General features: G+C 41.3%; 1 protein-coding gene across 1 annotated transcript; it reads left to right on the forward strand.

Moving 5' to 3' along the window:
- Nucleotides 1–35,357: 35,357 nt before the first annotated feature.
- Nucleotides 35,358–148,696, forward strand: LOC134607709 (serine/threonine-protein phosphatase 6 regulatory ankyrin repeat subunit A-like). The gene is made up of 28 exons (XM_063450248.1): nucleotides 35,358–35,667; nucleotides 47,200–47,301; nucleotides 52,639–52,737; nucleotides 54,815–54,928; nucleotides 62,270–62,374; nucleotides 63,077–63,175; nucleotides 74,362–74,463; nucleotides 74,900–75,001; nucleotides 81,433–81,531; nucleotides 85,005–85,205; nucleotides 87,690–87,791; nucleotides 89,131–89,229; nucleotides 105,654–105,782; nucleotides 109,264–109,392; nucleotides 115,869–115,985; nucleotides 116,216–116,314; nucleotides 120,680–120,880; nucleotides 122,148–122,246; nucleotides 128,150–128,356; nucleotides 133,482–133,583; nucleotides 133,761–133,859; nucleotides 135,186–135,332; nucleotides 137,994–138,101; nucleotides 140,537–140,734; nucleotides 143,239–143,445; nucleotides 143,911–145,273; nucleotides 146,662–146,811; nucleotides 148,379–148,696. The coding sequence occupies exons 1-28, from the start codon at nucleotides 35,521–35,523 to the stop codon at nucleotides 148,585–148,587; spliced, it is 4,935 nt and encodes a 1,644-aa protein (XP_063306318.1). The 5' UTR covers nucleotides 35,358–35,520; the 3' UTR covers nucleotides 148,588–148,696.
- Nucleotides 148,697–223,041: the final 74,345 nt, after the last annotated feature.

The raw sequence follows: 223,041 nt of genomic DNA on the forward strand, positions 1-223,041 counted from the left end.
ATGGAACACTATAAGGTCAGGAACACAAACTATTCCTGACCCTATAGTGTTAAAACCACCATCTAGCCCCCCTTGTCATCCCTCCCCCTAAATATCGTAAAATCTTAGATTTCCTCCAGTCTGCATTGAGTCAATGCATCTCTATAAGGCGAGTTCAGTGTCTGCATGCAGTGGGTGGAGACACTAAATGTCAGTCACTGTGTTCAGCACTGGCCCAGGAAGCACCTCTAGTAGCTATCCGAGTGGCGACCAGTAGAGGTATCTCTAGGCTGTAATGTAAAAACTGCATTTTCTCTGACAAGACCGTGTTTATTGTAAAATGCCTGATGGGAATGACTATACTCACCAGAACAAAAACAATTTCTAAAAACAGACTCTGTATTTCTAAAAACAGACCCTGCATCTTTCAGATCATCACCACCTAGTAAAAATATAATTCTGCATGTCTTGTATGTTTACGTTATTATATTATTGTATTTGTATACGGAACTCATATAAGTAGCATTTTTACATGTCACTAAATGGTAACTTCCACTGCAAGGGTTTGAATTTTTGATTTACAATATAGAGATGGTTCTGCTTGGTAAAGCGACCGTTACATATTGACCGCATGGTCAAAGAGAACGAATAGCCTGTTGCAAAAAATCAATATCCTGTGTATAAAAGGTCTGTTCACACAATTCCTTACGCAGAATACTTAATACGTGTAACTCCAACAAATATCAACTTGGCTATTCTAGAAGACTTGTTATCACCCATTCTGAATAACTTTAGACACCATCTACCAACATCTGGTAAGGTTAACTGAAAATGACTTCCTCTTCAATTCCATCCCCTCCTCTGAAATGAGATGAAAGTAAGTTTGTTAGATATGTTTTGAGTCACATTTTGGAGTTTGCCAAGTTGCCCCTTTTGCTATAAGCCCATTCACTGAAACTTGAGGTTGATGCAATGCAGCCATCAGGGCCGGACTGGGAATTAAAAGCAGCCCTGGAAAAAAATTATTTACCAGCCCCATAATGCGTCGCGCCAGCATATTATTACTCCAACGTGAAAAAAAGCACATATAGGCTTCAAATAAAAAACAAGAGTGCAGATTTATTTTAAGCAGACGTGCCTTTGCATATAACCAATGTTTCAGTCCAACTACCTTGACATATTAAGAAAAGCTTGGTAATGGGACTGAAATGGTGAATGTATGTAGGGCACAACTGTAAAAAATGACGGTATCTTGTTTATTTTGAAGTCCTGTGGGTGCGCTCTTCACTTTAAATATGTTATTGTGCTGGAGTATGCACCTAGCAACAAGACTGGGCCAATATTTGCTCATTACATATGGTACATATCAATTACATTTCTCTGTGTATTACGTATGTGTGTGTGTGTATATATATATATATATATATATATATATATATACACACAAACACACACACCAGTGGCGGATCCAGAGCCTGATCTCGGGAGGGGCACTTATAGATTATTTAAAGAAATAATACATGCACAATAACCACTACTGCTCTGTGTAGTGGTTATGGTGCCAGGAGTGCCGGGACCCGCTCCCAGAGTAAGTAGTCAAACCGTTTAAGAACAGTTTGACAACTTACCTGGGGTCTGCTGGGATATGGGGCTGTAGTAGGGTATAGGAACAGTGGTGCAATGTGTGAGGGGTTCAGTTTGTGTGAAAGGTTCAGTGTGTAGGGCAATGTGTGTTTGGGTGGCTGTGTGTGTGTGTGTGTGTGGCGCAATGTGTGTATGGGGGGGTCTGTGTGTGGGTATGGGGCTAGAGGTCGCAGTGGTGAGAGTGAACTCTAGCCCGTAGCTCCAGCGCTAGAGTTCACTTTCGCGAGAGCTGGAGCGTTGCCATTGTAACCGCAGCAACGCTCCCGGGTCCTCTCTTCCTCCCTCCCCTGACGGCTGCCTGCATGGTGCCTCCAGAACAGGGAGGGAGATCTCTGATCTCCCCTCCGGTCCGTGAAGGCACATGGTGCTTGGACAGTGCCAGCCTTGCATTGGCCAGCAGGTGAGAGCATCTGGGGGGAAAGGGCAATTGCCCGTTGCCCCCCCTGGATCCACCAGTCATATATATATATTTCTCCCCCTCACTGCTCCTCTGTGTCCATGTCTCCCCTCTCCTTCCCAGTCACTCTTCCCCCTCTGCCTCTTTCTCCCCCTCGTGTATCTCTCTCTTCTCCTCTGTCTCTTTTTCCCTGTCTCTCTCTACCATCTCTCTATCCCCCTCTTTCTCCCCTTGTGTCTCACTCTCCCCCCTCTGTCTCTTTCTCCCTCCTTTTCCTGTGGCACTCCCCCTCCCCCTCTGTCTCTCTCTATTCTCCCACATCTCTGTTTTATCCCCCCCCCCCACCCCACACACACAGATATAAGCTGGCAAGGCATGACAGTGATGGGTTGACCAAACCCATAGTTTTGTGTTTATTTTATATATCTCTTCACTTGCTCACAATAAAACCCTGCTGATTGGATGAGCATGATGGGAATTCTAATCCACAGTTGTTTGAAGTTGCCTATTGTTCATCTCCTGCCCTTCACACTAGATTATTTCAATTTCCCTGCGATTTCTTGGACATGATTAAATGTTGCATACTCTGCTGATAGGATGTAGCATTGAAAAAAACAAACCGATTTGCTGACTTTTCAGGCTTGTCTGGCACGCTCCCCTCTGCCTTGATGAGTAAAGGTCCCCCCCTCCCCCCATATCCATCCCCTCCATTTACCTGAGAGGAGCCAGAGGGGGCCGGCCGCGTTCCACGCTGGTGCTGCCGGTGTTCTTCTGACAGAACACCGGGTGGCAGCCTCGCCGGTCCGACGGCACTTCTAATGCTGAGGAGGGAGGAGCATGAAGGAGGAGGGAGGAGCATGTCTCTCTACCATGCTCCCTCGCGGTTCCCACAATTCACAGCACAGGAACCGCGAGGGAGCATGGTAGAGAGACATGCTCCTCCCTCCTCCTTCATGCTCCTCCCTCCTCCTTCCGTCCTCAGCATTAGAAGTGCCGCCGGACCGGCGAGGCTGCCACCCGGCCCGGCGGCACCAGCGTGGAACGCGGCCGGCCCCCTCTGAGTGTGCCACCGGACCGGCCACCCGGTGGCACATACCTGTGCAGCCCCCAGATGCCGCGGCCCACCGGGAAATTTCCCGGTATCCCGGTGGGCCAGTCCGGCCCTGGCAGCCATGAGTCTGCAAACGAGAGCTTGTTTTGTTTCTTTTTCTATTAAAGGTTTAGATCACATTATCTGATGCATACAGGAACAGGCAGGGTTAGTGACTGAACACCGAATTTAAGAAAATGACGTCTGAGTGGCCAGATGGAGGCGAAAGTAGCGGATTTGGAAATATTAACCAACCTTTTGTCAAGGTTGGTGTTTTATAAATAATCCTAGAGTGTGAGCAAAACACAAGGTGAAAGAGAGTACTGAGAACGGACAGCAGCTCAAGCAGCCTGCCCTTCGCTGGGTCCCAGGTCAGATCTTACAGCTGGTTTTATCTCATCTTGTGACATTACAAGAAGACCACGAAAACAACAATATAAACACCACAATATCAGTGAAATGTAGTGGGAAAACGACTTGGCTTAGTGATCAAAATGTAGCCTCCCAAGATCGCTACCCACAAAGAACGCCCTTCACAATATACAGAATACCAGAAAACAGAATATTCGGGATACGGCTAAGTGAATCTAAAAAAGAAACATAGACAAAAAATAGTGTGATACAGTATGCACAATAAAGCATGCGCTATATAAGAATGCACTCATGAGATGACGTAGAGTTAAGCGTTCTTAGGATGCCTGCCACGATGATATGGGGGGCTAGTAATCCCCTTCTCACTGCAGGGTAACCAATGGTACACAGGACTTCAGATGGATTAGAGTAAAAAAAAATCAGCTCTTTTATTATTTTAAAAGGTGAATGATCACCAATCAGCATAGGATAAAAAGAGAAAGCTGTAGGTCCTACGCGTTTCGTTCCGCAAGGAACCTTCTCAGGGATCGCAGTGACAATAAAATTAAAAAACAGTATTTACATAGTGTAAAAAATAACATATCTTATTTCCCCCATTATACAATCCCTTTAAATAGGGCTAGTCCCTGTGTCCATTGGTGGATCCTGTAAATTAGCGAAAAAACACATAAAAGGGTATCACATCTACTGGGAAGAAAAAGCTATTCGTATCTAAAAGGTGTAGACAAAGTGAACGCCATTAATAGGCAAAGTTAATCAACAGTGAGAGCAACACAGTAAATGCTCTTATTATTGTTTAATTACTTAAATAATATAGGTCCACACAATAAAGTGCAGCGACTCAATAAATGAAATAACAATAAATATAACTTTTGTGAAGTGTAATAATGATGATAGTATTACTATTCCACATAAGTGACCATAAAAAATAAAAATATATATACCACCATGTCTGAAATGATGTATTAGTACACATACCTATGTCTAAGGCAAAATGATTAATCTTTATATACAAAGCAATAAATTGATCTGTATTAGTGATGTCCCGAACGGTTCGCTGGCGAACATAGCGTGTTCGCGTTCGCCATGGATGGCGAACATATGCGATGTTCGGTCCGCCCCCTATTCGTCATCATTGAGTAAACTTTGACCCTGTACCTCACAGTCAGCAGACACATTCCAGCCAATCAGCAGCAGACCATCCCTCCCAGACCCTCCCACCTCCTAGACAGCATACAATTTAGATTAATTCGGAAGCTGCATTCATTTTTTTTAATTTAAAAAAAAAAAAAATTGTGTTTGTGTTTGTGTTTATTATACATTATCCTCCATAGCCAGTAACCTGTGCTTATTATACATTATCCCCCATAGCCAGTAACCTGTGTGTGACAAAGGGCCCTTCGCCACTTGGCCCTGGAGAGGCCTGCTTGCCAGCCTCCTCCCCTGTGACTATGACTCTTTGATGAATTTGGCTTTAAAGCCCCTATTCTACCTTCAGACAGACTATTTATGTAGGTTGTTTTATTTCTCTTATGTTTTAGTCACCCTGTACCCATTATTGGTGCAGGGTGTGTTTAATGTAATTGTTTATAGTGTGTGTGTACTGTGAAATGTATTGCCTGCTCTCCTGTACTGCTGAGGATTGCTACTAACTAGGTGGATTTGGCTATGGAGCTTGTGTAGTTCCCTCTGTTGGTAGCAACAGTAATATGCACTACCTAAATAGCAAGACTGGTAATTTGCATATTCGGGTAGATTTGCATATTGTAGCGGAGTGCAATATTAGAATCCACGATCTCCGCTGGTATAACAGGTAAATCCACAGTCAGCGCTGAAAAGTAAGGCAATATCCCCAATCCTCCCAATAACCGTACGAAACACAGTCTGGAAGTCAACTAGCAGCTTTATTCAGAACTTCCAGTATTTATGCAAGTCCCCATGCATTGGGTTTCCTTACTGACAAAGCAGGGGTGATACAGTAAGGGACTACATGGGGGACTTAACCGTTGATACATTTCTCCCATCAGGCACCGCTGCACGAGAGGGATACTCCCACTGAAATAGACTGTTAAGTGGATTATCCCCTCGCGCAGCAGAACCGTCAATTCACATTAAAATATATAACTTTAACAATATTCGCACGAACCGGTGTTCGGTAGATAGCTGGGGTCTGCGGGTACATTTCGTGTGAATACTGCTCAGATCCCAGCTAAACTAACCGAACGCCGCATGAAATACATTCGTTTATTTAATTTGTTTCAAACGTACCGAATACTAAGGGGAAAACATAATAGGAGAATACCGGAGTTCCCGAATGGCCTGGAAGTGCAGCGGTGTTCGTGTCGTCGAGCAGCCGTTTTTAGTTCCACGTACTCGACGACAAAACACCGCTGGGGAACAAAGAATCCAAGATGGCGACCGCCGCGTGGTCGGTAGCCGAACGACGGCCACCTAGGATTACACTTAATTACCGATTGCAACATTGTTGTAATCGGTTAACGAGCGCCACACGTCTCTTAATGTGTGGTCTACCAGGGGGGGCCATCTTCGTTTCACGAACAGCCCGGATAGTTGCTGTTCGTGAAACGAAATGACTGAATGCTAGCGGCTTACGGCTGCTAGCATACGAATTACCAGGGACACAGCATACACAGCAGAAAACACAGTTACACAGCATATAATACAGACAACCTTTATGGCAAGTAAAGTCCAATATTACAGAAGTGGCTAGGTTTGCCACAATGCTCCCCCAGAACCAAGCCGGCATACACAGTCCGATCCCAACGGATCGGCTTGGGGATGTCCGGAGGAGTACTCACAGATCACTTTTCAAGTTCAGTCTGTCTGGATAACACGTCGGCGTTACCGTTTTGCTTCCCTGGCCGGTAATGAATAGTAAAGTCAAAGGGCTGCAGCGCCAAACTCCAGCGCAGCCGCCTGGCATTGTCCCCGGCCACACGGTTCAGCCACACCAACGGGTTGTGATCTGTGAGTAAGGAAAAAGGTTGTCCATACAAATACGGCTGTAACTTTTTGAGGGCCCACACCACGGCCAGGCATTCTTTCTCAATGGCGGCGTAGCTTACTTCACGGGGCAACAACTTTCGGCTCAAGTAAGCTACGGGATGTTTTCCGCCATCTGCTCCCACTTGGCTCAGCACTGCTCCCAATCCAAACATTGAAACGTCTGTGTGGACAAGAAATCTTTTAGTTGGATCAGGAGCGGCAAGTACAGGAGCATTAGTTAAAGCAGTCTTTAGTTGTTGGAATGCCTGTTCACACTCTGGGGCCCAGACAACCTGTCGAGGAAGGTTCTTGCGGGTCAAGTCAGTCAGGGGTTTGGCCAGGGCACTGTAATTGGGCACGAATTTTCTATAATACCCCGCAGTACTTAGAAAGGCTAGCACTTGGGTTTTTGTCCTTGGGGTGGGCCATTTTGCTACGGCTTCAATTTTGGCTGGTTCGGGTTTCTGTTGCCCACACCCCACCCGGTGGCCCAAGTACTGCACTTCTGCCATCCCTATATGACACTTGCTGGGTTTTAGTGTTAACCCTGCCTCTCCAATACAATCTAGAATGGCCCCTATATGTTGTAGGTGCTCTTCCCAGGTCTGGCTAAATATGGCAATGTCGTCTAAATACGCACATGCATAACCTTGGAAACCGTCCAGTAGCCGATCTACCATCTGCTGAAAGGTTGCCGGGGTGTTTTTCATCCCGAATGGCATGACCCGAAATTGGTACAGGCCAAACGGGGTGACGAAGGCCAACTTGGAGATGGCATTTTCGGTTAGTGGAATTTGCCAGTATCCCTTACACAAATCTATGGTAGTGAGATACTGGCCACGTGCCATCTTATCTAACAGCTCGTCTATCCGGGGCATCGGGTAGGCATCCGACACCGTTTTGTCGTTTAACCTCGGAAACGTGTTGTGCCGTCCTTCTTAGGTACCAGCACTACCGGCGATGCCCAGGAGCTATCGGAAGGCTCGATAACCCCTAGCTGCAACATTTCGTCCAGCTCAGTTTTCATATGTGTCCTGACTGATTCAGGGACACGATATGGAGTCTGCCGCATAGGTAGCTGTCCCGGGGTTTCGACTCGGTGGGTGGCTAGCGGAGTGTACCCAGGCAAATTGGAGAAGGTAGCCCCTTTAGCTATGATCAGCTCTTGTACCTGAGCACGCTCCTGAGGGCTTAGCCGCTCCCCCAGCTGAACTCCCTTGGAGGGCTCTAATAGGTCAGGTAGGGGATTCTCCTGATCCTCCGAGGCTGAGGCGCATATCGCCGCCACGTCCTCTATCCTCTCGTGGTAGGGTTTGAGCATATTCACATGGAGCATGCGTCTCTTCCCTACCCCTGAGCAGGGGCCAATCACATAGGTGGTGTCACATCTCTGTTCCACCACCTGGTATGGGCCTTGCCAGATGGCCTGCAGCTTGTCTGTGCGGACGGGTTTTAAAATCAAAACCTTCTGTCCCACTTGAAAGCTGCGGTCTCTGGCTCCCCTATCGTACCAGCGGCACTGGCGTTGTTGGGCCGCCTGGAGGTTGGTGCGCACAGTCTGAGTCAGCGCCTCCAGAAGAAACATTACATGAGAATCAATATGTTCCATTTCTAACAACCTGTCAGTTTACAAAATCCCATAAAGACAAAGTACACAGTTTAAGAAATACAGCTTTTCCTTCTTTAAAAAAATTGTAATATTTGCATATGCCCATAACAATTCATCAAACCAGACAACTTTCTTCCAATGCTGCATTACCCAGTTCTGATGCTCACGTCCCCACTGAAGGTTCCTTAGATAGTGGACATTATGGGCACTCTGACCGGTCAGCGGCTACACAGCCCCATACGCTGCAAACTGTGATGTACTGTGTGTTCGGACACCTTTCTATCATGCCAGCATTAAGTTTTTCAGCAATTAGAACTTCAGTAGCTCTTCTGTGGGATCGGACCAGGCAGGCAGTGTAGCTGTCCCAGGCGCAAAAAACAGGGGGGTACCGCATGGCGCAGGCAATGTGGCAGCACGACCTCACGCAAGTTAAAAGGGCCCATTGGGTGACTTAAGTGAGTAAATTGCACTTCCTGCCAGTGTACCAATGAGCCGCAAGATAGAAGGGGGGACTGTGTAGCTTCCCCCTCCAGCAGTGTGATCGTACCGATCGGGTGCTGTCACATGGTGGTGTTAGTTGGGCACCATGACAGAAATAAGCTTCAGGTTATTATCCTGACTTGTAAGGAATTGAAGAATAGAAAGGGCTTATATCCTAGAGATATCCAAAGACAATTGGATTCTCTTTTAAAAACTTATAATTTCTGCCGAACATATTTAGTGTCCTGCGAGAAACTGTGTACAAAGGGGTGGAAAGTAGAAAATAAATTTACTCTGAGATTCCCTCACCTAGGATCCTCTACCGCCCACAATCGGGAGGCCAGGATGATCTGCAATAGACTTAGGAATCTTTGGGAGATGATAAAAATATTAAACTGGGTTTTAACTACATAGGATCTTTCTGTGCCATTTACTGCACCTATACATGCCCCACAGTTAGCTAATTCTTTAAGAGACTCCAAAAATGTATTTGCCAGATCATATAATAATTTAACATAGGTAAAGTGATCACAGCTGACAGTTGTCTCTGGACGTCAATAATATATTTATCCTTGTCCATAATGACAATCTTCCTACTTTGTCAGAACGTCTTGCTACTATATTGTCATTAGAGATATTAAAATAGGGCCAGTACCCTACGGGACTACAGAGTTTACAATACAGCGCTGTCAAAGGTCGCCTATCGCTTAACTAGAGCATCTTATAGTTATTTATTCAATGAGCATATTAAAGCTACAGACGGGCTACTCTAAGTATAGACTGCAATGCCGTATTAATCGGTTGGATTGGATATTCCTGTCAGGGCCCGATTTACATGCCAGAATTCTAAGGTGCCCCCGGCTCCCCATTCAAAAAAGATAAAGGAGAAATAATTTTGTTTATAAACTGGACATTGTCGGCATGAAAGCATCTAAATCACATATTTTCAAATTTGACAACTGCATATATATATATATATGTGTGTGTGTATGCATGTTTCTACTTGTGTTGTGTCTGAATCGGCTAGTGTTGCAGATCATGTTAGACGTGTTTAGAGTAAAATGGGGTTTAGGGTCAGAGCGGGGTTAACATCAAAGTTAGTTTACATAGGGTGTTTAGTGTTAATAGGATTAGAAGCTTGAGAGGGGCTATAGTTGAGGTATAATGGTTGGTTTAAAGTCATAGTGGGGTTACACTTAGGGTTACATGGGGTCTTTAGCTTTTAACAGGAGTTAAATCTAGAAGCAAGGCTGCCTTCGGGGTTTCAAAGCTGTGCGTCACACAGGGCATCATGGCAGCAGGTGCTGGAAAGCCGATATAGCTCACACACAGGAGCCAGCAGATAGCAGTGTAGTCAGTGGCAGAATTTCAAAGGCCAGCAAAAATTATAGAGGTGGGGAGGAGCTAAATGGGCAGCATGGGCGGGGCTAAATGCGGTCTGTACCCGCTGCCTGGTTATTGCTGCACACTGATGGGTAAACAGGAAGGAGTCCCTGCTACTCAAACTACTAGACAATAGTATCTGCAGTGCCCCTGCTCCTCCCTTCAGCCAGTACCTATAATGGAAAGAAGTAACTGTGTGTGACTGTCTGTAACTGTGTGTGCGACTGCCTGTAGCTGTATGTGCGACTGCCTGTGACTGTCTGTAGCTGTATGTGTGACTGCTTGTGACTGTGTGTGTGAATGCCTGTATCTGTATGTGTGACTGTCTGTAGCTGTATGTGTGACTGCCTGTGACTGTGTGTGTGACTGTCTGTAGCTGTATGTGTGACTGCCTGTGACTGTGTGTGTGACTGCCTGTGACTGTCTGTAGCTGTATGTGTGACTGCTTGTGACTGTGTGTGTGTGAATGCCTGTATCTGTATGTGTGACTGCCTGTGACTGTGTGTGTGACTGTCTGTAGCTGTATGTGTGACTGCCTGCGACTGTGTGTGTGACTGCCTGTGACTGTGTGTGTGACTGCCTGTGACTGTGTGTGTGATTGCCTGTAGCTGTATGTGTGACTGCCTGTAGCTGTATGTGTGACTGCCGGTGACTCTGTGTGTGTTTGTGACTGTCTGCCTGTGACTGTGTGTGTCTGTGACTTTCTGCCTGTGACTGAGTGAGTGTATGGCTGTCTGCCTGTAACTGAATGTGTTTCTTTGACTGTCAGCCTGTAATTGAGTGTGTGTGACTGTCTGCCTGTAACTGTGTGGGTGTGTGTGTGTGACTGTCTGTCTGTAACTGTGTGTGACTGTCTCCCTGTAATGGAGTGTGTCTCTTTGACTTTCAGTCTATAACTGAGTGTCTGTGACTGCCTGCCTGTGATTATCTGCCTGTGACTGTGTGTGTGACTGCCTGTGACTGTCTGTGTGTGACTGTCTGCCTGTAAATGAATGTGTTTGTAACCGTGTGTCTGTAACTGTGTGCTGTGCCCCAATAAACCAACTCTCTGAACATTGAGTTCCTGGACAATTTTCTGTCTTTCAACTATACATTTGAGGATTAGCCTGCCTTGGGTCCTGGTTCTTAAGGGCGTTCGGTGTTCCTATTTCTCATCTGTGACTGTGTGTGTATGTGACATTGCAAAAATTATCACCTGCAATCACACATGGGCATTTTTTTAAAATCTGAATTAAATACCCATCACAAATATCACACACAGTCAATATACCCATAACAAATATCACACACGGTGGTGGAGGTTCAGGCCAGTTTCACAGCACACTGGACCACCATAAACCAAACTCTTTGATAATTATTAATTTATTAAAGCCCCTCTACAAACATTATACATTGATGAGCAGATGTGACCAGGGAGGGGCGCTGTGAACATGTTTTGCACATGTTGACTCAAGGACTAAAGCCGGCCCTGCCTTGGATTCAGAACTGAGGAAAAAGTTTGTTTAGGTTTTGGGAGGGATTAAAATTAAGGTTAGGGAAAAGGGGTGTTTAAGACATGTGTAATTTAAAGATTTTTTTGCAGAGTACTCACGGTCCTACGTCTTCTGGTTGGAAACCACCAGTCCGGCAGATAAAGTATGTATGTTATTGTTTAGAACGTGGGTTGAGCTAACAAGCAAAATTTTAAAAAGATCTGTTGAAAAGTTTCTGTTACTGTAAAAATCTCCTTTCTCTTCTCTGGTAATGCTCTTCCTACTTCAAGAAGGGGATTGAAGAATATTAACATATGTCATGAGAACTGCGGCAAACAAACTAACAGAACTTCCTCCCAGGGGATCAGGAATTCTCGTCAGTTCTCTCTTCAATTTCCTTTTATTTATATTTTCGGCCATATTTATTTAAATTCATAGTGCTTCATTTTAACTTAATAACATGCGTGTTAACACTTAACTCGAGTAAGTGTTGTTTGCTTTAAAAGGACACTCCAACCACCAACTATGATGGATAACTATGATGGACATTTTTTTTTCACAATTGGTTGTTCCATTTGTAAGAGCAGAGACAACTTGTAAAAAGTTTCCACTTCCTGCCGAGCCTCAAACAAAGACACTGGAAGAGCTGGGACAGCACTGAGTTTTACACCATTTACAACGTTTCCTGCAGCTCTGTTATCAAACCTTCTTGGAGACTGACTGGACGACAGGGCAAACTGGCCAAGGCTCTTGGTATTTATCCCTTCTCACCAGCCTTCCTAAACTCCAAAAAGCACATATTCCTACTGTTCCTATAGGGAGTCCAGCCCTGGTGGAATACCCACTATTCAAACAGACACACCAGCTGCATTTAGTATAACCTTCTCTCAATCTTCAGTTTTGGTGACTTACTTTCACGTCATACTACATCTCTTGGGATTCAAATAACGTACTTTACATTCCTGTAAAAACTGGTAGCACTCAGATATACCTCTGTTCCCTCGATGAGATAAATCTTATCTCTCTAAGATGCTGTAGATGGAGTGCTATTTTATTAAATATATATTAATATAAGTCAAATTCAGCCATTAACACTTGTCCATACACACTCTTCCATAACCATGAATGGAAACCACCTTTCATTAATCCGTGGTATATTTACCATATTATTCTAGATATATACTCAATTTATGTTGCCAAGGTATCTTCATTATCCAGAGATATTACTAATAACACCTCTTACATATCTTAATTATGGTGATTCTATCCTGAATTCCCAACCATTTAAAATCCTGGTTCTCACCTATAATCTCAACATAACCGTAAACAATCTTAATGATATCGCCTTGAGTTAATAAAAACGTACAATGTATTATATCCTTCCACTCAGCCAACAACCTTATCCTCTTATCTTCCCCTAGCTTATCCTCTTATCTCACCCCATTCTGACAGATTTCTCTAATCTACCCTATCCAGACTCACGTGAGTTTCCAAACTTTAAAAAAAATATCATAAAACACCACATAGAAAATTGTATAATTTTTCCGATCAACTTCTATGCCAATCGTAGTCTATTCAAGGTTGCTCCAAACGTATTACACTAACTTGGACTACAGCTCTGGTATATATCACACAATGCATTCTTAATATCTATAGTTAGAGGCAGACTCTACCTACCCTTGGCAATTGTCCCTACCTCCTGGATACATTGTACTCTACCCTTTTCAATTAATATGATTTTATGACCACTATATAGCTGAGGTAAGAGTTACTGCAGTATAACCAGAGAAAATCTAAATACAAAATGTTCCTATTGTGCTGCTGACACCTCCCTCTGCAGCTCCGAGCATGGTAAAGTAATCCACAAAAATAGAAAAAATGAGGGCAGCGCAAACAATTGCAAATGTGCACAACAAGTGCTACAAAAAGATTTATTAACGAGGACATAAGGTACAAACATTTCGGGTTATCCCCTTTATCAATGCAGGTCCTTACAAAAACAAAGTGCACTCGCCATTAAATACATGACCCAAACAGACAGGACAGACCATAATTCCCAACACCTCCCTTGCATAATTAAGTAAAGCAGCCCCTCCCGACAACCCGCCGCCATCTTGGATACATGACGTTCTGTACAGTTGCTAAGAGATAAACGAAAACAAACCTAGTAGCAAACAGACTGAGTAAGCTAGGTACAGAGGCCTCTAAGGGCCAATAAACATATACCACAAAGCTGAAATAGCTTAATGGCAGAAATAACTCTGTATTCAAGAACACAGCTGTAAGCAGAGAGCTAATAAATCTAAATAAAGCACACAAAAAACAACAAAGAATACAATGGAAAAATGATTTACAAAATAAATATAAAGTAACAAAAATGGTCTAAACTGCAGTGCAGGTAATTATAGAGGCTTTATGCAACCAGACACATCATAGAAGAACACCCATGTGAGAGCTTCTATTCCACAAGTCGAACACCTACATCAAACCAAGTGTTAGAGTGTAAATATAAATACAAAATATATACATGTTACGGTTACCCTTAGGCTAGCTGAGAGCTGGACCGTTTAGTTGTCTGGATTCCTAGTTGCTGAAGAGGGGAGAGCCGAGTTCCATAGTATTCCATGCGAGTCCTGTAAGTGTGGAAACATCCCACTAGCTATAGCATAGCTAGGATACCTTTTCTACCCACAAAACGAGTCAAAGCAGCGATTTGAGGGTCAAGTAAGAACTGAGGACTGGGCTGACCAGCCTGCTTTTTATTGTGGTTACATGTAAACAGGATACTCCCAGGGGGAGGCATAAAATCACCAATCACATATTGGGTACCTCCCACACATCTCCTCCCCTCAGATAAACAGTTAACCCAATTATACAGTACATATTTTCAACCAAGTTCTGGATGTACCCCGAAACCAGGGGGTACTCCTTTAAATCCTACACCGCTGTACAGGTCTTGTTCAGGGGAGCAACATATCCGAAAACCAACCCGTTCGGATGGACGGTTCAGGAGTTAGGGGTTTTCAAAGTTTTGACCGACCGCACAGACTTTCTGGCCGAAAATAGTTCCACACGTTTAGGCCTTGCGGTCGGTCTCCGTTCGTACGGGAAAACTCCACGAACCCATGGTCATCCATAGTTATCCTGGAGGTCGCTGTACTCCCCCTGCGGAGAGTAATCGTCCTACCGAACGGTGGGCTGTTCGGTAGGTCCAGCACGAAGTTATGCTATCCTGGAGGTCTCAGCGGTGTTCGCCTGGGTGCGTCTCCGTTTTTAGTTCCAGACGATTGCTGGCAAACACCGCTGTTCGTACGTAAGATGGCCGCGAACACGTGCAAAGTCCCGAAATGGCGGCCACCTATACGCTTACACAAAGGATTCGTGCTGAACCATACCAACGACTGCACATAAGACAGAAAGGCGAAAATAGCATTGAAAAGTACACAGTGCAATAAGGTTTTTGTAACAGTTTTGTAACAGTGCTCCCTTTTTGTGGAACACTCTGGCAGACACCGTCTGACCCCTTTTCGGGGCAGACTAAGGCTGTCCAGACCGCTGGTTATGCTGGGCTGAGGTCCGTTTGTCTGGACAACCCGTCCGCATTGCCATTCTGTTTCCCGGGTCGGTAGGAAATGGTGAAATTGAAGGGTTGTAATGATAAGCTCCAACGTAATAACCTGCCGTTATCTCCAGAGACCCGGTTTAGCCACACCAACGGGTTATGGTCGGTGACCAGAGTGAACTCTTGTCCATATAAATAGGGAGTCAATTTCTTTAATGCCCATACCAAGGCCAAACACTCCTTTTCAATCGCCGCATAGCTGACTTCGCGGGGCAGGAGCTTCCGGCTGATGTAGGCCACTGGGTGCTCCCCTCCATCTTCACCTACTTGGCTAAGGACGGCTCCCAGCCCGAACATGGAAGCGTCTGTATGGACGATAAAACGTTTGTTAAGGGCTGGGGCCGCCAAGACAGGAGCATTAACCAAAGCATTTTTGAGGGCCTGAAAAGCCGTTTCACAGTGGGGAGACCACAGGACCTGTCGAGGTAAGTTTTTCTTGGTCAAGTCAGTCAAAGGTTTGGCAAGTGTGCTGTAGTCGGGTACAAATCGTCTATAGTACCCTGCTGTGCCCAGAAAGGCTAAAACCTGGGTTTTTGTGATGGGGGTGGGCCAGTTGGCAACAGCTTCTATCTTGGCCGGCTCTGGTCGCTGTTTTCCGCACCCCACCCGATGACCCAGGTACTGTACCTCGGCCATCCCAAAGTGACATTTTTCTGGTTTCAGAGTCAGGCCAGCCGCCCGGATCTGATCCAGAACCATTCCTACGTGAGCTAAGTGGTCCTCCCAGGACTCACTGTGAATCGCTATGTCGTCCAGGTATGCACAGGCAAAACCCTGGAAGCCATCCAGGAGTCTATCCACCAAGCGCTGGAATGTAGCGGGGGCGTTCTTCATCCCAAACGGCATTACCTTAAACTGGTATAGGCCGAAGGGGGTGACGAAGGCCGACTTGGGGATAGCCTCCGGGGCCAGGGGAATCTGCCAGTAACCCTTACAGAGGTCGATAGTGGTCAGGTAATTTCCCCATGGCTATGCGATCAAGTAGCTCGTCTACCCTGGGCATAGGGTAGGCGTCTGTTACTGTTTTTTCATTGAGTCTCCTATAGTCTACACAGAACCGGGTTGTCCCATCTTTCTTGGGTACCAGGACAACCGGGGAGGCCCAGGGACTATCGGAGGGCTCAATCACCCTGAGTTGGAGCATCTCATCTATCTCCTTCTTCATTCCGGCTCTAACGGCCTCGGGGATGCGATACGGGGGTTGGCGTAAGGGTGTTTGTCCGGGGGTATCGACCTGGTGGGTAGTTAAGGTGGTGTACCCTGGTTTCTGGGAGAACGTGAGGTGCTTGGACTGGAGGAGTGTATTGAGCTGCTCCCTTTCAGTGGGGCTAAGTCGGTCTCCTATCTGAACCTGGGTCACTACCCCTGTGGGTGGACTCTTTTCCAGCAAGTCGGGAATGGGTAGACTGTCGGGGTCTTCCTGGGGAGGACAACATACGGCGGTCACGTTCTCGGGGCGCTCCAAGTATTCCTTGAGCATGTTTACATGGAATGTCTTCCTGAGGTTGTTGTCGTGACAACTGGCTATAACATAAGTGGTGTCGCCCCTTTTTTCTACGATCTGGTATGGGCCCTGCCATGATGCTTGTAACTTGTCGGTCTTTACCGGCTTAAGTACTAACACCTTTTGTCCTACGGTAAAGATTCTCCTTCGGGCCCCCCTATCGTACCATACTTTCTGTCTTTTCTGGGCCGACTGGAGGTTAGCCTGCACTGATTTGGCTAGCTGCTCCATGCGGTCCCTGAGTTCCAATACGTATGGCACAATAGGGACACCGTCCGTTTCCGTCTCTCCTTCCCAGTGTTCTCGGATCAGGTTTAGGGGGCCCCGTACCTTTCGTCCGTAGAGCAACTCAAAGGGAGAGAACCCTGTCGTTTCCTGGGGCACCTCCCGATACGCAAATAGGAGATGCGGCAGAAAGCGTTCCCAATCTCGGTACTCCTGTGTGAACGTTTTGAGCATTTGCTTGAGGGTTCCGTTAAACCTCTCACAAAGTCCGTTCGTTTGGGGGTGATAGGGTGAACTCAGGAGGGATTTAATTTTGCACACCTGCCAGAGTTGTTGGGTCAATTCTGCTGTGAATTGGGTGCCCCGGTCGGATAGAATTTCTTTTGGAAATCCTACCCGGGAGAACACTTGTACCAGGGCATTCGCTACCGTATCCGCTTGGATGTTGGACAGGGCGACTGCCTCGGGGTACCGGGTAGCGTAGTCTACTACGGTAAGGATGTAGCGCTTACCGGAGGGACTAGGGGTGGCCAGTGGTCCTACTAGGTCAATAGCAACCCTGCTAAAGGGTTCCTCTACAATGGGCATATTGACTAGATGCGCTTTAGGGTGATCGCCTCGCCTTCCCACTCGTTGACATACATCGCAAGTATTACAGTAATTCTTAACGTCAGCGTGTACTCCTGGCCAAAAGAATGTGTGGGTAATGCGGTGTAGCGTACGTGTTATAGCTAAGTGACCTGCCAAGGGGATGTCGTGTCCTATTTTGAGGATTTCCCGACGGTATTTGTGGGGTACTACCAGCTGTCGCCTACGTTGTCCCTTTTTCTCTGTCAAGCGGTATAGTTTCCCTTTTTCCCATAGAAAAGTTTCGTTATCTGCCCCGCTCCCCCCTGTCTCTGCTCGTTCCCGGTATTTTTGTAAGGTCGGGTCAGTCCTAGACTCAGTCTCAAAGGTAACTGGGGTGTCCCAGGGTATGGGGTCTAACAGGTCAAGAGAAGTCGGGGTTGGTCTTACCTGGGTCTCCCGCACTGGTGAGGGTTCTCGGTCCGTCCGGGCTTGTGCCCGTGTAGTCACTGGGTTCGCTTCGTTGTTATATACTGGTGCATAGGCCGAAGTCATGGGGCCCAAATCGTTGCCCAGTAGTACTTCAGCAGGTAAATGGTCCATTATACCCACGTTTACAGCTCCTTTCCCCGCTCCCCAATCAAGATGTACTTTAGCGGTCGGGACTTTGTACACATCCCCTCCCGCCACTCTAACGGCTACGGTCTGCCCTGACCTCTTGTGTTCTGGCACCAAATGACTTTGTACCAGTGTTATGGTAGCCCCTGTGTCTCTCAACCCCTCGGTAGATCGCCCTTCGAGCCATACCTTCTGCCGATGGTGCTGTCGGTTATCCGAAGCCGCATATACCGGGTCTGCCTCGTGAAGCGGCCCCAAATATTCCTCCATAGGGGTCTCCTGGTTAACACAGAGGGCTCGGGCAGGACGGTAGGGCCCAGAGGGGTAATTGTAATTCCTGGGCGTCTGGTGTGTGCCAAGCGGGCAGTTGGCCATGAAATGTCCTGGTTGCTTGCATCGGTGGCAAGTGGGCCTAGGACGATCAAAATTGTTATTGGATGACCCTGAGTGTCTGGGGGGCCCGGCGGGTACTGGGGCCCGGAACTCCGTACGAGGAGGTGCACGGTAAACCTCTCTGGGCTCAACCCGTGCTGGAGCCCGGTAGTTTGTGGACTCGTGAAGACGTGAATCGTAATGTTCATCAGCTAATTTGGCCGCTTCTTCTAGAGTGGAAGGTCGCCTGTCTCGCAGCCACTCCTTCCCTTTTTGTTCCATGCCATCGTAAAAATGTTCTAAGAGGAATAATTGTAAAATTTCCTCACCAGTCACAGCTTTACTTCCGCTCATCCAGTGATTTACCGCTCTCCGCATTCGGTGCGCCCATTCCATATGTGTATCGTTAGGCTTCTTTTTCGTGCCCCGAAACTGCCGGCGATACGTGTCTGGAGTCACCGCGTATCTTTTTAGCAGAGTCTCTTTGACTCGTTCATACTGTGTCACTTCCTCAGTACCCAAAGTACGAAAAGCTTCCAGGGCTCGCCCGGATAGCTTCCCAGACAAGATCGTGGGCCACTCTCTGGTGGGAATCTGGTGCAGGGCGCATTGCCTTTCGAAGTCTGCTAAGTACTCATCAATTCCTGTCTCGCTCTCCAGGAAGGATCGGAATGCCGCAAAGGGTATTTTAGGCTTCCCAGCAGTTTCAACAGGAACGATTACTTGTGGGGCTTCAGCAGTGCGTTGTGCGTTGGCCATTTCAACGTTGTAGGCTCGGGTCTTTTGTAAATCCGCGTCTGCCTCCACCATCAATTGCTGTATCAGTTCTATAGATGGGTTTGGCCCGTATAAGGGAAGCCTCCCCCGAACAATTCTTGCCTTTGCATCATCATCCGTGATTGGTGTTTCCGCCATTGTGGAGCTTTGATCCAGTTCTGTCAATTCTGCGATCAGTTCCCTCTTTGGCCGGTTGCTGGCGTGCCTTCCTCTGCTTTCCAATAAATCTTTCAGGGTTGTACGTTTCAATTTTGCGTAGGTGCTCTCCATCCGTTCCGTGCCTCTCCTAGGATATCCAGAATCATCCCACCGCTGCCACCAAATGTTACGGTTACCCTTAGGCTAGCTGAGAGCTGGACCGTTTAGTTGTCTGGATTCCTAGTTGCTGAAGAGGGGAGAGCCGAGTTCCATAGTATTCCATGCGAGTCCTGTAAGTGTGGAAACATCCCACTAGCTATAGCATAGCTAGGATACCTTTTCTACCCACAAAACGAGTCAAAGCAGCGATTTGAGGGTCAAGTAAGAACTGAGGACTGGGCTGACCAGCCTGCTTTTTATTGTGGTTACATGTAAACAGGATACTCCCAGGGGGAGGCATAAAATCACCAATCACATATTGGGTACCTCCCACACATCTCCTCCCCTCAGATAAACAGTTAACCCAATTATACAGTACATATTTTCAACCAAGTTCTGGATGTACCCCGAAACCAGGGGGTACCCCTTTAAATCCTACACCGCTGTACAGGTCTTGTTCAGGGGAGCAACATATCCGAAAACCAACCCGTTCGGATGGACGGTTCAGGAGTTAGGGGTTTTCAAAGTTTTGACCGACCGCACAGACTTTCTGGCCGAAAATAGTTCCACACGTTTAGGCCTTGCGGTCGGTCTCCGTTCGTACGGGAAAACTCCACGAACCCATGGTCATCCATAGTTATCCTGGAGGTCGCTGTACTCCCCCTGCGGAGAGTAATCGTCCTACCGAACGGTGGGCTGTTCGGTAGGTCCAGCACGAAGTTATGCTATCCTGGAGGTCTCAGCGGTGTTCGCCTGGGTGCGTCTCCGTTTTTAGTTCCAGACGATTGCTGGCAAACACCGCTGTTCGTACGTAAGATGGCCGCGAACACGTGCAAAGTCCCGAAATGGCGGCCACCTATACGCTTACACAAAGGATTCGTGCTGAACCATACCAACGACTGCACATAAGACAGAAAGGCGAAAATAGCATTGAAAAGTACACAGTGCAATAAGGTTTTTGTAACAGTTTTGTAACAATACAAAAATCTACAAGGTCCCTCAAACCCCTGCAAAGAGGAGGGAATAAGAAGGAGGACCTAGAGGTCCCATCCATAAGGAGAGGAATATCTGGAAGGAATAAAGAGTAGGTTTAATCCAAAACCAATATCTATAAGCACATAGAAAGCAGTCATACCAAGACACCAGTATGCAAAAATATATAATTCAAAAAGATATGATAAAAAAAGACTCACCTTCCAGTGGGTATCATATGGATAATCTAGAGGAACCAGTGAAACTCAAGCTTCTCATTAAGACCATGAGATGACACTGTGTCCAGTAGATGCATCCAGCAAACTTCCCTCTGCAACAACTTCCTTTCTCTATCATCACCCCAAGGGGGTAATTCAACCCTCTCAAGAATCTGGTGCCGGAGCTGTGATACATTGTGTCTCATCTCCCGAAAGTGACGTGCGACCGGAGTGTCTGCATTTGCATTACGAATGGAGGTTTTGTGTTGAGAGACACGATCTTTAAAAGCACGAATGGCTTTTCCCACGTTACCCAAGCAGCACGGACCCTTCAGGAGATAGACCCCAAAGTCAGATTGCCAAGTAAAGAAACCTTTCAGTTTAATCTGCTGTCCTGTCCAGAGATGTGTACAGAATTCACCCTTTATGATTCCGCTGCAGTGATTACAGCAGAGACAGGGGTAAGTACCAAAGACCGGTTTAGATAAGAGCCGTTGTTTGTTTGGGGTTAAGCTATCAGTCTTTACCACTAAGTCTCTTATGGTACGACCTCTCTTATAGGCAAATAGTGGTGGTTCTTTAAATAGATGCCCTGCCTGTCTGACCAATTGTAGAATGTGCCCGTTTTTTGTGTATAATGTCATGTATTTGAGGAGAAAAAGTAGAATGGGTACTTATGAAAGCTATTCTGTGAGTTTTGCACCTGTTTGTAATGGAAAGTAAATCCTTTCATTTCATAGAGCGTGTTTTGTGTCTGGCAGCTCTTAGTGTATGACAATCATAACCCATCTCCACGAATTTCTGGGACATTTGAGATAGACGAGTCGCGTATCAACCAATGTCTCACGATACGCCTTACCCTGAGGAATTGGCTTTATGGAATGGAACGGATTTGGTTAGCAGGATGAAAACTGCGGGCATTCCACAGACTATTTGCATCCATCGGTTTGGAAAACCAATCAGTGTTAAGACAGTGGTCTGTCCTGTCTATTTGGGTCATGTACTTAATGGTTAGTGCATTCTGTTTTTGTAAGGACATGCATTGATAAAGAGGATAACCCAAAACATTTGTACCTTATGTCCTTATAAAGAAATCTTTTTGTAGCACATTTGCAATTGTTTGCGCTGCCCTCATTTATTCTATTTTTGTGGATTAATATCATTTTATGCAATTTATACCGAGAAACGTATCAATTTATTTTTCTCTTTTTTTTCTGTAAGCTTTATTTGCTTTCCTTCAGTTATCTGTATGTTTTTAGTTAGTTATTTCACACACTTTGTAATATGTCAGAATTGTAATACAATTATAATGAATATAACCATCTTATTATCTGAAAAACATGTCTGATAGAATGATAACAGATATCTAATTCTGACAAGTAAATTCCTCTATTAAACATAATATTTTTTTTTCGTAGCTATTTAATAAAGCATACTTACTGTGTTGTAATCTCTCTGACATCTGGGAAAGTTAGCATTTGTGGTTATATTTCGTGCAGTCTGGTATGCTATTCTACAAATATTACAGATACATATCAATTCTAATAATCTCGTCTGCTCAGGTTGTGGTTATTTGAACTTTGGAAAGAATTTGGAGAAAGTTGAAACATTTTAAGTTTTGTTGTCGTATTCATTAAATAATTCCCAATGACCTTTATCTACCAATTTATGAAATCTCTAGGTTTCAGACAAACAACACCATCACAACTCTTGTTCTACATTCTTTCTGTTTATGAGTCCAGTGCTGTGCCAAAATTGATTAGATGGTAAGGGTCACTGGATGCCTTTAGAAGAATTGGACGGATGATGGAAAATTGAAAAGAGAGTTTTTACTCCTTTTATATCACATAAATATCTGATGCCTGTGCATCCTCCTCCCTCAGTGCTGTAGCATTCAGTTGATCTATTTTTCCTCTAGACATAGTTTGTTCAGTGTATAAGTGGCTGACATTTTGAATGAAGTTGGATACTGCTCTGGTTCCTGTCATCAGCCACCTACATCTGGTTTCATGTTACATACTGAGATTTAATTTTACCCCTTGGAAAGCATCCTTCCCCATTCTTATTTTGTTAAACTCTGGAATTCTAAGAACTGGTAATACACCTTACAATCCTCTTTCTTTCTAATCCTTTCTGGTGGGGTTTTTGAGAGGGGAATCTATTCAAGGATTCTCCCTTCTCCCTACTCTGTGTGTGGATGAGTGGTTAATAGATAACTCCAGATTCAATGGATTCCTTATCAGCTAGTGAGGACATTTCTGTTTCCTCTTTATAACACAAAAGGGGATGCACAGTTCTAGTAATATAGTGCCAGCTTCTTTGTCTCAGAAGATATTATTATTATTTATAAACAAATTCCGTAGCGCAGTACCATGGGTGGACTAACAGAAACGTATTTGTAAGCAAACAAGTTGGACACACAGTAACAGAGGGATTGAGGGCCTGCTCAATGAGCTTACATTCTAGAGGGAGTGGGGTATAGTGACACAGTAACAGAGGGATTGAGGGCCCTGCTCAATGAGCTTACATTCTAGAGGTAGTGGGGTATAGTGACATAAAAGTTAAGGGTAGGATAGGAAAGTAGGTTGCTAGAATAGTATTCACTGAGGGCTTAGTACATTGTTTTGATGACAGTTTCAGGGGAGGAATCAGGGTGCGGGGAGGGAAAGCTGTTCACAGATTAATTGATATGCTTTCCTAAAGAGTTTTCAAAGATTTTTTTGAAGTAGTGGAGATTGGGTGAAAGTCTAACAGAGAGGGGAAGGGCATTCCATAGGAACGGTGCAGCCCTAGAGAAGTCTTTAAGGTGAACATCAGAGGTAGGAGTATGAACAAAGGTTAGACGTAGGTCTCTGGCAGAGCGTAGGGGCCTGGACAGGACATATTTGTGTATTAGTGAGGATAAGTAGGTCGGAGCAGCATTGTGTTGAGATTTGTAAGCAAGTATCACTATCTTAAATTGAGTCCTAAATCTGACGGGAAGTCAATGACAAAGGGGGAAGGCATGGGAGGTGCGGGCAGACAGGAAGATGAGCCTCGCTGCCACATTCATTATAGACTGTAAGGGGGCAAGTTGAAGAAGCGGATTACAGTAGTCAGGGTGAGAGTAGACAGCGGCATGGACAAGCACCTTTGCCATATCAGGCATTAAATAGGGTTGGATGCACGCAATGTTTTTGTGATGGAAGCGACAGGATTTGGTGATTGATTGGACATGAGGGGTGAAGGAGAGATCGGAGTCAAAGAGAACACCTAGGCAGCAAGCCTGAGACTACCTCTACCAGCAGATGGTAGCACCATTGACTTGGAGGGAAACAGACAAGGGAGTAGCCACACATGAGGGAGGGAAGACCAGAAGTTCTGTTTTAGACAGGTTCAGTTTAAGGAAATGAGCAGCCATCCAGTTGGAAATAGCAGAGAGGCAGTTAGAGACACAAGTCAAGAGGGGTGGTGAGAAATCAGGGAAGGACAGATAAATTTGCGTGTAATCCGCATAGAAATGATACTGGAAGCTGAAGGAGCTGATGAGTTTATCAAGGGAGGCAGTGTAGATTGTCAACAATAGGGGACCAAGGACAGACCCTTGGGGACTCCAACAGAGAAGGATTGGGGACAAGAAGCTAAGTCAGAGAAAGAAACACTGAAAGATCGCTGGGAGAGGTATCTCGTAGACAGAGATATGGAGGATGAGAAGAAACTGTTGACCAACAATGTCAAAAGCAGCAGAAAGGTCGAGGAGAATTAGCAAAGAGTAGTGGCCACAGGATTTTGCAGTGATAAGATCATTGTATACTTTGGTCACAGCTGTTTCAACAGAGTGACGAGAGCAGAATCCAGATTAAAGCAGGTCAAGCAGAGAGTGGGATTTGAGGAAGTCTGTCAATCTCGCATACACAATTCCTTCAAGGATCTTGGAGGCAAACGGCAGTAGCGCGATAGGACGGTAGTTGAATTAGGGTCAAGGTTGGGCTTTTTCAGAATCGGCGTTACGGTTGCGTATACAGAGCAAGAGAAGGAGACAAAGTGCGGATGAGAAACGAGGGAATAGGATTAAGGGGACAGGTGGTGGGCAGAAGGAACGGAGCAGAGCAGAAACCTCTTCTAGTGTAGCGGGTGCAAATGAACATAGGACAGTTGAGGGAGTATAGTTAGGGGAAAAGTTGGTAGTGGAGGAGAGAGATGAGAGATCTCTTCCCTGATTGTAGAAATCTTCTCAGTGAAGTGAGTTGCAAAGTTTGTGTTGGTCAAGTTGGTAGGAAGAGGAGGCACAACAGGAAGAAGAAGAGAGTTAAAAGCATGAAACAGTCATTTGGGCTCACGGGAGCGTGTGGTTATAAGTGTATTGAAGTAGTTTTCTTATAAAGAGGAAAGATACCATGCCAAAAGATGCCAAGTGCCTTGATATAACATTGCCAAAAACATTGCATACAGATTAAGGAACAGCACACACACACAAACAGTTTTACATTTTACAAGGCTACTTAAAAATTACCTATCTTAGCAAACAAATATGGGGATTCAGTATGACCCACCGATATTGGAGTACTGTGACGTCGTGGTGGGCTTAACACATGGCTACATGGTGAACCTGAATCCCCATATTTGTTTGGTAAAATAGGTGATTTTAAGTGGCCTTTTAAACTGTATTTTGTGTGTGTGTGTGTGTGTGTGTGTGTATGTGCTGTTCCTAATTTGTATTTTGTATGTTTTTGTCTTTACAGCAGCACCACTACTGAGAATAGCATGTTCTGGGTATGCCCACAATATATATGGAACCAGGGGAAGGTCAGACCCCAAAGCATTATTAAAATGTCCTGTCTCTCAATGTCCATACAGGCAGCATAGGCCAGTGCTGAAAATTATTCTCAAAAGGAAGCAATTAATTACAAAAAGTCATAGTAAGCAGTAATAATAAATAATGCATGTTACAGAACTTTCACTAGACCTAGGTTGGTTCTTACCTCCTGAAATGCACTAGGTGGCGCTATGAACATTGATTATTTAGGTAGCTATTTTTCTGTTAGGTAGCGTCAGTTTCAGGAATGTAATAAGCTCACATACGTGTACAGAGATTAGTATTACGCACTAGTATTTATAAAGCACCAATATATTTTTCCATGCTGTACAACTGGAATACACTACAGACAAAAAAGGTAATATAACTAAACATAAATCACATAATATACTCAATGTGAGCTTATAATCTATTCTAGGGAATATACTGCACTTTAATGCCAAGTGCTTAGCAAGATGGATCTTGAGCATACAATGTAAATGTGATGTTAGAAACCGGAGACGAGGGGTTGCAGAGAAATTTGAAGTTGCTGGCAAAAGAGTTTGAAGGCAAATACTGCTTTATGCAGTGCTTAAAGGACATTCCACTGCCCAAATGCAAACAAATAAAAGTCACTGTTTGGTAGATAAACCCTCAATAAAAACATGAATGGGTTTAATTATGCATTTTTCCATTTTGGGGTATATCTAAAAACAGCTTTTATATATTTCTGATTTCTTGTCTTACGCCTTTCCAATCCCTCCCCTTCTAACCACACCCAGACTTTCTGTGTCTGTCCAATCACAGACTTTCCAAGACAGCCCAATGAGAAGTCTTTGCAAGGCAGGTGCTCTAGGCAATTGCTGCTTCTTGGGTTTAGCTTCACTGAGCCAAAAAAACAGGAAGTAACAGGACTGATTGTCTGATTGACAGCTGGTGGGGTGTAGCAAGGATAATTTATAAATGTAACAATTTCTATTGAAATCTTAACTTTTTATCAAATGAAAACCTAGGACACACTCTGCACAAATAAAGCATTTCAACAAACTAAAGTGCTTAAATTGTTTGGAGTGTCCATTCAATGAAGTGGTTAGGAAGGATTGCTGGCTATCAGAGAGTTATACTATAATAAGCAGCAGAGGCGGCTCTAGACTTTATGAGGCCTTAGGCGAAACGCAAACATGAGGCCCCACTAACAAAAAAGTGTCACATATACACATTGACGCACTGTCTACCTGTGTATGTGCCTGAGAGTGTGTCTGACAGAGAGTATCCTTGTGTGTGCGAATGTATGTCTCTGTGAGCATGTTTGTGTTTTTGTCTGAGACCCTATGTGTATGGGGTAGCTGATGGTGAGAGGGAGCGGGGGGTGTGATGGTGAGAGGGAGTGGACGGTGATGGTGAAAGGGAGCGGGGGGTTGATGGTAATGTGAGAGGGAGCAGGGGGTGATAGTAATGTGAGAGTGAGAGGGGTTAATGTGAGAGTGAGAGGGGTTAATGTGAGAGTGAGAGGGGTTAATGTGAGAGTGAGGGGGTTAATGTGAGAGTGAGGGGGTTAATGTGAGAGTGAGGGGGTTAATGTGAGAGTGAGGGGGTTAATGTGAGAGTGAGGGGGTTAATGTGAGAGTGAGGGGGTTAATGTGAGAGTGAGGGGGTTAATGTGAGAGTGAGGGGGTTAATGTGAGAGTGAGGGGGGGTAATGTGAGAGTGAGGGGGGGTAATGTGAGAGTGAGAGGGGGTAATGTGAGTGAGAGGGGGGTAATGTGAGTGAGAGGGGGGTAATGTGAGAGTGAGAGGGGGGTAATGTGAGAGTGAGAGGGGGGTAATGTGAGAGTGAGAGGGGGGTAATGTGAGAGTGAGAGGGGGTAATGTGAGAGTGAGAGGGGGTAATGTGAGAGTGAGAGGGGGTAATGTGAGAGTGAGAGGGGGTAATGTGAGAGTGAGAGGGGGTAATGTGAGAGGGGGTAATGTGAGAGTGAGAGGGGGTAATGTAAGAGTGAGAGGGGGTAATGTGAGAGTGAGAGGGGGTAATGTGAGAGTGAGAGGGGGTAATGTGAGAGTGAGAGGGGGTAATGTGAGAGTGAGAGGGGGTAATGTGAGAGTGAGAGGGGGTAATGTGAGAGTGAGAGGGGGTAATGTGAGAGTGGGGGGGTAATGTGAGAGTGGGGGGGTAATGTGAGAGTGGGGGGTAATGTGAGAGTGGGGGGTAATGTGAGAGTGGGGGGTAATGTGAGAGTGGGAGGGCTAATGTGAGAGTGGGAGGGCTAATGTGAGAGTGGGAGGGCTAATGTGAGAGTGAGAGGGGGTAATGTGAGAGTGAGAAGGGGGTGATGTGAGAAGGAGGGGGTGATGGTGAGTGGGGGGAAGCTGAGGGTGGTGACGGAGGGTTATGCTGAGGGTGGTGATGCTGAGGGTGGTGGGGGGTGATGCTGAGGGTGGTGGGGGGTGATGCTGAGGGTGGTGGGGGGTGATGCTGAGGGGGGTGACGGGGTGATGCTGAAGGTGGTGGGGGGAGTGATGCTGAGGGGTGGTGAAGCTGAGGGTGGGGTGAGGCTGAGGGTGGTGGGGGGTTATGGGGGATGGTGAGGCTGAGGGTGGTGGGGGTGAGGCTGAGGGTGGTGGGGTGAGGCTGAGGGTGGTGGGGTGAGGCTGAGGGTGGGCGGGGGTGAGGCTGAGGGTGGGCGGGGGTGAGGCTGAGGGTGGGCGGGGGTGAGGCTGAGGGTGGGCGGGGGAGAGGCTGAGGGTGGGCGGGGGTGAGGCTGGGGGTGGGCGGGGGTGAGGCTGAGGGTGGGCGGGGGTGAGGCTGAGGGTGGGCAGGGGTGAAGCTGAGGGTGGGCAGGGGTGAAGCTGAGGGTGGGCAGGGGTGTAGCTGAGGGTGGTGGGGGTGAGGCTGAGGGTGGTGGGGGTGAGGCTGAGGGTGGTGGGGGTGATGGTGGGGAGGGGTGATGGTGGTGGGGGTTAAGCTGAGGGTGGTGGGGGGTGAGGCTGAGGGTGGTGGGGAATGAGGCTGAGGTTGGTGGGGGGTGATGGTGACGGTGGTGGGGGGGTGAAGCTGAGGGTGGTGGGGGTGAGGCTGAGGGTGGTGGGGGTGATGGTGGGGAGGGGTGATGGTGAGGGGGGAGGGGTGATGGTGAGGGTGGTGGGGGTGATGGTGGTGGGTGGTGAGGCTGAGGGTGGAGAGATGGTGGTGGGGTGAGGCTGAGGGTGATGGTGGTGGGGGGTGATGGTGGTGGGGGTTAAGCTGAGGGTGGTGATGGTGGGTGATGGTGGTGGGGAATGAGGCTGAGGTTGGTGGGGGGTGATGGTGACGGTGGTGGGGGGGTGAAGCTGATGGTGGTGGTGGGTGTAGCTGAGGGTGGTGGGGGTGAGGCTGAGGGTGGGGAGGGGTGATGGTGAGGGTGGGGAGGGGTGAGGGTGGTGAGGGTGATGGTGGTGGGTGGTGAGGTTGAGGGTGGTGGGGGGTGAGGCTGAGGGTGGGGAGATGGTGGTGGGGTGAGGCTGAGGTTATGGTGGTGGGGTGAGGCTGAGGGTGGTGGGGGTGATGGTGGTGGGGGTTAAGCTGAGGGTTAAGCTGAGGGTGGTGCGGGGTGAGGCTGAGGGTGGTGATGGTGGGTGATGGTGGTGGGGAATGAGGCTGAGGTTGGTGGGGGGTGATGGTGACGGTGGTGGGGGGGTGAAGCTGATGGTGGTGGTGGGTGTAGCTGAGGGTGGTGGGTGTATCTGAGGGTGGTGGGTGTAGCTGAGGGTGGTGGGGGTGAGGCTGAGGGTGGGGAGATGGTGGTGGGGTGAGGCTGAGGGTGGGGTGATGGTGGTGGGGTGAGGCTGAGGGTGGTGGGGGTGATGGTGGTGGGGGGTGAAGCGGAGGGTGGTGCGGGGTGATGGTGGTGGTGGGGGTTGAGGCTGAGGGTGGTGGGGGTGATGGTGGTGGGGGTGAGGCTGAGGGTGGTGGGGGGTGATGGTGGTGGGGGGTGAGGCTGAGGGTGGTGGGGGGTGATGGTGAGGGTGGGGGGTGAGGCTGAGGGTGGTGGGGGGTGATGGTGAGGGTGGGGGGTGAGGCTGAGGGTGGTGGGGGGTGATGGTGAGGGTGGGGGGTGAGGCTGAGGGTGGTGGGGTTGATGGTGGTGGGGGGTGATGGTGAGGGTGGGGGGTGAGGCTGAGGGTGGTGGGGGTGATGGTGGTGGGGGTGAGGCTGAGGGTGGTGGGGGTGAGGCTGAGGGTGGTGGGGGGTGATGGTGGTGGGGGTGAGGCTGAGGGTGGTGGGGGTGAGGCTGAGGGTGGTGGGGGTGATGGGGGGTGAAGCTGAGGGTGGTGGGGGGTGATGGGGGGTGAAGCTGAGGGTGGTGGGGGGTGATGGTGGTGGGGGGTGAGGCTGAGGGTGGTGGGGGGTGATGGTGAGGGTGAGGGTGGGGGGTGAGGCTGAGGGTGGTGAGGGTGAGGGTGGGGGGTGAGGCTGAGGGTGGTGGGGTTGATGGTGGTGGGGGGTGACGCTGAGGGTGGTGGGGGTGATGGTGGTGGGGGGGAGGCTGAGGGTGGTGGGGGTGAGGCTGAGGGTGGTGGGGGTGATGGTGGTGGGGGTGAGGCTGAGGGTGGTGGGGGTGAGGCTGAGGGTGGTGGGGGGTGAAGCTAAGGGTGGTGGGGGTGAGGCTAAGGGTGGTGGGGGTGAGGCTGAGGGTGGTGGGGGTGAGGCTGAGGGTGGTGGGGGTGAGGCAAAGGGTGGTGGTGGGTGGTGATGGTGGTCGGGGGTGAGCCTGAGTTTGGTGGGGGGTGATGGGGAGGGAGAGCCTACCTTTCCCTGGTGGTCCAGTGGGTTCCCTGGTGGTCCGGTGGCCCCTGCTCCCGGTCTGCAGCTCCACAGAGCTGCAGACTGTGGAATCTCGCGAGATTTCAGAGCGTTGCCGTGGTAACCCGCGGCAACGCTCTGATTGGCCAATTCTCGCGAGTCACATGGTCTGCAGCTCTGCACACTGCGGAGCTGCAGACCAGTGTCTGCGGTGGCCGGCCTGGCAGCAAGGAGGGGCCTCGCACCCGGCGGCATACCGGGCAAGCCGCCGGGCCCCCTCCTGGTGTCAGGTCCTCGGTCACTGACCGAGGACCTGACACACTCTGCCAACAGGCGGTTTAGGCGGCCGCGAGGCCCCAGCCAGCGCGAGGCCTTAGGCGGCCGCCTAAACCGCCTAATTAGAGAGCCGCCTCTGATAAGCAGTAAATTCATAACAAACCAATAATGCAGAGTTTAGACATTTCAATAGTGATGTCGCGAACATGAAATGTTCCGTTCGCAAATGGCGAACGCGAACTTCCGCAAATGTTTGTGAACGGGCGAACCGGGCGAACCGCCATAGACTTCAATAGGCAGGCGAATTTTAAAACCCACAGGGACTCTTTCTGGCCACAATAGTGATGGAAAAGTTGTTTCAAGGGGACTAACACCTGGACTGTGGCATGCCGGAGGGGGATCCATGGCAAAACTCCCATGGAAAATTACATAGTTGATGCAGAGTCTGGTTTTAATCCATAAAGGGCATAAATCACCTAACATTCCTAAATTGTTTGGAATAACGTGCTTTAAAACATCAGGTATGATGTTGTATCGATCAGGTAGTGTAAGGGTTGCGCCCGCTTCACAGTGACAGACCAAACTCCCCGTTTAACGCACCGCAAACAACCGCAAACAGTACATTTGCACAACCGCAATCTCCCCATTTGCACAAGGTTGGATACCAAGCTAGACATGTCCCGTTCCTTGTCCTCACTGATGTCATTGAAGGTATCTTCCTCCACCCAGCCACGTACAACACCAAGGGTCCCCGAAAGGTGACAACAAGCCCCCTGGGACGCCTGCTGTGTTTGGTCTTCCACCTCCTCAAAGCCACCTTCCTCCTCTGACTCCTCTTCTTCAGACTCCTCTCTCTGCGTTGCCTCTCACAAATTTTTGGAACGCCTCAGACTCCACCAGCTTGTATGGTAAAAGCTGGCGGGCTAAGAGTTCAGACAAGCCAGCTGTCAGATGTCAAAAGGCCTCTGAGGCACACACGGAGAGACGAGATGCACCGGACCTGACCCGCGAGACGGACCGACCAGGCCCAGCAGCCGAAAACACCGGGGCCGACCCAGAGCCCTGTCAGACTACAAACCCCTCACAGGATGCTACAGCCCCTTCTGCAGGTACGAGACCGGACCGGCATCCTTACCAAGCACTGCAGTGCTGCTCCATGCGCCAGCCTCAGACCCAGGCCCCGAACGGGCATAGGATTACTGGGCAGTACCATGACTTTGGAGGGCCAGCACCGGGCTTTATGGACTCTAGCCCACCAGGAGGCTACAGGACTCACCCACCGAATAGCATTGGCAACAATACCCAGCAATCTATGGCTACTGAATAGCAGTCGCAGAGATACAGCACCCACGGACTGGTGATCCTTAAGGTGCAGCTAAAGCCACTTCGTCTATAGACAGTCATAACAGTTAACCTTTCCACATCATATACATGTCGCAATGCATAGTCTCTGAGAGCGGTTGATCACGATTCATACTAGGATGTCTTCCATGTTTTAGTGCAAACTAGTCTAACTACTAATATAGTTGAAACACTTTTATTCATGCCAGACAACCATGCAGGCCAGACTAACAAACATGCCAGGGCCAATCATAGTTAACCACCTCAGATAGTAACATGGCTCCCTCTATATACAGAGTAAACATGGCTCCCTCTATATACAGAGTAACATGGCTCCCTCTATATACAGTGTAACATGGATCCCCTCTATATACAGAGTAGCATGGCTCCCCTCTATATACAGTGTAAACATGGCTCCTCTCTATATACAGAGTAACATGGCTTTCCTCTATATACCGTGTAAACATGGCTCCCTCTATATACAGAGTAGCATGGCTCCCTCTATATACAGAGTAACATGGCTCCCTTCTATATACAGTGTAAACATGGCTCCCTCTATATACAGAGTAACATGGCTCCCCTCTATATACAGAGCAACATGGCTGCCTCTATATACAGTGTAACATGGCTCCCTCTATATTCAGTGTAAACATGGCTCCTCTCTATATACAGAGTAACATGGTTCCCTCTATATACAGAGTAACATAGCTCCCCTCTATATACAGAGTAACATGGCTCCCCTCTATATACAGATTAACATGGCTCCCCTCTATATACCGTGTAAACATGGCTCCCTCTATATACAGAGTAACATGGCTCCCCTCTATATACAGAGTAACATGGCTCCCTCTATATACAGTATAACATGGCTCCCCTCTATATACAGAGTAACATGGCTCCCCTCTATATACAGTGTAAACATGTCTCCTCTCTATATACAGAGTAATATGGCTCCCTCTATATACAGTGTAAACATGGCTCCTCTCTATATACAGAGTAACATGTCTCCCCTCTATATACCGTGTAAACATGGCTCCCTCTATATACAGAGTAACATGGCTCCTGAGCTGCGAATGGGGGCCCTATAAAAGAATAATGGGGGGGGACCTACTGTCCTCCCGCCGCCCCCCACCCCTGCGCGGCGGGTGGGGGCCCTAAGTTACAATAAGAGGGGGGGACCTACTGTCCTCCCCCCGGCCCCCACCCTTGAGCTGCGGGTGGGGGCCCTAAATGAAAATCCCCCCCCCATCAAAGATGACTAGGGGTCCCCAAGCCCCTAGTCACCCACCCCCCCACCCATATAAAAAAGCCCCTACCTACCCCCCTCACCCTAAAAAATTGTGAGGGGGGAATAAAATTACTACCCTCTAAAGTAAAATTCAACTTACCATTCAACGTCTTCTTTTTTCTAAAATCTTCATTTTTCAGCCCCAAAAAAGGCCCAATAAAAAGCCATCATACCTGTCGAACTTAAAAATAAAATAAAAAATCAGAGCGCAAAAAAAAATTCCCGACGAAAAAGAAAAAAACCCGACGCTCAAAAAAATTAATCCATCTTCACCCGTGGAGGGCTCTGCGCAGACTGAGCTCTGCAGGGCGGGGGAAGGCCACAGGGACTTCACCTACCCACACAAAGATGTCGGCGTCCTGAATATAGATCGGGGCAGAAAATACAGATTAATAAATAGGTAATCTGGGGGGCTTAGGGGCATTTGGGGGTGGCTAAGGGGTCAATTGGATGTAGTGGAGGTGGGAGGGGTTTTAAAAAAAAAAAACGGGATTCGGCATGATAGTGCCGCTTTAAATTCAAAGATGTTCTTAAATTATCTAAATGTAGATATATATACTCACGCACTGCTTAATATAACGTATTCACTATGACGTAAGCTTAAGCCTGTTTAAATTCAAAGATGTTCTTAAATTGTCTAAGCCTGTCTAAACACTACCAAGTTGTTGAATCTGACTGACAAACCTCATAATAATTTAACATATAAAATGTGCACGTATTAACATATACCCTATTGTTACAATTGTTACTTGAAAAGCATGAGGAATGCTGTTGGGGTACCACATGCTCATTTGTTATACCTCCATGCACTACAAAAATAAAGAATTTAAAAAAAAATTATGCAGCTTCCGAATGAATCTAAAATGGATTCTGTCCAGGAGGGGCAGCACTTTACAATAAGAGGGGAATTTTCCAAATTTGACAATAACAATTTTAACAGAAACAATAGTTAGTTGAGGACCCTGCTCAAACGAGCTTACAGTCTAGAGGAGGTGGGGTATGAAAACACAATAGGAAGGGTATTGAGAGAGACAGCAAATAGACGCGGTGGGAAAGTAGCAGAGCTGGAGGTGAGAGTGGAGTGTGGGCCTATAGGAGAGAGCGAGAGGAAGGTTTGAGAGATAGAAGTTACTCTTGGAGAAAGGGCAATTAGGAGCAGAAAGCAGAGGAGAGGGCATCTGAGATTTAGAGAAAACAGGGATAAAAAATAGATAGTGCAGGTAATCTTGAGAACATCTTCCAGAGATGCTACCTCAGTATAAGGCTTTGAGCTGCAAGGCTTGCTAGCTGCGAGTTCTGGGAGCAATCTTTAAATTTGTTTGCTGGAGCTGAGACTCAGCATAAGGCTTTTATAAATAAAAATAGCAACCTCTGCATTCAACCCAAATTCTGTGTATGAGATCTCATATATATATAAACTTCAAAACGTAATAATCTAGGGGGACTCACAAAATGTTTAACGTGGCTATGCCATTTATATAATGTAACTTTTAATTTTATTTTCAAATTGAGCTTTTATGGTTCACTTTAATAGCCTTTTCCAGTGTTCCAGTATTATTAACTTTTAACGTTTTTTTTAATATTTTTTTTAATGCTTAAGGCAAGGGTTTCTTCGTCTCAGAGCTGCGTTGGGCCATACATGTCTCTGCCTAAGATTAGTGGGTGTTACAATCCCAGAAAGCAACTCCTATTTGTGGCATCTGGAATCCTGGAAAGACCTGTGAAGGGGGGGGGGGAGTATGTCCACCTGAAAGATAATCATCCACTTACATGTATGTTGGAAATAGAATTGCCTTAATATCAGCTTAATTAGCAATATCTGTAAAATCTTCGATATAGATTAATCAGATTTAAAAAATTTAAAATTGATTTCACCAACCCAAATAATCACATGTAGTAATGTCTATGTAACTTTAAAAGCAAACAAACAAAAAAAAAGGTTTTTCTTCGTTAAAAAATAGCAACATAACATCAGTTTAATTAAGGAGGGTTAGAACTCGTTTTACAAATATTTTTCTTCTGATTGTGCTGTTAGGAACCTTTAATTGAATATAGTTTGACCTTTGAAATCGACAGGGAAATTCTTTCAGTTGGAATAAAATGACAATTTGCAGCCACCCCTCACTTTTCAAGAAGCTGGTACCAAGGAAACAGAGTTACACAGGAGGAGTCTGGTCCGTTTAATGGGTCCCCTCTGATTGGAAGTCTGTGTACAAAGAGTGAGAAGAAAAAAAGGTTTCTACCTCCTACTAAGAAAGGACTCAGAATTGGCATTAATCATACTGGCAGTAGGAGAAGACACAAGAGAAGGAAACAACATGCACAAACAACACAGACAACAACACTTAACAAAGTCCAACAGATTTGTAAGATGATCTTGCTTTTATCAGAGGTTTGGGGTCAACCGCCCTTGAATTAGATACAATACCCAACACAAGAAAGTCAGAGATTCAGAAAATGTCAGATTCAGACAAAGTTTTCAGCAATAATTTGGACTGTGGCTCTAAAGTTGTGCAACTGGCCAGCAGAGGTGAATGGATTGCGGTGGAACAGATGTTAAAAGGCATCGACAAAGGGGATCTTGGTCCTTCGGAATACGAACAAGTGGGTGACGTGAAAAATGTTATAAATGTTACCGTGTCTGTGTTCTGATATTATGTTTACTGTATACTATTGCTGATCGTCAGTGTTTTCTAGATTGGATTTTTGAGTTATGGCTTGTTTAAATGTTTAATTTAGGATAGGTTGCGGGAGTCAAAATGCTTGCAAAAAGCTAATTAATCCATCTTCTGAGTGTGAATTAAAGGAATAAACAATGTGTGTGTTTTGTAATAAAATAAATGTGCTTTTTTCACTGAAGTTTTTTATGAGTTTTTTGCTGCACAGATTTCCTTTTTTCTCAACTATATTGGGTTGATTCTTTAAATAGAAAATTGTGGTACGTTAAAGGGACATTCTAAATGCCAGAACAACTTCATCTTAAAGGGACAATAAAGTACCCAAAAACAGTTCATCTTAATGAAGTGGTCTGGGTGTCCCTTCAATTCTGTATTGTAAAATACTGTGGTGTTTTTTTTTTGTTTTTCTTTAGAAAATGATAAGTTTACATTGCAGGGTTAAATCTACCTCTAGTGGCTGTCTTCCTGACAACCAGTAGAGGGGCTTCTGTAGCACTAATCGAGCATAACGGGGTCACATGACGTGGAAGCCCATGGAAAAGTATTGAATACAATGCATTTTCAATGGGGAAGAATTAATGCACATGTGCACTGATAGGTCCACTATGAAGTAAATTGGATTGGACCATTACGGAGGAGGCCATGCCTCCTCAATGATGTCGCAGGAGGCGGAGAGGTAAGCAGCACAGAGGGAGCCTTGGTGCTGGGCAAAGGTAAGTAAAACTTTAATTTTATTAATTCATATTATACACTATTTTAGCCTAAAAATAGTGCAAAGTCTTACATAAGACTCTTTTGGTTAAACTGCCCAAGAGCAACTTGCAACAACCTACTCTTTAACAAAGAAAGCCATGTGAGTGATGGAAGTAGTACTTTGAGTGGTATTGAAAGTTCCAGTACTCTTCAGATGTAATATTCAGTTGCCTTTAACAGTATATTTTAAGATTGTGGAGGCAAATATATAGCAGTTAAAGGGACACTATAGTCACCTGAACAACTTTAGCTTAATGAAGCAGTTTTGGTGTATAGAACATGCCCCTACAGCCTCACTGCTCAATACTCTGCCATTTAGGAGTTAAATCCCTTTGTTTATGAATCCTAGTCACACCTCCCTGCATGTGACTTGCACAGCCTTCCATAAACACTTCCTGTAAAGAGAGCCCTATTTAGGCTTTCTTTATTGCAAGTTCTGTTTAATTAAGATTTTCTTATCCCCTGCTATGTTGATAGCTTGCTAGACCCTGCAAGAGCCTCCTGTATGTGATTAAAGTTCAATTTAGAGATTGAGATACAATTATTTAAGGTAAATTACATCTGTTTGAAAGTGAAACCAGTTTTTTTTTTTTTTTTTTCATGCAGGCTCTGTCAATCATAGCCAGGGGAGGTGTGGCTAGGGCTGCAGAAACAGAAACAAAGTGATTTAACTCCTAAATGACAGTGAATTGAGCAGTGAAGTTGCAGGGGAATGATCTATACACTAAAACTGCTTGATTTAGCTGAAGTAATTTAGGTACAAAACAGAAAGAGATAGGCGCTCTCTATGACACAACAAATGACGCCACACTTTTGATAAAGCCTCTGGAGAGGCGAAACGCGTCAAGTGGGACTCATTTGAGGACTTTTGTACCCTATTATTATTTTACTAGTGTATCTTTTATGTTTCATACAATAAATAGTTACTTTTTATAGAATACTTTTTTTTTGTATCCAGTTCTATATCCTGATTGCTACCTGGTTATACTACATCCCTAGGTGGGGATAATACCACCCATGCTGAGATAACTAGAGCAGGGATTTCCTCTAAAGATTGTAAGTAAATTACCTTTTTATATTTAAACTTACAGTACATACCACACTATCAGATTTTCTCTCTGCTCTTTATTTTTACATATACCATCTACACCTGTATTTGCATTTGGAAGACCAGCATCATCTACACCAGCTCATATCCTTAGACGGGGATTATACCGTCCGTGCGCTACAAAGCAGAGCTCTTGTATAGCTCTTCTAAATGTGAGTGGCTCTCCTACAGCGATTAATTTAATACCTTGCAAAAATTGTATTGCACTATTATTGTCTGTTTTTTATTCTGAGGTTTTCAATCAGCCCTCTTCACTACAGCTGTATGTACATATAATTCTGGGCGCAGTATACTCTTTACTCTTTCTGCTTTAAAGTAATTTAGGTGACTATTGTGTTCCTTTTTTTCTGCCCATCATCAAATTAAAATTAATATTCATTTGTTTCTTTGTATCGCTTGTGTTTTGAAAAAAATATATTTTTTTTGCCCCTATCATTGCCACCTAAAGGCCATTTAAGGTATTTACCAACCTTTATGTAATATTCTACTTCTGGAAACTTTCCCTTAAAACTAAAACCACAAAAGTTCAATTTTATTTTAAAAGTGAAAACCATAAAGCTGCAATATCACTTTTGTTGAATTTAAATTAATTTGTTCAAGCACTTTAGTTGTGGGCAGAAATGTTACAGTGTTCTCCAAAAGGTCCACCTACCCTCTTACTCTTGTGAGTTTGTGTAGTGAATATTGAGGAATTATTCAAGAGAAATTGATTCAGATCATATTGCTGTCTGTGTTTTCTTCTGGTAAATAAGCGACGTTAGACCAGCACAAATGTGTTACAGTTTCTACATAACTATATCTTACTTCTAGACTGTAATCTACAAAAGTCCATACTTGTATTTTTTATGGTTTCATTATGTATTATGATGGGATACATCAAATAAAAATAGTAATGTTATAATCAAATAATGATCAGAATTGAATTGACTCTGATGTCCAATTTTTTTCTATTTTTCATGGTTATTCATCAAACTGCATTAAAAAAAAACCAACCCTCAGTATATTGAAATGCATCCTTATGAATTCTTTAAGGGAAAGCATTACAAAATAATTTATTGAAAAAATAAATTAATTTGAGAGTAGTTGAGGTTCTCAATAGGGAATAAACTAATTTGGAAAATATAATTGCAATAAGCACAGTGTTTTTTCTCCTCAGTAAAGTATCCCAGAATGCCTTTCAAATCATTTGTGATGTTTATTGAACTTTAAACTATTATTAGTATTTTTAACTCCTCTCTTCAGCTCGTCTGGTTTACCTTAAGGGACTCTATAGGCACCCAGACAACTTCATTTAAATGTCTATTAAACCTACAACTGAAAACATTCTGTTTTTTAGCTGGAACGGTAATGTTTACATTGCAGGGTGAACATACCTCTAGTCACTGACAGGAGGCAGCCACTAGAGGCGCTTCCACAGCTATAATGGAGTTAGACTCTCCTAGAGAGGATTTGATTGGCACAGTGTGGCACATGAGTCAGTGGCGGATCCAGAAGCTAATCTCGGGAGGGGCACTGGCAGATTATTTTAAGAAACAATCCAGGCACAATAACCACTACAGCTCTCTGTAGTGGTTTTGGTGCCAGGAGTTGCTGTGGCGCCCTCCCAGAGTAAGTAGTCAAACTGTTTAAAAAAATTTTGATAACTTACCCATGTCTGCCGGGATAGGGGTTGTAGTGTGTATGTGTGTGAGGGGTGCAGTGTGTGTGAGGGTCGCAGTATGTGTATGAAGGGGTAGTGCGTGTGTGAGAGGGGTGCAGTGTATGTATGGGGTAGCAATATGTATATTGGGAGCAGTGTGTTTGTGTGTAAATGGTGCAGTGTGTGTATTGGGAGCAGTGTGTTTGTGCGTGAGTGGCGCAGTGTGTTTTTGTGTGAGGGGTGCTGTGTGTGTGTATGGGGGGCAGTGAGTGTATTGGGGGCTATGTGTAAGGGGGGCTGTGTGTGTGTGTGTAAGGGGGGCTGTGTGTGTGTGTAAGGGGGGCTATGTGTGTAAGGGGGGCTATGTATGTAAGGGGGGGCTGTGTGTGTAAGAGGGGGGGCTGTGTGTGTAAGAGGGGGGGGCTGTGTGTGTAAGAGGGGGCTGTGTGTGTATGGGGGGGCTGTGTGTGTAAGGGGGGGCTGTGTGTGTAAGGGGGGGCTGTGTGTGTAAGGGGGGCTGTGTGTGTAAGGGGGGCTGTGTGTGTAAGGGGGGGCTGTGTGTGTAAGAGGGGGCTGTGTGTGTAAGAGGGGGCTGTGTGTGTAAGAGGGGGCTGTGTATGTAAGGGGGGTGTGGGTAAGGGGGGGGACTGTTTATGTAAGGGGGGACTGTTTATGTAAGGGGGGGCTGTGTATGTAAGAGGGGGGCTGTGTATGTAAGAGGGGGGCTGTGTAGGTAAGGGGGGGGGCTGTGTAGGTAAGGGGGGGCTGTGTAGGTAAGGGGGGGCTGTGTAGGTAAGGGGGGGCTGTGTAGGTAAGGGGGGGCTGTGTAGGTAAGGGGGGGGCTGTGTAGGTAAGGGGGGGCTGTGTAGGTAAGGGGGGGCTGTGTAGGTAAGGGGGGGCTGTGTAGGTAAGGGGGGGCTGTGTAGGTAAGGGGGGGCTGTGTAGGTAAGGGGGGGCTGTGTAGGTAAGGGGGGCTGTGTAGGTAAGGGGGGGCTGTGTAGGTAAGAGGGGGGGCTGTGTAGGTAAGGGGGGGCTGTGTATGTAAGGTGGGGCTGTGTAGGTAAGGGGGGGCTGTGTATGTAAGGGGGGGCTGTGCAGGTAAGGGGGGCTGTGTGGTGCAGTGTGTGAGGGGATAGGGGGGCAGATAAAATATATATTTTTTTGTTTTCATTATTAAATAATAATTAAATAAATAAAGCTAATGTCCCCCCTCCCTTCTTACCTTTGCTGAGGGAGGGGGAGACATTGCTTTCTCTTCCATTCCCTGGTGGTTCTAGTGGGGGAGTGAACTCTAACCTGCAGCTCAGGCTAGAGTTCACTCTCGCGAGAACGGAGCGTTGCCATGGTAACGCTCCATGCTCGCGAGAGGAGAACCCGGCGGAGCTGCAGGTAAGAGCTCCCCCGGGTTCTCTCTCTCACTCCCTCCCCTGCCGGCCGCCCAGCAATCTGCCTGTGTGGGCCAGGGAGGGAGATCACTGATCTCCGGTCCGTGCAGGCAATCAGCAGGGCTGGTGCTTGGATAGCACCAGCCCTACGTGGGCCGGCAGGGGAGAGCCTCAGGCAGCTATATTTTCTCGGGGGGGGCAATTGCCCCGTTGCCCCCCCCTGGATCCGCCAATGACATGAGTACCAGCCTCCCAATGCCTCCCTATGTGGAAGTATCAGATTAACTGAGATCATCAATCTTGATAAACTCAGTCGGGGTAACAAAGAGCAGTACACCTCGTAATGTAAGGTAAGTAAAGCAAATCTTTTAAACTCCTGCAAGGGAGGCTGAGGAACATTTACATAAGTAAGGGAATGCTATAGCATTAAACAGTTGGGGACAACAGAGGTCTGCAAGGCTGCAATTGAGTGTTCTGCCTGTCACAACAGGTCCCAAGAGCTCACCAGCTGGCCGCATTAGCTCTCCCCAAGGTCGGTTATGTTTTAAGGCAGAGTAAGCACTTGCTTACCCGGACGGTAGGTGCCTACTCTGCCAAAATACACATTATGAGAAGGAACGGAGGTGAGTGGCGAGGGAGCTCTGATCTTCGGTCTCTTCCTGCACAGCTTCATTGCGCGTCCCGCAGTGATTCCAGGAGTCGGGATATGACTTCACTCCGGCCCTGGCATCACTAAAGGGTTTGTAAACATGAAGATCAGAGCAGCCCCACTAGACCCCAGGGAGAGGGTCCACACAAGATCTCCCAAAGGTAGTGAAGCTGGGTGGGTCTTAAAATAAATTTAAAAGAAAGAATATGTAAATAAAATTGCCGTATGAGTGTGTGAGAGAATGTGTAAGTGTGAGAGTGTATAAGTGTCAGTATGTCTGTGTGTGTGTTAGTGTATGTCAGTACCAGTGAGCTTGGGTGTCTGTCAGTGAGTGTGTATGTCAATGAGTGTATGTCAGTGTATCAGTGAAAGCATGTGTCTGTCAGTGGGACTGTGTGTGTTGGTTAGACAGTGTGTGTCTGTCAGTGGGACTGTGTGTGTTGGTTAGACAGTATGTGTCTGTCAGTGGGACTGTGTGTGTTGATTAAACAGTGTGTGTGCCAATGACTGTGTGGATGGGTCAATGTGTGCTTAAAAGGATGAAAATGTTTAATTAAAAAACTAGTTAAGTTCAATTCATGTGATGTTTAGTAATATGTGTATGTGCATTGTGCTAGCAAAAAAAATGCTACCAAAATGTATAGATTTTAATTTAAAGTTCTTTAAAAATATGGCCCCCCCCCATTTGTCAATGAAATCCTCAACATTAGACTGTGTGCTAGTGGCCATAGATTGATTGACAGGCTGTTCTCTTGGTCCCTGTCACTGTGTTACTCACCCAGCAGGCCAGCTGAGCAATGTGCTGGCAGTAAAGTAACATGTTAGAACCAGCACATGGGGGGAAGCACTGCTTGGGTTTGTGTACCCAAGCAGTGCCAATCACTCCACATTCCCACACAGCCAAATCCCATATATTATCACACTCGGCCAACTTCTCACAATCACACTCTGCCAATCCACACAAAATCACACTCGACAACCACCACACAATCACACCCAGCCAAATCACATATATTATCACACTCAAACAACTCCTCACAATCTCAATCAGCCAAGCCACACAAAATCACACTCCACAACCACCACAAAATCACACTCTGCCAATCCACACAAAATCACACTTGACAACCACCACAAAATCACACTCAGCTAGCCACACATCCCACTCAGATATACGAGGTCTATCCATGTAATATGGAGTATGTATTAAAGCAGATACAAGAAACATTGTACATAGGACAATGACGCCTCAGTCCCCTTCAAAGTATTCACCTTGGGACCTCTCCCAGTTCCCCCAGTGTCTCTTCCACTGTTCAAAACATTCTGCTAAATCCTTTGTTGGAATAACCATCAGCTTCTAGTTCTCGCACTGTCAGTCGCCGATCTTTATTGACTGCAGCCCGTACATGTTCAACCCATTCTCAGGTGTTCTGCTTGTTGCAGGCCTTACAGAACATGGATCACTTTCAACAGATTCCCGACCATCTTTGAAGTGTTTGGGCCACACTTTTATTTGTGCTACACTCATTGCAATGTCCCAGAAATGTTCCGAATAGTTTCCGTGGAGGAATGTACAAGCCTAAAGCAAAATTTGATGCAGATCCGTTGCTCTACTTGCTCAGTCCTTTTGAATGCAACGACTACAGACACACACTACACATGCTCACTCAATGGTGTCTAGCGGGGCCCACTGATAAGTATAGTGCAGTCGTTCATTGTTCACGCCAGGTTACATTGATGTCGCGCAAATCGTTCTCATTATATTAACAATGGCTGGACTTTTTCCCGGACAGACCTCATATTACTAATGGTGGAGAAAGGTGGAGCAATAAGGGTGGCTCTTCTTTGATTCTTGTACCAGGGTCCTGTGATTCCCCTGGAGTTAGGAATACACATTTGTATTCCAAAAGCTATAGTGTTCAATTAAAGTGGAAGTATCACTTCTCTGGTAGCAACCATTCTGTCAGGAACGTTCGGGGATCCTCCACACAGAATGCAAATACTAGTAATGTATACCGGACCTTAGGATGGCCAGTCTAACACTACACACACAAAGAATAGTCAAATAGTGAGCCGAGGTCAGGTGTACCAGAAATCAGGATCAACAATAATGCAATAGCCGAGGTCAAAGGAACACAGAAGGAGGAATAGTCAAACAAAGCCAAAGTCAGAATACAAGAATACCAATACGGAATACGGGCTCTTGGGTCAAACAAGAACCACAACAGGGCAATGAGTCTCTCCCTGGTTTCTCTTTAAATACCGTGTTCACTTAGGCAGGTAACCACGACCCAAAAATGTTCTCATTCGAACATCTTGGTGGGCCATGGCGTTCTTAGTGTCATGACGTCAGCGCTCATTAGCCGCGATTTAAAAAAGGAGGCGGGTTTATCGTGACTGGCGTGAGAATCGCTAGGGTAAAGCTGAAAGTTAGTAGGAGTGCCCCCAGTACCCTGCAATGAAATACCAGCCCATAACATGCTCTTGACTGATACATAAGGTAACCTGACACATTCCTCTTTCCCTCAGCCACGTAAAAGTTATTGACCTGGTGAGTGGCAAAATGGAGGTGAGTAACCCTTTTTTCCTTGTCCAGTGTGACATCACTAAACCCATAATGCCCTGGGTGCACTCCTGCACATTGCAGAGAAATGTTGTACAAATACCTACATGCTAATACATTCCTTCCATGTGTCCAAGTATGGCATTGTGGGGGTTACATTAATTTACATATAATGCCTTGTGTGTGCCAGAAAAGCCTGTCATGTAATGAGACTTTAATTAAGTAAGCAATTTTAGAAAAAAAATGTTTAATTAAAAATAGCACAACTCATAACTAACTTTTTTTAGTTGACATGTTGTGGAAATATCTCAACTGTGACAGTACTGATTGAAATATTTAAAGAGTAGATTAAACATTATTAAACCAAATACTATTTTCCTACCTTTGCTGGGATGCTACCTTTCTACCTTTGTTTTTGCTTAATATGATTAAAGGGATGCTTTTAGCCACATAACTGTACTAATGCGATTAGTTTGAAATGCTACACTGTAATTACTAATTTTATTCGGAGATAACAATGTTTTTCATCACAACTTTCCAACCTTTTGGAACTTACTTTTCAACAACACTCAACATACAGAATATCAAAGCTAGAGCAATGATAAAGAATTGTCTGGCTGAGAAAGAAATTTAAAACAAATTAGTGGCTAGCAATACACAACTGCTTTGGCAGCCTTATAGACCTCCGTTCTGTAGTAGATGGTGTTATATCAAATTACCCCCTCCCTTCACTTTAGTCTAAAGGCCCGACTTGGCCAGTCTCCAGACCTCAGTCCAACAGAATTTGCAAGGATCAGTGGCAGATCCAGGGGGGAGCACCATGGCAAATGCTTCCCCGAACAGCAAGGGAGCTGCTAACTGAGGGCACCCGTCCATTCTGTCCCAAATTGTCTCCATCCAAGTTATTAAAAAAAGTCAGATCATGCTATACATGCAGGAGAATAGGGGCATTAATGTGACGACAGACATCCACATCAGCCTTCATGTCTTAGCAGAAGCAACATGCCTTTATATCTGTAGGTATTTGTCTCTGGGTGCCTATTTGTGCATGTATGTACGTAGTGGGGAATCGCAATGCAGCCTAGAACAAAATCTAACCCCATTCAACCCCCCAGTAACGACAGACCACTTAGTATGGATGAAACAGGCCACAGCATTTATTATCACAACTAAATTACTGCATAACACATCCATAACTTTATTTATTAAATCTCTTCTTTTCTGTAACCAAAACGTTAGACATAAATAAGCATAAATTAACATATATACATATATAACTCCACACATAGTGTTATACAGTGACCCAACCGTCCTTGCCAATAAACATAGAGTGGTTCCTAATCACCACTTCCTCTCACCTCCCCCTCGTCATAAAAATCATATCTTTCCAATGCCTGCCATCAGCCGACCTTATCCACGCTCAATGGGCACGAGACCTCAGGCAACCTAAAGTTTAACCTTTGGAGCAGGGGAGGTTTGAGACCTTAAAAAATTGTTCATCTCATTCCATATACTTAAACGTAACCTCAAACTCAATTGCCAAGGACATACCCCCGGCTAGCTGTGACTAAATATACTAATAGGGTGGGCGGGAGGGAAGCTGTTTGCTGGCCCGAATCCCAAGTGGCACTGAGGTAAGACCTCCCCCACACTAACTTACACAGAACATAATCCCACCCACAGACTCTTTACCAACCAATCCCATGCTTCTATCCCCACACTCCTACATGTGCCTTTGTCCGCTTAGCTGCGCTATCTCCCCAGGGCCTGTTCTGCCACCCTTTTATAATTTACAACAAAAAAAGGTGAATTTGAGGGATATCCCATAGGAAAGCATTGGATTGGCTGAGATTGTCCATTGTTATGTTTTCCGCCAAGGAGGCGGGTAGAGGGCCAGAGCCAAATGCTGCCCTGGCCAATCAGCATCTCCTCATAGAGATACATGAAATCAATGCATCTCTATGAGTAACGTTCAGTGTCTCCATGCAGAGGGTGGAGACACTGTATGTCAGTCACACTGTGCAGCACTACCCCAGTAAAATCCCAAATAGGAAAGCATTGTGGCATTGATTTCCTAAGTGAGGGACTCACTGTGCATGAGCATTATTCGGGCGTATGGTGATTAGGAGTTACAGAATTCGGATGACCTGACAATTCCCCAAATTTTGACGAATCACAATCAATTTGAAACTGAATGCACAAGCCTAACAAATAGATAGAAAATATCTATGTATAATAATGTTACCTGTATGTAAAATATTTTATTATCATTGTTTATATTTATTATTACTTGATTTAACAGGTTTAGAATGTGTTGTATAGATGGGTCATCACTCGTATATACTTTTACTATTCTTCACGTAACCTCACTGGGAGCGAATCTGATTATTGACCAAAGATTTGCTGTCATGTAAACACTACACAGCAACACTCCAACAAACTGAGCCTGCAGGCCTACTGGCTGGGAATGTGTCACACACAGAACGAGCGTTCCTGGGGTATACAATGGTCGAGCCAAGCATTCTTGGGACAGAGAATCATTGTTTGGGGAGGTGATGGTTGAAACCAGATAGCCAGAGAGCAAAACTCACCCTTTCACTCATCGTAATCAGACCTACAGGAAACAATGTTACTATCTGGAAGCCGTCCAAGCATTTACTGTAATGAAGTGTTCAGCACTTCTAGTAATTCACAGGAGTATTACAATGTATTCATTCCTTTGCCTGTGCCATTATAATTCATTATAACAGAGTTACTCACTAATGGTTCGATTGTCCGGGAATCAAAGAGAATTTCCCATTCCAGATTAAGAAAGCAGAATTAGAAAAATGATCCTGGTATCGGGCTATTTCAGCCCAAAACGTGTAATTCACTTTGAATTCTCAAAAAAGCACAGTTTACGGAAAAACTCTGTATGAGAAGTTTCATCTTAAAGAAATGCTCCGTGCACCATAACCACTACTGCACGCTGTTACCCCCACAATGTAAGCAAACTGTTTACCTTCTTACCTGGGGTCCATCTCATTTTGCTCCCCGTTTCTACTTTAGAGATGTACCCCTTAAACATTGTGGACAGAGGATGTTCTGTGAACTAAAAATAGCATGACTTTCACCCTGTTCACCGAACTAGCATTTTGTGAAGAGGCAGCCATTAGTGGTGGGACCAGTCTAATAGAGGTTCTGAGAGACCTCCCTCTCCCTGGGGTGTGAGAGTAAAAGGACATAAGGCTCCCTGGAGTGAGCATTATCCCTGACTGTTTAAATCGTTTTTCTCATTCTTTGTTCTCCCAATGTAACTATTGTCTAAAATAGGAGCTATAAATTCTTTATTATTAAAGAAATGTTTCTGATTTATCCATAGGAGTCGGGTTTGACACCCTTAATGATCGCCGTGAAGGAAAACCGACTGTCCGTTGTCGAGAGGTTCCTTGAGCTGGGAGTTAATCTCTCCGACAGATCGAGTGTAAGTAGGAATCCGTTAGTCGTGTATTTCTGGTGTTGCTTGTCCTAAAAGACAAATAAACCCAGAACCCCACCTACATTTGTTATTTATAATACAGGTTTCCAATAGGCTGTGTTCTAATCATGAAATTGTTCCTACAGATGTATTTTTTATCATTTTTAGCTGTATATAAAAATAGACCCTATGGTCTTTAGAATTCATTTTTTTACAGCCATTTAGATATTTTTGTCACAATATTGTCTTGACGACTTGAATGCGCTCACTCACTTTATATTTGCACTTAATTTCTGATTTAAGGATGTCAGAACCTGTACTTTAACAAAAACAATTTAAAGTGATAGGAAGGACATTAAAGGAACACTCAACACACAGAAAGAACTTCGGCCTCTTGTGATAGTTTATAAAAGTGCTGATTTCAGTAGAAATCTAAATTTTTATAACTACGGCAGAAACACCTTGCTGGCTTTCAATCTTCCATTAGTTTCACAGAGTTAACAGCTCATTGAGATTCATTTTAAAGACATGATTACATGCACACACTTACCTTTAGCTAACCTTAGCTACACACACCTTTTTCACAAGATGTTTTCAAGGTACAAAGTTTATCAGCCAATGAGAGATCACTGTGAGTTGTCACATACCCAAACATCAGTCGAGACTTGATGAAGCATACAACAGGAATGTTTTATTATGGCCAGATGGCCCACTGTTATATACAGCAAGGATACGGTAACATACGCCCAGAACACTCCCACAACACCCCCCTGAATTTCTGTGTCAGAATGACTAAGCATAAAACATAAAATATTAAAAATACATATAAGACCTAGAGGAACCCCCACAAATATTATATCCCTGGATAGCCTTGATCTGAGTGCCCAAGTTGTCTAAATAGCGCTCAGATCCCATGAACACAGCCGAATTGCCACCGGGGTAAAGTTTTGACCAACCGCACATGAGGCGTCTGCCCAAATCAGTTCCAAGATTCAGTGGTAGCGGTCGGTCAATTTACAGAGTTCCAAAATGAACGAAAAGGCAAACAGTTCCCCTGGCTCATAGGTAGCGTTTGTTCACCTTCTTTGTGCAAGCAAACCTACCGAACATCGCTTTCCTGGCTAGTCGTGGAACGAAGCAGGCGCTCATGAAGTTTGGCAGGTGTTCGTGAGGTCAAGTGTCCTACTTAGAGTTCCAGACACTCAACGTCCAAGTTCCGCTGCCTGCTTTTGTGTGACAAGATGGCCACCGTTTTCTCCAGCACGTGTTGTTCGGTTATACGAACGGCGGCCACACTTAAGTCTGTGGTTTCTTTGAGCTAAATGAGCCAGAGGGTGGTCGGTGTTCAGTAGATTTATCTACCGAACGCAGGGAAAGTAACTTAGAAAATACAGTATATAGTTTTGTTACAGTGAGGTTAAAAAGAGAATCTTACTTGAGATTGAGATTAAATTGATCCACAATCCATGCTTCCATGTTTCTTTTCTCTAATAGACTTGTGCATTCAGTTTCTTCCCAATTGCAAATCGGGGAAATCGGCAGCTCATACAAAATTCTAACACCAAAACACTATATGGACAAATCACAAATCAAAAAAAGATGATTGATGGATAGGACACAATCAGTAAATGTTGATTTTATTCTCAGATCGAATGAGAAGTGACCAATAGAGGTAGAAAAAGAGGAGCAGGAAAAAAAATCTATATATATACTGTATATATTATATACTTAATAAATACATAAAATGCATATATATAGATACAGATATTTTATTGCTCCTACTTGTTTCAGTTTTAGTTGTCCTCCTGGGAACCAAACAGCACAAGAACTGGCCAGTCCATGTCCTGCAAAATATATACATAATATTTACATTTTGTTTTATACTAGCTGGCCAATTTTGGCACAATTTTGATGCTTTTGAATTTTTCCCCATGGACGAAATTGACATTGACAAATACCAAATTGCCTGAAAAAAAACCTATTTCAGAGTAACTGAATTTGTATACCATGCACAAGTGTATTCTTTGAGATAATGGGAAACTTCTATAAATCAATGGACTGGGTGACATTTCTTCTGCTATATATTGACAGCAGGAATCCTCCCTCTGGTTGTCTTAATATGATCAGAACACAATGTGAATTGTGCTCAGTTACAGGATGTTTGACCTAATGTGGATTATACAAGAGGTAACTGATCAAGCCATCATAGCAACTTGATAGGAATTTATATAAACCAAAGCAAATTAGCCAGCCACATCCTTGGAGATGGTATTTCAGTTGAGTTTTTGGCCCTTGGAAACTGTTATTCCCAAATGACCTCCCACTGTTCATAGATGGGACAATAAGAAAGCCATCATTGATGAAAACCTTAACTGTGTCCATTAACTCTCAATAGCTTGAGCTAACACCTTCACACAAAGCTTTACAAGTGTCCCTTAATAGCTGTACATATCAGAGACCAATTCTTTCTTCACAGTGCAAACATTCCGACTCTTGATACAATACCTGCTGTCTATGAATACGGACGTATTGTTTCATGTTCTTTGAAACAAAGCTTAGTGCAACCGACTAACTTGTCTGCGTTTTTTCATGAAGGTTGTAAACGGGAAGCAATTTGATTCCATAAAACGTATACAGTGCCAGAGGAGTGGGCAACCCATTTCTCCAATGTTACTCAATCTTTGGTTATTGAAGAGTGACAGCTTAAAAGACAGCTCAAACTTCACCCCACCCCTTTCTTAAACCGAGTTCTTTTATTAAAAAAAAAATAATAATAATAATAAATAAATAAATAAAATATGAGCGTAAACATTTATTTGATACCAGGGGATGCACGGTTAGCAAATATAATAAAAAGAGAGGATTATGGGGAATCAAGAAACAACAGCGTATTATAGCATGGAAAAGACAAATTAAAAAAAAAAACCAGTTTATATACTTTATTTTATTTTACATTTTACAGCTTGACTATTTTACACGAAATTTGCCAATTACGTTTCCATTCTCAATCTTTCGTTTAGTTTACTTCTCTGATCACTTAAGAATCAAACAAGTTATTTTGAATGTTGATTGCTGTTCAGGGATACTTAATTACATACGTTTTGTATTTTTCTTTATTATTTTTTGTTCACCACCTGAAGTATTTAGGGAAATATGTTCTTCATCAGGATTTGAAATCTTTGTTTGCTTTTTTTTTTTTTTTAATTCAGTAACTACCATCAAGAGTTAATCTCAGATCTGTCTAAACACCTATAAAGAGTTCACCTGCCTTAGAGTCACAAGACTTCTCCCCTCTCCCCCCACAATTATTCTTCCATATAAGCTGAATAAACATAATTTGAATAAAATACTGGTTGACAACAGCTATTACTGAACCCATGCACCTTGGAATGGTGTTACATTGGAAGTATTAAATGCTAGCAGTGATAGAGCAAGGGTAAGGGTAGTAGATACATGGAAAAGCCTTTAAGTTGAGGTAGTGAAAACAATGAAGCATTTCAAGAATGATGTACATGATGTGCCAGGGTCTCAGCGAAATACCTGGCAACGTTTGAATTTTCTATGCAAGCTTGACCAACCTTATTCATGGTAATTTGAGACTATTCAGAGCTAAAAAAAAAAACAGCATTTTTTTTAAACAATAAAACATTACTCTATAATTAGAAAATGTTGTTACCTTTAACGCACTCAATAAACAGAAATAATGTATAACACAATACAATCTGCATCAGTTTGGAGATGTATAGTTTCTACCCGTGTAAGTTTCAAATAGCAGCACATTCCATAATATATATTGATTTCCTGGTGTGATCGTCCTTGTGTTGGGCTATGTTACTATGTTAAGTTTATTAATCCGTGTTCTGGGTCTGAAATGACTTGTTTGTTGGATGTGGGTTTATTGAATGTCTTTCGTTAATATCTCTGATGTAAAATTCCGGTGGGACCAAAAAATGAGAGGTCAGTGAGAGGCAAGAATGCAGGAATTAGACATCATGAAGTGAGGTTAAACAAACAGACTCCATTGATCACTTCTTTCAGAGCATGTGGAGTGAAGTGGCCAGTGGTTAATGATTGTGGCTGAGTTCAGTGCTATGACAGCATTAGTACCAACCTTCAGATCACCGAAGCCTGCTATCTCATTCTAGCATTTCAGTCTTATTGTTGGCATAATTACTGGAATATCAGCGATCTAAGAATTCTTTTTTTCAGGCAGTAGAAGAGGCAGAGGAGGCAGTATGAAATCAATAAGTAGATAAAGCAGTTCCATTAGAATGCCATACATGTGCTTTCTCAACTTTTATCATGTTTAGATAGTTCCACTGTGAGTTCTTCAGTTCATCATATGCACCGTTGATTCTCTCTAGAGGAATATATTTCGATTCAGATTCAGTTTTGTAGTCAAGGCTGATGCAAGGATTTTTAACTACACAGACAAAGCTGCCTTTCCTCCCGCACCCCCCCCCCCCCCCCCCCCAACAAAAAATGTGTTTTCACCTGCATGTCTAGTAACCCTGCTTTAGAATTTCTTAACCATTCTAGCGTATCTTCTCCACCTTTAGCTACCCCCCCAAACAACATTAGCTTCTTGTGAATCAATCCCATTACAGTGTTTGTATTTTGTCTATTCTCAGCCCAACAGGAATCTGGTCTGGATTTCAAATAAACACAGAAAAAAAAGGAACTGGGGGCACACCCGGAAGTCGGAACATGCAATTCTTAGTAGTGTTGCAGTTGTAAAGTCCGAAATCTGTTCAAAATAAGGGAACCACAAGCACACACAAACAAATACAGTTTTAATTATTACAAGGCTTCTTACAATTACCTATTTTAGCAAACACATATGCAGTTCAGTTCCACCACGCGGCCATATTGTGTTAAACCCACCCCTTCATCAAAGTACCCTATACCTGAGGGTTCTACATTCATTTTACGATGTTAAATAAACATGTTAATTACTTTGGTCCAATATTTGCTATTAGAAATCCCATCGTCTATGGCTAAGTAGACATATGACATTTATTATATTGTGGATGTTCCACAGCTGTTGTCCATACCATTGTATCTTCCGATGCTGATGGTTAAGATATTGATGAACTGAATAAAATTCTTTGACTTACTTGTGCTTCACCAGAATGAGTTGCAAGCACATTTTTTGTTTTTGTGTATTTTTTTTAACATATTTTACAACTAGGGTATGATGTTTTACCAAAATGGCCATAGTCTAGTACATTTTACAGTGTGTAGGTTCAGATCTCTTATTACAAATACCTTACCTTCTAAACCAGTTTAATACACAGATACCAGACACGTATATGACCTTTTTCTTTTTCTTTATTATTGCAGGATAATCGTACGGTTTTACATGTGGCAGCTGCTAATTCTAAAGACGAAATTGTTAGACTTCTCTTAAATAAGAAGGCAGATCCAAATATTCCCGGAGGGGTACGTGATCTGTTACTTTCTATCCTCTGATAATTTCATTACATAGCTCATTCATTATTGGCTCGCAAAATCAGTAGATCAATATTGCTATATTTGGGTGAGGCTCCATCTTTTTATGAAGACACCAGATGGAGGACAATTTACATATGAATCCTCACCCCATCTCCCCTCCATCTTCTTTGTATGGCCAATCAAAATAAAACTGAAAAGTTTGAGAAAATGTGTTAGCGAGGCTGTTCAAAACGTGATACCCTAAAATAATGGGCTTCCATCTGGAAACTTGAATTCATCAATAATTCTTGAATAATTCTTAAAGGTCTATGGTCTTCCCTGCTTCACTCCCTGCACATAAACAAGAAATACCATAGAGACTGACTGCCAATTGTAAAACACTGTCTGACAAAAGGTGCATATAAATGGTTGAAAGATCCTCTCATATAATCAAAGTAGAGATGTTTTTTTCTATTATATTTTTACATATAATTAATTTTAAAATAATTAGTTTCCTTTCAAAATTTGATGAAATTATTATTATATTAAAAATTAGTTTTGAAGTGACAGTTGTCCTGTACTCAGAGGGTAAAAAAAAGGCATGGAGTAGGATAAATCAGTTTCTCATGTTAACCTTCCATATCCATTGATCAGCCACAACGTTAAATCCACTGACAGGTGACGTGAATCACAGTGACTATATTGTTACACTGGCACCTGTCAAGTGGTGGAATATATTTGACAGCAAGTAAACAGTCAGTTCTTGAATTTAATGGGCAAAGCGAGAAGATCGGCAAGAAAAAATGGGCAAAGCGAGAAGATCTGCAAGGAAAAATGGGCAAAGCGAGAAGATCGGCAAGAAAAAATGGGCAAAGCGAGAAGATCGGCAAGGAAAAATGGGCAAAGTGAGAAGATCGGCAAGGAAAAATGGGCAAAGCGAGAAAATCGGCAAGAAAAAATGGGCAAAGCGAGAAGATCTGAGTGACTTTGACAAGGGCCAAATAGTGATGACCAGACAACTGGGTCAGAGTATCTCCAAAATGGCAAGTGGAGTAGGATGTTACCGGTATGCAGTGGTTAGTACCTATGAAAAGTGGTGCAAGGAAGGACAGCCAGTGATTGTGCCGGCGCCAGGGTTGTGGGATTCCAAGGCTTATCGGATAGCCAGCCTGATCCATTTACACAGAAGAGCTACTGTTGGGAGTTATAATTGCTGGCCATGATAGAAAGGTGTCAGAACACACAGTGCATCACAGTTTGCCTGCGTAATAGGGCTGTGTAGCTGTAGACTGGTCAGAGTGCCATGATTACCCGTCCATCACCAAAAGTGCTTTCAATGGGGATGTGAGCATCATATCTGGAGCAAGGGAAGAAGGTTGCCTGGTCTGATGAATTATATTTTCCTTTAGATCAGGTAAAGGCCCGCGTGCGTGTGTATCAATTACTTGATGAAGAGATGGCAGCAGAATACACTATGGCAAGAAGACAGGCCGGTGGAGGCAGTGTTATGCTCTGGCCAATGTTCTGCCAGGTCTCAGCATTCATGTGGACCTTTACTTTGACACATACCACCTACTTAGACATTGTTGCAGACCCCAACACCCCTTCATGGCAATGATGTTCCCTGATGGCAGTGGCCTTTTTCACCAGGATAATGCACCCTGCCACACTGCAAAATAATTTCAGGAATGGTTTGAGGAACATTCAAAGAGTTCAAAGTGTTACTTAGGACTCCAAATTCCTCAGATCTCAATTCGATTAAGCAACCTGCGGGACTTAAAGGATTGCTGCTAATGTCTTGGTGCCAGATACCACAGGACACATTCAGAAGTCTTATGGAGTCCATGCCTTGTTGCATCAGAGTGGTTTTGGCAGCACGAGGGAGATACACGATATTAGGCAAGTCGTTTTAATGTTGTGGCTGATCAGTGTAGATACCTATAGTAAAAATATGAACTTTTGTGTAGGGTTATAAACAATATATTAAACAAAATGTAATATTTTATTGAATAATTCTGGCAAATCAGTTTAGAAAAGGATGTTGTTAAGGGCATTTTGTAATAATCTCTTGTTTGCCTGTTTTTAGCCAAAGAATCAGCTTCCTGTTCATTATGCAGCTCTTCGTCCCAATGGGACTGTCAGTGTCATACAAACTCTGCTAAAAGCATCCCACAAGGACGCAAGACTTGTTCAGGACGAGGTAAAATGAGAAAATCTTACACACAATATATACGGTACCTGGAAATACGCATGTCCAAGTCAAATAGGCATCAGGTCATTTTATCCTATCGATTAACTATGTATGTGTCATTTATTTATTTATAAATTTATTTATAAAATATTTTACCAGGAAAGATACATTGAGATTTCTCTCGTTTTCAAGTATGTCCTGGGTCCACAAATCATTGCATTGTTACAGTTAGTGTACAATAAAATACAAAACCAATATACAATATATACAAAATGTAACATAGAACAGGTAGGAAATAAATAATCAACCATGACAGGTGCATTCTGTTTTGAGGTATGTAGAGAGGGATCTCTTAAAGGACTTTAGGCTTAGGGAAGATTTTAAGTTGTGCGGGAGGTCGTTCCATAATTGTGGCGCTCTGTAGGAGAAGGAGGATCGGGCTGCTTTCTTTTTGTATTGAGGTAGACTAAGTAAAGTAAAGATCGGAGGTTATAGGAAGTGGGAACAGCCGGGGAAAGCATTGTGTTCAGGTAGGGTGGGAGTTTCCCAGAAAAGCTCTTAAACACAAGGTTGGAAAGATGAAGGGTGTGTCTGGATTCCAGCGACAGCCAGTTTAGTTCTTTTAGCATGTCACAATGGTGGGTCCTGTAATTACATTGTAGCACAAATCGGCAGAGCGAGTTATACAATGTGTTGAGTTTATTAATATGGGATTGCGATGCAGATGCATATACTACATCCCCATAATCAATGCATCAGCATTTGCTGTACAATCTTTTCCTTTACTGTAGGGCTTAGGCAGGATTTGTTTCTGTACAGGGCACCTAGTTTTGGATAAAGTTTAGATGCAAGCTTTTCTATTTTGAGGCCAAAAGATAGATTGGGGTCTAACATCATACCCAAGTATTTGAAAGAGTGGACTGCGGTCAGTGTGCCATTTGAAATTGTTTTGATGGATAGGTGTGAATTGTGTAATTTAGGTACTGTTCCAAAGATCATTGTGACAGTTTTGTCAGTGTTCAGGAAGAGTTTGTTTTTTGCGATCCACTTTTCTACCTCTGTAAACTGGTCTTGGAGCACAGCTTCAAGCTGCGGTAGATCGGAATTGCTCGCATAGATTACCGTGTCATCTGCATACATGTGTACATTTGAGGATTTGCAGACCATTTATAAACAATGTAAATAGTAGGGGGCCGAGAATGGAACCTTGGGGAACACCACACGTGACTGGGAGAGGGAGGGAGTCGCTGTCAGAAATGGACACATATTGCGAGCGATCTGATACATACGATTAAAACCAGTTTAGCGATTGATCATCAATATCTGAGTTTTTGAGTTTGTGCAGTAGAATGTCGTGGCCCACTGTGTCAAAGGCCTTAGCAAAATCAAGGAAAATAGCTCCAGTTAGGTCTCCTTGTTCCATGCCAGTTTGGATGTCATTGCAAACTTTTAAGAGGGCAGTTGTAGTGGAGTGATTCTGGCGAAAGCCCGATTGATCAGGGGTAAGATAGTTTGATTGTTGGTAATACTCACATAGTTGCGTATAGACACATTTTTCTATGATTTTTGACAATACCGGGAGCAATGATATAGGGCGATAGTTAGAAACCAAAGTAGTGTCACCACTTTTATGGATAGGCACTACTCTCGCAGTCTTCCAAAGTTTGGGTATGTATCCAGACACCAAGGATTCGTTAATTAGAGTTGCGACGGGTTTAGCAATTGCCGGCGCACTGAGCTTCAACAGCATTGCTGGGATTTGATCAGGTCCGGACTGGTTTTTCATTTTTAGATTATTAAGATGTTTTTCAATGACACTAACAGGTACAGGTCTAAAAATGAACTTGTCTATATTGGGACTTTGCAAATTTAGTGGGGCCTGCTCCACATTTGTAGTTTCAGGATGTGTGTCATTTATTAGCTTGGCAATCAGGGCAGTAGAGCATCCGACAAAATAATTGTTAAAGGCATTTGCTACATCTAAGGGAAGTTGCAGGGTTTGGTTATCCACTTTGACAGTGGAGGGTTGGGAGTGGATTGGGGGAGTTTGTAGTTTATTTATGACTTTCCAAAAGTTTCTAGGGTTTAATATGTTATTGTGTAGATTTTCACAGAAATATTGGGCCTTGGACAATTTTGTTTGTTTTGTGCATATATTTCGCCATTGTCTATACGCACAGTGATCATTCATAGAGCCAGTACGTTTAAACTTTGACCACAAAGAATCCCGAAACTGGTACATTTGGATGATATTTAATCATGTTTAATCATCATATTATATATCTTCTAGATTAACATGTTTGTGCCACGTTTAATCCAAATGTTAGCTAAGCAATTCATTAATAATGTATGTTCCACTTTTAATCTACATGTTAGATAAGCAATCAGTTAATAATTTATGTTCCACATTTAATCTACATATTAGATAAGCAATGGATTAATACTGTATGTGTCACATTGAATTATATATCTAACAGATTACTAAGGCATGTGCCACTTTTAATTTGCATGTTCGATATTCAGTGGACTACTAAGGCATGTGCCACATGTTATTTGCATGTTCGATATTCAGTGGATTTCTAAGGCATGTGCCACATGTTATTTGCATGTTCGATATTCAGTGGACTACTAAGGCATGTGCCACATGTTATTTGCATGTTCGATATTCAGTGGATTTCTAAGGCATGTGCCACATGTTATTTGCATGTTCGATATTCAGTGGACTACTAAGGCATGTGCCACTTTTCATTTCCTTGTTCGATATTCAGTGGATTACTAAGGCATGTGCCACATTTAATTTGCATGTTCGATATTCAGTGGACTACTAAGCATGTGCCAATTTAATTTCCTTGTTCGATATTCAGTGGATTTCTAAGGCATGTGCCACTTTTAATTTGCTTGTTTGATATTCAGTGGATTACTAAGGCATGTGCCACTTTTAATTTGCTTGTTTGATATTCAGTGGATTACTAAGGCATGTGCCACTTTTAATTTGCATGTTCGATATTCAGTGGACTACTAAGGCATGTGCCACTTTTAATTTGCATGTTTGATTTTCAGTGGATTACTAAGGCATGTGCCACATTTAATTTGCTTGTTCGATATTCAGTGCATTACTAAGGCATGTGCCACATGTATGTTCGATATTCAGTGGATTACTAAGGCATGTGCCACTTTTAATTTGCATGTTCGATATTCAGTGGACTACTAAGGCATGTGCCACTTTTAATTTGCATGTTTGATTTTCAGTGGATTACTAAGGCATGTGCCACATTTAATTTGCTTGTTTGATATTCAGTGCATTACTAAGGCATGTGCCACATGTATGTTCGATATTCAGTGGATTACTAAGGCATGTGCCACATTTAATTTGCTTGTTTGATATTCAGTGCATTACTAAGGCATGTGCCACATTTAATTTGCTTGTTCGATATTCAGTGCATTACTAAGGCATGTGCCACATGTAATTTGCATGTTAGATAACCAATGGGATGTACATTAGATACAGATGATACAGATTCTAAGCACCATCTGATAGTCCTGTCTCTGTTTAGTTAATTGTATATAAAAAGGTCCAGCACTCATTGTTCTAAGGATTGACAGCTTTTTAGTGGAACATTTATCATAGTATGCTTGAGAAATGTCACAAATAGTGCCCGAAACAATGCCTATGAGATATGTTCTATTAAGCAGCTGCCAAAGACTTAGAATGCTGAGTGCCAGGACTGTTTTCCTTTATATAATACCTAAATGAAAAGCTGTGGCCATCTACTTGGTCTGGAGCACCGTGCTCTTCAAATGTCTTTTAGGTATTATGGAGTGCGGAGGTGAATCCAGCAGAGTGCAGTCCCCTATCATTTAGTTCATCGTTTCAATGCTGAGACACTGGCTTTAGTAGAAAACTGTATTAACAATGTAATCAGTTTATTGGCGATTAAATTACATTATGAACTATTTTAAAACTGGTACTTGATCCACGGACAGTTAATGACTCTTTTATTGTAATGTATTTAGAAAGTGAGAATGAAATTAGGTGAAGCATATAAGCAGAGTCTGGAGAGGCATTCAATACTCATACTGTAGTATTAGAATATTATTTTCCACATGGTTCTAAATAAGGAAATTATGCCATTAAGGGAGGGAATCGTTAATCTAACCCGTGACGTGAAGCCATTCTGGATAATTTCCATAAAGTTCCCATGACTCCAGCGAGTCTTATCGTCTCAAATCATGCTGCCGATATCATAACGTAACAATGTGTGGTGGTCCAGAGAGAAATGAGAACTGGTTCATCTTGGGCAGAGACTGCTAACCTTAGCAATGGAATTATTTGTGAACTATATATCCCATGATGCTCAGCAGACAATTGGCATTGGTGAAAAAATATATATAATTTAGTTAAATCTTTAGTGAAATTAGGAGTATGCACCTTGGAGACACAAGCTTGTTCAACAAATTGAGCTTAAAGCAGCTCTGTCCCCCTCCCTCGCCCACCAAAATCATAAAATCTTTCATGAAATACTCACATTGAGCGTGTTGGAATGTCACTAATATTCCAACACAGTCAAATATATCATAGGGCAAAGTAGGAACTGTTGGAAAAAAGACATTGTCTCACTGATCGCGAGACAATATCTATGAAGGCTCCTACGGCCTTGCATAACCCTTCATAGACATCAGTGTTGCACTCTTGCACATGTGTGAGAGCACAGCACTGACGCGGGCTCCTGGCAGGTGAAGCACCAGAAGCTGAAGAAAGTAGATGTCAGTGCCTACCGGGGCAGCATCAGATAAGTACATCTCACCCCGGCTTAAACCCTGGGCCACCGCACACCAAGAGGCGATGTCACCATCTGTAACAAACCACTGGGGCTGTGTTCAGTCCTGCAACTCAGGTGCAGTAAAAGGACAAGCATGATCCACAAAGATCCTGAGGTTGAGGACAGGATTCTGTCAGGTCAGTGATGGCACGGGGGCTTTTATACAAATAACAGAAAAATCCAAGGCAAGGGTATCCGATGAAGGGTCATGCAGAAATCAGAGTCAGATGGTCCAGAGGTCCGGCAGTCAGCAATCGGCAAGATCCAGAGAGCTGGCAAAGTCAGGAAACCACCAAGGACAGGAAACACAGGGAAACAAATGCTAGGAGTTCTGAGGCAACAAATCAACCACGCACTGACTGGAAGGTGTGTTCTGCTTTAATAGGAGTGACTCAATCACATAACCAGGTCTCACATGTAGGAGGGGTTACCTGAGGTCAATGTGACTGACTGTGGGACTCAGCCCCACCTCGGTGCACCTCCACCAACCTCTGACCGGCAGACCAGTCTCCTCATGCAGCGGCATCTTGGAATGCTGGAACAATCATTGCGGGTGTCAGGATTACTGTTTGATCCAGCACGTAGAACTGTATAGCACGGATGACAAATAAGTAACGTATTACCGGTCCTTAGAATGGCCGGATTTAACATACATAGAATAGTCAAAATACTAGCCGAGGTCCGGATAACACAGAAAGGGACGCAGCGATGAGGAAAGCCAGGAGTCAGGATACCAGAATATAGAGAAGTCAATAAACAAAGCCAAAGTAAAAAACCAGGTCGAAAACTAATAACAGGAACCAGTGGCGTACACACACTCCATGGGGCCCCGGTGCGAAACTGATCCGTGGGCCCCCCCATACCGTGAACCTCTTCCCCCTGACTGTGGGCCCCCCCCCCCGACACATACATACAGACACAAACACATACACACACCCCTGACAGACACATACATACATACACACATGCAGGCACATACATACAGAGACACACACGCAGACACATACATACACACATACAGAGACACAGACACACATACATACACAGACATACAGATACACACATACAGAAACAGACACACACACACAGACACACAATCATACACACATACAGAGACACAGACACAAACATACATACACAGACATACATACAGATACACACACACACACATACATACAAAGATACAGACATACATACACACAGAGACAAAGACACACACATACATACAGAGAGACACAGACATACATATGGATACACACACACACACACACAGAGACACAGACATACATACAGATACACACACAGACATACACACATACAGAGACACAGACACAGACATGCATACACACATACAGAGACACAGACATACATACACACATACATACATACATACATACAGAGACACAAATACACAAAATGTTTCCTACCATGTGTGGGTCCCGTGGTGGCTCAGCCTGATGGGAGTCAGAGTTCCCACTCTGACTCCCTCCTCCTTTCTGTTTCCTCCCGCGAGGGCTCTCAGTATGCTGGGAGGAGTGACGTGCGGTCACTTCCTCCCAGCGTGTGATGATATCCTCACAGGGGGCCCGGTTGAGCACTTAAAGCGCTCAGCGTAGACCGGGCCCCCTTAAAATCCATGTCCATTAGATGGCCATGACAGCATGGGCCACCCGATGGACCCCTTGACATGCGGCCCCGGCGGTTTGCCGCACGGGCCGGGGCCGCAAAGCGTGGCAGCTGGTACCCGGTCGCGGGGGGGCCGCAGGGCGGCCAGACCCCCTGGAGTGCCGGGCCCGGTCGCAGCTGCAACCCCTGCGACCGCGGTACGTACGCCACTGACAGGACAACCACAAGGGAAACCACGACAGGCCACTGAGCAGGATGAGAACTGGGCCTAAATACCCCTCCTTTAGTTCTGATAGGCTGTAACCGGCCTTTGACCCCAAAGTCAGTTACCATGTTTCATTTGCATAATTGCTGCTCAGCATTAACCCTTCTGTCGATTAGGTTGCTGCTCGGCACAACTTTTCCTGTGTTGACAGTAAATGTCATTAACCACATTTCTATAAGCGGATGAATACGTGACAGCGGGTTCCCCAGCTGTGAATTGAATCGAGGATTAGAAGATGCCCACTGGGGTGCATCAACCACAGACACTATGACCACTGTGGACTGACCTCCAGTGCGTCGATAGGGGGCCCCTGGACAGGTGAGAACCGTTGGTGAATGGGACATCATCAGGGGTCTTTGCATAGTTTGACAAAGTTTGTTGGTTATTTATTATACAGCTGTAACCGTTCCATAGACTGTGTTTCATGTTCCATTTATTTTTTTTAAATGTAGGTTACAGTTAAACTTTAACATTGCTTTTATTATACTTGTTATTGAAATGACTTATTAATACTTCTTATTGGACGCTGAGTTATGAGAATCATTTTATGTTTCATATGAGAACTGTTATATATATATAATAATTATTATTATTTTATATTATTATTATGTAATACATATATCTAACTATAATGTACAGGATGGCTGCATCCCATTATTTCTGGCTGTGGACTCTGGTAACCTCAGTATCTGTAAAGAACTCTTGTCAGTACAGCCAGATGTCCAGCTCAAAGCGACTAGCAAGGTAAGTTGTAAAACCTACAGTAATTCCAAATGTTTCCATGACTTACAAACTGACAGAGGTTTGTTCCCCTTTCAGTTATAACAATATTACTCCCACATCGTATCTGATGCTACAGAAAGGCCTGTTTTGCCAATCAATATATATAGTACTCTATCATTACCTTTTATCAGTCACCATCTTCCTTGTTCACTGATAGCTAAACTTTTCATGTACTCTCAGTCGGACAATTCTCTGGCCATAACCAGACAATTCTAGCCTCTATGGAGTAATTCTGACTTGTGTTACACTGAGCATGACTCAAGCTATGAATGGCTACCAGATCCCCATGAGATACATTTTTAAAGCTGAGCCCCATTCATGTCAATAGGGAATCAGGCTAATGATACAATAACTGCCCTCAGTTCAGATCAGAGGATATATAACTCGGTGGGTGAATTATATTTTGGGCATCGTGTGGGAGTTATTAGGTACATAGTAACCTATGCATTTGCTATATGGAAAATGGAGACGTTTTAAATGCTAAACTGCTTGTTTTGTTAGTTCTTCCAAATCCAGTCATAAAACAAAAACAAGAAATAGAAATAGAATTATTAGTACTTCCAGCCCAGTTACGATGAATTCGAATTTTGTGTGTGCTACATAGTAAAGACCAGGACAATGTATCGCATTGTAACATATACCAATACTGCCTGTCAATAACAGAAACACGGTGACACAGCACTCCACGCATGTTGTAGAAAAAGAGACGTGGACGTTGTGAGGCTGCTGGTTGAATATGGAGCTCCCATTGATGGGCAGAATGTGAGTATGTCTTTTTTATTATTTATATAGCGCCAACAAGTTCTGCAGCGCTGTACAATGGGAGGACTAACAAACGCGTAATTGTAACAGACAAGTTGAACGCACAGGGACAGAGGGGGTCGAGGCTATGCTCAATGAGTTTATATACTAGATGGTATACATTTTAAATTTGCAACCTTGGGAACAGAGGAATGACTTGGTACTTGGCACTGAGGAAAACTTGGCACGTTGCACTTGTATGTTGGCACCCCCTACCAAATTGCTCCACGCCACAAACCCCCTTTTGCTAGGGAAGTTACACACACTCACATTCATATACCCATGCACACGTTCATATACACATACACCCATATTCAAATACATACATTCATACACAAACATAAAACCATACACACATTAAAATCTGCACACATTCATATACACGCACACTTATTAAAATGTGCACATATGTATATACACACACTTATTAAAATATGCACACATTTATATACACACACACTTATTACAATCTGCACACATTCATATACACGCACACTTATTAAAATATGCACACACTTATATACACACACACTTATTAAAATACGCACACATTCATATACACACACACTTATTAAAATATGCACATATTTATATACACACACACTTATTAAAATATGCACACATTCATATACATGCACATTATTAAAATACGCACACATTCAAATACACGCACACTTATTAAAATACGCACACATTCGTATACACGCACACTTATTAAAATATGGACACATTCATATATAGACACACTTATTAAAATATGCACACATTCATATACATGCACATTATTAAAATACGCACACATTCAAATACACGCACACTTATTAAAATATGCACACATTCATAAACACACTCACTTATTAAAATATGCACACATTCATATATAGACACACTTATTAAAATATGCACACATTCATATACATGCACATTATTAAAATACGCACACATTCATATACACACACTTATTAAAATACGCAAACATTCAAATATTTATTTATTTATTTATTATTGCCATTTATATAGCGCCAACAGATTCCGTAGCGCTTTACAATATTATGAGAGGGGGATTTAACTATAAATAGGACAATTACAAATAAACTTACAGGAACAATAGGTTGAAGAGGACCCTGCTCAAACGAGCTTACATTCTATAGGAGGTGGGGTGTAAAACACATTAGGACAGGAATTTACAATCAAATAAATACACACAACCTTATTAAAATATGGACACATTCATATACACACACACTTATTAAAATACGCACACATTCATAAACACACACACTTATTAAAATACGCACACATTCATATACACACACACTTATTAAAATACGCACACATTCATAAACACACACACTTATTAAAATCTGCACACATTCATATATAGACACACTTATTAAAATATGGACACATTCATATACACACACTTATTAAAATACGCACACATTCATAAACACACACACTTATTAAAATCTGCACACATTCATATATAGACACACTTATTAAAATATGCACACATGAATATACACACACACTTACTAAAATATGCACACATTCATATACACACACTTATTAAAATACGCACACATTCATAAACACACACACTTATTAAAATACGCACACATTCATATACACACACACTTATTAAAATCTGCACACATTCATATATAGACACACTTATTAAAATATGCACACATGAATATACACACACACTTACTAAAATATGCACACATTCATATACACACACTTATTAAAATACGCAGACATTCATATACACACTCACATAGACACACACACATTCAGATACATGCACAAATACATACATAATTTATTTACCGGTAATTCATTTTTTATTACACTATGAAGTCCACCCAGCCTTCCTTTTTCTACCTTTGCCTGGGAAAGAACTGAAGTGGAGTCTCATCCTTGGAGTCCAGTGAGGAATTACTTGGCTAACTGCAGAGCCGGCTGTGCTCTGTCGCCCCCTGTTAATGCACGTCTACTTGTAAAACAGATATCTATAGAATGACTAGACACAAAGGGGGGGATTATCATTGTCCCAGTTTTGTGCCTTTTTGACATTTTACAATTTTTAGGCAAAATTTAATAAATCTGTCACTTTTGCTTCTCCCTAACCATCATTTTTAAATTTAATATCCATTTTTGGGAAAATTGCAACATATTTATCAATCTCTTTTTAGTTTTTTCCTCCTTAAAAGCGTTCTCTTTCACTTTGCTCTTTTTTTTTACCTTTTCAAGGGCGGATATTTCAGCAAACATAATTGTGGAATTTAGGAAGAGAATATCCCTTTTTACAGCAATTTATTAAATCTGAACAGATTAGAGACCAGAAATAAAATAAACTTTTCTAACCCTTTTTTATATCTGTAAAGAGAAAATGGGCAACAGAAATCCTGGATTAATTTATTTTAAGTCAGGTTTCTTTAAAGGATCACTATAGGGTCAGGAATACAAACATGTATTACTGATCCTATAGTGTTAAAACCACCATCTAGCCCCATACAAAGAAACTTGTCCTGCGCCCAAACTCCCATCACTCCTGGGCAGCAGCAATGACTATAGTACACATCAGCCAAAATACATATAGTAAAAACCATAGGGAAAACAAAGTAAAAAAAAAAGTTACCTGCGCTCTTTCCACATCCCTATGTATTTTTAAACAAATGGAGGTTTTTAGTTACCTCCAATGACCATGAGAGAGTTTAGCCCACGTCAAGGCAGACCTCTTAGGTGGGTCCTAACTCTAACCATTCGCCTTGCTTCCTTGAGCTTCTCGCAAAAATATCTCTAATGAGACAGAAAGGGGTGTTTTTTATATACATCCCTACATGCTTATTAACCCTTAATAGGGAACACATGGGATGGGCAGTGTAGGAAATTGGCATTCCGTGAAATCTTTGTTTGTCACATATCAGTTTTCATAACAATCGAATCAAATATCTTGCAGTTAACTTATGTTTATTCAAACATAACAATCCATCTGGTAATAACAAATGTCTTTAACATTCTTTGTCCAATACAGAGAGCAATTTTCTAGATGTTATCCATTTTTGATGTTAAAGGTATTGGCCACGAATTCTAAACTACAATCAGTTTTATGGGTTTAAAATTCAGTTACAGAGGGGAGTATACATAAGATTGCCTTACTTTAAAATAAGTGGCTATCTTAGAAAAAGGGGAGTTACTTAGCATCATTTGAAATCTATGATTAAAGTCATACGTTATATTTGGCGGCAAGATATGTGAGACAAAGAACTTCTATATACATGATGTAATGAATAATTGCCTGTAGAAATGTGAGTCTTCAAAGGAATTCAGGCTTTCAAGGCTAGGTCAAAGGTTACTATAAACAAGCCCTTCAACATCACTCTTAAAGTGAACCAGATGTGGTCTCCATTCCTTATACAATGAAAGTCTGTAATACTCTATAGGCCAAGGTATGGCTTCTCAATTTCAGTGTTCTTGAAGCAATCCGAATAAAACTTATAATATTTATATCAACACATTAAATACATTTAAAGTACATAATAATATTTTTCAAGCCCCTCTTTGATGCTTTTATGTAAATATAATGCATCATAATTTACTTATACCAATTATTTATGGGATTTTAATTTTGTTTTCTGATATTGATCTAAGTATCAGTTTACAAGGAAAGGCCTTTTAACACAGCCATTTCCAGTTGTCTGTATTGCTTTTTACACTCCAAGAGGGAGAAGCAAGACATTTTAACCCTTTCATTTCTGAACTCCTAAGAACAAAATTCTTGTTACGATTACCTTTACATTTTTCACTAATTCATTAATTTACCTTGGGCATTGATTTTACCGAACATTAATAATAACGGTATCATAGTTATTATGCTGTGCAATTGTATACAGTTTACATTAACCAGAAAACACAATCGGTTTGATTTAGTCCATGAAATACTGTCCTCTCCAATCGAATCCACAAGCACAGTCTCTTTGAAAGTCCATAATGTCCTTTGAAAGTCCAAACAATTTGTCCTTTTATTTAAAATCATACAGGTTTTTGTCCATGTAAAACAGTATTGGCTCTGTAATGAAAAACAGATGGCAGTTTACTATTCTTATACATTAATAAATGTCTTATACATTAGTAAATGTCTTATACATTAGTAAATGTCTTATACATTAGTACATTTCTTATACCTTAGTACATTTCTTTTACATTGATCACTAGACACAAGAATTGATTTATTACACTTTGTACCAATGTTTGCTTTTTAAACCTGTAACACAGTTTGTTCTAATTTTTATTCTTAGACCAACATAAGGACCATAATGACCTTCCCAACTTGCTTTTCATAGACCTGGTGTTTTAAATGATTTACCATTGCCTTGTAACCTGGCTTAAACATATCTGCATAATTTCCCTGTGTTACTTCTTTATATGTATTTAATTTATTTTTACATATATAGCGCCATCAGATGCCGTAGCGCTGTACAACTTTAACACATAGTTTACCATAAGGGACGACATTCGAAGTAGCAAACTTCAATTCTAACAATAGATGTTCCTGTAATACTTTCAACTATTCAGCATGTTCTGCTGTAACTTTGAATGTACTTGGAACAAAAGGTTTATTAGGGAAAGTGATTACATAGTTCTACATGTCACTAACTCATGAGGTGACACTTGAGTTTGGATTTGCAGGAATAGACATTAATACTCCTGGTAAATATGTTAACCAATTACTCTTATCTTAAAGCATTTTTATTTCTATTTTATTTTATTCATTTTAATTTAGAATTTAATTTATATAGAGTCCCATGGTCTTTTTGCCAACGGAACTCTCTGCAATTTTGGTTTCTAGTATTTAGGTCTTGGATTAAATTGAGCACATATGAGACACTTCTGCAATATATTTATACACTTTTTGTTTTAAATTAGGATGATACAATTTATTTTGCAGGACCTTAAATAGTTGTCCTGTACCCAAATGCCCTGTGTACGATGATTGAATACAATCAGCCCTTGTAATAAGCCACTAGGTACAAATGTTTGTGTTTCATTGTGTTTAACCCTGTACATGCCAGTTTCAGTATCTAGATCCATTCTTTTTATACTGAAAGCTACATCCTTCCATTCTCTATCTGATCTTATAGGGTATTTGTTATTTGTCTTTTTACTAACAGTTGCACTCATTAGATTTTCCAAGTATTACAACTCCTCAGACAAAGTTTCCTTTGATTCCTGATCTACAAGTCTGTTTCACAACAACAAGTTAAACCTTTATTTTCTGCTTAATTAAACAGTTCTGCCAGAATACCTGCATGTTTTAAAGCTTTATCCTGATAATCTACCATTCCTCTTTTCTCCATATTGGGAGGTGAAGTGTTAAAGCTTTAACTACATAACTGCTGTCACTGATTATATTCACTGGGTCGTATACTGTTATTTCTAGAACTTTCTTTACAGACTCTAACTCCGCTTTCTGAGCTGACATATGGCCTGGCAGTCTATCTTTGCAATTCTTTTGTTTAATCGTCATATATGACATAACCTGTGTGATGTGATCCATCAACATAAAATCTCATTCCTCCACATACAAACTAGAAATCCCTTGTATTGTTTGCTTCTCAAAGGAGATCTGGATTATATTTCCATTTCCTTCTGACATCAAATCAGGAATAGCATATCTTTTACTGGTTTCTACCCTGGGTGGTTTATTTTGTAACTGGCTATATACTCCTAACTCAGAACAATTTTGTAACAGTTTTAGATATTTGGGGGGTTTGTAAATGTATCTGTCCAAATCCTGCCATTTGTTGTGTTGCTTCTAAAGCACATCATACAGCCATGAGCTGTTTTACATAGGAAAACATTCCTCTTTCCACTGGATACATAATTTTAGAAAAATATCCCAGCATTCGTAAAGATTCATGCTACCTTTGCATTAAACTGCTATTAATGAAGAGACACCTGCGTAACATTGAACAATATATGGTACTGTTTCAATGGGAGCAGCTAGCACAGGCGATTGTGTGAGAGCATCTTTTAACAGATTTAACTCTTTTCAAATTCCCCTGTCCAGATGATCTTATCTTTTATATTTTAGCATATTGCATAAGGGTTTTGCTATCCCTGCCATATCATATATAAATTCTCTGCTAACATTTATCAAGCCTAAACATTTCTGTAGATAATACACTGTCATTGGCCTTGGCAATTGCTGCAATGCTTTAACCCTTGCTGTACATGGCGTTTTACATTCTGGATCTATATTAACTCCTAGGAAAGTAAATCTTTCCTTCAAGATCTGCACTTTGAATGTGTTCAGTTTTAACCCATTATCTGCCAGTGTTTGACAATTATCACACAGTATCTGCTCATGCTCTTCCCTTGTTACTGTTTGAACTTAACAGATCATCAATATATTGCAAAATCTTATTCCCATACCCCAGGGGTTCCAATACTTGAGCCATTGCTTTATGAAAGTAAGCTGGTGAGGATTGGAAGCCCTGTAGCAACACCTGGAACAGATATTGATGATTTTTAAAGGTAAAAGCATAGCAATACTAGCTATCTGGATTGAATGGTATAGAAAAGAACACATTGACTATATCCAATACAGAAAGTACTTAACATTAGCATTTATTTGCGCCATGATATCTGATGAGATTTACTTATTCACCACATACGTGTCTACAATTAAACCATAAGTGCCATTGGCTTGATTATTAGCCAAATGGTGACTTACATTTGGAATTACCCACTCTCAACACTCCTTGAGATACTAATGCTTTTATCACCTGATTCACACCTTCTTCTTATTCTTTGGGATCTTATATTGTTTAACTGCAGGGGGTCTAGAACTACAATTACAACTTGCAAATTCACTATCCCACACTCTTGTTTAGACTTAGAGCACACTGTGGGGTATTTAGTTTTAAGATATGGTACAACCTCATCATCTTGTTGTATAGAAGGTGACACTTCACTCTGTTTTACAGTTATATCATGACTAAACTATCTTAAATTATTAGGTTTAACCACTCAACCTGTTTTGCTCTCACCTAAAGCTTGCCATAAAACCAAATTTAATAAATCCACATACAACTTTTTTTTCATTGATAACATCCATTCCCATAATAATAGTACAGTGGGAGGAGAGGTGCAACTATAAATCACCAAAAGATTTTTCCTCCTTCAATCTCCACTTCATTATCATTGGATAGAATTCCATGTGTCTATTAAACTTAGAAGGGATTTGTTGATATGCTTAAATTTTTAAAGGCAAGCGTGTTTTATTAGAGTCATTCCTGCTCCTGTTTCTAATAAAACTCTGTTATTTTTCCCTCTAGTCTTCCATAAATATATGGTCGCCCATCTTCACTTTGTTATCAGCAAGATAGATCTGATAATAGCTAGGGGTTTCACATCCCTATTTATTGGTGAGTTTAGGCAGATTTTACTTGTCGATTTGTGACACCTTTCTTTCAATGGCACTTAACATCAGTATACACTCTTCACATGAATTTGATATGTGAGGGGGGGTTGGTTGAAGATGTATGCTCTGTTTTTACAGCTGCCACTCTCTGTAGATTCTTATGGTCTGGGAAATTCAATTTTCTTTCCCTTTCACTGGGTAAGTTTTTTTCTTCATATTTAGGACAATATCTCCTAACATGACCTTATTGGTTGCAATTATAGCATACCATAGAATTACTCTAATAAAACCCTATAATATCTATCTTGGGGTGTGGCCGAATAGTTTTTAGTACCCTGGTAATTTTGTTAATTTTGTGGTCTTTCCTTAAACCTCACTCTAAAATTACCATATTCAATTAATAACCTCATTTCTCATTCTACCTTCTTCACTAGACACATTTTTAATAGGGGCCAGTCCTGCTGAAGTATCCCTAGACAAAAGTGTGTCTGTGCAACATTTTAGTTATTCCTGTGTTTTTCCTTTTTAACAATTGCAAGGATTTCATAATTTTCATAGCAGCAAAATCTCTTAATCTAGCTCATTTGGTTACCCTGATATTATAGAGACATATTCACTAACACTCTGCCTATGTTACTCTTTAGACATAGTAAACTGTTTTGTGTCAGTAATCAAATTCCATGCCTTATTCCTTAAATTAGCACAAACATGTATATCATAATTTTCTCCATTTAAATTAATCAAAAATAGAAAATTCTAAACTATTCAAACCAGTTGCACACTGTACAACCATTAGCAATATATTTGGAAACAATTCCTGCAACTAAACTCTGGGCTTTTCACATTCCTTATCCTCCAACACATCAATGAGTTAATTTTTAACCCATTCACTTAATGAGGCTGGCAGCCAGATCAAACGACATCTGGTGGCTACCACATCACTAAATTTTTGTTTATTCATTTCACCTTCAAAAACACTCATATTGTAAAAAGGTCCTCTCTGCTCATCATATTTAGACACATTTTTAATCAATCTGGCTAATCTGAGAGTATCCATCTGGCCCTTTTTCTTGCACAATTTCCCAATTTTTCTATATCTTTTCTTCTCTTCTGCCCTTTTCACACAACTTCTACTTCCAAACTAGAATCCAAATCTTTCAGATTTTTCCACAAAATATCTGTAACATTCCCCAGACTAACAATTTTTGCAAATTGTCAAAATTAGTAACAAAGTCTAATCTTGGACATGTAAGAAATTGTTTAAGGGTTCTGTCTAACAGATCAGTCTGATTCTTAAGCATTTCTTTCATTATATTAAAATCTTAATTTCCTTGACATTACTTAATCCTTTCAACAACTGCCGAGAGTCTGAGTTTTTGTTTCAACTAATGTTGCATCCAATGCACTCTCAAAAGAGAGCCATGGGGGGCGATTTCCTTCGTTTAACACTTTTAAAGAGATTTACAGTTTAACTAGGGGCTAGGTAAATTACTAGACCTTGCAACAACACATATATTTTTCAATTGTTTTTAACAACACATTTCTTTTTTTGTTTCGATGTATTACAAACATAACAATTACTGGTCTTTTTAAGTTGACACCATTCCTTTATAGAATCATTAGTTTCCAGAAAGCCTTTTGCCAGTAATGCAACTTTTTCTTTCCCTTTTAACCACATTGCTTTGCTCAATACCAGTTAATCTGTCTAACCATTTCAATACACAATAGCGTTTTCAGGATTAACTCTTTTACAGACAGATCCTGTTACATTTGACAGCAGTCATTTGCTGCCAATCCATAATTAACTAAACAGTTAATACAATTTGTTTCAATATACATATGAGCAACTTCTACAGACATGTTAAAGACACATACCCTTGAAGTATTTGATTTCCACAGGTGTGCGCATCATCTGATGGAAGAATACTTTTTGGAATATGTAGTTATTTCTTGAGAATCCTCCGAAATGCCATCTTCGATCTGCAATTCGTCATAACATTTATTTCTTCATAAATAAAGTATGGATAAAAGGATCCAGATTGTCATCTCAATTATTATCGTCAAAATTATAATATATTATCAATATATTATCGTCATATTCTTCCGTCAGTACTGAGCATTTCCACGTTCGAACGATTTTTCCCCTGCGCAACTCTATTTTCGCATAGTAAAACTGAATGTTTAAATAAAGGATTTTTGGGATGCCATCCTGCTGTATCAGTCACTTGTGTTTCTCCTGTTTCAAGCCGGGTACTAAAGCTTTTTCTTCAGGGAACAATTTCAACTTTTCTTCAGTGATTTTCTTATCTTCTTCTAGTAATCTTCTTGTAGCTTGTAGCAGTCATAATTCAGGCTTAATTCAAAAGTTTGCTGTTGTTGGTGCCCGCATTCTCCACCATTAAATGTAGGAAATTGGCATTCCGTGAAATCTTTGTTTGTCACATATCAGTTTTCATAACAATCGAATCAAATATCTTGCAGTTAACTTATGTTTATTCAAACATAACAATCCATCTGGTAATAACAAATGTCTTTAACATTCTTTGTCCAATACAGAGAGCAATTTTCTAGATGTTATCCATTTTTGATGTTAAAGGTATTGGCCACGAATTCTAAACTACAATCAGTTTTATGGGTTTAAAATTCAGTTACAGAGGGGAGTATACATAAGATTGCCTTACTTTAAAATAAGTGGCTATCTTAGAAAAAGGGGAGTTACTTAGCATCATTTGAAATCTATGATTAAAGTCATACGTTATATTTGGCGGCAAGATATGTGAGACAAAGAACTTCTATATACATGATGTAATGAATAATTGCCTGTAGAAATGTGAGTCTTCAAAGGAATTCAGGCTTTCAAGGCTAGGTCAAAGGTTACTATAAACAAGCCCTTCAACATCACTCTTAAAGTGAACCAGATGTGGTCTCCATTCCTTATACAATGAAAGTCTGTAATACTCTATAGGCCAAGGTATGGCTTCTCAATTTCAGTGTTCTTGAAGCAATCCGAATAAAACTTATAATATTTATATCAACACATTAAATACATTTAAAGTACATAATAATATTTTTCAGGCAGCAGCATTTCAACCTAGCTGTGTGATACAAAAGTGAATACAAATACAAAGAAACTAGTCCTGCGCTCAAACTCCCATTACTCCTGGGCGGGAGTAATGACCATAGCACACATCAACCAAAAAAAAAAAAAAAGCCCCCCTGGCCTCCCCTTGCCTCCCTAAATATAGTAAAATCTTCCTTGTATTCAAGTCTGAAGCTGCTGCCTCTAGAACAAATACAATAAGCTGTAGTTGTTTTGGTGGCAACAGTGTCCCTTTAAGCCATCTTTTTCTTGTGTTCTAAGCACCATGCCAACCAAACATCTAGCAAACATACAGAATATTTCAAACAATATTTTACTCTTAAATCTTTTTGTTGGTGAATGAGCTGTGGGTTATATATATAATAGCCAAGCTGTGACTATAATAGAATCTTTTTTACCAGTTCTGCTAACTTTTCCTAAATTTTGCGATTTGGCTTTTAAATCATTAGTTTTGTGTTCAGTGGATAAATGTCATTGGCGTTATTAGAGTGCAGTGTACCGTATTGTATCTGGATGTCTGAAGCATTGTTATACAAAGCTATTATTTTGCTGCATTGAGTGAGTGGGATATACTTACTATGTGTGTTAATTTGTTATATTTTATGGACTCACTAGAGGGACGGCCAGACCCCTTTACACATTGTAGCTGCCGAAGGAAATGAAACATTGCTTAAATTCCTCCATCAATGTAAAGCCAACCCGAACATAAGTGACCAGGTAAGTATTCAGAATGCTAAATCCTGCGCTTTGTGTTATGGGCTGTCCGGATTTTTATTACAGAAAAAGCAAGAAATGTGTCCAGTCTCAGATTTTGCCCCATTATTGATGTGTTCAATTTCAAGCAATCTTACTTTCACCTGTTGATTTATTCTGAACGCAATCACTGAACAATGTTGAAAAAATTGTAAATAAAAAAAGTTGATATTGTATGTGTAAAGTACAATGTGTTTCTTAATGTCTAACAAACACATTTAAAAGCTTCTTAAAATAATCTGAAATATTTTCTTACATAGATAATATAAATCCGTTCTACAGTTTAATGTCGGAACATTTATAGTTAATATTAAAAAATAAAAATCTGCACCTAAATCTACTAAAAATCATATATATTTTTTAACAATCCTCCCGTTGCTGTTTATTATATTTATTACAGATGGACCGGTGTCCTTTACACATTGCTGCAGAGAGAGGACACACCACTGTTGTTGAAATTCTCACTGAGAAGTTTCGTTCCAATGTTTTGGCTCGTACTAAAGTAAGTAAATTTTATGCTTGTGGAGATAAACTAACGTAGTATAGGTATATCATATGAATAAAATAATTTAAATGCTTTGTTGTAAAACAAAGCAAAAAAAAGCAATTTCTGGATTATATTTGAAGTGTATAGGAATTTTATAAAGATCCTTTGTCAAAATTATATCAGAAGAGGGTTTCCAACACAAAACATTATTTCATGGAGACAATCCTCCATTGTATCACGTAAGAAGAAATTGTTTGACCAGATAGTCTAGGCACCATAACTACTACAGACCGCAGTAGCATTAACAATATTTTTGAATGGTTTAACATTTACCTGGTTCCCCAGGTTCCTTCAGTCAGGCCTTCTTTTTTTTTTTTATTTGTCTTGTGCATAAGGTAACAAACACGCGTGCATAGCCATGACAGCTGCTGTAAGCAATTCCATACCATTCTATTACATGGCAGATAAATCAGCACAATTTTTTTTTTTATATAGTGCGAGTGACAGGCTATGAATCATTAGCGGTTTATAATAAAAATACTAGTCTACATAGGCAGATGACAATATTAGTTATGCTTAGAACTGAAGGCATGTGTCGTTGCATGCTTGAGGAACATAAACATTTGTGCTTTATTAAACAAGCTATAAACATGCATTAGTAGTTCATGTGTGAGAGATAACCATGATTGCTTAGTTAAGTAACACATATGTGAGTAGGTGTGATGCGGTCTGCCCACAGGGTGAAAGAGATTTAGCTTACGAAACGATATAGCAGAGAATATAATAGTGCAACAGAAAATTCAAATCATGAAACAATACTGTGTCTGCAGTGGTCGTGGGTCTCAGTCTCTGGGTTCCCAGATTTAGGTTTCATCCAATTCCAGCATTCAGTAGGCACCGCTTGTATTTAAGAGGTGCAGTAGTGGCCTCCTGCGCCTTCTTCTTGGTCTGCGGCAGGTGCTGGGCCTCATGCAGGTGAGGCTCATTTGAGGTGTCTCAGGTCCGGGCTGTTGTGACGAGCTGTTGTTGGCTGGGTGCAGGGTGGGTGGCTGTATATCTCGGCCCCTCAGGCCTGTCATGTCGGGACTGGCAGTGAGGTGGTCAGGTGATTTCTGTAGGCCCTCATCTCATTGTTGGCGCCTTACTCTTTTTAAGTTTTGGTGTCTCTTTCAGGTTAAGGGGGGTTTGTGAGGTCTTCTCGGTTGTGGCTTTAGTGCTGTTGCTTGGGCTCTGCTTGTCAGCTTTGGGTGTTTATTGCCCCTTTGTCGCTTCTGCATTGCCGACTGGTGTTCTCCTCTTTGTCACCTGCTTGCTGTAGCGTGTGCGGGTGACCTTGTAGTAGGTGAGGTCTCCGCTGAGCCGCGGTGCTATTTACCCGCACCCATGGCATTGCTGATATATTTGGGCACCTCGGCTGTGAGGGGGCGCAGGTTGATGGGATGCCGTTGTTGCTGGTGTCGGAGCAGGAGGTTGGTTCTTCTCCCCTTTTCACTCCAAAATCTCTGGCATACGGCTTCAAATTTGGCTGCTGCCCAGTCGTTGGTGGTCTGTTGTTCTGGGTCGGCCATCTTGGTTGGGCCTCGTGGGACCGTTCGGTCCGAGTTGCACTTTAGGGCGCCCCAGAGGTGAGTGCTCCCTGTGGGCAGGTCGACCGGGATGACCCCTGCCGGTCCAGAGGGGGAGGAACAAGGGCCCTTACTCACAGAGGCAGCTAGTTGTGGCGGTGGGAGAGGGGCCGTCCCTCCCGCGCCCGCCATGCGAGTAGGCCTCAGACACTTGTCGTTATTGCTCGTATTGTCACTTGTGGGCAGTGGTGTATCCTGGTTTTGTGCTGCCCTAGGCAGGACAAAACTCAGGCGCCCCCCTCTCTCCCGCCCGCCTGCGCCACTCCCACCAACCCTTCCCCCGCCTCGCCTTCTAAATACACACACACACATTCACTGACAGATACGCATACACTAGCTAACAGAAACACACACACACTAACAGACACACTCACTAACAGACAGTCACTAGCAGATACACACACACTCACACTAACAGACACACACACAGTCAGACACACACACATACTAAGACATACAGACACACACACACACACACTAACAGACACACAGACACACACACACACACTAACAGACACACACAGACACACTAACAGACACACACTAACAGACATACACACACACACTAACAGACATACACACACACACACTAACAGACATACACACACACACTAACAGACATACACAGACACAATAACAGACATACACACACTAACAGACATACACACACACACTAACAGACATACACACACACACACTGACATACACACACACACTAACAGACATACACACACACACACAATAACAGACACACACTAACAGACATATACACACACACTAACAGACATACATACATACACACATACACACACACTCACTTTTTTTTATTTTTTTATTTAACCCCCCAGCCTCCTTACCTTTGGGAATGCTGGGGGGGTTCCCTCTCTCCCTGGTGGTCCAGTGGCTGCTGGGCGGCGCTGGCGGGCGGCTGGCGAGGGAGCACTTCCTCTGAGCTGTTTGCTCAGCTCCCTCGCGCGCCGCAGAGTGAGGCTGGGAGCCGGAATATGACGTCATATTCCGGCTCCCAGCCTCACTCTGCGGCGCGCGAGGGAGCTGAGCAGACAGCTCAGAGGAAGTGCTCCCTCGCCAGCCGCCCGCCAGCGCCGCCCAGCAGATCGCCCACCCAGAGGGCTTGTCAGTTAGCCGCAAGGCTAACAAGGCATTTGCCCTGGGCATTTGGGGGCGGCGTTTTTTGCCGCCCCCTGGAAAATGCCGCCCAAGGCAAATGCCTTGTTTGCCTCGCAGCTAATATGCCCCTGCTTGTGGGGTGTCATTGTGCTCCGCTTAGTGTCACTTGTGGGGTGTCATTGTGCTCCGCTTTCATTTGCTGGCCTTTGTGGCCCGATTAGTCGCCGTTTGGGTCATGAAAGATGGTTTTCTATGTAGCTTGTTGCAGGAGCTCTTGAGGCTAACGGCCTCTCAGCTCTGCGGTCAGAGCTTCTTTTTTTGATATCGCTAGTGTGTACATAGAAACATTGGGCATTACTGTAAGGTCCACCGTGTTTAAAATCTGTGAAAAAATACTTTTATTATTATTGTTATTATTTATAAAGCGCCAACAAGTTCCGTAATGCTGTACAAAGGGTGTACTAACAGACACGTACCTGTAATCCAGCACGGGGTGAAGCTCTCTGCGCTGATCTGCCTCCTCCATCTGACGTCAACAGGAGGCTGTGCAGGGTCAAATCACAGGTTGTGCAGGGTCAAATCAAAGGCTTTTCATATACTAGCCTGTGATTGGACCATTTCACTGGGGACCCGCATGTGGAGGGAGTCGAGATGGGCAGGGGAGGGGGGAAAATTGTTAAGCTTAATGCAAGGAGGCACATACTGACTCCTACCATCCAGACCAAATCACTGAAGTGGTCATGGTGGTTTGAGTAACCCTTTAAAACTCTGGATAAATGGTTTGGAGAGTTTTTCTAACAGCTTCGAATAATTCTGAAAGATAATTAAATTGAGACCTTAGTATTGGGTTTCACTTTCTCTGCTCCAGCCATATTGATCTCTGACTGCAGATAATCTGAGTATCTGCTGTATTGAATACCCCCTGGCTGCAGTTGTTTGACTTGGCTTGGATACTGATTTAATCTTAACTCGCAGTGTCGAGTATCATTGAAAGTGTCTTGTGTTTTTGTGTTTTGGAGGCTGCAGGCTTAAGTAAACATGCCACCACTGGACCACTAGGGCTTGCAACATTATGTACCCCTCCCAGGTAAAAGGTAAGAAGAAGGAGGGGGAGACATTAAGATAGATTTTCACATCTCACCCTCCTACACACAGCGTAGACCCTATGCGCACACAAACACACACACTACACTTGACATGTGTGATTCGTTTTTTTCTGAATGTACATTCGTACAAATTTCATGCCATTCGGATGCTTACGAATGACCAAAGTGCCGAAGTCCAAAAGCGCCGAAGTTCCTAAGTTCCTCAGTAGTTCGGAAGTGCCGAACGTACCGAAGTGATTCGGTTTTCTGAAAAGTGGCAAAATAAGAGAGAGAGAGGGAACATTATGTGAATGATGACAAGAATCTTGACCAATAAGCTAATTCCGTTTGTGCAATGATATCATATCCTGCACGCGTCACATCACGGCTGCTAGCGGACCCTGGAGGAAGTGCATCCCATGCAGTCTCGCGCAGTCTCTATTTAATATAGAGATATATATTATAGACTATATTATATAGGATATATAAAGTAGACATGTGCAATTTGTTTCGTTCAGAATGTACATTGGTACGAATTTCATGCCATTCAGATGCTTACGAATGTCCAAAGCGCCAAAATACCGAAGTGCCAACGTTCTGCAGTTCCGAAGTGCCGAACCAAACGTCATTGCATCCCTTACACACACAGTACCCCTCACACACACTGCACCCCTCACACAAGCACTACCCCACACAGCACCCATTACACACACTGTTCCCCTCACACCACTGCCCCCTCAAACACAGTACACACGCACACACTGCCCCCTCTCACACACACACACACATCCACACCCTTCACACACACAGTGCACCCTTCACATGCACACAGCACCCTTCACACACATACAGCATCCCTCACACACACACTACACTCTTCCCACACAAACACACACACACACAGCACCCTTCACCCACATACTGCGCCCTTCACACATATACAGCACCCCTCATACACCAACAGCACCACTCACACGCACAGCATTACACACACAGCACTACTCACACACACACACACACACACTGCACCCTTCACATACACTGCCCTCTCACACGCACTGAACCTCACACACACACACAGCACCCTTCACACACACTGAGCACCCTTCACATGCACACAGCACCCTTCACACACATACAGCATCCCTCACACACACACTACACTCTTCCCACACAAACACACACACACAGCACCCTTCACACACACACACACACACACACTGCACCCCTCACCCACATACTGCACCCTTTACACATACACAGCACCCCTCATACACCAACAGCACCCCTCACACACATAGCATTACACACACAGAACTACTCACACACACACACACACACACACACACACTGCACCCTTCACATACACTGCCCTCTCACACGCACTGAAGCTCACACACACACACACAGCACCCTTCACACACACTGAGCACCTCACAGACACATAGAAAAAAAGTAGAATAGAAAATAGAAAAAAAGAAAGGAAAATAAATAGCTAAATGTAAGTACATATATAAAAAAAAATTGCACTTGCGCTATAAAATTAGTTACTGCGGCACTGGTGGGCGATAAGGAAATTTTACCATCAACAAAGATACAAAAGTGGGTGGTAGGTATTAAAAGGTTGACTATCCCTGGTGTAAATATATCTCATTTTCTCTTAAATCACCCTTGAACTCAATCTTCTAATTATCTCTGCAGAACGTATCACTCCTATTACTCTGCTAGGTGATGCCTAAGGGTTCCCCTAATCGTCCATCTTATTACTCCCAAACCAATCATCCTTAGCCAGCCATTCCACTGCTCCCTAAGCCTATAACCATTAACCATCAGTAACATTGCCTTTCTCTAAATGACTCACCTGTACCATACCTAACAGGGCTATTTACTAAAGTCAGAATTCAGAGTGAATTTCAGATTTAAGGCCAGAGTTGCTGAATAGAAAGTATTGCTGATACTTTTTCCAGTTCAGCTATTTTAACATTAAAGATAAAATTTACTTTGAATTTACTCAGAACAGAGCCTGCGTTAACCCCTTAGTTACCAGAGCCCTGGATAGGTAACATGTAAATGAAGAAAAATAAAAGCACAAGATTACTTTATAAAAGAGATAGTAATGATTAAATACAACCATAAGAAGTTAAGCTCATTCAAGTTGTTGGGGTGGACAAAAGTGTCCGGCTCCATCTGAGCTTCAAGAGTTAAACCAGGTTTAACCTTCGAAGCTGGGGCTCCGCTGCCCTCATCTTCCTTCCTCTCTGTGCTGACACTTTTAGCCTATGACAAGTTGCAATCTAACCGTTGTCATATTGCGGCACATAGAGAAAGGAAGCCAGGGTGGCAGCGGACTTGGTGGGTTAAACTCTTGCCCAATAGGAACAGACCTTGGATATCAAATAATTGGGTTCATTTTGTTCATCTGCCTCCATCTCATTGGTCATGCCAGTGTCGTAGTGTTTTATCCTTGTGGTATTGTTTAACTAACCATGTGTTTGCCAGTCCCAGCAGAGACCCACTGCTTTCTTAACAGATTTTATTTTGTTATCATTTTACAGCATTTTATTCACTTTTTACAACTGATTGCTGTATTTTTGTATTTGCACGGCAGGATGGCAGTACCCTAATGCACATTGCTTCGCAGTGCGGGCATCCAGAAACAGCACTGGCATTTTTGAAGAAGGGGGTTCTGCTTCATATGCCCAACAAGGTAGTGTTTTATGGTGTAATGACAGACCAAGAGGGTTTTCCTTTAGACATGGCTGAGTTTCCACGTAGTTAATATAGCTTGTCTTCTTTTAATAAAGACACAGGGTAACTGTAAAGCAAGAGAACAAGTTCTGCCTCTGATCTTGTTGGGGCCTACCTTTTAAGTGGTGATAGTGTCATAACTAATGCACAAAGAGGGACACTTTAATTTTAGGGGTGTCTGGTCAGGGGCGGGGCTGGGCTGGTCTAAAATATTTTAGGTGACGTACTAATAACTATTAATGCAACTAAAATGTAATTTAAAACAAGAACAATGTGTCTTATTTACACAGACTGATTTCTAAACACATTTATTGTAGTTTAAAGACACATTACTGGGAGTATTATTGCGGTGGAGCTCTGTTATACACTCAGACACATTACTGGGAGTATTACTGCTGTGGAGCTCTGTTATACACTCAGACACATTACTGGGAGTATTATTGCTGTGGGGCTCTGTTATACACTCATACACATTACTGGGAGTATTATTGCGGTGGAGCTCTGTTATACACTCAGACACATTACTGGGAGTATTATTGCTGTGGAGCTCTGTTATACACTCAGACACATTACTGGAAGTATTATTACTGTGGAGCTCTGTTATACACTCAGACACATTACTGGGAGTATTATTGCTGTGGAGCTCTGTTATACACTCAGACACATTACTGGGAGTATTACTGCTGTGGAGCTCTGTTATACACTCAGACACATTACAGGGAGTATTGTTGCTGTGGAGCTCTGTTATACACTCAGACACATTACTGGGAGTATTACTGCTGTGGAGCTCTGTTATACACTCAGACACATTACTGGGAGTATTACTGCTGTGGAGCTCTGTTATACACTCAGACACATTACTGGGAGGATTATCGCTGTGGAGCTCTGTTATACACTCAGACACATTACTGGGAGTATTATTACTGTGGAGCTCTGTTATACACTCAGACACATTACTTGGAGGATTATTGCTGTGGAGCTCTGTTATACACTCAGACACATTACTGAGAGTATTATTACTGTGGAGCTCTGTTATACACTTAGACACATTACTGGGAGTATTATTGCTGTGTAGCTCTGTTATACACACAGACACATTACTGGGAGTATTATTGCTGTGGAGCTCTGTTATACACACAGACACATTACAGAGAGTATTATTGCTGTGGAGCTCTGTTATACACAGACACATTACTGGGAGTATTATTGCTGTGGAGCTCTGTTATACACTCAGAAACATTACTGGAAGTATTATTGCTGTGGAGCTCTTTTATACACTCAGACACATTACTGGGGGTATTATTGCTGTGGAGCTCTGTTATACACTCAGACACATTACTGGGAGTATTATTGCTGTGGAGCTCTGTTATACACCCAGACACATTACTAGGAGTATTATTGCTGTGGAGCTCTGTTATACACTCAGACTCATTACTGGTAGTTTTATTGCTGTGGAGCTCTGTTATACACTCAGACACATTACTGGGAGTATTATTGCTGTGGGGCTCTGTTATACACTCAGACACATTACTAGGAGTATTATTGCTGTGGAGCTCTGCTATACACTCAGACTCATTACTGGGAGTATCATTGCTGTGGAGCTCTGCTATACACTCAGACACATTACTGGGAGTATTATTGCTGTGGAGCTCTGTTATACACTAAGACACATTATTGGGAGTATTATTGCTATGGAGCTCTGTTATACACTCAGAAACATTACTGGGAGTATTATTGCTGTGGAGCTCTGTTATACACTCAGACACATTACTGGGAGTATTATTGCTGTGGAGCTCTGTTATAGACGCAGCCACATTACTGGGAGTATTATTGCTGTGGAGCTCTGTTATACACTCAGAAACATTACTGGAAGTATTATTGCTGTGGAGCTCTTTTATACACTCAGACACATTACTGGGGGTATTATTGCTGTGGAGCTCTGTTATACACTCAGACACATTACTGGGAGTATTATTGCTGTGGAGCTCTGTTATACACCCAGACACATTACTAGGAGTATTATTGCTGTGGAGCTCTGTTATACACTCAGACTCATTACTGGTAGTTTTATTGCTGTGGAGCTCTGTTATACACTCAGACACATTACTGGGAGTATTATTGCTGTGGGGCTCTGTTATACACTCAGACACATTACTAGGATTATTATTGCTGTGGAGCTCTGCTATACACTCAGACTCATTACTGGGAGTATTATTGCTGTGGAGCTCTGCTATACACTCAGACACATTACTGGGAGTATTATTGCTGTGGAGCTCTGTTATACACTAAGACACATTATTGGGAGTATTATTGCTATGGAGCTCTGTTATACACTCAGAAACATTACTGGGAGTATTATTGCTGTGGAGCTCTGTTATACACTCAGACACATTACTGGGAGTATTATTGCTGTGGGGCTCTGTTATAGACGCAGCCACATTACTGGGAGTATTATTGCTGTGGAGCTCTGTTATACACTCAGACACATTACTGGGAGTATTATTGCTGTGGAGCTCTGTTATACACTCAGACACATTACTGGGAGTATTATTGCTGTGGAGCTCTGTTATACACTCAGACACATTACTGGGAGTATTATTGCTGTGGGGCTCTGTTATACACTCAGACACATTACTGGGAGTATTATTGCTGTGGGCTCTGTTATACACTCAGACATATTACTGGGAGTGTTATTGCTGTGGAGCTCTGTTATACACTCAGACACATTACTGGGAGTATTATTGCTGTGGAGCTCTGTTATACACTCAGACACATTACTGGGAGTATTATTGCTGTGGGGCTCTGTTATACACTCAGACACATTACTGGGAGTATTATTGCTGTGGATCTCTGTTATACACTCAGACACATTACTGGGAGTATTATTGCTGTGGGGCTCTGTTATACACTCAGACACATTACTGGGAGTATTATTGCTGTGGAGCTCTGTTATACACTCAGACACATTACTGGGAGTATTATTGCTGTGGGGCTCTGTTATACACTCAGACACATTACTGGGAGTATTATTACTGTGGAGTTCTGTTATACACTCAGACACATTACTGGGAGTATTATTACTGTGGAGCTCTGTTATACACTCAGACACATTACTGGGAGTATTATTGCTATGGAGCTCTGTTATACACTCAGACACATTACTGGGAGTATTATTACTGTGGAGCTCTGTTATACACTCAGACACATTACTGGGAGTATTATTGCTGTGGAGCTCTGTTATATGCTCAGAAACACCAACAATATGAAGCTCCTAGAAAAGAGGGACTTTAGGAGAGAAAATAGGGACACAGGGAATTGCGCCAAAATAGGGACTGTTCTTCCTAAATAGGGACACTTGGGAGGTATGTAGCAATGCTAAAGATGGAGATTGAATAATATGAGTGTACTCTTACTATGTTGTTTTATGTCAAGTCAGGAGCAGTGTGTCTACATGCGGCGGCCAAGAGAGGACATACTGCTGTCGTCAAAGCTCTGTTACAAAAGGGCGCTAACGTGGACGCTCGAACCAAGGATAATTACACAGCCCTGCACATTGCCGCTGAGAACTGCAAGCCGCAAGTGGTGCAGACATTGCTTGGCTTTGGGGCACAAGTGCAGCTGAAAGGAGGAAAGGCAAGTCTCATAGAGCTGCACAAAACAGTTAAAAAAAAAACAAAAATCTAATTATGGTCAACACATTTTTTTTCCTGTGAGGTTTATGAATCCTGCATTCTGTCAGGGAGGGATTGAAAGTGCTGCTCGGCAGTGTGTGGAATTCACTCTTTCTGGGTCTTGTATCTTTATGAATTCTGGTAACAAGATATCTTATATCAGAAATGCTTATAAATGATGCATGCTATATTGATTCAAAGTGTTACACCATGTGAACACTAGATGGCGATAAATAACCACACTGTCGGTGTATCATACGCCTCTACCTTATGAACATTGAATTGCAAGAACTATTGTGTCTATATAAGTGCTACAGGATTGTTGAATATTAATGATATATTGCATAAATACCAAGGTAGTAGTTTATTTGTAAATAAACCAAGTTACAGGCAGTGCGATATAAGGTGCAAATTCGTGCAGGCTAGCCACTGAAAACAGGGACACTCCAAAAACCCTCCAAGAAACAAGTGCAAAGATAGCTGTATAAAAAACAAAGTTTAAAATACAGTGACAGGGCGCCACAATCACAAATGGTGAGAAGGATATATTTACCAAACATGATGAGGAGTACATGGAAAAGAGAGAAAAATATAAAAGATCATAGTGCAAACTTTAATAGACATAAATGATCAAAAGTAAAAAAAAAAAAAAATAAAAAAAAAAATAAAGGAAACACTCACAAACATAATGGCACGATTGAAATAATCAATATGTGCAACTGCGCTTTGTGCCTATAATAGGCTAAGTCCCCAGGAATGCCAGTCTCTTGTGAACACCTCTGAATATCAGAAGGGCTTCCTCCACCGACTATTGTTGTTTGAAAGTCAGGAGTCAGGTACTAAAATCACCGCTGGGCTAAAGTTCTTTCGGGGGTATAATGCTGCTCAACGCGTTTCGTACTATTCGTGACTTCTTCGGGAGCATGTATTTAATTTTTCAATCCTCTGCATTTAAATACGCCAGGCAGCGTCCTTCAAATATGTTTGTGCATGCACCAAGACGTATGGATGGGACGTAATTACGTCCTGTCGACGCCTCGCGTGCATGCGCGTTTCGCTTTGGAACGCAAACAAACTCAATTGATGTAAGCAGAAGCGGACAATCACGGGCTAGTATCTAAACCCCGGACATATCACGCCCAATGCTAAAAACACATCTAAATATCCACATATCAGGCGTGTGTCTTAGTGAGCTAATAACCCAATAGTATGTATGAAATACTAAAGATTTAAAAATGCAGAAACCAGATTCCATGGTAAAACATACAGAAACAGTATAATCTTAAAGAGACAGTATCATCCTATACTCAGAATAATAAAGATACTAAAAATAAGTTGCAAATATCATCTGTAAAAATACATACGTAAAGAAATGCATCAAAACAATGATGGGGAAAAGAGTACACATCAGACAAATAATCCTAAATGATCTAAAGAGGAGGTAAAGACATAATGATAATAAATATAAATTATCTCTAGAAGAGAAGTTTAAAAAGGAGAAAAAATATTAATTACAATCAATATTAAAATAGCAAAAAATAATACGTCTACATGAAGCAATAAAAAACAGTCTATAATAAATATAAAACTTATACAAGTGGGAGCTAAATTCTAATGGAATCCATCCAAAAAGACCAGACTGTCCAAATCGGTGTTCAGGCCGTACAGCACCGACGTTTTAAGTTTAAAAATCCATTCTGTTTCTTTCATTGCTAATGTTTTTTCTATGTCACCTCCCCTCCAGTGGGGGGTGACTACATCAATACCGATACAAGTAAAATTCTCAAGTTTAAAATCTTTACAATGAATACAATGTCTCATCACGCTGTGTTTAAGATTTTTTCTGTTGATTCCATTAAAATGCTCTAAAAGCCTTACATGTAGTTTACGAATGGTGCGCCCCACATATTGTGTGCCCATTTACATTGTAACAGATACTCTACATTCTTGCTTTGACAGTTGCTTAATTCTAAAAACCTCTCAAACTACTTCATTATTTGTAACCTGCCAGATAACTGATTTAAGTGTTTATTATAAATTTTAGAAGCAGAGATTATGCTGTCAGATGAGAATCATTTCACCCACCTGGCCAAGAAATCCGATACACGTTTTATGTATTTTTTGTCTTTTTATTATCTTATTGCAAATTCCATGCTTTAATAGGCTTTACTGCTTCCCTGAAAGACTCTCGAAGGTGTCTGCTATGGGTGAGATTGCTACATTGATGAAGCACCAGTTTCTATATTGTAGGGTCACTGGTTTAATTCTTCGAAAGATCAGCTGAGCCGTCTAACCTCCTTAGGGTGATACAATAAACACCAAAATTCTGTTTTATACAGAAAGTACATTAAGGAAATGAGCATTGTTAAAATATCCATACGTTTGTCTGACAGTACTGAGAATTATTGTCCGTGGAAGCACTTTGAGAGCTGCTATGTTTCTCTAGGTTCAGGAGACCCCCCTTCACATTGCGGCCCGTGTTAAGGATGGCGAGAAGGTGGCGGAGATGCTGCTGAAGAGTGGGGCGGATGTTAATGTGGAGCAGGAGGTAACGTGGAGCTTTGTATTAACATACATGGAGCGGGGTGAATCCAGACTGCATCGGCAGTTTAGAATGTTAGAGAAGGATAATAGAATTACATGACATCATATCAGCCGGCTATTAACTAAAATGAGATTTGTAGAGAATTCAAAGGGAATTTAAATTTAAGTCCAGACTAGTTAAAGTAAAAAAATTCTCCAAGTCTGCTATGCTTCCATTTCACCTACTTTGGCTTTAAAGGAACACTATAGTGCTAGGAATATAAACATGTATTCTAACGCTATAGTGCCCCTGTCCCCAATTATATATTGCCCCTCCGTTTAAAAAATATATATAATAAAGTGAACATTTTACTTACTTTTTTCCAGCGCAGGGGCTTCCTCGTCACAGCTCACGTCTCGCAATATCATAGTGGAGGATCTCCTCCGGCGATGGTCAAATCCAATTGTCCTTAGTGTGGCATTCCCCATAGGAAAGAACTGAATTTAATAAGTTCCTATGAGCTTCCACATCACGTGAGCAAATTTTACTCACTGAGTGCAGCGGGAGTGCTTCTAATGGTTGTCAGGAAGACAGCGTATAGAGGTGGAATGAAACATGATATGTAAACATCGCAGCTTCTAAAATGATCTCAGTTAAGTGATCTAGCTGACTTTACTGTCCCTTTAAATTTGAAAATTCAAGTTGAATTCCCAACAATTCTCACTGTTTATTCTGATATCTTCTGTGTTTTCTGATAATTGTGAGTAAAAATCAGTAAAATCAAGAGTAGTTTTATTTATTCTATTCACTATGTAACACCAGGAATGGTGGGAACAGACAGGGCTCACAATTTCAAGTCCTAAGCTACCAAACCAGCGGTGCCCAATAGGTAAATCTCCAGATGTTTTAAAACTACAGCTCCCATGATGCATTGTTTTTCTAAAAGGCATTCTAAGAGCATGAAAACCATCATTGGAGTTATAGTTTTACATCATCTGGGGATCCACATTTTGGGCACCCCTTTACTAGACATAAAATATATAAATATTCTCACTCATTGCACACTCACCTGAGCTGAGTTTCTACTTGCCAGACTAAGCTTTGAATTGTCAATGGCTAGTGGCTGAGTGGAAATTGTTGGCCCTGGGAGCAGGTTCTCGGATACTCATTATTATAAATCAGTAACGGCAGAAGTAGTTATCATTATTTATAAAGCGTTTTTTCGGATAGTCACTATTAAACAGCAATTATTTCTGTTATTATTACTATTAATGTCTGACTTATGACCTAAAACCATGTCAAGAGTATTTCATTTAAACTTTAAGTCTGGCCATGAATGGAATACTGTCATTTCAATCAACAGGACGGTGAGACAGCAATGCACGTAGCGGCTCGTCACGGGAACTTGAAGGTGCTCACTGCGCTGATTGAAGATGGAGGTGAACTCACTTGGCTGTCAAAGGTAACCTGAAGAATTAATATTTGCCCCTTAATCATCTGCTAATGTAACAGGCCTGGTTTTCACAAGCTGAAACATCTGCAGCTTTGCAAATTAAGACACAACAATGCTTATCTATCAGATAACGTTTAGATAGCTCTGCTGGCTGCATACAGGAGTTGTTACAAGCAACTGAGCACATTTATAAAAAAGTGTTTTTTTTTTGTGGAAAACAGCCCTCTGATATGCTCAGTCTGCTACTAGAACTGATTAGTGATGTCACCCATTCACTTTGCATTGGGAAGTGTAAGCCTGGTGCCCTAGAAGACAGACTCTGCCTTCTCTCAAACAAGGATACAAGGAAACCATTGGATTATTCCTCTAACAGCCCGAGTAGTTCGTTAGGTTGAAGAATTCAGTACTCACCCAAGACTCTGCTGCTCCTTCATGCCAATTGAGATGTCTAGTTTCATTCATGTATTTTATTTTTAGCATTCTTGGGTTGTCATTATTAGTAACATAAAACACGAAAACAGAAATGAAAAGGGTGCGCCTAACTTACATAAAAATAATATTATGCATAAATAAAATAATAATAAAATAATAGTCCAAAGTCCTACAATAAGTCCGAAGTGGTAAGTTCCACAAAGTATGGAGGATGCTTGAGAATGATGTCAGTCTTTACGCCTATGCACTTGTAGTTCGGTGATGATATGTGAAGATAAAAGCAGGAAAACAAAAATCCCAATGGTACAGTATGTCAGCAAGGTGAAAGGGGATAAAATAGTGATAATGAAAATTACTCACAATTTTCAGAGCTAAAATCCAGCTCTGATATTATATGCGTGAAGTGGAATGATCCCCACTCAAGGATATATAGGGTGACGCTGGTCAGCAAGTAGTGCAGGTGAAAAGTCCAGCGATGATCCGGCTCGGCCGATAATAAGAGAAAATAAAATATAGTGCTCTCTGTATGGCAGATAAAAATGCTAGAAGAAAATAAAAATATACTCACAGTATATAGAGCAGGCTGCGTATATGTGGTATAATCCCCACCTATGGATTCTTTGCGCTATTGCGTGGGTTTATAAATTATAAGTAAGGTCAGGTTAAAAAAGGTAAAAAAAAAAAAAAAAAAAAGGATATTTAAAGGAATATGGCAAACAAGATATTTTGGTGCCAAAAATTCCTTTATTACAAATATAAAGTATCAAATATAAAATGTATAATATCTAGACGCGTTTCGCCTAAAGAGGCTTCTTCAAGTAGATAATAGAAAACATAACCTGACATACATGAACTTATATAGGGTACAATAGTATTAGTAAAATTTGAATATCCCGCCAAAATGGCGTCATTACCATAATTAGCATAAAACATAAAATATAATAAAAGTGTTTTTTAAACACAATAGGATAAAATATTATAAGAGGCCAATCTTATGGGACCAGAAAGAACAGGAAAAGAGGCTTTAATCCTGTAAAAAATGATATATTAAGAACGAATTCGGAAATTAGCATAAAAAAATAAAAATGACTTTTACAGGTATAAAAGTGAAGCTATAACCCAAACTAACTGAGTGGTAATATTGGTTTATAAAAACGAAGCTTGTAGCTTGATAAATTAAAGAAAGAAAACGAGTCATGTGACGCGCGACTAGAATACTTCCGCGTCACGTGACTGATGTTTAGATAAATTAGCATACTCCCTGGAGGGGATAATGGGGATATAAACAGGGAGGGGGGATAAAACTTAGGCACAGTGAGGGAAATTATAATTGTCAACAAATTTGATTAAGGTTAAAATCATATATGTATATCTTGGGGAAGGTTAACTAAACTGTGAAATACAAAGTTTATAAAAACATAATAAAGATAATAAAATTAATAAAAATATATATGAAATGTAGTTAGTACATACTCATATAAGTAATATTTGTGTAGATAAACAATGATTGGAATGAGGAGCAGAAAGTAGTGATACCGGAGAAACTGACGGAAGCCAAGCACAGAGAGATGGACACAGGTTTCTTCAGGAAGGAAGAGATTCTTTATTGGATCACCGATCGGGACTCAGAGGGACTAGCGTCACCAAAATACAGCAAATTCTGAGCCCCGGACAATAGTGCAGGCTCCTTATATAGGCACATAACTCCTCCCATATTAAGCTCCACCCGCACATTCTCTTAACCAATCAACACAAATAAGAATTAACTTCCTGTTTGACCGCATGGCTTGTCCAGCACAATGGAGGAGGGGGAATACTACATCCTGTATTCTTGCACATGCTCCGTACACTACTGATCGTATCTTGCCTCGTGCAACCAACTGATCGATACGTCAGCATATGCACGTACACATGCCACGTGGTAATCTCGGCCTACTAAATTTATTTTTACCGAGATTCCACCACATTCCCTCCTTTGATGCCTCTTGATATTTTACAATTACTTGAGGCATCACTTAACCTTGGTTTGCATACACCGCAAGTTACCTTGAACCAGACCAGACTTATCTTATGATGTGAATCTCTTAACACTCATCTTCCTGCATTGGTTCTCCCTGATCTAAAGCCTTATACTTATAAATCGCCATTATCTGTGCAGCAGCCTTCCTCTCTGCTATATTTCCTATCAGGCTTTGCACAGACCTAACTACTAAGGGTATAAGACACGGCAGGAGTAGACACAACATTAAAATCAGTAGGACTCCACCTACCACTGCCTTAAGCCCTCCAAACCACTCATACCAGCTACCAAACCAACTACTTGGATTATACCCTTTCCATACCTGAGTAGGCACATGCGCTAGTTTAACCATATGGCTAGTAAGCTCAGCTATTGCCTGCCCTTCGTCATCTATTTGAAGACAGCAATTGCTCAGGTTAAACTTCCCACATACACCTCCCTCTACTGCCAAAAGGTAATCCAAGGCTAATCTATTTTGGTAGACTGCTGTCCTCATCCTGGTGTTATGCTTTGCTAGAAGATTGAGCGCTTGTGATGTTTCGTTAGTGATAATCTCAACCACCGCCTGTAATCTTATAATTCGGTTGAGCATATAAATAGGGGTTCTGTAACCAAAGGTACCATCCTCAGCCCACGTGGCTGGCCCATAATAATCTATGATACGCTGGGGAGGCCATTCATTATCTTCCCAGGTGCCTATCTCTATGGGTCCCCTTTTCTTCCTATGATTCACATCATACACTTTAACACCTAAAGTCTCACCTGTTTCAATCGGTAACAAGAAGAAGGATGGTTTGAGCATACCCAACACACATGCCCCTTCCCAGTCCTGTGGCAACTCCGAATAGGCTTTCTTACCACAGATCCAGTACAAATTTGCTGGGGCTCTCCAGGTAGATGTGATGGATAAATCAAACCACACATCCTTTAAATTGGCGTATCTAGCAAACGGGTTAGATGGTTCTGAGACATTTGAAGCCGACCACCAAGTTGTATTCTTTGTATCATCATCATAAGCTTTTTGCCCTAGACAAGTTAATTCTCCTACAGAAGTATTATACATTATTCCTTTCCTTGCTATGCAAACATAACCTATGATGGAGGTCTTTAATCTCCACTCAGATTTACCTCTAACACTCATATGATAATCGGCTTGTGTAGATATTAATTGGTCAACTGCCTCAGAACCGGACATTACCTCCTTTGCTTCCCAAGGCCATTGGTCTCCCATGTTAGTACCTCCACACACATAGCAGTTGGCAACATTAAGACTACCGGCAATACTTTCGGCTAAATCGATGAACAGGTTTTTAGCATTATGGGGGATCTTATTATCTATACTCATCTCTTCATAAAAGGAATGGTATACTTGATGAGTTTGGGAGGATACCGTATCAGTCTCTATCCCTATAAACAATAATGTCCCAGGATCTAAACCCGTCCCGTATATTTGAAACCCAAATAAATTGCCATATTTGTCTAAGAACTTATCGGGGTTATTTATAAGTATATGGATGGGATTACATTCCATAGACTTACAATATGGGCTAGTCGGCAACTTAGTCACTATCATGTCTTTGTCTACTGTCTGTCCCCAAGTCGCCCACCCCACACAAGACCAATATGGGCAAAAGTTATAGTCTTTATTTGGGCATCTAGGACTTACATATTTATTTTTACTACTGGGACAAATATATTTATCATTAGACCCATACGTCCTCTCCCATCTAAGATCCCCACATACATTCCACGGCTTTCTACCACTCGATATCGCTTTACACGCATCAAATAGCAGAACACCCGAAGAATGTACGGATTCTAACACCGTCTTATTAATTAGGGTCCCCTGAGGATCTCCATTCCTGAGAGTCAACCAAATTGTACGAGGTTGATACTCCGGACTGAAGCACTTAGGTTCTCCTACTCCTAAATGGCACACACTATAGTCTATATTTAAGTATCTACATCTCGATACATCTCCTTTACACTCGTATTGTGAATGCCAGATTAGGGTTTGGGAAATATGGTTACCTGTTCTCGTAGTCTTAATGCATACCTCACAGCTAGGAGTGTCGGTACTTCTACCTTCCTGAATATAAAAACACATATAAATAAACACTATCAAAAGCACATCTTTCGCCGTCATCCTCAGTCTTCGTCCGTGCGAAGGCGCCTCAGCTTCCAGGATGTGAGGGCTGCAGGGAATGGAGTTCTGCTCGTCTTCACAGGTGTCCCTTCGAGACTTTCCTGGCTTATATACTATGTGTTGGTAAGCGGACAGGCTTTATTATGGCCTTCTCACTCACGCACCAAATCCCTGTAACAATAAAATTTGTAATCCACACGATTCCTCGTTACTCCGACTGAGTAGTGCGTTTTAACCGGATCTTGCAGGGATTCTCTGGATCTGCTGTAACTTGCCAAGAATCGACTGCTGCTGGTTTAACCCTGGAGTGATGTATCCACGGAGTCACTTCGGCTACTTTTATCGCTGTAGGGGTAGACAAAAGAACAACATAAGGACCTCTCCACTTGGGCCCTAACGGTACATTATTCCACTCTTTAATCCACACTTGATCTCCTGGATGATAACTATGAACAGGGGGATAAATATTCACAGGTAATCTATCTTGTACCCATTTCTGTACCTCCTCCATAGTCTTACCCAACTCTACAACCTGCTGCCGGGTAATTCCTTCTCCCAACTGACTCAAATCCCCCCTTAAGTTACCAAGTACGGGAGGTGGTCGCCCATACATAATTTCAAAAGGAGAGAGGCCCATCCTTCTGGTAGGGGTACTGCGGATTCGCAATAGAGCTATGGGTAAGAGAACGTTCCACTTAAGTTGGGTTTCCTGACACATTTTAGCCAACTGGTTCTTAATAGTTCTATTCATTCTCTCTACCTTACCAGAGCTCTGGGGTCTATATGCAGTATGAAGCCTCCACTTTATACCAAGCATATGAGTCAGTTGTTGTAGGCACTGATGAACAAAAGCTGGACCATTGTCCGATCCTATAGAACAGGGTAGTCCATATCGGGGTATTATTTCTCGTAGCAGGAATCTCACAACTTCTCCTGCTTTCTCTGTACGAGTAGGACATGCTTCTACCCAGCCTGAATAGGTGCACACAATTACCAACAGGTAACGATGTCCACCCGATTTAGGCATCACTGTAAAGTCTATTTGTAGATCGGACATGGGGAGTCCCCCCATAAACTGGACTCCTGGTGGCTTTACTGGTCCTTGTCTTGCATTATTTTTAGCACACGTTACACATCTTCGTACAATGGCCTGAGTCAAGTTGGACAATCTTGGTATGTAGAAATGTTTTCTGAGAGATTCTTCTGTACTGTCTCTCCCAGAATGTGTCCCGTTGTGATAATTTTGGACAATTTCTACCGCTAGTGATGCTGGTATGACTATTCTTCCATCTTCTAGCTGATACCACTTGTTCTCCAAATACTTTCCTGGTTCAGTCTTTAACCACTCCTCTTCTTGAGCTGTATAAACTGGAGTCCATTGGGACAGTGGAGTTGGTATAAGAGCAGCTATATGCCCCACATACTCCTGTCTTCCTGATTCAGCAGCACGCTTGGCTGCACTATCTGCCATCCGATTTCCCTTGGTTACATCACCATCTCCTCTCAGATGCGCTCGACAATGTATGATACCGACTTCTTTTGGCTCCCACACTGCTTCCAATAGTTGTAGGATTTCAGCTGCGTATTTGATTTCTTTGCCTTCTGAATTCAGTAGTCCTCTTTCTTTATACAAAGCTCCGTGGGCATGAGTGGTTAAAAACGCATATTTGGAGTCCGTGTAGATGCTTACTCTTAAACCTTCAGCCAATTGTAACGCTCGTGTCAGTGCTATTAATTCTGCCTTTTGTGCTGATGTTCCTTTCGCCAGTGGCCGAGCTTCTATCACCTTGTCTATTGTTGTTACTGCATATCCTGCATAGCGGATCCCTTCTTTCACATAACTACTGCCGTCGGTATAATATTGAACATCGGGGTTCTGGATGGGAAAATCACGAAGATCTGGTCTACTTGAGAATACTTCATCCATTACTTCCAAACAATCATGTTGACTTTCAGTAGGTTGTGGCAAAAGGGTAGCTGGATTTAAGGTGTTTACAGTCTCTAAATGCACTCTTGGGTTTTCACACAACATTGCTTGATACTTGGTCATACGGCTGTTACTAAACCAATGATTTCCTTTGTAATCCAACAACGTCTGTACTGCATGTGGGACTCGTACATAAAGTTCTTGACCCAGAGTGAGTTTATCGGCTTCAGCTACTAGCAGGGCGGCTGCAGCTACGGCTCTTAGACAAGGTGGAAGTCCGCTGGCCACTGCATCCAATTGCTTAGACATGTAGGCAACAGGTCTTTGCCATGATCCCAAGTACTGTGTCAATACTCCCACAGCCATTCTTCTTTGCTCGTGTACATATAAGTAGAATGGTCGTGTGTGATCAGGTAGACCTAATGCTGGGGCACTCATCAAAGCCTTCTTCACATCTTCAAATGCCGTTTGCTGTTCTTGGGTCCATAAGAAGGGGTCGTGCTCTGTACCTTTGATAGCTGCGTACAGAGGTTTTGCCAGTATCGCATAGCTGGGAATCCATATCCTACAGAAGCCTGCTGCCCCCAAGAATTCTCGCACTTGTCTTCTATTCTTGGGTATTGGTATTTGGCAGACAGCTTCTTTTCTCTCTGGCCCCATAATTCTTTGACCTTCAGAGATATGGAATCCCAGATATTTGACAGTTGGCAAACACAACTGAGCCTTCTTTCTAGACACCTTGTATCCTGCCTTCCAGAGAATGTGTAGTAGATCGTGCGTTGCTTGCTGACAGATTTCTTTTGTAACTGCTGCTATCAACAAGTCATCTACATATTGTAACAATACACACTCTCCTGGGATGGACTCGAAATCCAGTAGATCTTGACTTAGGGCTGAACCAAATAGGGTAGGTGAATTTTTAAACCCTTGGGGCAGTCTTGTCCAAGTTATCTGGCGTTTTGAGCCCGTTACAGCGTTCTCCCATTGGAAAGCGAAAATACATTGACTTTCTGCGGCAATTCGGAGGCAAAAGAAGGCATCTTTGAGGTCTAAGACTGTAAAGTAAGTAGCCCCGCCCGGAATTAAAGCAAGCAGGTTATATGGATTGGGTACAACTGGATGTATACTAACAACCGCATCATTGACTGCTCTCAAGTCCTGCACAGGTCGATACTCATCTGTACCGGGCTTTTGAACAGGCAGCAATGGGGTGTTCCAGGGGGAAGTACAGAATTTTAGGATACCATACCGTATGAACTTATCCAGATAGGATTGGATGTTCTTCTTAGCCTTCTGCGGGATGTGGTATTGTCTTAGGCTCACTGGATAAACCCCAAGTTTTAGTTCAATTTTTATAGGTGGAATATTGCGGGCCAGTCCTGGTGGGTTGTTCTCTGCCCAAACTCCTGGTATATTAAATAATGTCTCATCACTCCTAGGGTTTTGGCTAGTCAACGCTGTATAAAGTCGCCACTCTTCTTCCTTTGGTACGGATAATGTCATGATACCTGAAGGTCCATTAAACTTTAAAGATGTTGTTCCATTTGGTAGGAACGTAATCTGCGCTTGTAATTTTGATAGCATATCACGTCCCAGCAATTGGACTGGACATTCAGGCATATAAAGGAATTGATGTTTTACTACGTGGCCTCCCAATGTACAGAGTCGACTTTTAAGAACCGGTTTTTCAGCACTTCTTCCAGTTGCTCCTATCACAGTAATAGTCCTTCCAGATGGAGGAGCAACTAGATTAGTCACCACTGAATGTTCAGCACCAGTGTCGATCATGAACGCACTCCTTTTCCCCCCTATTGATACATCGACCATAGGCTCCGCTCGACCAAGGGGGATGGAGCCCGGTCGGTATCAATAGTCCTCCATGACCGTGTCAGCCAATCCTACAAAGTCCCTACCTTCTCTATCGCGGGACCTTTGCGCTGCTGGAATATACCTGTCTTCCCTAACACTTCCTCTGTTCCCATTACTCCCTCTATTACCATTACTCCCTCCGGGGCCTCCTCTACCTCTCGCTCTGCCTCTAAAGTTTCCGTAACCTGTCCTAGGTCTGTCTCTCTCACACTGTTCTCTTCGAGGACACTCATTTCTCCAATGCCCTTCTTCCCTACAGTATGCGCACAGATTTCTACTTAGAGGTTCCTCATTCCATCTACTATCGCCTCTATCTGGGCCCCGTCTATCTACGCCTGCGATCGCTACCGCTAGCATATCAGCCTTTTTACGCATCTTGCGCTCTTCCTCTTTCTTACTTTCTGTTTCCCTATTCATATAAACCTTATTCGCTACCTCCATTAGTTGGGTGATTGACATACCTGCAAACCCTTCTAACTTTTGTAGCTTGCGCTTAATATCTCCGTAAGCTTGGCTGACAAAGGCGGAGTTCACCATTCGGGAATTATCTGCGTCTTCCGGATTAAAGGGGGTATACAAGCGGTATACCTCCAATAATCGGTCATAAAAGACACTGGGCGCTTCATCGCTTTTCTGAATCACCTCAACTGTCTTCGACATGTTAATGGCTTTCTTTCCTCCGGCTTTCATGCCAGCAATTATAGCGTCTCTATAGGCTCTGAGTTGAACCATATCAGCACCATTTACATTCCAATCGGGATCGGTGTTGGGATAATGTGTTGCGGCCCATGCTGATGGATTGGCTTGGTTTAAAGTACGGGCTTTATCCTCTAGTGCTTTAATGGCTGCTTGATTTATTCTTGTCCTTTCCTCATTGTTAAACAAAGTCATTAATAACTGCTGGCAATCAGCCCATGTCGGGTTATGTGTCTGTACTATTGAGGTGAACAGATCAGTCATAGCTTGTGGTTTCTCAGTATACGAGGAATTGTGGGTCTTCCAGTTTAAAAGATCGGTTGTCGTGAATGGGACATATACAAAGACTGGGTCAGCATGTGCCATTTGGCCTGCGGCATCGATATAGGCTGACCCAGGATTCAGACGAAGAGGCATCTGATAGTGTTTTAATTGTTGGGCACCGGTCAACTGTCGGGTCTGTATGGGGCTACGTGGAGGGGCGTCAGTCATAGGTTCCAGTCGGGGAGAAATAGGGTATGGGGATGTGGGAGCTTGGTTTTGGGAAAAGGTGGTAAATAAAACACTTCGAGCCGAGCTAGATGAAGCTTGACCGGAAGTCTGAAGTGGCGCCAAATCAGGATATTCGTTTTTAATGGGGGTTGGTTCTGATTCCGGAAGGGGAGATTTAGTACGAGGGGGGGTGGATCCTGTACTGGAGGAGGAAGCGGAAGTGGATGGGGGTAATGAGGGGAGGGCTGCAGGACTTCCTGCATTCGCGTCACTTCCTCTTAACGGAAAGTAAGGGGGCGGCAAAGGGATCTCGGACTCAGGGGGCGTGTCCAAAATGGGCCTAACACCAGTCCTAGTGGACGAACAAGTCCTAGCTACCATGAGGCGACATTGCTCCTCGTGGCATGTCCGGAGCCATTTTGGCGAGTCATTTACGGCCTGTCTCCAACAATCAACATAAGGAAACTGGCCGTAAAGTTCAGGCCTACCTGATACAGCCACGTGTAAGCGCTGTACCAGAGTTGGATCCAAACTGCCACGTGGCGGCCATGCCGCAACCAAAGTAGGCCACTCCCTAGTACACAAAGTGACCAAACGTACAGGAGACATTTTAACCCCAAAATCACAAGTTTTGAATCCCTTTTTAAAATTCTTCACCATACAACCTAAGGGATCCGGGATCGTTGACTGCGACGCACCCATACTTAACAATGGAACGTCGTCGACAACGAATACTATACACGCGTACTATTCAACAGTCACACCCGTTTACTCTGGCAACAGCACCACGTGGTACGGTTACCAAGTGAAACGTACACAATAACAATAAACACTCAGGGAATTCCCGTACACACACAGCTGTTACACCAGTCACTATATAATCAATATTATGCCCTTTGGCGTAACTATACAGTCACCCACGCTATAATTCTCTATATACGAATTACCCGTCTATAACACACCCCAGTAACATCGTCTTTTACAAATAGCGGTTACAGTACGGTTAGCATAGGTCAAAGCACAAGTTAAGGTCACAATACAATTATTAGTGGTTATGGTGTTAAACATGCAATGGACGACAATGATTAGTACTTATATACAGTGTCAGTAAATATACAGGGTTATGGTACCGTGCACTATAATACAGCAACACACTATTAACACTCTCGCTAGACGGCTGAGCTCGCGCTATCTAACAAGATATACACTTTACTAAACAATCGTTAACACATTTACAATTCCCAACTAAACTATTGGCCAGTACCTTGAATGGACTACCTAAAAACAATCTACATACGTTTTGGTTAGCCACACTGCCCAATCACCACATATATAGCGAGCTAGAGGACCGAATTTACACAGACGCCTCTTAGTCGCACTATCAAAAGTCTAGTGGGTTCCAAATTTACACGCCTTCCCACTTAGCCCAGATAGGATGAGATCTAGCGAACCGAATTTACACAGACGCCGCTTAGTCTCCCGGTCCCTCCGACCTAGCGAACAAAATATACACCCTAGAACGCTAGTCTAGACAAGACACCGGTGTCCGGCTAGGGCTATTTACACCAGAGCCCCGCCTGACTAACAAAATCAAACGGTCTGACTAAAGAGCGTTCGATCGAGCGGTGCGCCTTCGCTCCTTCCCTCCGACAGAGGGGGCAGATACACAGATTCAAAACCCCTTTGGGCCTACCGCACAATCGGTATACCCCTAGTGGGTCCTGCCGTCTAAAACAGCAGTTGTCTTACCTCCTCGTTCCTGAACCTGAGTTCACACTCATCGACGGGGACACCCCAGCACTTCTCACGTAGAGGCCGATGATCTCCTGGACAACAGACCAGTGGCGCCGAGACGAAGGGAGGTCCACGCAGAAGTTCAGGGGTGCAGCCGTAGAGAACGTGGGCAAAGATAGACCGTCTCACGCCTCTGCCTCTCAGCTACCGTTGAATGATGAGCTTCCCGGCCAATGCACCAAATGATACCGGAGAAACTGACGGAAGCCAAGCACAGAGAGATGGACACAGGTTTCTTCAGGAAGGAAGAGATTCTTTATTGGATCACCGATCGGGACTCAGAGGGACTAGCGTCACCAAAATACAGCAAATTCTGAGCCCCGGACAATAGTGCAGGCTCCTTATATAGGCACATAACTCCTCCCATATTAAGCTCCACCCGCACATTCTCTTAACCAATCAACACAAATAAGAATTAACTTCCTGTTTGACCGCATGGCTTGTCCAGCACAATGGAGGAGGGGGAATACTACATCCTGTATTCTTGCACATGCTCCGTACACTACTGATCGTATCTTGCCTCGTGCAACCAACTGATCGATACGTCAGCATATGCACGTACACATGCCACGTGGTAATCTCGGCCTACTAAATTTATTTTTACCGAGATTCCACCACAGTAGTAGAAAAGTTATTGTTGCTGTGTAATAAAAAAGTTATTGTTACTGTGTAATAAAAAATTTATTGCTACCATCATTAATATCATAAAGGATTAGAGGGGCATTTTTTCTTTTTATAAAAAGTTAAAAAGGTCAAAGTCTATATTGAGACCTTTTGGAGTAAGGGTTTTTAGGTTATAGACCCACTCCATTTCTTTTTTTCCCAGAATCTTTTTGATGTCACCTCCTCTCCATGGGACATTACATATATCTATACCAATGCATTTTAAAAGTTTTGGATTTTTATCGTGTTTCAGAAAGTGCTTAGATACCGAATGGTTATCATAGCCTTTTGCAATGTTGCGACAATGTTCGGCCAGTCTTGTTTTTAGATCTCTAGTGGTCATACCTACATATTGTAAGCCACATGGGCATAGAATGTACCCTATATAAGTTCATGTATGTCAGGTTATGTTTTCTATTATCTACTTGAAGAAGCCTCTTTAGGCGAAACGCGTCTAGATATTATACATTTTATATTTTATACTTTATATTTGTAATAAAGGAATTTTTGGCACCAAAATATCTTGTTTGCCATATTCCTTTAAATATCCTTTTTTTTTTTTTTTTACCTTTTTTAACCTGACCTTACTTATAATTTATAAACCCACGCAATAGCACAAAGAATCCATAGGTGGGGATTATACCACCCATACGCTTACACCGAGCAGTTCAGCCTGCTCTATATACTGTGAGTATATTTTTATTTTCTTCTAACATTTTTATCTGCCATACAGAGAGCACTATATTTTATTTTCTCTTATTATCGGCCGAGCCGGATCATCGCTGGACTTTTCACCTGCACTACTTGCTGACCAGCGTCACCCTATATATCCTTGAGTGGGGATCATTCCACTTCACGCATATAATATCAGAGCTGGATTTTAGCTCTGAAAATTGTGAGTAATTTTCATTATCACTATTTTATCCCCTTTCACCTTGCTGACATACTGTACCATTGGGATTTTTGTTTTCCTGCTTTTATCTTCACATATCATCACCGAACTACAAGTGCATAGGCGTAAAGACTGACATCATTCTCAAGCATCCTCCATACTTTGTGGAACTTACCACTTCGGACTTATTGTAGGACTTTGGACTATTATTTTATTATTCTTTTATTTATGCATAATATTATTTTTATGTAAGTTAGGCGCACCCTTTTCATTTCTGTTTTCGTGTTTTATGTTACTTATATAAGGGGATTAGGGGAACTCCCCTTTTAAGGTGTGCAGCCGTTCTAAACTATATTTCTCTGTGGCTACGTAGCGCTGACTCTTCACCCCATTCCTTTTTGTCATTATTAGTAGACTGATATTGCAATGTCATATATGTCAATTATTATTTTAATAAATATTACTGAATGACCTGATTGAAATTAAAACTCCACTCATTTTACATATTGAGGTTCTGTGGGGTGACCATCATGCTTTTGCCATTAATAGAGTTTACCTATTTATGTCGGACTGTGTAAAATAATATTAATTCCTCATAACATTTCTAAACTGTTTGAGTTTAATTTATTAAACACCTGATTGTAGTGAATTAAAAAAATAATTGCAACATTTAGGCAAAATAGCTAAACTGTGAGTTTAGAATTTTTTTTTTCCAAAACAGGTATTTTTGCGAATATTTTGCAGTTTGATTTTCAGTTGATTAAGTAAAACTTTTTCTCATCTTTTTCAAAAATCATAGTAAGTAAAACCTTTAATTTCCGCATCAGGAATTTAACCCAGACTACTTAACCCAGGCTACCTGGGTAAAAATGAAAATGGCCATATGACTGCTAGCAGATTCCTTCCAAGCACATACATCCCAAGTGTCCAGTATTTAGGAGGGACAGTCCCTATTTTGGGCCTAAATTCCTCTCTCCCTCTTTTCTCTCCTAATGTCCTCCTTCTCTAGGAGCTCCACGTTGTTGGTGTCTCTGAGTGTTTAACATAACTCCACAGCAATAATGTGTCTGAGTGTGTAACAGAGCTCCACAGCAATAATACTCCCAGTAATGTGTCTGAGTCTATAACAGAGCTCCACAGCAATAATACTCCCAGTAATGTGTCTGAGTGTATAACAGAGCTCCACAGCAATAATGTGTCTGAGTGTATAGCAGAGCTCCACAGCAATAATACTCCCAGTAATGTGTCTGCGTGTATAACAGAGCTCCACAGCAATGATACTCCCAGTAATGTGTCTGAGTGTATAACAGAGCCCCACAGCAATAATACTTCCAGTAATGTGTCTGAGTGTATAACAGAGCTCTACAGCAATAATACTACCAGTAATGTGTCTGAGTGTATAACAGAGCTCCACAGCAATAATACTCCCAGTAATGTGTCTGAGTGTATAACAGAGCTCCACAGCAATAATACTCCCAGTAATGTGTCTGAGTGTATAACAGAGCCCCACGGCACTAATACTACCAGTAATGTGTCTGAGTGTATAACAGAGCCCACAGCAATAATACTCCCAGTAATGTGTCTGAGTGTATAACAGAGCTCCACAGTAATAATCCTCCCAGTAATGTGTCTGAGTGTATAACAGAGCTCCACAGCAATAATACTCCCAGTAATGTGTCTGAGTGTATAACAGAGCCCCACGGCACTAATACTACCAGTAATGTGTCTGAGTGTATAACAGAGCCCACAGCAATAATACTCCCAGTAATGTGTCTGAGTGTATAACAGAGCTCCACAGTAATAATACTCCCAGTAATGTGTCTGAGTGTATAACAGAGCTCCACAGTAATAATACTCCCAGTAATGTGTCTGAGTGTATAACAGAGCTCCACAGTAATAATACTCCCAGTAATGTGTCTGAATGTATAACAGAGCTCCACACCAGTAATGTGTCTTTAAACTACAATAAATGTGTTTAGAAATCGGTCTGTGTAAATAAGAAAGGATTGTTCTTGTTTTAGATTACATTTTAGTTGCATTAATAGGTGTGTATAAACATTCCTGGGTACCTGGAAATACCTGTTACGTCCAGAGAGCTTTCCTTCCCTCCTGTTTCTGCTCGCCAGGGGTGGGGTTCGGGATTCTGTTTACTGGGTCAAAGGGAGTAGTGTCTTTGCATTTTAAAAATGTTCTAAATTACATTTTAGTTGCATGAATTGATATTAGTAAGTTACCTAAAATTTCCCAGAACAGCCCTGCCATTGGTCACATCCCTAAAATGATAGGGATGTGACCAAGGGTCCTCTTTGTCAATTTGAAATGTTGAGAGGATGCAAGTAAATAGATCAATGGCATAGCTGTACACTATAATTGTCTAATATATCCGCAGTTTTTCTGTTACCGATATTTTCCTTGCAAGAGCAATATAAGTGGTCTGCTCCCCATGAAAGTGCAGATCAAAAGCTCTCTGCGCCTCCCTTCATTAAAGGGTCAGTTATGGAGATCTTTGACCTCGCCACCAGTCATGGTACAGAACAGAACATTCTTTATTCCAGTGCTTTGTCTGCTGGTCAGTCTGAGCCTCATTGGTCGTATCGCTGGCATTCAAAATGTTAAACACATTGAATAAAGATGTTTTGGGGTTTGTTTGTTTTTTTGCAAATCTATTTTACCATTTCACATAAGTCAAATAGGTTAGTAAGTGCAGTTTATAGAAATTGTGGCAGAAACAAATTTTAGAGGTGGATTCTTATCATCTTAAAGGAACACTATAGTCACCTAAATAACTTTAGCTAAATAAAGCAGTTTTAGTGTATAGATCATTCCCCTGCAATTTCACTGCTCAATTCACTGTCATTTAGGAGTTAAATCACTTTGTTTCTGTTTATGCAGCCCTAGCCACACCTCCCCTGGCTATGATTGACAGAGCATGCATGAAAAAAACTGGTTTTACTTTCAAACAGATGTAATTTACCTTAAATAATTGTATCTCAATCTCTAAATTGAACTTTAATCACATACAGGAGGCTCTTGCAGGGTCTAGCAAGCTATTAACAAAGCAGGGGATAAGAAAATCTTAATTAAACAGAACTTGCAATAAGGAAAGCCTAAATAGGGCTCTCTTTACAGGAAGTGTTTATGGAAGACTGTGCAAGTCACATGCAGGGAGGTGTGACTAGGGTTCATAAACAAAGGGATTTAACTCCTAAATGGCAGAGGATTGAGCAGTGAGGCTGCAGGGCCATGTTCTATACACCAAAACTGCTTCATTAAGCTAAAGTTGTTCAGGTGACTATAGTGTCCCTTTAACACTTAACCAATCACCACTGGTCCATGATCTGTTTATCTGTTGACGTGACACCTTATCTAGCACCATGTTCAACTAGCAGTCCAAAGATATTCTAGAAATAGACAGTTGATTTTATTGATGTTACCTGATCTGTATCTTAAGATGTTCATGTTAAAAGCTGCAATTGTATTTTAACTTTTACACATTCTCTAGTCTAGAGAAAGCCCTCTCCACACCGCGGTTCGACAGTGCCAGCTACCTGTTGTACAAGTTATTCTCAATTACTTGGCCAATGAAAAGAGCCGAGCAGACGCTGTAGCCTGTGTTAACCAGGCCAACAAGGTGAGTGTGCATTTACCCTCAATTAGCCCTCTTATAATCAATCAAAGTACAGGAGATTGAAAGGGTATAACATAGTGACGTTAAACTGTAATTTAGCCATGAGTTGTGGTGCTCTTTATAAAGCAGAGCACTGGCATTATGTATTGTGGTAGGAAAATGGCTACAGAATTTGTAGAATAAAATACAACGATTAAAGGCATGTTGACTGGTGGCTGCTTATGCAATGCATTGGGCAAAATGGTCATTGGAACTACACATCAATCGTGCTTCTAAATCAGAATATACAGAGCCAGATTCACATGGCAGGTGCTTGTAGGCACAGGTTTTTAAGGGGCTCTACGGTTTGCAGTTCTGATAAGAGGGATGTTTAGGAGTATTGGATTTATGGCTAGAGTAGGGTTACATTTAATATCGGGGTACAGGTGTAGTTTAGTTTTTGAAAGAAGTAAAACCTACGATTAAGGTAAGGTTTTTCAGGTTTAGGCTTTGTGTTTTGAAATGTGGGAAGAAGGAAAGGCTATGTTAAGGTTTTGTGGAACGGGGGTTAGGAACAGGGCATTTAGGGTACATTCATGTGGAGTTTGAAGGGTTATCTGCAAAGTACTCATCCTCCTATCTCTTCTGTAGTCCAGTCAGTCTCCTACGATTGATATTAGAGTTGCAGGAGCTATTATACATTGTGCATCACTCAATGCCATCCCTGCTCCTCCTGCAAGGCATTTCTTGTGTGAAGGGTGTTAATGGCAAATGGGAAGTGACCCCTTCCACTTCCTGTCCAGCCTCATACACAGACACTGGAAGAGCTGGGACAGCACAGAGTTTTACACCTTTTATGTTCCTGCATGTCTGCTATCAGGAAACTGATGCGGATACAGAGGACACTGGCCAAGGCTTCTGGCACTTATCACTCCTCATCAACCCACTTAATCTTGAAAAAAGTACATTGTAAGTGCTGAAATGAGGCACCCTCTAGTGGACAGGCACATTTAGACTAGTTCCTACTCTGCCTAATTGAAAATTGAGCCTATAGAATATAACTAGAGGTATACATTCTGTTGTATTTGTGACAAGCACATTGTAAATTGTGTATTTGTTCTTTACGAATAAGACCATTTGTGGCTTTGTAACTAGTCCAAAATTTGTTTCAAAAATATTTTTAGTAAATAAGATTCTGTTCTAATGAAGGTAATGAAGTCACATGTTAATTCCTGCACCAGGTCTGTCATTATGTCATTATCTCAATTCTAATGTAGCTGACGAAACTCAGAAACGTTAATGGGTTTATTGATAACAGCTCAGCTAACAGAAAATCGCAGTGCACAGACGTACAACAAGTCCATTTCTTTTAAGTCTTCTGTACAGATAGCTGGATGCATTACAATAAAAATGGCATTGAAGACTATTTTTCCTTCCGTGTTAGCACCAGGTTTAGTTTATTGCTGATATTATGTTCTTATACAAATCAAAATTTTGCTTATTATTAGTTAAATAGATTTGCTCTAGATGGTGGTCTGTCTGAGCAAACAATACTAATTATTTAATGCTTATTATCCCTTCCCCTATATATATATATATATATATATATATATCCTGTAGCCTCTGGATTGCAAGCTGGTTTGAGCAGGGTCTTCATCAACCTATTGTTCCTGTAACATTTTGTATTTGTCTCATATATTGTTATACAGTTGTAATCAACGTTATTCAAACCCCATTAAAATTTGGGTTTTTTTGGTCAAAATTTACAGACCTTCAGCTGTTTGTAATAAACAAATAAAACAAAAGCAATTGAGTTAGCTCAACAATATAATCCCCTTTAGCAAATACATAAAATATGCTGATAATTGGATTCTCCAGGTTAAGGAACTTTCTTTCCACATGTGGAAAAATATATTTAATTTTAATACAGTATTCAAAAGATCATAATTGAGATACACAGGTCGTTATACATTATATTGCTGATTTATGCATTCATAATATGCATTTATTGTGCTTATTTGTTTATTTATTTATTTGTATATATTTATTTATTTGTTGTTGTTTTTTTTTTTTGTTTCTATCGACCTGTAAGACATGGAAAAAAATTATACTGGATTTATAATGTATTTTATTATTAATTATTGGTGATTAATATGTCCTGTTATGTAATTTTGAAAATCTGACTAAAAATCTAATTGAACAAAAAAAGAAATAGCTCAACACAACTAATGCTGCAAGTGTTTCCCCCCAAATTCAACTGAAAATGCAACTTATAATGACTTTTCCAGTCTCAAAATTAGTCAAATTCTTCATGACAAGGGGTTTCATTAGCTTTCATTTGTCTTTTGCACCTTATTATTAAGTAGCCAGATAATAGAGGTCCATATATTATAGATATACTTTAGATATTGATAATAAAAGGTAAATGTGAAGGAATAACTCCATCACTTTAGGCTCCTTTCGCAGAAACGTATTCTTGTTTAGCTTTATTAGTTTATTTTGGTTCGGTTCACGAACAAAGACCACCCCAGAGACCCATTAGAATGTGGAACCTTGAGTATCTTGTACGAAAACTGCAACAGAACTAATTAATAGAATGCTCCAGAATGCCATCTTGTCTCCCGAACGCAGGCAGCGGGACTTGGTCGTCGAGTGCCTGGAACTAATTTCGGCCAGGCACTCCCACGAACACCGGTCACTATGGACCTGCTACCCATTCCAGTTCTGCTACACCTACACAAATGGCGTTCGGAAGATATGGACTACCGAACACGGGGAGCATTCTACACTGATCCACTTTCATCTAACTTATGTGGTTTTGATACAAAACCCCACAAACTGAGACCGTCTCTTGCCACAACTTCCCTGGAACTATTTTGGGTATCAACCTCGTGGCAGACCAGTTTAAACCTCCCCCGGTGGCGATCCAAAACTACCGAACGGATCTCGGTGATTTTTGGATATATTGTTTGCCCAGATCCCAGCTATCCATGGATGTGGGGTTTCCATGAATTTTGGGGGTACTTTTAGGGTGGTTATTTTATTTATGTGACTCTCTGTCCCTGAGAGATAATGTAAATATAAATGTGTATTCAGATAATCATCTCTCAGGCACAGAGGATCCTGGGAGGGATTTCCCTGCATTTCTGTGTTAGAAACCCCATTTGGGGCTTTTGCATAAAAGGCTGTGTGTGGCCCTGAATAAACTAGATTTCTCCCAGCATTATGCCTTGGCTCATGTGTGGGGGGTTATGCGACACCGGCGACATTACACCTTTGGGATTATTGGTGTTATTTTATTGGGAAAAGTGCATCCGTGGCAATGATTTGTTAGCAGACCGCCACAGTAAATATATTTGAGACTATGTATAAAGAGCAATACCAGAGCAAAGTGGAGTAATCACTTTGGAAACTAGCAGTACATATCTGCTGATGGGTTCCCATGGCGATTGCACCCCTTTTAGAATTCTGCTCCATTTGCGACATGTTGCTGTCTGTTCTTTAGGATGGAGAGACGCCCCTGCACTTGGCAGCCGCAGTGAAAAAAGATATGATCAGCTTGGAAGATGATGATGTTAAAGTTATCAGGATGCTTATGGAATATGATGGTGACATCTCGTGCACGACAAACCAGGTAATATGGGACGATATTTTATATATATATATATATATATCCTCCTCCAAAAAAATAAGTAGTTGATAAAGATAAAATGATTGTGAAATACTCACATTAAGTGTGTTGGAATTCATAGGATATCAGAACACCGGCTATTTTGACTTATTATTTCTTTATTTCTTTATTACTGGTATTTATAAAGTGCCAACAGATTACACAGCGCTGTACAATTAGTGGAGAACGTATAATATACACAGACAAATATAAGAGGTTGAGAGAGCCCTGCCCATAAGCTGATATCTAGCCATTGGAGATCTTTTATACAAAGTGCTTAGTTAGATAGTCTGTGAGCTTACAATCTAAGGGATACAATGGAGATTTGAGACACGGGTAGCAGGGGAAATTTGGAGGTGATGGCTCAAAGAGTTAACAGAGAGAAGCAGCTATTGGTAAAATACAAAGGGAATGAAGAGGTAATTGAGTGAGAATCTCAAACAGCTGGTGGAACATGCTATATATTTAGGGGGAACCTGGGTGGGTGGGAAGTGGTGAGGAAAAAATGCAGAGCTTCACTGAGTTTGAGTGTGAGATGAGGCCTGAACAACAGAGATGGACATTGAAAGTATTTACAGCTGTGAGGAGAATAGAAAAGAGGAGGAGGGGGGCAGAGGAGGAGGCGGAGGTAAAGTAGCCATGTGTTATATCAGGGCTCGACAAATCCCAGGCGCCTGGGATGTGCCAGCTCATATGTGCCAGATATTGTAGGCGGCCGCCCGCGGGAGCATGGAGGCGGACAGCCGCCCTGAGGAGCATGGAGGCGGGCGGCCGCCCTGAGGAGCATGGAGGCGGATGGCCGCCCTGAGGAGCATGGAGGTGGGTGGCCGTCCGCAGGAGCATGGAGGTGGGCGGACGCCCTGAGGATCATTGTGGGCAGCGCGCGAGGGAGCAGTAATCTGCCTGCAGCTGCTCTATGCGCCCTCGCGCTGTGTAATGATGTCGGGAGCCGGGATATGACGTCGTTCCGGCCCCGGCATCATCACAAAACGCGAGGGAGCAGAGAGCAGTTGCAGGCAGAGTACTGCTCCCTCACACACAGGAAGAGTGCAGCCCCACTGCACCCCAGGTAGAGACCCTCTCAGCTCTCCCAAAGGTAGGGAGGCTGAAAGGGTTTTAAGTAAAACAAAAATGTGTGTCTGTCTGCCAGAGTGTGTCTGTCAGTGTGTGTGTGTGTGTGTGTGTGTGTGAGTGAGAGAGAACCTGTCAGTGTGTGTGTGAGAGAACCTGTCAGTGTGTGTGTGTGAGAACCTGTCAGTATGTGTGTGTGTTTGTAAGCCTGTCAGAGTGTCTGTGTGTGTGTGTGTAAGACAGTCAGTGTGTTTGTATGTGTGTGTGCGAGCCTGTCAGAGTGTGTATGTGTGTGTGAACGCCTATATGTGTGTGTGCAAGTCTGTCAGAGTGTGTGTGCAAGCCTGTTGTCAGCGTAAGAGTGTGTGTGAGCCTGTCAAGAGACTGTGTGTGTGTGCGAGCAAGTCTGTCAAGAGTGCGTATGTGCCTGTCGAGTGTGTGTGTGCGCACGCGTGCCTGTCAAGAGTTTGTGCATGCAAGTCGGTTGTCAGCGTGAGTGTGTGTGTTTAGGTACCTGCCCCCTCTGATCGTTTTTACTCACCTTTTTTCCCCATTTTCTCACGCCGTGCCAGTTTCCCCATGGCTGAGATTATCAATCTTTATGATCTCAGCTAAGCCAATGCTTTCCCTTAGGAAAGCATTGGGAGGATTTTGTGCATGCACAGCAAATGTACCAATCCGCATCTCTTCATAGAGATGCATTAAATTAATGAATCTCTACGAGGAACATTGACATAGGCGTGCGCAGCCTATTGCATTAGGGTGTGCACCCTAAAGCACAAGCACACGCGGCGTATATATATATATATATATATATATATAATCAAAATAATCGGAGCACTCAAAAAGGACTTATTTTTCTGTGTTTAATGTGACAAACGATTACATCAAATCTTCAAATCGACGTTTCGACCCCTCAGGGTCTTTTTCAAGATCAATATACACATATATACACACACAGACACAAAGCTGTGTGTGTGCTGTGTGAGGGTGCTGTTAGTGTGATGTGTGTGTGAGGGTGCTGGTAGTGTACTATGTGGGTGAGGGTGTTTGTGTGTGCGTGCTTGTGAGGGTGCTGTGAATGTACTGTGTGTCAGGGTGCTGTTTGTGTGTGTGTGCACTTGTGAGGGTGCTGTAAATGTACTGTGTGTGAGGGTGATGTTTGTGTGTGAGGGTACTGGTAGTGTGCTGTGTGTGTTTGTTAGGGTCCTGTTTGTGTGGGTGCTGTATGTGTGTTGGTGCTGTGTATGTGTGTGGGTGCTGTGTATGTGTGTGGGTGCTGTGTATGTGTGTGGGTGCTGTGTATGTCTGTGGGTGCTGTGTATGTCTGTGGGTGCTGTGTATGTGTGTGGGTGCTGTATGTGTGTGGGTGCTGTATGTGTGTGGGTGCTGTATGTGTGTGGGTGCTGTGTATGTGTGTGGGTGCTGTGTATGTCTGTGGGTGCTGTGTATGTCTGTGGGTGCTGTGTATGTCTATGGGTGCTGTGTATGTCTGTGGGTGCTGTATGTGTGTGGGTGCTGTATGTCTGTGGGTGCTGTGTATGTCTGTGGGTGCTGTGTATGTCTATGGGTGCTGTGTATGTCTGTGGGTGCTGTGTATGTCTATGGGTGCTGTGTATGTCTATGGGTGCTGTGTATGTCTATGGGTGCTGTGTATGTCTGTGGGTGCTGTGTATGTCTGTGGGTGCTGTGTATGTCTATGGGTGCTGTGCATGTCTATGGGTGCTGTGTATGTCTATGGGTGCTGTGTATGTGTGTTGGTGCTGTGTATGTGTGTTGGTGCTGTGTATGTCTGTGGGTGCTGTGTATGTCTATGGGTGCTGTGTATGTCTATGGGTGCTGTGTATGTCTATGGGTGCTGTGTATGTGTGTTGGTGCTGTGTATATGTGTGTGTGGGTGATTGTGGGGGGTGGAGGTGGGGGTACATTACTCAATATCCCCCCTCCCTTCTTACTTTATGTAGGGAGGGGGGATCTTTCCTTGCTGCTTTTCCTGGTGGTCCAGTGGAGGTGGGGGCAGATCAGTTATCCCCCCTCCCTTCTTACCTTATGCCTGGGAGGGGGGATCCTGCTGCCGCCATCCATCCCTGGTGGTCCAGTGGAGAGTGAACTCTAGCCCCACAGGGCTAGAGTTCACTCACGCGAGATCTGAGCGTTGCCGCGGCAACGCTCAGATCTCGCGAGAGGAACCCGGCGGAGCTGCTGGCAAGAGCTCCACCGGTCCTCTCCTGCCTCCCTCACTACCTGTGAGCCGGTGAGGGGAGGCTGAGAGCAGAGCCGGCGCTCGTATAGCGCCGGCTCTGCATGGACCGACAGGGGAGATCCTGAGATCTCCCCTGCCGGTCTCAATGCATAGGCGTGCCGCGGGGATTAGGGTGTGCCCAGGCACACCCGGCACACCCCGTGCGCACGCCTATGAACATTGAGCACCTCCATGCAGAGCTTGGAGATCCTGAACCTGGGTGCTGCATGTGGTGCAGCAGTGACCCAGGACTCTCTAGTGACCGTCTGAGTGACTGTCACTAGAGGTGTTACTAAGCAGCAATGTAAACTCTGCCTTTTCTCAGAAAAGGCAGTGTATACACTAAAATGCCTGCAGGGACATGATATATACACCAGAACAACTACATCAAGCTGTAGTGGTTCTGGTAACTATAGTGTCCCTTTAAGTATTGCATTTTCTCATTGAAAATGACTGGCTCTTAACTCATTTAGCTGGCTCCTAGATTCTAAACAAATTTGTCAAGCCCTGTGTTATATACTATTGAAAAGTTTAGCAACCAAATTCTTTCACCCAAAATTTTAATAACTGTTTATATGAAATATTGGTCAGAAAAATTAAATGACAATAGTACAAACTGCATGCACAGAAAATTACAGTGGCAAACTACAGGTATAAGTGGTAGCAATCCACGAATAAATGAGGTGGAGTATCTTCCAAGCTTCAGTCAGTACCTGAGGGTGGTAGGATTTTCTGCAGGATGTAAAATGCAGAGCGTCACTGAGTTTGAGTGTGAGATGATACACATGATAAAAGGCGTAACTGCCGCCGTAAAGTGCAGCATTGACGCTGGCTACTGGTAGATGAATTTCCAGGATCCAAAGAGTGCCCTGGTAGGAGATGGTGGCTGCACCAAGGGAACAGCTTCCGGAAAAGTAAAACCTACCTTCCTTTTGCATCTCTGATATCATCATTGGTAGTCTTTTTAAATTATTCAAAGACCCTAGAAGATGACAGAGCCGAATAAATATTGATCTTGGGGTGACTGCCACCTCATACAGCCAGTAACACATTTAACGTATTTTTTAAATAAATTGTACCTGTACACTAATAACCACAGTAAAACACAATATGTAGGAATATGTGGGTGTGGAAGGGGGCCGGGCCTGTTGCAGAAATTGCATCAGCGGTGCTGCTCAAAGGGCACCAGAAGAATTCCTAGTTCAGCCTAGCATGAATACATGACAGCCCACCGAGGGCAGGACATGCAGTGAGCACTGTTTGGGGGACAGTTTCCTGGTGTTCCCAAAAGCAGAACACCCAGGTACAAAGTCAGGACAGTTGGGACAGGACCCTCAAATCAGCACAGTTGGGACAGGACCCTCAAATCAGAACAGTTGGGAGGCATATGATAATTCAAGTTGGAGGCTAGTTGGAAAGGATTTAAGCTGGCTTACTAGTAAATTTGTTGTTTAAGTAATATATGTCATGTACTGTCCTAGATCACATTCTTGCAGACAGTGCAAATATTGCCCCTCGAATCCGGCATCTCTCACTTCTCTCTGTTTACTTTATATCCCTCTGCTTTGTAAACGGTGTTCAAATTTGGCTCCAACATCTGTTTAACCCAAGACGGTACTGATACATTAAAGTCTTTTGGCTTTTCAAAACTGCCAAGTATGAGTCTGTTTCTGAAATTAGTGTTTATATGTATTTTGTTTTAAAAATAAACGTGAAGTGCTTTGAGTTGAACACTCAGGAATTTTCTATCGCAATCAACAAAGAATATAAAGCAGCTACTCGCTAAGAATGCTATTAAATAATGCTCTTAGAGTAACAAGATAACGCACACAATATTTTATTGGTTTTCCACTAAAGTGAGTTAATTGCAAGCTTTGATACCTGTTTATGTAGTAAGTTAATAAAATCTTTACAAGATAACATGCAGACATTTTTCTTTTAGGGGTTTATTCACTAAGAGGACTATTCTCTAAAGTGACAACCGACAAAAATTCTAAGTCAATTAAATTAAAGTCCAAAGTTGCTGAACTGGAAGCATAAGGGACTTTGAGATTTTGCAAATGATCACATGATCACATGGCATCATGTTTCAGACTTCATACTAAGCTTTTCTTCTTTTCAACCAAAGCATGGCCATAGTCCAAAAGGAGCAAGACAAGAACATACCTCCCAAGATTGCTCCATCTGTAATCAGGATAGGACGGTCCTTCTGAGGGGGGCACCACCAGTGACACAAATCACATAACTGGAGGGTCCACCTGGAATGTGGGTGGGTCCCCCCACTAAAGGAGCATGTAAGCCTATAGCCTCCTAGCCAGCCCACTGCAAAGAGGACCATGCAGAGATAAAGTGCTCTCTGCAGGGTCTATCTGCACAGCTTGGGCATGTCTAAAGGTGCACGTGTGTCCCTGAATGCAGGATGCGAGGAACTAAATTGGGACAATCCCACTGAAAGTGGGACAGTTGGCAGGCCTGCGAGATCCCAGCCATGGACTGCAGTTTCCAACTTGTGGGTCTGATCAGCATGTTGCTGCTCTGGTCTTGAAGTTGAGGTCTCTCTGAGAGCAGATAGCTAAGTACCAAAATGATTGTAGAGAAACCAAACACTATAAAATCCCTCTCTAGCATTTTAAGGCAGCATTTTAGAGTGTTTTGTTGGGTTAGAGCATGTTCATTTGGGCACCACACATTCCAACACACTCACTTCCAAGTTTTTGTGTAAAGTATGCCTCAGTAATCGACAATACAGAAGCCACCATTAAATTGTGTTGTCCAGTTGGTGACCTTATATAAGAGATACATGTGACACATGGTGATGGACCAGTTCATGGCCACTGCAAGTAAAGTGTCAGAATCTCTAGGTGAGCTTGACAAAGACCCTTTCAGGGGTCGAAACGTTGCTGTATCTCATTTAAATAAAATAAATAAAATTGATACTTGGAGTGCCTGGATCCTCTTTCTACCACTGAGAATCTCTAGGTGAGACCTTCATTTAGTTCCCATCTAGGATAATTGCACAGTAATTATTAGTTGCATTGTATCTTTTTACATCTGTTAGTTTAAAATAAGATGGAAATTATTTAAGATTTTATTACCGATAATCTTTATTTCTCCTTTTATATTGTAGTCTTTAGAAACCCCACTGCATTACTGCGCCAGGATTGGGAATGAAGATGTCTTACTTGAAATAATCAAACATATAGACTCCAGCCGAATTCAACAGACGATAAACAAGCAGTCAGAGGTATGTGCTTCTCTGAGGCCCACTTACCAGGCCTCCTACGGGTAACAAAGAGCTTGAAGGTTGACCAGCTTAGCTTGTTTTATTGTAGCTGTCACTTCACGGTTTAACAGTGCGATTTGGAACGAGGGCAGTGCTGAACACTTACTATACATTCTCTAAAACTGCCTTCAAAGATATCTTCATAGTATATATTCTCATTCTTATGGATTATATATGTGTGTTTATTCTAGAACGGGTGGTCTCCTCTTCTTGTGGCAGCTGAGAGAGGTCACACTGAGGTGGTAAAAATATTGTTGCAGAACCATGCCCGGGTAGATGTCTTTGATGAGGTAAGATATAGCTTTCATTTCCAGGGTTTTGCTAAAAATTGTTGCTGTATGTAAAACAAACAGTGTTATTTACTAAACTAAAATAATTTTCACAAATTAAATCAAAATTACAAAACTAAAGTAAAACCAGGTGATCTGGAAAAACTCTACAATTTGTCTATAGTCATAGTTTGATAAATTTCTGCCACAGTTTTACCCCTCAGAATTAATTCATGACATTTTCGAGTTTAGTCAATATACCTGTAAGTTTAGTCTTATTTCCTGTTGCTGCCTCCTACCTCAATCAGTATATGCACTGGTCCTTCGATATCCATCAGTACCATCATGTTTTGAGGATGTGATGCCAATGATTCATGCGTAGCATACAGAATAAACCACTGTAGCTAAGAACTCTCTGTATGGAGAAAATGGCTACTCAACAAGCATGGATGCGACCAACTAAAAAATTGGGAACTCGAATGTAAGTTGTTTGTTTGCATTTTTGTTTAATATATAGATATTTAGACACCAGTTGTTCTCTTTTAGATCAACAATGTCGTATTTGCTGTTGCTTTTAAGTTTAGGTTGTCCACTGAAATGGGAATGTTACACTGTTACTGTTTCATCACTGCTACTACTAACATTTTGCTGGAAATACAAAACACACGAAGGGATTTATACCGAGGTTCGGCAAACGATCGACGAACCCCCCAGTTCTCGGCGTGTGCCGCCACTTAACCCCGGCCACCTCTGGAAGTACCGAACGGCCGGCCACCCGGCTGGGGACGTGTGCTGCCAATTGATCGCCCAGGGAGTTGCGGTTTGCGGTTAACCGCAAGCTAACTGACGACTCTCGATGAGGCCCGTTCGTGTCGGATCTCCCGATATGGAAACTAACGAACAGGACACGAACGGGGACCACCTACGACAAGGCGTGTGGCCCCAATCAGTAGGTGGAATGTTGTGGTTAACCGCAGACTAAGTACCCCTTCATGACGGTCCCCATTCGTACACCGAACAGTAATAACATCCAGACAGAGAGCGGGGATTCGTACATTATTCTAGCCGTGGAGAGTTCCATAAGATCACGCCGAGGTACCGCTGCCTATTGTCACCGCTAAAACCATGGCCGCCACCTCGTGTTCGTGACTAGTAACACACGAAAGAGTTTGTATGCAAGACACTGGACATGCTATTCGTGAGGTCTGAGCGCTATTCGCATGGATGATGCGCTCAGACCTGAGCTATATAATGATGGGTAGAATGTGAAGGATGCCTAGTAAAATGTTGTAGATGTATATTTTATACTGTTTTCACTTATAGATATTCCACGTGGGATTTTGGGCCCTTGGGGATAATCGAGGCACTCCAGCCGTTGGATTCATTATCCCCAAGGAGGGAGGAGACTTATTTCAAAAGATACAGTACATTGTCATTGGTTGATTATATGTTTTGTCCCGATATGCCACTCGGTCCAGAGGGGGCTGTCCCTGGACCGAGAACGTTTGCAGAAATAACGCTGTACTATGTCAGTAAAGCCAGTTCTTATTTTGACCCTCAAATCGCAGCCTCGACTCGTTTTGTGGGGAAAGGGTATCCTAGCTGAACTATAGCTAGTGGGAGATTCTACACTTGCAGGTCTCTACCGATTACAGTCCGTTCGACTCTTTGTGTTCGGGAACCATGACATCCAAGCGATCCAACCTCCTGCTAGACCGGAGGCAATCGTAACAGGGAAATTGACACATAACACATGGCTACCTACCCAACTGTTGAGTAAAGCAGGTTACCTCCATTATATCTGCTGGATTGATCATATAGTGGTATTATTCATTTTTGAATGTACAGTTAAGGTATAACAAAATAGATATTGCGGGAAGCTCTGCTGCAGCGTACTAGGGGATGAGACTGAGGAGAGGTGGACGATCTCTTTGCTCCCACACCCTGGGTCCGGTATCACAACTAGCCTGCCCCCCACATGGACCGGTGGGGGTTATCCCGGTCCCCACTGGCATACCTCTCACTTTGCACTTACCTTGGCTTCCTGGTTGAGATTGAGCTTCAATTTGAAAAAGGAGTACAGGGCCCACCTCAAATGCCTCACTGCGGGTACTTGGAGCATACCCTGCAAAAGCTTGATGAGATATTCCGGAGCTTCTGGGCACGACTACATGACCGGGTACAGGCTGCCATAAAGGTGTAGCCTTTGTGGGAAGCAACCTGCTGAATCAAACTAGGCCCCCTCGGGGAAATCAGTGCGTTAGTGCAGGGGCTGTAGTGCGTACATATGGGTATAAAGTGTGTGTAGTATGTTTGTTAGTGCTGGGGCTGTAGTACGTATATAGGGGTATAGAGTGTGTGTAGTGTGTTCTGTGTTAGTGCAGGGGCTGTAGTGTGTATATAGGGGTATAGAGTGTGTGTAGTGTGTTCTGTGTTAGTGCAGGGGCTGGTGTGTATATAGTGTATTTGTGTGTTAGTGCAGGGGCTGTGGTGTGTGTATATATGGGTTTAGAGTGTGTAGTGTGTTTGTGTATTAGTGCATGGGCTGTGGTGTGTATATATGGGTTTAGAGCGTGTATAGTGTGTTTGTGTGTTAGTGCTGGGACTGTAGTGTGCATATATGGGTATAAAGTGTGTGTAGTGTGTTTGCGTGTTAGTGCAGGGGCTGTAGTGTGTATATATGGGTATAAAATGTGTGTTGTGTGTTTGTGTGTTAGTGCAGGAGCTGTAGTGTGTGTGTATATATGGGTTTAGAGTGTATAGTGTGTTTGTGTGTTAGTGCTGGGGCTGTAGTGTGCATATATGGGTATAAAGTGTGTGTAGTGTGTTTGTGTGTTAGTGATGGGGCTGTAGTGTGCATATATGGGTATAAAGTGCGTGTAGTGTGTTTATGTGTTAGTGCAGGGGCTGTAGTGTCTATAGAGTGTGTTTGTGTGTTAGTGCAGGGGCTGTAGTGTGTACATAGAGGTATAGAGTGTGTAGTGGGTTTGTGTAAGTATGTAAGGGTGTGTGTGTGTATAGTGGGTAGGATAGGGGCTTAAATAATTAATTTAATAATAAAAAAATAATAAAAGTGAGAGGGGGCACACTGCAAGCTAATCTCTGGTGGTCCAGTGAGAGGGGGCACACTGCAAGCGAATCCCTGGTGGTCCAGTGAGAGGGGGCACACTGCAAGCGAATCCCTGGTGGTCCAGTGAGAGGGGGCACACTGCAAGCGAATCCCTGGTGGTCCAGTGAGAGGGGGCACACTGCAAGCTAATCCCTGGTGGTCCAGTGAGAGGGGGCACACCACAAGCTAATCCCTGGTGGTCCAGTGAGAGGGGGCACACTGCAAGCTAATCCCTGGTGGTCCAGTGAGAGGGGCACACCACATGCTAATCCCTGGTGGTCCAGTGAGAGGGGGCACACTGCAAGCTAATCCCTGGTGGTACAGGTGAGAGGGGGCACACCACAAGCTAATCCTTGGTGGTCCAGTGAGAGGGGGCACATATATATTGCAATCAGAGTTTCCTGGCTTTTCTTTAAAAGAGATTTTTCTTCTTGCTTCGCAAATACATAGTCAGTACTTACAATGTCATTGATATTAAATAGGTCAACAGCTGATGGTACATGCTAATCCCTGGTGGTCCAGTGAGAGGGGGCACACTGCAAGCTAATCCCTGGTGGTCCAGCCGGCAGGTTATTTGGTCTGTACCTCCGCAGGGTATATCGGCGCTCGCGAGAAGACAGGCTGGTTTCTCTGCATAGACGGAGCGTGGCGGTCACTGTCCAATCTCCCCTCTACTGGCCCGTGAGGAGAACTCCCTCTTAGGGCCGGTGCTACCCTGCATGGGCCGGCAGGGGAGATCCCTTGATGGCCATCATGGTCCCCTGGACATTTGCCGGTTTGTCCGATGTCCAGTCTGGGCCTGATGGGCAGTTTTGGTGAAGCATTAAGTACCCAAAACAACTTTAGCTTAATGAAGCAGTTTTGGTGTAATGATTATGACTGCAGCAGGCTTCTGTTTTCATTATCATGTTACTTTTCCCATAATCTGTAAATCAAAATACTTTGACTGATAGATACACTTACCTGTCTCTGATCCCTTCTTGTTTTTTGCCGCTGTCAGTTTGTTATGTTGTTATGGATGCATACTTATTCTGTAAACCATTGGATACTTTAAAGGCGTTTGGGTTGCTTTTGTGCAATTAGGTATTTATTTAAATATCTGTCTCTCTATCTGCCTTATGCTGTTGGCTCTAAAAACTTTGACCTAGAATAGATCTTTATTTATAAGCCCACCATGTTTTTTTAATTACAAAAGTAAATTTCATTTGTGGGGCAGAAGATAACTCTTTGCCTGAGGTTCTTAATCAATCATGTTGCTGTTTTGTAATTGAATACAGCACGGCAAAGCAGCACTGCACCTTGCGGCAGAGAACGGCCAGGACAGGATAGCTGATATTCTGCTGTGGCACAAAGCATTTGTAAATGCAAAAACAAAGCTTGGATTAACGTCCCTTCACCTCTGTGCTCAGAATGGATTTAACCATCTGGTGAAATTGCTTGTAGAAACCCACCTCGCCAGCATTGATGCCATGACCTTGGTAAGCTATTTTTCAATCTGTGGTTTTTGTGTTTGCATATTTTTACCATTACTCTTTGCATGATTATTTAATATATTTGCTTATACCTTATCATTTTTTCTTGCCATTATATTCGGATGTATTACAGGCATTTGGGTGTTTTTTATATATTTTCATTCCATTTAACAAATGATGAATTTATACGGTCAAAGTGAAATGTTGCACAATGAAAACGCATCGGGCGTCATTAAATTTGCATGCGCTGTGCAGAACAAATACAGGGCCATTTTCTCATATAAGAGCTTTACAGTGGGGCTCTCTGCATGGGCTGGCCTGAAAGAGCATTAAAGTAACTTGCTCACTTTGAGGGGAGAATGCATGTCATTGGTAATGACACAACAACCCTCCTCTCTAGCCCAGCCCTTTCTTTGTGTCAGTGTGTAAATGTGCGTATCTAAGTGTGTTTGTGTTTATGTGTCAGTGTGTAACTAAGTGTGTGTGTGTGTGTGTGTCAGTGTGCATGTGTGTCTGTGTAAATATGTAATATGTAATCAAACGCCAACACTACATGCAAACACATGCAATCAAACAAAAATATAACATACAAACAAATCCCTGCAAATTCAAACACCAATACTACACAAAACTACAAGTCAACACTACATACAAACACACCCCAGCATTAAAATCCAAACATTACATAGAAGTACACCACTGCATTCCAATGGCAACGATACATACATATACACCTCTACATGCACACACTCACACATACTGCATACAAAATCATGATTAAATTTAAACGCACATATACAACCCTGCAAGGATGGACAAATGATAGAACCACAGCTGCAACAGCATCGTGAGTGTTGTACGACAGATGGGGTCTATCTTTAGACCACCATTGCACTGGGGGTATGGGCATTTCTTACGCTAGGGCCCTCTCTACAATAGTTCAGCCACTGCAGTAATGCCTATTTATCTGAGAAAGTAATTGTATCAGAGTTAGATATTTTCGGTGACATCACTGAGGCCATCACTTCTATGTAAGTTTTTATATTATTATTTGTGTAAGTGTGTATACCTGCTGTACCCAGATAACAAGGCTATGCATGTTTCTTGGGACGGGAGTCCGGAACACCCGTATTTAGAAACATTCGTCTGTGATGATATTTTAATATTTACACTGTGATAATGTTGCCGTATAGAATGTATTCCAATTGACCAACGTATGGAACGTAATTTGATGGATTCTGAATAATTCACTCTTTTATTTCACTTCCTTTAGACCATGCGAACACCCCTTCACCTGGCTGCCCTGAATGGTCAGCTCGATGTATGTAACAGTCTTTTAATGATGAAGGCCGATGTCGACGCGACCGATATTGTAAGTGGTACAAATTAGGCAAATTGTTTCATACTTACCGTCATTTTCTTTTCCTGATCATTATACATGGCGCAGTTACTATGGGTTAGCTCCTCCCCTCGAGGCAGAAAGGACAGGAAAATGAACTCTGAAATTGGTAAAAATAGATCCTCCTCCTTCCCATCAGGCAGTCTTTGTAACAAGATTCTCAACTCTCATAGTAAATGGATGGGAACGTCATTTTCCTTATTCCTGGTCAAACATGGCAGCATTTACTTGTGGGTAATATTAAATCCGTATACATAGTGGGAGGGACAGAGTTAAAATACAGCTAATAGTAATAAAAAACATTATTGAGCTGCACAAACTAAAAGCCGAACAAGTAACCAACAGGATATTGTCATAATATCTGCTCAGACAAGTCATTGTACCCCAGAGGCTACTGGTCATTAACACCCTGGTATTTAAATATATGGAAAAACCTGGAGAATTATAGAGCCAGGTAGGAATTAAGATCATGATTACCAAACCTACAAGGAATGTAAAAAAGTGAACTCTTCTAATAATTATTCTGCTTGATACTTATTCATATATATGTATGGCAATTCTTCTTTCTTCTTGTTGGGTGGCTCGCCTTGTATCGTGCATATTATAGTTCTTCTGTGTCACTTAAACATATAACACAATCAGACTTTCCTGGCTTTTCTTAAAAAGAGATTTTTCTTCTTGCTTCGCAAAAACAAAGTCAGTACGTACAATGTAATTGATGTTAAATAGGTCAACAGCTGATGGTACATGCTGGACATTCAGAATGTGAAGACACTCTCACAGCTGATGGTACATGCTGGACATTCAGAATGTGAAGACACTCTCACAGCTGATGGTACATGCTGGACATTCAGAGTGTGAAGACACTCTTACAGCTGATGGTACATGCTGGACATTCAGAGTGTGAAGACACTCTCACAGCTGATGGTACATGCTGGACATTCAGAGTGGGAGGACACTCTCACAGCTGATGGTACATGCTGGACATTCAGAGTGGGAGGACACTCTCACAGCTGATGGTACATGCTGGACATTCAGAATGTGAAGACACTCTCACAGCTGATGGTACATGCTGGACATTCAGAGTGGGAGGACACTCTCACAGCTGATGGTACATGCTGGACATTCAGAATGTGAAGACACTCTCACAGCTGATGGTACATGCTGGGCATTCAGAGTGTGAAGACACTCTCACAGCTGATGGTACATGCTGGACATTCAGAGTGTGAAGACAATCTCACAGCTGATGGTACACGCTGGACATTCAGAGTGTGAGGACACTCTCAAAGCTGATGGTACACTCTGGACATTCAGAGTGTGAGGACACTCTCACAGCTGATGGTACACTCTGGACATTCAGAGTGTGAGGACACTCTCACAGCTGATGGTACACGCTGGACATTCAGAGTGTGAAGACACTCTCACAGCTGATGGTACACGCTGGACATTCAGAGTGTGAAGACACTCTCACAGCTGATGGTACACGCTGGACATTCAGAGTGTGAAGACACTCTCACAGCTGATGGTACACGCTGGACATTCAGAGTGTGAAGACACTCTCACAGCTGATGGTACACGCTGGACATTCAGAGTGTGAGGACACTCTCACAGCTGATGGTACGTGCTGGACATTCAGAGTGTGAGGACATTCTCACAGCTGATGGTACACGCTGGACATTCAGAGTGTGAGGACATTCTCACAGCTGATGGTACACGCTGGACATTCAGAATGTGAAGACACTCTCACAGCTGATGGTACACGCTGGACATTCAGAGTGTGAAGACACTCTCACAGCTGATGGTACATGCTGGACATTCAGAGTGTGAGGACACTCTCACAGCTGATGGTACATGCTGGACATTCAGAGTGTGAAGACACTCTCACAGCTGATGGTACACGCTGGACATTCAGAGTGTGAAGACACTCTCACAGCTGATGGTACATGCTGGACATTCAGAGTGTGAAGACACTCTCACAGCTGATGGTACATGCTGGACATTCAGAGTGTGAAGACACTCTCACAGCTGATGGTACACGCTGGACATTCAGAGTGTGAAGACACTCTCACAGCTGATGGTACATGCTGGACATTCAGAGTGTGAAGACACTCTCACAGCTGATGGTACATGCTGGACATTCAGAGTGTGAAGACACTCTCACAGCTGATGGTACACGCTGGACATTTAGAGTGTGAAGACACTCTGCCTTCATGTTCCGTGTCTCAGTGTCTGTGTCTTATTCTCCTAGACTCCCTCTACACAGATAATACATTCTACATATATACCGCCAAAATGGCTGTGTAAGCATTACAAGTCAATGCTATTGATACAATATGCTTGTTGGCAATTCATTATTAGGTCATCCAATGTTCCATGGACACTCAGAAATAGAGAAGAGCTTACAACACTTATTGTCATCTGTTCATGTCACTCAAGATTAACCACACCTCAGTGTGAAATGCATGTAAGAAATAGTTCCAAAATATAGAATATCTTACAAGGAACATAGAAACATAGAATGTGACGGCAGATAAGAACCATTCGGCCCATCTAGTCTGCCCAGTTTTCTAAATACTTTCATTAGTCTCTGGCCTTATCTTATAGTTAGGATAGCTTTATGCCTATCCCACGCATGCTTAAACTCCTTTACTTTGTTAACCTCTACCACTTCAGATGGAAGGCTATTCCATGCATCCACTACTACAAGCCTCCATGATTGCTATTGACATATCTAGAGTAATACAAGACACATTCCTATAAGAAATGAGACATCTTACTTGCATCTATTTTGCTATGGAGAATAATAAAATAGATTAGAGGAGAACCTCCTTAAAACATAAAGACATGGTCTAGGAATTACAAACATATTTACGCGAAAACAGAAGTTAATGTCCTTCCCTAAAATAGAGGAAATACTCAATAGAGCAGTGGTTTATCCTGGTTTTGTGCTGCCCTAGGCAGGACAAAACTCAGGCGCCCCCTCCCACCCCCACCCTTCCCCCCTGCCCCGCCTTCTAAATACACACACACACACACATTCACTGACAGATACGCATACACTAGCTAACAGAAACACACACTCGCTAACAGACACACACACACACACTAACAGACACACACACTTACACACACTAACAGGCAAACACACTCACACTCACTTACAGACACACACACTCACATTCACACACACTCACTCACTAACAGACACACACACACTCACTAACAGACACACACAGACACACACTAACAGACACACACACACACACAGACACACACTCATTCACTAACAGACACACACACTAACAGACACACACAGACACACACTAACAGACAAATACACACTCACACTTTTTTTAATTTTTTATTTAACCCCCTCTCCCTCTCCCTGGGGTCCAGTGGCTGCTGGGCTGCTGGGCGGGCGGCGCTAGCGAGGGAGCACTTTCCCCTGAGCGCTCTGCTCAGTTCCCCCGACCGTGCACAGAGTGATGCCGGTCAACTGGAGCCGGAATATGACATCATATTCCAGCTCCCGGCATCACTCTGCGTCGCGCGAGGGAGCTAAGCAGAGCGCTCAGGGGAAAATGCTCCCTCACCAGCGCCGCCTGCCCGACCGACCACCTGGACTGTTGCTGCCCCCTGGAAAATGCCGCCCAAGGCAAATGCCTTGTTTGCCTTGCGGCTAAAACGTCACTGCAATAGAGGGCACCTCAAATCAGAACCTCAAATCAGAACCTTTTTAAAGGCACAACAAGCCATGAAATTCCAAACACTGATGAATGAAAATAGTCATACCCTGCTTTCAAACATGTAGGGGAAACTAGACTGAAAATCCCACCATTCTCTGGAAGTATGTATTTATTACATTCAGAATTATCACTGCTTCATCTCACCTTGCGTTACAGGAAACACAAATAATCTACCTGTAAGAAAAGGCAGAGCGTGGTAGAGACATAGGAGAGTCTAGACATACTCATCTGTAATGGTTACTCCAACCACCATGACCACTTCTGCTTTTAGATGTAACAAGCTTCTTCTTTGCTATATGGGATATATAATGAGCGAAATCTATGCCATCTTGTCGAATACATCAAAAGCATACATCAGGAGTTTTTACAACTGAAATGACTAGATATTTTTTTAATGTATCTAGCTAGAATATGTATGCAGTATTAAGATACGCCATTGCATCATACGCAGTACATCAAATGAACACATTTTTTGTTATGTTAAATAAAGGCATTTTTTATATCTCTAACTATTCCTGCGCTTGACTTTGCCCAAATTCCATATAACCTTCACTGAAATTTACATTTTAAACATTTAAAGATAAACTCTTGTACAGCAGAAAATATATTTAATTATTGAAAAATAGTTTACTGTAATGACATATAATCATTAATTGTTTATTTACCAATGTATTTGCTCCAGCAGTGTGTTTATCTCAGATATTTTTAGACTAACTGTGTTTAATCGTGCCATCTCTGCTGGAAGGTTACTGCTTGCACCTGCAAATCCTTCAGCAAAAAAAGAAATAAATATAATAATAATAATGATAATATATGTATATTCTAGTGTTCTCCTTAACTCATTGAGTGCTGTAGGTGTGCTCATTGCATTAAGTACGCTTCGGGCATTGAAAAGGTTAAAACTACTCTCAGCGTTTCACTTTGTAGTTAGTGTTTCTCCTGTTTAAGACATGCTCATCACGTGGTGCCCTATACATGCCATGTCGTTTATTCTTGTTTATGTCTTGTTGGATGACGCATTTCACTTGCATAATATTTGTCCTGATACATTTCAGCAGACATGGTTTTCGCTCGTGGCATGTGAATCTTTAAAGAGCAGGCTGCCGTCTGTTTTAGGCTCTATTTCTTCCTGTATTATTGAAACTTCAGAACAGCAGCCGCCGGCAGGAAGTTTCCCATCGGTTCACTCCCTTTCCTCTCTATGAGGATCTGTGACTGATGACAGCTCACTTGATCTTAACATGAAATGTTGAGCGCATTTCCTCAATGTCTGTGATTTCAAGTGTGCGAGTCTCAGTGGGATGTATGAACAATGTAACAGGCTGTTTGGAATTTTCAACTACTGACACATTGGATCGTAGTATATCGGTGACCATCAGTGGACGTTTATTCACTGTGTTTGCGAAAATTCATTTTTAGCTTAAGTTTTACTGGCTGGATAATTTTTCATAATCCACAATTTTTCCTGAAATTTGCAATTCCCTCGTCGTCAGTTGTCCATAATTATCATTTTAGCGATTGAGCATCTTTATAGATCATTGCTCCCCATTTTGCTGCATGATGTAAAATCTAATTAACATACAATATATATTTATAGCTTTTATGTTTGGTTTTCGTTATTTTATTCTGCTTTTGGATTACTCTTGAACTTAAACAGGTTAAAAAGCACACTTACTGCATAAACTAAAAGTATTTTAATATTTGGATTGGTTTTGTTTATTGTAAATTTTCTCCCTTGAGATGAATCAGAATTTAAAATGATCTGCTATAGAATTCAGATAATGTCTTTCTAAAAAGTTTATTTTGTGGTCCTTTGCCTGTATAATGAACACGCCTTCTGGTTTTCTTACTCGAAGTGTAATGACATTCATTTTGGATGACTCTTTTCTGATTGGCCCAAAGTATGAATTGACGTTAAGTACTTTACTGACAAAATAACAAAAACACTATTAATCTTGCTTATTGTATGATTTTTGTTCCAAACTCACCCCAATTCACTGTTTAGGAAATACATCACCTAATACTATTGACTACAGAGCTGTAAATCTGATTGTCATGATAGTGAGAGGATTGAAGGTGAGATATATGTTATATTAATAAGTGTATATATATATTTCCATATTTCCTTAGGAAGGCCAAACTCCTCTCCACCTGGCAGCAGAAAATGATCATTCGGAAGTTGTGAAACTATTCCTGAAACACAAGCCTGAGTTGGTGATGTCTGCTAACATGGGCGGCTCCACGTGTGCGCACATTGCAGCCACGAAAGGCAGTGTTGCAGTAATCAAGGAACTCCTCAGATTCAACAAGACTGGAGTAACCACAACACGCAACAAGGTGAGTACATTCTACGCCCTATATATGCATATCCAATCCCCCACGGTCAGACAGAACTCTCGTTTCACCTTTAAGGGTTATCTTTTTACCCCACTCCTTATGTATTATATGCTACTCTGTGAGCTTAGAGTCAGGTGATGTACTTGTGCATGCGCACAAGCCTCACTGGAGCACGCCCAACAGGCGCCATGACACATAAAATAACAAAAATGGAAAAATAAAAATGTGATACAGTGATTCTCTTAAATTAAGCCTGAGAGTTAGTATCACTGTATCACATTTTTACTTTTTTTGTTCTTGTCTTTGTATGTATGTAGTTCCTCCATTATCAAATCTGTTATCTATTCTAATATAAAGTTATTTTGTACAGATCTTTATCTGTGTATCCATCTCGAGACCTATTTTTTTATGTTCCATTTTGGTTGTCAGTTCTTCTCGGTTTGTAGTATATGTTTCCATTTAAAAACTATGAGATCTATCTAGTATCATCGTCCTTCCTGGAGGCCCCTTTGATGCATGCCGTGTGCTGGTGTAATTAGCTTCTGCAAAACATTTCCGCATTTTTTCCATTGTTCTGGGTCTGAGCTACAAGGTTCCGAGTGTTAGCTTTGGTGTAAACCGGAGTTCTTCATTTCCCTTCCTGAGTTCTATACAGCCTCTCGCCTGGACTATAATCCACTTACTAGAGGAAAGAACGTATTTGGCCCTTTGTAATGTGATTCATATATGTAGACATTTAGGTGTAAAGATGCACTATGAAGTTAACCCCTTCACCACCAAACCCTTTTTACACCTTATACATTTTTCCAGGGCAGAGGCTCACTCGGTGCTGGCTAGGTCTCCTCCTCCTGCGATATTCTGCACGCCTTAAAGTTTCCACCAGGAAAGCATTAAATTAATGATTTGCTATGGGGAATTTATAGATGTTAGACAACCTCATGCAAAGTGTGAGAACGTCCAACATCGTTTCACGAAGTCAAACTCTGTTATGCACCAGGAAGAGCCCATTAGACAGCAACTAGAAGAGGTCTTAGATGTGGTCTAAACCCTTCAGAGTTTCTCTGAAGCTAAAATGTTTACATTTCAGGGTTAAGGGAACCAGGGCACTTCAATGAGATAAAGTGGTCTGGGTGCCTATAGTGTTCCTTTAAATGTTCCTCTGCAGAGACTCCAAGCAGCCTAAAAGAGCAGTCCAGCATTGGAGCACCAAGAATTATGAGTACCGATTTATGGTCTTCTTGTAGTTTGCATTGCTTTGTATACATGAAATTTAAATATCTTTTTTAGATTGACATTGGTAAAGGACTGGTTGTTCACTCCATTTTTTTGCCCATAAACTGCCCTGACCCTGACATTAATTGAGATTGGAGGGCATCTTGTCTGGTTTCCACAAGACTCAGGGTATTCCTGGGCCTCAAGAGAGACTAAAATATAGGATACATAATGATATATAACTCCATTGAGGGGTTCTAAAGACATCAAAATAATTTACGAGGCCAAAGATCTAAATCTAGATCTATTTTTTTTAACTCCTCAGTTTTTTTAATTTTTTGATCAGGTTTTGCATCAAGTATTCATTTTAATGTGTACCTATATCTCATTGTCTCATTATGATGGCTTTTTATTTGACGACAGAAGGTAGAAGAAAGAAGATCTTAAAACAGGGCTCTCTTGATCCTCTCTTGCTGTACGACAGGGTCTCGCCGACCCTAGATATGTTTGCTTTTATAAGGCTGTTGGTATAATGGTTCTAAAAGTTTTATAGTTTGTGGCCGTAACTTGACACTTTAACGATGTCTTTTACCCGCATCGAGAAAACTTACACAGAAGAAAATCGTACAGTGAAAGTGTTGAGTTACCCTATAAGTTTTTATTTTTATTTTTAACCTGGATGACTTTCACAAAATGATTGTGAATTGAAAAAAACTTAATTGCCAAAGTTTTTGTTACAGACAGTGGGCTATAGGTCTACATGTATGTGGAATAGTGTGAGTTCCGAAGCAGAAACCTGGAATGTTATGTTCCTTGGAACAATTCTAACCGCAGTGTTCTAATTATCTGTTTGGATGGCCGCTGTTCGCATGAATGACCATCTTGGTCTCACGAACGCAGGCAGCGGTGTATGGTCGCCGAGGACATGGAACTATTTTCATACACTGTAACTCCCGAACACCGCTGGTCTTCCAGAATCGCCTGCGTTCGATTCTACACCACTTAGAAGGGCACTGTTCGGTGGAATTGTTCCTACGAACAAGGTGAACAAGCTCCAGGGTACGAACATTGACTATGTTCGGTAGTTTGTTTGGTTTTTAAACTACCGAACTAGACCGACCGCAAGCCCTGATTCTCTGGAACTGTTTTGGGCATGGGACCATGTGTGCGGTTGGACAAATTATTATATTATTTTTGGATATGTTGGTCACCCAGATCGGGGCTATTAAGGGATGTAACGTTTGTGGAGGTTTTGTGTGTTTAAAGGTATTTTGGGTCTTTTGTAAAAATTTATGTTTTCTGTGCCTGGAGATAATTGAGTTTAGTACAATCCCTGACACAATTATCTCCCAGGCACAAAGGGTGGATTATCTTGTTTTATGTGGGAGTGTCCTAGACATGAGAACCAATGATACTGTGTGTATGTTTTTACTGTAGTCTACTCTCAGGTCCAGGGGAAGTGCCCCTTGCATGGGGACCTGTATATAAGGCCATTTGTAGCTGCCAATAAATGAGTTCCAGTTTACCCTACAACAACAAAGCCTTGTCTCGTGCTTGTAGGGGAAAGCTATACCAGCTCTAATCCCTGCTCTTGGGATTGTTCTTTGGATTACTATAATCACTAGCTTTTGTATTCTCTTAGTGTGTCAGATGTAACTCAAAACTGGATAAACAAAATGTGGCAAATGGAGCTTCGCAAGAGTACCCTTTGGAATTGCCTCTATGTATGAAATATTTAAAATAAAAAACTCCTCAAGCTATTTGAGGTTAAATTGTGTGGATATTCAGATAACTTTCTGATCAACGGGTCTACACAGTAATAACACGATCAAATCTATCTACACTATTTAGAGATTATGAAATTGAATCCAAGCCAAATGGAAATTGGAGTTACTCTCGTAAAATAATTCGGGCTTGTATGAAGGCCTAGAGAAAATAGCAGCAATAGAAATGCTACCTCTAAAAAGGATTTAGAATATAGTCACTTAATGTTTGATTATGCGTCAAAATGTATTCCTGGGCTCAGAGAAGCCAGGGCTCCGTTAAGAGAACTTCCAGAAAAAGGACGCACAATGGACTTGGGATGAATCAATAAACAAAGTCTTCGAAGACATTAACAATCCAATTGTGCACATGACAAAACTGGATTACGATATCTGACTTCAAGAAAGAGGTTATAATAGAGGTTGATGCCACTTAGTTTAAGATACAGAGAGTGCTAATGGAGGAAGACAGGCTTTCAAATAGCTTGTGCTTTAAGATAGACCATCTTCTAGTCTCGGCTCTACCACAAATGCAGAAATTTTTCTTACAACATATGATGTAACTGTAGTATATATTCCTGGTAAAAGAATCACCGTAGCTGATAGGCTTTCAAGAACATTCAAACCAGGATAAAATAAAAAATGGAGGAAAATGACTTGAAAAGTAATGATGAAGCTGCATGTGGGAAATTTCAGGTTGCATTGTGCAAAAGATGTGTAATAGATTGTAACAGTAAATAATCGTGCAGTATTCAAGGAGAGTCAGAAAGCAAAACAAAAGAAATCCAGTGAAATGCCAGAGAGCAATGATTGCCTCTGACCTACAGGAATCAGAACACCTTTCTCTTAGTGGTGGACTTCTACTGGAATGGGATTTCAAACACACATTATGCATTGTCACAATCACAAGACTTAGCTGAAATGTGTACAAACTGCTAAAAGCAATTGGACATAAGTAGTCCAAACCAATCAAAATCCGTAGCCACTGCATTTTAAATGACCGGAAGACTCCAATAGATGGAATTCCGTCCACCTTTTGCACAGTTTTTAATGAAGAGATGATTGAAATCGGTTTTGTCTCCAAGTCCAACAAAACTGCTTTATAACGTCCAGGTATGTGGAAAGGTGCAACAATGTTTACAATCTTTGATAAAACAAACAAAAGATCTATGATTGAGACTCCAGATTGCTGATGCATTGTGAAGATGAAGATAGTGTCTAAAGGAAGGTGGGAACTTATAGTGAACAGAGTACATCTGCAGCATGACAAAAGTAGAGATGCAGAATTTTACGCACAACTAGAAAGTTCCTCCAAGTTTTTAAAATTTTAACCAAAGTTCAGCTGGTGTGTCAGATGCAGGCATAGAGAAAACTAACCAGAACCAAAAAAGTGGAAGAAAACTCAGAACAAGACCTTCTTCTAACATGACACATTGGGTGCAACATTATCCACCCATCAAATTCTCCAGATATAGAGAATCAAACTATTGGGGACAAATGATCCTGCATAATTACCTACTAAATTGCCTCTAGTTTTGCATAGCCATCAGCTTTATTATATTGTTTTGTTTATAAACAAGGGGGACAAGACAAAGGTTGTTATGGTATAGAGTTATCCATGTTTGTTAACGTCTCAGATCTAACAGGACTTCCTGCCTTTCCCCCCTATAAATGTGGGCCTGCAGCTGTGAGACTCTATTTTAGGTTTTTTTTTGCCACTTCTGTAGGTCTAGGTTTCTATAAATAAAAAGATGGGATTTCTAGCGCTTGTTCAAAGTCAATGTGGCAGCTCAGACTACCCAAACCAGAGTCTCTTCCTTCTGACCGTAGGTCCCTTTCTAAGTCCAGGTTCACAGATTATTAGGGCTGCTAACCATTTCATCAATTAGTAGTATTTTTATTTTGCAAGTGTGTTGTGAACTCACTATAATGCTGCTTTTAGTGAATAAATCCTGAACAGTGAAAGTACTAAACAATTCCCTCTGCCCTATTGTCATTTTTGGCATGCAAAAAAATCAATTACACTTGGAAAAAAGAACTTGATCTGAGCTCAGCTATTGTTCTTCGTACAAGTCAAGGTCATACGTTGCTTTTAGTGAATGGAAATGTTATTTTATTAATAGCACCTCACTCTCTCCTTGATGTTGCAGACTAATGACTCCACGCCAATGCATCTGGCTGCCGCGGGCGGTCATTCAGAGGTGGTCAAGGTCCTATTGGAAACTGGTGCGTCCGCATCGGATGAGAACGGGGTGAGTTAAAAAAAAAAAGAAAGCATGGACCTCTGATTAAACTTTTTTAATATTAAAGAGAAACTGACACTTTTTTGAAAGTTGTTTTGAGGATGCTAAAAAATTGATATTAGTAAACAGTAAAAGTTTGCTCACTAAGTTTACCTATATTTATTTTAATTTTATTTTTTTTGACAGGAAAGAATGACCGCAATCCATCTGGCAGCTAAGAATGGACACATTAATGTACTCGAAGTCTTAAAAGGCAGTGTCTCATTACGCATTACCAGCACCAAGGTGAGGTCTTCCCATGGGCATTTTAACTGGGTCATCCAGAAGTGGTGTCATAAGATAACTTTTAATGGTGGTACTATAATGGTACTCTATAACTATAACAAAGGCATAGCAGACTAACATTTAGCAGTTACTGTTCTTTAACTTGGTTATGCATACACCTGGGACATCTCAAAATTGGGAATTATTATTATTATTATTAATATTATTGCCATTTATATAGCGCCAACAGATTCCGTAGCGCTTTACAATATTATGAGAGGGGGGATTTAACTATAAATAGGACAATTACAAGAAAACTTACAGGAACGATAGGTTGAAGAGGACCCTGCTCAAACAAGCTTACAGTCTATAGGAGGTGGGGTGTAAAACAGGAAATAGCAATCAAATAAGGTGGGAGTGAAGCAGAGCTGTGAGGAGAGAGTAGAGTGCTGCCCTTTAGGAGAGAGCAAGAGACAGGTATGTAAAGTAGAAGTCACTCTGGGAGGCCATAAACTTTCCTATAGAGATGGGTTTTAAGGCACTTCTTAAAGGATTGAAGACTAGGGGAGAATCTGATGGCGGTAGGCAGGCTATTCCAAAGGAAGGGAGCTTCCCGCGAGAAGTCCTGCAAGCGTGCGAGCAGCGGACAGGAGAAGGTCACGGCAGAGCGGAGAGACCAAGACCTATGGATCTGTGAAGATATATAAGAGGGGCTAGAATTGGTCAATGCTTTATAGGTATAGGTTAGAACTTTGTATTGACTCCTATAGGATACAGGAAGCCAATGTAAGGACTGACAGAGGTGTGAGAGGACCGACTACAGGGGAAAATCAGTCTGGCGGCAGCATTCATTACAGACTGTAATGGGGCAATACGGTTTTTGGGAAGACCGATTAGAAAAGGTTTACAATAATCCATGCGGGAAATTACTACAGCATAGAGAAGCTCCTTAGTAGCATCTTGCGTTGAGGCTGCTAAGTTCAGGGGTGGGTTAATGGGAATATTGAAGTCCCCGAGAATTAGGGATGGTATGTTAGAGGAGAGGAAGTAGGGTAGCCATGCAGCAAAGTGGTCATGAAGGAGGAGAGGGGAATCAGGGGGCGATAAATAACGGCAATTGGCTCCAGTGGGTAAAAGCCATGGCCTAAGACACATAAACTAATTTCCCTTTTGTTGAGTTTCCAATCTGAAGCCATGTCACTGTGGTCTACAATTAATTTGCAAATATTAGTTGCAGAGTGTGCATTTATTTTTCCAAGCTGGTGTATGGACTGTGAAAGCTCTAAAAGTATTAGAATGAATTTTGTGATAATTTCTCAATTCTCAATACCTTATTTTCCTCCTCAGACTGGGTTTACAGCTCTCCACGTCGCAGCTCAATATGGCCAGATGGATTTCGTCCGAGAAATTTTGACCAAAGTGCCAGCATCCGTGCTAAGTGAACCTCCCAAAGTGGCCCCAGACTCACTGCTTCTGAAAGAACAATGGACCGAAGTAAGGGTGGATCAATAATACGGTTTTATTTGACATTTTTAGGATACCCTAATATTGATAACTGCCGCACCACTTTCCTGCAAATAGCAACACACGGCGTGTCTTTCGTATACCTAATTCATTCGTATACTCCCTAAATGCTAGGGACTTAGTTATTATAGCTCTTTCGCATAGAACATTGATTCGTACGTTCCCAAAATCCAAGTTGTTAGTAAAAGTAAATCCAGCGGTTCTTCGGTCACATACCCGACATCTTCAGAAGGATATTGATACCTTAGAGAGAGTTCAAAGAAGGGCTACTAAACTGGTTCATGGATTGCAGGATAAAACTTACAAGGAAAGGTTAAAGAATCTTAACATGTATAGCTTGGTGGAAAGACGAGACAGGGGGGATATGATAGAAACATTTAAATACATAAAGGGGTAGTGGATGCATGGAATAGCCTTCCAGCTGAAGTGGTAGAGGTTAACACAGTAAAGGAGTTTAAGCATGCGTGGGATAGGCATAAGGCTATCCTTACTATAAGATACTATACTAATGCCAGGGACTAATGAAAGTATTTAGAAAACTGGGCAGACTAGATGGGCCGAATGGTTCTTATCTGCCGTCACATTCTATGTTTCTATGTTTCTATCAGTCGAGACTCGATGAAGGGTGCAGGAATGTTTAATTATGGTCAGATGGCCCACTTTTGTACACAGACCCCCATCAGGGGATCTCAAGCCAAAGTATAGCAGAACACTCCCACAACACGCCCATGACACTCCCACAACACTCACTGGAGTCTCAGTGTCTGGGAGATAATTTAGTGTACTTTGCTTAAACTAATTATCTCCCAGGCACTGGAGTCCCAAATCATAAAACATAAAATATTAAAAATACACATAACACATATAGGAACCCCCACAAATGTTATATCCCCAGATAGCCTGGATCTGAGCGCCCAAGTTGTCCAAATAGCGCTCAGATCCCACGAACACAGTCGTATGGCCACCGGGGTAAAGTTTTGACCGACCGCACACGTGACGCCTGCCCAAATTAGTTCCATAGAATCAGTGGTAGCAGTCGGTCACATTCGGGAGTTCCAAAATGAACAAAAAGACGAACGGTTCTCCTGGCTCATAGGTAGCTTTTTTTGCCTTGTTCGTGTGAACAAACCTACCGAACTGCGCTCTCCAGGCTTGTCAGGGAAAAAAGCAGGCGTTTGTGAAGTTTAGCCGGTGTTCGCGAAGTCAAGTGTCCGACTTATAGTTCCAGACACTCAACGACCAAGTCCTGCTGCCTGCTTTCGTGCGACAAGATGGCCGCCGTTTTCTCCAGCACGTGTTGTTCAGCCACACAGGGAGAGCCCTTAAGTCTGTGGTTTCTTTGAAGTTAATGAGTAAGGGGGGTGGTCGGCGTTCGGTAGATTTATCTACCGAACACAGGGAAAGTAACTTTGGGAATAAAATACATAGTTTTGTCACAATACATAACAGAATAAATAAATTTTTGTAAGATGGGGAAAAAATTATTTTAGACCTTCTTTAGACCATGCTACTTTGGACCCTTCAACCCTTAGTAAAGTTTATTTGCCGTATTATAAAATCATAACCCTTATAATGATTCAGAGTCACTCTCCGTGTGATGGAGTTGGCCAGAGGAGAATTATGGAGATTGTAGTCTAAGCCTATCTAAAAGGTTTATTTTCTAAAGACCAAATGCCTCCAGTCTGGGTTAGCAAAATCATTCCAGGTCATTCAGAGTGCCTAATACAGACAATGTTCTCAAGATTTATCAACATGCAGATTGTCCAATACAGCCTCAGAATTACAGAAAATGTAGGCCAGATACCACACTGTCTGAATAAAACCGAATGATCAAAATCTGGAAACAAGAAATGGAAATACTAATCAATTGCTCAAATACAGTAATAATTAAACACCATTGAAAGCTGTCTGCCTGCACATTCAGTCCATGTAAATGAGTACAATACGACTTGATCTAGTTTGCAGGTAGACAACATGTTATTAGCAACATTTTGATAGCGAACTTAGTGGGAGATTTAACATACCCTAATAATTAAAGGAACATTCCAGGTATTATTACTTCTAGAGCCAGCTGGAGTGATTATGGACGGTGCCACAATCGCCCTAGCACTTTGCCAAGGTTAGATGTCAAAAGGTTTAGCATGAGAATTTACCTGGGACCCACTAGATCCTACTAGGTGCCATGCCATGTCAGCCACATCTGGGATGCTTTAGCAGAAGAGGTCAGCTCTATAGAGGGTAGGTCCATTTAGGACTGCACTCATGCTGAGAGTGTTGGTTGAGTGCTCTCAGACATTAGGAGTGGCCTTACATCTGCCATACTCTATGCTACAGAGTAAAATGCATTAATAATCACTGCTCCATTTTCTAACATTTTTATCTCATGATCTCTCATGAATACTCTTCCTTTCAGTGAAGAAGCTTATCACTGGTGGTCTAGTGGAGACAGAGGGGGGAATATATACATAAATACATCCTGGTTAAGTCAATATACAGCCTTCAGTCCTTTGGCAATTTACTTTTTATTAGAAAGTATAGATTTAATGCATGTAAATAAAAAAAATTATCTACATCATGTAAAGTCCAATCTAATACTAAACAGTTCCTTACTTTGCATCTTTTCCCTTTAAGTCAGGATACACACCGTTACATCTGGCTTCACAATCGGGTCATGAAAGTCTAGTTCGTCTTTTATTAAATTATCCAGGAGTTCAAGTTGATGTGGCCACCAGCCAGCAGGTAACAAATTATATATTAAATAATTTTAATACTTACTCACAAAAGCTTCTGAATTATTGTATTTCATGTTTTTTTAAATGTATTTCTTCAGGATTAACTGGGGATCAAAATATCTGGGGATTTGGTCACGTATGACATCACACAGAAGGGTTATAATAAGAAGTGTTATATGTTAGGCAGCATTCTAGTTAAAGGTTTTGGTGCAATAATTCACCTTAATCTGTTCTTGGCATTACATTGGTTTGGTTATTTTGTGGTGGCTGCAACATTTGAAAGATTTCTTGCCCATCTTTATAAATTACTTCAAGTCTTCACACACTATTGTCTATCAAGTGCCAGACTTGAGAAATCATCCACTTATCAATCCATTGGACGTATATTTGGATGATAAGGTTAATCACGTTTAATTTAAAGAGAATACAGTGCGTTCAGACCCCTTTGTTTTTCACATTTTTTAATGTTGCATCCTAAATCTACAATTGTTTAAATTATTTCAATCTTCACTCAATACCCCATATTGACAGAGGAAAAAAAAGTATTGACAAAAGTATTCAGACCTATTACTCAGTACTTAGTTGAAGTACCTTTGGCAAATCTTTTTGGGAATGATACGACAATCTTTTAACAACTGGATTTGGGTAGTTTCTGTCATTAACCCCTTAAGGACCAAACTTCTGGAATAAAAGGGAATCTTGACATGTCAGACATGTCATGTGTCCTTAAGGGGTTAATCTCTGTATATCCTCTCAAGCTCTGCCAGGTTGGATGAAGACCATTGGTGGACAGCCACTCTTAGGTCTGTCCACAGATGTTAGATTTGGTACAAGTCCAAGCTCTGGGTATGCCACTCAAGGACATGACCCTAAGTCACTCTTGTGTTGTCTTGGCTTGTACATCAGAAATTGTTTATGAAAGTCCTTTGGGTGAATTTTTGCAAATTCCAAGTGGGCTTTCATGCATCTTGCAGTGAAGAGAGATTTCCATTTGGCCAGTCTGCTATAAAGGCCAAATCAGTGGAGCATTACACTGATGGTTATCCTTCTGTAAGTATCGCCCATCTCCACACATGATCTCTAGAGCTCACCCAGACTATCAATTGGATCCTTGGTCACCCCTCTTACCACGGTCTTTCTCCCTGATTGCTCAGTTTGACAGCTTTTGGGAGAGTCCTGGAGCTCACTGTGCTCTTGGGAACCTTCAACCCAGCTGAAATTATTTTTTAGCCTTCCCCAGGTCTGTGCTTCGACACAATCCTGTCTGACTTCATGGTTTGGTAATTGCTATAATTTGCATTTACAGCTAGATAGGGGTGTGCCTTTAAAAGTCATGTCCAATCAGTTGAATTTACCACAGATGGACTTCAATCAAACTGTAGGAACATCTCAAGGATGATCGAGAGAAATTAGATTCATCTTTTTTAACAAATTTGCAAACAAGTTTCCAAAAACCAGAATTTTACTTTGTTGTTTTGGGGATATTGAGTGTAAATTGATGTGGAAAAAATATTTAAACAATTGTAGTATGAGGCAACATTAAAATGTGAAATTAATGGGGTCTGAATACTTTCTGAATGCACTGTAAATTGTCTGTGATAGTATTCTATGGTTTATTGGTCAAACGAATGCTGGAAAAATTAGGATAACCAAAACAGGTAAAATATTATTTGTTAACCAGTCGTATATATCCAGTAAACATAAGGGAGTAATCTGTACAGCCACCTTTTAATGGGCATTGTGCATTTTTGTATATATTACATTCTGCATATGTTGGAGAACGACATTTAAAATTGTATTTATGATACTTTGCACAAAGCAAGCAAACTATAATCTTTGTCCTTACTTATTTTCATCCAATAATTCTAATATGATTTATGTATTGATACTGTATTGATAGTGGGCTCAGTGAACAGCTAACCCTTTTTCTGTAAGACTGGCAATATTTAATTATTTTCAAAAACTCACCTCTAGTGGCTGTCAACCATTCAGCTAATAGTGGATTTCACATTTGGCGTAATCACACACAGTGTGATGATGCTGAATGCCACCATTGAATTCCGTGCTTCTCATAGAGAAGCATTGGACTGGTGGATAACTGCAATTTCCACATGTGCACTGTGTGTCCTCAGTGTTTCTCAATAACAAGCATCTGATTGAACAAACGTCATCATGACTGATGACTTCACCGTAGGACGATCGGGCTGCAGTAAGAAGTCTGTCCCGTCACTGAAAGTGTAAAAGCTATTTTACGTTTCTTCTTTTTAAAGTGGGGGCATAAATCTAAATGTAAAAATTAATATAGGTACAAATGTAAGTAAACATTTTTTAATACAGTTTTTTTTAAGCCTGACATTAATACCAAAATAGATTAGTAAAGCCTGTCCTCGACACATTGTAACAATGCTTTAGTTATATTTAATATGTCCTTTTTCTCCATAGGGTTCCACGCCAATGCACCTCGCAGCCAAGAATGGTCACACTGCGGTTGTCGGTCTCCTGTTAAGTAAATCCACCTCCCAGCTGCACATGAAAGACAAACAAGGGAGAACGTGCCTCCACCTGGCGGGTTCCAATGGCCACAATGAAACAATGAGAGCTCTGATTGGTCAAGGAGCTGAGATAAATGTGACCGATAAGGTGCAGACTTGCTTGTACAAATGACACATTAACACTTTACATACTGGTATAAGGAAATCAAGTCATGATTTATTCCATGACTCTGCAGGAGCTTTCATGGGTGTGACCGAACGATGTACATCTTAATAATATACACCACATTGTTCTCCAAGGGTACGGTCCATGGTAAAATGCCTTCAGTAAACCACTCTTTGAACTGCTTATAGTAGAGCTCACAGAAAACATGGAAGAATTGTTGGTATTTTATTGGAGAACTGAAGGTACAATAGTAAGTCAGTAACAGTAAATAGTAATTTAGCATTAGTGGTTATGTGATAGAAGGCTGCAGTCGTTATGTGCCAGAAGGCTGTAGTCGTTATGTGCTAGAAGTGCCCTGGTATTCTCTCAGGTTAAGTAGTTAAACTATTTGGGAATGGTTTGACCATGTACCAGGGGTCCACCAGTTTCCTCATCCCGTGCCCCTGGAAGCTGCAGTACTAAATTAACCCTGGCAGTGCACGGCCTAGCTCATTGGCTGAGATCACTCAGCTGATGCATTGGCAGGGCCTAGCTCATTGGCTGAGATCACTCAAATGAATCGCTGAGCCAATGAGCTGGCACTGCAAGGCTAGGCCTGGGTCATTGAAGTTAAAGTAGAACTGCCACCTCAACACTTTTTTAATATAATGATCCTTTGATCAAGTTTTGAAAGGAAATAGATACTTTGTTAAATGAAATATATGTAAAAACTAAATGAGAAAAACGTATCCCTATCTTCTAGTATCTGACGGGACCTTCCGCCATATACCTACACCTTGGGTCAGACAGTGTTTGACTTTGACAGTTAGTTAGTCAGTCTGATGATGTCACTCTAGTGTGCAGGGAGTGAAGCAGTAAAAACCATAGAGACTAACTGTCGGTTTTCAAACATTGTCCAACCCAAGGTGTATGCATGTGGCTGTCTGACCCAAGGTGTGTGCATGTGGCTGTCTGACCCAAGGTGTGTGCATGTGGCTGTCTGACCCAAGGTGTGTTCATATGGCTGTCTGACCCAAGGTGTTTGCATATGGCTGTCTGAACCAAGGTGTGTGCATATGGCTGTCTGAACCAAGTTGTGTGCATATGGCTGTCTGAACCAATGTGTGTGCATATGGCTGTCTGAACCAAGGTGTGTGCATATGGCTGTCTGACACAAGGTGTTTGCATATGGCTATCTGACACAAGGTGTGTGCATATGGCTGTCTGACACAAGGTGTGTGCGTGTGGCTGTCTGACACATGGTGTATTCATATGGCTGCAGGATCCTGTGATATAGTAACGGTGGGAATGAGTATTTCGTTTTTTGTTTTTTTTTTCATTTATTTTTCAAATTTTCTATTTCCTTTCAAATCTTGATGAAATTATCATTATATTAAAAAATAGTGTTGACGTGACAGTTGTCCTTGCAGCAGGTTCCAGCTCCCAGTGCACTGTACACCCCAAGTAAGTTGTCAAGCCATTTGCAAATGGATTGACCACTGGTTATTGGCGTTTCTTTAACGTCCATCAAATTCCGCCTTAAGGCAGGTCCTGTTACTGCAGTTGACTCAAGATTCAGGATCTTGGGTTCAATGCAGAGGATCAATAAATAAACACTTACCATGTTTCATGCATCAAGTGCACTAAATTATTTGTGGGCAGCAAGCTGTGTTTACGCTGCATTTCCTCAATCAATGAAGTGGAAGAGAGTGTGAAGAAGGGGAACACACAGCTATTTAATATAACACTAATAGCACTAATGATCGGTAAATCCTGTACATAGTTATCAGCGCATAAAAATAAAAAGTATCTACAACTGCTTCAACTTGGTTTTTGCATTAATATTGCCTGTCTGTTCTCTTTAGTTGTTAAGAGAACCTGTTATCAATTAGTGGCCAACTTTTTGCCTCTCAATCTTTGCACTAATTACAGTCAGACACAACAGTCTCCATCTTGGCGAATTGGCGATATATAATTGTTATAGTACTATGTGAGTCAAAAACTAGTTGGACTGGTATTTAAAGGAACAATTTATAATATCCTAAAATAATCTTAATGTTATTATACTCCAGCTCATTCATTTTATTTAACATACCAGCACAGCTAGAATTATTCCATTCCATGCTGCAAACAGCGTCAGAGAGTTTGTCTGCAGCAAAGGAACTTGTGGGGTGAAGGTAAGAACTTTGAGAAGGAAGAATAGTGAGTACTGGGTCAGATACCTGACAATCTGACCAAAGGTGCGTTAATACGGATGTCAAAATATGGGAAAAGTTTTCATTAAAAAATTCAACATGTGACTTAAAAACAAATAATTAGATAGTGTATTATAACATTAATATTATGTTTAGGTATTAAATGTTGATGTCACTGTTCCTTTAGTGTTTATTGATCTCAATCAGACTCCACTACACATTTTACTCAGGTTTACCCAGATCAGTGTGGCAGACATTGTTAATACTTTATCAATGAATTTACAGTATAATTATCATAATCAATTGTTGCAGAATGGCTGGTGTCCTTTGCATTTTGCTGCAAAATCTGGCTTCCTGGAAACTGTTCGATTTCTCATAGAATGCGGCGCAAACCCAGCTTTGGAATGTAAAAACGGAAAGACGGCAATACAGTATGCCGCTTCCGAAAATCACCAGGAGGTGGTAAGCTTCCTGCTAAAGAAGACTCATAATACGTTAAGGCTGCTCGAGGACAGGAAGGTAATTAATGTCATGTAAAGATGCTCATAGCATGTGACACTCTTCCTTAACCACGTCATCTGACGGGAAAGGTAGTTCAAAACATATAGGCACATTTAGAATAATCTGTTCTCTCAGTTAGTCTTACATCAAAGTCATGCCACAGCCCTTAAAGGAACACTCTGGGCTCCATGAGAACTCCAGAAAATGAAGTTTTTATGGTGCCAGGTGGTTAATGAACAGTTCAACCATAAAGTCTTGAATCCAGAACTTTTGCAATTGATGGGAAAAATTAACATGATCACTTAATACTAAACCCTAAATCAGTAATGCTTTGCATGGTTTAATTGCATAGTATATAACATAGTAAATCAATATGTAAAAGCTAGTTTTTTTTCTGCTGCATCTATTTCTCGTTTGCTGTGCATTGCCTGTTGCTGAGAACCTTTTAATTTTGTAAAATAACTCAATTATAATATTTTACAGTTCGTTTTCGACCTCATGGTCTGTGGGAAGTTAAACGACAACCGGATCATAGAGGAATATGTTCTTAATTCCACTGCCCCTTTGGATATGGCTGTCAAGCTTTCTAGAGCCTTCAGCATTGCTGGCCTCAAGGAGAAAGAAAGGGCAGTGGACCTTCTGAACGCTGCCAAGTACAGTGAGAGCATGGCCACCGAACTGCTCACTATAGCCTCTGGAAGTAAAAATGCTGGGTACATCCTGAGGGCGGTAGACCACAGAGGCACCACTATATTGGATTGTTTAATAGAATGCGAACAGAAAGATGTAGTGGCACACCCAGCTGTCCAGAAATATCTGACAGATGTTTGGTACGGCAATTTGGACTGGGCAGCTTGGAAACTAGTCCTCCTGTTTTTTAGTTTTTTAGCATGCCCACCGGTATGGCTTGTGTTTTCTCTACCTCTCAAACACCAATTTAACAAAATCCCTATCATGAAATTCATGAGTTATTTGGCCTCTCATATATTCCTGCTCGTATTGTTCATCCTAACCATTGTCTACCCACCACTTAGCCCAATTTATGAAGGACGCACCATACCGTACTGGAATGAATGGTTGTTGCTAATGTGGCTATTAGGTACCCTGGTTTCTGAGCTCACCCACCAAGGAGAAAGAGCAGGTCTTGCCTGGATACGTGTTTTTGTTTTAGGATTTTCTGCAGCTGCCTTTTTCTGCCATTTGCTTGCTTTTTTCTTTACAGACATTGATCGTTTACACTGCCTTTTTGCCAGAAATATATTCCTTGGTGTTGCTATGACCCTCTCATTTGTCCAGTTCCTGGAGTTCCTTACCTTCCACCATCTCTTTGGACCTTGGGCAATTATCATAAGAGATTTAATAAAAGACTTGACAAGGTTTGCTGTCATTCTAGGATTGTTTCACATAGCTTTCACCATGCAACTTTCAGCCGTTTACCAACCCGTATATCCAGCATTTAAGACAAACCAGTCAGATAATGGAACTGTGTCAGATAATTTTAACATTCAAGATCCCATTGATATAACAGTCCTTTTGTTTTTCTCTTTGTTTGGTCTTGTTGAACCAGGGTGCCTTCCACCCATCAGCCGGACTCCTCAATTCACTTTTGTTATTGTCCGCTTTGTGTTTGGAGTTTACCTTATGGTTACATTGATTGTTCTGATCAATCTCCTGATTGCTATGATGAGTGACACTTACCAGAGGATACAAGCTCAATCGGACACGGAGTGGAAATTTGGGAGAGCCACACTGATTCGCGATATGACCAGAAAGCCAGCAACGCCTTCACCCTTCAACTTGTTCACCAACTTGTTTTACTACTTAAAATTGCTATGTAAATACAAAGGTATGACTTTGCTTACATAAAATAGTCTTTCACACTAAAGTTATATAAAGTATAAGGCAGAGTATAGTTACACTCAAGAAATGTTTTCTTAATATTATATCTCTTACAAGTAACCATCAGACATTTATTTACTACACAAGGAAGTTTGAAGGACTGACAGTAATAGACTTGGGGAATGGGAAAATGTATGAGTTGTAAAATGTTTCCATTATGGCTGTTTTAGAAGAAAATGTACTATTCTCCATTTTTGTGAATATACCCCATTCATCGCCCTTTAATTTAGTCATTAATGCTCAGTATTTTTTCTTTTGTTTTTGTATTATTAACTTTTATTGAAAAGTTGAGCAGTAAAAAGTTTAGCCAAAAGTTGTTATCGCAAGGCAGGTATCGGGGCATTAGCTTCCCCTAAAATATCCAGAGGAGGGTCTGTTTATAACTTTCTGGAAATGTTTTTGGCCATGCCAAGAGGATTTGTGATGGGTTTAATCTATTGTTCAGCACTTCCTGTATAAATGTAATTACTTTATTCCAAAATGGTTGGATGCCTATATAACTCCACCAAATGTGATTTTGAATGTCCATCTCACAGTGGCATCTCCAACAGGTATTGCTTGTTCACAGCATGACAGATGGAGTGTAAGAAGGCAGGAGTCCTATATCATCTAGTGATCCTTTTGTAAAATGTACTATTACCTGTTATGTACAGATCTGCCAAGGTAGGGTGTTCAAGGGCACCATGGCAATGTTTTGTTCCAGGCCAAGCCACAATTTGCTCCTGCCAGCACCAGTCCACTCACCAGTATCACTGGGTGTCTGCCTACTCAACTAAATGTCAACCTGGTGAAAAAGGTAGGGTTTGCAGTAAATAGAGGCTTTTGGTGAAGTAATCAGTTTTAGAATATTACTATCAAATAGAGAAAACTGAGAATTGTTCTATCTCCTTAAATCGGTGTTAGTAGTGCCCAGGAGAGGAGGACAGTTAGATCCATAAAGCCTGGTATTGTCTGGGTCTCCCAAGTATTTGATCCATAGATTCGCCCAGCGAATTCCAGAGGAGCTGAATTTGGTGGTGCTCTAAGATCTGGGAACAGCTAATCTCAAAATCTCACACTTATCATAGTTGACTTTGAAATTGAACAAGGCACTAAACCTATTCATCTCTTGGCAATACTTGGTAATGACTGGCTGGGATTCATAAATTAAAATAAGATATCCTAGGCAAAAGCCGATATTTTGGCCTCCCCCTTTGGATATCTTACTCCCACTATACCCGGGTTCTTCCTAACAACATACCAGACCCATAATGTACAATGTAGATAATGAGAATAAAATAACACAATTATACTTATTACAAAGTTTTTAATTACAATGATTGCAATTTGTTTTAGGGGACATTTGCTCTGCTAATGCCAGAAATCTTATGAATGAAGAGGAGATGGATAGGTTTTCCGATACCAGATCTATTGACCTGCTTGCACATACATCGATTGGATGGATAAGGAACACAGCCAAGAGAACAATGCAAGTATCACCAGAAGGTAACCACTTCATGACTATCTCTCCTCTAGGCCTTTTAATTCCACATGAAAACATATGCAAGTAATATACAGTCAAAGGGCATAATAAACTTGGTGCAGGTATGCCAGAGATCCTTAGAGGTATATTTTACGTATCATGGAACAGTCTGAAAAGTGCTAAATATTCCTGTTAAGAGATTTGCATTAAAGGTCAGTATTGTCAACTACTAAAAGAAAACTCCACATTGTCTTTAGGCCTTCAGTCTTCTCTCTGAAAGGTATAAGCATTATGCAGAAAGATAAGTCCTGCTCTCACTCCCATCACTGGGCGGCAGCAATGACGACAGTACACATCTTAGGTATAAGCATTAGACCAGAAAAAGATCTGGTTTCTGGTGATTCGAGGAAAAGCAATTCAGGCGAACCAGAAGGGTGGAAAATTTGGCCAATCAGTGTACTGCAAAATAATAAATATTCTGTATATATTTAGCAGTACACTGATAGGTGCATTTTCTAACCATTTGGTTCACAGACCAAGTGAGAGAAAGAAAAGGAGAAAAGGGGAACAAAAGGAAAAAGAGGAGGAGCAGTGAAAAAATAACTCTATTATGAATATCTACAAAAAACAATTAAAATATATTTTATTTTATTCTAAATCCAATATATGGTAGGTTGCAGAAGGAACTAATTAACCAAGCCATATTCTAAAAGTTTAACCTTATTAGGACTAAAAACACAATGACTGAAATCCTGAACATTTGAGTTGTTTCCAATACCACACGGTTAAAGAACCACTATGGGCACCCACATCGCTTTATCACAGTATTTCGGATCTGGACTGCACTTATGGGTGGGGTCAGTCGGATATGCAAATGAGGTTCCCTTTGTAATGGCACAAGTGAGCAAAAACACGTTTGAGGCCTCAGTGGAGACTAACTGAAGGGCAAGCTTCTCCAAGATTTTGCCCGTTTTCAGGGTTCTAATATTTTCAGTTAAAGTTGTTATGATGCCTGGAGTGTTCTTTTAAAGAGTGGAGCAATATGCTTTTCCAGATATGGCTATGCTACTTATAAAAGAATATGACATGACTCACAGAACCTCTGTAGAGCTCAAACATTGCATTGTAACTATATTACAGTCCTATTTGTTATAATTATTTGGGAATAAGCATTCCCCCAAAAATTATAGCCAAGGTAATTTATCAAACACCAAAATGACCTTAAATTGTCCCTACATTTGTAGGTGAAATAACAGTATTAAGGACAATTTGCGGACTGAATATCTATTTAATTCAGGAGCATTCATTTGGAAATTTATTTGGGGTTTCACTCTCAATCTATTTCTGAGCTAGTGGCCCCATATCTAGTTATGCAGATCATACATACGCATGTATTTGGTTGCGCTCCAATTCAGAATCTATTCCAATTCAGGATTTGCAGGATTGCAAACTTGTAATACATTTAGTGAATGTCATCTGCAATTTTTCCTCTAACTTGTTAAGGTTTTTTTTTTTAATTTGTATTTTACCCCGGATTTGAGAAGCAATTAGACACTCTCAGTTTGTTTATGTTTTATTTTTTGCCTTTAGGTGGATTACAACGTGATCCGTTCTTAGCTGGCCCTGTGCACGTGGATGAAATTATAAACTGGAACTCTGTTATTCTCCGATATCTGGCCCTGAAAGGACAGTCTGATGTAACGTTACTTGGAAGGGAAGTTTCTCCAAGCAGAGAGTTATCTAACAAACTGGTTCCTCTTCACACTGCTAGCTCAAAACTCCAAAATGGGCTGATCTAACGCCTCTTGCATAGCAGACACAGGTGCCAGAACTAAAACTTTGGGCACAGAGTGGACATGTCCCCCAAACAAAACTTTACGTTATACAGTAGAACATAACAAATGGTCCATTTATATAACCAGTGCAGGAGTCAGACTAGAGGAAACCTTTTCAAACACGGGAGTGTTATTTGGATTTGTTTCACTTAAGCCACAAGATTTAGCTCCAAGACAAGTTAGTTGAATAATATAAATAAATATTGTGAAATCTGCTGAATTTATAAATAAAAAATGAAAACAACACATACGTGTCATTTTGAAAAAAAAACATTTTTTTAGGCAAAGCGTTAATTTTGTCACAGTTTTGACTAGTGGTATGCTATGACCATTCATAGGGTGGTAAAAATATCCCAATTTAATTTATAGGTTTTGCTGCTTATAAGTAACAAAATGACCGAATTGAATTCACTGAGTGGAGCGCTAGCCCTGTGCCATGCACAGCGTGAATATTATAAAGGAGTAAGTCTCACAGTTTCAACTCTGAGCTACAATCATTGGCAGCCCACCACTCAGTCTTCAATGTAGCTTGGCAGGAGGTAGAGTTACTGTTGGCATTTTCACCCTCTTCTTAGTAACACGAAGACAGACAGCAGGTTCCGGCACTTGATATCATGTCATTGCACCCGTTGCCTGTCTAATGTGAGACTTCATGTGAAGGGTGAATGAGACACGGGATAGCTGTGCTGCCCAGTTCCCCTGCACCACAACACTAGACACCAGAAAGTCAGGACATTGCAGCCCCTTTACACCCTGAGAAAGGTGAGAAAATGGAGCAAAATTAAAATTATTAAGTGTATTTGTGTGTCTGTATGCAAAACTCCCAACATTGTGAGGTATCAATCTGTACGGGGGACGGGTCCCGCGGAAGGCCTTGCCAATAATTCACACCACTTGCAACTCCTTTAATGGGCACCAGACATGGGGCGTGTTTTCCACTGAAGGGACATACTGGGCCTTCCTCTGACTGGCAGGACTATGCAGGGAGCACTGCTGAAGCTCTCTCTGCATGGTGCTAGTACCCGCCGTACACTCATGCTGTGGGGCGAGGGGATGTGGAACATCAGAGAACTAAAGCAGAACAACAGGACATTGACATTGGGGTTGTCCCACCATAAGTCAGACTGTTGGGAGGCATTCTGTATATGCACCCACATATCAGGATTACCAGGATGCCAATGGGTGAGGTAAAAGGATGCGACGGTAACACGAACCACATCGCTTTACTGGTGTTGCTCAAAAGGGGCAGACCCACCCAAGAAAAGGCAGGTCAGCTTGGTGTGATACGTGCCATGCTGACTGCCAATCACGCAGAATAGCCTTCGAAGGGTAGACCATGCAGAGAGAGCTGTTACATGGTCATAGTGCCCTTAGTGTGGTGCAAGCCAGGGCCGGATTAACATAGGGGCTGATGCAGCTGCAGCTCCAGGCCCAGGCCCATGGAATAGGCCCATTGATTTAAAAAAATATATATATATTTTTTTTTTATTTATTTTTTTTACACACTACTCTTACGTTTGCCACCTGACTGGTATTTTACTGGCACAGCCGGTATTTGAGGCTGCCTGACCATGCCGGTATTGCAGTAATACCGGCAATACAAATGAAGGTATTTTTCTCAGAATAAATAGAGATTACTCTGCAATACCAGCACCGGCCAGTAGGGGTCACTGTGTGTGGAGAGAGGCAGGGATAGGAAGTTACAGCATATCCCTGCCTCTCTCTACTACTCACTGATCCGTGGAGGAGCAGCTACACAGCAGAGTCCAGACAGCAGCTCTACAGTAAGTGAGGGATGGGGGGAAAGGCATCAGGGACACATGGAGACACTGAGACACTAGGGGACACATGGGGACACTGAGGCACTAGGGGACACTAAGGGACATATGGGGACACTGAGACACTAGAGGACACAAACACTAGGACACATGGGGACACAGACACTAGGACACATAGGAACACTGAGACACTTGGGGACACTGGAAAACATAGGGACACTGAGACACTAGGGGACACTGGGACACTAGTGGACACTGAGACACTAGGGGACACTGGGACACATGGGGATGCTGAGACACATGGGGACGCTGTGAGACATAGGGACATTGGGAGACACTGAGACATTGGGACACGGAGACACTATGTGTCCCCATGTCCCCCAGCCAGTGTCCCTAGTGTCTCAGTGTCCCCAAGTCTCCCAGTGTCTGTGTCCCATGTCTCTCAGTATGCCTAGTGTCCCCATGTGTCCCTATATGTCCCAGTGTCCCCATGTCTATGTCCACAACTGTCCCCATGTCTTCCAGTGTCCCCAAGTGTCTGTCTCCCAGCCAGTGTCCCCTAGTCTCCCAGTGTCTCCCAGTGTCCCCTTGTCTCCCAGTGTCCCCTAGTCTCCCGGTGTCTGTGTTCCCATGTCTCTGTTTCCCTAGTATCTTAGTGTCCCCTAGTGTCTCAGTGTGCCTAGTGTCCCCATGTCTCCCAGTGTCCCTATATGTCCCAGTGTCCCCATGTCTATGTCCACAACTGTCCCCATGTCTCCCAGTGTCCCCAAGTGTCTGTCTCCCAGTGTCCCCTAGTCTCCCAGTGTCTGTGTTCCCATGTCTCTGTGTCCCTAGTGTCTTAGTGTCCCCAAATGTTTCAATGTCTTCATGTGTCTGTGTCCCTAGTGTCACAGTGTCCCCATTTCTCCCAGTTTCCCTAAATGTCTCAGTGTCCCCATGTCTCCCAGTGTCCCCATGTCTCCCAGTGTCCCCATGTCTGTGTGTTCCCATGTCTCTCAGTGTCCCCAAATGTTTCAGTGTCCCCATGTCTCTCAGTGTCTGTGTCCCTAGTGTCTCAGTGTCCCCATTTCTCCCAGTTTCCCTAAATGTCTCAGTGTCACCATGTCTCCCAGTATCCCCATGTCTGTGTGTTCCCGGGTCTCTCAGTGTCCCCATGTCTCTCAGTGTTCCCGGGTCTCACTCTGTCCCCAGTATCCTAGTGACATGGGGGGACACTGAGACATTGGGACACTGGGAGAAATGGGGACACTGAGGCACTGGGAGACTAGGGGACTGGGCGACATGGGGACACCGACACTGTGATACATAGGGATACTGAGACACTGGGTGACTTGCGAGACTGAGACACTGGGAGACAGGGAGACATTGGGAGCAATCCATCTATACAGCAGAATCAAACTGTGAGTAGTTTGTTGGTGATTTTACAGAATTTTCTCTGATTTCACTCCTTGTGATTATACAAATGATTAAGGCTGGTATTTTTTCCCAAGAAAGGTGGCAACCCTAACTACTCTTCACATACTCCTGCTTAAAGGAGCACTATAGGGTCAGGAACACAATCCTGTATTTCTGACCCTATTATGTTAAAACCACCACCCTGGCCTCTTCTTGCCTCCCTAAGTATAGTAAAATATAACCTGTATTCAAGTCTGCAGCTGCTGGCTCTGCCTCTGAACTGACTGTCTGCTGACATCATCAGAAGTGGTGGTCTGAGCAAATTACAATACTTGCCCATAGGATTGGCTGAGACTGTCAACTAGGCAGATCAGGGGCAGAGCCATCACAAGTCCAACATAGCCCTGGCTCCTCATAAAGATAAATTGAATCAACACATCTCTATGAGGAAAGTTCAGTGTCTGCATGCAGAGGGTGGAGACACTGAATGGCAGTGCTGCACACTAGGCAGTACTGCCCCAGGAAGCACCTCTAGCAGCCATCTAAGGAGTGGCCAGTGGAGTTATTTTCTCTGAAAAGACAGTGTTTACTGCAAAAGGCCTGAATGGAATTATTCTACTTAGCAGAAAAAATACAATAAGCTGTAGTTGTTCTGGTGACCATAGTGTCCCTTTAAGTTTGGAAGCTTAAGAGGGATGTATGGGAACAAAACTTGTGTGGACTGGCTGACAATAAAATTAGTTTAGGTAATGCAGACGTTGGTCTCTCTAACACTGTGGCATGTCCCCTTTCTTCTACACTCACTACATACACCTTTTCTCTGTCTCTGGAGTTTCTGCCTGCTAGTAAGAAGGTAAGGAGACAAGTGGACCAGCGAGTGCTAGGGGACAGTCCTTAGAAAGCATGGAGTGAGCGCATCATTAGACGCATTTATGTCAAGCTCAGGGTGCTGCCTGCATAGTATGCCCTTAGTTGGACAGCCTGCATGATTGGCGGGCAGCCTGACATGCATTCATGCCAGGCTGTCCTTCAAATTCGTTGGACAGACATGCCCCCTTTTTGGGCATGTTCTTCCTTTTGGCAGGTCTGGTTACGTGATTCGCACCAGTGGCCCACCCTTTTACCCCACCCATTGACTTCCTGCTTCACTGGACACAGCTGTTAGGGGGTATGGATTTACTTGAAAGATGAAAGCATAAAATAGAAAGAGATTAGCATAGAGTATGTGTTTTCTTATAGCTGAATCCTATGAGTTTCCCTCCAACACCATCTCCATCAGATACATGACGCTTGGGAGGTATGACTGTTTTTGTGTTTTTGGTCGATAAGATTCCGTAATTAGGCCCATCATAATTGTCAGCACCAGGCCCACTGTGCTCTTAATCCAGCCCTGGTGCAAGCACATCTAATGATCTCACTACCCTTGTTGGGAACAAGTCACGCGTGGATCTTGGGATGGTGGAACAGTACCCTGAAATACGGACAGTCCTGCCAAAATCGGTACAGTTGGAAGAGGTCTGTATGTGAGTGTTAGTGAATGTCGAATGTTCTAGTGCTCACATTTTAAGAATTTCCAACTATTATTGTCATTCTGTAGCTGCCATGAAAGGGGTAGAAATAAGTGAATGATCATGAAAATCAATGAATACAGCTGCTTGCATTAAATCTTTTGCAGTCCGTTTGATAGGTCGACTTTATATTAACTCCGTTAGATTTAATCATCTTGGCTCTAAAAATGAAAGAATCATTCCTGAAATACAACCAAAAAAACTTATTTTAACACCAAAAAAGTATGTCTGTCTGTTGATTGATGATTCAGTGTTTTTTTTCAGACTTGTTCATTATTTTGGGACGTCTACAGTTGAAGGTTTTTTAGGCTTATTGAGGGTATTCCCAAATGCTTTGTTCTGCCGTATTAGTTAAACATGTCTGATGACACTGCTATTTCTGATTGTGAAACAATAATTTAAGCTGTTTTATTTGGCAATTTGAAAAATGCATTTTTTGACATGATGTGAAAGGCAAAGACCTTGAAGCTATGGGGTTATTTATGGTCACATTGAATCATGATCAAAGATTTTACATTTTTAAAAAAAAAAAATTAAGTCAAAGTGCTAAATGGAAATACCAGTTTTAATGAGTGATTTGTTTATAAAATTAAAAAGCCCAGAGTCTTAGTACGTCCATTAGACAAAGAAATACCTTCTGGGGACGTGGCTGGTTCTGGCTGCGAAGAACTGACCCATTTTCTGCCAAACTGATCTCAAACAACTTGCCAAAAGCTTGGGAGTGTACCCATAGACTTTAAGCAGCAAACATGCTACACTGAGCTGTAGTGGTTATGGTGCTTAGAGAGTCTTTTTAAAGCAGCAGTGTTACTTAACAGGTTCTTGTTTTTAATTAATCCTTTTTTATTCCAATATTTCCCTGTGTTTTTACTTTTTAAATGCAGTTTTTTTTATGCATAAGGCAAAGACCTTGTTAACTTTATCATATGTAGAATGTTAGAATGTGTAGTAAGCAAGGTTCTGTTTCTTGCAACAAATTATTTTACCCACAATCCTTCAGTCAGAAGTGTTTGCTAGATAGATTTACTAACCTCTATCTTGGATGTCCCCTTGTGAGGTCTGACTCTGGCAATTATATCTTAGAAATTACAGCCGCGATGTTCTTTATAACCCATAACATAAAACAAGCCAAACTGAAAAAAAAGTTGAATTTCCAATTAAATTATATTTTAAATTCAAACTTTATAAATCGTACTGACTGTGGACACATGACAAAGTGGATTATTTAAGGGTATGGTATTGGACAATGTTATTTAAATTAATGGAGGATGATACATTCCTAAACACTACACATTACTGTGAGTTGTATTGTTGCGGAGCTCTGTGCTACACTCATACACACTACACATTACTGTGAGTTGTATTGTTGCGGAGCTTTGTTACATAGTTACATAGTTACATAGCTGAAAAGAGACTTGCGTCCATCAAGTTCAGCCTTTCTCACATTTGTTTTTTGCTGTTGATCCAAAAGAAGGCAAAAAAAAACCAGCAAAATTTTGCAACAAGCTTGGAAAAAAATTCCTTCTTGACCCCAGAATGGCAGTCAGATTTATCCTTGGATCAAGCAGTTATTACCCTACATTGAAAGATTATATCCTTGAATATTCTGTTTTTGCAAGTATGCATCCAGTAGCTGTTTGAACATCTGTATGGACTCTGATAAAACCACCTCTTCAGGCAGAGAATTCCACATGCTGATTGTTCTTACAGTAAAAAAACCTTTCCTTTGCCTTAGACGAAATCTTCTTTCTTCCAGTCTAAACGCATGGCCTCGTGTCCTATGTAAAGTCCGGTTTGTGAATAGATTTCCACACAATGGTTGTATCTTCACTTTTTATCCTTCTTTAGAACAGGTGCCCAAAATTGCACAGCATATTCAATATGTGGTCTTACCAATGATTTATAAAGAGGCAAAATGATATTCTCGTCCCGAGAATGAATGCCCTTTTTCATGCATGACAATACCTTACTGGCCTTGGCCACTGCTGATTGACATTGCATATTGTTGCATAGTTTGTTGTCTATAACAATTCCCAAGTCTTTTTCGTGTGTTGTTATCTCTAATTCGCTTCCATTTAGGGTATACGTTGCTTGTGTATTCTTTACGCCGAAGTGCATAACTTTGCATTTTTCATTAAATTTCATCTGCCATTTGATTGCCCAGTCCCCCATTCTATCTAATTCCCTCTGCAGCAAAGTAATATCTTGCTCACATTGTATTATTTTACAAAGTTTTGTGTCATCTGCTAACACTGAAACATGACTTTCAATGCTGTCTTCAAGATCATTTATAAACATGTTAAATAGAAGAGGTCCCAGAACAGACCCATGAGGAACACCACTTGCCACCTCTGTCCAGCTTGAAAATTTACCATTAATGACAACTCTTTGTACTCTGTTTTTAAGCCAATATTCTACCCAAGAACAAGCATTTTCATCTAGACCGATTTCCTTGAGTTTGAACACTAATCTATTGTGTGGAACTGTATCAAATGCCTTGGCAAAATCCAAATAGATCACATCCATTGCAATACCCTGATCTATACTTCTACTTACTTCTTCATAGAACAAAATCAAGTTAGTTTGACCTGTGCTTCATAAAACCGTGCTGATTTTTGCTGATAACCATGTTCTTCTCAAGGAATTCTTGAATATTACCCCTTAATAACTTTTCAAATATTTAACCAGCCACAGAAGTTAAGCTCTCACATGTCTATAATTTCCAGGCAAGGATTTGTAACCCTGTTTGAATATAGGAACCACATCTGCCTTCCTCCAATCCTCCAAAACACTTCCTGAAAGAAAAGAATCTTGAAAGATTAAAAACAGAGGTTCACTTATTTCTACACTTAGTTCCTTAAGTACACGTGGATGGATACCGTCACGCCCTGGAGCTTTGTTTTTATTAACTTTCTTTAGTTGCTGCAGCACCTTGTCTTGAGTTAACCAAATACAATTATTCTGCAAGTTTTTAGTAGCAATCATTTGCACATCTATTGCCATGGGTTCTTCCTTAATATACACGGAGGAGAAATAGTTATTTAAAATTCCTGCCTTTTCCTGGTCTTCATTAACTAACACCCCCGTTTCAGTTTTTAGTGTACCTACACTTTCATGTTTGGGTTTTTTAGAATTCGTGTACTTAAAAAATGCTTTGGGGTTGGTTTTGCTCTCTTTAGCGATCATTTTTTCATTTTGAAGTTTAGCAAGTCTAATTGACTTTTTGCACGCATTATTTGCTTCCTTATATCTTTTATAAGATGCATCTGATTTGTCCGATTTAAATGCTTTAAATGCCATTTTCTTATTTGTAATCTCTTGTTTTACTTCTCTACTAAGCCACATTGGTTTTAATTTGTTTCTTTTATATTTATTTCCCAATGGTACATACTGAGAAATGTACCTTTATAATATTTGTTGGAAGATGATCCATTTATCCTCAGTGTTCTTTTCACTAAAGAGTTTATGCCAGTCAATATATTGTAAAGCTTCCCTTAACTTATTGAAATTGGCATTTTTAAAATTATATGTTTTAGTATACCCCATGTGCTTTTGTTTTTTTGAGTTTATTTCAAAGGACACTATATTGTGATCACTATTTCCCAAGTTCTCACCTACTTGAATGTTGGTCAAAAGATCAACAGTGTTTGTTAAAATCAGGTCCAGACAAGCGTCCATTCTAGTTGGTGCTTGTACAAGTTGTGACATGAAGGTGTAATTTAACAAGTTTAAAAACCTAATTCCCTTTGCTGAGCTACTAGTCCCTCTGTCCCAATTTATGTCTGGGTAATTGAAATCTCCAATAATTAAAGAGTTACCCAGATTTGCAGCTTTCTCAATTTGCTCAAACAGCTGTTGTTCCTCATCAATATTACCATTAGGTGGTTTATAACATATCCCAACCAATAGTTGGTTTCCATTCTTTTCCCCCAAGCAGATATTTACCCACAAAGCTTCCACATTTTCCTCATCACATTCCATTTGCTTAAGGTTTGGCTTTAAATCATTGTTGACATACAAACATACCCCACCACCCTTCTTGTTTTTCCTATCCTTCCTAAATAACATGCACCCATTTAAGTTAACTACCCAGTCATGTGTCTCATCCCACCATGTTTCAGTTATGCCTATTATATCATATTGTTCTGTGATACTCATACACACTACACGTTACTGTGAGTTGTATTGTTGCAGAGCTCTGTGATACACTCATACACACTACACGTTACTGTGAGTTGTATTGTTGCGGAGCTCTGTATTATTGTGAGTGTGACTGCTGTGGAACTCAATAGTTGCACATCGTCGATGAATCGTTCTACAGATTCTAATACAAATGTCAGATCTGCCTAATTTTATGGTTAAAACACAATGAATAGGTGGTGAAGGCCGGGTCCCACTTGGATCCAGATCTGCAGGAATTTGAGGAAATTTAATTTGCAGAATTAAGTGTTCATGCCTAGCAAGACCACTTAATGTTATCTCACATATATATTATTCTTATTATTATAGCCAAATTTACCACCCTAACTCCTCCCACAGTTTTTACACTACATAGACAGTAATATACCGAAACGTGCGGATTGTTCCCGATCGGATTGCTATTACTTTGTGGAACGTTTCGCCGAATGGTTCACGGAATATCGTCGTTCTTGTGGCGAAATTGGACCCATAGGAATGAATGGCAAAATGTTAAAAACTAGAGTGGAAGCTGGCAAAAGCTGAAAAATCAGGACATGATTTCTTAACTGCCACCACTCCCTCAGTTTCAAGCCCACCTACACAAATCTTATATCAAAACGTTCAGCTTCCCCTGCTGCCACTAAAAATGTCCACGGCTAAGCCATAGTCCTGATAGTTTTCACAATATGACCATTTGTATGCAACTCACGCCGTCCATTGACATTCATTGAAACATCACTCTAGCCAGCTCAAACTTGAAGGGCAATTTCTAAACTGCGACTGTGCCTTCAATACTTCAGAGACATACTATACATCAAAATGTAGGTCTCGATCTTGTGATTCTCACAATATAAAGCTCTTTGTTGTAGGATGTATAGTTTGTAAAATATGTCCGTTTGAAGATGGCAACCGCCAAAATACTCTGACCTGTGCCACGCTGGAGCAGCAAGTGATGTCATAGACAGGGCCATTTGTACACCTGCTAATGTTTTTATAAATGTATGTTTTAATGTAACTGTGAAGCACTTTGGGCAACCACGTTGCAATTAAATGTGCTATATAAATAAATAATAACAGTTACTCCGCCCACTCCAGTTGTAGACTACTGGTGGAGGCAAGAACACTTCACACAATTTCCCCAGACATTGTAGCTTTTCTAGTTAATTATATTTGTCTATCTTCAATGGTATATTTTCTTATACTTGGCTGATTTATTTGGTCTGCATGTTGTACTTCTGTTTAGTATAATTTACCTTTTCTTAACCTACAAGCGTGACATGCCTCGTAACGGACTTTCTGTCATATTTATGCCTGTTTTCATAAAAAAAAACGTCACTGCGAATGCACTATTTGAATTTTACAGCTTGAGTTCTGCCATACCGCTTGTAACTTCGAACATCCGAGTGCAAATAGAATACATAAAATGTCAGAATATTTTATACCTTTTGTTTTTCTAGACAACTGTACCATTGTCCTCTCCATTTATATATAGTAAAGTGTTAGCAAGTATGTTTTTGTTTTTTTTATTGGAAATATATTTTTTAAACCTTTACACTATTTCTTTTTTTGGGAGGCTGGTTGGATCTAAAATGAAAAGAATTTACTTCTTTTTTTTTTTAAATTAAAAAAAATTATAATAATTTGTGAGTGCTGGTGGTAATGTCTGTGTGTGTGTCTGTGAATGAATGTGTGTGTGTGTATGTACGTGTGTGTGTCTGTAAGTGTGTGTGTGTCTAAGTGAATGTGTGTGTGTCTGTGAGTGTGTGTGTGTGTGTGTCTGTAAGTGTGTATGTCGGTCAGTGAATGTGTGTGTGTGTGTGTCGGTCAGTGAATGTGTATGTGCCGGTTAGTGAGTGTGTATGTGTCGGTCAGTGAGTTTGTGCATCTGCCAGTGCTTGCGTCTGTCAGTGAGAATGTGCATCTGTCAGTGTGTGTCCTAGTAACAGTGTGTGTCTGTCTATCAGTGTGTCAAATCAGCGAGTGTGTGTGTGTTTGTCATTGTTTGTCAGTGTATATGAGAGTGCGTGACTGTCAATGAGTGTATGCATCTATCAGTGAGTGTGTGTGTCTGTCAGTCAAAGTGCGGCCTTGACTGAAAGGGTTGGGGAAAATTTAAATTAAGGGGGGGTGTGCCCGAGAACCGTCCTGCCTATGGCAGCACTAATCCTAAATACACCACTTGATGGAGCTCACTTGTTTGAGTGCAGCAGAACTGGGCATCTACCTGGAATGCTTTGAGAAAGGTATGCTGGTCTTAGTGCTGTGGGATCTAGGGATCCTGTGCTTTATAAAAAAAAATTAATAAAACCTATGTTTACTAGTCCCACAAGATTAAGAGCCGCTGTAGGCTTTCTTGAATAGTGTAAATCTTCCGCAGAGTGCAACATTTTACTTTTCATTTAATAGTGTTTAATGAATAGACGCATTGGTCTATAAAACGCTGGTTACAGCACTAATGCTAAGAATCTGTCTCTCGTTATCTCAATTGCCAGTTTTAAGTTCTGTTCAATCTCTTTAAAATCCTGACATGAAATATCACATTGCTTATTGCACGTCCGTCATGTGTTAAATAAAATCACTGCGGACTTTTGTTATCGGAAATCTACTTCTGTTTCACAGTTCTGGGGAGGGGGAAATGTGTTGGGGGTTTTTCTGGATGATATTCTGAAAGAAAGAAAAATAGAAAGAGATATTTAAAAAAGTTCCACAGAACTAGAGGTATCTGTCTGTAGCGTTCTTGCACAGGTGGAACTGGGATGAAATTGGAAAATCAATTGTGGTGATAAACTTTAGTACGGTTAACTGTAAATCAGCTCAAGGCAACTCTAACTCTATGAGCCACTCGGTGAATAGCAAACTTGAGTACACACTCACACTTCCCATTTCAGCTTAAGGAAATTAGATTTGTAGCTGCCTAGTGTCTAATTTGAAAAACAGGGCATTTAGTAGTTTAGACAAAATGACCCATAAGACAAACATGACATGCTACGTACCGTTTACAACGTGTTTTTTTTACAAGAATCAATTCAAAATATATATCTATTTAGCAATATTACACTACATACTTTCTTTTCACCTTCGTTTTACCCATACTGGAATTCTAAGTGTATAGAGTAAGTGTTTTCTCAATTTTTCCCTTAGGGCACTTTTTAATCATTGCACATGTTTGAAGAATTGTATGTGTATGTAACTGTGCACGTATATTACAGTTTATTAACCAGCATTTTTAGCTTGAGGCACTTTTTGAATGCACTTTATGTAATTATTTTGCACTATTGCATTTGCTGTATGGAACATCACAATATTGTCTTAAAGACACAGCGCACCTCTTTTTCAGTATTTATTTCTTTAATACGTGATGCCATTGATTTCCATGACAAAGTGCATGGCATAGGAGGTCACCTTATGTCTGCTGGAGATTCATGTTGCTCCTTTATGACCATACATGGAACTTGAAATGAGCAAAGCCGAACACTACAGCAGGGGAGATAAAAGAAATTGTGATAGGCATCCACCAAACGCGTTTGCTAAATAAACGTTTATTTTTACAGAATGTTTCGGAATTCTGCAGGAAGATGATGGCTTTTGGCCTCTGGATGGAACGGGCTATTTATTCTCTTTTAGTTAATGTTGACTGACTGCAGCTGGCAGGATCACTAATTCTTACAAATCTGTGTTTTGTTATATTAGAAGCTTTTGCCAAGATATTTCTTATTCTTTATGAACTATCAAGCTGAGCATCATTGCACAGAAAAAAGTGGAAACGAGGTTTGATTAAATTCAATGAAATAGTCAATGGTTTCACATAGGTTCAAGTCATATGCTACTAGCCAAGCCTAAACTTTACTAGCCTCCTCCTAGCACACATGGCCAGTGTTTTTTGATGTGTGTCTTGTGTACTGCATGGAGGATTAGCGTGTGTGAATGCAGGGCTGTCCCTGTTTGGCGTGTGGATGCTTATGTGAATTTATGCATGTATTTGTGGAGTGTACAGTAATTCAGAGTCTTATATGTATGCATGACTGTGTGACAGTGTTTATATACATAAATGTATCTACATGCATGGAGTAACAGTGTCTGAATGCAAGACTGTATCTACATGTGTGGGGTAACAGTGTGTGAATGCAAGACTGTATCTACATGTGTGGGGTAACAGTGTGTGAATGCAAGACTGTATCTGCATGTGTGGGGTAACAGTGTGTGAATGCAAGACTGTATCTACATGTGGGGAGTGACGGTTTGTGAATGCAAGACTGTATCTACATGTGTGGAGTGACAGTGTGTGAATGCAAGGGTCTTTCTACATGTGTGTGATTGCAAGGGTCTATCTACATGTGTGGTGTGACAGTGTGTGAATGCAAGGGTCTTTCTACATGTGTGTGATTGCACGGGTCTATCTACATGTGTGGTGACAGTGCATGAATGCAGGGGTGTATCTACATGCGTAGACTGACAATGCGTGAATGCAAAGAGTGTATCTACATGTGTGGTGTGATAGTGTGTGATTGCAGGCTGTATCTACATGTGCGGCGTATGCTCAGCTCCCTCGCGCGCCGCAGAGTGAGGCTGGGAGCCGTAATATGACGTCATATTCCGGCTCCCAGCCTCACTCTGCAGCGCGCGAGGGAGCTGAGCATACAGCTCAGAGGAAGTGCTCCCTCGCCAGCCGCCCGCCCAGCCCAGCAGCTACTGGACCACCAGGGAGGAAGAGACCCCCCCCCCAGCATTCCCATAGGTAAGGAGGCGGGGGGTCTAAATAAATGTTAAAAAATGTGTTAATGTGGGTGAGTGTGTGTGTCTGTTAGTGTGTGTGTGTGTGTATGTTAGTGTGTGTGTGTATGTTAGTGTGTGTCTGTGTCTGTTAGTGTGTATGTTAGTGTGTGTCTGTGTCTTAGTGTGTGTGTATGTTAGTGTGTGTATGTGTGTCTGTTAGTGTGTGTGTGTATGTTAGTGTGTGTCTGTTAGTGTGTGTCTGTGTCTGTTAGTGTGTATGTTAGTGTGTGTCTGTGTCTGTTAGTGTGTGTGTATGTTAGTGTGTGTCTGTGTGTATGTTAGTGCGTGTCTGTTAGTGTGTGTGTGTATGTTAGTGTGTGTGTGTGTGTATGTTAGTGTGTGTCTGTGTATGTTAGTGTGTGTCTGTTAGTGTGTGTGTGTGTGTGTGTGTGTGTATGTTAGTGTGTGTATGTTAGTGTGTGTCTGTGTCTGTTAGTGTGTGTCTGTGTATGTTAGTGTGTGTCTGTGTATGTTAGTGTGTGTCTGTGAGTGTGTTTGTCTGTTAGTGAGTGTGTGTGTCTGACTGTGTGTGTGTGTGGCTGTCTGCCTGTGTGTGTCTGTTTGCCTGTGTGTGTGTGTGTGAGACTGTCTGCGCGTGTGTGTGTGACTGTCTGCGCGTGTGTGTGTGTGACTGTCTGCGTGTGTGTGTGTGTGTGTGTGTGTGTGTGTGTGACAGGGTGTGTGGGAAGGGGTAAGGAGTGTGGGAGGGGGGACGGGAAGGGGGGCGCTGTGAAGATTTTTTGCACAGGGCGCCCAAATGCCTAAGGCCGGCCCTGTATCCATGCCCCTCCTTCAATCTCAACCATGTCTTCATTTACTCCCTCTCCATATCCACTTTACATTATATTCATGCTCTTACTCTTCCTATCTATGCCTCCTTACATTCACTATCTATGCCCCCCCACTTCCTATACATGCCCTACCACCATACCCTATTTATGCCCTCCCATCTGCCCATCCATGCCCCAAACCACTTCCTATCTATGCCCCTCCATTCCTTATCATTTCCCCCACCACTTCCTATCCATGCCCCCTCCATTCCTTATAAAAGCGCCCACCACTCCTTATCTATGCCCCTCACTTTCCTAACCCATGTCCGTTCACATCCCTCTTTCTCCCCATACCAGTTTTAATTATTTAACTTACTGAAGTGCCCTCCTGCTTGCTTACTCTGGCATCCAGTGGCAAAGTGGCAGTAACAGGGATCTGGGTTGTCAGCACAGTCGATGCCAGCCCTGATCATTGACTTACTAGAGCCCCTACTGGCTTTACTAAGCGGCTGCAGAACCGAGTCTCAATTTCCACTTGCCATTTCCGAGGGGGTGAATGGATATTTTGAGCTTCATGGTACTCAGTGCATTTCAAATTTTAGATTTAAATTGTGGAATGTGGAAAATCTTCTAAGTCAGCTATGTTTTCAGTTCAGCTGGAATTCCTCTCAATTCACGCTTTGGCGACTAAACCTGTAAAATTTATAGGCTCACTAATACTGCTGAGCTGATTTCTCACAGATCCCATCTGGTTTGGGATGCAATAATGTAGGCTGGGAAGCTCTGGGAAATTGTCTGCTGAGGCAGGCCAATCGTTTTTTTGAAGATATTCCTCCACTATTAACACGGATCCTTTTGTCAAAAATATCTTTTTTTTTTATAGAAGCATTGTGCGCTGGGTTTTATTCCCAGAGATACATTTACCTTGGGGTAGTATGTATCTGCAGTTTTCTCTATGACATAAAATGTAAATCAGTTTCCAGGGTTAACCCCTTTTTTTAGAATACAGCCCTAGAAACATCTACAGAAAACCCTTTTCAAATCCAGAAAGGGGTTCCCCTAAATATGCACCGAGTCGGATTTAGTATGTTTTTTGCATTTAATTTAGTGAGGTGATGTTAATTTAATCCAGATTTACAAATTACTGCTTTCTGTGTATCTGACACTGTATGCGAAGCTTAGTGTCAACACGGAATTCAGCACGATATATGGTGTGTTTACTGCACCGCAGACGTTAACGGAGGAGGCCAGCCTTTGCCTTAAAAAGACATGTCCTTGTACTTAAGACAATGTGTGCTAGAGATACACATTCATTTGTAGTGTATAATGAACACAAACCTATGTTTTGTAATGAATACGTTATAAAACCAAAGACTCTTAAGGCCAAAACAGACAACAGATCAAGATTAATTAGACACAAGAAACAAAAAAGACTTGTTAATCACGAGATAAAGAATTACCTGCGATTAAAGCCCTGTAGTATAAGTGAATATGGGATACATTACAATATATTGTTTTGTTTTTATGAACATGCTAACAGATTCCAATTCTCTGTTAATGATGTCGAAGTGATCACAATCACACTGATCCAATCCCTTTCACCAACAGTTTTACCATTATCGGTTTGCTAAAAACGACAATTTATGGTGAACACTCATGTTTAAATGATCTGCCTTTCTAAAGAGTAATGGACACTTTAACAGAACCAACAGACCCTTGGTAAATTCATCACATAAAAGGATTTGAGGAGTCACTGAAAATGTTCTAACAAATAACCAATATAATTTTTTTTTAGAACCAAATACATCCAGCAGAATGCAGATTCGCAAATTATCATTCACTTGCTTGTTGTACATGGTGGTCAGGGTCACAGACCTGTTGAGGTGTCAAGTGTTCATGGGTATTTCCCTCCAAACTGCAGTGTTACAGATATTCACAAATTGCATAAAATGAGACTATAAATAGAAAAAAGGGCTCTATATTTTGTTGGTTTAAAAGCAAAATAAAAAGAGGTAAACTCACAGAAGGTTAGGAAAAAATAGTTTTACTCCTCACCAAAGAGGTAGAACGTGTGGTTCATCTGGATAAAATCTTCAGGGATAAAATCAGGAAGGTCCAGGTCAGGTAAAAAACTAGTTGTATTTAAAACAGACAGAGATAATAAAACCAATAACATAAACACACTAAAACATCTCACCCAAAGGGGCTTCCTCAAAGTTTTACAGTACATTAGGACCAAATCATTCTTATTATTAATTTATTATTTATATAGAGCCAGCAAATTCCGTAGCGCTGTACATTCATCATCATTGAAGACCTAAAAAGCTAATTTGCCACTTTGTGTCTCATTTCAAACATGCATCATGTTGTGTCTAACGTGGTTAGATTCCCAACAGTCATACAAGTCCCACAATGCTTTGCAAGCTGGGGATCTACAATTTACCCATCCTTTCAGCTCATCCAATAAGCATTGAGTGTCTTGGGGACAAAGAAACAAACCATGAAAATATACTTGGACATTATAAAATAAATCTTACAGTATTTTGCTAAAATACTAAATGAACAAAGTGAAAGTTTGGTTTTATTAAAATAAATAAATATATATATATCCAGTCCATAATAACACATTGACTGTGGCCGTGTATCTTATTTTATGTGACATATTTTGGACTTTGCAATCTGTCCATTAGAATTTCAGTATCACTTATTTTGAAACAGTGATTCAGTGATCCATATTATCCCCTTTCTGTTTTCCTACTCTTATCCCAAATAAAAGTATATACAAAAATGGGTAATTCTGTGTTCTTTTTTCCACATCTTATTTTTGCATTTTTTCTACATTTCTGCTTACGACTCTCTTAGAATGGAATAGTGTAAGGTGTGCTTCTGTTGTCTTCCATAGTGGTCTTGTTACATGATAATATCTGCTGGCCATAGTGGTTGCTTATCGCTGCCTACACTGCACACAGCTGTACACTCACCTGCCATGGGGTGGCGAGGAAGAGCACTGAGGAATCTCTCTTGTTAACCCCTTAAGACCGCAGCCAAATGTACAAGTTGTGATCCAAAAAAAACGTAAACAAAACCTGGCATTTGCGCTATATGTCTGTACAACCGTAATTCACCTCTTTCATATTAAATGCACCCACACTTATTATATATCATTTTATTCAGGGGAAACAGGGCTTTCGTTTAACATCAAATATTTAGGTATGGAACATAATTTAATATGAAAAAAAATATTAAAAAAATGGGAGAAAATAAGAATTTTTTAAATTTTTTTAGTTCTACGTGACATTCTAACTGTGAATGTCAAAATACTGTTTGCTTTTACTGCAATACAATACACATATTTGTATTCAGCGATGTCTCACATGTAAAACAGTACCCCCTATGTACAGGTTTTATGGTGTTTTGGGAAGTTACAGGGTCAAATATAGCGTGTTACATATTTCAGTTTTTTCACATTGAAATTCGCCAGATTGGTTACGTTGCCTTTGAGACCATATGGTAGCCCAGAAATAAGAATTACCCCCATGATGGCATACCATTTGCAAAAGTAGACAACCTAAGGTATTGCAAATGGAGTATGTCCAGTCTTTTTTAGTAGCCACTTGGTCACAAACACTGGCCAAAGTTAGTGTTAATATTTGAAAATGCAACGCAAATTTTGGCCAGTGTTTGTGACTAAGTGGCTACTAAAAAAACTGAACATACCCTATTTGCAATACCCTGGGTTGTCTACTATTGCAAATGGTATGCCATCATGGGGATAATTTTCATTCCTGGGCTACCATACGGTCTCAAAGGCAACCTGGTGAATTTTAATGTGAAAAAACTGAAACGCAAACCTTATATTTGACTCTGTAACTTTTGAAAACACCATAAAACCTGTACATGAGGGGTACTGTTATACTCAGGAGACTTCGCTGAACACAAATATTAGTGTTTCAAAACAGTAAAACATATCACAACAATTATATCGTCAGTTTAAGTGCCATTTGTGTGGGAAAAATGCAAAAAATGTCACTGTCACTATCGTCGTTGTAATATATTTTACTGTTTTGAAACACTAATATTTGTGTTCAGCGAAGTCTTCCGAGTAAAACAGTACCCCCCATGTACAGGTTTTATGGTGTCTTGGAAAGTTACAGGGTTAAATATAGTGCTAGAAAATGTAATTCCCTGAATTTTCGGCCTGGGTTGGCAGGCAGGTCCTGCAAATTGTAATTAATAAAATGACCTAATTATGTAAAATTATTACATAAATATATGCGTAGAATTATTATATATATATGTGTGTATAAATTCAAAATAGAATGGCTGCACTCACGGAAATTCTTCAGTTTAAAATATAACTTTTAATGGAATCACATAAAAATCGACGTTTCAGTCCAGCCTGTGGACTTTCATCAGGATATCTATATGTGTGTATATATATATGTGTGTATATATATGTATATATTTTTTTTATTATTTTTATTTATATATAGGTATATATATAGTGATATATACGTATATACTTATGTATATAGATATATATATTATTTCGTTCTACATGTATTTTGATATCAATATATATATATTAATTTTAAAATACAGTTAGAACGAAATTACGCATGTTTATATATTTTTTATCTATTTATTTATTTATTATTTTTTTATTTTATTTTTTTACGTATTTATATATTTATTTATTTTTTATTATATATAAATATATATATAATGAAAATTATATATATTTAATCAATATCATTGTACGTGTATTTTGATATATATATATATATATATATATATATATAATTATGTATATATTACTATTAAAATACACGTAGACAGTGTATGTATATTTATGTGTATATGTGTATATGTGTATATATATACTTAGATCATATATATAATAAGTATATATAATCTTATTTTTACACTGTTTTAACTGATTTTATTTGATTTTCAGACAGCAGGGGGAGTACCTGTCATTACAGGCACTCCCCCTGCTGGCACTGCCTTGGACGGCTATGCCGTCCATGTGATCGCGGGGTCCTCGCAAGGACCTCGCGATCACATGGCTCTGGGCGGCCGAAGAGGACGGAGGGGGACTCCCTGGGCTCCCAGGTAAGTCCCCATACCGCGATCGCCGGCGTGGGATCGCCGGCGACCGGGTAAGTACATAAGATCGCAGGACGTTCTATGCCGCCCTGCGGATTTTAGACCCACTAAAATGGGGACGGCATAGAACTTCCTGCGGTCTTAAGGGGTTAAAGGAATAGTCCGGACTCCTATAGCGCTTTATCTTGCTGAAGTATTTTTTTGTGCTGTGTTCTCTCTTTTAGAAATTAATCTTGTCACACCCAACGGCTGTTAATCAGGCAACGGGTCCTGTTACTTCCTGGTTTCCTTAGCTCAGCGGAGCTAAACTCAAGAGGCAGCAATTGCCAAGAGCACCAGCCTTGCAAAGACTTTTCATTGAGCTGCATTGGGAAGTTTGTGATTGGACAACCACAGAAAGTCTGGGTGGGGCTAGAAGGGGAGGGCTTGCAAAGGCTGCAGACAGGATATCTACAGCTTTTACCAACTGTGATTTTATTTATCACCAATTAAAAAATGTATAATGAATTGCATGTTCATTTTCTTTGGGGTGTGTCTACTAAATAGTTTTTTTTATTTTTATTATTATTATTTGGGCAGTGAGTGTCCCTTTAATGTTCCATTTCAAGGCAAAATCAGATGAGCAGTTTTTTCCTGTTCGGCATACCATTGTTCTGTAATGTAAATTCCGCTTTGTTTATAAAGTAATTGGTTGACTGTCTGCTTACAGACTGGTATTTTATTACTTAAATATAATTATTTAATTGTTATATATGTAATAACTCTGGGTGGCATTAGTAAACTGTGAATGCAATCAAATGAACATTATTTAAATAATTCAAAGAGACTGGATTAAGTAAGAGTACAGATAATCTGCTATTAACTGTGACATTCAAATAAACACTTAACGTTTAACACATGTTTAAAGAGACACGTATAGAAGATACGCAAACCAATGTATTCTTCACATTTAAAGTTATTTTCACATTTAAAGTTTTAAAATCAAGGATTTAATTTTGGAATTTGTCCAGTAACAGGGAGAACATCTTTATTTTGCTGTTTTTATTGGGCTTGGTGCCATTTTGTTTTCTCTTTACCCTAACTCTCTCTTGGCAAATTTTAATTTTCTTTGAATTTTGCTACTACCTGTACTCTGATGACTCCCAGATATATCTCACCTCCCCTGATCTCTCCATCGCTGTCCTAGAACACATCACTGGTTGCCTTTATTCCATCTCTGATCTGATTGGATGTCCTCCCGCTGTTTGAAACTCAATCTCTATATTTCTTATCTTCCCTCATGTAATACTGATACTCCTCACCCTGCAAGTTGATGGTACCCGCATCAGCCATCCTTGCAAGCGAGCTGTCTTGGTGTTACCTTTGATTCTGGCCGCCCTCAGCGCTTGGTCGGTGCTCTGCCACCTCTGATGTCATCCGATGGGGGTAAACCTTGTGTGCGCGAATGGAGAGTGCCACAAGTGCATTAGGCCCTCCCCATAGGACAGCATTGACTCAAAGCATTCCGATGGGGTTTTCTCTTATACTAGATGTCTTATACTAGATGTCCATGCAGAGCTTGAGAGGGTCCAGCTTCATTTAGGGTATCTAAAGTCCAGTAAAATCACAGAAGCACCTCTAGTGGCTGGCTGGTAGAAAGTCACTAGAGACTGTCTTAGTTCTCTCTAAAACTGCAAAGCTTTACATTTCAGGACTAAGTGGGAAAGGAGCATTGCACCCAGACCACTTTAATGAGCTGAAGTACCTGTAGTGTCCCTTTAATCCTTCTCTGAAAAGACCCATGACTCCTAGCTCCATAATCACTACAATACACTGTAATGATACAATAAGGTGCAACAAAATCATAAACGGTAAAAAATTACAGTAAACTACAATAGTACAATAAGCTGTAAAAATACAATACATTGCAACAATTCAATTCATTTTAATATTACAAACTGCTATACAATAAACTATAATATAGTGTAATGCTATAATAAGATGCAGTGATACAATATACAAACTGTAATAATATAACAAATTCAAGCTGTACTAATGTAATATAATGTATTATGTTAGGATCTCTCTAGAGTCCCGTTAAGGAGCCGTGTTAAAGAATCTGTAACATAGGTACGTTGTCATATAATATATACACATAGTGCATATATGTATATACTAACACAACTCAAGTCCTTAAAGTTCACCTATAACTACCATTGAAGATACAAATTAATTTTTTGCAAAGCCTCAGTAGTTCTGTCAATATATCTAAATCAACCACTGAAATCGGCAAAGTGGATAAAAGTCAATATTTTTTTCCCATTTAACTATGTTTCTTTAATGATGTAAAAAGTCCACAATCAATAGAGGGGAGTTTAGCGATGGACTTTGTGTATCAGAACCCTGCTCTAAGACAAATGATAGTAGAAACTATCAATTCCTACAGACAGGGCTTTTTCTTGGTTCATGAGGTGTAAACCTGCAACAAGACTGCCTTTAATGGAAGATTTGCACAGCTATAATGTCCAGTTAACACGGAATGCAATTCAGTTATAGTGCCAGGCTTGGATGTTGCAACAGTTTAATATCTGTGAAAATATACAGAAATAGGTGCTGTATTTAGATGTCAGTGACCGCAGTGCAGTGGCCCAGGGGTGCAGGGGCAGGTAAGTTTTACTTATCTAAAGGTCTCCCTCGGTGACCACCACCACCATCATCATCACACAGCTCCTGGATCCCACATCAGTGCTGCACTCTCTGGCTAGGAAGAGGAGGGATGGCAAAGGCTGCAGACAAGAGATTTGCAGCTATAGCAAGCCATTTTCATATATGCTCCCAATGAAAAAAATATATAATTAAAATTAATGCATGTTTTTATTGGGGGTATAATTACTATATGGCGATTTTTATATCTTTGTATTTGGACAGTGGAGTATCCCTTTAACAAATAATCACTGTGGCGAAAGTAACCTCGCCACTGGTTCTTGGAGGGACATACTTGCCAGCCTCCTACCATGTGACTATGGCCCTTATGATAAAACTTAAAATCACTGTTTGTGCCTTTTTGGATTTTTATGGCCACAGTTCGAACTTTCGAAGTGGCTGCCATTCGACATTCGAACACGTGGTGGTGGCCATCTAGTTCGCATGGACCAAAACCACAAATAGACTTCAGGGGGACTTAGCCACGAATGCCCTGGAACTATTTTCGGCCTGAAAACCTTGCAGTTCCTGGTCGGTCCTCCAGCGGCACTTAGCCGTGATTCTATGGAACTATTTTGGGCATGGGACTATGCCTGCGCCTGGGCAAAACTATGACTTCCATAAAATTTCTGAACCCCTGATCTGATCTGGGTGATTGTTGTTTACCCAGATCAGGGCTATCAGGGGATGTAACATTTATGGGGATATGTTGTGTTTTGGGGTACTTATGGGACTTTATAAAAAAAGGTGTTTGTTTTGCCTGGAGATAATTAAGTTAATGTATTATCTGCCTTAATTATCTCCCAGGCAGAGGGGAGGGATTGTGTATATTGTATGGGAGTGTCTCACTGTATAACTCTGTTTTTATTGGTTTGTTAACTTTGTGTCCCTGTGCCCTGTGTCCACGTGGGTGTCACCCTTGTTGGTAAACTTGCATAAAAGGCCAGTGTGCCTCCCTTAAAATTGAGTTCCTGCTTACCCTCGACATAGAGTTTTATCTCATGTGTGGGGGAAACGGCTGTATCTACCCTGGGGATTGCTATATCACTATACTCCCCATGGATTATAATCACTAGCTCTTTTAAGAGTTGTTCCTGCTACGCTCTCTGGAGTAGGAGAGGTTCACCCACTGGAAGCTGGATCCTGGTCTTGGGTCCAGGGTGGGTGGAGGACGGTGAGTCCCAGCCAAGCTGTAACGCTGGACGTGGGGACTGCAGTGTTGATGATGTTGGGTGCAGGGGTGTATTTACCCCGAGGCAAACAAGACATTTGCCTTGGGCGACACTTTCTGGGGGATGGCAAAAAATGCCTTGCTAGCCTCTTGTCCTGGGGGGCCCAGGAGCTGACTGGGTGGCCACCTCAGGGCCCCCCAGGCTGGCAGCGGTGGCACTTTCTGGGCGTGCGGCGAGGGAGCACTGTTCCTCCTGTTCAGCTCCCTCGCATGCAACGCAGTGATGGCGGAGTCGGAATATGACGTCACTCCGGCCCCAGCATCACTACGTGGCGCGCAAGGGAGCTGAACAGGAGGATCAGTGCTCCCTCACTGCCTGCAGTCACCGGCCGGCCGCCCCCCAGCAGCCCCACTGGACCCCAGGGAAAGTGATAATCCACCCCAGCATTCCCAAAGGTAAGGAGGCTGGGGGGATTGAATTTAAAAAAATGTGAGTGTGTTAATGTGTGTGTGTGTGTCTGTTAGTGTGTGTGTGTGTGTCTGTTAGTGAGTGTGTGTGTGCCTTTTATTGAGTGAGTGCGTGTGTCTGTTAGTGTGTGTGTGTCTGTTAGTGTGTGTGTGTGTCTGTTAGTGAGTGTGTGTGTCTGTTAGTGAGTGTGTGTCTGTTAGGGAGTGTGTTACTATGTGTGTGTCTGTTAGTTTGTGTGTGTCTGTTAGTGAGAGTGTATGCGTGTCTGTTAGTGAATGTGTGTGTCTGCTAGTGACTGTATGTGTCTGTTAGTGAGTGTGTGTGTATGTCTGTTAGCTAGTGCATGTATGTCTGTCAGTGAATGTGTGTGTCTGACACTGAGTGTATATGTGTCTGTCAGTGAGTGTGTATGTGTATTTAGAAGGCGGGGCGGGGGGCTGAGTTTTGTCATGCCTATGGCAGCACAAAACCAGGATACACCACTGGTCGGGTGGAGTGCTTGGAGTCCTTGGTGAGCACTAGGAGGTACCCAGCCATCACAATCATAAATACCCCCTTTCCAAAACATGACACACAAACATTAATGTGCTACTGCCAAAATACTCAATAAATATACTATGTAGCAATAGCATGAGCAACAAGGAAGTGGATCATACCTGCAGAACAACAAGTTGGAAATTCAATTTATTGCCACCAAATCCAAAACTATTTTGACATAGGGCTTTTCATATCTCTGTTATCAGTTTTATGTGCTGTATTATTCATCTGCTCTCTGATTCCCTTAGTTTGTTTGTTCTCATTTAAGCAGCAAACAGTAATGTGTGCAGGTAGTTGTTTAGTTTATGAGAACTCCCTGTTCTTAAATATTATAAAACATAAATTGATGGGGATCGAGGGTTAAAGATTCCAAAATCCAGGAGACACATTAATGTCCTGAAAGGGAAGTTGTGATAGAACAAGCAATGTTCCAGGAAGCGATCCTGAAAGAAACAGGATTATAATTCAGAATTTATCGTACTTCCATCGACAGTACAATGCTAAATGTCAACTGACGTTTCCTTCTGATTCATCCTGATTAGAATTTGGATTGTCAATTCAAGAACTTTAGGTGAGGTCAATCAAGATTAAAAAGGGTTCATACCTTTTTACTATTTTTTTTACAAAATTTGGGAATTAATTTTCCCGCAAAAGTCCCATTTGTCCTGTAATGTTCCGTAGCATTACATTCAGATTGATACTCCTGGATTTTAATCTAAATGCTGCAATCTGTCTGTTCCGTGTCACTGTGACACGATATGTAAGCAGGAAGCCTGGACCTTCTGTAGATACACAGAGAGCTTTCTCCATTAATCTGTACACAACTGAAAGTTATTACACAGTGACAGAAAATGTATTAAGTTTATTGAAACTCAGGGTGTGAGATACAAAGCAGGTCATGAATACACGTACATTTTAAATAAATATATTTCTTGTATGAGTTTATTTTGTCTTTCCAGTAGATCATGTCAAAATACACCTTTTTTTCCTACTTATTTAACAGAGTACCTTATATTGGCTACATCAGCTATGTCATAAAAATTAAAGATGGCTACCAACATTAGGCTACTATTACAGTACTTGAAGTTTAGGTACGAGAATGACAATAGGATTAAACACCTGTGCTAAAGCAGAGATCACATTCCAGGTTATAAAGCAAGAAAAAAAACAGACAAATAGCTGACTATTCTAAGGAGCATTTGTAATAAAAATGTGTTATGGATTCTGTCAGCCAAATTGACTACAAATGTATAGGTAATATTTTATATAATGAAATATACAGGTTATTGTCGAAAGTTTGAATTATGGGAAGTTCTGAATTAAATCAAAGAAAAAATGTAATTGAAAGCCAAACTAGCTGGATGGAAAACGTAGCTGGGACTCACCTTGACATTAATACCTTTTTTAATCTCAGATGTCCACATTTTAACCTCCGGCCCTACACTGAAGTTGCCGCCAGATCTTCAGATCGGCAGCCATCATATTATATCTTGTGGGAATGACGCACTGTTGCTGTCTTCATCTGCCTTTTGTCAAATTTTGTAAACTTGACTGCCATACATAATGAAAAGTAGTCCTTATATTTCTATACGCATTCTTTGTTAGAACGCCACTTTAAGGAAATAACATTGCTGGACGCGCCAGAATTTTTTACAACACCTGCATTAAAAAGGACAATAGTTACCGGAGTACCAAAAATGTGCCTTTTACACCAAATTCTCGAGATATGTTCTTTCTCTAGCACCCATAACACCAAACAGGAAACAGCCAAGAGCCCTCGGTGAATCATGGGCCTAACTAACCTTCTACAAGAGAGCTGCTTATTTCCCTTAAATCCCCGCACAGTACTGAGCAAAAACACAAATCACCGCACGGTATAGCACTCTATGAATAGCTCAATATGAAATAGATGAAAGAAAATAAGGAATTTCTCCTCAGAGAGATTCCTCTGGGGTACTAATAAGTAGATAGGCTGATAAAAGGTGAGTGCAATATATAACACTGAACGAGGAAGTGAACACTTAATAGTGGAGGATAGGTGTATAAATTATCCAATTGGTAAACCAGCAGGCTTTCTCTGTGTTGACTAAAAATGTATTACCCATAAATGATCCTAATATTAAAATAGTGGTAGTATTTCGGTCGGTAGCTTAGAGTTTCTCAATTGTCCAATGTAAATGAGTACATCGGTTTGAAAAAGGTAGATTCCCAAATAGCATACGGTCTAATTAGACCTAGAGATAATAGTCTAATTTCAAACCGTGGTACTTTATTGTTATTAAGGGAGAGTATAACTAAGTTGTTGACTGGCTTAGAGCCACATCAGGGGGTGTACCATTAGAATCCTGAAAAAATTGGATCAGCGGTTGGAAATAGAGCAGCATGTAACCCCAATTTGGGGCAAACAAATGAAAATATATATATATATGTGTGTATTTGGTGATCCACATATATCGGACTAAATACAGCAGTGGTATAGGATACATGAACTTATCCAGATCCCCAAAAAAGCTATTCTGATTAGACTGTCTAAAGAGCTATTGTCCTCATACGGTAACTAGGTTTCTAACCTCCTCCAGTGAGCTGTGCATACATACTGCTTTCCCCATGTAGGCGTCTGAATATCGGTGGCTCCAGCTAGACAGTCTGTAAGACACCTTCGTGGTGCCAGTTAAACTAGAAGCCCCTATTGCTGCAGTCTAACTCCTCCAACCATCTAAAGATACTCGGTACAAATCCTGCTGTATTTAGGCCGATATATGTGGGTCACCAAATACACATATAATTGTTTATTTGTTTGCCCCAAGTATTTGGGGTTATATGCTGCTCAAATTCCAACCGCTCTCCCTTATTAACCCTAGAGTACCACGGTTTAAATTAGACTATTATCTCTAGGTCTAATGAGACCATAAGTTACTTGGGAATCTATCTTTTCAAACCGATGTACTCATTTACATTTGACAATCGAGAGACATATATATATTGTTTCATCTTTTCAATTGTAATTGAGAAGTTGTGAGGCAATGTTTATACCTTTTGCACTGAAAAATTAAAAATTATGATTTGCTTAAAGACATTTTCTTCCTAAGTTATCTACAGTATATCGGGCTTGCCTCAGCTCTGACATTATATGATTGGTCTACGTGTCTAGACAAACATTTGGGCAACCTTTGTCACTCCAGATGTTGTGGACTACATCTCCCATAATGTTCTTACATCCATAACAATGACAAAGGTTTATGGGAGGTGTAGTTCAAAACATCTGGAGTGACAAAATTGACTACCTCTGATCTCACCATTTCTCAATTCTGTTCCACTTGGGATGGTGACTGTGACGAAATGCCTTTTGTCACTGGGTTTATTGGTGACAAGCTGCCCTTTACCCCTGGCTGTTGGAGGAGCCTGATTGCCAGCCTCTTACCTGTTGACTATGGTCCCTGGGAGATTTGGCCCTACAGGTGCAACATTTGGGCATATTGTATTTTATTGTGCGACTACTGGCCCTTTAAGCACAGTAAATGGACTTTTATTGTACTGTGCTGGCCTTTTAAAAACAGTGTATGGACATACTGAAACTTTTTGGACACTTCCTCTTCCCCATTGTTCTCCAGCAGGGTGTTGTCCCAGGGACACTGCCAAACCAGTGGGAACCCGTTTGGACAGGAAAAGCCATGCTTCCAAGTGAAAACAAAGGCCTTCGACCTAACCGTTAAACCCCTGAACCTATTCAAGTGAATTTTGGATATGTTTGTCCCCAAGTTATACTGGTTAAAATAATATAAGTTTTGTATGTACGATGTCTTTTCAGCTTGGAGATAATTGAGTAGATACAGTAATTGACTCAATTATCTCCTAAGCAGAAGAGAGGAATATGCTGGGTGTGTTTCTATTGTACCATTGTGTCTGATTGGCTGCTGTACTTGCATTGTATGTGTTGTAATGTGTTTATTGGTTTTTCTGCAAAACCCTGTGGGCAGTACTATGTTTTGTGGATTGTGAATAAAAGAGGCTGTATGTGCCAGTACAGGGAGTTCCTGTTTTAACCTTCAAAGTGAAGTGTCGTCTCGTTATTGGGGGAGGATTTATTGTATGCTGTTCCAGTTTGACTGTTTTTCCTATTCGTCTGTATACAGCATTCATATGCTAGAGATGATTCCTATGCTTCTCAGATTCGATGGTTGTGGTGTCTGCTGCAGTGCTTGGAGTCCTCGGAAAGCGCTAGGAGCATCTGTCAACGGAGGGTACCCGGTCGGGGTGCCAGCGGTTCCGTTACAGTGACAATCTCTTGATTTTTGCTATGCCTTCAGGACTGGGTTGGAAACCAGGTTTTTTACAATTATGCTAATATCTTCGTAGCCACTTGGGAACAACAATGTATATGGACTAATAATCCTTTTGGGGCAAACCTGGTGCTATGGAAACGGTATATAGACGATGTTCTAATTATCTGGAAGGGTGATAAGTCTGGATTTGATGTATTTATGAATTATGTGAACTCTAACAACTATGGTCTAACTTTCACACAGGAAATAGGAGAGAGCCAGATTAATTTTCTGGATCTAACCCTCTTTATTGAAAAAAACTTGATATGCAGCAAAACCTTTTTCAAGCCCACAGACTGCAACAGCCATATAGAGTTTTCCAGTTGCCATAATCCTGTATGGCTAAAAAACATCCCTAAAAGTCAGCAGATGAGGCTATTTAAAAACTGTACAAATAAGGTGGACTTCAACAGTCAGGTCGAAGTTTTGAACAAAAGATTCATAGATAGAAATTATCCAGAAAGGCTACTTGTTAAAAGTTTGCAAGAAGTCGAGGGCACTAAAAGGGAAGAAATCCTTCAGAAAAAACAGACGAAGGTTAATCTAGATACAAGTTCATATAATTTAGCCTTTATAACAAAATATAGCAACAAGGCAAATAAAGTCGAGAAAGTTTTTAAGAAACATTGGCCGATTCTATTGCATGATACATATCTACAAAAAATATTGCCAAAAAAAACGAGGATTGTGTATAAAAAAAAACGATAGTCTTAAGACAATTCTAGCTCCAAGTGTCCTCCCAAAAATGGACCTAAAAATTGAAGGTTCAAAAAAAGATTTTCTAGCAAATAAACCTAATGGTTTTTTCAAATGCGGTAATTGCAGCACCTGTAAATATCAAAAAAGAACCACCACCAGCTTTAAAAGTTCTGTTACAGGAGAACTTTTTGAAATTAAGCACTTTATAACGTGTAGCAGTAAAAATATAGTATATTTGCTGGAATGTGTATGCGGTATGCAGTACATAGGCCGCACTATACGTAAACTTCACGAGAGATTAAGAGAACATTTTTATGGTATAAATAAGAAAAGTGACAAACATAATGTTCCTCGACACTGTAATCAATGTCCTGTTTTTGTCTTTAATAATTTTGTATGTATAGGTATCGACAAAGTGGTTCCACACTGGCGTGGGGGCGATACTACGAAAGCATTAGCCAAAAAAGAAACAGAATGGATATATAAGATGAAATCTTCCACTCCACGAGGTCTGAACACAGACCTAGATATTCTGGCTTTTATGTAATATGGGTTGAAATTTATTTTTTCCGTAGTTTTTTTAGCATGTCTATTTCGACGTATGTGCAATGTCCCCGATGCTAGATATCACACATCGGTATGTTTTCTGTGTTCTAATTATTATGCTTTAGTGCTATAGATTAACTTAGGCATGTGTTTTCCTATTGTGTTTCAATAATAGTATTTTTTTAAAAATTAGGTATCATTCTGCATCACAATATGTCTATTGAAAAGCATATATATATTATGTATCTATGTTGATCATTATATCTAGATGGTTATGGAAGTTTAACATATGATATACACCCTGCTAGTGAGAAGGTTTTTTTCCTTTGACCTTAGATTGTAAGGTTTTGCCCTTAGAACCTCTGATTTTAGATTGTAAGGTTTGCCACAAATTTACTGGTACACACCACATTTAATTGATCATTTTTCTTTCTATTAAATACAATCATTTCCAATATTTTTTTTATTTATTTTCTCTACATATATAACTTTCATTTGTGGCAAACTGTAGGCTGCATATAGTAATTGTGAGCATCAATTGTAACGAACAGTTTTGACACATATAACGGCTTTGAATGGAGCCTAATGTTATAATGTGTCTCTACTTCGGATGCTAATAAAGTTTTCAGACGCACAATTTTAGCCACGCATGCGCATCGGTCATTCCCGACAGATACTGGGGGCGGACACATCTATGTTGTGTTCCGGCAACATTTCCGACGGAAGCTGATGTCTGTTTTGCGCATGCGTATAGGGCTAATTTGCGCGCGAATTTCAGAAGATAAGAAGAGACCCCGGAAAGAACAGAGGCCATCCACAGCTCCTGAGGAAGTCCCGAATACAGCGGGACGAAACGCGTTGAGCCACATCTATCATCCAGCCGACGTCCAGAGACCTTAACATCATTACCACTGACCGAGTTGCAAGTATACTTCAGCCCTGGAGGTCGCGACCAGGAGCTGCTCAGTCTATCTTACACTTCACTCTGGTTATATAGTGGTTTATGCAGGGCTTTTTTTCCCAGGTCTCATAATAGGACTGTTCACTGTGTATTATTTGTATATTGGAGATTATTATATCTTGTTTTTATGTTTTTTTAACATGGTTTTACTGCACTGTGATGCAGAATAAAGCTAATTTTTTCTAAGAGATTACTCTATTGTATATAGAGTTTTATTGCTTCACTATTCCTTACAAGGGTACCTTTTATTCCTTGCGATTAGCGCCCCCATTAGGTGTGATTTATTTCCACCTTTTTTGTGTGTATATTTTGTCTTCACAGGCTTTTGGAGTGTGCCTGTAGGGAGGCAGCTTTTCGTTTAAGGTAGCTCCTTGTGTTTGGTTTTATCCTTTCTTTTGTTTTTACAATTATGGTATGCACAGTTGAGTAGAGTGCTTGCATCATTAAATCGACAAGAAGGATGTTTATAGAACATAACAAATAGCAAAGCTTGAACCCTTATAAAAACCCAGAGAAACCCTCCATTGCTTTTTATCTGGAAAATGCAATATTTATTGTTTTATTAAACGATGAAGAGAAACCAGGGAAACACAGGAAAAAATAACTATCCCCCCCCCCCCCCAAAGTATTTATTGTACCTGTAACACGTTATGCAATGTAAATCTCCATATTGAGTGATGGTGCAGGAAAATAAACCAAGAGAATCAAACATAAGAGCATAAACTTGTGATCAAGATTACATTAACAGCTGGGCAGGTGCTGGCCCAATCATGGTTATGTGACGTTGTAGCCCAAGGGGAGGAGTTGGTCCAAAAAGATAATTATCTAATGGATAAGCTCACAGCACAAATGCACAAATCATCATCTTCAGGTGAGAAGACATGCTTCCCTTGGGAGTCATATAAGGACAATCTGGCACCCTAGGGAATCTGTTGTTGGAGGTGGCTTCCCCTCTACTGTTTTCTTCTTGATCTAGGTTTTCCTTTTCGTCTCTTACCCTAATCTTGGGATTTATAGCCCGTTACTTACATAATACAATGTTATGAGTTGAAATATGTCATTCGCTGTCTGGTGATAAATAAAGAATGTTTAAATAATAATAATTGGGGTTTACTGTTCCTGTAGAACATTTAAGGAATTATCTTTCCCACAGAAGGTTTGGTTGTGAATCCCCCTCAGAGGGTTAAGCCCAAAATGTTAAGCAGCACTTAGCGGAGGAAGACTTGATATGTTAATGTGAAACCTTTGCCATTCATTCCTTTGTTCCCAACAGTTGAGTTTACAGAGAAAGATTACAGAAGTGAAATAGAGTACATTTTCCTGGGCTCTCTATGCACATATCTGGCCTCCATCCAGAATCCTTCCTGAGAAACACAAGAGTAAAAAACTCTTTGTGGGACGTTGGGTACATTCTAGTTCTTATGGTTAAACTAAAGTTGCTTTTTCAATCTGGATCACATTACTGTTCCTATTACACAAACATTGACACACACACACTCACAGACACATATTCATTAAAATATAATACCTTTGATATTCCCATAAAAACATGGATTGAGAAGTAAATGTTAAGCCCAATAATTAATATGAATATAGTGTATGCATCTGTGTCATAAATCCATCTCAGTAAACTCAACACTTGGTATAATTTGTTACATTGTTTTCTTCTCTAATGTAACTACTACATCAACTATTGTGTTATGTTAAAGGAACACTCCAAGCACAAAACCCCACGACAGCCTCCTGTTGTGATTATGGTGCATGTACTGTTCTGGTGCTATCCCCGTGTAATTTGTTGAACCATTTGAGAATGATTTGAAAACATACCTAGATCCCATCAGGACCCGAGGTTGCAGCTCTTTCTCTCATCATTTTCCTGCTGGACAATCCCGGTGGCTCTGCTGAGTTAAGGAGGGTCATGCAGAACCACGATTACTGGCTGAGGGTGCTGGCTGAGAGTGCCAGATGAGAACTCTCATCAAACAAGCACTGTACTGGATCAGCCATGCTTAGCTGCAGAGACACATCTGGTTTCTTATGCAGGAGAAAACCTAATGTGGCCTGGGCTCCGGGGCACCCAGGTAAGTTGTTAAACCATTCTAAAACAGTTTGACAGACTATAATGAGATGGCAGTAGGGCACTTCTGGCACTATAACTATTGCAATAAGTTGTAGTAGTTATGGTGCTTGGAGTGCACCTTTACATTAAAAAAATTGCAAATTTTCCAGACATATTGTTTACATTTGTTACCTGCTTTTGACCAATTTATTTATTTATAAAATATTTTGCCAGGATGGATACATTGAGATTTCTCTAATTTTCAAGTATGTCCTGGGTCCACAAAACATTGCATTGTTACAATAGGACACAATATTATAAAAAAAAATACAATATACAAACAATATATATATCTCCAATTCATAGTATACACACATATATAAATTTAACACAGATCATGTGATAAATATATTCCACCATGACAAGTGCATACTGTATTGAGGTATGTTGCCATAGATTTCTTAATTTTTTTGACTGTGTCCCTGAGGTTATTCCATAATTGCGGTGCTCTGTATGAAAATGAGGATCGAGCCACTTTTGTATTGCGGTATGCTAAATATCGTGCTAGTACTGGATCAGAGGTTATATGAGGTGGGAACAGCTTGGGAGGGCATTCTACTCAGGTAGGGTGGGAGCTTCTCAAAAATGCTCTTATGCACAAGGCTGGAAAGATGAAGAGTGCGTCTGGATTCCAGCGACAGTCAGTTTAGCTCTTTTAACACGTCACAGTGGTGGGTAAAGTAAGTATTCTTGTACATTCTTGAACTTGTGTTCATAATTACTAAAATTGAACAATTGTTTATCAACAGCATGTGCCAGAAAAGTAGATTAAATAGGTTCTACGAGCTCAGAACACCAAATTACTCTAGTTGTCAACCTAATTAAAGGAAATTGAACAGCATAATAAAGACACAGTTGACCATATCTGACAATCGGCCCCAGATATGCAATGGCTGGGAAGAAGTAGACATGGAGAAACTTTACGTAAGAATATGCATGTAACTTGATATGACATGAAGCCTAGCAAGAATAGAATCACTGACTGAATTATGTATGCGAAAGAACAGCCTGAACATTTCAACAACAATCACATAAAAATCACCTGCCTATCGAACTAGCATGAAGCAAATTAAGTAAGAGCCTGAAATAGGAGGTGAGGATACAGTTAAATTAGTGACAGATCGAAGAGGCCAGGTTTGTTAACTGCTACGTGAGTGGCCCAATGTTCTTGGAATTGTTCTGAGAGAGGACTGTATGGGAAACCCGAGGCCGTGTGTAATATTGAAATGTAGAATGGAAGATTTGTATATATTTTTATTATTATTATTATTATAAACTTATTTAAGAGCCCTATTGATGTGCTGTATCAGTCATTGCATTTGCCCCAGAGGGCCGTGTGTAACGTATGGAGTGAAGGGGTAGTAATGGCTGTGTGTAGAGGTACCATAGCAGAAGGCAGGGATTGCCCAAAGTAAGTCATGAGCTGCAGGAAGGAGAAAAAACGCTGAAAAGTGGAAACGGATGTATGGAGTGAACTATTTAGGTATGTTTAGAATGCCATTAGGGATGTCCTGGTGTAGAGTTAGGAAGAGTATTCAGACAGAAAGGTGGCAACATGGAATGTGCAGGGCCATCTATAAGACCGATGCCAAATGATGACGAGTATATAACGACACTAAATATATTTTATGGTGTCATAAAGGAGGTGACTAAGAAACAACTATTACTTACAAATACTGAGCAAGATCGAAGCTGCCCAATATGAGAAGTAAGGAGAAAATGTATAGGAAGAGTGAAGCTGGAGAATAGGTCCTGAGAGGCAGGATACAGAAATGGAGCTGTATAAGGGGAATAGATATATGGAATGAAGAAACGAAGGATACTTTTACCATGGTATTGGAGTTGTGTAATTATATTTAGTTATCAAATGACTGCACCATGTGTTAGAGGCATTATAGGGCTACAGAATTTCCTGGCGCTATATAAATAAAATAAAAATAATATTAAACAAACTGCAAATTAGCGTATGACCAGTAGAACCTACGTAAGGGCATACAGTAGTTAACAGACATAATTATTAAGTCCATCCTTTCAAGTGCGCTGTCTTGGCATCATACTTGACTCTGGCCTCACCTTTGAGCCTCACATCCAGTTTGTTGACAAACTGTAGGTTCCTGTAGGTTCCAACTTAAAAACATAGCCCTCATCTGCCCCTTTCTTACACAAGATGCTACCATGCTCTAGTAATTTCCTGCATGGATTACTGTAACCCTCTCCTGATTGGTCTCCCCAAAAGCCGTATTGCCCTGCTACAGTCTGTAATGAATGCTGCAGCTAGACTTATTTTCCTCTATTGTTGGTCCTCTCACACCTCACCCCTCTGCCAGTCCTTACATTGGCTCCCTGTATCCTATAGGAGTCAATTCAAAGTGCTAACTCATACCTATAAAGCACTGAACAATTCTAGCCCCTCTTATATCTCTTCACTGATCCATAGGTATGCCCCTCCTCGTTCCCTCCACTCTGCCCATGACCACCTCCTCACCGCTGCTCGCACCAGTACGGCCAACTCGCGCTTGCAGGACCTCTCGCGGGAGGCTCCTTTCCTATGGAATAGCCTGCCTACAGCCATCAGACTCTCCCCTAGTCTTCAATTATTTAAGAAGGGCCTTAAAACCCATCTCTTCTGGAAAGCTTATGGCCTCCCAGACTAACCTCTACCTCACATACCTGTCTCTTTCTCTTGCTCTCTCATATAGGGCAGTGCTTTACTCTCTCCTCCAGCTCTGCTTCACTCCCACCCTATTTGATTCATATTTCCTGTCCTAATGTGTCTTATACCCTACCTCCTATAGACTGTAAGCTTGTTTGAGCAGTGTCCTCTTCAACCTATTGTTCCTGTAAGTTTTATTGTAATTGTCCTATTTATAGTTACATCCCTCTCTTAATATTGTAAAGCGCTACGGAATCTGTTGGCGCTATATAAATGGCAATAATAATAATAATAATAATAATAATTATGCCTGACAATTTTAAAGTACGATTCACTAGGCCTGTGCGGCCTTTGCCCAGAAAGGGCTAAGACAATGTAAGTGGTGATGGACAGTGAAATAAGACAGATTATTATCAAGGCAGTACCATAAAGGCTAACCACATGTATAGGCCCAAATTTAAACCTGTCATAAATTTATCATGGCCACATGTATAGGCCCAGATTTCGTCCTGAAGTCAATATGACCGACATAATATTAAAGTATGTTTGACTAGGTTCGTGTGGAGCACAGAAAGGGCTAAACCAACGTAACTAGTGACGGACAGTAAAATAAGACAAATTATTAACAGGCAGTACCATACATGCTAACCAGATGTATACAGTAAACAGAATGTATTAGATGAATTGAGGCAGCTCTGTGAGGCTATGTACGATTTAAATGGGCTGAATTTGCGTTAGTAGTTAGTAAGGTAAAATGAATGCTTGCTTGGGCCACACTAGGCCAAGACCAGCTTGTTTGGAGTTTAGGCAGTTTGTGTTGATTATTATTATTATGTTATTATTTATATAGCGCCAACAAATTCCGTAGCGCTTTACAATGGGTGGACGAACAAACATGTAGTTGTAACCAGACAAGTTGGACACACAGGAACAGAGGGGTTGAGGGCCCTGCTCAATGAGCTTACATGCTAGAGGGAGTGGGTTAAAGTGACACAAAAGGTAAGGATAGTATTAGACTAATGACAGTTGCAAGAGAGGAATCAGTCGGGAGCTATTAACAGTTTACTTGATACACTTTTATGAAGAAGTGTTTTTTAATGATTTTTTGAAGGAGTGGACATAAAAATAAAAGGTGGGAACCTATCTATCCTCCCTAATACACAAGTATGTCCTGTCTAGGCCCTTACGCTCTGCTGAAGACTTACGTCTATCTTCTGTCCGTATTTCCACCTCTGATGCTCGCCTTCAAGACTTCTCCAGGGCTGTGGAACTCACTTCCCTCCTCTGTTAGATGCTCACCCAGTCTCCACTCCTTCAAAAAAATCAGCATTATGTAGAGATTTGAAAGCAAGAACTAGAATTTTAAATTGAGCCCTATATCTTACAGGAAGCCAATGTAGGGACTGACAGAAAGGTGAGGCGTGGGAGGTCATGACCTTTGAACTGGAAGTATATCTGAACCAGGCAGCAACAGCACATAGGAAGGGGAAGCCTGTATATTTATAGGTAAACTAACCCCTCGTTCCGAGGCCTGAGGGTATTCACCCACGAGTACTTAAGGATTTAAATGTGAAAATAAGTAAACCTTGCAAAGATTATTTTCTTTCAGGAACTGTACCGGTGGATTAGAGAAAGGTAGATGTGGTTCCTATATTCAAAAAGGGTTCAAAAGCCTTGCCTGGAAGTTATAGACCTGTGAGCTTAACTTCTGTGACTGAGAAAGCATTTCAAGGTTTATTAAGGGATTACATTGAGGAATTCATTGAGAACAACATTGTTATTAGCAAACATCAGCATGGTTTTATGAAACATAGGTCATGCCAAACTAACTTAATTGCATTCTACAAAGAAGTAAGTAGAAGTATAGATCAGGGTGTTGCACTCGATGTCATCTACTCGGATTTTGCAAAGGCATTTGATACAGTTCTACACAATAAGTAAGTGTTCAAACTAAAAGAAATTGGTCTAGATTAAAATGCTCTTGTTCTTGGGTAGAGCATTGACTTAAAGATAGCGTACAGAGAGTTGTCATTAATGGTACATTTTCAAGCTTGACAAAAGTGGTAAATGGTTTCCCTCAGGGTTCAGTTTTGGGACCCCTTCTATTTAACATGTTTATAAATGATCTGGAAATAATCATTGAAAGTCATGTTTCAGTGTTTGCAGATGATACAAAACTCTGAAAAGTAATAAAATGTGAGCAGGATATTGCTTTGCTGCAGAGGGATTTGGATAGATTAGGGGCCTGGGCACTCAAATGGCAGATGAAATTTAATGTAGACAAATGCAAAGTTTTGCACTTGGGGGTCAACAATGCTCAAGCAACTTACACCATAAATGGTAGTGAATTAGGAATAGCAGCACATTAAAAATATGAGAATTGTTATAGACAACAAACTAGGCAACAATGTGCAATGTCAATCAGCAGTGGCTAAGGCTATTAAGGTATTGTCATGTATATAAAAGTGGCATTAAATCTCAGAATGAGAATATAATTTTGCCTCTTTATAAATGATTGGTAAGACCACAGCTTGAATATGCTGTGTAATTCTGGACACCTGTTCTAAAGAAGGATGTTATGACACTAGAAAAAGTGCAGAGACGGGCCACAAAATTAATAAAAGCAATGGAACATTTAAACAGGACTATACATAGGACACCAGGTCATACGTTTAGACTGGAAGAAAGGAGATTTAGTCTAAGGCAAGGAAAGGTTTTTTTTTTTTTTACGGTAAGAACAATAAGGATGTGGAATTCTCTGCCTGAAGAAGTGGTTTTATCAGAGTCCATATAGATGTTTAAACAGCAACTTGATGCATATTTGCAAAAACAGAATATTCAGGGATATGATATTATTTTTAAACTGTGGGGTAATAGCTTCCTAATCCAAGGATAAAACTGACTGCCATTCTGGGGTCAAGAAGGCATTTTTCCTAGTTTGTTGCAAAAACAGCAAAAACAGCTGTGAGAAAGGCTGAACTTGATGGACACATGTCTCTTTTCAGCCTATGTAACTATTGCTATAACACTTCTCTGGTGGAGAACTTAAAATGCACACAAACCGTTGCAACAAAATTATTCTTTTTTTTTTTTTTTTTTAAATAAATAATAATAAATATAATAATATAAAAAGTACAGTTTTAATTCTGTTGTATTAATCCAGACTGCTCTACTCAGATTCACACGTTTTTTTTTTTTTTTTTTTGGTGGGATGTATAAAATATTGCATAAGCAATTTTTTAATAGCTTCCCTGCAATTTGAACTAAATATAGACATTGCAAGATCATTTGAAAGGTTTTACAGGAAAGCTGTTTTTTTAAAGCATAATTATGTCTTTTTGCATGAAGTGATAATGTCCAGTAAATTAAGAATACTGCGAGGACGTTATATGTATTATCTGGGATAATAACCTGTGAGACATTGGATGCTGAGTATGAGTTATATGGTTTGAAATGAATTGGTGTTTATGAGCTTAGTACTTCAGTAAGATGTTCTGAAATGTTGGGATTATGGAAGAATAAGCATTCTATATTCACTGCTTTGGCATGTAAGCAAGGTGCAAAGGAAGAGATTGGTAATATGATTTTTGTAAAGAGATTTTACAAGTGTTGGAAGGATGAGGCAGGTTTGAAGTCTGGAGATGATATGGATCTCCTTCAAATACAGTCATGCCTTGGTAATATGTTGCCACAGTATTCTTTACTTGTGAAACAATTGATTTCAGACTGGGCCAATTTGGATGGCTCAGATTTTCTTACCAAGGTTATAGAAAAGGAAAATGCAGGTTGTTTTGACTTAAGAAAAGATTTAGGAAGTAAGGTTGCTTATTATGCTCAGGGATTGCAACACTGTCCACCTACACAGACCCGAGAGAGAGGATGGGATGGAGCACATAGAGCCCGTGGAAGGGGTGGTCAAAGAGGGGCAAGGGGATGGAGACAGGGAAATCAGGGTTATAGGGGCAGGGGTAACCAAGGAGGAATAGACAGGAACACTTGTTTCAACTGTGGCCAGCATGGCCACTGGAGGAATGAATGTCCACACCCCAGGAAACCCCAGCCACCCCAACAACCCCACAATTCTCAAAATACGCCCGTTAGACAAGAACAACACCAGGCCCACTCCCAACACCACTGGCCAGCATATCGCTTAGTTCAGGACTTTAGAGCCCTAAATAGTTTAATTGTGCCCATTGCACCCATTGTCCCTGATTTGACATCCCTCATTACAGCCATTCCACATGATGCCACTTGCTTCACTGTCATTGATTTAAGTAATGCATTTTTTTGTCTACACCTATTGATCAAGAGACACAGCTACTTATGGTTTTTATTTTTTGAAGGCTGTCAGTTTACCTGGACACGCATACCCATGGCTATGTGGATTCCCCAGCTGTTTATTCGTTGGTACTCCAACATACTCTAAAAACATGGATCCCCGGTCATGGTTCCGTCCTTTTGCAAAATGTTGATGATTTGTTGTTATGGAGCCCTAGCTATGAGGCAAGCACTGTGGATACTGTCAGTAACTGTGGGTCACAAGGTTGTTAAACACAAAATGCAATTGTGTACATCAAAGGTTGATTACTTAGGTTTTGTTCTGGCTTCAGGCTCCAGACAAATGAGTCCAAAACGTATTGAGGTCATTCAGAGGATTCCTACACCCACTACTCGGAAGGAGTTGCTCACCTTCCTCGGCATGATTAATTACTGCCGCCAGTGGATCCCTGAATGCTCCCATTATGACTCAATCCTAAGGGAGGCTGTACGTTCTGACAGCCCTGAAAATGTCTGCTGGTCACCAGACATGCTAGCTGCATATATTGCCCTTAAAGTTGTTATTGTGCAAGCCCCGGCTTTAGGACTACCTGTGTATTGTAAACCATTTCATTTGTATGCTTGGGACAATTGTAAAACCATGGCCGCGGTCTGTGCACAAGAGCACGGAGGCGGTATGCGTCACGTAGCATTCTTTTCCAAAGTAGTTCCAGCTCCGGTACAGGGTATGCCGGCGTGTCTCAGAGCATTGACAGCATGTGCAATGGCTGTTGAAACTGCTACTACTATCACACTAGGGCATCCTACAATACTTCATGCCAGTCACCAGGTCACTTAGCTTATAAAAAATCTCACCACACAACACATGACAGCCCAGCGCTTAAGTGGTTATGAGATTCTTTTTCTTAATACCCAGAATCTGTCTATTGGATTAAACAAGGTTTAGAGAAAGATCAGAATGATCTGTTCTCTAAAGAAGGGAGAATAGGCATACTTGAAGCCAGCTGCTTTATTTTCATCAGTCAGGCACATGGCAAGCACCATCCAATTCCCCATGAATTCATTTTATATTAGGAATCTCAGGCGGCATGTACAGTCTTTTGTAAGATCGTGTGAACCATGTATGAGAACACATCCTAATATTCCAAACAAATCACATCACGGACATTTGCCCCCTCCAGCTGCTCTTTTTACACACTTACTGATTGATTTAATTCATGTATCCAAAATTGGTAAGAAACAGCAATACTTACTGGTCATAGTTGATCAGTTTAGTAGATGGCATGAGGCCTTTGTGACATCTAGGGAAGATGCTAGGACTGTAGTGAAGATTCTTGCTACTGAAATTATTCCCAGGTATGGTTGCCCTCTGCAGATTGGCTCTGATAATGGCCCGGTTTTTGCCAGTAAGGTTACCCAGGAACTTGCTAAATTCTTGCAAGTTACCTGGAAGTTTCATATACCTTATCATCCACAGAGTACAGGGGTAGTTGAAAGGATGAATAGGACTATTAAGGAAAAGCCCAGAATTTACCCAGGAACATGGGTATGGTGACTAAATTATCTCCATTTGAGATTTTGATGGGATGACCTTTTCCCACACCCTGGGCCAGAGAACCGCTTGTTATAATGGCTGGGGATTTACAGCCAATACAAGAACAATATGTACAGGAATTGTTGATAAAACTGAATGGTATGTATGACAATGTTTCTTCACAGTTTTCCCTTGCCTTCACAGGAACCTACTCATCCATACCAGCCCGGTGACAAGGTGTATATCTGTCAGCTGAACAGGACCAAGAAAGGAGGATACCCTTTTGGACCATCTGCTACTGTGATTGCTGTACCCAGAACCGCTGTCCTCACAGATTTCCACGACATCTGGATTCACGCATGCCGAGTGAAGCTGTGTCCAAAGAGAGGAGCCAAGGAAGACAACACCACTCCTCGTTCGGAAACAGAAGAATTTCTCCTCAGCAAAGCATCATGGCTTTTACACCATATCATAGATTGAGAGGATCATACGTACCTGAGACCAAGATTATGTTTTGCGCTATGCTTTCTGGAGTTGTTATACTCCCTCTGATATTGTTCCTTGAATGCCATTATGAGTACAAGTCAATGGGAAGTTTGAAACCTGTTTGTTTCTGGAGAAAAGACTCTGACACAATGAACAATTCTTCAATACCCCCCAGCCCAATTAGGCCTTAGCCCCTCATCTAGCATTCGTCACACACGCTCCCTCAAGAACCTTTCTCCACCACCTTCTATCAGCATGTAATATGCAATCATTCATTCACTGAACGCATTTGGATGAATTGGATAAATAGTAACCCTTATAAGTACCAGTTACCCATATGGAATGTGTCCACAGCTAATAAAACTGATGCATTATGTTTGTTTGAAGGTTCACGGAAAATTGTTAGATCTTATAACGCAGAAATGTGCACAGTTAAGGTTGCTAATTACACTAATATCTGTGTCACATTATTTAATATAAGTTCTGATGGTAAGAAAAAAACACCTAAACAGGTTTGGGATATATATTCTAAGAAAATTAGTAAGGTTGCATATCTAATAATGATTATACAACTGGTACCATTAATTGGAGAAGGGGACAAATGTTAGTCATTATGAACGACACTGCAATTGAGAACCATACTTATATTTTTACACCTTATTACTGTCCTTTATCCTCTACCATAGAACCAAAAGTCAACAACGACACACACACACACCTATTCCATCCACATGTGTTAATACTACTGCCTTCTTACAATGTTTACACGTGTCATTAAAAATCACTACTCCTGTTGTAACATTATGTAACACAGCAAACAAAAGGCAGAAAAGGGAATGGTATGACACACTGTTAGGAGGTGCTGGAACCACTATGGGTATACTAAATAGTTATAGATATGGAGACCCTCAAGAATAAGTTAAACACGGCCAGCATGCATATAGGGACTGGTTTCCATGCTACTGCAAACTGGGCTCCAACTGTTGTTAAATCACAGGTTACAGGATTGGATTTAGATAAATTGATGTATAATTATTTAGATAATTTAACTGTTTCAACTATAAAATTCACTACAGGTCTAAGTAACTGGAGTACTTGTGCCATCAGGTATTTATGGATGCAACAACAAAGATTGGTATTAGAAGACACACTAATGATTCCTAAACTAGAGAAGATTAGAGGGATGCTTAACCTCACAGATAATGAATGGTTACTTCTAAAACCCCAATCCACTAAATGCAATGAATGGTTAACTGGTAATGTTTCACATTTTTCATGCTCATGCTATTTTTCACTATATCATACATCATCAAAGGATGTTAAATTAGCTTGTCAATTTAACACATTACCAGTACCAGTTTATGATCTCTTTGCCATGAATTTAACCTGGTAGGCACCCACATACACAGGGGACTATATTTTTCCCAAAGATAACACACACAGGTAGCCACACATATCCTAAAAGGAGAACTCCTTAAGGTGAGTTGACAAATTCAGAATGATTTAGCCCATCATTGGTACGATGCTTTTACTGGTTGGTCCCCTACTGGATCCCAGATAATGACATCATTCTTCTATCCTCTTGTTATTATAGTCCTGATTTTATTGTGTATAATTTTATATAACTGCCACCTTACTTGTACATTGAGGAAGAGAATACAGAAATTAATCCATAATGCAGAACAGAAACAATTGGAAATTCTCCTCTCTGCCACTGGAGGGTATCAACCCATCTTTAAAACTGGGCCTTAGGAATTACCACATGGGAATCGAGGTGAAGAAATTAATGAAAGTCCCGCAGGGAGTGACTAGCACCCCTGAAAATACCATGTGGAAGTTTCTCTGTCCTGGTAAGATTTTATCGATAAGATGAGCAAATTAATTGCTCAAAGAAGGGAAATGTAAGAAAATGAAATAGTTAACTTTTCTTGTTCATATGTATTTTATGCTTAGATAAGGTTTATAATCATTATTGCTGACTGACAGGATATGTAACAGTTAAAACTTTTTTTGCTTTGTATGCTTTAAAATAATGCATGACATAATTATGCTAACTGTGACAATTAAGGTCTTCCTTCTAGAGGATGTGCGACATTGCCCATTCCGATTTCAGGATGTTCTTGACCAGACTCTATTCAAATGCTTATCTTTCTATTGTCAGACTAGTATGTACTATTAACTACAAGGAAACGATAAATCTTACTGTTTATGTAACAAACTGTGTATAAAAGCTAGCTCTGAAATATACTCATTCGAGAAATCTCGTCAAAGCATCTTGTCCGTGTATTATTGCTGACAATGATTCTCCATCAACGTTGATTATGGTGACCGAGGGTTCGAGAACCGAGGGGAGTTGAGTCCATTACAGCATTAACCCTTTCATATACGATTGTGCTTTATTTTACTATTATTTTTGGGGGTGCCTTAAATGGGAAAGGCAATAAAGGGGTGCTAGTCAGTGCTTTGCAAGCTGATAAAACAGAGCAATGTGAGACGTGGGAAATCATAATGACAACTTTAAAGAAAGGTTAATATAGTCTTCCAGTCGGTTTGTGGATGCTCTCAGTTAATGAGCTAAGACCTTCTTTAAATGGCTCAGCACAGAAGAGACAGCATAATTTCCTGCTGGTAGGGGAAGTGGGGATCTACCCCCAATGGACCCCAAGTAACCTGTGAAACTATTAAAAAATAGTTTGACTCCTAATGATGGGAGGGAACTGTTGCACTCTTGGAACCATAACCACTGCAGTGAGCGGTAGTTATTATGATGCTTGGTGTATTTCTTTAATATATTCACATATAGCTGAGTTATTCACTAAAGCAATGATTCTCTCACCAACCATCGAGGGCCACTCATGGTCTGGGCCGGCAATACCTTAAGGTGGCACAGGCGTGCCTTAGGGAGAACGGTCCAAGGTGCGCAAAGATATCTGGGTGACAGCAAGGAGGTAGAAGCACAGAGAAACATTCTCCTGTCGGTCACCCTGTGTAGCCATGCCGAGTCTAATTGTTGCACTCTGGTGCGGGCCACAAGGGGGATCGGTCCAACAATAGGAGCTGCGAGGAGCGGCCACGGCTAATTGGTTTATAAGCTGAATCCCGCTGGAATGCATGACACCATATCCCAGCAGCTGAGTGATGTGGAGAGAGAAAGTCAGCTTCAATTGGGCATCAACACCTGGTGGGACCCCAGTTTAATAATGGTAAGAATCTGTGTGTGTGTGTGTGTGTGTGTGTGTGTTTGTGTGTGTGTAAGAGCCAGTGATTGTGTATGTATGAGACATCTTGTGTGTAAGAGCCGGTGAGTGTGTGTGTGTGTATGTGCCAGTGTGTGAGTATATATGAGCCCGTGTGTGTAACTGCCAGTCAGTGTGTGTGTATGAGCCAGTGAGAGTGTGTATGCCTGTATATAAGCCAATGAGTGTGTGTCTATGAGTCAATGAATGAATGTGTGTATGAGCCGGTGAGTGAGTGTATGTGTGTGTATGTGCAAGTGAGTGTGTGTATTAGTCAGTGACTGTGTGTTTGTGTGTCAGCAAGTTAGTGTGTATGTATGAGACAGCTTGTGTGTAAGAGCTGTATATGTGAGCAAGTGTGTGTGTGTCTTTGACCAACTGTGTTTGGATATGCCTATGTATGAGCCAGTGAGTGTATGTGTTTGTGTATAGACAAGCAAAACTTTGTCATTGAGTGTGAGTATGGGTCAGTGAGCGTCAGTGTGTGTCACAGTGTGTGTCCATTCCTATTTATTGATTATTCCATGCATCGAACGGTTCATGGTGCAGGTTTTATGGCTAAGCCTACTTAGAAATGATTGGGTTATCACTTATTCCTGGGCTGTTTGGCTCTTTCAGACCTTGGCTTTGATTTAATATTGCTGGATACATTTTCCAAATTATGAAATATTTTTGGATAAATTTTTTTAAATGATTTAATACTACAAAGCATATTTTCATTTTGCAATATTTAGATTTTTTTAAATATATTTTGATATTTTGATATGTTGAAAAAAATTATTTTTAATGTTTATCCAACAATATTAAATGATGCAGACAGTTTATCCAACCATATTAAATTGAGTCCCTTATTAGATAAACAGTGTGCTGTATTTGCTAAACAGTGAACTTGCATGAAGTTGAGCAGGAAGGAATCTCCATTACAGCTATTTTGACACAAATGCAGCATTTTCTCATTTAATTCACGGCAATTCAATGTTTATCCCATTGGTGTAGGTAAGAGAGTCACCTATTCTCTACCCATATACAATCAAGCTGATTACAATCAGTGGTCATTTACTAAACTCCAAATTTTAGGCTTGAATGTGGGAAAACTACCCAGGGCATTTTGTGGTATTTAAAGGGGCACTGTAGTCACCAAAATAACTGTACCTTAATAATACAGTTTTGGTGTATACATCGTGCCTCTAAAGTTAACCTGCTCAATTCTCTGCCATTTATGAGTTAAATCACTTTTGTTTCTGTTTATGCATTCCTAGATACACCTCCCTGGCTGTGACTGACACAGCCTGCATGAAAACATCATGGTTTCACTTTCTATCAGATTTTAACTTATTTGAAAGCTTTTATCTCCTGCTCTGTAGATTTAACTTTAAATGACATACATGAGGCTCCTGCAGGATTTAGCAAGCTACTAACAGAGCAAAATATAAGAAATTCCTAATTACACACAACTTGCAATAAAGGAAGCGTGAATATGATATGACTCTTTACAGGAAGTGTTTAGGAAGGCTGAGCAAGTCACATGCAGGGAGGTGTGACTAAGGCTGCATAAACTAAGTGATTTAACTCCTAAATGGTGGATAATTGTGCAGTGAGACTGCAGGGCATGATCTATATACCAAAGCTGCTTCAATTAGCAAAACATTTCTTATGCCTATAGTGACCCTTTAAGTTTGTTATTTATGTTTGATTTCCATTGACTACATAATCCCCAATCTCAAACATCAGCCCTAATCAAATTCCTGACTGCATTGCTAATATGTAATTGTTCCAAAATGTTTAGAAGTAATATTTTACATGTTCTAAATATAATGTGCATCCACAGATGGAATCCCAAGGCATTGATATACTACTCCCAAGAAGTGCAATGTATGCATTGGTTACTGTTGCACAGAAACTCCCAGTGTTGAGATGGATGTAGTGAGCGAGTCGTGATTAGCACTTTGTATCTAGCTCTGTCTGGTTTACTCAGCCTTTTCTCATGCTCATTCAGTAGAATGTTCCTTTGTGTTGGTCCCCTGCCAAGTTTTAAATGTCAACTGTCTGGCATATTTTCCAATGGCACACAGCGTTTGTCAACTTAACATGTGAGTGCCCCGATCATTGACATTCGGGACAATGCAGCATGAGAAAAATGTACCCATCAAAATGCTTTTAAAAGCTCTCAGGAATGACTTAACATGTAAGACTTACAGACTTCCAGAGTATTTCATCTTATCACTCTGAAACTTTGAAAGATCTATATATATAACGGGATACACAGAGAGATGACACATGACGATGAATTCTGTGTTATGGGAAAATATTGCCATTGAAGGGTTTTGGAGACATCACAATAAATTATGATGCTAAAGGTTGAATGGTTTAAATTATTCTCGAACTCCTAATACACGCTCTACTGTTATATGCCTTTTATATTACATTGTTGCTAGGCTAGGTTGGGGTTAGGGTTTGTACAAACATGCCTCCTGACATTCCCGTTTTTTACAGAAAAGTCCCAATTTTAGGGTCCTATCTCGCCATCCTGACTTTGTCTGAGCTGTCCCTAAATAGGAGAGCGCATGCGCACCATCAGATGTGCTCACACTGTGGCCACGGCAATACAGAGAGCACCGCTCCCTACATGGTCCACTCTTGGTAGGTCGGCCTGTTTTATTGGCAGGCAGCCAGACTGACTTGCCAATTTTCTAGGCAGACCCATTGTAGGAGGTTTGACCCACTGGGTGGTGCCAGTGACAATTCGCTGCACTAGTTCTCTTACCCCACTCACTTGTCTCCCGCTGTAGGGAATACGTCCAACTATTTCAAAAAGAAAAAGAGAGACACTTTAACCCCTTCCCGACCGCGGACGGAAATTTTCCATCAACCTTGTCCTTCAGTTAAGGACCGTTGACGGACAATTTCCGTCATTTACTAAAGTTAACCCCAGTTCGCCGCGATCGCGGGGTTAACGGTGCTCCGGTCTGCCTCTGTATTAGAGGCAGACCGGGAGCACCCAATCGGGCTGCCCCAGCACCGGTGCTCGCTCTGACAGCATGTCAGAGCGAGCACATGTGCTCCACATACTCACCTTCCGCCTCCCTGCACTTCTGGGTTCTGTGTGAAGTGCAGGGAGACGGATCAGTGATGATCCTCCTCCTCCTGTGTAAAAAAAAATAAAAATTAAAGTTAAATCCCATCCCCCCTTTCCCTTGTTTTAATAAAATTAACCCCTTCCCTGCCAATTGATCACTGACTACAGTGATCAATTTGCAGGGTATACATTTTAATGTCATATGATTATTTTTTTTTTAACCCCTGAGGGTTAATTATTAAATTTATTTTATTAATTAATTTCAATATTAAAAAAATATATATTTAGCTAGCTGGGATGGGTGGAAGTTAGTGGGGAATTGGGGAATTTGGTGTTAGGCTAACTAGGGGTTAACGTTAAAAAAGTTTTAAAATAAGCTTTAAAAAGGTAAAAAAAATAATGTTTTTAATGTTTTAGTAACGTTTAAGTAAAAAAAAAAAATACCACCCCCCTTTACCCAGTCTAAATAAAAATTAACCCCTTCCCTGCAGGTTGATCACTGCCTACAGTGATCAAAATACAGATCACAGTATTATACTGTGATCTAATTTTTTTAACCCCTGAGGATTAACTTTTATTTATTTTTTTTAACCCTCAGGGGTTAAATTTATTTAATTAATTAATTAAAATATTTTATAATTAAATATTTTGCTATCTGGGGTGGGAGTTATGGGAAAATGGGGAATTTACGGTTAGTGCTGCTTACTGCTAGTTAGGGATTACGGTAAGAAAAGTTTCGAAAAAAATGTAAAAGTGTAAAAATAGTTAAGATAGTGTAAAACATTTAATAAGTAAAAACAAACATTTTAAAAAACGGGTTTTACAAAGTAAAAAGTTTTACAAAGTAAAAAAAAGTTTTACAAAGTAAAAAAATACATTTAAAAATGCTCATTGCCACTACACTTGGTACAAGCTAGAGGAAAAATGATCCCACGCTAAGGTTCAAAATATGCCTTTTGAATTACCCTGGGATGTCTTCTTTAAGAAATGGTATGCCTTTATGGTGTAATTGGATTATATAGCCTTGTAAAATACTCTAAAATGGGACATGGACCCAGCGTAAAAATTCAAAGTCTGGAAAAAACTGGAATGGCTGTGTCTCAAATGTGCCCCTTCAATGTCCACATATACCTGGCAAAGGTACATACGGGGTTATTGCTGTACTCAGCCGACATAGCTGAGCAACATATGAAGTAGTATACAGTCGTGATGTAGAATTATTAAAAATCTTTATTGAACTTGTATTGAATTATTGTACTAACTCCATTTTAACTGCATACTGTGAATCCTCCATTTTGTCCTCCTAACCTGACTTCTTCAATCCTCCATTTTGTCCTCATAACCTAACTTGTTCATTTTAAAACTACATTACATGACAGAATTTCCCAGCACATCTAATACAATAGACAAAGACTGTATTCTCTATAAAGACATGATTAACTCAGGAACTGCTGACTTTACTGACTTTCCCCTAACTTGCAACATAGTATAATTTGAAGGCCACGAGAACACAGTAGTAATGAAATGTTCTATTCATAAGAGACCTTGCACCTGGACATGAGGCCCGATATCACTGACTGTGTAAAATGACGCTCAAGCCCCCCTTTCCACCGAGTAAACCTCATGCTGGGAAAGATGGCGCCTAAGCCTTCTGTCCACACCCTTGTCCAGAACAATACCACCTCCCGGTGGGAGGACACCTAGCTGGTCACTCAAACCCCTGAGCCAATTAATAATATTGGTGGGTGGACACGAAGTTAGTCACATAATGTTTAATCCAATCAATGATGTTTATTTGTTATTATCTGATATTCAATGATGATGTCATTTTGCTTTTAAAAAGATCTGCACAACTGTTTTCCAACCAGATTGTATTAAATTTTCTGAAGTGCTTTCAACCTGAACTCCATGTGTCAGTGTGAGCTTACTTCTGCGTATACGCAATTTAATCATCTCAGATTTGGACAGGAACAGATAGACTTTGAACATTTTGGTTTACTTTCAAAAAAGTACCATAACAACTTGGCGCATCCAACGTGGGGCATCGGGCTATGTCTGGCCGGTGAGCCGTCCTAAGGAAGATGCTGTTGGACGGGGGAATCCTGGGGGTAGGAAGGGAGACTGATCACCTCCAAGTACACGGTAGAGACTTCTGCAGAGCCACCGGTATGTTCCGGCCCCTTTGATTGACCCGTCCACGTGTCTGTGACTGCTTCCCGGGAGGACATCAAAGACAGGTAATATCTTGCCCGGTGTCTCGTTACTCATTTGTTTACCTGCATTTTAGTCTATCTGTTGCCTGGGTGTGTTTGAATTGTTTGCCTGTTTCCCCATTTTGAGATAAAGGGGGGGTGGACCTGCAGGGGATTTGCCTGGGGTTCTGTCTTGCTTGTTTTCCCCTTTTTGGGATAAAGGGGGGTGGACCTGAGGGGACTTGCCTGGGTCTTCGGTTTGTCTGTTTATCTGTTTGTATTTTACCTCTTTTGGGATAAAGGGGGGTGGACCTGAGGGGATTTGCCTAGGTCTTCTGTTGCCTGTTTTACCTCTTTTAGGAACCACGGTGCTGTGGTTGTAAGGAAAAAGGGGGGTTGACCTGTGGATTCGTTCCTGGGGGTCTTCTGTTGCCTGTTTTACCTCTTTTAGGAACCACGGTGCTGTGGTTGTAAGGAAAAAGGGGGGTTGACCCGTGGATGTGTTCCTGGGGGGTCTTCTTTGCCTGTTTACTTCTTTTAGGAGCCTCGTGGCTGTGGCTGTAAGGAAAAAGAAGTTTGTGGAACTGTGGGATCTGTGTAGAATCATAGTTTCCTGTGATCCAATTTTGTGTCACTTTGATAGCCTAGCTAGCTTCACTGTGCGCGTTCGGACTATCCAGCTCTAGTTGAGTTGGGGACGTCCTGACCCGGACCCTTCGGCTCTAGTTGAGCTGAAGGTCCACTGATTATTTAATTGTGGTAGGAGACTTAGCCTTGTGGCAGGGGACTTTGTTTCCTGGGGGAATTCAGGCAGGCATTGCTTGTTTTTCGCATCACGTGGTAGTGAGACTTATAAAGTGGGTTTTATAGGGGCACTACGGGAGTGAGGATAGACGTGGCCACATTCTTGTGGACTGCAGAGTAGAGGGAGGCTGACGGAACTCGGACCGGTGTCAGTTGTTTTCCGTGGCCGCTGGTAGTGAGACTTATGAAAGTCGTTCTCCGAGCGGGGACACTACGAGGTTGAGAAAGGTGACTTTGGAGTAAGCACATGTAGAAGGAAAGGGATTATTGTTGATTTCATTTGAACTGTAATGCATGCACTGTATTTCAATTGTATTGTTGTCTTGTCTGTTTTATTAGGAGTCTCATGAACTCCTGTGTCTGTCTCTAAGGATTTTTCCTTGCCTTTTCCCTTTTCTATACTTCCTATATTATTATTCTATCCTCTCCTATTTCTATTGTGAGAGAAGTGATTGGTCACACACTTCTCACCTCCAATTAGTGACTAGTCTACGTTTTGGGAAGACGCACTGGGGGGGACCCACCCCTCTCGAGTGTCAGTCCACCATTGTAGACACTGTTTAAAACCTTTTCCCCCTATATCTGGGACGCCTGTATAGGAGGGGAATGGAACAGGGTTAGAAAAGCCCAATAAGGGCTGGCTAGCGCGTGTGATCTAGTTGAAGATAGAGATTGCTAAAGTGTGTAAAATTGCTGTGCCTTCATGTGGTAGATTACTGACAGAGAAGAAAGCAAGCTTACTGGTACAGAGTAACAATGCTATTCAGCAGGAAGGTAGGGTTGAGGAAGAACTAGATCACAAAGGGTTAAGAATGTATGTATATTATAATAATTGTTTTTGTATTTTGTGTTAGCCATTACCCTGGTAGAGGGTGGGGGTTTTGTATTGAGTTTCAATAAAGAGTATTATTAAATGTTGTGTTTTTGTGTCCCTTTGCTTTTGCAATAATTGTAACGTAACTGTCTTTCCAGCGCTGACATGGTTAAAAAACTTCATGCTGGCTCTCTCCTTGCCTTCTGTGAGACGCGAGGGGGGAGAGGGAGGGGTGACATTCCTGGTTTTTCAGTTCAGCGTTCAGTAAAATTATTCAGAAACTAATAAGATTTAGCAATGGAACAAAGTATTTTCTCCAAGACTGTTGTATAAGATAAGGAGCCAGGGATGTAGCTCAGTGTTTATTACAAAGGTTAGGAAAGTGAATCTGATGCAGGAATAGAGAATTATTTGGACGAGTTAAAAATGTAAAGGCAAGTGTGATTTGTTGCATTGCTATGCAATGTGGATAGAGGGAATATGCAAAGTTGTTAAGCTAGATTGTGAAGAGGAAAAGTGATTAATGGCTGTAGGTATATTGTTTGCATTCCGTGAGTTTATTTATTTATTTATTTTTATTTATTTTTTTATTTTTGCACCATGTTATTTCAAAGCTTCACGGGCTGTTACATGTATGTTGCTTTCATTTGTCAGCTGAAATGCCCTAAAAGAAAATGGCCCCTAGAACAAAAGAAGGTTGTCCTTAGTACCCACGCCTCCTCCTGCCCTCACTCTGCCCTTACCATATCAGTGAGGTCATATGCCCGTGTATTGTGTCATGCTCATCCTATCTTAAAGACATGCTGTCTTCCTTAATTCCCATATATTATGAACAAAAAGGTTACGGTTACTAGGATTATCCTGCTATTAGTTTCCCTGTGTCAGGAAGGTGTCTGTGACAAGTATTGGTTAATATGTAGATAGAATATATATGTCTATCGTTTCACGTATATGTAACAAGTGTGTTTTAGCTTTGTGTACAAAGATTGATAACATGCTGAAAGAAGGGTTATCTTAAAGAACATTTACTAAAAGAAAGTTCTAATAAACCAAGATTTCTTGAACAAATGAATAAGCCAAGTTTAAAGACTGACTAACATAATTTTTGTTGTAAGCCCAGATATTTTATTATTGCATATGCATAGGAATTGAGACTTTGGGCATTATAGTATATTAATTCTAGATCTGTTACTAGCAGCAAGTGCTTAGCCTTATGCCTATCCCACGCATGCTTAAAACACTTCTACTGAGTTAACCTCTACCACTCCAGTTGGAAGGCTATTCCATGCATCCACTACCCTCTCAGTAATGTAATACTTCCTGATATTATTTTTAAACCTTGGTCCCTCTATTTTTGAGACTATGTCCTCTTGTTATGGTAGTTTTCCTTCTTTTAAATATAGTCTCCACTTTTACTGTGTTGTTTCCCTTTATGTATTTAAAAATGCTTTTATCATATTTCCCCTGTCTCGTCTTTTCACCAAGCTATACCTGTCAAGATCCTTTAACCTTTCCTGGTGAATTTTACCCTGCAATCCATGAACCAGTTTAGTAGCCCTTCTTTGAACTCTCTCTAAGGTATCCATATCCTTCTGAAGATATGGTCTCCAGTACTGTATCCAGTACTCTAAGTGAGGTCCCACCAGTGTTCTGTACAATGGCATGAGCATTTCCCTCTTCCTACTGCTAATACCTCTCCCTATGCAACCAAGCATTCTACTAGCATTTTCCGCTGCTCTATTACATTGTACATTGTCATCAACAGCCAGAAACTGGAGAACAAGAAATGTGAATTAATGTATAGCCATTTATAAGCTTAACAAAATCTCCATTATCTTTTCCATTTATTTTGCAGAAGGCAATGTTATTTGTCTATTTTGTATGTTTTAAAAATACATTATCAGTGAAGAGTAGAAATTACATTTTGAAATGTTAGATATAAATTATTAAATTAAGAACTAGAGTCAGGGATAGCGTCTGTCTCCGCGGGCACAAGACCCCGTGTGGAGAAGTGGTGGGCAAGCCATCATGGGCCACCCATGGGAGTGAAACGTTCGAGGCTTGTGGAGACAAGATGAGCATGTTAGCCTTTTATTATTTTTCTCTAGGGAAAGCATAGGGCCAGTTAATAGTTGTTGTACATGGGCTATTTGCAGCCTCCATTGCATTTCTACCTAGTCTTGATTTCTGATGTCTCCTCCATTGCTACATCACCTGTCTGCTCCCTTACCTGCCCACCCCCGCTTATTCCTCCCACCGATCCCTCCCCTTCATCTGCAGTCCCCCACTTTCCCCTACTGCCCCTCCCTCTACTCCACCTTCTCCTCCTCCTACTCCTCCTTCCTGCCCTTACTCCTCCCCCTCTTCCTACTCCTCCCTCTACTCCACTTTCTCCTCCTACCCCTTCCTCTACTCCACCTTCTCCTCTCTCCTCCTACTTCTCCTCTTCTCCTCCTCCTACTCCTCCCTCTACTCCACCTTCTCCTCTCTCCTCCTACTTCCCCTCTACTCCTCCTTCTTCTTCCTACTCCTCCCTCTACTCCACTTTCTCCTCCTACTCCTCCCTCTACTCCACCTTCTTCTCTCTCCTCCTACTTCCCCTCTACTCCTCCTCCTACTCCTCCCTCTACTCCACCTTCTCCTCCTCCTACTCCTCCTTCCTGCTCTTACTCCTCCCCCTCTTCCTACTCCTCCCTCTACTCCACTTTCTCCTCCTACCCCTTCCTCTACTCCACCTTCTCCTCTCTCCTCCTACTTCTCCTCTTCTCCTCCTCCTACTCCTCCCTCTACTCCACCTTCTCCTCTCTCCTCCTACTTCCCCTCTACTCCTCCTTCTTCTTCCTTCTCCTCCCTCTACTCCACTTTCTCCTCCTACTCCTCCCTCTACTCCACCTTCTCCTCTCTCCTCCTACTTCCCCTCTACTCCTCCTCCTACTCCTCCCTCTACTCCACTTTCTCCTCCTACTCCTCCCTCTACTCCACCTTCTCCTCTCTCCTCCTACTTCCCCTCTACTCCTCCTCCTACTCCTCCCTCTACTCCACTTTCTCCTTCCACTCCACCTTCTCCTCTCTCCTCCTACTTCTCCTCTACTCCTCCTTCTCCTCCTCCTACTCCACCTTCTTCCCTCTCACTCTATCCGCTACTCATTCTTCCATCTCCCCACCACCATATCTGTATCCTTTATATGCTTCCTCCCTTCTTATTCCTTACCAATTTCCTCCACTCATAGACGACTCTGCCTCTACCTGACAACATTATATTTTGAAGAAAAGTTGCTCTGGCCACTCTTCCGCCACTTCCCAGGGGGGAATACCACACTAACGAAAAATTAAAATTATTCAGACATGAAAGAACTGTTTTGGGCACTCTCAAAGAAATAGTGCGGTCCTGACCCAGATTCCCATGGAAGTAAGACACCTGTAAGGGAGGTGGCTGTCCCTCATGTTTTTTCTACACTAAGTCCCCAGAAATCTCATGAAAGGAACCTGACTCATTAGAACAAAACATGAACATTCAATTTACAGATCTCTACAGAGGGGGGTCAGCAAGAGAACTGTGAATAGAAAGACAAATACCCCCCAATCTCACACAGAAATAGGTGAGGAAACCTCTTCTACTGCTCCTCATGGTTGCTTTGAACAGATGAAAGAAGAAACAAGACACCTTTCAACAGAGCATGCAGTAGCTTTACCAGATCCTGACTCCACTCTGTTTGCGGATAAAGAGGAAAGGTACCATACTGGATTTGCTGTTGCTACAGAAGATCAGGTACGTCAAGCACCTTCACTTTCCTCACTCACATCTGCTCAAGACGCTGAATTGACAGCCTTCTCAGTGGCATACAAAATGCCTGAAGGAAGACATGCCAATATCTACACTGACTCAAGACATGCCCTGGGTGCAGCACATTATTTTGGATCAATCTGGAAGATAAGAAGCACCACTCAGCTGACTAAAAGCTGCCAACCAAGCCACAAGTGCACCAAGGGAAGTGGACAGAATGGTGTCCGCTAAAGAAACTTCTATACTCACCATGTAGATCCTACCTACAGATCTCAAGCTTCTAAGAGAATGACAAAGCAGCTACTGACCCTGAAGAAATACAAAGCTGGAAAAACAGAAAGGGGCAACCCTTGAAGACGGGCTGTACTCCAACGCTCTTAAGCTCTGTTTACCCAAAAACATGTACTGGGCAGTGAGCCCATGGAACTTTATACCTATCCAAGACCCTCATGAACTCTTTGATCTCTAAAATACTCCTAAGCACCTAGCTAACTCTCAATATCCCTTTCAAGAATCCAGATGACAAAGAGCTACTGGGTCAAATATGCACTAGTTATCATAGACATTTTGTCAGGATGGCCAGAAGTCTAGCCGGTCATCAATGTGACATCCAAGACCATATACCCAGTAGTGCATTGTGAAAGTTGCAGAGATCACTCAGTGGATTCATTGTTCCAGATTCAAGACTCTCTCTGCAACATGAGAAGTGACATTTGTTGATTTTGACACACTTTTGACTCTAAAGAAAAAATGACTTGTTAAATAAAAAGATACCAGCAAGTAGGTGTTTGATGGCCATAATAATGCCTGACCACCTGCCATCGATGGAAAGCCGAGGACCCCAAAAGGAGACCTCGTGAAGCTAAAAAGATCCAAACGCCAAGCTCCCTCAGGATTATTTGCCCATCCTGAGTTTGTGGTGATATTAATATTGACTAAATGATCCAAGTCCACCTACGCTGATGTAGCGTGGGACAGGTTTAATACTACACCCTAGCCAAGGTTATTATGTCCATACACATAATACATGACAAGGTACTCTTGACACACCACATTCATGCTTCAGAACATAAAGAGGAGCACCCCTCTAAAGGGAAAGTTTGATTGATATATATATATATTGATGCCATAGGTGTGCCAAGGGGGGTACCAGATGATTTTGCAGTAAAAGGAAAGTTTGAGTCCATTTTCCCAACCGTCACTGCTAATAATAATAATAATATTTTGATTTGCATTTATTATATCTATTGCAACCAACAACGTTTACCTGTCACCATGACTACTTGTGCCTATATTCCAGATAACACAAGTCCATATGGTAATGTAAGCTTGTCTATTTATGATGTCCCTCTGAAGAACTAAGAAGACTTTGAGAACCGTTACTTCATAGGGTTTCTGTGCCTTGGGTTAACACGTCTTCCTGATACTAACTTAATAAAGTTTTTATCTCTTAGAATATTAACATTTCATAGGGGGGACTGATGTAGAATTATTAAAAATCTTTATTGAACTTGTATTGAATTATTGTACTAACTCCATTTTAACTGCATACTGTGAATCCTCCATTTTGTCCTCCTAACCTGACTTCTTCAATCCTCCATTTTGTCCTCATAACCTAACTTGTTCATTTTAAAACTACATTACATGACAGAATTTCCCAGCACATCTAATACAATAGACAAAGACTGTATTCTCTATAAAGACATGATTAACTCAGGAACTGCTGACTTTACTGACTTTCCCCTAACTTGCAACATAGTATAATTTGAAGGCCACGAGAACACAGTAGTAATGAAATGTTCTATTCATAAGAGACCTTGCACCTGGACATGAGGCCCGATATCACTGACTGTGTAAAATGACGCTCAAGCCCCCCTTTCCACCGAGTAAACCTCATGCTGGGAAAGATGGCGCCTAAGCCTTCTGTCCACACCCTTGTCCAGAACAATACCACCTCCCGGTGGGAGGACACCTAGCTGGTCACTCAAACCCCTGAGCCAATTAATAATATTGGTGGGTGGACACGAAGTTAGTCACATAATGTTTAATCCAATCAATGATGTTTATTTGTTATTATCTGATATTCAATGATGATGTCATTTTGCTTTTAAAAAGATCTGCACAACTGTTTTCCAACCAGATTGTATTAAATTTTCTGAAGTGCTTTCAACCTGAACTCCATGTGTCAGTGTGAGCTTACTTCTGCGTATACGCAATTTAATCATCTCAGATTTGGACAGGAACAGATAGACTTTGAACATTTTGGTTTACTTTCAAAAAAGTACCATAACAGTCGTAGTACACATAAGGTTTGCAAAATATACTGCGCAAACTCACTTTGTGTGTCAAAAAGGCAGAAAAAATGCTTATTACCACTACACTTGGTACAAGCTAGCGGAAAAATGATCCCATGCTAAGGTTCAAAATATGCCTTTTGAATTACCCTGGGATGTCTTCTTTAAGAAATGGTATGCCTTTATGGTGTAATTGGATTATAAGCCTTGTAAAATACTCTAAAATGGGACATGGACACAGCGTAAAAATTAAAAGTTTGAAAACAAATGGAATGGCTGTGTCTCAAAGGTGCCCCTTCAATGTCCACATATACCTGGCAAAGGTACATACGGGGGTATTGCTGTACTCAGCCGACATAGCTGAGCAACATATGAAGTAGTACACAATCGTAGTACACATAAGGTTTGCAAAATATACTGCGCAAACTCACTTTGTGTGTCAAAAAGGCAGACAAAATGCTTATTACCACTACACTTGGTACAAGCTAGCGGAAAAATTATCCCACGCTAAGGTTCAAAAAAGGCCTTTTGAAATACCCTGGGATGTCTTCTTTAAGAAATGGTATGGCTTTATGGGGTATTTGGATTATATAACCTGGTAAAATACTCTAAAATGGTACATGGGCACAGTGTAAAAATATAAAGTTTGAAAAGAACTGGAATGGCTGTGTCCCAAATGTGCCCCTCCGATGTCCACATATACCAGGCAAAGGTACATATGGGGGTATGTCTGTACTCAGCTGACATAGCTGAGCAACATATGAAGTATTATACAGTCGTAGCACACATACGATTTGCAAAATATACTGTGCAAATTTACTTTGTGTGTCAAAAAGGCAAAAAAACGCTTATTACCATTACACTTGGTACAAGCTAGCGGAAAATTTATCCAACGCTAAGGTTCAAAATATGCCTTTTGAAATACCCTGGGATGTGTTCTGTAAAAATGGTATGCCTTTATGGTGTAGTTGTATTATGTAGCCTGCTCAAGTGCTCCAAAGTGGGACACGGACGCATCAAAACACTCCATGAAAATGCACACTTAAAAACCTTAACTTGTTACGTCTCTTTTACAGCAGTGTAACTTCACAAAATAGTGTCTAGGTCATACATTGGGCATATTGTTTTAGTCAGAAAACTTAGCTGAGCATAATTTGGGGGGTTTGAACTTAGTGGCACATATGAAATGTACAAAATGCCCAGCAAAAAAGTAATCCGTATGTAAAAGAATGACCAAAATTATTTTTTTCCACATACTTTGGCATATATTGGTGAAAAAATGGGGGCATGTTAAGGCACAATATGCACCATATGAGATACCCTGTAGTGTCTACTTTTATAAATGGTAGACCTTTGTAGGTTTTTTTTTGAACAGTCAAACTGCTATAATACCCCAAATTGAAGCATAGGCCCATTAAATCCGCCTCTCAAAATTCTACTGTAAATGTTGAAACGGACAGGTCTCCTATATGGCACTGTAGCTTCACGAAATAGTGCCAAAAACATACAATGGGGGTATCGTTGTACTCACCAGAAGTAACTAAACACAAAATAAAACTTTGTACAGGAATAGCACACACCAACTTTACAAAATACACATGAGAAGTTCTTTGTTATAAGTTTGTGTGCAAAAAACTCCAAAAAATAAATTTTACTCCAATATTTAGCAGAGATTGGCGGTGAAATGGCTACTTAGAAAGTGTCAAAACAACCTTAGGACAATAGCCTGTGATGTCTACTTTATATAAATATATACTTTTGTGTGGCAATTTTGTTTTCTTTTATGGCTACTAAGCTTACAAGACAAACATACCAAATTCTAAAATCGCTCCACATTAAAAGTTTATTTTACTCCTTGTGCTTTGTGACCTGTAACTACCAAAAATAGCTTAAAATCCCAGACACATTATATATTCTGTAAATCAGAACAACTAAATTAATTTATTTATAATTACTTTCTTTAACCTGCACTAATTAGGCACACATTATTATTGCAAAAACTGTACAAAAAAACACATTTCTCTTTTTTTTTTGCATTTTTCTGTATTTTTTTAATAATAAATAAGCATTTTTATATATATATATATATATATATATATATATATATATATATATATATATTTATATATATATATATGTTACATCAAATTAAAGCCCTTTATGTCCTTTAAAAAACAGTATATAATATGTGTCGATGCAATAAACGAGAGAGATGCAAATTGCAGTTGAACGCATACAGCAAGAAAATGCAAAAATTGCTTGTGTCATTAAGCCTAAGACAAGCTTCTGAAGCTGTGTCCTTAAGGGGTTAATTGTGGGGTGTGGCTAATTTTAGGTGACTCACTAATAACAATTTATGCACATGAAATGTAATTTATTACAGGAACAATGAATCTTATTTACACGGACTGATTTCTAAATACATTAATTGTAATTTAAAGACACATTTCTAATCGGGCTATAGGTACGAGAGAACATTGTTCAGAAAAGATCAGGTTTTTTAAATCTAAAATATAAGTTGTAGGATATCGCTGTACAAGTCTTTTGGGGTTTATTAAATGAACACTCTAAGTAGAACAAACAGGTATCACTAGGGCTATGCCAGCTATTTGGAATACTTCCCCCACTCCACAACTTAACTTTATTACCCATGTGTGGCTGATGGGTGACTGCCCTGACAATACTGATGATCTCTGCCAATTAAATGCTTTCCCATAGGGAAGCTTTGGGATATCGCTTTATGCTTGTGTGCATTTTGGGACAATGTATCCCTATAGGGAGCATTCGGCGTCTCCTTGAAGACCGTGGACATGCTGAACGTAGGTCCTGCAATCTTTCAAAAAGCATCTCCTTAAAATCAATGGATGATGAGATCTACGTTGAAAAATGAATGCCAAAGTAGTCCATTTAAACTGCGGCCCCCATAACAACTTCACCTCAATTAAGTCATTATGGGGTCTGAAGGTCTGGAGGTACCACCTTAGTTTTTTTTTTTTAAAGGTTTAACCTCTAGGTTGTCCTCCCAGTATCTGTCTGCTCAGCCCCTTCGAGAGTCTGGAGTGTTGCTTTAGGAGAACACAGTTTTGTGTGATTTCATAGTTGTTGCTGGGTAAATGTATGGATTAATTCATAGTGTGAATAAGAGGCGCCACTCTCACTATCTTATTTCACATATTTCACTGGAGTAACAATAAGAGCGGCTGAGAAGGATCTTCAATCACGATGAGCTGTAATTCTGTGTCACACAGAGTGGAATAGAATACTTTATTTAAGAACTTCTGGCATATTTTAAAGTTTTGTATACCCTTGGAGAATCGGTGATATATATACCATTCTTAAAGAAAACATGAGTGAGCAGGGAAAACACTTCTCTTTTATTTCTAATGAGACTCATATTCAACTATAGGTTATAACAGAACGGCACATCATAAAACAAAACATGGCAACAAAGAAAAAAATGAAATGGCCCCTGTTCAAAAGTCTACATACCCTCTGTTCTCAATACTGTCTATTGCCCCCTTAAGCATCAATGACAGCGTGCAGTCTTTCGTAATACTTGTCTATGAGGGCCCTAATTCTTGCAGGTGGTGTAGCTGCCCATTCGTCTTGGCAAAATGCCTCCAGGTCATGCAAAGTCTTTGGTCGTCTTTCATGAACCACACATTTGAGATCTCCCCAGACTGGCTCAATTATATTAAGGTCAGGAGACTGTGATGGCCACTTCAGAACCTTCACCTTTTCCTGCTGCAACCACTGGAGAGTCAACTTGACCTTGTGCTTAGTGTCATTGTCATGCTGGAAAGGCTTCTTTCCAGCAACTCCACCATGCAGCTAATTTTTGTTCAAGTATCATCGTATTGTGCTCCTTAAAACAACCACACCATCTTTTTCCAGAGCATCTTGTATTTCTCCTGCAGTTACCTGTGGGTTTTTCTTATCTGTGTTCTTTGAACAATTCTTCTGGCAGTTGTGGCTGAAATCTTTCTTGGTCTACCTGACTGTGGCTTGGTATCAGGAGATCCCTGAATTCTCCACTTCTTAATAAGTGATTGAACAGTACTGACTGGCATTTTCAAGGCTTTGGATATCTTTTTATTTCCTTTTCCATCTTTTTAAAGCTCCATTACCTTTGTTTTTAATACAGTGTACTTTTGACGGTTCTTTTCTGCTCCCCATGGCTCAGTATCTAGCCTGCTCAGTGCATCCACGTGAGAGCTAACAAACTCATTGCCTATTTATATACAGACACTAATTGCAATTTAAAAAGCCGCAGGTGTGGGAAATTAACCTTTAATTGCCATTTTAACCTGTGTGTCACCTTGTGTGTCTGTAACAAGGCCAAACATTCAAGGGTATGTAAACGTTTGATTAGGGCCATTTGGGTAATTTCAGTTAACATTATGATTTAAAAAGGAGCCAAACAACTATGTGATAATAAATGGCTTCATCAATCCTTCAATAAAATATATATTTTTAGTCATATTTTCAAAACCAATGCCAAGATGTCACAATTTCAGGGTATGCAAACTTTTGAGCACAACTGTAAACACAATATCAAGCCTACAATAGCCTATTAGAGCCTGTAATTGTAAGAATAACATTACAGATCTGCAAACTCTCTTTATTGTCGGAGGAGGGGAGACAATGAGATGACATATGTTTTTAACTTTTTGAAAGAATGACAGAAACAGTCACAGCAAGGTGCATGCTGGGTAATGTTCTGATCTATATGCTAGACAGGTGGTATAACACACGTTACAAAACATATCGTAAAAACGTCATATCTGTTAATAAGATACCAGCTAGATTTTCTGCAGTATGGATTTTTGCCTTGTTTCTTCTGGAGCAGGTCGACATAACTAGAAAACATTAAATAAAGTCGCATCAAAGCGTTATGAGATCTATTGTGGATTCTGTTCTAACACTATGTCCCACGGAACATCATTCCCTAAATCAAAAGGTAATTGTTCATCAGCACCATTAGGGACTAATAAAATGTTTGCCTAGGGTCTGTATAACCTGCAGACGCCTCTGGTTCTATTTCAGGTCATGGCTTCCTTCCTTAGTAGACAAACTGGCCGCTAAGTGAGACCTTATTGTGCAAATAGTTGCTTTTCTGCTATGTTTGTAGCTGTGAGCATTAAATAAGATATGCATTAGCTTTGTTTCTTTCTCAGGAATTGCAAGCTCTAAAAAAATAAGCAGAAGTGCTAATCCAAATGGAGGGAGGCGAGGGGAAACTTAAAACTTAGTTATTTCTGGCATAAAAATAGCCAGTAACGGGAACTGAGATTCCGTAATTAGGACAGCCCTCCGTAACCCGGGACTGTTATGTCCAGAATGAAGGATCCAGGTCTCAAGTACGCATTCAAATGATGGGTCTTTTCCAAAACTTGAGAACATTTTGTGTAGTCAGCGGAAAAGTGATAGGCAGGCACAGATTTATCTGGAGCGACAATGGGCTCATGGACCACTTCTATGGAAGGAGTTTTTATTCCTGTGGACTTGTGCCCTTATTTATTTGACTTATCTTTATTACTTTTGACCCTTTATTTAATGTATACTGACAGCTTTGGGCCAGGAGCATCAGCATCCAATATGTATAAACATTGATTATTTTTTATCTAATTCTAGAGAGTGAAATTAAGTTTTTATTTATTTTTTTATATATGCAAAATCACCTTTCAGAGCACTGCACATTACCAGAATGAGGTAAAATATTATCTCCTATTTTGCATTCAGTGAGGATTCTTTTTAGGAGAACTCCTTGTCTATATTCTTGCCTAGTGGGCTAGTGGGAGCAGACAGTAAGTCAGACTAGCTAGCCATAACGAAATGGTGGGTCTAATCCAAAATCATAAAGCCTTGTGATTGCCACGTGGAAGTATACTACAGAAATCTGTGATGGATGACCACATAATTGGAAAAACTCTGACACATATTACAATTTGGGAGCGGGGTGAAGATTCAAATGACTTTCTCCGTCTTATTTTTAGTATCCACTGTCCAAAGAGTCAAACCTAACTCTGTCTAGGTGGATCTGTCTAGGTTCCTCAGTCATCATCCTATGTTCCAACCATACAAATCTTTAAATGGCTTTTAAATATGTTATGTAAATATGTACCTAATCGAGGAATGGCCAGGTTACTGATCACCAGGAATTACCTCTTATGATATTATAAAACACTAATTTGGAAAGTTGGGGCTGGAATGACCCTTATAAATTAATAATGTAAAAATATTTTCAGAAGCCACTGGATGCAAACTTCATTGACTCTAGAGGCCGATACGATAAGATACTAGATGAGTAAATGTAATGTTTTCTTGCCATAACAGATCCTAACATTTCCATAACTTTTAAAGTATATAACTAAGCAATTAGAAATTGTAATACAAAATTCTGTGATGGTGTGGCTTAGGGTGTTGGGAGAGAGTGGATAGGTTCCATGGTTTGGAAGGATGTACATTCCGTTGATGTAAGTCATTTTTGTTTTAACCTTTATGAGCACAAGACTTTAGGAACAACTTTATATGCTTCAGGCTAATATATCACATTAGAGATAAATGTTTTCATAACTGTATGTCGTTTCTTTTCAAACACAGGAGAGCGGACTTTAATTTATCTCAATATGGAGCACACACCGGAACTGTTTCTGCAGATACATCCTCTACTGTCATGGCAAAAATTAAACTGAGAATCAAAAACAATTTATTATGACATCCACAAGAATACGGGAACGTTTTGGAGAGGATTCCTAACTGGTCATTTATTACTATGTGAATTGCTACATTGTGCAGTTACATTACATGTGCCAGAGGGGTAGGCAACTAAATGCACACATCAATGAAATGGTTAACCCTTCTGGATACTACATTGTAGATGATAAATTCCATAATGGCGTTGGGCAGAAGTGGAGAAATGTTAGCTTCCTTAGCTATTGCAAGCATCGGGGTTTACCTGTTCCTGACTTCAGTGACGCTTTATCCAATTTGTGGCCTGATAAAAAAAAAGAGGCAAGGGGAGACCTAGAACTTTGATGGAATTCCATGAGTGAGAAAAAAAATAAAAAAATGCACCAATGATTTAAAGGTTTCCTCAGAACTAAATGGACACTCATTGCTCCTGTCCAGAAAATATATATTTTTTCATATCTTCCTAACAAAAAGGTGGGGGGGGGGGGGAGTCCCTATAGGTTGGGACTTAAAGTGTGTCCAGAGAGCCTTTAAGCAGGGAGTAACCCTTATAATTGAAACAGAAAAACTCACCAAAGTGATCCAAGGACATAAGGTCCGAGGAGCACAGCAAAAGTCCTCTGGGTATGCAAACACATATAGGATCAATTAAAAACACATTTTATTTATACAGAACATAAGTAACAATGAAAAAAATAATAATAAACCTAAATAAATCCCAACACATCTAAATTGTTGATGAGAACTACTGAGCCCTGTAGCAAAAATTGGGGGTATGGGTTCACATATGTTAAATTGGAACTATAATTGGGCACTTGATGGCGCGAACACCGCTGTGACTTACATCCCCATGCACGTTTGTCTCTATTCGTCTGGGAAGAGCGGCGTTCGGTGGGAACACACTCAAGTGAACGAGGGGCACATGACCAGCGCATGCACAAACTGTTATATTCATGGTTTTATTGTATTTTGTACTCCCGAAAGAGTCTCGGTCTAAACTATACCCCGGTGGCGTTTCAGCTGCATTCGTGGGATCTGAGCACTTTTCGGATATGTTGGGCGCTCAGATTCAGGCTATTCAGGGATATAGGACTTAAGGAGGTACTCTTTTTTTAAGTGTGTATTTTGGGGTGTTTTGGTTATGTATGTCCTGGACCTGAGAGTTAACCCTTTAAGTCCGGATGGCGTACATTTACGTCCTTTTAAAAGCGGCTCTAAACGCCGCAGGACTTAAATGTACGCCCTCCGTTTTTATTCACTTACCCGGTCGCCGGCGATCCCACGCCGGCGATTGCGGTTGGGGGGACTCCCAGGGAGCCCCCCCGCGGCAGATCTTCCTCCTCCGGTCCCCCCGGTCATGTGAGAGTGAGGTCCTTGCGAGGACCTCACAATCACATGGCCTGGATAGCTGGCTGCAGCAATGCCAGCAGGGGGACTAACTGCAATGACAGTTAGTCCCCCTGCTGGCTGAAAATCAAATAAAATAAGTTAAATAAGTGTAAAAAAAAAATGTATACTTAGATCATATATATATATATAATATATATATGATCTAAGTATATATATACACATATATACACACACACATACACTGTCTAGGTGTATTTTAATATTAATATATATATAATTATATATATATATTAATATCAAATTACACGTAGACTGATACTGATTAAATATATATATAATTATTGTTATATATATATATTTATAAATAATGTAAAAAAAATAAATATGTAAATACGTAAAAAAAATAAAATAAAACAATAATTAAAAATAAAATATTAAAAAATATATAGATGTGTTTTATTTCGTTCTAACTGTATTGTGATATTAATATATATATATATATATATATTTATATCAAAATACACGTAGAACGAAATAATATATATATCTATATACATAAATATATACGTATATATCACTATATATATACCTATATATAAATAAAAATATTAAAAAAAATTATATATATATATATATACGTATATATACACATATGTATATATATATACATATATTAATTCTACACATATATTTATGTAATAATTTCACATAATTAGGTATCCTAATTAATTACAATTAGCGGAACCTGCCTGACAACCCATGCCGTAAGTATGGGGAATTTAATTTGCTAGCACTATATTTAACCCTATAACTTTCCAAGACACCATAAAACCTGTACATGGTGGGTACTGTTTTACTCGGGAGACTTTACTGAACACAAATATTAGTGTTTCAAAACAGTAAAATGTATTACAACGATGATATCGCCAGTAAAAGTGACGTTTTTTGCATTTTTCATGCACAAACAGCACTTACACGGACGATATTATTGCTGCAATACTTTTTACTGTTTTGAAACACAAATATTTGTGTTCAGCGAAGTCTCCCGAGTACAACAGTACCCCTCATGTACAGGTTTTATGGTGTTTTCAAAAATTACAGCGTCAAATATAAGGCTTGTGTTTCATTTTTTTCACTTTAAAATTCGCCAGATTGCTTACGTTGCCTTTATGACCCTATGGTAGCCCAAGAATGAAAATTACCCCTATGATGGCATACTATTTGCAATAGTAGACAACCCAAGGTATTGCAAATGGGGTATGTCCAGTCTTTTTTAGTAGCCACTTAGTCACAAACACTGGCCAAAATTGGCGTTTTTTGCATTTTTCACACACAAACAAATACTAACGCTAACTTTGGCCAGTGTTTGTGACCAAATGGCTACTAAAAAAGACTAGACATACCCCATTTGCAATACCTTGGGTCGTCTACTATTGCAAATGGCATGCCATTATGGGTGTAAATTTATTTCCTGGGCTACTATACAGTCTCAAAGGCAACGTAACCAATCTGGCGAATTTCAATTTCAAATGTAACACGCTATATTTGACCCTGTAACTTCCCAAAACTCCATAAAACCTGTACATAGGGGGTACTGTTTTACACGTGAGACTTTGCTGAATACAAATATGTGTATTTTATTGCAGTAAAAGCAAACAGTATTATGCCATTGACAGTTAAAATGTCATGTAGAACTGAAAAAAAAAATTCATATTAAATTATGTTAAAATTATGTTTCATAGGTAATATTTGATATTAAATGAAAGCCCTGTTTCCCCTGAATAAAATTATATATAATAAGGGGGGGATGCATTTAATATGAAAGAGGTGAATTACGGTTGGACAGACATATAGCGCAAATGCCAGGTTTTGTTTACATTTTGTTTCGTTCACAACTTGTACATTTGGCTGCGGTCTTAAGGGGTTAATGTAATTAAGTTGTGTACTTTTACTGTAGTCTCCTCTCAGGTCCAGTGGGGAATGCCCCTGGAATATGTAATTGTCAGGTCCCTTGCCCCCGCGCCGCTGCGGCGACTTTGCTTACCTCATCAGAGCGAGCAGCGTCATCTAGTCTTGTCTCCAGACTGGCAGTGTGTCTGACGCTGCACGCTCCAGAGCAGCTTCCTTATATGTGTGCTGCACCCAGTCATGTGACCTGGCACACGGTGATGACCTCAGAGACCACAAGGGAAGGAATAAACTCCTCCCACGCAGTATGCTTTTTAATTACAGTCTAAAGGGAAGCAATGTGGTGCACACACAATCACCTGTCCCTGATAGTACGTTAATAGTGAATTTAAGTCCCAAACATTCAATTATTAGGAGAAATTGTGACCATTGTGACACATTAATTAGCTCACTTGTGGGGAGCTCAAAGAGTCCTGAGTTGTTAAGAGCCCTGAGTCCTGATATTAGAATATTTTTATGGTCTGTCATTACAATAATTTTTTTTTTCTGCCTTACTAACAAAAATGCACTTGCTGCTCCACTACAATCACCAGAAAGCAGAGAAGATAAGGAGAGCAATTGGTCCCCGGTACGCCAAATATCACGCTTCAATTTGGAAACCAAAAACATGTAATAATATTTCCTCCTGCTTTCTTTCATTTATAATATTTTGGAATCATTTAATAAAAGGTTGTCTCTTAAAAATCTAGTTTTATAAGGTAAATCAAACCAAAGATAAATCAAATAGATCCAGTGGAAAATGTCCTGTGTGTGTAGGTCCTGTGCAGTAGCTTGGAATAAGCAGAGAATTCTTTACCATGCTTGGCTGGGGAACGTTTTATGATAAATGTGTGTGTGTGAGTGTCTTGCTTGTTTGGCACGTTATGTACTTTGTGCTTTGGAAAGTGATGAGTAATATGAGGATCATCAAACGATTACAGCTACAGATCCTAAAGGGATGTTTAGAAATGAATCTCACTATTTATTTAATTACACTTTGCCATGATGATAAAATGCCGTATGCCGCAGGACTGTAAAATTACTGTGCTACAAAATGTCAAACAGAGAGCAGAGATCACACGACTCGACTTCCAGAATTTACAAACTATAGGAAAACTGGATGGTGTTCGAGGGTGTAGATAGTGGGTGATGATGGGCACAAGCCCCCACATAATTTTGTGGGGGGTGAGTGGGTGCAGATCTCCCTAGTCATAGTGGTCTAGCTTTGAAAACCATACACTTTACTGTTTAAAGTGGAAATGTAACTTATTGAGTTCCTTATTGTCTCACCACAGTAAACCCTATGGATGTAGAGTGTCTAGGAGACCTCAGACATGCCTGGTACTCCTTAATTTTAAATTCAAAAGCATTTTAAAGAGATTATTATACAGGGAAGGCCAAATACCAAACAAGCTAACGACCCTTTAGAAGAGTGCAAATGAGAGTGTGATGGACTATATTATACATGTTCATTATCCCAGAGGGCTCCAGAAAAGGTGAAGCTGCCTCTGCTTCTACTTTACGTAGATGGATTTCCAATATCATCACGAGGCTTACACTTTAAGAGTTTTTTTTCTCCTCCAAACAAGGTTAAGTCTCATTCTACGAGGTCGTTGGCCACTTCATGGTCTAATTGGGCAGAGGTCTCTCCTGATGACATCTGCAAGGCAGCAATGTGGTCTTCTCCTATGAGCTTCATTAAACATTCCAAGCTGGATGTAGCCTCTTCTTCCACAAAGTTTGTCAGAAGTGTTTTAGCCTCTGTTAATTTCACATAATAAATTTGAGTGTTCTTGCAGAGATTTAGTGTGGTTTCTCCCCCTACCCCCCAGTTTTTATAGTAAGCTTGGGTATTGCCCATAAGTGATGCTGCCATGCTTAGCCAGGAATATCGGAATTTTATTTCATAGTTACCAGTAAAAAAAAATCCTGGCTATTTATCATGGCAGCATCAGGTACCCGCCTGAGATTTTATCTGAGCTATTCAATTGGACTGAGGTATGGAAGGGGGGGAGGGGGACCTTTTATGCCTACAGTCTAGTTAATTGTTTAATTGTTTTCTGTCCTGATCCGGCTGTGGGTGGAGCTACCCATAAGTGATGCTGCCATGATAAATAGCCAGGAAAAGAAATGTACTGGTAAGTATGAATTCAAATTTCGATAATGTGGAGTGACATTATATAATGGGATGTTGTCTTTCTCCTAGTTGGCTTAAACAAACCAACCAGAGTGCTCTGAGCCTAATTGCAGGGCGGGGCAAGGCTTTATAAGCCTTCCCCTGCCCTGCAGAGCTCAGTCTGCGTGCTGCCCTCCATGGGTGAATATGGATTACTTTTTTTGCGCTCTGTTTTTTTTTTTTGTGTGTGTTTTTTTTTTAAAGTGCGACGGTTATTATGGATTTTTATTTGGCCTTTTTTGGGGGCTGAAAAAATAAGATTTTAGAAAAAAGAAGACATCAAATGGTAAGTTTTATTTATTTTTTTACAAGTACCTAGTTATTGGTACCGCCTCACTATTGTTAGGGTGAGGGGGGTAGGTAGGGGTTCATTAATTTTGTTGGGAGGGGGGTGACTAGGGGTTTGGGGATCCCTAGTCACCTGGGGGGGTTACATTTTTATTTAGGGCCCCCTCCCACCACTCAAGGGTGGGGGCCAGGGGGGAGAACAATAAGTACCCCCCTTATTCTAATTTAGGGCCCCCACCTGCCGCTCAGATTTAGGGACCAGGGGGGAGGACAAAAGGTGCCCCCCCCTTATTGGTATTTAGGGCCCCCACCCACTGCTCAAGGGTGGGGGCCGAGGGGAGGACAATAGGTCCCCCCCTTATTTTAATGAAGGGCCCCCACCCACCGCTGAGGGGTGGGGGTTGCGGGGGAGGACAATAGGTCTCCCCCTTAGTTTAAATTATGTCCCTAACCCGCCGCTCAGGGGTAGGAGCCAGAGGGAGGACAATAGGTGACCCCCCCTTATTCTAATTTAGGGCCCCCACCCCCCGCTCATGGTTTGGGACGGGGGAAAGGACAATAGGTCCCCCCCTTATTTTACTTTAGGGCCCCGACCCACCGCTAAGGGGTGGGGGCCGGGAGGGGGGGCAATAGGTCCCCCCTTCAGGTTAGAAGCCCATACTCGCACGGCACGGGTGGGGGCTCGGGAGGGGGGACACGGTGTTTGGTTGCTCACTGTTTACTAGACATGCCCCTACTCGCGGTATAGCGAGTAGGGGCAGAATTTACTAATACTAAGTCATCTTTACTTAGTATTAGTAAATTTTGCTAAAAGACCAATTTAGGTCTTTCAGTCTTTTGGTAGATAGCTCCCTAATACTGTGGGAATTAGGGAGTTATCTCCTTATTAATTCCTGTCATTCCATTGACTGGCTAAGTAACTTACATTTTATATGAATGTATGTTACTTGATTGTTGTAAGTGTTGCAAATGCTTACAGCTGAATCCTGGCTATGTTTGTATACTTTTTATTTAAACTGGTATACAGTGTAGCATTCTTCCTTCTTCCACTGGGTATCTTAGTACTTCGGCAATTCTGTGCTTCGGAACTTCGGAAACTTCGGAAATTAGGCAATTCAGCTATTCGGAAGTATCCGAATGTCCAAATTGACCGTAATTCGTCCAAATTCACAATCGGAACGAAACTAATTGCACATGTCTAATAATAACAGTTTTAGTTTTATTTAAGATAAATGTGCAGCAGGATACTGATAGACTCATTGTTACCTTTGCAGCAGGCAATATAATCAGCCTGCAGTGGTAATATGGCGCCAATGATTAGCTGACATGGTTAACAGAATCAGCCACCATTACAAACAGATTTAAATCAGAGCCATATCAGTCCTCAGAGTCCCAGTCCTGCAGTTTGAAGCTTTTTAACTAGCCCATGTCAATAGATGTGCAAATGATTGCTACTAAAAACTTGCAGAATAATTGTAATTGGTTAACTCAAGACAAGGTGCTGCAGCAACTAAAGAAAGTTAATATAAACAAAGCTCCAGGGCCTGGCGGTATCCATCCACGTGTACTTAAGGAACTAAGTGTAGAAATAAGTGAACCTCTGTTTTTAATCTTTCAAGATTCTTTTCTTTCAGGAAGTGTTCCGGAGGATTGGAGGAAGGCAGATGTGGTTCCTATATTCAAAAAGGGTTCAAAATCCTTGCCTGGAAATTATAGACCTGTGAGCTTAACTTCTGTGGCTGGTAAAATATTTGAAAGATTATTAAGGGAAAATATTCAAGAATTCCTTGAGAAGAACATCAGCAAAAATCAGCACGGTTTTATGAAGCACAGGTCATGTCAAACTAACTTGATTGCATTCTACGAAGAAGTAAGTAGAAGTATAGATCAGGGTGTTGCAGTGGATGTGATCTATTTGGATTTTGCCAAGGCATTTGATACAGTTCCACACAAAAGATTCAAACTCAAGGAAATCGGTCTAGATGAAAATGCTTGTTCTTGGGTAGAACATTGACTTAAAAACAAAGTACAAAGAGTTGTCGTTAATGGTAAATTTTCAAGCTGGACAGAGGTGGCAAGTGGTGTCCCTCAGGGGTCTGTTCTGGGACCCCTTCTATTTAACATGTTTATAAATGATCTTGAAGAGAGCATTGAAAGTCATGTTTCAGTGTTTGCAGATGACACAAAACTTTGTAAAATAATACAATGTGAGCAAGATATTACTTTGCTGCAGAGGAATTTAGATAGACTGGAGGACTGGGCACTCAAATGGCAAATGAAATTTAATGTTGAAAAATGCAAAGTTATGCACTTCGGCGTAAAGAATACACAAGCAACATATACCCTTAATGGAAGCGAATTAGGGATAACAACACACGAAACAGACTTGGGAATTGTTATAGACAACAAACTATGCAACAATGTGCAATGTCAATCAGCAGTGGCCAAGGCCAGTAGGGTATTGTCATGCATGAAAAAGGGCATTCATTCTTGGGATGAGAATATCATTTTGCCTCTTTATAAATCACTAGTAAGACCACATATTGAATATGCTGTGCAATTTTGGGCACCTGTTCTAAAGAAGGATATTATGGCACTAGAAAAAGTGCAGAGGCGGGCTACAAAATTAATAAAAGGAATGGAACATATCAGCTATGAAGAAAGGTTAACAAATTTAAACCTATTTAGTTTAGAAAAACGTCGCCTGAGAGGGGATATGATAACATTATACAAATATATTCGGAGCCAATACAAACCATTGTGTGGAAATCTATTTACAAACCGGACTTTACATTGGACACGAGGCCATGCGTTTAGACCGGAAGAAAGAAGATTTCGTCTAAGGCAAAGGAAAGGTTTTTTTACTGTAAGAACAATCAGGATGTGGAATTCTCTGCCTGAAGAAGTGGTTTTATCAGAGTCCATACAGATGTTCAAACAGCTACTAGATGCATACTTGCAAAAACAGAATATTCAAGGATATAATCTTTCAATGTAGGGTAATAACTGCTTGATCCAAGGATAAATCTGACTGCCATTCTGGGGTCAAGAAGGAATTCTTTTCCTAGCTTGTTGCAAAATTGGAAGTGCTTCAAACTGTGTTTTTTTTTGCCTTCTTTTGGATCAACAGCAAAAAAACTAATGTGAGGAAGGCTGAACTTGATGGACGCAAGTCTCTATTCAGCTATGTAACTATGTAACATCATGGGTGCCTAAGGTCTCAGCTGTAGAGTGACTAAGCACTTTAATGGAGATGGTGGGTGTGCACAAAGAAGGAATTATTAAATCTATTAGTCACAGGTAGCACAGTGCTCTGTGTCAGAAATGTCCCCCTAGTCTTGTCTCCCCTGGGCTTCCCTTTTGTTAAATATATATTTGCATAAATTCCCAGGCTTAATCAGCACTTGGAGGATAGAAAAAGATAATATTACACACTTATATTTGGCAGGGGCCAAGAGCGGCTGCTGTGGTCTATCTGTGCTGCTTCAAAGACGGCTTCTTGCTTCTATCTCCTGTGGGCACTGTAACCCCACCCCCTTGGTTCTATCAGCCAATGATGGCCCCTGAATAGAGAGGCCAATAGCATGCCCAAACTCAGATACAGCTTGTTCTGCTGCTTGTATATCAACTTAATGGAAATTTCTGAAACTCCTTCATAAATTACACTGGGCATGTGCAACACCTACTGAAACGGGGCATATTTGAAACCAGCCCTAGTTTGTTGACATGCCTAAA

Source organism: Pelobates fuscus, chromosome 4, assembly GCF_036172605.1.
Source record: "Pelobates fuscus isolate aPelFus1 chromosome 4, aPelFus1.pri, whole genome shotgun sequence".
Lineage (NCBI taxonomy): Eukaryota > Metazoa > Chordata > Amphibia > Anura > Pelobatidae > Pelobates > Pelobates fuscus.

Coding starts and splice junctions, on each gene's coding strand:
- LOC134607709 (XM_063450248.1), top strand. CDS start 35,521: ATGTCAGATTCAGACAAAGTTTTCAGCAATAATTTGGACTGTGGCTCT. Junction 115,986..116,215: donor CGATAAACAAGCAGTCAGAG/GTATGTGCTTCT, acceptor TGTTTATTCTAG/AACGGGTGGTCTCCTCTTCT. Junction 128,357..133,481: donor TAACCACAACACGCAACAAG/GTGAGTACATTC, acceptor TTGATGTTGCAG/ACTAATGACTCCACGCCAAT.